Source organism: the organism of the source record quoted next, unplaced genomic scaffold, assembly GCF_019419815.1.
Source record: "Pyrus x bretschneideri cultivar Hongxiangsu unplaced genomic scaffold, Pyrus_bretschneideri_v1 Contig73, whole genome shotgun sequence".
NCBI lineage: Eukaryota > Viridiplantae > Streptophyta > Magnoliopsida > Rosales > Rosaceae > Pyrus > Pyrus x bretschneideri.
Genome location: NW_025999813.1, coordinates 397,949 through 686,306, shown reverse-complemented (window position 1 = coordinate 686,306; position 288,358 = coordinate 397,949). Strand labels below are relative to the sequence as shown.

The window sequence follows — 288,358 nt, the reverse complement described above, 5'->3', positions numbered from 1 at the left end:
GTTATCCGACGCAGAAACACAGAATAGGAGCAATGAAACTGATAGCCAAGATGCTAAGGCCTTTAACATTGCACCCAAACAACAACTTCTTCAATCCATTTAACAGTAAACACAGATTAAAGTTTCGAAACTACAATCGTAAAGCCACGAACTTTAATTTCCATTTCCTGTAGACATACACAACCCAAAAGAAGACAAACCCCCATTAACAATTTGAAGGAATTTAACAGCGACAAATATGAGATCTCACAAAACCAACGAAATCCTGTCAAACTTTCATACTATGAATTGATGAATGGCACAGTGATCAAATTTTCCACAACCAGAAGAGACTAACCCAAAATTAAACAATGTTAATCTCAGAAGGAAAAAAAAATTAATCTCAGAAGCAAAAGAAACCATTTTTAAATTAAACCCACCAAACCAATCTCTTAACTACAATCAAACACATCATATATATATATATATATATATATATATATATATATATTTAAAAAACGCAAATAAAATATATTTAAAAAATGAAATGCTGGGCAAGTAAGAAACGTACCCGTCTCACAGCACTGAGAAACGTTTTGAAAACCCAGATTGGAATTAAAACAGCTGCAGATCTTAGGCTTGCAGCAGATGCAAGAGACTCAGAGCTCCTCTGCGGCCATCAGCAATGAGACCCATTAGCCTCATAAGTAAACAAACACACACACACCCCAAAATCTACCACTCCCCATTTATATAGCAATTGGAAGCTTGCACCTATTAAAAAGAAAACCCAAAAAACCAAATCCCCATAAAAATCACAAACCCAAGAAAAGAAGAAAGATTTTTTAATTTTTTACAAATAAGTATTTTTTTTTATTTAAAAACCACTAAACCCAGTTGTCTGAATCAGTAAGCCGGCCACCTCGCGCCGTGCGAACCGCTGGTGGGCACTAAAAACTTGAGCTTGGAGAGTTGAGAAGGCGGTGGTGCGATTCGGTGGAAAGCACAAAACCAATAACCAGGTCGATTGCCCCACTCTCTCCTCCCTCTCTCTCTCTGTCTGTCTGTTATTTTCCTTCTGAGTCTTCAGCTCCCCTTTATAGCAACAAATAAAAATTCAAAACAAAAGAAAATACCCATAAATCTCTTTGTCTCTTTTTAATAAGATTTTTCAGTTCTTTGGAGCAAAAAAATCAAAAGAAAATTGAAAATGAAAGATTTTCTAGAGAGAGAGGGAGGAGGGGAGAGAGGGAGGGAATATTGTTTGCGCCGTTGTTTCGGAGAGCGGAAAAAATAAAAACACAAGGAAAGAGAAGGAAAGTGGGGGTGGGGAGGGGACCCACACTTTGTAACATGAGGAGAACTTGGACGCTCTTTGGCACCATACGTCACCGTCACACGACTCGCCCAGGAACATTTGTTTTTATTTCTCCCCTTCCCAAAACGGACCCCCAAATACAAAAAACCAAAAAATAAAAATCCACGCGGCAGCCAAAGGGATGAGGAAAGGTTTGCTCTTCAATTGAGTGAGAATAACTTCGTCAAATGGTCCAATGGTAATAGAGCGAACTGCTGCTCTTCAAATGAAAAATAATGTGGGAGGCTCCGGATTTGATATTCTAAGTTATGGGTCTGCTCGATTGTGGTCACAGACAAAGTAAAATTCCTTTTAGCCTCTCCAAGTCTAGAATGAGTGGATAACCGAGACACGCTACCAGTTGTCCCTCTGTAAGAAAAAAAAAACATGAGTGAAAATGACTTCCTCCTCAAAATAATTATCGTAGATAATATTATTTGTTAAAAAAATCATTAAGTACTATGATCTACTGATATTCTACTTTACTTGCAAGTGAGAGAGTTTAAATTTAATTCTCGTCAAAGAAGAATTTGAACTATATTATTACTTGCATGTCATTGCATTAACAATGAGTGATGGTACGCTGCAAATAGACAATTTTCATTAACTCGTTAATTATGATTTTAATTGCATTCTTTAATATGTTTAACAAATTTACATATTAGGTCTTTTGACCAAATCCCATTAAGTCATTTTCCAAATATCATTAATCCTAAACCACCATTATTATATTCTATCCTATTCCATATGAATTATTCAAGTGCAAGCCAAGATTGGTTTCAACTTTGAACTCCTTTCCCAAAGTTCTATATATATCTTTTTCTACAATTAGAAATGGGAGATTAAATTATTTATTGACAAACATCGTATTCTTTTGGATTAACAAAGGTGTTTTACAAATTGCAGCGAGAGTTTTGTGACCTTGTAATATTTTTATGTAATCTTTTCTATTCTTTCGTACTTATACTTCTTTGTCAACTAGAAAAAAAAAAAGAAAAAGAAAAGATAGAGGTCATATTCATACAAGGGGGGACGAACATACGACTATAGAAACTATTGATGTCATATTTGTTGTTATGCTACAGGGATTATAAAGCTATAGTATCTTTGAACGTTAAGAAAACATTGCGTAATGCACTCCCTTATTAATTAGGAAATCATGGGTCAGAATTTCAGTAACCGACTAGAATGTTGTCTATACAAAGGCCAATTTGGCGTCGAGTTAGTGTCTAAGGACATTACGGGGCCGTTACATAATTAGGTTCCCCCGTTAGGGTTACTGTGTCATCTTGGGCTACTTATACAAAGGTCATATGAAGAGAGTATACACGTAGCTTTGTACTAGTTACCAAAGCACCACGTTAATGGTGAATTCGTGAAAAAAAAAATTCCAAAAATAGATAAAAGTATAAGAGTATTTGAGGAATAATTCAATTGTATTCTTCTCTCTTGGAGGTGATATATATACAAGAAAATTCTAATAAAAAGGGAATCACAATATTACCCATATTACAAATAACATAAGAGTAATGCTATTCTTACCGTATTTTTATACCACATTTATATGCCACTTTAGGTGGCATTTGATGTGTACAACCACATCATTTAAATTAATCAGCATTTAATTTCAATTAAAAATTATTTAAAAAATTAATAATTAATCAAAAAGTTGGTTAATTAAATGATGATTGTGGTATATGAGGAGTCTCCTCCTTCATTTCCTTTCAATTCTGCTTCTTCCTTCCCTTTTTTTTCTTCACGCCTGTTTTTTCATTGATTTTTGTTGATTTCCATAATTATGATCAAGCTTGTTAATCCCCGTAGCCCCAATCCCCCCCCTCATTCTCTAATCTTCATTACTACTCCATGGCTTCTTCGCTCGTGATTTTTTTTTTCTTTTCAAATTTTATTTTGTCGTTTAGTAGAAGGATTTCATCTGATTATTTCATTAAATAATGTCCATAAGCTTTCATGAGAATTAGGAGTCAAAATCAAATTTGTCTGTAAAATTAGGGTTCATACTCAGTTAAGTTATTAATGCAAGAGAGAGACTTGAAATTTGCAATTTTCCTTATTGAAGTGTTTTAATTAATAAGAAAATTGAAATTGAAATTAAATGATGTAGCTTGTCCAACTCATCTGCCACCTAAGACCATCTTCAAAGGAGATGTCAAATCCTAGGTGGAATGTCATGTAATCAAATTTGAAGGTAAGAGCGAGTTCCAACTGATATGGATTGACATATGAGTTTTCATATGTCAAATTTGATATATGAGAAAAGGTGATGTCAAATTTTTTTAATTATTTTATTGTGTGGGTCCCATTAATGCACCAATTATAGATCTTGAAAATGTATTTTAATTGATTTCTTTTAAAAAATTTGTCCTACAAATATCATTTATAACAAAGAAACATATCGGTTGGAAAAAGAAAAAAATTTGACATTGCCATGTTAGCCATCAAATTAACATTTGACATTAATCTTTTGACATTTCCTTTGGAGATGCTTTAAGATGGTAAAGAAATGTGGTATAAAATTATGGTAAGAATAGCATAATAGTTGACTCAAGTCCCATGCCAACACTCCCCTTCAAGTTGATGCATAGATATCCCATAAGTCCAACTTGTCTAGTGAGTGATGAAAACATCCACTAGTTGTTCATCCGACCTCACAAACGGTATCTCTAACCTCACATCCAACATTTCTTTGATAAAATGGCGATCCATTGTGCGGTCATGTTGTTCTGGGTTATTTGGTAAAGTCTATAACTCTTTGGGTTTAAACCCAATCTCCGTAACTAGAATTCAAATCCACAAAAGTTCACAAATACCATGTGACACCCTTTTATACTTAGCCTCTGTTGTACACCAAGCAACTACATTCTGTTTCTTGCTCTGCCAAGTTACAAGTTTACCCGCAACAAACATGAAGTAATTTGAAGTTGAACGTTTGTCAGTCATATTTCCAGTCCAATCAACACATGTATATCCTTTTAGTTTCATATGCCCACACTTCCTGAAAATTAAGCCGTTTTCCAGGAGCTGATTTCAGATACCTTAAAACTTTCACCACTGTTGCCATGTAATCCTTACTCAGAGAATGCATAAACACACTTTTTCTAAAAATCCCGCCTAGGCAATAGGAACTAGGTCATCACCCCGATTAGTCTTTAGGTATTTGAAAATTAAGAAAGTGCACCTAGACCCGTTTAGGCGTCCGCTTAACTCACCTAAGTTGCGACTTTCACTTAAACAGAACATCGATAACTTTCATTTTGCATTTTAATTTTTCAATAAAATGTAAGAAACTTGTTGAATACTTGGATGAACACTTATTATATGCTTGTTCCCCATGTTGTTATCATGTTCTAATACTTCATAATTTATATGTCATTCTATATTGCAATTTATGTATCTAAATACAATTATGTGTGTTTTTTAAGTTTAAATAGGCACTAATTTATACAATATATAATAAATTAACTTAAATCTGCCTAGGCCCTCGCCTAGCCACCTAGGCGCTAAATCTCAGCCCGTCGCTCAACTAACGCCAAGGTTTTTTAGAACCTTGCATATACTGATTGACAACAATGACAACATAGGTTATGTCTGAACGAGTAAGGGACATATAGATTTGCTTCCTAACCAATTGCTGATAATTGGATAAATACGTAAGTAATGATCTTGTATAATCGACATCTCAGCTAGTTTGTAAGCTAACATACCAGATTTTCAGACAATAAATCAAGGACATACTTAGTTAAAACAAGTAAATATTCGATCCCTAGGAAATATTTCAGTCCTCACAAGTCTTTAATCTTAAACTCGGAGCCCAAATATCCTTGTAACTTCTCAAATTTTGCCACATCATCTCATATAACAACCATGTCCTCTACATAAATAATGAGTAAGGTCACTTTACCACCCTTGCATTTGATAAACAAGGTGTGATAAGAGTTTTCTTGACAATAAACATACTTCTTCATGGCTTGAGTAAATCTCCCAAACCATGCATGAGGTGCTTGTTTTAATACATACAGTGTCTTGTGAAGTTGACACACTTTCCAAGAGTATCTTGGGTTCCATATCTAGTAGGAAGATTCATGTACACATTCTCCTCCCAATCATTGTGTCTAAAAGAATTTTACACATAGAAATGTTTTAATGGCCAATCAAGATTAGCTTCCAAAGACGATAGTACTCGTATTGTATTCATTTTTGCAACCAGTGTGAACATCTCTTGATTGTCCACACCAAATGTTGGTGTATACCCTTTAGCAACCAACTTGGCCTTGTATCAATCTATGGTAACGTCAGGTTTGTGTTTGATGATGAACATCCATTTGCAACCCACTAGTCTTTTCCCTTTCTGTAAAGACACAATATTTTATGTCTTATTTTTCTACAAAGTTTCAAACTCCACTTGCATAGTTTTTGCCATTTTGGATCTTTCAAGGCTTCTTCAACTCGTGTGGAAATTTGTATACCTACCTTATGATTCACCATTGCCTGGTATTATGATGATAGCCGTGAGTAGATACATATTGAGCAATAGCATATCTAGTCTTCCTTTCTGGTGATTACCAAGCTAGTGGTGTGCCGTGATTTTGCCTTGGAGGTAAAGAATAAGATTGCTCAACACCAATAGAGTTAGATAGAGTATTAGTTTCCAAACTACTTACCTCAGGAATATCCATAGACTAATGAATGGGCACAATTGAGAGAGAAAAAGTGGTTACTTCATGGATACTTGACTGAATTAGTTGAGTTATCACTTCCGGACTGGAATTAGAGTCTGATTCTTGGGCGACCGGCCGTTCTTTCTCTCTCTTGACAAGTCATGCCTTTGTACAATACCTGGACTGTGGTGATCGGTCATTCCTTCTCTCTCCTGACAGGTCATGCCCTTGTATAGTACCTCGACTGTTTGTCGTTCCCGATTGTTCACCACTTCCCGGCTAGTCGTCTACGAGCACAATTATTGTCTCGATGCCAAATTTACACCAACTAAGTTATTTACACATGGTTTCCCCTTACAGAACATAGAGGATGTGATATATGGATAAGAAAAGCTCTGACTCGATGATAATGGCATCCATAATGACATACATATGACGGGAAGCTAGATGATAGCATCAACAACTCTTTTCTTGAGAAGCAAATCCCAAAAAACATAGCGAATAACACAAGGATCAAGTTTACTCTATTGATTCTTATGGAGGTGTACATAAGCAACGTACCAAAAACTAGCAGGAGCAGTTGTAAGGTGGAAGACAAAGAAATTGTTGGATGTATGCTCTAAAAGCAATATAGATTAGTGAATTGCTTAAGGTAACATAGTGATTAGTCTATTAATTAATCACAAGGACAATATCACTATAGTAGAATTACTAAGTGTTATCTAGATAGTAAGTTCATTGATGACTTTTACATACATATGAATTTAGGTACCTTCGAGATGGTAGTCTTCACAAGCATATAGGTTAAAGAGACTCTCTTTTTATTTATCATCCAAAATATTATTCTTGGTCGTTGAATTATTTGAGTGGATATCTTATAATCTGGTAAGCCTGGTAAGACATTTACATACATACTGTGAAGTCTAGATTTATTTGTTTGGTTTTCCTTGTCAAAAGTTGCAAATGATATCACATATGCTCTTAGATAGTCTTTAAATTTACAACTCTGTTATGGTTTCATCTTGCTGGATATTGTGTCTAATCATGTTGTCTAGTCAGAAATTATCACTGTTGTCCAGCTGTCTGGACACTTTTAAGTCAGCCCACATGGGCTTTCTGACAGCTTTGTTTTAGGTTGAAATCTCAGCCTTAGGTTTGATCAGATTAAGTTCTGCATTGGCAAGTGTCTTTTGTCCTTGTTTGGATAGAAAATCTGGCAGCTCCCATGCTAAAACCCTAGCTGCCTTCCTTGTTTATTTGGCTAGAACATTTTATAGTCTTCAAAAAGTAAGTTTAAGCTTTTTGCCTTCTCATTTAGTTGCCTAACCACAATACTTTTCTTATGCATTTAACCTTAAGATCATTGTGCATGTAGGTTACATTAGTTCTTCGGTTTTATGTTGTGTTCTTGATCTAGTTTGTGAATTGATTTCTTAATTAGATCAAGTTTGGATTATAGTTGGTTCTTCCTTCAAAGGTTTGATTGGAGAATCTGACTAGTTTTTAAATCCATCATCGGTATATCATTTACATTGATTGTGTTGGTTCTCAATGCCACAAAGTGATAAGCTCAGCAGGAGCTGCCACTTCGTGAAGACCGAAAGAGTTCATCTCGTGTAAGGTAAAATTGCACAAAGGTAAAGCTGCTCTGTAGATAGGGATCTAGAAATTTAGCTTGTGTGGTCTTTGTATGAACCTTGTTTACACTAGTGGATTGGACTCAGTAGAAAGTCCATGTTTTTTAACGCAGAGGTGGTTTTTTTCCTTCCAAAAACATCTTGCGTTGATTATTGTGTTTATTAGCTTTTATACTTCAATAATTGTTTATGAGATGCAATCATTATAACCTGTCCTTGCAACTAAGTTAATCAACGTTTGAATATGTACTGAAGTAGATCTAAGTTAGCTGGGATCTTTTATTTAATTCAAGCCTTTAAATTGATTGATTATGCTATTGTTAAACTAACTATTTGATCTTAATTGACTGGTGTTGCTGACTAGTCAAACAAGCACACATACAAATTTTTAAATGCATGTTAATCTGACTGGTATCAATTTTTGTTGGTATCAAAGCCTTGCTCTAGGTATACTTCAAGTGATCTCTGGGATTTGTTGATATTGGATGGAATCTCACCATGGACCTTGATTGTGTTGGTGGATCATGTAATCCACCACCTTTCTTTGATGGTTCAAATTATGTTGCATGTAGTGAAAAAATTTCAAATTTTTCTTGAGGCTCAAGATCTCACTGGTGTTGATTATCTTACCTTTGAGTGGAATGCTCATTCGAGACTTGTCGATGGAGAGTGTGTGATCAATCCCAAGGTGAATAGACTTAAGGAGAAATTTCATCAGCAATGGCTACCAAAAAAGCAAGAAATGCTATTGTCTCTACCATTTCATCTAATCAATTTGCTCATGTGCGCTATTACATGACTGCTAAACAAGCTTGGGATAAACTCCTAATCCTTCATGAAGGTGACAAACAAGTGAAAGATCTAAAACTCCAAATGATTATATCAAAGTTTGAGGACTTGAGAATGCTCGAGCCTAAGACTTTTTCAGTCTTGCATGAAAAAGTTGAAATGTTAACGAATGAAGCCCTGGGATTAGGGAAGCCTATTGATGAAATGACAGTCGTTCAGAAAATTTTAAGATCCTTGCCTAAGCGATTTCATGCTAAGAAAGTTCTCATTCAAAGGTTTCAGGATCTAAATGAAATCAAGCTTGGGAAGATGGTTTATCACTTACAAGATGGAGTTAGACATGGATAAAGGTGACTCCAAAAGGAGAAAGGAAGTGGCTCTTCATGGTTCTGAGAAGTGTAAGGGTGTAAAATGTCCTTATGAACTTGGCTCCGATGATGATCTTGCACTGTTTGTTAAATAATTCAAAAAACCTTTTAGAAACAAAGAAAAAGGTGGCAAATGGTCTGGTGAATCTTTAACTAATCGTGTGAACCAGTATACAAAAGAGAATCACAAACGGTATACTGGAAAAGGTGACAGGGGCTTGTTAAAAGTGTCTAGACCTTGCTTTACATGTGGAGGAAACAGACATTGGGTAACTGAATGTGCTAACACAAAGTCCCTTGGTTAAAATAGTGAGAAAACAATGATGGTTACTTGGAGTGATAATGACGATCAAGAGTTTGTATTTACAGACAAGTCATCAAATGATGAAGATTGTGCTTTGCGTTTGTTGCTTATATTAATAAAGTATCCTTTAGTGAAATTGATGATGTTCACGATGCTGCTGAGAAGATATCCTATCAAGAAATGTCAAATAAGTACAAAGCCTTGTTTGATGAAACCTACGTTGCCTTGTTGGAAAAATGATGAGCTCACAAAAAATGTGTCAGAACTACAAGATGAAGTTGAGTCTTTTCGACTGGTTAGATCTGAACTTGGTAACAAGGTCACTGTTCTTGAAACTAAGCTACATGCTATGTATGAAAGAAAATCCATGTGCGAAAGTGAAGATGAAATAGATGGTTTGATTGCATCTCTTGAAGCTCATGTTCATGACTTAATGTCATCTCATGAAAGTCTTCTTTGACAAATCAAGTTTTTAAAGAATAACAATGAAATGTATCGTGAACTCAACTTGAATCTCTCATTTGAATTATGTGTGGCTACAAGAAAATTATCACTTCTATCTGTTGATGCAGGGTTTTTAGATAGATTTTTGACAAGTAAGGGTCAAACTGCTGATGTTAACTCACATTGTGATGCGGAGAACATTCAAGATCTATAAGTACAACTTCTTATACCTTGGATGAATCACTACCCATGTCTGGCTTGAGTCATTATCTCACAAATGATGGATTTCCTATTAAAGATACATATGATCAATGTATATCAAGCCACAGAAAGTTTCCCTTGGATAAGGAATTTGACTTGAAGGAACAAGTTGGTCGACTGACCATAAGTCAACAGAATGGTAAGAATTGTTAATTCATCAAGTCAAGACTGTTTGAATTCAAAGTTAAGTGGAGTCTAGTATGATTTTGACAAATGTATGATTGCCCTAGATTCAATTGTAGCCCATGAATCTGATACGTGGCTTCTTGACAGTGGCTGCTCTCTTCACATGACTGGTGATAAGGACATGTTCCTATCTCTCATGCCATTCAAAGGTAAAGGGAATAAAGCTGAAATTATAAGCAAAGGAAGAACCTTGATTCATGGTGTCCATTTTCTTAAAGATGCGTACTATGTTCCTGGGCTTTCAACAAGTCTGCTTGGCATTGGTCAGCTTTGTGACGATGTTGTTGATGAAATATGTTTTTCAAAGATTAGTTGTAAAGTTGTTAGTGTAAATTGGGAGATCATGCTAACCTTTCCAAGATCAAACGAAAACTGATATGCCTTGGCTGGACTCAGATGTGATTTACTCTCCATTTAGGATGAAGATGTCTCTGAACCAAGATTTGAAATGAACCTATCACAATTATTATTTTTTGCATGTCAATTGTGTGAAATGTGCAACGTAAAAGATCACACTATTATGTCTCATGCTTGGGATCATAACTCAAAATACTTTTTTGTGATTGAGATTCTATTCAATCTATCCCCATCAATGACTAGTGGTGAGCTGTGTACTTCCTTGGTTGTAGGAAGTTGTGAATTACAAAAGTATGCCTACTTTTCATTTATTGATGCAAATTTGTCTTATGTATTAAGGGTACAAGTGTAATATAGTTAGTAAGGTTGTTAGGATTTCTCTTATAAAAACAGTGTGTGTAATCTTCATTTGGTTAGTTAATACAAATCTTATTTCTTTCTTTAAACTCTCTCTCTCTCTAATATCTCTGTGTTCATCATTCTCTTCATCCGTTCTTCTTGATTTTCTCTTCAATTCCCAAACACTACAATGTAGTTAACATGGTATCAGAGCCACTAGGCTCACGCCATGCATTCTGGTGGTTCCACTTCCCATTATTTTACATATGTTTCTAGCTTAGTTTTTTTCCAAATTTTCATTAGATTTTCAGTGCTTCCGCGATTGTTCTTGGGTTAATTTTTCTGCGATTGTTGCGATTGTTCTGGTTGATTGTTCTTGTTGGGTTGATCTTTCTTGGGGGAGTCGCATAGCTTGTTCTCGAAATCGGTCGTGGATTGGTCGAGGTCGATCGCCTTGATTGCGTTAATTGCAGAGCGTTGGATTTTGAAGATGGTGGATTCTGCCATTGATGAAAATTAAGGGGAAAAGTTAGGGTTTTGAAGGACGAATGATTGATGGTGATCGACTTGGTGCTGTTGTTGTGGTTTTTGGATCACACATGTTAACTCGGTCTTGCCATCAAGCTTGATGTCATTGGCTTAGATGGCTGATCTTTTGGTGGAAACATCTTGGTTGACCCTGATGGGTCCATTAAAGTGCGTCGAGGTGGTTTTCTTGAAAGACAATGTCATCATCCACCCTACTCAGTTTTCCTCTGAGAGGATTAGTGGAAGATTGAGGCTAATTAAGCACGGTTCTTCTTTATTCATGACATGGATTACGTACAACGGACATGGAACTCTGGGTGGCTAAACACTGTTAGTAATACAGCATATTCTGTAGCAGGAAAGGGTTTCTTTCAATCTGCTGCTGTATTTCATAGTTCTGTACTTGATGGTCTGCAAGTTTTCCATGTGAAGGTCACTGCATTAGAGCACTTATTGGCTTATACTGCTTTTGGTCATCAATTTATGATTTCCGGTGGATTTATGAGCTTCTGGCTTCTGGGAGATCAAGATTCGAGTCATCAGGTGCTGTTTCGAGTACTTTTCAATTTAGCATATCAACTGTTTATGTTAATGTCTCAGTGAAGATTTTTCTGTGCATCTTGTAAGTATCAAGGCCGATAGCCGTATACTCACTTTTTTTAAGGCCGATAGCCGTATCCTCAATTTACTTTTGTGAAGAATTTCAAGGCCGATAGCCATTTCTTCTTTGTGATTGGAGTGTTTGACAATTTTTAAGGCCAATAGCCATTTCTCTGTGATTGTATGATGTATTCCCTTAAGGCTAATTGCTGGAGTATAAAGTTGTCTGAAAGTTGTTTTCTTGATTGTATGATTGGTGAAGTATTTCTGTCAAAGCATAAAGGCCAATAGCCGTTGCTTTTTGTTTGAGTATCTGTTGAGTTTTTCACACGAACAAGGCCGATAGCCAGTAGTGTGTATTCTTAGAATTCTTAAAGATTGCCGTTTCTTGATTGGATTTAGAATTCTTGAAGATTGCCGTTTCTTGATTGGATGATTGGTGAAGTATTTCTGTCAAAGTATAAGGGTCAATTTGGGGCAGATTGAGTTTGTTACAATGAGTCAGTGAATATATTTGGGGCAGATTGATGTTCACTGCTACTCTACTGCTATAACAAACTCCTTATTCAGAAAAGGTTCGAGATAATTTCCATTTGCAGAATCAAGATTGCAGTTGGTTCAAGCTGTTCTATTTTTCTGGGTTTCCTAGTAAAGATTGTAGATGTTCTTCCAATCTCAAACTGGGTTTCCCCAATTGAGATTGAGAGAGAGTATTAAGGGTACACGTGTAATACAATTAGAAATACAGTTAGTAAGGTTGTTTGGATTTCTCTTATAAAAACAATGTGTGCAATCTTCATTTGGTCAGTTAATACAAATCCTATTTCTCTCTCTAAACTCTCTATCTCTCTCTAATATCTCTGTGTTCATCATTCTCTTCATCCGTTTTTCTTGATTTTCTCTTCAATTCCCAAACACTATAATGTAGTTAACATTATGGCACATTAGCATATACTTTTATGTTGTGGATCTTGTATTTAAGTGATATTTATGATAAGGATATTATTGTTGATTATATAATTAGCCTCTTACATGAAGGTCCTGTACATATCTTTAATGTTTGGGTGAAACTTATGAAGTTGTTGGCCTTCAATTATTTTGAGGATCCCTATCTTATTCTTAGAAGGGTTGGGCAAAGAAATAATAGTGTTATTGTTGCCTAAGTACCAGATAAGAAATAACTAGCAGGATGGTTCTCACACTTTGTGGATAATCGAAGACTCAAATCTCTTCGATGGTCTATTGCTTTGTGAACATATTGAATAACTATGCATCCAAAATTACCTCAGTCACTGCATGTTCTCTATTTGTCCTATTTTCTGTTGTGTCTATCATCTCATTAGGTAAATATACACTTGTTTGTATTATCAAACTGCATACTTTGTGCTCACATGTGTCAGTTTTATATGGATTAGCCTTGGATAATTCTTCAACTGTGATGTCAAAGGTTCTCCTTTATTATGATTGTTAGCCTCTGAAAAATCATTCTTTCATTTAATAAAAGCTCTTTTAGATTTTGGGGCTAGGCTTACTTTGGTCTTGATTGGGTTGTAGTGACATTATTTGCTCCATAAATTGAGTTCAAATATCTTCTCCCGTGCAAAACACCACAAGTTTCTATCTTGCCTTCTTGCTCGTTGCTATTCAAAAGAAAATTACTATTATGAGCTTCAATATCTCAAAAGATGGTTACTTTCTTCAATATCCAAATAAGAGGGATCTCAAGCTTTTATCCTTACAAGTATTTTCAGCATGTAATGTCATTTGTCTTCAAGTCTTTCATTTTTGTCATAAAAAGTTCAAAAGTTTCGTGGGGCGCTTTAAATACATCTTGCACCAACCATATCAAATTACTTGGGTTTCTTACTTCAATTTGCCATCTTAAAGTTCCATTTGGCTTTAACTTTTCAAGAATGTAGTTTTTTGTTTTGCTTCTTGATCAATTTATTTTAAAAGTGTTGGTTCTTAAACTTAATGGATTATTAAAAGTTTGACTAGCTTTTAAAAAATTGATTTAAGCCTTGTTAGTTGAGGTTTTGATTTACGGATGGCTTTCTCTAATCCTATTCCTATACCTTGACACGTCACAATTGTTCTATGAGCTTGTATTAATCTATGTTTCACTGTCTAATTGTGGTCTTGAGGTTTTTTTATTTGTGAAATGCATTGCATGGCTAATTTTGAATCCATATTTAGTTTAGGTTTTTTCTGTTGGGACGCATAGTTATTGAAGTTGTTCATTAGTTGATCCTTATGAGAAAAATCTGCTTGGTTGTTGTTTGTTTGGTGTCAAGATCAATCTCTTGCTATGCATTGTCTTTGTTAAGGCTAGTTTGGTCATCCTCTAGGGTATGTGTCTAGTCCCAAACACCTTGTAAATTATTCATTTTTTTGTTCTGACCAGTTGTCTGGTCTCATCAGTATTTTGAGAGTTAAAAGGGTTTTTCGATCTTTGCGCTTCAGTTTTTAACTACTTCATCTTATCCGTTAGTTACTGATGAATGGCCCAGATTTGTTTCACGATATCCTAGGGTGTAATTCCTTTTAACATATCTAGGTATTTACCAGTCTTCTTTAAACTATTGTTGAAGTTTCTTTTCTTTAGAAAAATCTCTCTCTCTACTCGATTCTCCTTCACCAGAAATCTTGCCAACAATGCCAAGAAACTCAACTTCCTCTCACCAGTCTCGTTCTTAGTCTTCTATCCTTCCTCGCACGACTCGGTCACAGTCCGTAAGGATCCTATCTAACGCCCATTCTGTGGAATCTCCTCGTACATTCTCTTCAACTCTTGCAAAGAACATTTTCAAAATTGTAGCTGCTCATCAGGTGGTCCCTAAATGGAGAATCCTCTAGGATGACCTTCCAGTGACAGATGCTATTTATTCCGAGCATCTTGTGGAAAAATACAAACTGGAAAGGGTAAAATCTCCTCTGTCAATTTTCAATCTTTCAGGTGTTCAAGAGTTTTACTCCAATGTTTCCTCAAAGTTTTCTGAGTTTGGTAGGGTTGTCTATGTCAGGGGTGTAAACGTTCCTTTTAATACATCTGTCATTTGCTCTGTTCTGGGTCTTGCTGTATCTACTTTTTTAACACTATCACATGTCATTATGATATGAATGCATATCATCATGAAGCTTATTTAGATTCATCTATTCCTTTGGTTGAAGGTCAGGCATCAAAGTTTCATTTGAAACAATTTTATAGGACTTGGTTAGATATCATTCATATGAATGTTTTAGGTTCATCAAACAATGGTAATCCAACTCTTGAGTCCGCTAAGATTTTGTTTGCTATGTTGTCAGGGTTAATCGTCCCTATTGACCGTCCTGGTAGGCAGCTGCGAGGTTCACTTGTTCATCCCTGTTTGATAACTCAATTGTGTGAATGAGCTGGTGTTCCCACTCGTCCTGATAACCTTAACCCCAGATCCACCAAAGTCATTAACAAAGGCATTATCAAACTGAGCAATGTGATGTGTGTCGTTGCTCATGGTAAACCTCGTCCTCCACTATCTGCCTCTCATGATAGGAAAATTGCCTTTTTAGAGTATGAGCTTTAGTCTCTTAGGTAACAGTTTGTGGAGTTCAAGTCTTTGATGAATCATTTTGTCTCATCAACTCATGTCCGTCAGTCAATTGTTCCTTTTGATAGTCCATCCTCTTTGAATTCGTCTTCTTTTGTGCTTGAACCCTTTGTGTGTCCTTCTAAGCTTGTTCCTGCTATATCATTGTATGCATCTCCCTAGTCTCCATCATACTTCTCTGCCATATCCCTTGTATGTTCTAAGGAAGTTGCTGCACAAGTAGCAGCTGTTTATGCTACCAATGGCAAGGGTGTTGCCATGAATGCTAGTGTCAACTTCTCTTTTCATATTCCCATTGCCAAGCACATCCGATTTACTTATTCTGAAGTTAAGGATAATGTCGTCAACTGCCCTGAAGAAGAAAACCCTGAAGAGGATCCTAGTGAGGAGTTTACTACTACAGATTTGTTTCCACTCAACTGGCTCATCTCCATCCGAGGAGTTTTAGTATTATGATGAAGTGTTCTTAACTAGGTAGCACATCTTTTGGAGGAGTTCAGTTATCTTATCTTAAACATTTGTAATATTTTGGTTTCCTGAAAACTCCGTATTGTGTTGTTTGTTTTCTTCCTTTGTTGGTACTGGCAAACTGGAGCCTTGAACATCTTTTTTTGCTTTGGTTTATGTTATGGCATGTTTTGTACTGAGAATTGTACTTACTATTTCTTCTGGTTTATGTTATGCCATCTTTGATATTTTATTAATATGGAAGGATGTTTCATGTGCTTTAATGATGTTTCATTGCCATCCTTGTTATTTTCATGATGTTTCTTACTTTGTCTTACCATGACAAAATGGGGGAGGAAAAACCTTGTAAATCTTAAACCTAATCCGAACCCATGATAAAGTTTCACTTTTTTCTTGCCAAGACTGCTATTTTGCAGGAATTGTTACGTGATCTTCTCTTCTTGACTGATGTTCGTTTGAGTGTGGGATTGTGTGAAATTAGTTATAGGTTTTGGGAATATTTTGTTAAGGAATGCCAAAGGGGGAGATTGTGAAGCCTAGATTTATTTGTTTGGTTTTCCTTGTCAAAAGTTGTAAATGATACCACATATGCTCTTAAATGGTCTTTGAATATTGTACCCAAAGGCTTTCGTCGAAGACAATTAATCATCACAAAATGTTTGATCATTCATATACATTCCATGCATAAACCTTGAGTTCCTTCTATCTAGTCACACTATCTAGTCAGAAATTATCATTGATGCCCAACTGTTTGGACATGCTTTTTAAGTCAGCCTACATAGGCTTTCTGATTCTAGGTTGAAATCTCAGCCTTACATTTGCCTAAATTGAGCTCTGCATTGATAAGTGTCTTTTGTCTTTGTTTGGATAGAAAATCTTGTAGCTCCCATGTTAAAATCCTAGCTATCTTCCTTGTCTCTTTGGCTAAAACATTTTACAATCTTCAAAAAGTGAGTTTGTGCTTTGTGCCTTCTCGTCTAGTTGCTCAACCAAAAAACTATTCTTATGCATTTAACCTCAAGATCATTGTGCATCTGGGGTGTATTAGTTCTTCCATTTTGTGTTGTGTTCTTGATCTAGTTGGTGAATTGATTTCTCAATTAGATCAAGTTTAGATTATAGTGGGTTCTTCCTTCAAATGTTTAATTGGAGAATTTGACTGGTTTTTAAATCCATCATTGTCATACCATTTGCATAGATCGTGTTGGTTCTCGGTACCACAAGGTGATGAGCTCAAGAAGAGCTGCCATTTCATGAAGACCGAAAAAGTTCATCTCGTGTAAGGCAAGGTTGCACAAAGGTAAAGCTGCTCCGTAGATAGAGATTTAGGAATTGCGCTTGTGTGGTCTTTGTATAAACCTTGTTTACACTAGTGGATTAGACCTAATGAAGAGTCCTTGATTTTTTAACTCAGATGTGGGTTTCCGGCCAAAACATCTTGTGTTGATTATTGTGTTTATTAGCTTTTATACTTCAATAATTGTTTATATGTGATCACTATAACATGTCCTTGTAACTAAGTTAATCAATGTTTGGATATGTACTGAAGTAGATCTACCTTAGCCGGGATCTTTTATGTAATTCAAGCCTTTAAATTGATTGCATCTGTTATTGTTAAACTAACTATTTGATCTTAGTCGACTAGTGTTACTGACTAGTTAGACAAGCACACATACAAATTTTTAAGTGCAGGTTAATCTACCTCATATCAATTTCACATACGGAACCTTAATACTGCAATGGTTGTCGTCCATCATCGCGGAGTAGACCTCGAATGCAGTCGAGGAAAGAGGTTGTCGCGATTCCTAGTACTGATAGGTGAGTGTCCAAAATGTTCGATGAAAAATCAACTAGAATTCTTAGTCTCCGTCGTCGTAGTCGATAATCTTGCCATAGGGGAGATGACTGTTGGTGTCGTAATCATCATTGTTCTTCAATCACCGAGCGCTGGTGATAAGGCACAGTGATGTTCGATAGGAACGAAGTGTAGATGGCTAAGGGAGGAAGACAATTGTTACATCGCTGTTTCCTTATGCTGGTGTGCCATGAGTTTCTGGCTCAACTGGGTTAGAACGGCTTGGCGTAGTCATGGCTTCTAGTTGCGACTCAGACACAATTAGGGATTTTTTTTTTCCAGTATTTTCTTCCTTTTTCTTTTTCTTGCTTATTCACACATATTCAATTCATTTAATATAGCAATATTATGAATATAATGTATATACACAATTTATGTAGAATCTATCATTTGTAAAACGTAAAGTTAATTCATGCAATATGATGAAAGTTCATGCAACTAGGGTTGCAAAAAAATATCGAGATAAAAATTGTTGTTTTAGAAGCACCTGGATTGCGTGATGTAGGAGTTCGTCCTCCAGATTTCGGCTTTCTATCTTCAAAGGTTGTATCACGTTCAAAATAAGAAAAATAAATTCAACCAATAAAAGTATATGAATTCAATAAAATCAAAAGTTAATCTAATAAGAATAACTAAACGTAATACTCCCTTGAAGATAAATTCTCTTTAGCGCAGCATCAAGAACGTGCTGATAACGTGTTATGGCCTATGTTTAACTTAAGAGAGGGAGAGGGAACACGAGAAAAGAGAAAGAGAGATGGAGAATAGACTTGAGAAATTATGTGTGTTATTCCCCAATCTTTGTACCTTTATTTATAGTAATAAGGAAAAACTTGCTCTCCAAGTAATACAAGGTTTAATAAGAAAGATATTCTAGGTCCTGAAGGATTCCTAATTTATCTTTACTTGAGATTTACACAATCACACAAGTATTATGATGTCTATCACAACAATTTAGGGGTTGTTCCTTAGTTTCCAAAAGAAGGATACCAAATAAAAGATTGGATCTAAGTATGATACCATATATGTCCTTATTGTTTTTAAGTGATTGAAATTTTTGAAAAATGTTATGCATAACAAATTTCCACAGAAGTCTAGAATTACTAGGATGTCTTCAACCAATAAAGAGAAAAGACATGTTAGACTTTGTCAAAGCATTATGGTGTTAGTCTAGAACTCTTTCATGCCTAAATATAGGGGAAACGAAGAACGGTGGTGGAGAGGGAGAGGAAGAATAATAATGAATAAAAACAAAATATTCAAAGTGAAGCAATTTAATGCTTTATGTTTTCATTTCATATATATGCCTTTCCTATATATTTCTTCTACATTTCTCCTATCATCATTTCTCCACTTCTCTGTACAGCTCACTTCTCTTATGCATTTCTGACATAAAAAAAAAAAGAAAAAAAAAAGAAAAAAAAAACTAATAAAAAAAATGATCACTAAATGTGTTTTCTGTTGACTTGTATAGTTTCCTATAATTTAGGATTTCCTAGTTTAGGATGGATCCCATGTAATCTAGGAGAAATCTCTTTGTAATCTCCTGTAATTATTCTTCCCTATTTGGTTAAAATTAAGATTGTATATTATACCTCTTCATGAGAAGAATAAACATGTCATTCAAAGCATTCTATTCTTGGCACCAGAGCCAGGTCAAAAAAAAGAAGGAAAAAACCCCTAGCTGTGATAACATTGTCGCAGCTTAGCCATGTTTGGTGCACCGACCTTGATTAGTGAGAAATTATCTTCGTTGTTATCCCTCAATCAGTGAGCGACTGTTGTCGTTGCTACCTTCTTTGAATTCAGAATGAACAACGAGTGATGCCTTCATTGCTAACCTGAATTCGTTAAATTGTTTCACTCTCCATTGTGTGACACGACAGACTAATTGGCCTGTTTACTTCTGATTTGATCTGAGGTCGTGAAAGAATGCATCGATTGCAGCCCAAGTGCCGCTATGCTGTACCCGACTTGAAGTCCGACGACTCACAAACCAGCACAGATCTTGACCCGTTGGGATTGCTATCTGAACCACGAAGCCATATAGAACCCTAACTTGTAGTTACACTACTGTAATCTCGAGCTTTGATTCGTACTCGCATCTTCTGTGATTTCTGTTAGCTACGAAGAACCTATTATCATCACTTATCCAATCTACTTTGAACTGCTGTTATTGTCCTCGTTAGAGTCTTGAACCAAGGGGAATCAAAACGTAAGAGAAAAGAATTGGTGGTGTTAGGCATTTTTTATCTTTTTTGGCCCATACTGATTGTGACTGCACTTAGGCCAAGTATATTTGGAGATTGGGCTTTTATCCATTATTTACTCACTTTGCATTGAGAGCAATGGTAGACCGAACTCATCAGATCAATGGTGACGAGTCCAAAATTCTTAGACATTCTTTTTATCGTCTATCTAGTAAATTTTCTCACTGCGGTTTGGAAGGACATTCGAAAAATCGATGTTTCAAGCTTATTGGTTATCTTGGTAGTTGGACAAGACTCGTGACCCTCGTTATGACAAGTCGCATGCATTGATTGCCGAAGTTAAGGTAAATTCTGATCATATAGGTAACAATGGTAAGGCTTTAAATGTTTCTGCATCTATTACGAATAGTACATGGATAATTGATTCTAGTGTTACTGAACATATGACTTGTGATTCTAGACAGGTACAAACCCTAAAACCATCCACCAAAATTGTCGTTAGTGTTACCAATAGTAATGTTGCCCCCATTATCGGGGAAGGCGATGTCTCACTTTTTGATACTCTCAATCTTGATTTTGTACTCGTTGTTCCTTCTCTTGACTATAATTTATTATATGTTGCTCAAATAACTATTGCCCTACATTGTCTTGTGATATTTTGACATTTCTTTTGTGTTTTTAAGGACATTCGGACTCGTAAGATGATTGGTTATGGTATTAGGAAAGGAAAGCTTTACTGCTTGGATCTGACATCGAACAGTTCCTGACTGTTGACTCAAGCTCTTGCAGTGGAAGGAAATCAGGGGGATAGGAATAAAGCTTTGGAGATTTGGTTGTGGCATCATCGACTTGGCCATGCTTCGTTTGGTTATCTACGGAGGTTGTTTCCTAGCGTCTTTGTTAAGCATGATATTTTTAACTTTAAATGTGGTGTTTGTGAAATGGCTAAACGTCATCGTACTTCATTTTCACCTAGTTTGAATAAAAGTTCAATCCTGTTTATGATAATTTATTATGATGTTTAGGGACCATCTAAAATTGCTACACTTGGTGGTACTGATTGGTTTGCTATTTTTATTGATGACTGCACATGTATGACTTTGGTTTGTTTGGTGAAGTCCAAAAGTGAAGTTACTTCTTTGTTACAGCAGTTTTACAAAATGGTACAAGCATAATATAAGTCATAAATGCAGGCTCTCAAGAGTGACAATGGCAGCGAATATGTAAACTTTGAACTTCATGCCTTTCTTGATCATCATGGTATTGTTCATCAGACTACATGTCCATATACTCCATAACAAAATGGTGTTGCAGAATGCAAGAATCGTCAGCTTCTAGAAGTTGTTTGTCCTTCTTTGCTCGAGGCGCATCTCTCATTATCCTTTTGGGGAGAAGCTCTCACCTTAGTTGTGTATCTCATGAATCGTGTTCCATCCAGTCAGTTAACTTTTAGACATTACTCCAGACTCTCTCTCTTTATATGTTGATGCTCCTGTAGACATGTAAATTTCGTTGCATACAAAAGGTGCATCACAAAGCTCCACATAGCACAAATGGACAAGTCATCAATAACACGTGGCACAAATCAAGCAAAAGAAGTACAAAACCTTCCCAAAAGTTGGCAAAAGGGAGAAAATCCCTCTTAAAATTGGTAAGCCAAAGTGCTCCCAAAACCATAAAGAAAGCTAAAGCATCTTCATAAAACAAGCAAGAATTAAAGATCGCTAAAAAAATAGGTAAGAAAGCCCTATAATTCGGCCAAGCAAGGGAAAGTGGCTGAAATTAAGACACAAAACATGCCTAAATTCTCCCATGGATGAATCAAGACACAAATCAAGGCCAAATCCATCCAAAGGCATGGCTTTGGAAGTCTATAAATACAAGGATCCAAGGCACACAAAGGGGCCGAAAATTCTACATTCAGAAGAACCTTTACACAAACCTTTGAGGACTGATACGCTACCAAAGCTCTCTTCGAAGAACTCACAACCAAAGTCGAAGCTTTCTTTCAACCAAAAGCCGAAGCACTCCCTTGAAGAATTAACAAGAACTTATGTTGATTCTTTCAAGACTTTGTTGCAAGCTTAAAACTTGTAACGACGTTCGATTCAAGATCAAGTTGTCAAGGCCCTTGAATCAACGAAATCTCACATCTATACCATCTTTGCCCCAGCTTTGAAGTGAAGACCATCCACGCATTTTTTTCAAGCTCAAAACTTAAACCAATCGTTCAATCGTTCATCCAAGATCAAGTCATCGTGACCCTTAGATCAATAACCTACGTATCTACATCAAATTTGAAGACTGAATAAGAGGAAAATTATAAACAGAGACTGTAACCCTACAAAATCTACTTTGTACACCTGTTCTCATTTCAATCGTTACAGAATTTTTGTGTTTACAAATTTAGCACCCCCAGTGGGACATCTCTGCCTTTCATCTCTGTCTTCAAATCATAAGAAACACACATGGCATCAAGAAAAGATCAAGTTGTTCCCACAACCAATGCGAAGAACAAGAACATCCTTGCCGCAAGTGGTGGCACTTTGGGCGTCATAACTTGAAGCAAGGCAAGAAACAGTGGAAGGATGAACCTATCGTTTACTACATCAACAGATGGCATTCATTAAGTATGTATTGCAAAGATCAACTTTATGAAACCTCCACTAATGAGATGTGTGTTCAAGGTATGCTATGGAGGTTACATTACATCTTCCAAGGTATAAAACCGAGAATGTTTGAGGAGTTGGCAACTCGATCCCATGATATAGAGCTAAGCATCGACAATCATGGGAAAAATAATCCAATCACCAATTTTAAGAAAACCAACGTGTTTGCTCCGAATGTGGACAAGACTAGGAAGAAGCCCGCCAATGAAGCTTTTACCGTCAACACTACCCCTATCAAGATCTTCTCTAAGAATAAAACGAAGAAGATAAAGAGAAGTGAGCCTTCTCGCACCCAAGACAGGTACAAAAACACCTTGAGGGAACTGAAGCAGAAGACGTACCCTTTTCCTGACTTTGACGTGGCTGCAATGTTAGATGACTTGCTGGAAAAGAAGGTGATCGAGCTACCCGAATGCAAGCGTCCCAAAGAGATGAATAACGATCTTAGGTACTGCAAATACCATTGTATCGTGAGTCATCATGTTGGTAAATGCTTTGTTCTCAAGGATCTCATCATGAAGCTAGCACAATAAGGGTGGATCGAACTAGACCTGGAAGACATGGCCGCAACACATACTACTACGATTGCATTTGGATCCTTCGATCCTGTGCCTCTCCAAGTGACGCTTGACCACTCATTTCTATGCTTAAGCCACACAACACCTTCTGCATAACCATCACTAGGGGTAAGCGACCAAAATACACCTACCAACTATGAAGAAGGGTGGACACTAGGGACCTATAAAAAGACAAGGAAGCCGACCACGAGCCACATCGTCGAAGGTGGAATAAGGGAGAAAGCACAGTCATCGCAACACTAAGAAGCCTAAAAGAGACATAAGAGCTGCTAAGCCAATGTACGCTAGGGAACCTATGGAGCAAGAGCCACGCATTCCCGTCTCCTTGCACGAGTACTTCCCGAAGGATTTCTTACAATAGTGCACTACCATTGCCTGTCACATGATTAAAATAGAGATAGAAGAGCCCTCAAAAGGCAAAGTTATCATTGTTAAGGAAGAGAAGATCCTGGATGGCGGATCAGCCATAAACATCATGCCAAAGTCAACAATGACCACAATCGGCATCAAGGTGGATGAAATATCCGAAACCACCTCCTAATCCAAGGTTTTAACCAAGGAGGACAAAGAGCGATTGGTATAATCCGAGTGGAGATGACCATTGGTGAACTCAAATCAAGCACGCTATTCTATGTGATTGATGCAAGAACTTCCTATAATTTGCTCTTAGGAAGGCTTTGGATCCACGAGAATAGAGTGGTGTCATCCACTCTCCACTAATGCCTAAAGTTCTACTGATAAGGGGTGAAGGTGATAAAAGGTGACACCAAACCGTTCACCAAAGCCAAATCACACTTCGCCAATGCCAAGTTCTACATGGATGAAGACATTGTACCCGAAGCTCTTCCAAATGAGATTAAATCTACTGGCAAAGCCACACACAAAAAGAAAGAGTGGCAAGCCGTGCCCAAGAAGCAATAAGAGGAAATCGTGTCATTTTCAAGCAAAGACAACGATGAGTCTGCCAAGCCCGCAACAATCAAAGCGAGTGTAATGCCTTTAAAATGATCAAAGACACCTATCTTTCAATACATCCCAATGTCAAGAAGAAAGAATGGGTAATCCTTATTCGAAACTAAAACAAGCAAAGCTAGCACACAGCTGCACAAGGATGATGTAAAGTTGCTCAAGACAAATATAGTTTTACCTCTGACACAGCTAGACGACCCTAAGGTTTCAAAACCATCGCAAGGCTTCGTGAAACCCCTACCAAAAGGGTACCAAGCTCTCTTCCAATGAAACAGACCGAAGAAGGTTTCGACCCAAACACCTATAAACTCATGTCAAAGGTTAGGTACGATTTCGCCTCCTCTTCAAATCTTGGAAAGAAGAATGCAAACACCGTCAACAACAACAAACATGACCTCATCGAGACTCAAAACAAGTTGAAAGAGTATGGTTATGGAGTTGACAATAATAAAGCTGGACTTGGCTTCACACCAAATACACCCATGAAGATTTCAAGAAAAGCAAAAAATTCTAGCACTCAACACATCAGCATAAGCATTAAACAAGATCAAGATGAGCCTAAACCCGTCATTTGAACATCAGTCTTCGATAGGCTGAATCGTTCAAAACCCAAAATTTCAGCACTTGGTCGCATTGGTGGTCAAGACCGAACCTCCGTCTGTAAAAGGCTTAACACGCCAACATCCCAAGGCTCTCTTTTCGAAAGGTTGTCAAACCCCAATTAACAAAGCAACATGGCTTGCTCTCCTCCACAACAATCGGCCTTGGAAAGACTTGAAGAAACCAAGAAGCCTTCTAGAAAGATGATGACGACGTCCAATGAAGAAAATCTTAAAGTAGAAAAAGACGATGTTCGAAGCTCGATTCCTTCAAGGATGAAGCACCAAACCACCTTGGAAGTCAACACAAAAGGACAACTGAAGGTAAAGAAGCGCACCATAGTTTACACTGGTCAGTTTTCACGCCAACAAGCCCAAAAGGATGGCACTGAAGAGGAGGTCTAAGACATCTTCCATATCACGAAGAAGACAAAAAATATGAAATCCCCAACGAAGACATCACTACTAGACCACCACTACTCGAGGATGGAGGGCAAGCCACGATTGATGATCTCAAGAAGCTCAACTTCCGCATAAGCGAGGAATCAAAGCCTATCTTCGTAAATGCATTAATAAGTGCGGACGAGAATGAGGAATACTACTAACTGTTATTGGAGTACAAAGACGTCTTCGCTTGGACCTACAAAGAAATGCCCAACCTTGACCTTACCATCACCGTGCATTGTCTTGCAGTCAAACCCGGAACACGACCGATAAAGCAAACTTAAAGACGCTATCGATCTGAGCTCATCCCACAAATTGAGGTCGAGATTGACAACCTAATCAAAGCAGACTTCATTTGAGAGGTGCAACACCCTAAATGGATCTCTAACATTGTCATTGTCCTTAAGAAATATGGACAAATACCTGTTTGCGTATACTTCCGAGACTTCAACGATGCTTACCCAAAGGATGACTTTCCCTTGTCAATCATCAAAATCATGGTGGATGCGACCACTGGCCATGAGGCACTACCTACTTGGTTGCTAAAGCTAACCCAGTCAAGTATGTTATGTCCAAACCCATTTTGACAAGGCAACTAGCTAAATGGGCGTTGCTTCTCAATCAATATGAGATCATCTATGTCCCAGCTAAAGCTGTCAAGGGACAAGCCCTAGCAGATTTCCTTACCAACCATCTAATCGCAGCCGATTGGAAAATCTCATATAACTTGCCTAACGATGAGGTGTTCTATATCGACATCTTCCCGACATGGGCAATGTTCTTTGACGGATCCGTACGAATGGACGGAGCAGGGGTAGGAGTAGTATTCATGTCGCCATAAAGACAAGTACTACCCTATTCTTTCTGACTAAAAGAGTTATGCTTTAACAACGTTGCTGAGTACTAAGCGCTGATCATTGGATTCCAAATGGCGATCGACATGGAAATCACAACACTAGAAGTATATGGCGACTCCAAGCTCATAATCAATCAACTCTTGATTGAATATGAAGTAAGGAAAGATGATCTCATCCCATATTTCCGACTAGCAACTCAACTGCTACAAAAGTTCAAAGCCATGACTCTAAAACATATGCCAAGAAAAGAAAATTAAACGGCGGACACTCTCGCTAACTTAGCCTCAAGTACGGCGCTAGGAGAAAACGAAGTTGCACATATGCCAGTTTTCCAAAGGTGGGTGATCCCACTCAGCACTAAAATGTTACTAGATGACACAAACATTATCTTAGTACTCCCGAACAACACTGAAGAATGGAGACAGCCGCTGATCGACTACTTGGAGATGATCCTAGACACCACTTTAAAATACGTTGATGAGCACCTTGCTTCCTCTACTACAAAGGAACATTCCACCGACGCTCTTTTGTATAAGTACTTCTAAGATGCCTAAGTGAGGAAGAGGCCAATCAAGCCATGGAAGAAGCACAATCAGGCGTATGCGAAGCGTATCAATTTGGACCAAAGCTACACTTTCAGCTCAAAAGAATGGGCTACTACTGGCCAAGGATGGTGAAGGATTGCTTGGAATACACCAAACGGTGCTAAGCCTGCCAATTCCACACCAACTATATACATCAACCGTCTGAGTCATTACACCCTACGATTGCTTCATGGCCGTTTGATGAATAGGGATTGGACGTCGTATGACCAATCACACCAAAGTCATCTGCAGGAGAAGCCTACATCCTAGCTGTAACAGATTACTTTTCCAAGTGAGCTGAAGCCGTACCCCTAAGGGAAGTCAAGAAGGAAACCGTCGTCCGTTTCATCAATGAGCATATCATTCATCGATATGGCGTGCCTCGCTACATCATCACCAACAACAAAAAATAGTTCTTCAACCAACTCATGGACAAGCTCTCCGAGAAATACAAATTCAAGTAGCACAAGTCTTCCATGTATCATGCTCCGACTAACGGTCTTGCTGAAGCATTCAACAAAACCCTATGTAACCTCCTGAAAAAGGTAATCAGTTGAACAAAGAAAGACTGGCACGAAAGAATAAGCGAAGCACTTTGGGCATATAGGACGACACATAGAACTCCTACCCAAGCCACACCTCATTTTCTCATATATGTTGTAGAAGCTGTCTTGCCGCTCAAAAGTCAAATCCCTTTATTAAGGATGGCTATACAAAAAGGCTTGACTGAAGAGGAAAATGTAAAGCTAAGACTTCAAAAGTTGGAAGTACTCGACTTGGAATGCTACCAAGCACGGCTACCCAAGGCATTCAACAAGAAGGTTCACCCAAGGTTTTTCCAAACCGGAGATCTTGTCTTGGCATTACGAAAGCCCACCATCATAACTGACAAAACAAAAAGCAAGTTCACATCAAAGTGGGATGGACCTTACGTAATACAAAAGGTCTACACCAATGACGCCTACTTAATCATGCTGGAAGATGGCTTAAAGATTGGCCCCATCAATGGTAGACACTTTAAGCGTTACACCCCTAAAACAAACAAGCAATGTTTCTTGCTTACACGAGCCTAAACTGCACAGGGCACAAAACTCCTCGCATGCAAGAGCTAAAACTGCAACACGGCACCAAATGCTTCTGGCCTGCAAGAGCATAAACTGTGTATGGAAAAAAAAAAAAAAACCAGCATCATCATCAAAACCATCAAAACCATAAAAAATTATAAAAATAAAAAAATTAAAAAAAAATAAAAACAATCCATCACTCCTTTGAACTATGTCATGACTTAATCCCTCCTCAACCGAGTGTACGTAGGCAACTTGAAGCTTCAAAACTTCAAGTACAATCACACCATCAACAAAAAACATAAACACTTTGAAGAATAAAGAGCAAATTCAAGAATGTGAATACTTTATTTCTTTAAAGGAAGAATTTGGCTACAAAGCCTTATTACAAAATAAGCAAAAACAAAAGAAAACTACGGAAGACTTCAAGCACAAAAATGGAAGACACTACTGAAGAGCTATGTCCCTAAAACTATGGCGATAGTCTTCAAGCAAGCCTTCCAAAGTCTTCAAAGTCTCTACATCGGTGGGAGACAAGATGGGCATTTACATGGCCTCGCCTTTCTCTTGCTCTAAGTGGGAAACCTCCTCTTGATACCGAGAAAGTGTAGCTTCCTGCATTGAGAGTACACCTTGAAGTCATGATGCTTCGGTTTCCAACTGCTCTCGCTCACGGGCCAACGCTTCTAGAGGTGCTTAGATGAAAGCCAAAGAAACCCCTGTGGCTTGATAACCTTTCGAAGCAGCTTGTTGAGAAGACCAAACATGGACAATTGATAAGTATATTACCGCAAGTTGTTGAGCTTTAACCTCTGGACTCAACTTCTTTGAGGAAATAGCCTGCAAGGAAGAATACTCAGTTAAGGTGGCCATAAGTTTGGCAATCTTGACTCTCAAGAGTGAGGAATCAACGTTAAGATTGTCAATCATAGAAACAAGCTTCAACAAGTCTTCTTTGAGCAATGCAAGGTCCTCCAATGGGCACTTCACAATCCTCTTCTCAATGTGGCTCTTGATGTCCATAGTTGCGCGAAGGTTGATGCAATGGATAAGCTTCTCAGAGCCACTAAGGTTTGGCCCTCTAAGAGAGATCTTGGAGCTAGCAACAAAGGTGTCGGATGCATGACGGGCTCTTGCACACCTTCAATTACACACGGCAGCAAGCAACAAAGCACGGCAGCAGCCCACGGCAAGGTAGTGCATGACAAGAAGAATTGTGAAAAAAAATACACACCCAATTGTCCTATAAATAGGGGTGAATTGCTTCCTAATGCCATAAGGGAGAGTACATACCAAATACCAAAAGGAAAATCAAAACAAGGAAGCACATTCCAACCAAAAGAGGGAAGCAAATTCCAAGCAAAAAATGGCAAGTTTCAGCCAATCTGCGCAAGCAGGACATTTTTTGTGATAATTCGACTTTCTGGAGGTTTTTTATTCAAGGCTAATTGGATAAGGAAGCTAGGAGGCTGATGATCGTTGTGTCCAAATTTCATAATTTTTCCTAAAGCCAAACATTCCAGTATTCAAAGTTAATCCTGCAGAAGTTGTTTTCCCGTCAGAACTGCGCAGCTGTGGGAAAATGACAAGTTGAAGGCTTTCCTGATTTTTCCTAGTGGTGTGCGATATATGCCTAAAAAGATAAGAGATAAGGCTACGTTTCCTATATTTTTACAGAATTTTCCAGAAGAGAAATCGACCTCAAACTTGGCATGCAAATCAGATGACATGTTTCCCAAACCAAGGAAACATGCTGTTTTTCCTGCAACCAAAAAAAAAGAAAATCAGCAAGGAAGAGAAAAGGAAACAAAAAAAATAAGGAAAGAGCTTCAAAATTTCCAAAATAACAAAGGAAAAAACCCCTCCTTGCCGTGGAAAACAAAAGGGGAAAGGAAAGAGTCCCTCCTTGCCGTGGAAAACAAAAGGGGAAAGAAAAAAACACCCTTCTTGCCGTGGAAAACAAGAAATGTACATCATACTTACCCAATGACAAGCATTAAATTTTTCAAAAACTTTGAAGGAAATCACCAAAGCTGTTCAATATTTTGAAGGAAATCACTCTCATTACCAAGATTGAGGGAGATTCTTACCTAAGGAAGGAAAAACATTTTTTTTCCTACAACCACAAGAAAAAAATTCAAAAAATACACCAAATGTATTTCGTCAAAATTATGGAAAATCAATATGCACAATAAGTATGTGCCGAATTATCCATTTCCAAAATTTCTTTCAAGATCAAGCCTCTACGGCCCTTGAAGAAATGTTTCATCCAAGAAATACGCCTCAACGGCTCTTGACGAAATTCATCACTTCAATTCAAGACCAAATGTTTCGTTCAAGACATACGCCTTCACGGCTCTTGACGAAATTCACATTTCATTCAAGAAATACGCCTCGACAGCCCTTGAAGAAATGTTTCGTTCAAGAAATACGCTTCTACGGCCCTTGAAGAAGCAAACTAATTCAAGATCAAGTCTCGATGACCCCGAGTTAGAACATTCACATTGCAGGACTTCAAAACACGTTTCCTACATGTGACAAGCACATGCCTACAACGCGCCTTGAACCGGGGGCATTTGTAGGCATGTAAATTTCATTGCATACAAAAGGTGCGTCACAAAGCTCCATGTGGCACAAATGGACAAGTCATCAATGACACGTGGCACAAATCAAGCAAAGGAAGTACAAAACCTTCTCAAAAGTCGGCAAAATGGAGAAAATCGCTCTTAAAATCGGCAAGGGGTCCAAATTGCTCCCAAAACTGGAAAGAAAGCTAAAGCATCTTCATAAAACATGCAAGAATTGAAGATTGCTCACAAAATAGGTAAGAAAGCCCTGTAATTCGGCCAAGCAAGGGAAAGTGGTTGAAATTAAATCACAAAACATGCCTAAATTCTCCCATGGACGAATCAAGACACAAATCAAGGCCAAATCCATCCAAAGATATGGCTTTGGAAGTCTATAAGTACAAGAATCCAAGACACACAAAGGGGCCGAAAACCCTACGTTCAAAAGAACCTCTGCGCAAACCTTTGAAGACTAATACGTTCTTTTGACCAAAAGCCGAAACACTCCCTTGAAGAATCAACAAGCACTTGTGCCAATTCTTTCAAAACTTTGTTGCAAGCTCAAAACTTGTAATGACGTTTGATTCAAGATCAAGTCATCAAGGCCCTTGAATCAACGAAATCTCACATCTACACCATCTTTGCCACAATTTTGTAGTGAAGACCATCCACGCATTGTTTTCAAGCTCAAAACTTGATGCAATCGTTTGTCCGAGATCAAGTCATCGCGACCCTTGGATCAACAACCTAGGCATCTACATCAAATTTGAAGATTGAATTAGAGGAAAATTATAAACAGAGATTGTAACCTTACAAATTCATTAATAAAAAATCTACTTTGAACCCGTGTTCTCGTTTCATTCGTTATAGAATTTTCGTGTTTACAGCTTCTATAGTTCCTAATCTCCACCTCATATGTTTGGTTGTGTGGCCTTCATTCATCTTCATAAACAATAGAGAAGTAAGCTTGAACCTCAGGCCTTACGGTGTGTGTTTGTAGAGTATGCCGCAAATCAAAAGGGGTATCGTTATTATCACCCTCCGACGAAAAAATTGTTTGTCACTCTGGATGTTGCGTTTCCTGATAATGATATATGCTTTGCCAATCCCGAGTCTTCACTTCAGGGGGAGAATCAAACAGAAGTTCAAACTCTTGATTATACTATTTCAGATATCGATAGTGTGAATGATTTGGATTTAAGTGGTGATGTCTTGGAGACAAGTGGTGATCATTCACACGAAAACAATGATGTGAATGAATTTGAACTAAGTGATTATGTCTTGGAGACAAGTGGTGATCATTCACATGTAAAAAATGTTGAACACCTTGAAATGGAAGAGTCGACATTGCCAGATAACTCACTGGTTGATAGTTCACTGCCAGTTTCCTTACCACTGGACAATCCTATGTTGTCAGCTACCTCATAGTTGATCTTGAGTCCCAATAACCATAATCAATCGTCTTCGATCCCGGATGCACCACCACCACGTCATCTCCTTGATCGTGTCAACCGAGGTATTCCTAAACTTACTTATGAAGCCAACCCTAAATGAAAAACTAGGTATCTGGTGAGTAAGCCCAGCCCTGAGTCTAATATGTTAAACCCGTTAAGTAATTATGTGTCTACTAGTCACCTGTCAGAATCAAATAAGTCATTTTTGCATCAATTATCTACTATATGTATTCCTAACAGTGTGCAAGAGGCTTTAGCTGATCCACATTGGCAAACAGCAATGAATGAAGATTTGAAGTCTTTGAAGAAGAATGCTACCTGGGAGATCACAGACTTGCCGGTTGGCAAGAAACCTGTGGGATGCAAATGGGTCTATATGGTGAAGTACAAAGCTGATGAGACGGTGGATCGCTTCAAGGCAAGACTAGTAGCAAAAGGATACACTTAAAAATATGGAATTAACTATACAGATACATTTGCCCATGTGGCCAAGATCAATACAGTTCGTGTTTTTTTGTCCTTTGGTACAAATCTTAATTGGCCATTACAACATTTCAATGTGAAGAATGCCTTCTTACATGGGGATTTGACAGAAGAGATTTGCATGGAACTCCCACCAGGGAGTATTGTTCCAGATATGCATAGACAAAAGTTGTGCAGGCTTCAAAAATCATTGTATGGGTTAAAGCAGTCCCCAAGAGTGTGGTTCAATAAATTTACCAAGTCTATGAGAGCATTTGGATATAAGCAAAGTAACTGTGATCACACAATGTTCTTGAAACGTCGAAATGGAAAGCTTACATCACTCATTTTATATGTGGATGACATGTTAGTTACCGGTAATGATTCGAATGAGCGTGCAACCTTGCAGAAATATTTAAATACAGAATTCGAGATAAAGGATCTTGGGTCTCTAAAATCAAGTCAAGACACTCATTTTATATGTGGATGACATGGTAGTTACCAGTAATGATTCAAATAAGCATGCAGCCTTGCAAAAATATTTAAATACAGAATTCGAGATGAAGGATCTTGGGTCTTTGAAATATTTTCTCAGGATTAAGGTATCAAGGAGCAAGTCAAGAGTCTTCCTGTCACAGAGAAAGTATATTCTTGACCTCTTAAAAGAAACTGGCATGTCAACATGCAAACCCATGACTACTCCGTTGGCAGGAGGAATGAAGCTGAGCATTGATCTAAACCAAGTACCGGTGGATAAAGGGATGTATCAACGGCCAGTGGGAAGATTAATGTAATTGGCACATACTAGACTAGACCTTGCTCATACCTTGAGTGTCGTTAGTCAATACATACATGATCCATGAGAACAACACATGAATACAGTTATGAGGATATTGATTTATTTGAAAGGAAGTCTGGGGAAAGGGATTTATTTAAGAAGAATGGTCATTTTAGTATTAAAGGTTCTATGGATGCTGACTGGGCTGTTTTGAGTGATGATAGACGCTCAACATCAGGTTACTTCATCTTTGCTAGTGGAAATCTGGTTACTTGGAAAAGTAAGAAGCAGGGAGTAATAGCAAGGTAGAGTGCAGAAGCAAAATACAGAAGTATGGCCCTTGGTATTTGAAAGATTTTATGGCTTAAACTACTACTACAAGATTTAGGTGTCAAACATAGTCAACCGTTGAAGTTGTTTTGTGATAATAAGGCTGCTCACGATATTGCTCATAATCTGGTGCAACATGATAAGATTAAACATGTAGAGGTTGACAGATTCTTTATTAAAGAAAAGTTAGAAGGTAAAATAATTGAAGTGCCTCCAATCAAAACAGAAGATCAGATAGCTGACATTCTCACCAAAGCAGTTCCTAGTGAAAAGTTCTCCAAGTTTCTAGACAAGTTGGGTATGTGTAATGTTGATGCACAAAATCGGCAAAGAATTTGGTACAACAGAAAGTGTCAAGTTTGTGACCTTCGCTAGGTTGCTCTGGTCATTAGTGTAGATAAGTATGTAAATGAATAGAGACAGGGAAGCAAATAACACAAGATGTACGTGGTTCACCCATATTGGCTACGTCCACGGAGTAGAGGAGTTCTCATTAGTTGTGAAGGGTTTACACAAATACATAGGTTCAAGCTCTCTTTTTGTGAGTTCTAGTGAATAGTTTAGTACAAATGACATTAGGGATTATTGTGGGAGAATGATCCCCTTTTATAGAAGAGAGTTTCTAGCTTTGTTCTAACATTGACACATGTCGTGTTGTGATTGGCCTCTGATATCGACATATGTCACGCTGTGATTAGCTTCTGATACCGACATGTGTCGTGTTGTGATTGGCCTCCTGGTTGGAGGAAAAGTCTTGTGGGTCCTTAACGGTATGATGTTGACCGGTACTTAGTAGTTTCAGGATTGGTCAAGTATGGTACAAACAGTGCTCCCCTAAGTTCCCGAGTGAGGGAAGCTCCTCGGTTGGGGACTTGTAAGATCCAAGCCATTGAGTAATCACGAAACTTCCAAGTACCGAAGTGTGGTGTCGCCTTCACTTGCCTTCTCTGTCCTGTAAGTAGATGTGGCATCTTCTCTTGGAAGTATTTTTCCTTCATCCAGGAGTGGTATCTTTAGTTGGCGTTGACGCACAAGGTAATGTATCATTTTCATTTGAAGCTTACTTGAAGTTTCGGGTTTGGTCAAGTGCGATACAAACCATATAGTAGGAATCCCCCAAGTCTCTAAGCGAGGAGATCTGCCAAGGGAGGTGACAGACAAGGTAAGCAATCAAGGTTCCAAGCAATCAGTCTCAAATCGGTAGGTTGATCTTGGGTTCCAGCTGATTGTACTCATTCTCCCTGTTTCTCATTCAGCAATAAGGATAAAGAGAAGAAACAGGGAGAAGAGATGATATGAGGTACTCTTGTTTTTAGAGAAGACGGACGAATCGGCACGTGCTTTATTGTACTTGACTTTCCACAGATGTATTCTTGAACTAGGCTAGAGGGTTTTCTGGTTTCCTCCAAAGAAGTGAGCCAACTCCAAAATTTGAGGGTCAAAACAAGTCTGTCAAACCTGGAGTATGTTCGATCCTGATGATATGGGATACTTTTGCTGTTTGACAAAGTAGTAGATGTGGTATAGCGAAGCTTTGTTCTTTGACAACGGTGTTGGCAAATGGTTGTTGAGGCTTCTCGATCTCTTCAATTAGAGCAATGATGCCGAGCCTGGATTTTTTATTTTGTTCAAGTTTGCATGTTGAAACTTCGTGGGTGGACCCTGTAGGTTGAAGTAGTGCTCCCTTAATTTCTTGAGTGAGGAAAACTTCTCGGTTGGGGACTTGAAAAATCCAAGGCACTGAGTAGTAGCGAAATTTCTGAGTATCAAGGTGTAGTGGTATGTGGTAGGAGTCCCCCAAGTCTCCAGTCGAGAGAGTTGACGAGGCAGGTCTCTTGCTAGTAGGCAATTTTCCAAACAAAACTTCACCATTTTCCTTTCTAAGTGGTTGCCCAAAATTCCTCCTTCATATATATTTGGTATGAAAGTTGTTAGGCCCAAAGAAGGGGAGGTCTAGCCTCATTTCTTTCTTTCTTTCTTTTTTTTTTTTTTTTTTTTTTTTTTTTTTTTTTTTTTAATGGGTGAAGCTTTGTAGGTGAAGCTTTTGTATTGAAGCTTTGTGGGTGAAGTTTTGGTGTTGAAGGTTTTGTGTTGAAGCTTTGGTGTTGAAGGTTTTGTGTTGAAGCTTGTAGGTGAAGCTTTTGTGTTGAGGCTTTGTAGGTGAAGCTTTTGTGTTGAAGCTTTGTAGGTGACTATAAATTGATTTTGTTTCACACTATCTTGATCAAGAGTGTGTGAAGCTTTTGAGAATTGTTGTTACCCTTCACTTGTTGAAGCTTTTGTTGGCACCATAAATTGATTTTGCTTCACACTATCTTGATCAAGAGTGTGTGAGGCTTTTGACATTTGTTGTTGTCCTCCATTTGTTGAAGCTCTTGTGGTGAAGCTTTTGTGTTGAAACTTTGTGGGTGAAGCCTTGAGGTTGAAGCTTTGTTGGGCACCATGAATTCATTTTGCTTCACACTATCTTGATCAAGAGTGTGTGAGGCTTTTGACATTTGTTGTTGCCCTCCATTTGTTAAAGCTCTTGTGGTGAAGCTTTGTAGGTGAAGCTTTGAGGTTGAAGCTTTGTTGGGCATCATGAATTGATTTTGCTTTACACTATCTTGATCAAGAGTGTGTGAAGCTTTTGAGAATTGTAGTTACCCTCCATTTGTTAAAGTTGTTGAATTTCCCAATTTCCTCTTTTTTTTTTTGGTTTTTTTTTTTTTTTTTTTTTGGGGAAAATTAGAAATTTGAAAATATGGGAGAGACAACATATACAAATTTTATGGAAGAGAGACAACATATACAAATTTTGCTTCCACACTGTTGAGTCAAAGATTGTGATGCAAGCTACACCTTGTAGTAGTCGAAGGTTTGGATGAACCATATAAATTGAATTTGCTTCGAACAGTCTTGATCAAGAGTGTGTGAAGCTTTCTACGAGCTGTAGTGTTTGCATTGTTACAGAAGAGAAATGTCTGAAGCAAATGTAAGAGGCTGAAGAGCTTGATCTTCGTATACCATGCACTAAAGCCGTTGTTGGCTTGCAATAAGTGGTGACTATAACTCTTGTTAGGCATAAGTGCTCCCTAGTTGAGTTATAAAGCTTGAGGGTTTTTGATTATTTATGAATGTTAGGAGTTCACATGTACAAGTTTTACCACTCGTCTTCTGGTTGGTGGAATGAATGGTGAGTTGCTTTCATCACTTGGTTAGTGGTACGAATGTGAGTTCCTTTATCACCTTTCATCATATTTCACCACCTGGTTGGTGGCACGAAGATGAGTTCTTTCTTCACTTGGTTGGTGGCATGAGTGGCAAGTTGCCAAATGATGTTAGAGTACGGGTTGTACATTTCATCACCTGGTTGGTGGCACGAAGATGAGTTCCTTCTTCACTTGGTTGGTGGCATGAGTGGCAAGTTGCCAAATGATATTAGAGTACGAGTTGTACATTTCATCACCTGGTTGGTGGCATGAAGGAGAGTACGAGTTGTACATTTCATCACCTGTTTAGTGGCATGAAAATAAGTTCATTCTTCACCTGGTTGGTGGCATGAGTGGCAAGTTGCCAAATGATATTAGAGTACAGGTTGTACATTTTATCAACTGGTTGGTGGCATGAAGGAGAATACAGGTTGTACATTTCATCACCTCGTTGGTGACATGAAGATGAGTTCTTTCTTCACATTTCATCACTTGGTTGGTGAGAATAAAGGCGAGGTGTCGAGGCACATTATAGCAAGTGTCAAATGACACAAAGTATGTTGAACCCTTTCAAAGCACAGTTGGCTTATGTATGGATGTGTTGGAATGTATGATGTTTATGTATGAATGTGTTGGAATGTATGATGTTCATGTTTATTGACATGAGTGATGCTTATAAAGGTTTTGCTATGCATGAAGGGATCCATGCTTTCGATATGTGAACCATGTTGGTTGTAACACTTAGTATCACATACTTTGTGTCAAAGTACGCATGTTGAAACTCTGAGTTGGAGTATAGGGGTAGGTCAGCATAGACTAAGTGTTCTAGTGCTAGGAATGCAAAAAACTCAGAATAAGTTGTCTGAATTCCCTCTTCTTTAAATATTTGCCGAATGGCTTGTGTGACAAAAGATCTCAAGTGGTTGAGAGTCAAAACATTTGTAATGTGTATGCCTTCTTATAATAGCATTTCCTTCAGTACCTAGTCGTCCACTTTGAAAAAATGAGGCTTGGCCCTATAGTCATAATAGTCAACGATATGTTCACCCATGGTTGTCTTGATACAAACTTTTATCCCTCTTGTTGTAATAAGCTTGCTGAGAGTAAAAATTCTTCCTCTTACCAAGAGACAAATACGTTTGGTGACTTAGCGAGTATCTAAATGAGGCAGGAGATGATGCAATAGGTGTCTGAATGGCCAAGATCTCCTCACTTTGTAGAACTTGACTTCCACTTCCCACTTGTTGATAGGGGTTAACCATATAGGGATTCCCTTGGTATGTCCTTGCTTCGGCGGAGGCGTGGTTGTAAGCCTGTGCCATCACCCTAGAGTAAGTCTTCCAAGTGTTGGCATTGATCATGTACTTGAAGAAACAATCACGTAGGCCTGCCGTAAAGGCTTTAAGGGCAGTCTTGTCATCTGCCTCAGCGCAGCGAGAATACTTATGGCTGAAGCGGCCGGCATACTTTCGTAGTGGCTCGTTCGGCTTCTGGCGAATAGTGTATAAGTCATCTGCGGAATGCAAGCGATCTGTCTGGAAGATGTGTTGAGAGATAAACAGTTTCCTCAGTTCCTCAAATGCGTCTACTGTCTCAGATGGAAGACGACAATACCAATTCAGAGCTCCGCCAGAGAAGGTAGAGAGGAAGAGAAGACATCGTTCTTCGTCGGTGTGCATCCGATATGCCATGATGGACTCAAAGAGGTTAAGATGTTCAATCGGGTCCTCCCTTCCAGTGTAGAGCTGTAAGCCAAGCTTCTGCTTTGTCTTTGCTTGGAAGGGGGTGTCGAGGATCCTCCTTGTAAGAGGGCCAGGCTTAGGTTGGTTCCAGTCAGGTATTTCGGCCTGACGTTTGGGCTTCAACTTGTTTACTTCCTCAAGGAGTTGTAGGACAAAGGGGTCCTAAGTGGAGTCAGGTACTACTGGATCCTTCTTCCGTAAGTCTCTATCTCCTCTTAGAAGTAGGAAAGCTTGATCAAGGGCATGAGATTTTTCTTTGGACTCACCGTACTGACTTCTAGGGCGAGCCTGCCGAAACGCCTCCGAGTCCCCTGTACCTTCATATTCCTCTAGGACATGTCCCTCATTCCCTAGATTGGCAGTTGGCTTGGGGCATAGGAGATGACTGAATCTTTCAGAAACCCTTGGGTTATTGACCTTCGAGCTTATGTGGATGGGGTTCTCTCGACATTGCCTTAGGAAGTCCCGACAGTCGCGATAAACGGCTTTTGATCCTTCTACTCTTTCTGCAAGAAGGTGCCTTCCTCCACTTCTCCTGCTTCGGGTGGAAGCAGCTGGGTCGAGAGAGGTCTCATGTTGATCAACACCTTGATGAGTAACTCGCTCTCCATTGGGGATATCCATGTTGAAGGCAGGTGATCCCTCGTGTTAAGGGACACCTAGGTGGTGGTTGACTTCCTCAAAGACGATGAGTTCGTGTGTTTGAGTATGCCTAGCTTCATGGACTATCCTGAAGAGCTTCTCATACTGCTCCTGGAGGATCTCATTCTTTATCACTATCTTGTTGTTCTGAGCATCTAGCTCATCGACTTTAGCCTGAAGAGCAAACTTTTTTCGTTGCTTTGCACTAAGTGCGAGGGGGGTGTCGTTCTGCGTGTTGTGGCTCCCTTCACTCCCCATGTTGGAGAGGGGTGCCTGGTCGAAAGAATGTGTACGAATGGTGGAAACTAGCTTGACAAAGCTGGAGAGAGTAGGAATAAGTGCGATTCCCACAGACGGCGCCAAATGTTGATGCACAAAATCGGCGAGGACTTTGGTATAACAGAAAGTGTCAAGTTTGTGACCTTCGCTAGGTTGCTCTGGTCATTAGTGTGGATAAATATGTAAATGAATAGAGACAGGGAAGCAAATAACACAAGATGTACGTGGTTCACCCAGATTGGCTACGTCCACAGAGTAGAGGAGTTCTCATTAGTTGTGAAGGGTTTACACAAATACATAGGTTCAAGCTCTCTTTTTGTGAGTTCTAGTGAATAGTTTAGTACAAATGACATTAGAGATTATTGTGGGAGAATGATCCCCTTTTATAGAAGAGAGCTTCTAGCTTTGTTCTGACATTGACATGTGTCGTATTGTGATTGGCCTCCTGGTTGGAGGAAAAGTCTTGTGGGTCCTTGACGGTATGCTGTTGACCAGTGCTTAGTAGTTTCGGGATTGGTCAAGTATGGTACAAACATGTAACATATATGCACCAACTTGAGGGGGAGTGTTGACTTGTATAGTTTCCTATAATTTAGGATTTCCTAGTTTATGATGGATCTCGTGTAATCTGGGATAAATCTCTTTGTAATCTCTTGTAATTATTCTTTCCTATTTGGTTAGAATTAAAATTGTATATTATACCTCTTTCTAAGAAGAATAAACATATCATTCAAAGCATTCTCTTTCTTTTTCAATCACCTTCGTTGGCAGTGTGTTTCTTGATGTTGCATTGGGTATTCACCAATCATGCAAGTGATAGCTAGTGCTCACCTGCTCAAACTACTATTATTACCCTATACCGATTTGATTAGAAAGAAAATTAATCGGCACATGGTTTATTACATTCCATATATGTTTCCAGTTTCCAGTATCCAGTTTCCAGTTTCATACTCTTTGTACATTATCTGTCTCTTTCAGGATTGTTGGGGACTAAAAATCCACCCTCCCATTGTTTTTGACTGGTTTCGCGACTCTCTCAATTAAACCACCGGTTAAAGCCATCATTTCTTTTTATTTTTGTCAAATTTAAAGGCATCATGCATGTTGAACTTTCTCAAAAGGAGACGTCAGCTGGAAAATGATTGCGCAAGAATATCTTTTAAGGGCTCCTAAATGAGTTTTTACCAAATTTTAGAGAGGATTGGAAACATCTCTAATCACACTCTCTATCAATCTTCTAAGGTAAAAATTCTCCTAGAAGCTCTTAAATTCAGGAGTGAGAAGGGAGTTTCTAGCAGTAATTACTAATATTTTATTTAAAAACTTTATCCTTGATGATCTACAATTATTATGATTCTCTAAACTAGAGAGTATGATTAGAGTAAAAAAAAATTCAGGAAGCTCCTAAATTAACTTTATAATCTTTAATCGTTGTAGATAAAATTTAACTAAAAATTAGAGAATATAACTAGAGATGCTCTTAAGTTTGCAAAACTTCGACAGTTTCCTTTTACTTTTTATCATCTTCTTTTCATTTTGCAATCTAGTACGATGAGCAACATAATTTTCTAAACTTATATTATTCAGAGATAAGCTTTGTAAAAATTAAGCCAAATTCGCAACTATTCAGCCATTTTATTAACTATGTGATAAATTGGGTATAATTTTTAATTTATTAAATTTTTGCTCATATGAAGGTTGAGAATAAATCACACGTTGAGAGAAAATGCATTTTGGCTTTCACATAATTTGTGTTACTCTTCATATTACTAATTAGTTTTATAGTGAAACCTTAACTTCTTTCATATTAACAGAGACAAATTGTCTCATGTGTGAAGCTCAACAGTTGCTTCACGTCACCCAATTTGAGTTATCCAAGTATTTGCCTTGAAAATCGACCGCAAGTGAGAAGACGTGTTGAGAATAAATCCCTTGCATAAACTTAACCAAGTTGAATTACTTCCCGCATTACTAATTGATTTAATATTTAAATCTTTAACTTCCTTCAGTGAAGCTGGTCCAGAAGATATATGATTACTATGATCAAGACACGATACCAGATGAAACGAAGGGAAAAGGAAAAATGGAAAATGGTTAACATTTCTTTTCAGATGCTTGTTGAGATTTCTCTAAAAAGGTGAAGCACTAAAGACCAATGGGCTGCGGCAGCCATGTAGTTTAGGTTGGTATTGATAAAGGGGGTGATACTTGCACAAAAAAGGAAAGAAAGAAAAAAAAAAAAAAAAAAAAAAAACAACAACGCACACTACTTTCTCACTTAAGTTAGTGTGGTTGGTATTGAGTTTTTAAATTTATTTTTGTGCAACATTAATACAAAGAAATAAACTAATTTTCAATTTTTCATATAATGATAGGACCCATAAATCTGAGGATAGAATTCTGCCACTAACGTATATGGGAAGAAGGCCTATAGAACTGAGATATTCTCTGTAAAAGATTGCTTTTCATTGATTTGAATAATTATGACAGTACAAGAAGATATGTATAGCCACATGCTTATTACATTAGTACCCCTAACTTCTATAACTAATTACATAATTACCACAACTAATTGTTTACTGTTATAGCTAAACTAGCTTTTAGATAGAGATTTAGTGTGAATGCTAGCCAACTGATCTTGATTGCAAACAAATTGAACTTTGATGAGATGAGCCAAGACCAACTCCCTGATATAATGATAGTCGATTTCAACGTGTTTGGTTCTGGCATGAAACATCAGATTTGAAGCAAGTAAGATGGTTGAAATGTTGTCACACCATAAGGTAGGAACCTGAGATAGTGGGAAACCAATGTCACGAAAGATTTTGCAGATCCAAGTAAGTTCAGTAGCTGTGTGTGCTAGAAAACGGTATTTAGCTTTAATGGATGATCGCGCAACAATGGATTGTTTCTTGGCATTCCAACTGATAAGGTTGGATCCCAAAAAGACACAATAACCACTAGTGGAGCGTTTGTCAAAAGTACAATCGGCCCAGTCAGCATCAGAGAAGGCAATGAGTTTGGTAGCACCTTTTTTGAACCAAAGTCCTTCAGATACAATGCCTTTGAGATATCGAAGAACCCTTTTTACAGCTTGCATGTGTTGTTCTCGAGGAGCATGCATGAACTGATAGATTTGATTAACTGCAAAAGAAAGATATGGGCGTGTCCATGTTAAATACTATAAACCACCAACAATGGACTTGTACTCAGTTGGATTGGAAAGAATAGGGCTTGTATGATCAAGTTTCTTAGAGCCAAGTGGAGTATAACAAGGCTTAGCACCATCCATATTGGTTTTTCTAAGAAGATCCAGTACATACTTAGTTTGATGAAGGAAGATGCCTGCAGAAGACCGTTGAACTTCTAATCCCAAAAAGTAGAGCAATGGACCTAAATCTTTGACTGGAAAAATAACACTAAGCTTTTGAATGAACATAGTGCATAAAGAAGGATTAGGACTAGTGACTAATATGTCATCAACATAGACTAGTACCATGACTAGAGAAGGATCGTTGAAAACAAACAATGAGGCATCTAAAGAATACTACACAAATCCAATTGAAGAAAAGCTTGAAAGAGTTTGTCAAACCAAGCCTATGGTACCTGTTGAAGGCCATATAGAGATTTACTTAATTTGCATACATGATTTGGCATACTAAAATCAGTAAAACCTGGGGGTTGTTGCATATACACATCTTCTTTTAAATCCTCACAAAGAAACGCATTACTGATGTCTAATTGATTTAAAAACCAATTAAACTGCATTGCAAGTGATAAAAGTACTCTAATGGTGACTGGTTTAGCAACAGGACTAAAGGTCTTTTGAAAATCAATGCTTTCTTGATGGTGACATCCCTTTGCTACCAAACGAGCTTTAAATCTCTCAACAGTACCATCATGTTTTTTGTTTATTCTGAAAACCCACTTGCAACCAGCAACATTTTGGGAGGAAGATGGAGGAACTAAGGTCCAAGTACCTGTTAATTGCAAGGCATTGAATTCATCTTTCATGACGAATCTCCAGTGAGCATGTTTAGATGCTTGCAGGTATGTAGTTGGGACAAAATCAATATCTGGAAGTGGATGCTTGGTAGCTGCATATACTTTGGGCTTATGTATACCAGCTTTGGAATGAGTGATCATGGGATGAGTATTACTAGGAGGCATTAGTATAGATGTGTCACTTAAAGAAAGTGGTATAGAACTTGTAGAATCATGATAAAGTATTCCCAATGATAGAACTTGAAGAGGTAGAACCTAAATTTGATCTCAAAATTGGAACAGAGAACTCAAGATCCATAGTAGCTAAAGCAGATTCTGAAAGTGAAGCAGTGCCTTTAGGAAATGATTGAAAAAGATATGTAGTTTCGTCAAACTGCACATGTCTTGAAATATAGATTATGCTAGTTATTGGGTCAAGACATCTATAACCCTTTTGTTGTAAACTAAACCCTAAAAAGACATAGCTTTTTCTTGTTGCATCCAACTTTGAATGAACATAGGGCTTGAACCATGGGAAACAACTGCATCCAAAGACTTTTAGTCTTGAACAATCTGGTGGCTTATGAAAAAGGAATTCCCAAGGAGATTGAGGTATCCAAGAGATTGGCAACCTGTCAATGAGATACACAACAATGGAGAAAGCCTCCACCCAACAAAGATGTGGAACATTATAAGCAACAAGTAAGGTTCTGGCAGTTTCCACAAAGTGTATGTGCTTTCTTTTAGCATAACCATTCTGTTTAGGGGTGTGGGGACAGCTTAATTGATGAAGAATACCATGATTACAAAGAAAAGACTTAAACATAGTACCAAAAATTCACCCCCTGAATATGAACGCACAATCTTGATTTTATTGCTAAGTAAATTTTCTACATAATGTTTGACTACAACAAAAGTAGAACAGGCATCAGACTTTGCCTTTAAGGGAAATAGCCAACTATATCTACTACAATCATCAACTAACAACAAGTAGTATTTGAAACCACTAGGTGAAGTAATGGAGGCAGGACCCCAAAGATCACAGTGAAGCAATTGTAAGCTGTGAGTGGTTGTAAAGCTAGAAGATCCAAAGGGAAGTTTGTGGTTTTTAGCTAGAGCACAATCTAAACAGAAAAAAATCAACAGTAACCTTGCCTTGCACTGCAAGTTTATCACTGGAACTAACCTTTCGAAAGAAAGAAGAAGATGGATACCAAATCTTCGATGCCAAACCTTCATAGGAGTTTTGACACTTATTAGAGCAGATGGTTATGAAGTAGTGTGATGACTGGATCCTTGAAATGGATAAAATTCATCTTTAACTCGTCCGTGCAAAAGCATCTTCCTCGAAACACGATCCTTTACAATGGATCCGTCAAGGTCAAGTGTCAAAGAACAATTATTGTCTTTGAGAAATTGGTAAGCAGACAATAAATGGTGTTTCATATGAGGGACATGCAATACATTGGTCAACTTAAAGGAAGTATGAGATGTATTTAAAGAAGAGGAACAAATATTATGGATAGGCAGACCTTTACCATCTCCTACGTAGTAGGGAGAGGAAACCGAGAGATTGGCAATGTCATTTGTGATATGTGATGTAGCTCCAGAGTCCAATAGCCAAGATGGATAAGGTTTGGATGAGTAATGAGCACACAAAGCAGCAAATTTGGTTGGTGGTACCCTTCCAAAGATCTTAGGATTCATCCTGTCAAAGTAGTCAATGGCTTCGTGGCTAGTAGAACCACAGATTTGACATGTGTTCTTTCTACTAGATGAAGATGAAGAACATTGATAGTTAGACCAGGAGCCTTGATAAGTAGAACGATTCTGACCTCCACGATTGTGGCCTTTGAAATTACCACGATTGGTACTGTAATTGTGATTCCCTTGTGTTGGAATTGCGATTATGTCTCCCTCGATTTGAATTATAACGAAAGGAATATTGAAGTGGCTAATTGTATGCAGCAAATGCCTGTGGATGAGGCGTTGGCAACAATGGTGCCTGAGACTGGACAAAAAGGCCTGAAATGGCTCAGTGGCAGAGGAAGAAATTGTTTGCTTGTGACGAGCTAGGGAAATTTCTATGGTGAGCAGCAGACCATGCAATTCATCAAAAAAAGTAGAAGACAACCGAAGAGAAGTAGAAGACAACCGAAACATGATTGTGTCAATGAACGACTCGAATTCATCATGGAGACCCTGAAGTGTTGCTGCACTTAGGTCACGATCGAATAGAGGTGGGTTCGAAAAACCGAAAACCAAAAAAAAAAAAACCGAATCAAACCAAACCAAATTCTTTTGGTTCAGTTTCGGTTTTAGTGGTCTAGAAACCAAATCAAACCGAACCGAATTGAATTGATTAAATTAATATTTTTTTTATTTTTTTTATTTAATTATCCATTTTGGGTATTATCTTCTAAACCCAATTTGTAAACCCAAATGTGCTAAGCCCACTGTATTGCCAAACTTTAAGAACAAAATATTAAAAAAAGCTTTTAGAAACTCTAAACCTTAACCTATTATTTCTCCCCCTTCTTTTATTTCACCCTAGCCACACCTTACCATCTCTCCATCTTCTTTCTTTCTTTTTCTTTTATGTGTCTCTCTTTCATTTCTTTCTCGTGGACTCCAGCCGCACTTTCATTCTTCTCTTCCTTTTTTTTTCCTCCCCAGCCGGACCTTCATTCTGTTTTGCTCTCTAATCATCCTCTTTTTTTTCTTTTTTTTCTCCCTCTTCATATTTTGCTGCATCAATAGCAGCCCACAAGTCCTACAAACCCTAAACTTTGTCCACACTTGCCAAGTGAAACCCCAAAGAAAAAGAGTAAGCCAGTTTACAGATTTTATTCGATTTTTGTGTTGTGAGGTTGTTAATTATTTAAACTTGGATGTTTATTTTAAGTTTGGACTTTGGAAGACTTGATTGATGATTCTAGTTGAACTTTAAATGTTTATTTTCATTGTCTTTGATTCTAGTTGGAATGCTTATGTTATGATTGTGTTGGAGATGTTAAATTTTTAGATTTCAATTTTTTTTCATTTTTTGAAAAAAAACAAAAAAACAAAAAAAACCAAAACCAAACTGAAACCGAACCGAAAAAAAAAAAACCAAACTAAAGAAAAAGAACCAAACCGAAATTTTGGTTCGATTTCGATTTTGGCAAAAAACCAAATTGATTTAAACCAAACCCAGCCCTACGATCGGACATAGCTGCACCAGCAGCGGTAAAAGAATTCGAAATTTCCTTGATTTGTTGGAGATATTCTGAGATTGATTGAGAGCATTTCTAAATTAACTAAAGACGAGAACGGAGTTGGTGGATATGAGCATCAGAAACGCCACCAAAACGTTTTTCAAGTTTCTGCCATAGCTCTTGAGATGTGGATACACAGACCATGAAAAGAATTAGGTCTTCAAAAAGCATCGAATTTAGCCAGATTAAAAGATTTTCATCTTTCTCAAACCACTGCTCAAAAGCTGGATTCAGAGATCGATCAGGGAGAAGTGGAGCCAGACATGGCTCAGTGCCATCAATAAGGCCAAAAAGCTTGTATTTGCGCAGGATCAGGGCAAAAAAACGCATGTCGTGGTATATAATTAGTGCACTTGAGTTTGATTGGCACCATGCTACCGATACTCTGGATCGTAAGAGACATATATGAATTCTGAAGTTGAGAGGAGGAATTAGGGTTTGGTAATGGCGGTGAGTTCATCGGAGACGATGATTTAGAGGGAGAGGCCATGACATACAAAGGCAAGGGTTGAGATAAGAGAGGAAGAATCACAAATCGGAGATAGAAATTAATTGAGAAATGGAGAAATTGATCAAGAAATCGAATCGGTGAGCGAATGAGGATCAACATCGTGAGGCAGATGTCGAGGTACCATATAAAAACTGAGATATTCTCTGTAAAATATTGCTTTTCATTGATTTGAATAATTATGACAGTACAAAAAGATATGTATAGCCACATGCTTATTACACTAGTACCCCTAACTTCTATAACTAATTACATAATTACCACAACTAACTATTTACTATTATAACAAACTAGTGACTAGTTTGGATGACTTAGCATCTGTCTTTTTTTTTTTTTTTTTTTTTGAAAACTAGCATCTGTCTTAATAAGGCCTTCTTCCATCACTAATACCATTAGATATTTTAATTCTGCTTTACTTATATAGCTTAAAAATGAAGATTCATGAATCATATCAGGGACTTGGACTACATTTACTCTAAAAATAATTGAGTTTATTGACAAATTTCCTCGCACGTAGACAAATGGTTCCTCCTCACGTACGAAATGTTGAATCATGCATGCTTGTTAAGCCACGCATGATTGCGCCCCCCCCCCCCCCCCCCCCCCCCCCCCCCCCCTTCCCTCTCTCACGGACACTGTCATCGATGATAACATTGACTCAGTATACACAGTCCACAGTTTTCCAACATCAATTGTGGTTTTGAACAGTTTTAGCCCACACGATGACTGACACACACACACGCACACACATATACATATACATACATATACATATACATATATATATATATATTGAATCCATGACGTTACTTAAAAATATAAAAAATAAAAAAATAAAAAACTAACACACGTTTTTGTAAGGCTCATTCCATAATGTATATCAAGGATTCGAACAGTCTATCTTTTAAGTATTTCCTCAAATATCATGTCTACCAAAAATCACCCAAATCTAAAATCATATGATCATTGGATTAAGGGTTTAGGTTTCTCTTGTAGGATCGTGTTCGTTCATTTTCTTCACTACAAATGAATATTGGTAATAATTTTGAATTTGTCTAATTTTTTGCAATGATAATCTATAAATGATGTTCGAAAAGATAGACGTCGGATCGTTGAAATTCATTACAGAGTGATCCTGTAAAAATGTGTGTAAAAAATTATATAAAAAAATAATGTTACAAATCCGCTCTTTTATATATATAACAAAAAATGAAATGAAAAAGAAAAGAACTGGGTCCTTGTTAATATACTGAGATCGACCAATATTCATGGATTCAGTTTTTGTTGATTCGTATGACTGAATGATATAGGTCATATGCAAGATCTAACTGCTGAAATCTTTATATACAAAATCTAGTCGTTTTTATGAACAACACAGTGGAGTGATACGTATTCATATAGGACAAAAAGTTGTGCTATTTGAAAACATGGCAATAAAGAGAAACTTGGGAAAAAGCATGTATGTATGCAAATTCGCTCACTCAGCAAGAATGCATGGGGATGGCAAAATAATGCTTATTATTACAGGGACAAAGGCATAATTGGGTTGGGAAAGTTGAGATAGCACAAAGAGACTTTTTTCCTTCTTGCATTTCCATGTGCACTAGTAGCTATGTAGAGATGGTACATGTTTAAGGAAGCTGGTGCTTGGTGTTGGTGGAGGGGTCTCATGACAATGCACGCACATGCTCATACAATGACATCCCATGTGTTGGAAGTGAAGGGGTCCATATCTATGACTAACTTTAAAGTTGTTAATTAACAATGTTGGCCCTCGGTTTTTAGCCTAATTAGCATCTCTAAAAGAAATATCAAAATATTCAAATAAGTAATAACGGTAATAAAAGACAATAGTAATGTTTTATAATCAAGAAGTCAAATCTGATATGGTATGACATAAAAAGACAAATGTCTCATGCCAAATTTGACAACGGCTTCAAAAAAATTCAATTAATTATTAAATACTTTTTATTAATTTTTAATTGATTTAAAGCATTGTTTTTTGTTTCTTCTCATTACCAATGCAATATTTACGTATTTTTATACTTTGTAATTCTTTTTCTTTCATTTCCAATACAAAGAAAATAAATATAAATTTTTATTTTATGTCTAAATTTAGCATATCGGGTAGAGAGTAAAAATTTATAAGATGTCAAAGTGCCACATAATCCTTCAAATTTGAAGTTAAAAAGAGGCTTCAACCGATATGTTAAACCTACGTGGATTGACATATAAGAGCAATTTGAATGAGACATCAAATTTCAATTTGATGGTTGACTTAGCAATTTAACATGTGGTTAATATTATCCTTCCATCCGAGGTACCAAATTTTATTACTTCATTTATGTTTTTTTTTAAACAAAAATAATAAAAGTTTGGTTGTTGTTGGTTTAACAATAATAAAATAATACTTAAATCTGCTAACATTTAAGGTAATGCAAGTGGAATGCCTTTGAAAATAGCAAAAATCATATTTGAAGGCAACTTCAAATTTGACATCTCTTTGTCCATGTCAGCTTAGCCTTCTTTTTCATGTCAGCTTTGACATCTCGGTTCGAGTAAATAGTACGTCATTTGTTACTGTTATATGTTTATATGACATTTTTGACATCTCCTTTGGAGGTGATGTCAATTAATTCTTTAATTATTTTATTGTGTAAGTCCTATTAATGCACCAATTATAAATCATGAAAAATTATTCTAATTGATTACATTTTAAAAATGAGTTCTACAAATATCTTATAATCAAAAAAAAAAAACATATAAGTTGGAGTAAGAGAAAATTTGACGTTACCGATTCAACCATCAAATTAATATTAAACATTTATCTTTTAACATCTCCAGTGTCACCTCTATCTAAGCATTTCCCTAATCATGGAATCCCGGTGTAAAAGATCAAAAGGCCAAAATTAATTGTCTGTGATAGCTAGTTTAATTGGGTTAGTCCCATTAAGCTATCTATTGTTAAAACTATTCACACTCGATCCATGTAATCATTGGTAGAGTTTATAAACCTTAAGAAATAATGATTGCAAGACGTATAACAGATGGCGGAGTTGATCAATAACAGCTTGAAAAGCACAAAATTGGCATTATAGTTCAAGCATTACATATTTGAGCTACGAGTTCAATCTTGGATTCTCAGCAAGCTTAGGGTTGAGGTACGGTATAAAATCATCTTTCAGTATGGGTAATGCTAGGAAGACTAAATTTGCAAACTAAATGATATGTCACCAATAGGAATGTGCACATTCATCAAACGCTTAAATAATAAACCATTCATAAACTTCCATGTCCTTTCGTTTCCAAATTTAGTCTCCCTAGCATTATCCTTCAGTATGTGTTTATAGGGTTTGTATCCTTCATGTATTAAATCTATAAACCATCCCATAAATTTGGCATTTTCTTAAACGACTCGCTAACTCGATACAAATATAATGGGTTTTGAGTCAACCCGATAACTAATCGGATCGTTATCGCCTCACCCGTTAAGAACCCTTTAATGACAGATTCTTAAAGAATTTACACGCATGTAACCCGTTAAGAAAAAAGTAAGTTTGTAAGTTTGAACTACAAAAAAAACCGTACTTGTTCTACAATAGCCATGGTACTTAGTCTTGAGATTAAAACTTTCCAAAGCACATTAAAAGTACAAAGCAATTTAAAAATACCAAAGCACATTAAAAACTTAATAATAATTCATACACAAGTGTAAAAAATATGCAAACACTCATGATCACATCCTCTACGCTTTGACGATGGGTACATTGTTGTTTGAATTTTTAAAACCCTACAAACCCTCATGAGTAATGTTTTTAAGGTGGTGGTGGGGGGGGTTTCAAAATAAATAAACATTCATAATAAGTAGTGTACAAGTTGAAAATTGTGAAAGAATAATCGTTTAGATTTAAAACCCTCATAAATAATTTTTTTTGTTTCAATGAAAAATTAATAAAAATCATAATAATTAATGTAGAAGTATGCAAAATGTAAAAAATTCAATTGCTCATTGTTGCCAGACACAGTTCAAGCTTTGTTGTGCACATGAGATTGGTTTTTTGAATAAATAGGTAATATATATTTTATATAACATAGTACTATTGTTTTATTTCTTTTCAAAATTATTTTTGGTAAACTTCTAATAATTTGGATGGTTTATAATGTTAGTTTTTCTATGTTTAGTTTATGTGCTAATATAGAAAGCCTTACCGAGAACATCATCAATATACCTCTTACAATATATTAGGTCCAAATTCCAATACTATTTTCCTTGGTGATTAATGAAAACTTAAGGGTTTTGCTATAAAAAAAAGTGCAAGCTTCTCATTGGCAAGGTTCTGATTTTTTAGAAAGGCTCCATAACCTTGAAAAAAAGAAACCCTTCATTTTAGGGAGTTACAATAGTTAATGACACTAATTATAGAATATTGGCCAATTGTCCATTATGTTGTAAATCCATATTTATGTGTATATTTATGGTCTTTAAGATGTAACCGTAGAGTATTAGCTACTCACTTGTGTGTGTGTGTGTGTGTGTGTATTGTATATTGATGGTGTAATAATCAAGGAAAATCAGTTTCTACATGGTATCAGAGCTTTTGAACACTTGATATTTTGTAGTAATGTACTAATGTTTTTTCCTTAGGCTCTTATTTTGTGGTATGTAAGACAAATGTGTTTTTATGTTTTGAAGTAATATTTATTTGACAATGTGGTATGTAGATACTAATTTATTTAGTATCATGTTTTTCATTTGATTATTTATTGATTTAAAAAATATTTTCTTTAACGGGTAATGTCAGGTCATATTACCCGTTAATATTAACGAGTTAATTTTGGGTCGGGTCATACTACCCGTTTATTTTAACAGGTATTGACCAGTTAAGATATCGGGTATGTCACCAAAACAAAACGAACACGAAAAACACGACATGAATGTCAAGTTCTACTAGAAATCCAAAATAGAAAATGCATAAAACCGCATTTAGCAGAAACTTACGCAACTATATAATTTACCGCATGATGATCACAAACGACGTGAGTCAAAACATAAGCTCAGAATATGGAACATTATGCATATTGTAATCCGGTTTAATATTTATATTGTCTTCTCGTTTTGGTAATTAATCAACTCACTGAAAGTTTATTCTTTATTTTTTTTTTTTCCGGGCACACTGAGGAAGTCAAGTTGGCTCAGATGATGTCCTAATTAGATCGAATACACATCTCATATATAGTCCGTGGTTCTCGTGTATATGTGTTTAGGTTTCTTTGGCTGGATTCATGTTGAATTGTGAAAAATAACAAGCTGAGACATTCTTTGTTTGTAGAATGCGAGTTTATTGGTCACATTAGGCCATAGGTATTCCTCAAATTATACATATATATAAGAGTACTCGATTGATAGTATGGTCCATGCCCATGACACATTTAATCAGATTGGTCTATTAGGACACAACTTGGCCACAGTTATTTCATCACATGGTGCCCGCCCAATGAGCCCATCAAATTAGTAATTAATTTTTGGGGCATTTAGAATTAGATGTCTCATTGTACTATTTGTTAGATTAAACATCTATAGCTTTTAGATTTTTTATTAAACATTTTCCTACATTTTAGGTGCCACATGTATTATAAGTAGCATTTTATTAATTCAAAATTACACAATTTTCCATTATATATAATGTACCAATTAATTAATAATTATTATATTAATACTCCAAATCTCCTAGAATCTAGTAGAGGTATGTTTTAAAAATCTAAGAACTATTCAAATTTGATCTATTTCTACTTCTAACATGATATATACATCTACCATCTTCTTCCACGACCATTCAACAATCTTTTCGTGCCATTTCTTTGCTCAGGTCAGTTGACACTCTTCCGCTCTCCCTTGTCAATTATATTAATTTTCTTTGTATGTTCATTTTATGCACCTCTTGATTTGAGTATCAGTACCATGGTACATTTGGAAAATAGATTCTAGTGGTAGATGGTATTAGGTACGTTTCAATTTAGCATTGTACATTTGAGGATCCTTCCCATGGTACATTTGGAAAATAGAGTCTAGTGGTAGATGTTAAAAGGTACGTTTCAATTTAGCATTGGTACATTTCTAGCCAATATGTTGGTACGTTTCAATTTGGCATGGGTACATTTTTATCAGTAGTGGTACATTTCAATTTGGCATTGGTATGTTTTAAGCCAATATTGGTACGTTTCAAAATGGCATGGGTACATTTCTATCAGTATCAATACGTTTCAATTTGGCATTGGTATGTCTCAAGCCAATATTAGTATGTTTCAACATGACATGGGTACAATTTCAAATTAGGCATATGGACAAACTAAGAAACACACACACTCACCATGTATGCAATCCTCTTCTTCATGGAACCTCCTCTTTGTTCTTCATGAATCCGTTTTGAGAGACTCCTTATTTGGGAAAGAGAATCAAGATGTTTTTTTTTTCCAAAGAATCAAGATGTTTGTAGTGTTCAAATGGCATAGTAAAGATCACAACATACAAAGCAAGAGTTCTTCTTTTAGCACTAAAATGAAACAATGATAGACTCTTCTCCATCAGAAAATCCCTAATGCTCTACTTGAACCAATATTTTTATGGTTACACCATTCCTTAAGGCAACATAACCAATTATTAGGTATACTTGTTGAAGCATGAAACGTATCTCAAGTTCTGCAAATCTCTACCGGAGATAAACATCATGAGGTACAAATAATATACAAGTGAAAGTGAGCTGCAACAGAAAAAAAAAACAATTGTTCAAAATTCAAAATTCAGGAGATAATATTGATGATTTAATAGTTAATATCCATTAATAATCCCTTAAAAAGGGACAAATAATTTTGATTATTTAATAGTTAATATCCATTTAATAGTTAATAGCATTAATATATCTCTTCAAAAGGGGCATAAATTCTGACACGTAAAAATAACCTTTGATTAAAAGGATAAAGTGGGAAATCAACATATAATATTTTTCATTAAAAGAAATAAACTAATGATGTGTAAATAAAAAAATTTTAAAATGCTTAGGTGGCCATTACTCCAAGCGTTTTGATCAAATCTTTAAAAGACACAAAAGTTTAATTTAAAAAATGTAGAAAAATAGTGGGGCATTCCAATTTTCCCTTATTTTTTGAGTTCAATTCGTCCTTTGATAAAATGCAAATTAATCGTTATCATTACTATGTCACATATTGTTCAAATGGAAACAATTAAAAACACCAATATTATCACAAAGGAGAAGATGAAAAACTTTACTACAAGTGATCAATTGAAGGTGAATAACTTTAAAACAAGTGACTGTTGAAGGTGAACAACTTTTATATTGCTGTGATGTCTCTCAAGGAGTTGAGGACTATCAGGAATGAAAGGTTTCTTGGCTTATAATAAGTAAGAGAAATACTGGTCGTTTTAAATGACAATATAATAATTAATTTCAAGGGAATACATCATCATATTTGTTTAGAGATGAAAAATAATATGATTTGGATGTGTATTTATGTATCTTGAAGGAAAATATACTAAGTTATTGGGGTTAGTCTAGTGGTGAAAGGTGAGAGTGGACTCCAGTACAGAGAGGCGGTTGCCTAAGGGCTCGATTTAGTGGGGCCTTGAAAAAAAAAATATTTTAAAGTGTATAGTCAAGTTTAAATACTAAAAAAAGATACATAGTAGAATTTGATCACTAAATTCACTAGCGTCGTGGGAACTATATAGGAGCTCATTAGGCAGTTTAATTGGTAGTGGTTAGAAACTTGAATTTGTTCTTGCTTTTTCTTTTTATTTTTATTTTTTCCAGTTATGCTGCATATAATAGCCCTACACCAAAGACATGTAAGAGGGCACAAGTCTAACACCTCCACGACAATGACTGCTTCAGGAATTTTTTTTTTCACCAACGATGGAATCCAAAATTAATCAAGAAAAATAAAACAGGGCTGGTAAAACACTTATTCTTGAGCTTAACGTTTCAACGAACCCTTGGTCGTCCCAAACTTAAGCCTTAAGCCTTATCACCCTGCAATTATCTCTCTATCTATTTGAAATTCTGTCTCTCTCTCTGCAAATCAACTTTCACGAGATCAAGAAGATTGTAGTTTGAGATAATAATCACATAAAATCTTTGAATTTATATTTTACTTATGTAATTGTACGTATGTTTTAAAGTTTTACATGGAGTAAGAACTTTCTCTTCATCCTTCTTTTGTCGATCTGTTTGAGTTTGATGGACTAGCATATGCTATTAACCATTGGATTCTTAGGTCTCCATGAATTTGAATGTTACGAAATAGTTGATTTTGACATATAATTATATAGTGAACTTGAGAATGCACATTGGATGATTACGTATATGATATATTGTAATTTGTAGTTAGTGAGATGTATAATCGATATGCATGAATTTGTACCTAATTGCCGAAAAACACAAACTTTATGGATGTTGAATGCATTGGAGGACTCAGAAAAACTCAAGGGCCCTTACAAGACCACCTCAGGCCCCCACAATCTTAAGACCGGTTATGTGGTAGTAAGTTAGGTCTAAGGTAACAGAGTATCCACGCTCGAATTTACGTGTTTAACTATCTTGATGAAGTGATACATTTAATTGAACAAGTTGAAAATGCATTGGGAACAATTTGGCTTTTTTTAATTTTTGTTTTCTTGATAATCAAAATCAACGTATTTTGTCTTGGTATGTTATAGGGGCATATAAACATAAATATGAGGCTGGCGAATAAAGCAAATTGCCATTACCATTGCCTTGAAATTCAAGGCTTGAATGCTAATTAAGTACTCGTATTCCATATATATTCACCCACTTAGAAGTTTCCGTGTAATTAAATTGGTAATAGCAAATGTTCTGCTGATTACCAGTATATTTAGAGGTGACCTCAATGCAGAAAATGTCAAAGAAAAGGGAAACATGAATTATATTTGTCATATTTTGTGATGTAAGCTCAATTAGGTTTCTGAGAGTGAAGACAAAGTATTGGTTGTGGTTTCTTTAACCTTTGTGCGACTAATGACGTATTATTTTGGTAATAGACCCGAATGATGTATATATATATATATATATATGGAAAGTGCCCTAAAACTGCAGTCTGCTGAGCTTTATTGATTCTACTAATATGGACCAAACCGTGTTCCTTCCTAGACGCTGCAGCGGGTCATTAAATAGACAGATTGGAAAAAAAGAAAAAAGTGTGATTCGGACATGAAAGTAGTCACCGAGGCTTATGGTTAATCATCATGCATGCAATACATGTTCTATTAATTACTTTGAAAACCACAAATTGCTTTAAACTAATTACCTTGCCAGACTATGTTCTGCAACTTGGAAAATTAGAGTTCGTATTTTCAATTTACGTAGCAAATAAATTGTAGCTTCCTTAATTTTACCCAAATGTACAGCAGCAATGCAGAAGACTAGATTGGTCCAGTAGAGGTAAAATATTGTAATAAATTTGAGTTAGAGAGCCACCAGTAATTATCTTCAAAGTTTACCATTCTTTTTAGCAATGACAGAAGGTCTTCATCGAAGACAAAAATGATGAAAGGTTTCATCTAAGAGTCCTTTGCTTCTTTTGGTTGAACAAACACATGTTAGAAATCAAAGATCTAGAAAGCTAATTTTTTTATTAATTTGCTTGATATAGCATGTAATGATGTTCGATTAATTAATACAGTACAACCTAACCTTCGAAGGAAGGATAATTATGGATCTTTTTAGAGGGTGCAAGTGGAGACACATGCATGCAAGGTCTCATCCATAAAAGAGTTGCAGAAAATAAACATAATTAAGATAGAGAAGTTCTACTTTAAATGCGTGAAAAGTGGTATTGTTGGCTATAATTAAAGGTCCATTAGTTGTTGTGTGTGTTGCCTAAACTCAAATTTCTTGTGGTGCCCTAATTCGTTAATATTTTGTTATTATATGTATGTTTCCCATGGCGCACAGTAGAGCTTCAAAGACAAAGAGGGCGTAGACCTTAAATGGCATTCTAATACTTTCATGTTTGTTATGTTACTGAAGCAAATTTCAGACTTTTAATTGTATCAGCAAATGTTAAAGTTAGCAAAAAAGTAAAAATTAAGCTAGATAGAATAAATTAGACACATTTAGATGGGGTACCTTATATTCACTATGATTAATTTGATGCTCTGTGAACTTATTTTTACAAGATAAAGGGAGATGCACATCCTACAAGATTTCTGTAAAGACCAGGAATTTTGAAAGGTGCATGTCATCATATCAAAAGAATAACAATTTTGTAGAATTATAATTGGTAATGTAGATGTAAAACAAAAACAAAAACAAAACAATAAAAATCCAAATGAATTCAGTAGACAGACTAAGCAGATAGGGGGCATTATCCATATAGTAGGTAGAAAGTACTAAGAAATCGGTCATAATATTATTAATCTTATGTTCTAAGCTATATATCATGCATGGCTTGTAGTTTGTGCAAAATTAACTATACACAAAAAAGTACGTATATGCTTTTGTTAATAAGCTGTACAAATTGCAATAATACTTAATTGTACCAAGGAAATTGTCAACCTCCTCCATTGTTTTTGAAATACAGACCTACAGATAATTATGTAACCTAGACAACTTAAGGAAAATACATATTTATATTTACAATGAGATTCTTAAATACCTTTTTGTGCTAGAGAAAATAGTTGGTAAACTGCTGGAGGAATTCCTTGTTACTCTTATATCCCTCGGTAGGTTACATAAACCGACCATTTCCAAGTCGAAGTTCCAAATCCACTTCATCATTACTCCTAACACCCCTTCTGAATTCATCATCCTCCAACCGCAAGCTTAAATTTGCACCGCAAAGTTCTTGGTTCATACCCAAAGACTGTGACCTTGACCCAACTGATGAATCGTCATGATCATATCCGTATGGGATTCTAGGTTTAGACCCATTTGGCTGAAAATACATTTGGTAATTCATCTGATCCAAAACTGGGTAGTACCCAGAAGCCCCCTGGCTTGAAATTGGTGCACTACTATATTGATGATGATGAGAAGTACTCATGGATATGTATTGATCCTCATTCGAGTAGTGGTTTGAATTAAGTGATGATGTACCTGAGATGAGTTGCTTCGCTTTGGCTCGGTCTTTCCTGTGGATGTTCATGTGACCTCCCAAGGCTTGAGCGTTGGTAAACCCCCTCTTGCAAAATGTGCATTCGTAGCTTCGTTTCACTGTTGTAGCACCTGAATCATGATCGTCATCTCTGACTTGATCTTCATCGCTTGAACTCGTCTCCGGGCTTCTTGGTCTCCAAGATTCCATGTTGAAACGCGTTGTTGTGCAATCGAATTCCTACACAGTTTTCTTCACTTGGGATCACTAAGTGGAAGAATCAATATAGAGATAGAGGGTTGGTTGTAAGTAGGGAGGAAACCAATTGAAGTGTGAAATGTAGATGCATCTACAAGACATATGGGCATTGCTATATACTGTGTCTTTATATTAAGGAGAACGCAGTTTTGGCATTTGGTGAAAGACTTTTTCATCTAGCCGGCGGTTCCATTTAAATTATCTTATTTATTTAATATTTTGCGTCCTTACCCTTAATTTCTTTCTGCCCCTATAATTTTGGGTTTGTTTCCAGTTGTTATTTTCTCATCATCTCTATTTGTGTGTACGTGATTATTTTCTTCAGCACACTTCATGATGAGTAAGCTAGGGCTACTATTAACAGTAGGTAATAACCGTACAATTTACATGCCACATATTTCACGCCTTCAAGTAATAATTTCAAACCTAATTACCACACTGCAAATTATATACTCTAAGAAGGGATCTCCCTTAATTACTAAACATCTTTTATGCATATACATCAACTCTTTTTCCTACCCTATTGATTGACAAGATGATAATTGGAAAGTGATCTTGTGATTCATTTTGTTAGTTTACTTCGTCTCCAAGACTACCTAAAGGTGAGCTAATTAATTAACCGTATTAAAGTTTCTATAATACGTATTCTTTGATTGAAGAAAATGGATTAGGACAAAAGTCGAACTCTGATTATAAGTGTAAGGGTCCGTTAAGTTATCGATCGGTCTGCCGCAAAGCTACAACCCTCTTACAAGCGTTGTTTTAGGCAGTTGTTCGTACTCTCAAATTGCCATCTTGCATTCCAACATCAATTTAAAGTACATAGAGAAAGATTGAAAGATGAAAATTTGAGACCCAGAGAATATCTAGTATCCACTCACTGAATTGAACCAAGCTAATTAAGCTCCAACTAAACAACTAGCTATAGTACTAGTGACTAGTCTATTATCTATGATTAAGAGATGATGAGAAGTGGGAATTGGGGGGAGCAGTTCAAAAGGAATAAATAGATAGTAACCCGATTAATTTTAAAATAGAAAAATCTCTACCACACCATTTGTCTCCATGTTTAGTAGCAGTTATTAGCTGGTGCCTTTTGTATCAGAGACGAACAAATTAAACCACGTCCTGCTGTGCGCATCTGATGGCATTTTACCTTTGACCATGTCTCTAAAATGATATCAGTGCTTACTAAGACTCAGAGGAGACGGCTACTTTCTCCTTCTTTTGTTTTATAATTACCATCCAAGAATTATTCATCATCATCAAATTTAAATGTGCAATTATAATAATGATGATTACTCAGGGAAATAGTCTCTTGGACAAATGGAAGGTTAGAGAATAGAGAGCGTCAATTGACAGCAACGTGACTGCTGTATTAGTGCTTGCATTTGCCACTTCAATTCCGATTAGCAAATATAACATAAAATATGTAAGTGCGTTTATGCAGATACGATCCAAATTATGTTTGTATCTTCCTGGATTTCGAATTTCTAATCAATGTATGGTAGGTTCAAACTTTGGCTTGAATACGTGCAAGCAAGAAAAATACAACAATTTTTATTTAATCAAATATAAAACGAAATTATCACATGGTTCCAACCATGTATTTTATTTTATTTTATAGGCGATGTATTTTAATCTTTAGCGTTTATATTAGGGATGAATCTTCCCCTCCTACTCCGCACTCTCGAGCAGCACTCAAATTGGTGTACATATAATGTAGGAGAGAAGAAAAACTCAATCATACTAATCGTGATGTATAATAAGATATGGATCAATTCGTGCGAAAAAAAAAAAATTAAGGTCCTAAATTTAAAGAAAATAAAGCGACTCAACTTTGGGAAAAGAAAGTACGGAAAAAAAAAAGAAAAAGAGGGAAGAATGGTGTATGGTTGGGACTTTCAGGTTGTTTGAGCAATTTAATAGCAAATAACCACTTATTACTACCGTCTAGTGGTATTTCTTTTTATTTGTAAGTGATAGGTCTTAGGTTCTCCTTTCGTTAAAGGCAAATTTAAAGCGAATTTTTGTTAGCATATTATGAGGCTTAACTTACTCCCCCAACCCCTAGGGTAGATAATGTTGTTTGTTCCCAATAAAAGAAAATAGCAAAGAATATTTGTGGAAGGATTTAGATTAGTTTCTCGGTTGGTATTTATCTCACTATAAGTAATATATTAGGATAGTATTTCATGATATATTTGGTTTTTAGGTTTATATTGCTTTCTTGTTTTTCAAGTTTAAGAATATTTTGTAATCTGAGTTTCCTTAGATTTAGGGTTTTTAAACAACCTTGTGGAATTGTATCATAATCTTTTTATCATCCTATCAATTAAGCTTTATATTTTTCTAATTTACTTATGGATTCCAGGGTATAGATGGATTTCAGTTGATATTCTAAAATTTGATGATGTTTGATCTTACCTATTTCGTTTCTTTTTGTGTGAAGTAGATAAGTAGTTTCAGTTTGAATTTATTTTTTACAAAAATTAATCTATGAATCGTAACTTAAAAATCACTGCTCTAGAAATCTCCGCCTAGGGCTGCCTAGGCCCCATGTAGGCGCGACTAGCCACCATCCCAATTAATTTCTAGACGTTTGAATCTTTCTCATTTAGTTTTTGTGTTTTGAGGTGATGGGTTTGTGTAAGTGGACATATGAGTTCGAGATGGCGGAAGGAGAACACCTTCGCCAGCAAGTCTCCTATTACAAAAAATCATATCCACCACCTTCGCCACCGCTCGTCATTGTCTCTCTCTAGTTATTGGCTATATTGCTATCAATTGTCCAATACTGTCCAATCTTATCTTTAATTTGTGCACACATTAATTTGGGTTTAATATTTCAATACTCATGAACTAGTTCTTGGTGTGTAAAGTTGCTTTTCTTGCTCTTAAGCTATAAAGATTTGGAATCGAATTAACAATGACAGTCAACAACTTATTTACCACAGTAAATATATATTGTCTTTTAAGGCAATATCTGGTTGTCAACCTCTCACACTCTCACACACACAAGTTCATGTAAATAAATTAGTACTCATTGTCATGCATGCATGTGATTAGCAGAGTCTATACCTTGCTGAAAACAATGGAGAAGAAGAATGGGGAGATTAAGATGTTGATGTGCGCTGACTGCTTATTGCTCCTCCTTTATGCCACCTCTTCACTTTCACTAAAACAACCACCTTTGCAGCCTCTTCCTAATCCTATTTGTCTCCCTTTCTTTCTATCTAGTTTCACAATTCATATGCTTTTGCTAGTACGACGTGCGGGGACCCTTCTAAAATGTACTAAAAATTCCATATTTTCCCTTTCCATTGTGGTTTTGGTTTTTATTTATTTACGGCATACAATAATTTGCTTGTTAGGGCTAAGCTACTCCCTAGCCACTCCTAATGATCCTTATTTAGTATTACTTGTTATAATTATTCTCCTTCCTCTGGTATATCTTAGTGATGATTTTAGTCTTTGTCATGTGACTTGTAAAGGACAAAGTGAGTTGAGATAATTACCAAAATATGAAAAGACAGTTATGAAGTTTGAAACCAATTCCTAGTGATGAAGTGAAGTGATCAAGTCCTCATAAAATAAAAAATTAAAAACAGAAACCAAGTGATCAACATAATTAAGTGATTAAATGTAATACGAAATCCACCCATAGACGCAAAAAGCTCTTAATGTGATAACAAACAAAACGAAGAAGACAACAAATAAGATGTTAAGGGTTAGCTTCTGTTTCTTTCCTTTCTCTTTGATCTTGTACATATAATTGCACGGTTGAGTGCATGGTTGCCTAACATTAGTATATAGCTTCTTTTTTATCACACATATTCATTTAGAGTTTAATTACATGTTTTTTGAACTGCATTAGTTTTGATTTGTGATACAAGAATCCAGATGTATATATTGCAAGAGCTTTGTATCTCAGTTAGTTAAAAATATTCACCCATCTATTTGAGATCCCATATTCAACCATCCTCCATGGCACTGATGGCACGCATGCCTAGTGAGAAAGGACAGTTTTGATGGACTCAATAGATGCGCCAAGGCTTTACACAGCAAGGCCTGGAGAATTGTGGTTCTATCTGGGTGATACTTTTGTTCTTTATTTGGCCCAACCCAGATCAGTTCCGTTTCTCTTAGGCAGGCAAATCAAGAGTGAGTCTTTGGAGAGCTACAATTCATACAATGATATCAACATGACGTGATCTCCTGTGCGATCTTGTAAATGTTAGATACTCGATCACACAAATACCAGTAGCTGACTGACTTTTACTGAGAACGATATGTGAACATGAATGAAAATGGGCACGTGATCATCTCTCTTCACTTCTCTTCCTTTCATTTGGACCCCAGAGTTATTAGGTAGGGCGGTCCATATGACCAGTCCTTCATCTAAGCAAGGGTTGGATTTGCCTTGGAATTTGCTTAAGGGTTTTGGAGGAGTATTTATCAGTAATAGCCAAAATTTAGCCCATAAATTCATAAATATCAGTTTTTATAAAACAAATTCCAATATAGCCAAAAGTTCACTTAAATAGACCTAACTACCCTCAAATCAAAACTTAATTACACCTAAAACCAAAACCTAATTAAGCATCATTGTTCTCCAGTATCATTGCTGCCATATTGGGATCCAGAAGCAGAATCATCAACTTGCTTAGATTTTGGATTTGAATTGTCATATATATGATTCTTGTCACATACACCATAAAATAAATCCAAAATATTCTCATCTTCCAACGTACTTTTCTGGAGTGATTTGATTCAAAGCCCTTCCTTCGTCTCCCTCTTTTTCTTTGTGTCTTTCACATGTCCACATTAAAATTGCTTCACTCGTTAGGTTATGCTCAATTTTTATCACTTAATTAAATGCCTAATTTGGGTACCCTATATTTAAGAACTCATGTGCAAAATGCCTGAGAGCATACAATTGCAATTAAGGGTGGGCAAACAAATCTTGGACCCTCGGATCGGGGCAGGTCTAAGCGATTTGGGGCTGGTACAGGGTGGGTCCAAAATTTTAAAATTCAACATAGGGCAGGGCAGGTCGGATCCAAGTTAATAGCATGGCGAGGCAGGTCCAAATCTTGGAAGAAACGGGCCATCGGCCCGAACCGATTTCCACCCCCACTTCGTATCCAAAACTTTCCCAAATAAATCTTTGCAATTCAACATTTATATTAATAAGCAATTCGAAAGGGAAGTGTTATTCACACTCCAAAAATCTCATTCTACACTCCTTACAAGTATATCTTTCTTTCCAAACATAGAAAGTTTGGAGTGTAGAATGAGATTTTTGGAGTGCCAATAACAATTCCCATTCAAAAAGCACAAAAATAAAACCACCCATTTGTCTTTGGATCTCTCTCTCTCTCTCTCTCTCTAGGTTCTGCTTCTGGGTCTCTTTGCCTCCTGGTAGTCCAAATCCTTGTATTCCCATTTTTTGAATTAGGGATTATGCAATTTCAGTTTGGTATGAATTTGAACCATTGGACTGGAGTGCAGGAGCTCCATAACCTCCTTGGTCTTCTCAAATCCACGATGATGACGCTGATATTGTCGCTGCTATGCCTCGCCAAGGCCAATTTTGTCAATGAAATGGATACGTCAAAGCACGCCTTATCTGACCTCGCCGCTGTTTCACAGCAAGACGACGCCAATTGTGAAGTCGCCGCCTTCTGCGCGAGCAAGCACATGCAGATGATGTCGCAAGTGGTTTCGTTTGATACCACATCCCAGAAGCTGTCACTGGCAAGGATAAGACACTCGTCCTCTACCGCACGATCCGTGACCGTCACCTCGGGCTTCGATATCACATACGACTTCAGGTAGTTGTCGTCGATGGCCCTCGACATGAAGATAACTCAGAGGACCCTCGTGCCATCCCAGTAGATCATGCGCCTGCCCGCTGCTAAAATCCGAATGAGCTCGTCAGGAAAGCTAAATAAGAAGATAACAAAAAAAAATAGACTCGTGGACCTGGCCCATTTCAAACGGACCAAGTTAGGTTCGATTTTTGCATTAAAAGTTATTGTACCTGCCCTGGCCCAGCCCATGCTCAGCCCTATTTGAAGAAAATCTCTTTGGCATTTGGTTTATTTATGTTGAGAGTACTTCGGTAAATTGACGTGAGATTTGGGCTATAAATGTTAGTTTTTATAAAAATTGACATTTTTAAATTTAAGAGTTAAATTTCAGCTATAAATGACAAATTCTCGTTTTGGAGATGATCTAAGTAGTTTTTTTTTTTTTTTTTTTGGTATTTACTTACCAAGATCGAAATCCTTTTTTTTTTTACAAGAAGTTATAACGATTTCAATACTAACCAAAATCAAATCCTTAATCTACTCCAAACCCACATCAAAATTTATATATCAATTGATGAAGAATGAATATAAAACGAGTTGTAAATTTGAGGTTCAAATTTGTACGGACACAAAATATTCCGATGTACTTGATACTTATAAATTTGTAGGTGATTGCACGTTACTTGAGTCAACCTTTAGATGTTGTAACTGATAAAACAATCAATTGTGTGATTGGTTTGAACATTTGATCTATTTTTCTTAATAATTTCCTTGAATTATAGAAGATTCTTAATTGTATTTGGTAACTTGCTCTCCACACATGTGATTGTTAAACATACCTCCGCTAAGAGGCGAAAAAAATGTTGAAACTTCGTACTATACCCTCATTAAAATGAATATGGCATATAAATTAAAAACTTTCATTTATTGAAGTGTTTATCACTTCATAAATAGGGATAGGCTTTAGAAACCCTTTGGTTGTATGCATTCCATTCTATATGTAGTATATGATAGCCTTTCTTCGACTATATTCACTTCTAGGCTCTTTCTAGTACAAGCAACTCATTCTTCTTAGCACTTCGATTGCATTCTTCTTCAAACTTTTAAAGTTTTTGGGAGACGAGTGTTGATAAATCTTAAGTATCATGTGGGGTTTGATATTATCTTAAAGTCGTAGCGTCAAACACTAGTCTTGAACAAGTAACATTTGATTTCTCTACAACTTTCTCTTGGGGTTTTTTTTTTTTTTCCAAAGGCTAAATTTATTATAAACGAATAGAAAGATTAATATCTTGCACTAAGATACTAAACAAAAACTCCGAACCAATACAATCCCATAAAAATGACTTTCACTCCTGAAACACAAACTTAGCCACCGAGTAAGCAGCACCATTACCCTCTCTAGGCACAAAAGCAAAAGTGACAGACCTCATACTTTGCACCAGACTCTCGATGTCACCAAGAATGCATTCTAAACTAAAATCTGGATGCATCTCCTTCTTTAACATTTGAATAATGACCCATGCATCAGATTCTACCACCAGTTTATCAAACCCATGCATACGGCAAAACTCCAAAGCATCCCGAACAGCAACAGCTTCCGCTGCAGCAGCAAAGTGACAAAACAGCTCACCCGAGCCACCCGCAGCCTACAGCAGCCAGGCAAAATCACGAACAACCCAACCCACCCCTACCCGCAACGAATCCTCGCACCATGCAGTATCAGAATTGACCTTTAAAGTCCCAAACTGTGGTGGCTTCCACTACACCCTCCTCGGCACTGACTCAATTGCCACATTCCCTATCAGTGGACTCCTCTCCACACCTTCCTGTGCTCTGGCACCCCTGAATTCCGCAATATTCTGCTTCCAAACCTCCACTACCTCCAATGGCTGACGAGAAACACCATTAAACACAGCCTCATTCCGATTTTTCCACAATCACCATAACCCAAAGACAAACTCCTGCATGATCTCCACTTCATTTACCATACCTCGAACCCGATTACAGAAGTTCTCCCAACTTTCAAGAAAGTCAGGACCTTCCAAATGAAAGGAATTGAGTTGGAGATGAGAGGAAAACCAAAACATGTGACTAAGCTCACCCCGAAAGAATAAATGGTTCTCCGTCTCATCCACCGAACCACACACCCCGCAAACATTATCCACCTTCATACGTCTTCTTTGCAAATTACAACGGACTGCCAAAGCACTATTACAACACCGCCATACAAAAAATTTCATTTTATTAGGAACCTCCAAACTCCAAATCCTATTCTACACCTGAGTACGTTCCGACCCACCACTTGTTGCACCTCGCCCCTTCCTCCTTAGGCCACCATTCTCCATAAGACTCCAAGCCACCCCATAACCCGATCTCACCACATATACCCCATTAATCGTGTGGTGCCACACCATCTTATCACAACACCCCATTCTACTGATTGGTATGCTAAGAATAGGCCCCACTTCATCACAATTACACCCAGCGAAGATCAAGTCCTTGTTCCAAGCCTTTAAATCCTTGTCAATAAGTTCATTCACCATTATTGCTTGCAAACCCTCCCGTGACCGAACCCTGAACGTGGAAGGCTTGGGAAACCAAGGATCAGCTCGAATATTAATACTCGCCCCATCGCTTACACGCCAACATAAACCGTTATCTAGCACTTTACATGCTTCAAAGATTCATTTCCAGCCCCAAGACGTTCTTCTCCCACCACTTGCCTCCCTAAAGGTCCTACCTGGAAAATACTTCTCTCTCAAAACACACCCTAAAAGAGACTCCGGATTGTGAAATAAACGCCACCCAATCTTTGCCAGAAAAAACAAGATTGAAACATTGTATATCTCTAAAACCCAACCCCTCATTCCTTTTTTGCTTAATTAACTTATCCCAAGCAACCCAGTGGATCCCCTTCCGCTAATCATTCCCCCTCCACCAATAGTTCCTAATGGCCTTCTCTATGTCACGACATACACCAATAGGAAGGTTGAAACAACTCATGGCATGGTTTAGCATCGCCATGGCCACAACCTTAATAAGAATTTCCTTCCCTGTAGGCGAAAGAAACTGCTCAGCCCATCCCATCATCCGAGATTCAATTTTCTTCCTAACCTCTTTAAAAACAGCTTTCTTTGAATGCCCGAAGTCCTTTTGTAGCCCTAAATACCTCCCAAAGCCGTCCTTACTCTGAATATTCAGAGTTCTTTCAATCTTCTTCATAGTTTTTGAGCCAAAAAATATCGAACTCTTACTCATATTGATTTCCTGCCCAGACCCAGCCGCATAAGTCTTCAGCACCTCCACTACACCCTTCGATTCCTCCACCGATGCATTACAGAACAAAACCGAATCATCCGCAAAAAAAGAGATGCGATATCGGTACACCAATAGGTGTCACTTTAAACCCATGCAAAGCATCTCTCTCCATTCTATCCCGAATTAAAGCAGAAAACCCTTTAGTGCATATAAGGAACAAATATGGGGAGTCCCATTGCAGGTGGATGTATCCCTGAGGAGTCCCATTCACCATAATGCTGAAATAAGCCGATGAAATACATTCTTTAATCCACCTACAAAACTATGGCGCAAACCCCAATTTAGCCATCAGGGCAAGCAAAAATCCCCATTCTACACGATCATACACCTTTGCCATATCCAGTTTTTGTTGTGCCTTGGCCCGTTCGTTAGTGCGGAACCGAGATTCAGATTACAACCTCACCAAAATCACACACAGTTGAACAAAATAAAATACAAGAAATAAAGACACCGAGAAATTTACGAGGTTCGGCAAAAACCTGCCTACGTCCTCGGAGAGATATTGCTCTTCACTATGAGAAAAACAGTACAAGTTACACATGAGTTAAATCGACATAACCCAATCCCATAACCCTTGTACACCCACTCACAGAATTTTCCCAAGAGCCTCACTCTACCCTAAGAGTTCTTTCACAAGAGATCTTTCACTCTAGCTCTCTTGATTTCTCTCACCCATGCCCATGGTAGAGCCAAATGCTCACACCATCTCTTTTGGATGCTTTCCTTCTCTCATCCGTATCCTTGTTTTGCCAATGCTCTCTTTTTATGCTTTTCTTAATCCAAGCCTTCTCCCACAAAACATGGCTTTGAAAAAGCCACAAAACATGGCTTTGAAGAAACCACAAAACATGGCTTTGAAAAAGCCACAAAACATGGAGCAATTTAAGCCACAAAACAAGCCACAAAACAAGGAAACATTTGGCCATTATCCAACAATCTCCACCTTGGCCAAATTGTACCAAAGTCCATTGGCCTTACGTACCAGCATGCACACTCTGAATCAACCTCGTTGGTCCTGTTCCGATTCAGTTACTGCCAATGCATGTGCAGCTGCTGCAAGCTAAAAAATCACCATTTAGCTTCAGACAGGATCTCAACACATCCTCGTCTCCTCCAGTAGGTTTTCCTCCTCTTCATTGTCTGCAACCTGGAAACTCGTCAGCGCGCCTATTTCCAGCAACAACCCATCTAGCCAAACAAAATTCCCACACTTCCTCCTACCTCAGGACCTTCTCATCACCTGTGAATCCCATAGCTCCACCTGCTGCAAAACCCCTGCAACACTTGAGACTAAACATCACCAGGAGAAGTGTTGCTTCGAGTACCTAGAGGGCATACTCAAAGTCTTCCACCACAAACTTGCTAACCCGGCCTTGCACCCGTAGCACTGTGGACCCTTGCCTCCGGAACCGGATCCGAACCTGCTGTCTCTCTCAGATCCTCTTTCCAATTTTCTTCCACGATTTCAACCTTGAATAGCTTAAGCAGTCTTGTGCCCACCATCATCCATGGTCTCTTGTGTGTATCATTCCACACCAAAGAAGCTTGCACCTGCTCCAAACTTATTGTTTCTTTCCTTGCAGTAAAGTTTCACAAGGTTCTCGTACAAATCTGAAAGTGAGGTAAGAAAAAAGAGGCCTTTGTCTTCTTCCTCAACATCAACTTTCGCAGTTGATCCAAGCATCCCTAAACACGGCTTCCATTTCTTCAGGCTTCCATTACTCTCCTTTACCAAGAGCAAAAACCGCCTCTCCCTTTAAACTGCTCAACTGAAAATTCCATGGTGAACAACAAATCTGGATCTCCAACGAACCAAAGCCCCCAACGATGCTCTGATACCAATTGTTGTGCCTTGGCCCGTTCGTTAGTGCGGAACCGAGATTCAGATTACAACCTCACCAAAATCACACACAGTTGAACAAAATAAAATACAAGAAATAAAGACACCGAGAAATTTACGAGGTTCGGCAAAAACCTGCCTACGTCCTCGGAGAGATATTGCTCTTCACTATGAGAAAAACAGTACAAGTTACACATGAGTTAAATCGACATAACCCAATCCCATAACCCTTGTACACCCACTCACAGAATTTTCCCAAGAGCCTCACTCTACCCTAAGAGTTCTTTCACAAGAGATCTTTCACTCTAGCTCTCTTGATTTCTCTCACCCATGCCCATGGTAGAGCCAAATGCTCACACCATCTCTTTTGGATGCTTTCCTTCTCTCATCCGTATCCTTGTTTTGCCAATGCTCTCTTTTTATGCTTTTCTTAATCCAAGCCTTCTCCCACAAAACATGGCTTTGAAAAAGCCACAAAACATGGCTTTGAAGAAACCACAAAACATGGCTTTGAAAAAGCCACAAAACATGGAGCAATTTAAGCCACAAAACAAGCCACAAAACAAGCCACAAAACAAGGAAACATTTGGCCATTATCCAACAGTTTTATAGCCATATCCTCCTTCGTTTGATGCGTTAAGGAATGTAAAATCCCATGCACAACAAGAATATTGTCCTGTATATGTTTCCTTGCCAAGAATGCCGATTGATTATCACTTACTAGCTTTGGCATTATTCTCTTTAACCTGTTTGTAAGCACTTTCGAAATCACCTTATAAATGACATTGCATAAAGCAATAGGTCTATACTGAGTTATATTCTTCGGGCACCCCACCTTTGGAATAAGCACCAAGTTTGTATGATTAAGTTTCTGTAAAATTGTCCCAGAATGTTAAAAAGCTTTAACAATATTGACCACATCCTTCCCCACCACATCCCAATGGTCTTGATAAAAACTACTAGAGAACCCATCAAGTCTCAGAGCTCTCAACGGAGGAATTTGGAAAGCTGCCTCTTTAATATCTACCTCTGTCATTGGAGCAATCAAGCCTTATTATCATCATGGGTCACCCGGGAGTCAACCCAACCTATAATTTCATCAACTTGTCTCAGATAACATGACTGAAATAACTCAGAAAAATAAGAGACCGCAATCGAACAAATGCCCACTTCACTCTCATGCCATATCCCATTCTCTTCCTCTAACCCTCGAATTTGATTGAACCGCCAGCGTTTCATTGTTTGGGCATGAAAAAAATTTGTATTCTTATCACCCTCATTAAGCCATTGAACCCTAGACTCCACTCGCCAATAAGCCTCTTCCTCTTTATTTGCTATCCGGAGCTCCTTTTCTATTCTCCTAACCTCCGCCGAACCAAAATTGTTCGACTGCAAAGCCAACCGGATCGTGCCTTTCAACTGGTCAATTGTGCTCTTAGAATTCTGACCCATCCCCTTATACCAAGCTTGAAAACACTCCCTTAAGCTTTTGAGTTTCTCACAAACCCCGTAAGCATAAGATCCTCCATAACTCCTCTTCCATTCCCTAGCCACCAAGTCTCGACACTCCTCCAACTTTCCACACCTCGCATCATACGTAAACCGTCGCCCCCTCCGAACCCATTGCTTCTCCGTGGAAAGAACAAGTATGGCATGATCAGAACCTCCCAACACCACATGAAGTATCTTCGTATCTGGATAGAGTTCATACCATCCCAAACTTGCCAAACCACGATCTAATCGTTGTTGAATTGGCATTGCCTCTCTATTGTTCCTCCACGTGAACGAATAACCATCATAGCCCAAATCCATAAGTTCGTTCTACGCCACAAAATCTCGAAAGTCCTGCAAACTAGCCACTGTTCTATAATTACCTCCTTCTTTCTCATCATTACTCAGAATATCGTTAAAATCCCCAATTAGGAGACATCTGTCACATTCTTTTTCTAGGCGTCTACTCAAAGCCACCCATTGCTCCTTCCTTTTTTTCTCATCCGTACTAGCATAAATGGCAAACAGACGCCAAAAACACATCTTACGATTATCCCATATTTTAACCTCAATGACAAAATCTGCATATTTCACAAGAGACACATGTGACACATCCCTCCAAAACAAACACATCCCACCGCCAATACCACAAGGTTCCACTGCATGCATATACTCCATTCTCATCCTCCTTTTTAGATAACCATAGCGCCTACTTTTGTTCTTTGTTTCCAGTAGGATCACCATGTCGGGAGTGTAGAGCCTACATTGCTTCATCAAATTGTCAAATGTCAGGTCACCCTCAATACCCTGACAGTTCCATGCTAGTAGCTTCATTGGGAATTGGGAGACCCCCTCAAGGCTGGTCTTCTCCGCCTCAGACAAAACAGTTGATGACCGACGTCGAACACTCCTAAAGTCCTCCATAGCCAGAACCGCATCAAACCCTTTAACCTCATTTAACCCTCGCTTCCTCATCTTCTTCATCTTCCTCTCCCGAGAAATAACCTCAATAATTGGCCCCAAATTAAAAGGATTCGAATCTTGAGTACCCCCCACTGGAACAAGTTCTGATTCCTCTTTGCTCTCCACCCCCACCTACTCACCACTAAAAGCACCGTCCATAGGCATAAGATTCAAACCAAACCCATCCCTAGTATCATTCTCCACCTCATCCAAACTAAACAACACAACATTTTCTAATCCCAACGCAACCGTTCCCCCCGGCCCAATCAAACCCTAGTCAAAAGCTTTCTCCCTTGCCTGCCGCTCCAATTCTTCCCTCGCCTTTCGTTCCCTGAGTTGTTCCACCCGCGTGCTATGTAAGTTACCATCCATCATTATCTCACCACTCCCATGTATTATATTCTCCACCACCCTACCATATGGTCTCAGTATAAGACTCCTACACCTACTACTCTTCCCCAACCCCGAACCTTATCAATTAATTAGCCGAAGTGGATAACCACGTAAATCTGATACCGCATCAAGAACCATAAAAGCATAGTCGTCCGTTCGTCCACCAACACCCACAGTAGCAACCCTATCCAAAGAATCTCGACACATTCTAGTAGGGTGTCCCATATAACCACAGATCAAACAATAGTTTGGTAGACATTCATATTTAAAGTCCACCCAAATCGATCCTTCATCAGGAAACTGAACAAACGTGCCTCGCATTAGCAGTTCCTTTACGTTAAAACGTACCTTTGTTCTCAGAAATCTTCCAATACATTCCTTGCTCACACTTCTATCAACTGTCAACACAGTACCCAACAGACCATCGATTGCATGTGCAACAACCCCAGTCATGCTAAAGGGTGGAATGTTATGAAACGGCACCCAAAAAGACCCAAGAGTAAGAGGCTCCCATCAATTCTTACCCATCTGCATCCTATCTGCCACCATAACTAAATCATCCTTGAACGTCCAAGATTGATCCACATCAACAACACGAACCATATCCTGTTTAGTAACAAAACGTGCAAAGAAGTGACGATTCCCTAAATCTCTAAGCGAGACCCCACTCTTCCCTTACGACAGAAAAGTAAACCGATCAATGAAAGCATCCCTATGCACCTCCTTTGCAATGAGAACCTCTGCAACCGCACAAAAGTGGAATCCAAGCAAAGCCTCCTCAACCTCTTTTTTCACTATAACAATGCCCTTCCGCTCCTTATCAGACAACCTAAGGTTAGACCCAAACCTATGCCCCAATTCCTCCATCTCTGGTTCATCCATGTGCTACGACCCTCAGAATACTCCGCCCCACCAAGAGCTCAACACAAAACTGCTTTCTACCCTGTACAGTCAACTTTCATGCAAACCCTAACCCTAGAAGACGAAGCGGCACTCTGACTCCCCCAAAACCCTAACCCCTTCTTTCGAGGATAGAAAAGAATCAGGCTTTCCGTAATTGTAGCACTTTCTCTTGGTTTACAGTGTATGATTGTTGTACAGTACTTGTTGATTTTGATACATTAATTAATTGGGTAATGTTAGGAAAACCAAAATTTTAAACTAAATGATGTGGATGCTAATAATTTGATTGTTACTTAAGTGTTGATTAACATGCTTATTTCCTATTGTGACACCTCATTTGGTTTGCAAATTTAGTTTAAAATTTGGTCTTTGTAGCATTATCCTTATTGATAATTAGCTAATTGCACCTATTTTTCTGACATAAACCATCTTTAAATTGTACCATATAATTCTTTTTTAACTAGATGTTGGAACCAAATATGTGTAGCGCAGCGGATAGTGGAGACACAAATTCGAGTAACCTGCAATCATGGCCCCACACTAGAGAAATGCTAAGAAGACTCTCAAAAGTGGGTCTCTCTTTGAACTCTCTTTCATTTCATGTTTTTGGTACAATCTTTTATAAAGTTGGCATGAGAATTGACGGTAGAATATGAGGTGACCGAGAATTCACGGAGAGCCCCACTTTGAAAGAGTCTCCTTAGCAATTCTCTTATTAAAAATTGGGGTGTGACATGCGTCTTTGGGATTAGTTCAAGTGTTTTGCGATGAAGAGTGTGATAATCGTTAAAATTGCAATTAAGTCCATGATTCAATACTTCAATTCAATTTTTAGAACTTAACTATCAAACAAGCTCATGGTTCACAATAATACCTTACTGGTAATCATCATGACCAGTTAATTATATTTACTTTGGTATTAAATGCTATTATTTTTTTTTGGAGTTTGGTGATGTCCTTGTAACTACGTCGGGCCATCTCCAACCAATGGCTGGCCAGAGGGTTCATTTTAGCCCTCTAGCTCTCCAAGATATTAATATTTTAATGAATAGTACATGGCCATATTTGCCTCCATCTCCAACTGATGACCATATAGCTCGTTTTAGCCCTATCACAAAAAACCGTCTCCAACCGAAGGTCAAATGGTCATAGAGCCAAACATAATTTATTATTTAAATTTAAAAACTACAACAACTTAAATTTAAAAAACTACAACTTAAATTTATGTTGTATAATTTTTATGTTGGTTAATGTTATTTAATGTTGTTTCTTATTGTTTAATGTTGTTTCATGTACTTAATTTAATTTAATGTTATATAATGGCTTAGGAAGTTATAGGAAAAAAATAATTTAAAAAAATATATATGAAAAAAAATTTGTAAAATAGAAGTTATAGGAAAAAAAATTGAATTAAAAAAAATATATATGAAACAAATTTTGGAAAATAGAAGTTATAGAAAAAAATACAATTTAAAAAAAAATATATGAAACAGATTTTGTAAAATAGAATTTAAAAATATAAGTTATTGGAAAAAAAAAATTTGTAAATAAAATAAATAAATAAAACTGTAAAAATAAAAAAATAAAAAGATAATAATAAAAAATAACGGCTAGCTGATATTCAAATTTTTCCCAACTATTCGTGTTGGCTATAACCAACATTATTTCTCTTATTCATGTCGGTTATAACCGACAGGAAATTTGACAGATTTAACAAAAATTGAAGCTAGCCTGAGGCTGGCTGGAAAGGGCTAGCCTTTTGGCCCTTTCAGATTCCGTGGAGCCCACGAGCCCTCTAACCTAGCCCTCGGTTGGAGACTATTTTTAGGCTATTTTCGGCCCTCTAGACCCTTCGGTGGGAGATGACCTCAATGTCCTGGCTGATGAGTTCTATGTTTCTTCTTCTTTTCTTTTTTTGGAAACTTGATGAGTTCTAAAAAAGAGTTTGGGGTGGTCTCAGTTCTGGAATAGTTTGAATTGACCCTAAAATTTCATTCCATGTAAGGAAAAGGCCATCATACCATTTGACACCCTGACATTATTGGGAATATGCAATCGAGAGATTTTTCAGTATGATTGGAATACGGAATAGTACACCAATGTGTCACTATACAAATAATGAGATATGTGTGTTAAAAATTAATAACTTAAAAACTATAATTTTCCACCTCTTATATGAGAACACATAGTGTATCACTCGTGTTACGATCACAATCAAAAAGTTCTCTATGCAATCCATCAGGTTTCGGGAAAAGCACCCAATGACCTACCACATGCATACATATATCACATATCATGCATTTACAAGGCAAGTCTATGCAAATCCAAGACATGAATATCGATAATTTGATAGAGATCGCTACCATGTATTAATTCTTTTCCAACTTTTTCATTGATCTCATCTTTTTCTTTCTTGTTTTTGTTTTTGCCACTACTAGAAAACAAGCCATAAGACACTGTTTTGAAGACACCATTCACTATCAATGTCTTTTTGAGAGTTGGTTGCACCGTTGTGTATGTTTGGTGTTCTTTAGGCTTTCCGACAACGATGATAGTGTCATTCTTCAAATTTATAACCTATAAATTCATTATTTTGCTTTATACATGCAAAATAATAAGGGAAGTGTTATTGGCACTCTAAAAATCTCATTCTACACTCCTTAAAAGTGTACTTTTCTTTCTTAATATAGAAAGGTTGGATTGTAAAATGAGATTTTTGGAGTGCTAATAACAATTCCCAACAATAATTATTAGATTCTTTTAATGTCAAAACTAGCCGATGAGCACACACTTTATATGTGTGAACAATTTCATTTTATTTTTTGTTTTTTTAATTAAAGAGTGATTAGTTTTTAAAATTTTAAAAAGAGTATGAAAAAATGATAGTGAGACAATTTATCTTAATGTTTGTAAGAAGAAGAGGGTAAAATAAAGATATAATTGTCATTTTATCAAAAGATACAAAATTACTATTTTACCCTCTTCATGTCAATATTATTAAGTTTTTTAATTGTTATTATATTGTGCCAAAATCTAATCAGCTCACTCTCTCTCTCTTTCTTTTCCTTTTTGTCCTTTCTTTTACTTTCCTCTCTCTCTTTGTTTTCGCCGTCAAATCTCTCTTCGTTTTTTCCTCTTCCTCTTGTGTTTTTCCTTCAGAGATAAAGTTCTTTCTCCCCTTTGTTTTATTTTGGATTACAGGGGAAAATACTTCCATGTCATCTTTTTATTTTTTTACAACAAATTTTATTTATAATTTGTCCCACATTATCACGTTTGTAATTGAAAATCCCAAAATTCTCTCACTTAAATTTTTGCTTATATTTAGATTCAATATTATTATATTGAACATATATCTTCAAATTTAAATTTCGCTAAAAGAATTTCAAACTTATTTTTCTCCATGACCATCATATTGCAAAATCGTAACAAATGAACATTATATTGCTCTGAATGCAATTTTAATTTTATTGGCTACATTCTCTTCTCTTGTTCCTTAATCCATGTACTCAACTTTTATTCTATACTACCATTGTAACTTTATCTTCTAAATTTTTTTGTACCCATATATGTATAACTTTTTCCTATAAGATTTATAGAGTATGTAGCCTTAAGTAATTTGGTCTTATGGTTTGCTTCCATTTTTCTATCCTTTAATCATTTTTTACATTAAGAATTTATATGGGTACATTGTTTTTCTTGTTGTTGTCACATATGGGTTTTAATGTTGAAATTGTATATGGATACATTTTTGTGAATTATTATAATTGTACATGGGTACATTCTTATGGAAACATTTATCTTTTATCATGACATTCAATAAAAAAAAAAAAATTCGTTTCTAAGGGTAGAGTTTGTTGTTTAATCCCATAAACGTTAAAGTTCAAATCTTATGGGATTTTATATCCCATAAATGTGGTAACTTATTTTATTTAATTGCTTTAAATGTTCGGACAAAAAACAAAATTCTTTAAAGGATGTCTATATTACAATATTTAATATATGTTTAATTTAAAATATAAAATAGTTGACATGGAAATTGATTAATGCTAATATGCTGATGAGTACAAAGTCAACAGACTTTAATCAAAATCTAAAAACTAATAGGATTTCAATCAATGTACACTAGTGATTAAGGACCACATCCAAAGTATCTCATATATATATATATATATTATATAAAGGTCCACTATCTGAGACATAACAATTGAAAACCCTCGTTTACATTGCTCATTTAATTCAGTTTCACATAAGAACATAGTATAATACAATGACCTTACTCATCATCTGTGGCTAGCAATAGATTAGTGCATGTTCTTCTAAACCTTCATAAACGGCGTTCATGCAAATTGTAATAGTTTGAACTACTTGTGCTATCACAAAGTAATAACAATACATGCATCACCACATGTCTATATAATACATATCTCTTTTTTATATTTGAAACACTTTTTAAAGTCCACTTCGCATTGTATTTTCCAAGTCTTCGGTCATATATATACACATCAACCTTGAAAGGAACAGACAAGTGGTAAACCATTTGAACCTCTAACTGTGACGCTTCGTCGCTGATAGATGATGTTTTAGTTGCTCTCTCTCTCTCTCTCTCTCTCTCTCTCTCTGGTGTAATTGTGTGGAATGTTGCAAGTGGTTAGATTGATTGTAAGTGACCTGGGACGGGTAATACAATCCCAAGATAGTCATTCAGCTGAATCTTTTACTTTTCCATACATAATTAAACCAATTATTTGTGTTGTCACTTGTTAAGTTACAATTAACCTAACAGTATCACATACCATTATATATTATGTCACCGAAAAAAATTAAGGAAGAAAAAACACAGATTCTTAGATGAACTATCTCTCTCACACTTCCTCACTCATGACTCACTGCCCCCTCCTTCTAAAGGGAAACGAAAGAAAGACATGCATTAGTAGTCAAACCTCATATATAATTCAGCCATCAACCGCAATTAAACTCTTACTTGAACTATGTGTCTCGTAGGCTAATTTTCCCCTCTGAATCAAGATATTAACGAAATGCTTATTTGATAAATATTTCATCAAGAATATGATGTACTAATTAATATAAACTATAAAATGGAAAATTACATGCCAAATACATAAAAATAAAGTTCCAAATCTAATTTTTGTGCCTTTTCAGCATGGTCCAAATCAAAGCTAAGAGTATCCCAATCGAAGTTCCAAATCTAAGTCGTCCTTATTTGAGTCACCAAGCATACCGATCTCCAAGTCCAACCTAACAATCGGATGATGAGGATGATCAGCTGCCTTGACAGTCCTTATGCACCCATGTTCTTCTCCAATGAAACCATCACATTGACGATCTCCTACTCCACAAAAAGATTTTGCGTTCTTCTTTACTGTAGTACCAAAATCCGAGGCTTTGAAGTTTAAAGGGTGATTAAAGAGGGTGCCTCCCACAACCCATTTCATATTTTCGCTAGACGGCACCAAAAAACAGGTGGCGGAGCTGGTGGTGATATCAAAGAGGGTAATGTGCTCCTAATTGGTGATATCCAGGAGGATGGTGAGGATGCTGATGATGTTGATGAGAAATTAGGGTTAGGGTTTGGCACTTTGTTGAGGTTAAGGTTAAGAATAGTACTCGTGTATTGACTGTCTCTTGGGGGTGAACCTTTGAACCTGGCTCGGTCTTGTCGGTGAACATTCATGTGGCCGCCAAGAGCTTGAGCAGATCTAAATTCCCTTTTGCAGAAGCTACACGTGTAAGATCTTGGAGGCCATGAAAACCCATCGATATTGTAATCGTCTTCTTCATAGGTAGTATTGCTGCTCCTAATTGCTCTGGTGACAATACCAGCATGATCTTTCAAGCTATTGCTCCCCGAACCCTTTTTCTCCATGCGTATGCTTTGATTCATCAGTCAGACCTAACAAGCTAGCACAAATCATATCATGTTAAAAAGCATGAGATCAAAGAAAATAAAATCTCTCGTAAAGTTCATGGAAAAAGAGAGAGAAACTGAAATATAAAATGAAGAATAAAATTAAAGAGAGGTGACTGACCTGAGAAAAAAAGTGATGATGAAGTATTGGGGTTTGAGTCTGAGAGAGAGAGAGAGAGAGAGAGAGAGAGAGAGAGAGAGAGAGAGAGAGAGCAATGATTAAAGTTTTTGTCTGAATAAAAGGCCATCAAATTTGTTAACGAAAGACTGAAAATCCGGTTGGAGGGCAACCCTGAAAGTGTCCCATATGTTTGGTCACTATTTACTGTACGTCGAACCTCGGTCCGCCAGGGTTATACCTTTTTGCAAATCTAGATCTCAGTGTTTGTGGATGTCATTCATATGTATGCCAACAATCATATATATTGGCTTCGTACGTGAGCTTCAGTACATGTCTCATTGTAATTGGCCTATAGCTGCGAAACTTTAAGGGTGCGTTTGTTGCACGAGATTATTTCAAACAGGATTAGTTTTAGGGACTAAGCTGGGCTGGCTTAACTTGGGCTAAACAGGATAAAACAGTGAAGTGTTTGGTGCAGTTTCAAACTAAACTACAGACTAAAATATTTTTAAGACCCACAATATTTTTTTATTATTTTTAATTCACTTTCAAATTATAAAAATAACAAAATAACTATTATATTGTAAAAATATCTTCTGCCATTACATTTTTTTTAGTCGTGCTTCTGCCATTGCGTTCAGGAAGATAACTAATACCCTTCCTTAAACCCCCTTTCCTTTCTCTCTCACAATTTGTAGAGACACACCTCCCCCTCTTCACTTTCTCTCACATCTTCACTTCCTTTTTCTCCCTCTTAGTACAGAAAGTATTGGGGCTCATCCCAATCGCCGTCGACAAAAGTTTATCCTCTCACAGCCAAGCAAAACAAACAAATCATACAATCAACAGAGCCCATGGCGCGATTTGGATATTGGAGGTGCTGGAACGACTGATGTGTGGCTGATGAAGCGACTAGGTTTCAGAAGCACAACAATTTTGTAAACTTTTTTTTTTCTAATTTTTGTTTCAAATTCTGGGGTTAGATGTTTTGGGGTTTTTTATGTGTGAGGCAGTGAGAACAACTACACGATCTGGTTTTGAAGATGGTTGTGGAAGTGAGGAAGAAGTAAATGAGAGCGGCGAAGCGAGGAGAGACGACGCGCGAAGCAACTAAGAAGAGAAAGTGGCAGAGGAAGCCGTGATTTACCAGGACGCGGCGGTGGTCCTGGGATGGTCCGACGAGGTTGTCGAGCAAGGTAAGGAGTCGAGCAGAGTGAGGACTCGAGCGGGACAATGCGAGAGAAAAGAAGGGTCTTAGCAATCCGATGGTATTTGGGGGGTCTCGCTAGTGAGGTTTAATCCCACTAATGCTAGTCCCTTCCTCTAACAACTATGGGACTACACTAACATCTAGTCGAGTCTCACTTAGTGAGGGCAAACAAACGCCCCCTAATTGTACTAATCATGTTTGGAAGCATTTTTCTCACCACTAGAAATTATATATGGTGTATGCTCACCATACACTTCATCATCTGCAATGTGTCATTTTATTTAACTTTATTTAACTTTCATATTAAATGTTTCTTTTCTAAATTCGAAAAAAAAATAACAAGAGTTAAATGAAATAACACGTGGCAGATAATAAGGTATATGGTGAGCATACATTATAGTTATGGTAATAAACAAAAATGCTCCCAATCATGTATTCATATATTACTAACTTATTCCCAAGCTCAGATATTTGTGAGCGTTAGCTCTAAAGAAATTATACACAATATAATTAAATTAATTGGTAAACTAATCTTTGATCATCAGCTGATCCTTTTAATTATTGGTGAAGTTGCACCCTATAAAATTATCAAGCTAGCTCATCCTTGCATATCCAAGGAAACTTGGGTAGATGCATTATTTCCCACAAAAGCAAATGCCATTTCCAGTTATGTATAAAATTTGCTGAAATGGACGAGCATACAAGTCTGATCTCATTAATTTCACAAGCATGAATACTATTGCTTCATTTGCAAAAATTCTCAGCCAATGTTCATCATTAGTCATTTATGAGACTCATCCACTACTTGTTTTATTAAATTGTATACATGCATGCTTGGCGCGATTTAGGTGTTTCTTTAATGTTATTCATCAAATTATAGTTTACGGTACCATTTAAAAAAGTGGTTCATTTTAATCGAATGTTTGTAACTAAATACATTCATTACGTATATGTCATACCCTGAAAGTGTAATATCACATCCATAATGTAAAAGCAAACCTTATTAAATAATAATAATAATGTCATTTATTAATTAACTTACTATCATTTAACACAAGTACTGCACTTCTCCAATACTACGATTCATTCACTAACAATAAGTTATTTTTCTTGTAGTTCATAGATTGAATATTACATCATGTATAACACCATTATAGCGAAGGTTTGAAATCCAAAAAGTGAATAATGATAGTGGGTATTTACATGACGTACACTAATAATAATTTGTCTATATTGTGCAGCAAGACGTTCATGATGTAACAATCAATGTTGGCAGCGTAATAATATCATTTTATAACCTCACCATTATTATGCGTCGGATAATAACCTTGAATAATTATAATATCAATACAACAAAGTGTCCCAATACCCCTTTTTCAAAAGTGTACTGTAGAAATTTTCAATCATATAACACATTAATACACATACGTACTAAACTTATCTTATAATACGATTCACTGAAATGTGGGTAAAAAGTGTGATCCCTTTAGCATTACACATAAAGTTCAACGAAACATTATAACTTCAAAATCATTGACGTCTTCTTTTTTCCCGTAAAAGCCATGTGCAATAATATTCTACACCACCTGCTGGAAACATTGGCTGAGGTACACAGTAAGTCAATAATTATAATTATGTATTTAATTTACCTTCAGATGAGTCAAGCCTTATTCTTCTCACTTACAACTAAACAAGAATATCATTATAGTTCATATTACTAGTGACAGATAAAATTATTTTTAATCTGCAAATAAATTAAGGCCCCCTTCCGCTTCTATATATCTTCCGTACTTTCTTGACCTCTAGTTTAATTTTCCATTTACGCGCTCATGTTACATTGCATATAGGTATGGCTGGCTGATATGTAGTAGGTCGAGTTGCTGAACTGCTTTACACGTTGTTACCAGATACTTATAAATATAAAATATATTTTCAAAAGTAAGTGAATGCATTGGTTTACACACCCTCAATGTCTCAAAAGAAAAGAAATCTGAGTGTACCCAGATTTCTCCTTTGCATTTTGTGGCAAAAAAGGAGTGAAAGTTTTATCAGAAAACCCACAGAGCCAAAAGATCCTACCAAAAATTCAGAGATTTAGCAAAAGGCCCATTGGCTAATCAGGCGAGTCCATGGAATGCTAAATATGGTTTGTGATTGTTATAAAGGTTCTAGAGCCTGAGCGGCAGGGTTTACCCGCAGTATGCACACCGGTACCGTCTATTTCACTCATAGTTGTATATTTTTGAAACAGTTTATAAATATATTTAATATATGTGTACCATGCATGCACCACAGCCGATGAAATCTTTGTCTGCTGCAATAACTAATGTAAATTTTGTTATGATAATTACCATGTTTATGCATTAGGACAATGAGAAACAGACGAAACGATGACTATATATAGAGAACTTTTGGGGCTTGATGCGGAGTAGGATTCTCTCCTCTTTTTTTTTTTTTACCTTGTCAATCATTAAAATTACATGGCTCTTCATTGATTGCTGTCTCATCAAAGTTGAAATCGTTGGAATGGCCTCTCCTGTCTCAATAAAGCTAAGAAAAACTTGGAAAAAGAAAGCCTCCCATCACACAATCTCTGTGTGTGTGTCGAAACTGAGATATATCTAGGAAAATAAACAAAAAAACTGATGAACTATGCATCCGAATTAACACAAATAAATCATACAATTATGGTTAGTTTGAACTTGGTTAAGAACATTGTTCAACTCGGTTGTGGATGCTTTTCTAATGGAAATCACATTTTACAAAACTTAAGCTTAAAGGAGACAAATGATGAAAGTTTAGCATAAGAGCTTAAAAGATCATGGACATCTCATACCAAAAGATGAAAGTATCTCATACCATTGCGAAATGGATTTGGATTGGATTCTCACATTCTAGGTTAGCTAGCATGCTGTCAAAGCAGAATATCTAAGTTTTGTGTCAGGCAACTGTTGTATCAATCCAATATAAATCAACCAATAAATGGTCTACAATGTAATAGGAATGAAACAATAGATATTAATGCTAAGATTGTGATTTGAGCCCTTTATATTGCCTTAGGAATGTGTGTCTTAGAATTCAAATAAGGCTAATTGAGTCCTTGATAATCATGTAATTATGACCTAACTTGTAGCCTAAGAAAGTGGGATTTGGTTCTCATTTATGGACGTAGCCCTAGTCTCTTAGCTAGTATAAATATACAGACCCCTGCAAGCCGTAAAACACACAACAAAACACTTCCCAATGAGTGGTTGTATAAGGCTAGGAGCTTGTAGAAGACTTCGATATTGGATTGGTGTTTCTTCCTCCTTCAAACTCATTCAATGGATGCCGCTGGAAGTACTTCAGGTTTGCCATCGTTTCTCTTATTTTTGTTTTAGTTGTATCATATCACGCATAAGATCCTATATATGTCTCCAGTAAGCTTTGTACGTATGTTACTCGCAAAAAGACGTCAAACGTAAGGGAGAGTGTATAAGCATCTTCTTGTGGAGAAAATAAATCGACCTGGAGTTTTCTTTTGAACTGGCTTAATATCATATGATGTTCCTAGTCGTATATAATGTATAGACCAATTTTTGTCTCCTATGCATGAATTATATGCGCACGGGCTTGTGCATGAGCTGATGTGATGAAATATCGGCCCTCCACTTTTGGACATGAAAATGAGTGGTTGTGATGAGATTAAAGGAAAAAGCTGCAGCAAAGATTGAAGCAGCCAAAAGAAAACCATAAAAGAAGGAAAAGGGAGGGAAAAAAGGGGATTCGACTTTCAACTAAGGAAAAAATGAGGGAAAAACCGAAACAAAAAACCCAAAAAAAGAAAAATTTTCTTCTTCCTCACAATCAAGGATAAGGGGTTATCAATGTTATAAGTTTCAGATAGGTTTGAGATGATCGAGAACAAAACTCTATCCAAAATTTGATGCTTATGACACTGATAACCCATTATCCTTGATTGTGAGAAAGAACCTAAAGTGAGCTCTCCACGCATTGTATTTACAATGAAAAATATTGGTATTCTGCAATCTGCATTGACAAGCAGCACAAAGCAATATTGATCACAGCAGCAGGTTAAGTATTTTTACAAGAACATAATCTTCTAATTAAACTCTAAAGTCCAACCCTAGTTGGTTTACATAATTATATCCAAGAAAATCTAGAGTTGGAGGTCTATTTGGTGAGCTATTCCTTGTGCTTCAAGTAATAGTAATACCTGGTTTTAATTGCCAAGGTGATAAGGGAGTTTTGTAAAGGAAGTAATCCTATGGGCTTTAATATTCTAGTTATAAGCTAATTATGGCTTCTTTAATCCATTAGTGGGTAGGACTCTAGAAGCATTGAGCACTATACAAGGTTTAGGTCTTGGGCTTTGATTAATATTCTAGTTATAGGCTCATTAGAGTTTCTTAAATCCAGTAGTGGGTATGAATCTAGAAGCATTGAGCACTATGTAAGGTTTAGGTTCTGTGCACACTTCAATCACAATTGTTAATTGTCAGTTATAACCACCAATAAAATTTTGACATATGACACATAATAATTCAAAAATATATAGCATAATGAGAAAACATAAAAAACCAAACGTTTACATAACAGACTATCTCACATTGTCATTACACATTATTTTGCTTTCACATGTCATTACACTGTTGGTTATAATTGATAAGTAAGAATTGTTGAAGGAAAGACTAATTTTCCTTTGAATTTGACGAAATAGTGGATGGAATCTACCGACAAGGGGTCAATTGGCTTATTTCAAATAGTTCAGGGGGTTAATTTACCAAAAAAATAATAGCTCAGAGAGTCAATTTCAACTAGAGTAATAGTTCAAGGGTTCAAATGACAGTTTACCCTTTAATAAATCTAGGGGTATTCAATTAGAATTTTAAGTGATTCTTTGAAATTCAAAGTGTATTCAATCAGAATTTTAATATAGTTAACTAAAATCCTTAGAAATCCAGCTGTATTCAATTAGAATTTTAAATAAGTTAATAACATTCAAGATGTAATCAATCATGAATTGATTTTAAATAAGCTTATACATATTATTGATATTGTTAAAGAAAACATTCTTGAGCTTAAAGCAATGTCTAATCCATATAGAAAAAGAACAACAATTCTCATGTAATCCTTCGCCAAATGTATAGTAGCTTTGTATAGCTAGCAATACAGCATACATGAATTAATTTGTACTACAACCAACTCAAAAGCTATGCAAAAAGTTCACTAATTTTTCAAAAGCAAACTCTTTTTGTAAATGCAATTGCAAAATGCATGCCTTGGAAATCTTAATCAGTAGCAGTACCACCAACACCTGTAGCATTTTTGTTTTCAGCAGAAATTTGAATCCTGACAAACTGTAATTCCATTTCTAACCGGAAATTCTTTTCCTTCTCGTTGTCAAGCGTCCTCGGCCTCTCAATCTCCTGCCTCATTTGCTCATCTCTACTCATCTCTCAACCTACTTCATGCGCTCCTCTCAACACCCTGATCAGATTCATCACATTCTGCCTCTGCTCTTCCAAGCTCCTTATCAATGCCATCAGTCCCACCACCATTGTTTCCCTTTCAAGTCCTCCAATTCCACCCACATTACCACTAAGTACTGGTTTGGTACTAAGGTGCTTTTATACAAAGTGGATATCAAAAAAAAACTGAGCTAAAAAAGATGTTTGGTAAACACTTAAAAACAACTTATTTTCACAGTTTTGTGTGAAAAAAAAAAATTGAAAACGTGAAGCAGTAAAAATGAGTTTATTCTTACAGCACAGCAGAAACAGTTTATTTTTAAAGCACAGCAATACCAAACCAGCCCTAAGGCTACCCAACATGGGTTTCATGTCAACACCTCTTATTCCTAGCTTACCCACATTACCAGTAGGGCCACCCAGCATGGCTTCATCACTCTCTACAGCCTCTTTGCCGTCGGCTTCTTCGACTGGTCTTGATTGAGGTAATAACCTACCAAGTCTTAAAAAACCTACGAGAACACTTGTTCTTGAAATCTTTGTTCTGGGTTTCGTAATCCAAAAACCAGAACCTCTTAGTTATCTTTAGAAGTAGAGACTTTGATGGCAGTAGGTTAGATAGGGAAGGGCTGCCGCGAGCCAATTCCAGCACCATGATCCCAAACGACCAGATATCCACTTTGTTTCCTTGTGCAAGTGTGTGACTTCAGGTGCCACCCAATACGGCGTTCCGGCAATATTGGTTAGCCGAGTCAACAACCCTTCAGTTGAATTGGCTTCGTAGACTGAGGCAAAGACCCCGAAATCAGTGAGCTTGGCCGACCCATCTGGGTCGATCAAAATATTTCCGACCTTGATGTCACTATGGAGGTGGCCTTGATTGTGAAGATACGAAATGGCGTTTAACGTCTCTTTCAGCACGACAACAATGCAAGGTTTTGGTAATCTTCCCGGGAAAGAAGAGGAGATTATTGATTGTAGAGAGCCCACATACACGAACAGCATAACCATCCAAAGATGGCGGTAGACAATGAAGGAGCAATGAGCGGAAAGAATATTGGGGCGGGAAAGAAGAGACAAAGTTGTAGCGTCACATCAAATGCTGTCGAAATCAGCCCAGGATTGATCGCAGTCGATGAACTTGATAGCCATGATGGCAGAGTTCATAGGGACGCAGACGGCCTTGGAGACAACAGCACTGACGCCGGATCCCATTTCGTCGAGGATTTGGTAGGAGGCGGGGTCCAACGGGAATTGGACCTTTTTGGAAAGTGGGTTTTCTTGGCTGGAAGAGGAAGAAGTTGTCATTGGATAAGAGAAAGATGAAATCTTAATGGATCGAAATGGGTTTTTGGGATTTCTGGGAAGTGGTTTTTGATGGAGAAGATGAGTGGGTTGTGAGGGTGAAAAAAAAGTAGGGTTTGAGCAGCAATCTTGTGAAAGTTTGATGGTGAGGCGATGAGGGTGGCATTATATATTTTGTTATTTAAACAAAATCTTGATTCTATTTTGAGGGGTTTTTTGGGAATTAGGATTGGGTGAAATAAAATCTTGATTTTATTTTTTGTCATTTGATTGAATAAATCAACTAGAAGAGAGAGATATGATTAAACATGAGAGTAAAAGAAGCTAAAAAAGGTGTTTGTTTATTATTTTTCTAAATTTATTTGACCATTAGGGTGATTTGGAAACATATTCTATTATTGATTAAATGAAAGGGCAATTTGGAAAAAGGACCTCCAGAACTAATGTGGACTTGGACTATGGAGATACATGTTCTTACCTATTAATGTTGCTGCCAAAACCTATTGGGCTTAGTTTATGGTGAATTTGCTCTGATCACTAGTCAAAGACAATTTAATGGCGTTTCTTTCTTCGAAATTATGGCTCTATTCATGCGTTCCCATTACTTTGGGGGCTGAAGTAGAACTCTTAGCCAAGAGAAAAAAAGAGCATATCTTTTGGACACCCTACATTTACAATATCCCAATGATTACGAAGTAACAAAAGCAAAGAGTGAAACAATAAAAACAGTTAGGAATCAGAAAAATGTATACACATATATAGGTCATGGCCTTGCTACATGAATCATAGAACCCAAAAAATAGACAGTGAGGGAAAATAAGGCAGATAGTAGGGTAACAGATAGTGGAATGCTTCCTTTGTCTTTCCTTATTAGCATTCCTTCAATAATAGGGTAGTTCATTACTATGACATAAAAGGCTATGAAGATTTGTATGAACATCTTGTCCAACTCCCCCACAAAGATCCCTCTAGCAAACCCCACAGCAAACGAAGCCATGTTCAAGATGACTAGGGCAACCATTGGAGCAAGAAATTGTAGTGATGTTTGGAAATCAAATACTCCCATATTGTAAAGCTTGAGTTGTTCAACGTCATCGACTTTATTTGTTGGGAGAAAACTGGCTTCTCTCATACCAAGTTTCTTCATGAAAGCATCCACACTACCATATAAGTGAGATGTGATTGACTTCATCATCCATATTCTCTGCTCATTTACCCAATGTCGAAATTTTAATCCTGTTGCGAGCACCTCGTATAAATGTTTTGAGAGTGATGATAGGAATACAAACGAAAATACGATAAAATACTTATTTGAAACCTACAAAGAACAAGAACATGATCGGCATGTGAATTACCTATAAGCACTCTAAAAAAGGGTAATGCTTTCTTATGTACTTACGTTTGTATACAAGTACTCATATCGACAGACTATGAAATTGAATTTTGAACCATAAATTTTGTCCATAATCAACCATAATAAATGGTTTAGATTCATAATAATGCAAATGAACATTTCCCTTGTTGCTATGAAAATTCTTAATCATATTTAAAGATATTTAACTATGTATAGTTATAATGAGAGGAAAACAAAATTTAATTACCTCGGGGTACAAAGGAATGCTATTGAGTAGACACACTTGAGGAATGACAGCAAAGCACCAGAGTGTCAAGAAATAGAAAATGGGGAAGAGAGCAATTTCTGCATAACACATGCTTTGAAGGAAAGTGTGGGTTTTGAAAGGGCCATATATAAGAGGACTGAACTTGGAGATAGCAACATCAACTAAGCCAGAAGACCATCTTGTCCCTTGGACCAAAAGCTCATCCAATTTGGTGATGCCACTACCCAAGAATTGTGGCCTTTTTGGATCACAAAACACTGAAATCCAACCTTTGCAATGCAAATGAAACCCTGTGAAGTAATCTTCCACCACTGAACCGTATAAGAAACAAACTTGCATGCCACAAATAAGAGTAAGATATCACCATTAGCATTAGAGGAATGCTAGGTTCAGTCACCTCCTACGCAGGGTTATTATGATCTGTTAATACATTGCACGACCGACAAGTATCAACTGCTCACAATTGACTAAGCTTACCATAATTATTTTAATAAATTTATCTTTCAATTTTGGGGTGAAATGTAAGATTCCAATGGTTTAATTGTACTTGCCTCTTCACCCCATTTGGTGCCATCTTCATAGGCACAAGAGGCTAGTAGTGGGCTTTCATTTAGCTGTGCATTATTTCTCTCGATGAACATATGGTCAGGCCTGTTGATTTCGCGGAGGGATTTGACGAACTGATTGGATGGACCAAAACATTGTCTAAGTTTCATTGCATCCCCATCTGAAAGCATATTATGATATACAACAGAGAAAAATGTCCACGAATTAATTAACACATATATCTATAGTCGATCGATACATCATCCAACAGGTATTGCAGAAAATTTGGTCAATTAAAAAGTATATATATGTAATTGACAAGTTCATAAATTTGATATATATGATATGCTTATTATATATTAAACCTAGTTAAGGTGTTTTAATTAAGACAATTTATATACTTACCTTCACTAATGGAACTTCCACGTAACGACACCCTCTTGATGTAGTAGCCAGTACCACACACACAGGGCCTTCCAAGCCCACCATAACCTTGCCATCGCAACAATGTATATACAAGTGATCAAGACCAACTAGTCAAAGGTTACTCTATGATGTAAATAATACATTTACTTATCAATTAATTAATGTAAAGTTTGTCCTTGAGTTATTACGTACCGTAAATATTGATCTCAATTGACTGTCATAAATATCGTTGGTACTGATATTGTGAAATTTATGAGGGAATTGAACAAATGCTAGAGAGGGTGATATCTTAGGGTCAAGATGGAAGCACATTGCTTGCCGAGCCGAACTTGCATCATTGCAGTACATGTCACAATCTAACCCTAATATGTAAGGTGAATTGCTTATAACTCCCGACACACGTAGCTGATCAAAACAATGTCAATGTTCGCTTGTCAAATCATGTAGCATATAAGTATTATTTAATTAGATTGTTAATCTGAATCATTGATTAAACGATTTATTATTTTTTAACACACAACAATCAATTGACAGCTTACATAATGGTAATGGAAAGAATATAACTTATAATCGAATTACAAAAAAAGATAGAGAGAGATGCATACATACAAGAACATTGAGCGCTCCAGCCTTGAAATGGTGGGGATGAGAGGGTCTTTTCTCGCGAGAAACATAAACAAGGAGAGGCATATTTTTTGCTTCATTTGTTTGAATTGCATCATCACCTTCACTGGACGTTTCTTGTATTACCTGCCAAAATTCAAGATATGATTCTAGGATTATTTTGTATTATATAATTAGAGATTTGTCTTTCCTTGCAAAAGTTTTCTTTATTTTTTTTTTCTTTCTTTTTTTTTTTTTTTTTTTTTTTTTTTTGTTTTTTGTTTTGTTTGGATTCTTATAGCAAGCCGGGCTGATGGTGAAAAATTTAATGGTATAAATGGTGTGGAGACCACTTTTTTCCTATTTGTTGGATATATTGGCAAATTGGGAAATAAATGGGAAAGTAGGCATGTGAGTTGTGAGGCAAGGCTTACTCTATCAACGTTGCTAATTACATGTTAATATGTTATGAGATAATAATTTGACTGTCACAAATTAGAACATCAATGGGCAGAAGGATGTGTCAACCAAGGAGAGCGACCCGATCCAATAATATATGTAAGGGAAACTTTGGATGTGGTGTCTACCTATGAATATTCTTTGACTGAAACTTTGTTAGTTTTCAATTTTTTATCGAAATTCCTGAAATTAATGTGATAATTTATTTCTATATATGTTACTATATTTTTTAAATTAAAAATTGAAATTTATAGTTGTTTATATTAATGAGATTTTAAATTAAAAACCATAATTTGTGTGATTAAAAATATTAAAATATAAATTATACTATTGTGTGTGTGTGTGTGTGTGTGTGTGTATTTAAGCATGGGTACTTTCATCAAAATTAACCAAAAAATTTTTGTACCAAAACATGGGTACATTCTTCAAATCACAAAAAAAAAAAAAAAAAAAAATTGAAAAAAGATATTGGACTTAATAACATTAGTAAATTTCTTCGATTAAACTTGATATGGATACATTCTCAAATCAAAGAAAAAAGAATGTACCCATGTAAGTTTAAAAATAGATTATAAAAAAAATGAATAAATTTTATATATAAAAAAGGGGGTACATTTTACATATAACAAATTGGTATATTTAAGAATGAGTACATTTTAAGATTAAAAATTTGAAAAAATTACATGAATGAGTACATATAAGATTAAAAAATTGAAAACATTTTTTAAAAAAGCTAATGGGTACAATCTTATTCTATTTTTTTATTTTTTTTATTTTGGAAATGTTTTGTAGTTAGGAGCTTAATAAAGGTGTGAGTATTAAAATTCTAAATCAATTATTAATTTTTATTTTAAAAAATTATGTAACTGACATGTAATAAGGTTTCAGTCAATAAACATTAATAACTAGGGATCAATTATTAATTTTTATTCTAAATCAATTATGAAAACTAATAAGGTTTCAGTCAATAAAGATTAGTAACTAGGGATCAGATACTAATTTTTTCTATATTTAATGTCATGTAAAGAGAAATTTACACATGACATTGCATAGACCGGAATGCCATAGTGGCAGTAAACCCTGATAAGTTCTTTTTTACCACCAAGCTTGAAAGCTCATTGGTAATTTATTTTATAGGTCTAAATAATTTGTCAAACTAAAGTACTAATCAACAAACAAAGTGATATGCAGGGTACAAAATAACAATACCTCAATGACTGCAGAGTGATCTCGACACATGTTGCTCCTGGCGTCCTCAATCCTAGCATTTTCTGTTACTCTTTTCTTAAACCCCTCGTATGCCTCCTGCAATCAAATCTTTACCATCAGCTTTGTTACTGAGAAATATCGCAATATTAATTGCGAAAAAAAAATCATCATGCACTCATTTCATGCTTTTTATCATTCTTACCATTTTCAGTATCTTCTCCAAAGTAATGTTATATTTACCATCTATTTGTATCATCTCTCTAATAAAGATAGGACCCACCAACACATGTGGGTCTCATCTCTATTAGATATATGGTACAATTGATGGTAAAAACAGATGGTAAGAATAGCATTTTTGTTATAATTAACCTTAATATGCTCTTTCTCTTGTACGAACTCACTACCCCCGGAATCACCATCCTCATAGCCATCACCTCCTCCTCCTGCAGAGAAATAAGCCTCCGGAGCCGTACACTTGATCCCATACCTCCTACAAAACGGAAGCCACCACTTTGCAAACCTCCAAGCCTCTCTCATCCCATTCAAAGTCACGGCATCATAGCCGTCATCAGATAGATACACATGAAGCTTCTCCGGTGGATAGTCCATTGCCATGGCTGATAACACCGTGTTCATAACCATCACGGTTGGCTCCTTCTCCGGATCCGCGGTGCAAATTAACACGTCAATTGCCGGAAGTTTGTCATTCTCCGGCAGCCTCTCTGGGAACACGGTTCACGAAACAGTCCGCCAGCGAAATGATTGGCTGAGGAGCCATTCGAAGGCAAGGAGGATTTCCGAGGCAAAGACAAGAAGCCATGGTAGGGTTGTGGCTTTGGTATTGGGGTGTTGGAAGAAGAAAGAGGCTCTATAGTAAAACAAGAAGGCTAGAGCGATTGAGTGGACGAGGATATGTGTTCGGTTGATGAAGTTTGAAAGCTTGTGGACATGGCAAAGATGGAGAGGGAACTTTGGATTCTCCATAGCTTCTTATGTGGCAATTATTTGTGTTGCAGCACTCAAGCATGATAACAAGCAACACCCTCCAACTCCTTTTAAAGGACCAATAACACTGTCTACTAAATAATTTAATAAAATTATAAGAAAATTTTAAAAGTTTGTTTCATTTTCTGGATATTGTAATTAGTATGCGTTTTGTGGCTGACTTGTGTGATTAATATAGGAATGAGGACGACTGGTTACTTTAATTATCTTTACTAATGAATAAAACATTCATTGTCAACCAAAAGCTTATGAAATTACCATTTTGACGCTCTAAATAAAATAGAACATGAATAAGAAATATAGGGCAGAAATGTAATTTCTCATAACCAAATTTTGTTATTTTTTTTCAAAGCCTCAAAAAAAAAAAAAAATAAATAAAATAAAATTCTCACACACTTTGTGTATACTCATATGCTAGTACCTAACCTTTGTTTTTAAACGGTTCTAGCAATAAAGTAAAATAATTTAAACATGTGAAGTTCCTGTACAAAACGTAATAAAAAATCGACCTTATATGGTTAATTAATGGTAAAACTCTTTAACTACATAAATTAATTAGTGATTCCTTTAACTTGTTGTCATGTGATATTTTTTTTCCTTTTTGTTTCAAGGTACTTGTCATATGTTGATAATAGTAGTTGACGTCTAAGAATTGGCTACAATATTTATCATTAAGTAATGTAAAGCAAATTTTGACTAAAAAGACTAGAAAAGATATCTTAAGAGCTCCTTATAGAATTCCTACTCGAATCATACTCTCTAAAAACAAATGGAGCGGTTGGCGGTACACATCAGTTCAAGTCAAAATTGTATTCGCAAGCATGAAGCTTCCTGCAGGCTGCATGCAATTTTGAGTCCCAAGTATCAGATTAGTCTCCTGAAAGAACAAGTGGTGATATGAGTGGTGCCCAAGACTCCATCATCTCCTGGAAAACATCTTCATTTTTTGGCATGTTTGGTTTGGACATGGCAGAGCTTAATTTGTGTTGAGCCTACATAAACTTTGTGGCGTCAGAATGGTTTTGTTAGTATCTCAAAATATGATGATAAGGAATAATCTTTCTAGGTCAGGATTTGTTAGCTTGTAGTTTTTCTTGGGTTCATCCCTTTTTATCCAATATTCACATATATTGTTCATGTCATTTAGTACAATGTTTTACTGATATTTCTTTTCACTTATGAGTAGAAAGGTAGGTTTAGCTCTCGCGCAATTTCAATACCATATTATTAAGACAATCCCCTTGTGTAACTTAATTCAATCCTTCGTTTTAATGTAAATAATATTTTTATATTAATCTCGTATATTGTTTCTGAAATCATTCTTTTATGCTCCACAAGATACAGAGAATGCATGAGACTTTTCTAAAAAAAAATTTTAAGATATATAGCTCTCGCACAAGTTTAATACCAAATTATTATGACAATTCCCTTGTATAATCTAATTCAATCTTTCATCTTAGTGGAAATAATATCATTATATTAACCTAACATTTATTGTTCCTAAAAGCATTCTTTTATGCTCCTGAAGAGACCGAATGCATGAGAGTTTTCTGGAACAAAAAAAATCTTTAACATATATAGTTTACTAGGCAATTTTGTGCGGAGATTTGTGGGACCACGAGATTCCATGCACCAGCTGGTTAAAACCACTTTTGCTTGGACCGCAAGAAAAATACTTTTCCGGAGCAGGTAAAATAAAAAATTGATTCACTTGACGCAGTTTTACAGAAATGGTAGGTATCACTCATTGATACGGAACGCACAGCTCAATTCTTATTTGATAACTTTGCACATGCATCTCGAAACGGGTAGGAAGAAATGATAGAAAATAAAATATAGCGATAGCTAAAAGGATATCCTACTCAAGTCAGTGTTCAATTTAATCAATCAAAAGAGGTGAGGACAATCCTTTTTTTTTTTTTTTTAATTTTTTTTTAACAATACTTAACTATTTAAATATGAGTAGAAATTTTTACTCAAAATTATTCGTTGTCAATTTATAAAACTTTATGTTTATAATCAGAACCGTTCATATTACAAATCATCCTATAAAAATCGTCTTTGCAAAAAATCACTTAAAACTAAGATCGTTTAGTCATCAAACATTTTTAAAATAAATAAATAGTATTAGTAAAATCATTACGAACCGTCTATGTATTTGCTTCAATAAATTGTCTAAACAACCTTAGTTTTAATTTATTTTTTGCAGATATGATCTTTACATTGCGATTCATAATATGAACGGTTTTGATCATAAGCACAAAGCTCTGTGATTAAAATACTAAGAGTTTTGAGTAGGAGTTCCTACTCATCTTTAAGTAGCCAAATATTATTCTTCTTTATTTTTTTTATCGAAGGGGACTTGTAGCTTAAGTAAATTTTTGTTGTTTGTTTTAGGAAAATTTAAGTAGTTAAGATGATTTATGAAAATTTAAGTAGTTAAGACCGTAAGAGTATTTATATAACGCATTTAGTGAATTCCTCCCTTAATTAATGAGTGCATTTTTTAGCTCACCCTCTAAAAGTAGAAGTGATGCTCAACACCTTGTTAGTTATCGTTAGATTAGTTTTGTTTGATTAATCTAAGACATGAATCTTGAAATTTTAACTAATCTAACAAAAACCAATAAAATGAACCCCACGAGGTGGGGAAAAGTAATCCTCTAATTAGTCCACAAAGTTTAAGCCACGAAATCTTCGGATTTAAAGGTGGCCCCACTTGAAGAATTATTTCTAGCAAAAAGCGTTTGGGATTTGCTTGCGTTCATGCATAGCTCAGCACCTAAGAAAAGCTGCAATCCTTTGACCGAGTTTTCATTAGACTTCGGACCTCCATAATTTGTACGGAAGATGAGCCAAGTCAAAGAATATAGGGACGTTGTGATATAGATGTTTCATTTTTAAATGTTATAGACTAAACATTTTTTCTACAATTTTGGTTATATCGGTATGTTTGGTATGTTTGATTATAATGGTACATTTGAATTTTTGGTCTATTTAGCTTATTGGTCTATTTGAATTTTTGATATGTTTGTCTTCAAAACATAAGTTTTATTATTTTTTGTCCTAATAACAAGGAATTACTTTAATTAATTTTTTTTTTTATAGAAAGAGTCGTGAACAATGTAAAATTACTTTAGTTAATAATTTTTTTTTTATATAGAAAGAGTCATTAATTGGACAATAGCCTTTCTGTTAATTCAAAATTATATGATTTATCGTTATTATTTAGCATTATCTACAATAATAAGGATTTATCTCTGATCAACTAAAAGTTGTTCCACATACTTATCTATCAAACAACAAGACTATCTAGAACATTGTGCATGAATCAAACATATTTTTAAACATTCCAAAAAGATGAATATTCATTTTAATATAGTTTATAATTGGGTATGTTTTAATTCGGGGTTGGTACGTTTTCGTTTGACGTTGGTACGTTTTCATTTAATATTGGTATGTTTCCATTTGACCTGGGTGTACATTTAGATTTGCATAGTTTAAATTTTAAACTTAAATATAATTGAAATTATCTAAAATATATAGCAGATATTTAAATGTAAATTAATTTCAATTAATCTGAAATAGTTCAAGTCTGAGTATCTTAATCAAATGTTTCAAAAGCTTAATCAAAAACTCAAAAAACATAAATGTTTAGTCTACAAAAGTCTAAAATGAGACATCTAATTCTAATTTTCTCAAGAATATAATGAGTACCGTACCAAGAGTATCTTTCACTAGAGTACGTGCATCGTGCTCCAGACCGAACACGATTCGTTGTCGTACCGGTGAACCAGATGGTCGCGGCGATGGAAACTGGGGACATCGGAGAATAATGTCAGGGATAGGGTGAGAAACTTCTATAGAAAAGTGCGAGTGAGAAAGAAAAACTTGGTTACGAAACCGAAGGATAAAGCAACCTGATTGGGAGTCAGAATATCTATATATAGTACCTGCAGCCCCCACGTTGAACATTCCAAACTTTTATTGTTGACATGATTAAAAGTTCTCATCGATCTCCATAGAGAATTCTTTTGCCATGACAAATGTTTGCTCCTTTCTTAATGGTCACTTTGCGAACGCTTGTTACAATCGCATGAACTTATCCTATGAAGGACGAGTTCCCAATACAGGTCTCATTGTCCTTGCAGCCAATCTGACCGTGTAACCCAAGCAACCATTGCACCCGCAAGCTGGCTCCTAGACTCCAGAGCAAAATGCACATATAACAAACGATCCTGGCTAACTCTCCAATGCTTAGGAGTAGATAGGCACATACAACATCAATGGTGTCAATGGTGGACAAGGTTTACAATTTTCTAAAATTGGAACATCCTACAATAATACTGCTAATTTTGTGTTTAATTCTTTCTTAATTTCATTCATCCTCAAATGTACAAATATATAGGAAATACAAATGCATGGATTAAATACAATTACACATCATTTACTCTTCATACAATGAACATAACATAGAATAGTCAATGGACCTATGTATAAGACTTAATGAGCTTAATTGTTCAATGAACCTAATTAACACTCCCCCTCAAATTGCTTTAACAACTTTTGTGAAAGATGGCTTAAGCCATTTTTGTAGGAGAATCTTCAACTTGCGCCAACACTCCCCCTCAAGTTGATGCATAAATGTCACCTATGCCCAACTTGTTGGGTGAGTAATTGCTTTTGTTAAAATGTCTGCCAGTTGATCCTCGGACTTCACAAATGGAAATTGAATAAAATTCACGTCTAACTTCTCCTTAGTAAAATGTCTATCAACTTCAAGATGTTTGGTTTGATCATGTTGAATTGGATTAGGAAAAATATCAATGGCAGCTTTGTTATCACAAAATAAATTTGATGCAGACATTGGTGGAGACCTAAGGTCTGTAAGTAATCGTCGGAGCCATAGTAACTCACACACTCCTTTTGCCATACCTTTGCATTCCGTTTATGCACTTAACAAAGTCAGAACTTTTTGCTTCTTACTACACCAGGTCACTAAATTGCCTCCCACAAACATAAAGTATCCTAAAGTAGATTGCCTATCAATGATGTTTCCTGCACAATCTGCATTAGTATAACCATCCACATTTAAGTGTATATTCTTAGAAAACATAATGCCTTTACCGGGTGCCAACTTCAAGTAACGAAGAATTCTCTTAACAACATTCATGTGGATCTTAATTGGAGAGTGCATACACCAACTGACAACACTTACTGCATAAGCGATGTCTGGTCTGGTATGGGATAAGTAGATCAATCATCCAACCAACCTTTAATAACGGTTTTTTTTTTTTTGTTGGAGTTTGATCAGGATACATGGCAAGATGATGGTTTTGGATGACAGGAGGATATCAACAAGTTTAAAATTGAGCATCCTTGTTTCCGTCAATAAATCCAGAACATATTTCCTTGGAGATAGAAATTTGCCTTGTTTCGATCGAGCCACTTATATACCAAAAAAAAAATATACTTAAGCCCACCAAGATCTTTCATTTCGAACTTGGTTGCCAAGTAGTCCTTCAATTTCAAGATTTCTTCCTTATCATCCCCACTGACAATCATATCATCCACATAGACAATGAGAGCTGTTAACTTACCCATCCAATGTTTTACAAAAAGTGCATAGTCGAAGTTGCTCTGCTTGAACTCATATTTTCTCATGGCCATTCGAAATCTCCCAAACCACGCCTGACATGATTGCTTTAGACTATATAAGGCCTTGTTCAATTTACATACTACTCATGATTGTGAGAGTGATATACCCCGGTGGAATATCCACATACAATTCCTGTTTAAGATTCACATGTAGGAAGATGTTCTTCACATCAAATTGTTGTAAGGCCAATCTGGATTTGCGGCCAACGAAAGCAATACACTTACTGTATTGATCTTTGTTACTACAGTAAATGTCTCTGTATAGTCAATGTCATAGGTTTGAGTATAATTCTTGGCGACCAATCATGTATTTGTACATGATTGTATACACCTACTTGCACCTTACTCTTTATTTTTTTTCCTCTAGGTAATAAAACTAGATCCCACGTTTGGTTCTTTTGAAGTGCACTCATCTCCAGGGCTGGCCTTGAGGGTAGCCTAAGTAGGCACCCGCCTAGGGCTCCCACTTCAAAGGGGCCCCAAAATTTTTTTATATCATGTAAATAACATATAAATACAAAAAAAGTCAGAAATATCATAATTCATTTGTTGGCGCAGTGGAAATGTTCGATTTTCTTTTTCTTTGGAGTGTTGAGTTCAAAACATGGAGATGCCTTTTTAAGTCATTACATTTTTCTTGTTTTTCAAATTTACTGTCAATCCATCTGACCAAATGCATATAAAGTTATAAAACTTAAGTCCCTTTGCAATCTTTTTTCTTTCAACTTCCCAATCTCTCCATTTCTATCGAATTTTTAAACCAACTATCACATGATCTTCAAGATTGTACTTTAAGATAATCAAAACTTTGAATTTATATTTTGCTTTTCAATAATTTTTTATTCAATGGATTGTTTTAGTATTCGATTGTTAGTATGATGTTGATTTTACGAAAAAAGCACAAGAGAAACAATTGGTGTTGCTGAATTTATTATACTTATCAATCAAGTTTTATTGTTCTTTACTCCCTTGATCATCAAGTTTTATCGTTCTTCACTCTCAAGCTTAGACTCTTGACTACAAACATTTAGTACATTTGTGTCTAAAAACATGAGTCGTGTAATGTTTAAGTAATGTTTGTGTATTTATCTTTTTTTTATATTAATTTTTAATGATATTGGATGTGGAAATAGAATTTTTATGTATTTAGCGAATTCTTTTTTATACATATCAATGTACAAAGAACCGGAAATCAGATAATTTTAGGGCCCCATTTCGAAAACTCGCCTAAGGCCCCCAAATTCTCAGGACCGGCCCTACTCATCTCTTCTTCCATTGCTTTAGTCCACCTAGCATCAGTTATTGCTTCTTTTAATGAGCTTGAAACACAATCTTTGTTGTAGGAAAGCTTTACTTGGTTATGACAATTTATGTGATGACAAATAGTTGGTAGTGATATATTTGGACCCTTTTCTTTCACCCGGTGAGTATAGGTGGTTTTCCTCGATTTTGCCTACAAGGTAAGTGATACCTTGAACTTTCCAATACATTAATAGGGGAAGTGTCACATCCCGGCCCGGGGCGGATCACTTCCCGGGCCCGCTCCACCACCGTAGCACGATATTGTCCGATTTGGGCCCCAGCACACCCTTACAGTTTTGTTTCTGGGAACTCACACGAGAACTTCTTGATGGGTCACCCATCCTGGGAATGCTCTCGCGTGCTACTCGCTTAACTTCGGAGTTCCGATGGAACCCGAAGCCAGTGAGCTGCCAAAAGGCCTCGTGCTAGGTAGGGATAGGAATACATATAAGGATCATTCCCCTGGGCGATGTGGGATGTCACAATCCACCCCCCTCAAGGGCCCGACGTCCTCGTCGACACACCAATCAAAGTTGCGCAACGGAAGCGTGGTGTGTTGGGACCCAAAGCGGGCAATATCGTGCTATGGTGGTGGAATGGGCCCGGGAAGTGATCCGCCCCGGGCCATGATGTGACAATTTGGTATCAGAGCCTAACCCTAGTCGTGGTCACATCCTGGCCCGAGGCGGACCACTTCCCGGGCCCGCTCCACCACCGTAGCACGATATTGTTCGCTTTGGGCTTACCATTCCCTCACGGTTTTGTTTTTGAGAACTCACGAGCAACTTCCCAGTGGGTCACCCATCATGGGATTGCTATAGCCCCCTTCTCGCTTAACTTCGGAGTTCCTACGGAACCCGAAGCCAGTGAGCTCCCAAAAGGTCTCGTGCTAGATAGGGATGAGAATATACATACAAGGATCATTCCCTTGGGCGATGTGGGATGTCACAGGAAGTGAGACTTACCACATGAATATTCTCAAGAGTATGGTAATTGATAGGGATTTTTACCACCTGCAAAAATAGGGATAAAAACACTTAAAAATACTTGCAAGAGAACAAGGTAGTTGTAGTATAAACGGCTCAAGCAATGTCATTTTCCGCAAGGATTGAATGAATAATTTATGTAAATACCAAATCTTAATTGATTATTTAAAAACAAAGATTGGAAAAGGTTGATTTTATGACCTAGAATATTAAAAACGAATTTTAAATTAAAACAAATAAATAACTTGACAAAGTAAAGAAAACAAAAGGAAATAATTTTGAAAACCAAATTGTAAAAGCCTAGGGTTCCGCAGTCTCCTTAACAATCCTATGTAGATTTACCAATTACTTATGAATTACCCATGCAACTTTGAAGGTTAGGTTTTTCTAATGCATATTCTACTCGTGGTATTCAAGCTAGAACGTATATCAAACATGCAATTCGTCTGTGGTATTCAGATCAAATATAAACATGCATGACTCATTACGTTTTGTGAAAACCCTTTGAAAAACCATGCAACCCCTAAAACGTGGTATTTATCCTAGGTGAAATTCCAACTATAAACCACAAGAAGCAACACTCAATCCCCTGGTGGTATTCCGACTGAATTGCATCCGATTACTTATCTAAACATCCTAATGGTAGCTAAGCATTAAGGTATAGAGACAGTTTAAAGCACTGTGATTAATAATTCAAAGTATGCATGCATAATATCATAAGCAATTAAATAAAAACTACATATTCATGCTAAGGTTCAAGACATCACCCTAGCAAATGAAAATTAGCTACTAGCAACCATAAAACAAAAGGAATTTTATTGAAATAGAAAAAGGATAGAAAACATCTTGAAAATACAAAGCGTCAAAGCCTAGCTATATTCTCCACGTACGTTCCCCCCAATGTTGTGTAGAGAACCCTAATGGCTAAAAAGCCTTACTTATACTACTCTAATTAAAATCCTCCTAGTAAAAGGTCTTAGAATAAAACTAGGAAACCTAATAAATTGAAATAAAATAGGAAACATAATCTTAAATTAACTTGGTAAATTTGCCCAAAAATCTGCACAGCCACGTTTTGGACCTAAATCAGCTCCAAAACTGGCCCAAAATAGCTGGATTTAAAGCTTTGACTATTCTGAACACTTCTCCAGAAGGCCACAAACCTATTTGAGGTATCTTGAGCTCCAAAAACTCAGTTTAAGCCCAAAAACGTCACTTTTTAGCAACGTCCACTGCTTCTTTATTTGATCGCCAGAAAATAACCGCTTAGTAGAAAAATCCCAAATTTTGACACGAAGACAGCAAGAGACACACGAACGTCCTCCAATTTGAATCACTTCAAAATTCGTCCATTTGATTATGTTTTGCTCCAGAGGAAGTCGAATGTTCTACATTGAAAACATAATCCAAAGTATCAAAATTCTACCAAAATAACCAATAAATTAATACTAAGATTAGGGTAAAATATATGGTATAATATGGACTCATCAATAATCTATTGGTATTATATTTGGAGATGAAGAGGGGGCAAAGCTTCGACATTTTGATTCACAATAGAGACTGCACCGTTTGCAATCGTTTCCAGTTGTTGAGTTGCTACTTCTAATAGTGGTGCAGCTTCTGTGCTCGGTGCTGATACTGGCAGTGTCGTGGGGGTGCAGGCAGTAGTGTGAGTGGTACTGGCAATGGAGTGGTTGTTGCTAGCTGTGATGGATAGTTCGCATTTTCACTTGTTCTCTCCCCCTACAAATGAGAGGTGAATGAAGATGAAGAATATATCTCGGACTCCAAAAAAGTCATATCGATAATGATATACGTCCATCGGGTGAGAGGATGATAGCAACGATACCTTTTTTATGTGCCTCATACCTCATAAAAACACAACGAATGACACAAAGGTCAAGTTTGGTGCATTGGTTTATGTGAAGATGGACAAACACGACACACCCAACCACATGAGGTGGCATAATTAAGATAAATCATAGAGGCCCAAACCAAGAGAGAGCCTATAATGGTGTCTGAAAATCCGACTTTAGAAGGCATTCTGTTTATGAGTTAGATAGCAATATGAATTGCAAGCAAGGAACATTAGCACCAAGTAACGAGGCCCGAGCAGTATGTCGGTTTTTGCGCTCAACCACTTTATTTTGTCGAGAGTTTGAGGACAAGTAGTTTCATGGAGGATTCCATGAGCAGTGAAGTACTAGGTAAAATTATGATTGACATATTCCCCACCATTGTCAGAACGTAATGTATGAAGCTTAGTAGAAAACTGAGTCAAAATCATGGTGTGAAAAGTCTTGAAAGTTGAAAAAAAAACTTGCTTTTATTTTGTAGAAGATAGAGCCATGTAATCTATGTACAATCATCCACAAATGTTACAAACCACTAGATTTTAGAACTATAAATTGGAGATGGCCCCCCAAACATCAGAATGTATTAATCCAAAAGAAATAGTACTCTTATTACAACTTAACAAATAAGGAACACAATGACTCTTGGCTAGAATGCAAGTATCACAGTTAAAATCAAAGGCAGAACACCCAACAAATAAATTGGGTAACACATGTTGTAAATAATTGAAAGACGAATGACCCAAACGACGATGCCACAACCACACTTGTCTTTTCTTATGATCAGTTGCCCCTTGAACCAAGTTGACCTGACCCGTACTGACATCATTAACGAAATATAGAACATTCTTTTAGTGCCACGACCAATTATGTCCTTCGTGAGAATATCCTGGATAAGACAAAACTTAGGATACATTAGTACACAACAATTCAATTGTTTAGTAACTTGACTGCGAGACATCAATTTATGTTTTAATGATGGAACAAGTAAACATATTGGGTAATGAGAGAGTAGAAGTAAGAGGCACAATGTGAGTGCCAGTAATAGAGGGTACACCATTGTTACTAGTGATACTATTATATCTTAATAAGATGGTGTCACAAACAAGATTGTTGTTGTCATAAGTCATATAGTCCGTAGCACTTGCATCTATGATCCAATCACACTGATTACAATCACTAGACATATGCAAGGCACAACCACAGTAACCTGAGAGCTCTTGATAATAGTTGGTTGTACTAGAAATAATAAAAGGATCGTCCTGAGATAGCAATGACATTTGAGACATATATATATCGCAAGAGTACTAGAACCTGATCTTGTAATGCCAAGGATTTTATGATGACCAAACATAGAAGAAATGAAATTGTTATAGTGTGAGAGTTCAACTCATTTTATGCAAGTCAAAATACATGTCATAAATCATTTGAAGAAAATGCACGTGAATAAGAAATTATGTCTGAGCGAGACAGTTAAGCAAACAATAACTAAATTAAGTGATGAAAAGCTACAACTACAAAGCTAGTGGCGATAAAAAAGCTGAGTCCATGCACATACTTTTGGTGTTTTGGGCTCAATTGATTATTCAAATCATTTCGTTCTTGCATGGCCCAGATAATCAAGAAGGCTAATGTTAGAGTCTAGAAATTTCACCAACAAGCCCAAAGCATAATTGTTGCATATACGTCACAAACCAAACTTAAATTCATGCATAAAGTGTGAAATGTTGGGTATGCAGATTTACAATCATGCCATGCTAATAAAATAATATTTTATAAATTGAACGTTTGTAAAATCACACCAAACTCGTGCAACTTACGCATATATATCGTGCCAAGCTGTAGTATAGTATTCATACATCAACATTTAATCTGAGTCACGCCAAGCACCTGATATGCTTAAATGAGTCCAAGCCACGTAACGGGTTTTGTCGAATGGGACATTGTGTGAATGATTAAGGAAGTTCATTGGCCTACATGGATTTAGGGTTGCAGAAGATTTTGGGTTACTTGGGAGCACCAAAATCTAAGCCTATAGTTTTAATTGCACGTAGGACGACATTGAGAGAGAACAATTTATTCTTTCTGTTACAAACCAAATAAGACACATAGGAAACAACCAAAACCCAAAGCTAGCTGACCAAATCAAAACCGAATCACGTCTAGACCTAGAGCCGTGCGCCACTTTAATCGGCCAAAAAAAACGTCTTTCCCTTTTAAGCTCTTACATGAGGGAGAAAGCAGAGTAGAGCATTGCCAAAGATAGAGTCGTATTGTACGACTTGGTGCCGGAAGAAGGAGCCATGGGCATCGTGTTTAACCTTGGGCTTCACTGGGCTACCCACCTTCTGTAGCGTTATAACAAAAAGGAATAATGTACCTGGAACCATGAAAAGAAGAAGAGACGACTTAGTAAAACAGGAAGAAGAGAGGAAACCACGGGATTCCCCATCTAAAACTTAGAGAGATCCCTACAACTATAAATCAAAAGCCTTAATACGTTTGAAAGAAAGATGCAATAATCAAAGCAAGTTATTTATAAGTGCTGGAAACCACAATTCACGAGCTTTAAACAGTTCATTCACTCTGATCTTTCTGATAAGCTTCCTTACCCCTTCAAAACTACCAAAACATTAGAAACCCTAGGTTAGCCACTTCAAAACTATGCAACCAAGAATAATTGCACTCTTTTATGCCAAACTAGTGGGTTTTTAGCTTCATACCACACATTGTAATTACTCAGTCGTTCCAGTGTTTATTAGTTTAACAAATCATTTTGAAAGTCGCAAGAAGAACCTTAATAGCCATGGGAAGCTCCTTAAAGCCCCCATAAACAATTCATCAATGACAGAAACATTCAATGTAACACCAGACTGAGCACCTAGAAGTTGTTGGAAGAACAAAAAATCATTTTATAAGACTTGTTTTTCCTTCAGGATACTTTGGACTTAGTCCTCATTAACTCAGAATTGAGGGACATGAATGTTTGGCTTGTCTTCTTAGGTACCGTTTGGTATGTGGGATGGGACGGAACACACTCGTCCCACGTTTGGTGGTTAAAAAGAGTGGGACACACTTCCCGTGGAACAAATTTTAGCTAAATTTTGGTTCCACCCTTACCCCATGGAACACAAAATTATAAATTTTTGGACAACAATACCCCTTAACTATTTCATTAATTCCATTGTCTACCCTTCATATCTCTTGTAACCTCCCTCTCTTCTCCTCCTCCACCACAAATCCAGCAACCTAACCATGGCTTCTCCACCGTCTTCCTTGTACGACGATTTCATCCTCCCTCTCTAATCGGCCCCAATGTTAACCCAATCCCAACAAACCCACTCGAACCAAACCCTGTATTCTTCCTGCCTCCTCCATCCTCGCTACTGGTCCGACAACGAAACCATCGTATTCCACCGCGCCAACCCTCAAGGTCATCTACTGGTAAGACGTGGGCGACGCTGTTGCTTGACGATGCCTTGTTGCTTCTCCGACTTTGTCACAAATAAGAGCTTCTATCCTTTCTCTCCCGTAGCCTTAATAATTACAAAATCCTCCACCACCTCATTTCCCTCTCCTTAATCTCCAGATCATCTACCTTATTGACTTCCTCTTCGCGGCTCAGGACATTTCGACATCGTAGTTGTTGTGGACGGTGACGCTGCTCGACTCGCACCCGGAGATCCTAGGGAAGGTCTGGTGGCGCGCCAGGTGATGAGGTACAGAGCTCCAACGATGATGGTCCCGCATGTTGCTTAACCTTCATTCCCATACCCATGACGGCTGCAGAAAATCTATAGGGTTGAGTCGATGGAGTCAATGGATAACCATGGGTACGTTTGTCATTTAATCTTTTGTTTCATTCCGCCTTACACGTACCAAATGTGGAACAGAACAACTGTTTTATTCCATCATATGCGTACCAAACATAGCATGGAACCTTCGTTTCGTTCCGTTCCATTTTGTCCCGTTTTGTTCCGTCTTTTCTTTGTACCAAACACTATCTTATAGCACAAACCCATCAAAGCTTTGGATACAAAAACTTGTTCCCCACATTTGTCACTACCCTATGTAACCCTGCATCCCCTTTCATTTTAATTTTACCCTCATCAATTTTGTTTTTCTCAATTATAAATTCTTTTAATTCTCAAAAGTGCTTATAATAATTAAAATTAATTCTATTTGCATTAACAAAGACATAGAATAGAAGGCAAAGTCAACATCTCCAAAAAAGAAACATAGAAAATGGTCATTTACCATAGTAGTGGAAAAACTGTTAAGTTATTGTATGATGGTGTGGGTTCGAACCTCGTCAGAAGCTAATCTAATATTTAATTTAACAAAATCTATCGTTTGATTAAAAAAAATCAACAAAATTCAGTAAAATGGAAAAATCGAAAAAAAAATTAAAGGGGTGTATTCAATTAGGAATTTGAGAGATTTTAATGGATTTATAAATCCATGAATTTTTATGGAGTTTAACTTAGGGGTGGGCAAATGGGTCTTGGAACCACAGGTCGAGGCGAGTACGAGACGGGTCCAAAAATTATATATACTAAACAAGCCGGGCCGGGCCGGTTCCTGGTAAATAACGGGCGGGCCGATTTTAAAAGTTGGAGAAAACGGGCCCCCGACCTGGACCGTTCATTGCTCTATCCTCTATCACGATATCACCTTCTCTCTTATTCTCAAACCCAATTTACAACTCTCCCCTCACTCTCTTTCTCTATCCCGATTCTAAGTTTCCGACACCACTCCGACTCCTCCCTCGATCTCTCTTCCTTGTGGGTTTTTGATTTTGCTTTCACATCTGTCGATTGTCATCCCTCTTGATGTCTCTCTCTCTCTCTCTCTCTCTCTCTCTCTCTCTCTCTTTCTCCTTGAACCTTCTTTTTCTTTTTTCAAGTTCTTAATCCCAGCTGGGTTTGCACAAATCATGCATCGGCAACCAAATCGACGATCTGGCTCTACGAGGACTGGAGCAAGAACTGCCAAAAGCTCGCCGATTGCGGCATTGGGTTTGGCATGGACACCATGAGAGGTAAAGAGGGCCTGGTCTATATAGTCACTGACTCTGTTGAGCATTATCCCTATTCGTAGCATTTTGTGAAATTGAATTCTCCATCTCCGAAGCAATTGATTCTATTGCAGCTGCTAACTTGAACTCCATTGATTCCAGATTATTGATGATCTGGTTAGTCATCGAATTCAAGTGCAACACGATATCAAGATTGACCAGTAGAAATGAGGAGATGGTATTAACAATATCTTTAGCTACATCCTGCATCTGCACTAGCATTGAGTGGGATTTAAGCAAGAGACGGAGGAGTGGCCTTGGCGGAGGGAGGCGGAGACGTCGAGGAAGGTTATCGTTTCGGAAAAAAAAAAAAAATACCCGTTAGACCCGTAGGAATTGGCCCGGCCCGCCCCGTTGTATTTTCAAGCTGGTCCGGTTCGGTCCCTCCAATTTTGGCCTGCCCTTGCCCGTGCCCACCCCTAGTTTAACTGATTGGTAGACATTTCGTCTAAAATTTTGATTCAATTCTCTTGAAATATAATAGGGATGTAAAATTCGTGGATGCTTAAAATACACAACAAAATATCTTCAATTCCCTATAATTCTTCAACTTTTCCAAATTATTTAAATTCAAATTCTAATTGAATACACCAATTATTTAAATTCAAATTCTAATTGAATACACCTGAAATGTTATAAATTTCTTTAAAATTCTAATTAAATATACCCGAATTTCTAAAAATTTTAATAAACTATCTTAAAATCTTAATTAAATACCTCTATATTCGTTAAAAGAATTAAAATCTCAATACACCCCTAAATTAAAAAAAAAAGATTTTCCTTTTTCGGTTCCGCCTTTGCTCAATTCTATCTCTCTCCCCGCTGCTCCTTCGACCCCACCCCACCCAAAACCCTACCCCCACCACCGCCGCCGCCCCCCCCCCGCCGGCGCCTTTCTTTTTCTTTCTTCCTCTCTCTAGAATCTCAGAGCTTCCGTTGGCCATTGTGAATAAGCTCTGGTCTTCGTTGCAGGTTCGTATCACTATTCGATCTATTGGATGTCGTTTCCGAGATTCCCTTTTCTGTTCCTTCTGTAATTTGTTTTTTAATTTCGTTCCTCTGTGGTTCTATATGGTTTGTTTTTGATCGCGGTTAAAAGGGATTGATTATCCTCGATCTTAGTTCGATTGGTTCGGATTTTTGTGGGTTTTTATTTGGATTGCGTTTTCCGCAATTGGGTTCATCAAAATGGTCCTGACTTTTTAGGGTTTTTGATTAGCAATTTCGTACTTTCAATCTGTTTGGTTTCAAATCAGTTTGGTTTCTTCGAGTATTTGGAGTTTGATTTCAGGGTTTATTGGTTTTTGGATTTTCGGATGTGGGTTTTTGGTTTAGGGAATGGTAATTGATAAGCTGTTTGGTTGCAGAGAAACTCATGAAATTTTTTTACTAGGTTTAATATTTTTTGCGTTCTATGTCGCCTTAAGTCTTGATTGCTGTAAAACTGTCATCATCTAAGCCAATTAATCGGTTGAACTGAGATTTTTGTTTTGTCAGGTCCCAAAAAAGTAGAATTTTATTTATTTATTTATTTTTTTGGATTTTACGGTCGTCTCGTTACATTTACTTGTTAACAGACAGGACAGAAAGTGTGATTCAATTTGTTAAGTTTGGTTCTCCCCTGAAATTCAACATTGAGATGTCTGTTGTTGTTTTATATCTGGGCTCTTTAAAAATTATGGTGTAATTGGTAAAAGAAAGTGTGGCTTGTAGTGTGCACATGCTACTTTTCAGGGAATGGACTCCCAATGTATATAGATTTTATTATTGATTGTTTTTCTCTTATCATGTGAGCAGGGTTGGAGTGTGAGGACAGGAGTTTTGGAGTGGGAAATGGCCGGGATTTCTAGTGAAGAGTCCGGTGCAGGAAGGTCTACGGAGGGGATTTCAAGTGGGCAGCGTTGTCTCTCTGGGGAAGCCTTAGCAGAATGGCAGTCCTCTGAGCAGGTGGAAAATGGAACCCTATCTACTTCACCCCCTTATTGGGACTCTGATGATGACGATGATGGTGGTATGGTTTTTGTGCACTACATTGCTTATTGCCTAGTGTGTTTGAATGTGTATTCGTTTTTTCCAATCTAATACCAGGCTTGTGGAAATTTTGAATCAATGGAGCTAAAAGATGATATGCACCTGGATCCTTATGTGAAATATAGCTACCAATGTTTTATAGCTACTGTACAGATGATTTTGTTGTTTTCAAATACATTAGCCTTTGCCATATTTAAGTTTGTATTCACAAGTTGCACCATTGGATGAGTCCATTCCTTTTCTGAAGTATTTTAATCTTGTGTTGAAATGTTGTAAATGTTTTCATGAGTGTGTCTCCTGATCACGTAGGTCAATTTGGAGAATTTAGGTTGTCCTAGGGAGAGATTGCTTAGTCTATTGTTTTACTTACCACGTAACTACAGTTTGTTTTGCTTAGTATGGCAAAAAAGGCTGGACAATTGTGCATTTGAATATCTAAATATTTAAAAATTCAAAATTTGAAAAAAATTATTTTTATTGTATGAAACACCTGTTCCATTTATGTATTTTTCACTTGAAACATGTGAAATAACATAGTAGCCTGTTCCATTTATGTATTTTTCACTTGAAACATGTGAAATAACATAGTAGACTGTTTTTCAAAGTTTTATTAAACCTCCCCACACTTAATTATAGCATGCGTCGGTGAAGGGAGACAAGGGCAGCATTATACTTGATTGCTCATCTCTGCATGGAATCAGTTTTATAATATGTCATTTCCTCCCAAATTTCTTATTTTATATATGGGTTTAATTCATCTTTGTTATATTTCATTTCTAACTACCCTTTCACTCCACCTTGGATTGAAAATTTAGCCTTCCCTTATTCTATTGTAAGAAATAAGACCTCTGCATTTCCCATGCCATTTTATCAGTGAGTGTTTCTGCTTTCAAATTTTATTTGGATGAGTTGGTTAAATGTTCACGAACCTCTTACTTCTTTATAGGGCCAAAGCCGTCTGAATTATATGGAAAGTTCACGTGGAAGATAGAGAAATTTTCTCAAATTAACAAAAGGGAACTTCGCAGTATTGCTTTTGAGGTTGGCGGCTACAAGTGGTATGAATTCTGAATATTATTATTTTCTGTGCATGTTGAGCACAAAAAATGCTAGTACTTTAGTTTGCTTGTTTATCCAAGTTGTATCAAATTAATTTCTGGTTCTGGCGAATTAATAATCATTGGGTCCTCTTTCCAGACAACACATGCAACCCACCAATAAATAGTTAAGTAAAGTGGAGCTGAGGTCAACTACGTTTCCTTTACCTTGTTCTCAATAATGAATGTGTTTGATGTACCATGTGATGTTCTAATCATGAGTGGTTATATGTTACAAACATATTGGGGGGTTCCAGTGAGTTCATCTTCTGGATTCCTTCTGTACCCACCGAGGGAGTGTAGCCCAAATTCATTTCTGAAGGGTTGCATAATTGCTGGAATATGAGAATTATGTATATGTCCATGCAACATAGTTTAAGCTTGGCACATATTTGCTGATAGATGCATGTGGCTTGGGCAAACAGTCATCATAAGATAAGTGAGTTTTGAAATTTTTGTTATGGCAGGTACATCTTGATCTATCCCCAGGGTTGTGATGTTTGCAATCATCTCTCTTTGTTTCTTTGTGTAGCTAATCATGACAAACTTCTTTCAGGTGTGTTATTGTTTCCTTTGTTGAATTATCTCTGATTATTGATTTTGTTGGGGGTATAATTGTGGAATTTCTCATTTGTCTGTCTAACAGGTTGGAGCCATTTTGCTCACTTTACTATAGCTGTGGTAAATAAAGATCCTAAGAAATCGAAATATTCTGGTTGGTTGGTTAATCAATTTTTTGTTGTTCCAGTGGGTTCTCAATATATCCATCACCACGTTTGAGTAAGCATGCATTTTTTGTAGATACATTACATCGCTTTTGGAAGAAAGAGCATGACTGGGGATGGAAAAAATTCATGGAGCTGTCAGAAGTATTAGATGGGTTTATTGATGCTGACACTCTTATAATAAAGGCGCAAGTCCAAGTCATCAGGTGCTCTATGATTATTCAAGCTATAATTTGATTTACTGCACTAATGTTGTATTTTTGACTTATAATCACAAACTAAGTAACGTAGTTAGGTCTCAACAAGGATACAATATAGCTAAGAAGGCACTATATCTTGTGATATTGAAGGGAATCCACTTATGAATTTTTTGTTAAAATTTTGACTCTCTCTAGATCTTGCTCTGTGATGTATTCGGCAATAGACTAAAACTTAGCCAAATAGAGAAAACTAGAAAACACACAAGACTTATACTCGTTCGGCAGCACTTTTGCCTACTTCCAGTTGTGATTTCCCTGGTTAGAGAAATCACGGCTTCTTCAATTAATAATAGAGTATACAGTACTTTTGTAAACCCTAGAACTAATTTCCATCTCTTCTCTCGGCTGTCGCATATTATCTCACACTGTTTTAACCCTTGTCGCACCCTACTTATAGGCATAGGCTGCAGTTTACATGTCCTTTACAGATTATAACTCCTATTTTAAGTGGAATAGGAAATTAGACTTCCTTTCCAATTCCAAATAGACTTCTAGAATTTCTAATCTAAATTGAATAAGGAAACTAAGATTCTTTCCTAACCCTTTGAAGAGAAGAATCGGTGCACCCTTTATTTCCTAAAACAATCCTAAACAGAAAAGGACACTAATTGACGAGTCAAAATGAAACAATCTCCACCTTGGTGAATCACACCAAGTCTTGATCATTGCTTCCCAAAGTATCTTTGACAATTCTTGAAGCAACTCTTGAAATCTTCAAGAATCTTCACCTTGGCAATCTTCTCCTTCCCTCATTGCACCTCAAGTGAGGAGGTGCTTTGCTTTAATCAATCAACGAGATTGATCAAGTTCAAGCAATGGTTGAACTTCTTGGTCAACATTATCTTCGTAAGGAAATCTGTGGCATCGTCGTTCGTGTGAACCTTTTATACCCAAATCTCCTAAAGACTCCACCCAATCTCTAATTCTATGATTCCTTGCTTCAATGTGCTTTGACCTTTGATGAAAAACCCGTTGAAAAAACCCCTTACACTGGACCTTGTTCTTTGATGTAACCAACGGCAATAGACTAAACTAGCAAATATAGAAAACTTAGAAACACACAAGAATTATACTGGTTTGGCAGAACTTATGCCTACGTCCAGTTGTGATTTCCCTAGGTAGAGAAATCACCGCTTCTTTGATTAATAATAGAGATTACAGAACTTATGCAAACCCTAGAACTAATCTCAAACCTCTCTGCTGTTTGGCTGTTTTCTCTCTGCTGAAAATCAGCCTTGCCGCACCCTATTTATAGATATAGGGTTGGCTTACATGTCCTTTACAGATTATAATTTTTATTCTAAGTGGAATAGGAATTTAGACTTCCTTTCCAATTCCAAATAGACTTCTAGGATTTCTAATCTACATTGAATAAGGAAACTAAGATTCTTTCCTAGCCCTTTTAGGAGAAGAATTGGTGCACCCTTTCCCTAAAACAATCCTAAACAGAAAAGGACACAAATTGACGAGCCAAAAACTAACAATCTCCACCTTGGTGAGTCAAACCAAGTCTTGATCGTTTGCACCCCAGAGTATCTTTGAACCTTCTTGAAGTAGCTCTGGAAAAGCTTCAAGAGTCTTCACCTTGGCAACCTCCTTCTTGCCTCATTGCACCTCAGGTGAGGAGGTGCTCCACTATAATCAATCAACGAGATTGATCAAGTTCAAACAATGCTTGAACTTCTTGGCCGGCACTATCTTTGTAAGGAAATCTGCGGCATTGTCATCCGTATGAACCTTTTCAATCCAAATTTCCTTAGACTCCACCCAATCTCTGATTATGTGATATCTTGCTTCAATGTGCTTTGATCTTCCAGAAAAAACCTGATTCTTTGCCAAGTGAATGGCACTTTGACTATCACACTTAAGCTTCACACAATCTTGAGTGATTCCCATTTGACTTACCAAGCCACTAAGCCAAATTGCTTCCTTTCCAGCTTCGGCCAATGCAATATACTCTGCCTCTGTGGTCGATAAAGCTGTAATTGGTTGCAGTAGTGCCCTCCAACTGATTGGTCCTCCTGCGCATGTAAACACATAACCAGAAATTGACCTTCTCTTGTCCAAGTCCCCTGCATAATCGGCATCCACATATCCTAACACCCCTGCATTTTCCTTTTTCTTCTCAAACATAATCCTTTGTCGCCAAGAACCCCTCAAATAACGCAAAATCCACTTGACTACATCCCAATGTTGCTTTCCTGGATTTGCCATGTATCTGGAAACGACACTGATTGCTTGAGCTATGTCAGGACGTGTGCATACCATTGCATACATGAGGCAGCCCACGACATTAGCATAAGGCACCTTCTTCATTTCTTGTTGCTCTTCCTCGGACGTAGGACACTGTTGTCCACTTAACCTGAAGTGAGCTGCCAAAGGAGTCGAAACTACCTTTGCTTCTTGCATGTTGAACTTCTCAAGAACCTTCTGAATATACTTGGCTTGTGATATCCAAATCCTTCCAGCGGTCCTATCTCTCTGAATTTCCATGCCAAGGATCTTCTGTGCAGCACCTAGATCCTTCATGTCGAACTCCTCGCTCAACATCCTTTTCAAGTCTTGAATTCTAGACTTGTCTTGACAAGCAATTAACATGTCATCCACATATAGCAATAGCAATATGATCATCCCATCTTGGAACACATGATAGTACACACAACAGTCATACAAACACCTTCTAAAATTAATTTTCAGCATGAATGAATCAAACCTCTTGTACCACTGTCTTGGAGACTGTTTCAGGCCATACAGGGACTTCCTTAGCTGACATACTAGGTTTTCTTTCCCATATTCAACAAACCCTTCTGGTTGAGCCATGAATATCGTCTCCTCTAAATCCCCATGAAGAAACGCTGTCTTCACATCCATCTGCTCAATCTCCATGTCATGCTGAGCTGCCATTGCTAAAAGCAATCGGATAGAAGTATGCTTGACTACAGGTGAAAAGATCTCATCATAATCCACCCCTTCCTTTTGTGAGTACCCCTTAGCCACGAGTCTTGCTTTGAATATCACGGCATCTTGTTCATGTAGTCCTTCCTTTTTCCTAAATACCCACTTGCATCCAACTAGCTTTCTGTCTTTGGGTTTAGGAACCAACTCCCAAACAGAGTTCTTGTAAAGAGACTCCATTTCCTTTGTCATAGCACTTATCCAACTATCTCGCTCATCACTTGCTATGGCTTCTCGATAAGTAGTCGGATCTCCTTGACTAATGTTAAGAGCATAATTAACTTCGTTTTGGTCAAACCCAAACCTGTCAAGTTTCTTCTTGTTCCGCTTAGGTTGTCCAGTGCTATGCATCTTTGAAATGCAGGTGGATTGTTGGGTGGAGTTTGACTCCTTTGGGATATCTGGCGGATTGGAGTACCTTCAATCTGTCCTGTTTCTTGCTCCACCTGATTCCTAACTGGTGAATGATGCTGATGCTCTTCTTCTTCCTCAAAACCATCAGATTCGACCTCTTGCTCAATTTGCTCCACCTGAGCTTCTTCTTCATCTGAACTGATTAACGGAATCTTTGTTGCTTCAATTCCAGCATCATCCTTCTTCTCCCTACTGCTCTCGACTTTATTCAGAGGCATGGTTGTCTCATCAAAGACAACATCTCGACTGACAACCTTTTTCCTGTTGTTGAAATCCCAAAGCTTGAAACCCTTCACTCCTTTCTCAAAACCTAGGAATATGCAATGTATAGACTTCGGTTTGAGCTTGGACCTTTCATCACTTGGAATATGTGCATAAGCACTACAGCCGAACACCCTGAGCTTGGAATAATCCACTGGCTTCTCAGACCATACCTCTTCTGCACTCTTAAAACCGAGAACTGTAGATGGTGATCTGTTAATCAAATAACTTGCATGATTAACAGCCTCTGCCCAAAAACTATCAGGCAATCCTGCATGAAATCGCATGCTCCTTTCTCTCTCCATCAGAGTTCGGTTCATCCTCTCAGCAGCTCCATTTTGTTGGGGATTCTTCTTTACTGTGAAGTGCCTTATGATGCCTTCCTGCTTGCACTAATCGGTGAACTCATTACTTGTATATTCACCTCCATTGTCACTTCTCAGATACTTGATCTTTCTTCCAGTTTGATTCTCAGTTTCTGTTTTCCATTCCTTGAACTTTGCAAAAACCTCGGATTTCTGCTTCATGAAATAAATCCAAACCTTCCTAGAAAAATCATCCATGAAAGTAACAAAATACCTGGCTCCACCATTTGATTTAGTTGGAGGAGGACCCCAAACATCTGAGTGAATATAGCTGAGTTGCTCCTTACTTCGGCCTACTTGCGAATGATACCTTTCTTTGCTTCCCAAGAACACAGTATTCACAAAAGTCCAGTTTGCAAGTTGACACGCCTTCCAACAGGCCTTGCTTGTGTAATTCTTGCAATCCCTTCTGGCTTATGTGCCCGAGCCTATGATGCCATAGTTCAGTCTTGTCTTCTATATTTTGATTTACAGAAACAGCTGCTCCCCCGACTATAGTGGTCCCAATTAACTTATACAACTTATTGGGTTGTAGGTCACCCCACATTACCACTAGCGATCTTTTGGTTACCCTGAGTCTTCCTTTTTTAGACTTGTACCCATAACCGGCCTCATCTAAAGTGCCCAAGGAAATCAAATTCTTTCTTAGTCTAGGGACATACCTGACATTCCCTAAAGCTCGTATCATCCCATCGAACATTCTGATTTGAACAGTGCCGATTCCTCTTACAGGACATGAAGAATCATCCCCCATTAAGACTTCCCTGCTGCTGACTTCTTTGAAAGTATCGAACCATTCTTTTTCTGCACACATATGAAACGTGCATCCAATATCCAAAATCCAATTGAAAGCCTTGGAGCCCGATGTTACTGAAAGAAGTTCCCCGTCACTCTCATGTTCGGTGACTGCACTAGCGGAACCTGAGCTTCCTTCCATCTTGGCTTTCTTTTCTTTCCAAATCTTGCAGTTCCTCTTCCAATGATCGGCTGAACCACATTCGAAGCAACCTTCCTTCTTTTCCTTTTTCTTCTTGGATTTTGACCTACCTCTGTTGCCAGTTTTCTCTTCTCTTGTCTTTTCCCGCCCCCTCTCCTTGCCTTTGGCATAAAGGCCTTGAGAGCTTTCAGTTATATCATCTAGTTTAGCATATAACTGAAGAGCTTGAATTACGTCTTCAAGCTTCAAGGACTCTTTTCCAAACATTAGAGTTGTTCGAAAGTGCTTGAAAGACGAAGGTAGAGACCTTAGCAGGATGATAGCCATATCATCATCTTTGTAAGTTTCTTCGACTTTCTGAAGATTAGCTATGCAATTCTGGAACCTGCATACGTGATCTTCAATATCACCTCCTTCTAGTCGAAGCCCGAATAGTTCATCCTTTAGAAAAAGTTTATTGGACACGGTTTTTCCCATATAAACATTCTCCAATTTTTCCCATGCTTCCTGGGCAGACATCTTTTCGGTGATGTGTGACCGAACTGATCTTGTGAGATGGATCTCAATGGAACTCTTGGCCTTCTTGAGAACCTTATTCCATGCTGCTTCTGTCATGCTTTCCGGCTTCTTACCATCAAGTGCATCATCCAAATCCTGCTGTATCAGTACGTTCTTCATCATCCTTTGCCAGTCCGTGAAGTCATCCTTGCCGTCAAAGGGTTTTAACGCAGGTCCTTGATCCGCATTCATCTTCCCTTTTAACATCGTAGAACACCTTGATCCTAGCTCTTGATACCAATTGTTGAAAAAACCCCTTACACTGGACCTTGTTCTTTGATGTAACCAACGGCAATAGACTAAACTAGAAATTACGCCCGCGCGTTGCTGCGGGAACCAACTGTTTCAGGCGTAATCGGATGAATAAAACATATTTAAGTTGAATAAATTCAACACAATTATGAACAAACAGAATGATACATGAGTGAATGAAGTCGATAAGACGAACAGTTTTGCTTTTATATACATTCAAGTGAGCTGGCATATAAACACATTGTACAATGAATGAGAAGAAACTGAACGTCTTTGATTAGAAAGATATAGTTTCCAAAAAAATTATGTTTCCTTAAGAAACAGAAGAAACACGTAGTTCACACATCATATGTGTCCTGCAGTGTAGGCAACCATTTCAACAGGTAATGGCAAGAAAAGAAATTAAAATATTAGGCATATGAATGCAAGCTTACAGAAACTTTGTTTTTGTACACTTTCTTCTCCCTTCAATGACAATTTGTTTCTTATCCAGAAAAATAAAATGAGCAGGTCAATGATACTCACATGCGCAAAATGCTAATCCTATGGTCTAAAGCTAACTAAGTTTATAAGTGTAAAATCCCTAATTTCACTGTATTTGGATTGATCATAGTTCGTGACTTGTTAAACTTGATATCTCCTTGTACACTTTGGGAACTTGACAGCTTAAAGAAGTGCTCATAAAAGCAAATTACACAATATCTACTGAAAAACTTAAGAGAAGGGACTCAATTAGTCAACAAACAGGTGCCTCACACATAAATATTAAAGACCAAAGAGAGAAAACCAAGCCGAACTCTTCAAAATTCGTTGGCACACATGCTTCATTGGCTCAATTGAATGTATAATGCATACTTAGATACAACAATTCGAGCAATAGCTCAGAAACAGTGCTGAAATTCCATTAGCACTAATCACACACTGCCGGAACAGAGATCCTAGCAAAGCTATACCAATTAAATGACAAAGACTAAAAACCACAAACAGGAAAAAAAGAAAAAGAGTTATCAGACAGCATGATTCAAATATAATTTTATTAGGGTTGGTAAAAGCACAACCCATCCAGCACTTAGAACACACAGTGGGATTTAAAAGCAGGTCTTTCTTGATTAGAAGCTCATATGTCTTGCACCTAATTTTCAAACACTCAAGCGTCAGTGTCTTAATACTTCTAACCCACAGTCTAAAACAGAAAGAACCTCATTTGATGAAAATGCCAAAATTTTCTAAGAATGGAGTCCAAAAATTTATAACATCAACCTCATGCGGGGACTTGGCTAAAATTTATTTTTAAGCATCCAAAAAGCCATTAAACTAAACATAGTTAGTTCTTCGTACCTTTGTATGAAGATCACACAGGAAAACATAATGCATTGCTACATGCTAGGTTGGAATTTCGGGGGCTAGATTAGAGCCACACTTGAGTTCGACATCGAAAGTGAGGCTTCGCTGGTGTGTTTCCACACCACATGCTCTGCAAAAGAGACAATCTCATAATCAAAAACACATAAATAAGAAATATACACTATATATATAGCAAGAGAAACTTAAGAAATGAAAAGTTCAATCAAAGTGAGTGAAGTGAACCTTTTTTCTTTTTTTAACCCAAAGCATTGAAAGTAGAACAAACCATTCTTTTGTCCTCTTTCTCCCCTCTTCTTGTGTCCCCCACTCTTTTTCACCCTTTGAAACAATAACTGATAAGGAAAAATAAAAAATTACTATTGAATAATCTAACAAATCATTTAGCACCATCGGTTGCCAACTTGCAATCTTGAGTCTACTAACATTCCAAAATTATTATCAGCAAGTCTCCATATAACCTTTTTGATTTGCTTCTTTTCCTCCTATTTCCCAACCAACAACACATTTCTTATTGTCTTTCTTCTTCACATATATGACAATAAACAAAAAAAAACAATGTGCAAAAGATACAAAAAGTAACAATAGCAACTTCATATTTACCATTTACACTTGTAGTAAAATCTCAAAATATTTTAGAAATATCATATGAAATGCACAATGTTACAAATAAAATTGATTAATTAGCACACCAAAAAAAAAATGATAGTGGAGAACAGGAAATAACTATAAAAAATTAAAAATGTCAATAGACCAGGAGAAAACTACTTTAAACAAAATGAAAACTCAGAATTTAGGATAAAACGAAGGAAAGAAATCAAACAGAAAAGAAGACAAAAGAGAAGTAAAAAATTAAAGCAAAATACCTGAAGCACGGTGAGATTCAAGCTTCGAACTGAAAAAAAAAACATTCAGTGGTCAACACCCAACCACTAATTAATTAAGTGGTGATCATGAACATGTGAATAAAATTGTAGAGGTTAATTATACGGAATCTTACCGCCAAAAAATAAAAAATAAAATAAAAACTAATTGAAATTATGTGTTGTGCACAGTGATATCGAAGAAGAAGAATTTCTATTTAAATTACAGATTTTCAATCAAATGCGGAATATACAAAGCAATTTTATTTCTGATTTGAATATAACCAACTAAATCCCATGTTGTATCAGTATCAATGGATCCAACATGGTGACCATCTGCCCCTCAAGTATTCATATCTGCAAACCCTCGTCTAAAGAAAAATTCATCCAGAAATTAATCACTGAGTATGCAAGGTTGGCATGCATATTCACGTTTAATCGTGGCCATGATTATAGGAAATAAAAAAAATACGAAAACAGGAATGATGTACCTTTACTTAGATTTCAGGATTCTAAAACCTGTTGCTGAGATTTGAGAAACATATGAAATGTGTTTCATGATTTCAAATTAGATTTGCATAAGAGTTCAGAAACGCATACATCCCTTCTTTGCATTCCCCTAAATGCTAAACACTAAACCCTAAACCCTAGGCTTTCAACACCAAAACACCCAAATAGTACCAGAATTTTGCAATGTGCAGGGAATATACTAAAAAAACTTAAACCACAATCAAGCACCGTCTATCTAAACAAAATCAAAGAACCCAAACCACATACAAAATCTCCAAAATCAATTTACGCATCCCCTAAATATATAATAATAATAATGATTCTAGTAGAAATTCCAATCCACTACAAAAAAACACAGAGCTAAAACAACAAAACACATAATACCAGATATTGCTGGATGTAGATATCCAAAACAGCGGCACCCATCAATTGATCTAATTACGTATCCATTCCCTATCCATGGCATACAAAGTATGTACTCCCTGTTTACATGTTATAAAACATTTAGTAGACCAGCAATCAAAATTAACAACCCTAATTGTTGTACACACCAAGCTCTCCAACTGAAAATGTTTAATTAAATTTTCCAACTTAAAACCCTAAATTATATTCTACAAATTGAAATAACAGAAACAGAATTAGAGAGAAGGAAGAAATCACTGACCTTCGAGTTGTTGAAAGCTCTGATGGGTGTTTCTTTTCATCCAACCCTAAAAACAGAACCCACATTTGTAATATAATATCCAATCATTGGTCAAGAATCAAATTAACCCAGCCTGTGTATAGAAAAATTGAACAAATTTAGACATTTATATGTATGTATATTCCAGTAAATGCACTGAACCCTAAATTGCAAAACTACGTCAGACTGATTGAAGAAGAGAAACAGAGAGGGAGAGGGAGAGTGTGTGGGACGGAGAGAACCCTAAAAACAGAACCCTCTGGCAACCTAATACAAAATCAAGCCAACAAATTCCATTTCAATTTTGACAAAACAAATCGAAAAAGAATAATGAAAACCAAAACGAATTACAGAGGAACTGATGGGTTTATGCATCAGTAACGTGATAAAACCCAGAAACACAAAACATAATATGTATCAGCTTAAAAAAACCCAAATAAATAAATAAAACACTCAAATTTCTATGTAAAAGCGAACATATTTTGACCCCAAAACAAAGATGTCATATATGGAGGAAGAGAGAAGCGATAGAGAGGGAGATACTAACTCAACCCCACCATCTCTTTGCAGCCAACACACTCATTCACTCAACCCTACCCTCAAATCTTGTACCCAATCAACTCTCTATGTCCCCCTAATCGTACACCCACCGTCACCTTCTCTCGGAAACCAACCCCTTCTCCTCTCTCCCCCATATCACACCCCACCCTGTGAGGGCACTGACAGCAGACCACCTCCCTAGAAACCGGCCCTAAAAACCCATACCCATACCTCCCTTACCCGTTCCCTTTAACCCTTGCATAAAATCCTCCCATCTCTCTCTCTCACCCTTGTCCCAGCTCTCTGTCTCTACAAATCGAAGAAAACAAACCCTAAACCATATCCCTAAAATCCCGCCTAAATCCTCCCACACTTCTCTTGGACACTCCCTATCTCTCTCTGCAATTCCTAAAACAAATCTCCTAAATCCTATCTCGGACACCCCCATCTCTCTACAAATCGCACATACAAAACCCCAAACCTAATCCTTGAAATCCCACCCAAACCTAATCCCTGAAACCCTTTCTCTCGGACACCCCATACCATAGAAAATGAATCTGAACTTTAGTTAATAAAATCGCAAGCCGCCTTCTCTCTTCCTACCTTTTAACAATTCACCAGTAAGATTATCTCAATAAAAACTTGTATTAGCAAATCCAGTGACGAATGATGTGAAACTGAAGCTGTGAAAGCTTATTTTGAGAAAGAATGAAAAGCCGTCTTTCTACAACTTGAAACCAAAATTTAAGTGAATGGCCCTGTAACCAAGGTTATTGAACATGATTAACTATTCGCAATATGACGACTATCCGCTACCCTCAACCTTGTAACCTGAATCAAGCTGGTCTCACACATACCAATAGAAAACCAAAATATCAATGTTTGGGGAAGTTACCTTATTTGAAATACCACTAAAAAACAGAGTATACTTTTAGGCAAATATTGTTTAAACACCCAAACATAATTCATGATATGTGCCAAAAAGAAAATACCTCTCGATTAGATTTCTTTCGTTCACAAACTTTCTCCCTGACAAACTCCTGAGATAAAACCAAAAAAGAAAATAAGTCACAACTGATGCAAGTAGAGGGAAGGAGGCAGAGAAAAGTAGGAATTTATGAGTACACCACTCCTGTTTTAGGTTCCCAACTTATAAGGATGCTAACTTCATCATATAGGACAACCGTTAAAACACATTTCTTTCCGAAATTAAATTAAGAAAAAAGTTCGACACTCACATGCCACAACACAATGTTACATAAAGTAATCTTACCATCACAACCAAATTGACACAAAACTTCAAACAGTCCTTTTGAAAGCGAAAGTCAAGTGATTAATCAAATACTCATTTTCTGAAAAAGAAAAAACCCAACAAAAATATATAAAAAGTAAAAGTACCTAAGTTCCCAATAGTCCAATCCATCAGAAAAATACAAACTTGCACATGTTTGAGTATAAGAACCATAAGAAAGAAGCAGGGGATGCAAAATTTTGAGAATGGGTCTAATAATACTCATCAAGTACAGATAATCAAAGTTAAAAGGAGGTAATAAAGGTATAGAAAAAAGAAGAATATATTCTACAAATGAATGAAACAAAAGATGGTGACACTGGAATGGAAACACTTCAGGAGGCCAGAGGAAGAGGGACAATACTATAGCAAATAAATTGATAATGCTTGTGCTCTCCTCTGTTCTTTCCCAAGTCGATCCTACAAACAAAAGCACAGACAAAACTTAAAAAACGATGCCAATCAATGACAGCTAAATTATCCCCATCCCGAATCTTTTATAAAACAAAGCACCAAGAAGATTTCAACAATAAATATTTCATACGACATTTAACATAACAAATATATTAACTTTAGATTCTAGACTTCAAATAGTTAACATAACAAATACAAATTTAACCATCATCTCTCTTATCCATTGCCTTTTCTACTATAAATGAAACCGGATATTAAATAACTGACCATTTTACATTGGCAGATTGCAATTTCTTTGGAAATTAGTCATAAAAGTTAATACATTTCATCACTCCATTTCTGACTTATCCTCTTATCAACTGTTGTGCACCCTAATCCAAAGAATGGAAATTTACCCGCCAAATATCAAACTGGATATCTAATAACTGGAAATTTTCCATTGGATATCTAATAAATTTCAATTACTCAATTTCTATGCAACCCCAAATCCAAATACCGTCTGTTGCTCCAAATATCAATGCAAAGATGCAAACTTTTTTACGCTACAACAACCATACAATTTTAATAAAACCCACAAAAACCAAGTAAATAAGCAGATTTTTGGCAAAAGCGCTTAAAATACACTCACCAGAAGCAAAAGTGGAGGATGGGATTGAAGCCATTGCTGTGGTCCTCCTGGAGGTGCAGCTTAACATCTGATACAACGGTGTTGGCGGAGGAAAAGGCAGCGCTCTGGACAATCTGACCTCTCTAGCGGCGGTTGTGAGGCAGTTGAAATCTACCGGCCTTGGTTTATCCATTGCTATTTTTTTTCATTGGATCTCCCATTCGGTCTCAGTGTTGTTATATCCGTTTCTGTTCTTCCTTGTCAATCAGGATCTGCACCCCTGAAAACCCACAAAGACATTAGAAATGGAACCCACTGCATATCTTATGAAAATAGCGTTGAGCCTTCAGGTGTCCTCACAAACCTAAGGTATGGCGCAGTTGGAGTTTTCGACAACATGAGGAAATGTGTAACCCCCATAGGCCCAACCACATTAAAAAAGTCTCTAAGATTGTTCCGCCTCTTCTCCTGCAAAAACATTGCGGAAAAAGCTCAGCTCTTGACTTCAGATTCTTACTTCTCATTTTCATCAGCTCTTCAAATCAATTAAAATATAAACAAATCAAATATCATAAAGCATTGCAAAATATATTAAGACCGGAACGAATATTTGCATACCTTAAGCTTAAAGGCAGTGTAGGGAAGCACCAGTTTCCTCAAATCAGCTTGAAGCTGCTTCAGAGGACCAGGCAACTTGCATCTGGAAAACACAAACCTCCTTGGGATTTTATCCCCTGTGATATGGTCCATATTAGCCTGCTTCTTTGTCGAAACTGACTTCACAAACACGTTCTTCTTCTGTTTTCAAATTTTCAGAAACACAACAATCAACTACGTCTCCGAGATAATTAACAAAACAAAACAAACAAACAAACAAAGAAACCTCTTTGATTCAGTTTTCCAACAACCAAACAGAACCTAAAAATTTCAAGCTTACATTTTTTAAGGCAGCCATGATAGCGTTTGCAATTTCAGCTCCGTAACTTTGTGATTAATACTGCAAAAAATTAAAACAAAAAAATTAAACGCATTTAGAGTAGAGAGAGAGTGAATTTATGCTAGGTATTCATCAGATAATTAAAACTAATTGAAAAATTAAACAAAATTACCTTTGGGCGTTTAGGGTTTTGGGGGATCTCTGTCTCTGTGTGAGGTTTTAGATGAAGGAAGGAGATGACTGAACGCGCGAGGCAAATTAGGTTTGTTTATTAGGCGCATCCGAATCGTCTAATCATACTAAGGAAATCAGCATCCAGAACACATACAGTCAAACTGGAATGCGCAGGGAGAAGCGGAAGAAGAAAAAGAAGATCGAGAGGGGGTAATTGATAGCTTACATGACACTGGTCGTGGTCAGAGTTGACAGAAATCAACGAAGTCCTGTGCGATTTCATCGTTGTGAGCCGTGAGAGAGAATACGATGGTCAAATCACGATTTTATCACCAGAAGGTCGATTGTTCCAAGTTGGAAAATAGAAAAATTAAAATTCAAGAACAATAAACTAACAGAAACCAATTACAGATGAGGAAACAATCAAATTACCTCAACAAAAATCCATGATTATTCCATGAGTGCTGATTCTATGGGTTTTGAAGGGGGAAAGTTTTTTTATTTGAGATGGAGGATGTTTGATCTGGGGATTTTAGGTGAGCAGATGGGATCTGAGGGAGAGAGAAAGGGGAGGAAGAGAATGGTAAAGTGACGATCGCACCCTGCCTTTCCACGATCATCAACACGCAGGTATCATGATCAACGGCAGAGAGAGTCAGTGGCAACCTTGTAAATAAAGTGAAATTCGGCCCAAAACACTGTTCATTTCTACAGTGCAATTTTGCCAGCTTCTTTAGACTAAAGTAACTAGCAAATATAGAAAACTTAGAAACACACAAGAATTATATTGGTTCGGCAGAACTTATGCCTACGTCCAGTTGTGATTTCCCTAGGTAGAGAAATCACCGCTTCTTTGATTAATAATAGAGATTTCAGAACTTATGCAAACCCTAGAACTAATCTCAAACCTCTCTACTGTTTGGCTGTTTTCTCTCTGCTGAAAATCAGCCTTGCCGCACCCTATTTATAGATATAGGGTTGGCTTACATGTCCTTTACAGATTATAATTCCTATTCTAAGTGGAATAGGAATTTAGATTTCCTTTCCAATTCGAAATAGACTTCTAGGATTTCTAATCTACATTGAATAAGGAAACTAAGATTCTTTCCTAGCCCTTTTAGGAGAAGAATTGGTGCACCTTTTCCCTAAAACAATCCTAAACAGAAAAGGACACAAATTGATTGGTCCTCCTGAGCATGTAAAGACATAACCATAAGTTGACCTTCTCTTGTCCATGTCCTTGCATAATCGGCATCCACATATCCCAACACCACTGCATTTTCTTTTTGCTTCTCAAACATAATCCTTTGTCTCCAAGAACCCTTCAAATAACGCAAAATCCACTTGACTGCATTCCAATGTTGCTTTCCTGGATTTGCCATGTGCTTGGAAACAATATTGATTGCTTGAGCTATCAGGTTGTGTGCATACCATTGCATCATCACTTGTTTCTCCTTTTTGAACTTAGGACATTGTTGCCCACTTAACCTGAAGTGAGCCGCCAAAGGAGTAGAAATTGCCTTTTGCTTCTTGCATGTTAAACTTCTCAAGAACCTTCTGAATATCTACGATGTATGGACATGGACATGAGGATACGACACAATACGATATGGGGATACGTCAAATTTTTAAAAATTAAGACATGATACGACATGGATACGGCAATTTATATAATAAATATAAATTAAAAGAATATAATAACAATAAAAAAGTTAATTACCCAAATTTAATTTATACTATTCAAACTCTCAATAAGAAAGGATGGTAGTGGTGTAAATTCGGTGGGCTGTGTAGTTTAGGGCTTTAGTCATTTAAATTAAAAAAAAAAATTAAAAAAAAAAAAAAAAAAACTGTGGTGTTGTTTTTCTCGACTAAAACAAACAAACATCTTGACCTATAATAGTCATCTTCTTTGCGAAGCCTCCTCCACTAGATCGGGTTGTCTCCGTGTAACGCCTTCCTCCACCAAATCGCGTCATCTTCTTCGCGAGGCCTCCTTCCACCAGATTTTGTCATCTCCGTCATGAGGTTTTCTTCCACGAAATTGCGTCAAAGGCCATGGTGCTGATATCCATATCCAGGCAGTCAGATACCTGTATCTAAACTGTCGGATACCCGTATCCATCTGTCAAACGTCGTATCCGTTGATCCAGATACATATTCAACCGTATCAGAGGCGTATCGTGTCCATTTGCGTATTCGACATGCGATACATGACGGATGTGCCGTATCTGTGCATCATAGCTGAATATACTTGGCTTGTGATATCCAGATCCTTCCAGCGGTCCTATATTTCTGAATTTCCTGCCAAGGATCTTCTGTGCAGCACCTAGATCCTTCATGTCAAACTCCTTGCTCAACATCATCTTCAAGTCTTGAATTCTAGACTTGTCTTGACAAGCAATTAGCATGTCATCCACATAGCAATAGCAATATGATCATCCCATCTTGGAACACATGATAGTAGACACAACAGTCATATAAACATCTCCTAAAATGAATTTCCAGCATGAAGGAATCAAACCTCTTGTACCACAGCCTTGGAGATCGTTTTAGGCCATACAAGGACTTCCCTAGACAACATACTAGGTTCTCTTTCCCATACTCGACAAACCCTTCTAGTTGAGCCATGAAAATCGTCTCCTTTAGATCCCCATGAAGAAGCGCAATCTTCACATCCATCTGCCTAATCTCCATGTCATGCTGAGCTGCCATTGCTAAAAGTAATATGATAGAAGTATGCTTGACTACTGGTGAAAAGATCTCATCATAATCCAATCTCTCCTTTTGTGAGTACACCTTAGCCACGAGCCTTGCTTTGAATTTCACGACATCTTGTTCGTGTAGTCCTTCCTTTTTCCTAAATACCCACTTGCATCCATCTAGCTTTTGTCTTTGAGCTTAGTAACCAACTCCCAAACAAAGTTCTTGTAAAGAGACTCCATTTCTTCTGTCATAGCACTTATCCAACTATCTCGCTTATTCCTTGCTATAGCTTCTCGATAAGTAGTTGAATCTCCTGGACTAATGTTAAGAGCCTTCGTCTTGGTCAAACCCAAACTTGTCAGGTTTCCTCTATCGAATGCATCTCTGGAATTCAGGTGGATTGTGGGTTAGAGTTCGAACCCCTTGGGATGTATGGCGGATTGGAATGCCTTCAATCTGCTCTGTTTCTTGCTCCACATCCTAATTGGTGAACAATGTTGATGCTCTTCTTCTTCCTCTCCACCTGAGCTTCTTCCTCTGAACTAATTAACGGAATCTTTGTTGTGTGTATTTCAACATTGTCTTTATTCCCACTGCTCTCAGCTTTGTTCAGAGACATGGTTGTCTCATCAAAGACAACATCTTGACTGACAACCTTCTTGTTGTTGATATTCCAAAGCTTGAAACCCTTCACTTCTTTCTGAAAAGCTAAAATTATGCAATGTGTAGACTTAGGTTTGAGCTTGGACCTTTCATCACTTGGAATGTGTGCGTAAGCACTACATCCGAACACCCTGAGCTTGGAATAGTTCACCGACTTCTCAGACCATACCTCTTCTGCACTCTTAAAACCGAGAACTGTAGATGGTGATACGTTAATCAAATAACTTGCATGATTAACAGCCTCTGCCCAAAAACTATCAGGTAATCCTGCATGAAATCGCATGCTTCTTTCTCTCCATGAGAGTTCTGTTCATTCTTTCAACAACTCTTTTTTGTTGGGGCTTTACTGTGAAGTGCCTTGTCATGCCTTCCTACTTACAGTAATTGGCAAACTCCTTACTTGTATACTTGCTTCCATTGTCACTTCGTAGGTGCTTGATCTTCTTCCAGTTTCATTCTCATTTTCTGTCCTTCATTCCTTGAACTTCGCAAAAACATCAGATTTCTGTTTCATGAAATAAACCCAAACTTTTTTGAAAAAATCATCCATGAAAGTAACAAAATACCTGGCTCCACCATTGGATTTTGTTGGTGTAGGCCCCAACATTTCAGTGAATATAGCTGAGTTGCTCCTTGCTTTGGTTATCTACACTGCTACTTGCGAATGATACCTTCACTTGCTTTCCGAGAACACAATATTCACAAAAGTCTAGCTTGCAACATGACACGCCTTCCAACAAGCCTTTCTTGTGCAATTCTTGCAACCTCTTTTGACTTATGTGCCCTAGCCTATGATGCCAGAGTTTAGTCTTTTCTTCTGCACTTTACTTTGTGGAAACAGCTGCTCCCCCTTCTATTGTAGTCCCAATTAGTTGTACTTCATTGTGCTGTAGGTCACCTTGCATTACCACCTGCGATCCTTTAGTTACCTTGAGTCTTCCTGCTTTAGAATGGTACCCATAACGGGCCCTATCTAAAGTACCCAAGGAAATCAAATTCTTCTTCAGTCTAGGGATATATCTGACATTCCTCAAAGCTCATATCACTCCATCAAACATTTTGATTCTAATAGTGCTGATCCCCTTTATTAGACATGGTGAATTGTCCCCTATTAGAACTTCTCTGCTACTGATCTCCATGTAAGTATCGAACCATTCTCTTACTGCACACATAGGGAATGTGCCTCTGGTAACCAAAATCCAACTTGTGAAAGCCTTGGAGCCTAATGTTACTGAAAGAAGCTCCCCGTCACGCTGTTGCTTAGTGACTGTACGAGCTGAACCTGAGCTTCCTTCCATCTTGGCTTTCTTCTCTTTCCAAATCTTGCAATTGCTCTTCCAATGGTCGGTAAAACCACATTTGAAGCAACCTTACTTCTTTTCCTTTTTCTTCTTGGATTTTGACTTACCCATGTTACCGGCTGTCTCTTCCTTTGTCTTTTCCCACCTACTCTCCTTCCCTTTGACATAAAAGCTTTAAGAGCTATCAATTATGTCATCTAGTTTAGCATATCACTGAAGGGCTTGAATAATGTATTCAAGCCTTTTAGGGACTCCTTTCCAAACATGAGAGTTGTTTGAAAGTGCTCGAAAGATGAAGGTGGAGACCTCAGCAAGATGATAGCCATATCATCATCTTGGTAAGTTTCTTCGACCTTCTGAAGATTGGCTATGCAATTTTGAAACCGGCATACGTGATCTTCAATATCACCTCCTCCTTCTAGTCGAAGCCCGAATAGTTCATCATTGAGAAAAAGTTTATTGGACATGGTTTTGCCCATATAAACATTCTCCAACTTTTCGCATGCTTCCTGAGCAGTCATCTTTTCTGTGATGTGGGACCTGACTAATCTTGTGAGATGGATCTCAATGGAGCTTGTGGCCTTCTTGAGAACCTTAGTCCATGCTTCTACTGTCATGGTAGCAAGCTTCTCACCAAGTGCATCATCCAAATCCTGTTGTATCTGTACATTCTTCATCATCATTTGCTAGTCTGTGAAGTCATCCTTGCTATCAAAATGTTTTAACGTAGGCCCTAGTTCCGCAGCCTTTCCTTTTGACATCGTAGAACACCTTGAACCAAGCTGTAATACCAATTGTTAAAATTTTCACTCTCTGGATCTTGCTCTTTGATGTATTCGGCAATGGGCTAAAACTTAGCAAAATAGAGAAAACTAGAAAACACACAAGACTTATACTGGTTTGGCAGAACTTTTGCGTACGTCCTGTTGTGATTTCCCTAGGTAGAGAAATCACGGCTTCTTCCATTAAAATAGAGTATATAGTACTTTTGCAAACCCTAGAACTTATCTCTCTCTCTTCTCTCGGCTGTTACAGATTTTCTTACACTGTTTTAAGCCTTGCCGCATCCTATTTATAGGCATAGGGTGCAGTTTACATGTTCTTTACAGATTGTAACTCCTATTTTAAGTGGAATAGGAATTAGACTTCCTTTCCAATTCCAAATAGACTTTTAGGATTTCTAATCTAAATTGGATAAGGAATCTAAATTGAAGTGCATCCTCTTCTGCTGTCCTTTTGTGTTTTCAAATCCAGTTTACCATAAGTCTCCCCTTTTAAACTCACACTTTGATCTTTGGTGGCTGAATATCGTTTTGACATGCACTTCTGTATTCTAATATTCATGCACGTTATTGTGTTTGTAAGCATTCTATTCTTTGCTTCTGGTTTTGTAGGGAGAAAGCAGACCGGCCCTTTCGCTGCCTTGATTGTCAATATAGGAGAGAGCTTGTTAGGGTATACTTGACAAATGTAGAGCAAATTTGTCGTCGTTTTGTCGAAGAGAGAAGAAGCAAACTCGGAAAATTGATAGAGGATAAAGCTAAATGGTCAAGGTATGTCTTTGCTTTTGGAACTTCTGTCAAGTTATAGTTTGGAATGCTCACAACTAGAGCTTAATATACAATGCCCTATTTTGGAAGACATAATGGTTTGAGCTTACCTTTACAGTGCTTTATGGTTCTTGTAAATGTGACTTGGCATGAATTTGATGGAATTTTTTGCTGTATCTGCTGGATTTTTTAGTAATATGGTTACCTTGGGTTCATGTGGGTTCTTCTACGCATGTATGTCTGCATGTTTGTACATATGTCATTTACTCGCTTCTAGTAGTGGTTACATGCTCTTCATTTCTTGATAACATTTCCTTTAATGTCATTGCAGCTTCTGCTCCTTCTGGGTGGGAATTGAACAAAATGCCAGGCACCGTATGTCCAGGGAGAAGATGGATGCAGTCCTGAAAGTAGTCGTTAAGGACTTTTTTATTGAGAAAGAAGTCACATCTACGTTGGTAATGGACTCATTGTATAGTGGTTTAAAGGCTCTTGAAGGTCAAACCAAGTCCAAGAAAAGTAAGGTGAAACTATTGGATGCTGAAGAAATGCCAGCACCAATTGTTCATGTAGAGAAAGATATGTTTGTATTGGTGGATGATGTTCTGATGCTACTTGAGAGGGCTGCCTTGGAACCATTACCTCCAAAAGATGAGAAGGGTCCTCAAAATCGTACAAAAGTGAGTAGCTAACATCCTATTCTAAACGGTGATGTTTGGCTTGGTTGGTCTGTCGCATTTAAGTCCCGATTGTTGGTTGTGTGGTATAGAGGATTCCATTCTTCTTTGACGTTGATATTTCATATTGTCAGCTATGGTTTCTGCTCAGGATATTGGGAATCAGTATCCGGTTAGGAAAATACTTGTCTAAGCACAAGAAGTTCATTTCAACCAAGGATTTTGGTTAACAGTTATTTCTACCTTGTGACCATATAAAGGAAACTCTATACTCTTTATACTTCACAATGCTTGGCGTGAATTATGCTTCTCCTCAATGCTATCGTAAATGTGGATACATCGAAAGCTGTTATTCCCCCTAGAAATTTTAGTAGTTTAGTATATCTTGATTGTTAGTAGCAATGTGCACTGTTCACTGTTCACTGTTCACTGACTGGTTAACTCACTAGAAAATATGTTTTGTAAACTCACCAAAAATATGATTTGTAAGAAGTTTCAAGCATTTTGTTGTTCTAGTCAAAACTTGTTTGAAGGGCAAAGATCTATAGATGATGGTGTTTTAGTGATTAGAAGGATTCTGAATAGCACATTTCTCACTTCAAGCCTTCAAGGGAGTGCAAAATTAATATGATTAGGAATGTAGTAGGTTTGTAGTAAATAAGGAACATATTATAGTTGTTGGTGCGGATGTGTAATATGTTCTATTTTCCACTCTTTTAACTGCTTGATTTCTGAAAAATCACCTTGCTATTCCTGCAGGATGGAAATTCTGGAGAGGACTTCAACAAAGATTCTATTGAGCGGGATGAAAGACGTCTTACGGAATTGGGTCGTAGGACTGTAGAAATATTTGTCCTTGCTTATATTTTCAGGTCTTCTATCAGCCCTAGTATATTCTTTTCTTGTTTATGCAATATTTGAAGATTGTCCCTTGGCCTTCTTTACATTAAATCAGTTATGAATCCTACTTCATAAATTGTGGATATGTTTCATACTAAATGGTAGGAGACTTACGATTTATGATTTATCTGTTAGTGAAAATTTTGGTTGTTATTATTGTGCTACCATCAAATTTTCATTTATATATTTTCTTTCATAGGACGTGGCATGCCATGTTTCTTTTAGGATTGCGGTTCCTGGTATACTACACAAATTGAAATAGGTAGAGTTATGACGAATTATTGGTATGCATTAAGGATTGCGGTTCCTGGCATGCCATGTCCTGTACTATGAGTACGCATAAGGAGTAAGATGTGGTTTTTCATTGTGGTAAATTTGTTTACAAATTGTTGAGTATTATCTAGTTAATGTCAACTCCCTTGTGATGTGGAATGGATTTATAGTTAGAATGTTTGCCTACTGGAAAAATCAGTGCTTTTTGTTTTGGGCTTATTTTATCTTATTGTTGGATAAAGAGGGCGCATTTGGCGGCCTAATGAAGTTAGCTACTTTTCATTAGTGGAATTCAAATATTTGCATTTTGGATTATGAATATTATCTTAGTGGATGTTTGTAGATAATTTTGGACCAAGAAAACCAATGGGTAATCACTCTTTTCAACATTGACATGGTGAACATATTTACTTGCCTATTCTTATTGATGGTATCATTCTTTGTCCTATGTACATGCAGCAATAAAATTGAAGTTGCCTATCATGAATCTGTTGCATTGAAGAGGCAAGAGGAACTCATCCGTGAGGAAGAAGCAGCATGGCAGGCTGAAAGTGAGCAGAAGGCAAGGCGAGGAGCTACTGGAAAGGAAAAGAAGTCCAAGAAAAAACAGGTTTGATTCTGTTCTATGTATTATCTTGTTTAGAATGTAAATGTGACATTTCAGAGTGTTTAGATGATTATGATATCCCAGACTGTCCTATTAATGTGAATCAGTAGTGGAGTCTGACACCTTATGTCCTCAACAGTTATCAGCTGGACTGCTGAATTTGTTAATGACATCTTAATTCCTTTTCTCTCATTTAAAATTAAAATCACCAAACGGATATTTAAATGCACAATTCTTTTAGGATTACCATGTGGGAAAGGGCAGCCTCATGGGAATTGAAAGTTTTTCTAGTAGCAAAATGTGCATTCGTAGCTTCGTTTCACTGTTGTAGCACCTGAATCATGATCTTCATTGCTTGAACTCGTCTCCGGGCTTCTTGGTCTCCAAGATTCCATGTTGAAACGCGTTGTTGCCCAACCGAATTCCTACACAGTTTTCTTCACTTGGGATCACTAAGTGGAAGAATCAACAGAGAGATAGAGGGTTGGTTGTAAGTAGGGAGGAAACCAATTGAATTGTAAAATAGAAAAATCTCTACCACACCATTTGTCTCCATGTTTAGTAGCAGTTATTAGCTGGTGCCTTTTGTATCAGAGACGAACAAATTAAACCACGTCCTGCTGTGCGCATCTGATGGCATTTTACCTTTGACCATGTCTCTAAAATGATATCAGTGCTTACTAAGACTCAGAGGAGACGGCTACTTTCTCCTTGTTTTGTTTAAAAATTACCATCCAAGAATTATTCATCATCATCAAATTTAAATGTGCCATTATAATAATGATGATTACTCAGGGAAATAGTCTCTTGGACAAATGCAAGGTTAGAGAATAGAGAGCGTCAATTGACAGCAACGTGACTGCTGTATTAGTGCTTGCATTTGCCACTTCAATTCCGATTAGCAAATATAACATAAAATATGTGAGTGCGTTTATGCAGATACGATCCAAATTATGTTTGTATCTTCCTGGATTTCGAATTTCTAATCAATGTATGGTAGGTTCAAACTTTGGCTTGAATACGTGCAAGCAAGAAAAATACAACAATTTTTATTTAATCAAATATAAAACGAAATTATCACATGGTTCCAACCATGTATTTTATTTTATTTTATTTTATAGGCGATGTATTTTAATCTTTAGCGTTTATATTAGGGATGAATCTTCCCCTCCTACTCCGCACTCTCGAGCAGCACTCAAGTTGGTGTACATGTAATGTAGGAGAGAAGAAAAACTCAATCATACTAATCGTGATGTATAATAAGATATGGATCAATTCGTGCGAAAAAAAAAAAAAAATTAAGGTCCTAAATTTAAAGAAAATAAAGCGACTCAACTTTGGGAAAAGAAAGTATGGAAAAAAAAAAAAGAGGGAAGAATGGTGTATGGTTGGGACTTTCAGGTTGTTTGAGCAATTTAATAGCAAAGAACCACTTATTACTACAGTCTAGTGATATTTCTTTTTATTTGTAAGTGATAGGTCTTAGGTTCGCTTTTCGTTAAAGGCAAATTTAAAGTGAGTTATTGTTAGCATATTGTTAGGCTTAACTTACTCCCTCAACCCCTAGGGTAGATAATGTTGTTTGTTCCCAATAAAAGAAAATAGCAAAGAATATTTGTGGAAGGATTTAGATTAGTTTCTGGGTTGGTATTTATCTCACTATAAGTATTATATTAGGATAGTATTTCATGATATATTTGGTTTTTAGTTTTATATTGCTTTCTTGTTTTTCAAGTTTAAGAATATTTTGTAATCTGAGTTTCCTTAGATTTAGGGTTTTTAAACAACCTTGTGGAATTGTATCATAATCTTTTTATCATCCTATCAATTAAGCTTTATATTTTTCTAATTTACTTATGGATTCCAGGGTATAGATGGATTTCAGTTGATATTCTAAAATTTGATGATGTTTGATCTTACCTATTTCGTTTCTTTTTGTGTGAAGTAGATAAGTAGTTTCAGTTTGAATTTATTTTTTACAAAAATTAATCTATGAATCGTAACTTAAAAATCACTGCTCTAGAAATCTCCGCCTAGGGCCGCCTAAGCCCCATGTAGGCGCGACTAGCCACCATCCCAATTAATTTCTAGATGTTTGAATCTTTCTCGTTTAGTTTTTGTGTTTTGAGGTGATGGGTTTGTGTAAGTGGACATATGAGTTCGAGATGGCGGAAAGAGAACGCCTTCGCCAGCAAATCTCCTATAACAAAAAATCATGTCCACCACCTTCGCCACCGCTCGTCATTGTCTCTCTCTAGTTATTGGCTATATTGCTATCAATTGTCCAATACTGTCCAATCTTATCTTTAATTTGTGCACACATTAATTTGGATTTAATATTTCAATACTCATGAACTAGTTCTTGGTGTGTAAACCTCTCACACTCTCACACTCTCACACGCACAAGTTCATGTAAATAAATTAGTACTCACTGTCATGCATGCATGTGATTAGCAGAGTCTATACCTTGCTGAAAACAATGGAGAAGAAGAATGGGGAGATTAAGATGTTGATGTGCGCCGACTGCTTATTCCTCCTCCTTTATGGCACCTCTTCACTTTCACCAAAACAACCACCTTTGCAGCCTCTTCCTAATCCTATTTGTCTCCCTTTCTTTCTATCTAGTTTCACAATTCATATGCTTTTGCTAGTACGACGTGCGGGGACCCTTCTAAAATGTACTAAAAATTCCATATTTTCCCTTTCCATTGTGGTTTTGGTTTTTATTTATTTACGGCATACAATAATTTGCTTGTTAGGGTTAAGCTACTCCCTAGCCACTCCTAATGATCCTTATTTAGTATTACTTGTTATAATTATTCTCCTTCCTCTGGTATATCTTAGTGATGATTTTAGCCCTTGTCATGTGACTTGTAAAGGACAAAGTGAGTTGAGATAATTACCAAAATATGAAAAGACAGTTATGAAGTTTGAAACCAATTCCAAGTGATGGAGTGAAGTGATCAAGTCCTCATAAAATAAAAAATTAAAAACAGAAACCAAGTGATCAACATAATTAAGTGATTAAATGTAATACGAAATCCACCCATAGACGCAAAAAGCTCTTAATGTGATAACAACCAAAACGAAGAAGACAACAAATAAGATGTTTAGGGTTAGCTTCTGCTTCTTTCCTTTCTCTTTGATCTTGTACATATAATTGCACGGTTGAGTGCATGGTTGCCTAACGTTAGTATATAGCTTCTTTTTTATCACACATATTCATTTAGAGTTTAATTACATGTTTTTTGAACTGCATTAGTTTTGATTTGTGATACAAGAATCCAGATGTATATAGTGCAAGAGTTTTGTATCTCAGCTAATTAAAAATATTCACCCGTCTATTTGAGATCTTATATTCGACCATCCTCCATGGCACTGATGGCAGGCATGCCTAGTGAGAAAGGACGGTTTTGATGGACTCAATAGATGGGCCAAGGCTTTGCACAGTAAGGCCTAGAGGGTTGTGGTTCTATCTGGGTGATACTTTTGTTCTTTATTTGGCCCAACCCAGATCGGTTCCGTTTCTCTTAGGCAGGCAAATCAAGAGTGAGTCTTTGGAGAGCTACAATTCATACAATGATATCAACATGGCGTGATCTCCTATGCGATCTTGTAAATGTTAGATACTCGATCACACAAATACCAGTAGCTGACTGACTTTTACTGAGAACGGTACGTGAACATGAATGAAAATGGGCACGTGATCATCTCTCTTCACTTCTCTTCCATTAATTTGGACCCCAGAGTTATTAGGTAGGGCGGTCCATATGACCAGTCCTTCATCTAAGCAAGGGTTGGATTTGCCTTGGAATTTGCTTAAGGGTTTTGGAGGAGTATTTATTAGTAATAGCCAAAATTTAGCCCACAAATTCATAAATATCAGTTTTTATAAAACAAATTCCAATATAGCCAAAAGTTCACTTAAATAGACCTAACTACCCTCAAACCAAAACTTAATTACACCTAAAACCAAAACCTAATTAAGCATCATCGTTCTCCAGTATCATTGCTGCCATATTGGGATCCAGAAGCAGAATCATCAACTTGCTTAGATTTTGGATTTGAATTGTCATATATATGATTCTCGTCACATACACCATAAAATCAATCCAAAATATTCTCATCTTCCAACGTACTTTTCTGGAGTGATTTGATTCAAAGCCCTTCCTTCGTCTCCCTCTTTTTCTTTGTGTCTTTCACATATCCATATTAAAATTGCTTCACTGGTTAGGTTATGCTCAAATTTTATCACTTAATTAAATGCCTAATTAATTTGGGTACCCTCTATTTAAGAGCTCATATGCAGAATGCATGAGAGCATACAGTTGCAATTACGGGTGGGCAAATGGATCCTGGACCCGTGGATCGCGGCAGGTCTAAGCGATTTGGGGCTAGTACAGGGTGGGTCCAAAATTTTAAAATTCAACATAGGGCGGGGCGGGCCAGATCCAAGTTAATAGCATGGCGGGGCAGGTCCAAATCTTGGAAGAAATGGGCCATCGGCCCGAACCGATTTCCACCCCCACTTCGTATCCAAAACTTTCCCAAATAAATCTTTGCAATTCAACATTTATATTAATAAGCAATTCGAAAGGGAAATGTTATTGATACTCCAAAAATCTCATTCTACACTCCTTATAAGTGTATCTTTCTTTCCAAACATAGAAAGTTTGGAGTGTAGAATGAGATTTTTGGAGTGCCAATAACAATTCCCATTCGAAAAGCACAAAAATAAAATCACCCATTTGTCTTTGGATCTCTCTCTCTCTCTCTCTATAGGTTTTGCTCCTGGGTCTCTTTGCCTCCCGGTAGTCCAAATCCTTGTATTCCCATTTTTTGAATTAGGGATTGTGCAATTTCAGTTTGGTATGAATTTGAACCATTGGACTGGAGTGCAGGAGCTCCATAACCTCCTCGGTCTTCTCAAATCCACGATGACGACGTTGATATTGTCGCTGCTATGCCTCGCCAAGGCCAATTTTGTCAACGAAATGGATGCGTCAGAGCACGCCTTATCTGACCTCGCCACTGTTTCACAGCAGGACGACGCCAACTGTGAAGTCGCTGCCTTCTGCGCGAGCAAGCACATGCAGATGACGTCGCAGGCGGTTTCGTTTAATACCACATCCCAGAGGCTGTCACTGGCAAGGATAAGACACTCATCCTTCGCCACACGATCCGTGACCTTCACCTCCGGCTTTGATATCACATACGACTTCAGATAGTTGTCGTCGATGGCCCTCGACATGGCGAGAACTCAGAGGACCCTCGCGCCATCCCAATAGATCACGCACCTGCCCGCTGCTAAAATCCCTTTCAAATTATAAAAATAACAAACTAACTATTATATTATAAAAATTTCTTCTGCCATTACATTTTTTTTAGTCGTGCTTCTGCCATTGAGTTCTGGAAGATAACTGATACCCTTCCTTAAACCCATTTCCTCTCTTTCTCACAATTTTGTACAAACACACCTCCCCCTCTTCACTTTCCCTCACATCTTCACTTCCTTTTTCTCCCTCTTAGTACAGAAAGTATTGGGGCTCATCCCAGTCACCGTCGACAAAAGTTTATCCTCTCACAGCCAAGCAAAACGAACAAATCATACAATCAACAGAGCCTATGGCGCAATTTGGATATTGGAGGTGCTGGAACGACTGATGTGCGACTGATGGAGCGACTGGGTTTCAGAAGCACAACAATTTTGTAAATTTTTTTTTCCTTTTTTTGTTTCGAATTCTAAGGTTGGATGTTTTGGGTTTTTTTATGTGTGAGGCAGTGGGAACAACTACGCGATCTGGTTTTGAAGATGGTTGTGGAAGTGAGGAAGAAGTAAATGAGAGCAGCGAAGCGAGGAGAGATGACGCGCGGAGCAACTAAGAAGAGAAAGTGGCAGAGGAAGCCATGATTTACGAGGACACGGCGGTGGTCCCGGGATGGTCCGACGAGGTTGTCAAGCAGGGTGAGGAGTCGAGCAAAGCGACGACTCGAGCGGGACAATGCGAGAGAAAAGAAGGGTCTTAGCAATCCGATGGTATTCGGGGGGTCTCGCTAAGACTATCTACCGAGCCCCGTAGTCGAGACAAGTGAGGTTTAATCCCACTAAAGCTAGTCCCTTCCTCTAACAAATATGGGACTACACTAACACCTAGTCGAGCCTCACTTAGTGAGGGCAAACAAACGCCCCCTAATTGTACTAATCATGTTTGGGAGCATTTTTCTCACCACTATAAATTATATATGGTGTATGCTCACCATACACTTCATCATCTGCAATGTGTCATTTTATTTAACTTTATTTAACATTCATATTAAATGTTTCTTTTCTAAATTCGAAAAAAAAAATAACAAGAGTTAAATGAAATAACACGTACGTGGCAGATAATAAGGTGTATGGTGAGCAGACATTATAGTTATGGTGATCAGCAAAAAAGCTCCCAATCGTGTATTCATATATTACTAACTTATTCCCAAGCTCAAATATTTGTGAGCGTTAGCTCTAAAGAAATTATACACAATATAATTAAATTAATTGGTAAACTAATCTTTGATCATCAGCTGATCCTTTTAATTATTGGTGAAGTTGCACCCTATAAAATTATCAAGCTAGCTCATCCTTGCATATCCAAGGAATGCCATTTCCAGTTACGTATAAAATTTGTTGAAATGGACGAGCATACAAGTCTGATCTCATTAATTTCACAAGCATGAATACTATTGCTTCATTTACAAAAATTCTCAGCCAATGTTCATCATTAGTCATTTATGAGACTCATCCACTACTTGTTTTATTAAATTGTATACATGCACGCTTGGTACGATTTAGGTGTTTCTTTAATGTTATTCATCAAATTATAGTTTACGGTACCATTTAAAAAAGTGGTTCATTTTAATCGAATGTTTGTAACTAAATACATTCATTACGTATATGTCATACCCTGAAAGTGTAATATCACATCCATAATGTAAAAGCAAACCTTATCAATCATATAACACATTAATACACATACGTACTAAACTTATCTTATAATACGATTCACTGAAATGTGGGTAAAAAATGTGATCCCTTTAGCATTACACATAAAGTTCAATGAAACATTATAACTTCAAAATCATTGACGTCTTCTTTTTTCCCGTAAAAGCCATATGCAATAATATTCTACACCAACTGCAAGAAACATTGGCTGAGGTACACAGTAAGTCAATAATTATAATTATGTATTTAATTTACCTTCAGATGAGTCATGCCTTATTCTTCTCACTTACAACTAAACAAGAATATCATTATAGTTCATATTACTAGTGACAGATAAAATTATTTTTAATCTGCAAATAAATTAAGGTCCCCTTCCGCTTCTATATATCTTCCGTACTTTCTTGACCTCTAGATTAATTTTCCATTTACGCGCTCATGTTACATTGCATATAGGTATGGCTGGCTGATATGTAGTAGGTCGAGTTGCTAAACTGCTTTACACGTTGTTACCAGATACTTATAAATATAAAATATATTTTCAAAACTAAGTGAATGCATTGGTTTACACACCCTCAATGTCTCAAAAGAAAAGAAATCTGAGTGTACCCAGATTTCTCCTTTGCATTTTGTGGGAAAAAAAAGGAGTGAAAGTTCTATCAGAAAACCCACAGAGCCAAAAGATCCTACCAAAAATTCAGAGATTTAGCAAAAGGCCCATTGGCCAATCAGGTGAGTCCCAGGAATGCTAAATATGGTTTGTGATTGTTATAAAGGTTCTAGAACCTGAGTGGCAGGGTTTACCCACAGTATGCACACCGGTACCGTCTATTTCACTCATAGTTATATATTTTTGAAACAGTATATAAATATATTTAATATATGTGTACCATGCATGCACCACAGCCGATGAAATCTTTGTCTGCTGCAATAACTAATGTAAATTTTGTTATGATAATTACCATGTTTATGCATTAGGGACAATGAGAAACAGACGAAACGATGACTATATATAGAGAACTTTTGGGGCTTGATGCGGAGTAAGATTCTCTCCTCTTTTTTTTTTTTTCCTTGTCAATCATTAAAATTACATGGCTCTTCATTGATTGCTGTCTCATCAAAGTTGAAATCGTTGGAAGGGCCTCTCCTGTCTCAATAAAGCTAAGAAAAACTAGGAAAAAGAAAGCCTCCCATCACACAATCTCTGTGTGTGTGTCGAAACTGAGATATATCTAGGAAAATAAACAAGAAAACTGATGAACTATGCATCCGAATTAACACAAATAAATCATACAATTATGGTTAGTTTGAACTTGGTTAAGAACATTGTTCAACTCGGTTGTGGATGCTTTTCTAATGGAAATCACATTTTACAAAACTTAAGCTTAAAGGAGACAAATGATGAAAGTTTAGCATAAGAGCTTAAAAGATCATGGACATCTCATACCAAAAGATGAAAGTATCTCATACCATTGCGAAATGGATTTGGATTGGATTCTCACATTCTAGGTTAGCTAGCATGCTGTCAAAGCAAAATATCTAAGTTTTGTGTCCGGCAACTGTTGTATCAATCCAATATAAATCAACCAATAAATGGTCTACAATGTAATAGGAATGAAACAATAGACATTAATGCTAAGATTGTGATTTGAGCCCTTTATATTGCGTTAGGAATGTGTGTCTTAGAATTCAAATAAGGCTAATTGAGTCCTTGATAATCATGTAATTATGACCTAACTTGTAGGCTAAGAAAGTGGGATTTGGTTCTCTTTTATGGGCGTAGCCCTAGTCTCTTAGCTAGTATAAATATACAGACCCCTGCAAGCCGTAAAACACACAACAAAACACTTCCCAATGAGTGGTTGTATAAGGCTAGGAGCTTGTAGAAGACTTCGATATTGGATTGGTGTTTCTTCCTCCTTCAAACTCATTCAATGGATGCCGCTGGAAGTACTTCAGGTTTGCCATCGTTTCTCTTATTTTTGTTTTAGTTGTATCATATCACGCATAAGATCCTATATATGTCTCCAGTAAGCTTTGTACGTATGTTACTCGCAAAAAGAAGTCAAACGTAAGGGAGAGTGTATAAGCATCTTCTTGTGGAGAAAATAAATCGACCTGGAGTTTTCTTTTGAACTGGCTTAATATCATATGATGTTCCTAGTCGTATATAATGTATAGACCAATTTTTGTCTCCTATGCATGAATTATATGCGCACGGGCTTGTGCATGAGCTGATGTGATGAATTATCGGCCCTCCACTTTTGGACATGAAAATGAGTGGTTGTGATGAGATTAAAGGAAAAAGCTGCAGCAAAGATTGAAGCAGCCAAAAGAAAACCATAAAAGAAGATAAAGGGAGGGAAAAAAGGGGATTCGACTTTCAACTAAGGAAAAAATGAGGGAAAAACCGAAACAAAAAAACCCAAAAAAAGAAAAATTTTCTTCTTCCTCACAATCAAGGATAAGGGGTTATCAATGTTATAAGTTTCAGATAGGTTTGAGATGATCGAGAACAAAACTCTATCCAAAATTTGATGCTTATGACACTGATAACCCATTATCCTTGATTGTGAGAAAGAACCTAAAGTGAGCTCTCCACGCATTGTATTTACAATGAAAAATATTGGTATTCTGCAATCTGCATTGACAAGCAGCACAAAGCAATATTGATCACAGCAGCAGGTTAAGTATTTTTACAAGAACATAATCTTCTATTTAAACTCTAAAGTCCAACCCTAGTTGGTTTACATAATTATATCCAAGAAAATCTAGAGTTGGAGTTCTATTTGGTGAGCTATTCCTTGTGCTTCAAGTAATAGTAATACCTGGTTTTAATTGCCAAGGCGATAAGGGAGTTTTGTAAAGGAAGTAATCCTATGGGCTTTAATATTCTAGTTATAAGCTAATTAGGGCTTCTTTAATGCATTAGTGGGTAGGACTCTAGAAGCATTGAGCACTATACAAGGTTTAGGTCTTGGGCTTTGATTAATATTCTAGTTATAGGCTCACTAGAGTTTCTTAAATCCGGTAGTGGGTATGAATCTAGAAGCATTGAGCACTATGTAAGGTTTAGGTTATGTGCACACTTCAATCACAATTGTTAATTGTCAGTTATAACCACCAATAAAATTTTGACATATGACACATAATAATTCAAAAATATATAGCATAATGAGAAAACATAAAAAACCAAATGTTTACATAACGGACTATCTCACATTGTCATTACACATTATTTTGCTTCCACATGTCATTACACTGTTGGTTATAATTGATAAGTAAGAATTGCTGAAGGAAAGACTAATTTTCCTTTGAATTTGACGAAATAGTGGATGGAATCTACCGACAAGGGGTCAATTGGCTTATTTCAAATAGTTCAGAGAGTTAATTTACCAAAAAAATAATAGCTCAGGGAGTCAATTTCAACTAGAGTAATAGTTCAAGGGTTCAAATGATAGTTTACCCTTTCATAAATCTAGGGGTATTCAATTAGGATTTTAAGTGATTCTTTGAAATTCAAAGTGTATTCAATCAGAATTTTAATATAGTTAACTAAAATCCTTAGAAATCCGATTGTATTCAATTAGAATTTTACAAAAGTTAATAACATTCAAGATGTAATCAATCATGAATTGATTTTAAATAAGCTTACACATATTATTGATATTGTTAAAGAAAACATTCTTGAGCTTAAAGCAATGTCTAATCCATATAGAAAAAGAACAATTCTCATGTAATCCTTCGCCAAATGTATAGTAGCTTTGTATAGCTAGCAATACAGGATACATGAATTAATTTGTACTACAACCAACTCAAAAGCTATGCAAAAAGTTCACTAATTTTTCAAAAGCAAACTCTTTTTGTAAATGCAATTGCAAAATGCATGCCTTGGAAATCTTAATCAGTAGTAGTACCACCAACACTTGTAGCATTTTTGTTTTCAGCTGAAATTTGAATCCTGACAAACTGTAATTCCATTTCTAACCGGAAATTCTTTTCCTTCTCGTTGTCAAGCGTCCTCGGCCTCTCAATCTCCTGCCTCATTTGCTCATCTCTACTCATCTCTCAACCTACTTCATGCGCTCCTCTCAACACCCTGATCAGATTCATCACATTCTGCCTCTGCTCTTCCAAGCTCCTTATCAATGCCATCAGTCCCACCACCATTGTTTCCCTTTCAAGTCCTCCAATTCGACCCACATTACCACTAAGTACTGGTTTGGTACTAAGGTGCTTTTATACAAAGTGGATATCAAAAAAAAAATGAGCTCAAAAAGGTGTTTGGTAAACACTTAAAAACAACTTATTTTCACAGTTTTTGGTGAAAAAAAAAGCTGAAAACGTGTAGCAGCAAAAATGAGCTTATTCTTACAGCACAGCAGAAGTAGTTTATTTTCAAAGCACAGCAATACCAAACCAGCCCTAAGGCTACCCAACATAGGTTTCATGTCAACACCTCTTATTCCTAGCTTACCCACATTACCAGTAGGGCCACCCAGCATGGCTTCATCACTTTCTACAGCCTCTTTGCCGTCGGCTTCTTCGACTGGTCTTGATTGAGGTAATAACCCACCAAGTCTTAAAAAACCTACGAGAACACTTGTTCTTGAAATCTTTGTTCTGGGTTTCGTAATCCAAAAACCAGAACCTCTTAGTTATCTTTAGAAGTAGAGACTTTGGTGGCAGTAGGTTAGACAGGGAAGGGCTGCCGCGAGCCAATTCCAGCACCATGATCCCAAACGACCAGATATCCACTTTGTTTCCTTGTGCAATTGTGTGACTTCAGGTGCCACCCAATACGGCGTTCCGGCAATGTTGGTTAGCCGAGTCAACAACTCTTCAGTTGAATTGGCTTCGTAGACTGAGGCAGAGACCCCGAAATCAGTGAGCTTGGCCGACCCATCTGGGTAGATCAAAATATTTTCGACCTTGATGTCACTATGAAGGTGGCCTTGATTGTGAAGATATGAAATGGCGTTTAACGTCTCTTTCAGCACGACAACAATGCAAGGTTTTGGTAATCTTCCCGGGAAAGAAGAGGAGATTATTGATTGTAGAGAGCCCACATACATGAACAGCATAACCATCCAAAGATGGCGGTAGACAGTGAAGGAGCAATGAGCGGAAAGAATATTGGGGCGGGAAAAAAGAGACAAAGTTGTAGCGTCACATCAAATGCTGTCAAAATCAGCCCAGGATTGATCGCAGTCGATGAACTTGATAGCCATGATGGCAGAGTTCATAAGGACGCAGACGGCCTTGGAGACAACAGCACTGACGCCGGATCCCATTTCGTCGAGGATTTGGTAGGAGGCGGGGTCCAACGGGAATTGGACCTTTTTGGGAAGTGGGTTTTCTTGGCTGGAAGAGGAAGAAGTTGTCATTGGATAAGAGAAAGATGAAATCTTAATGGATCGAAATGGGTTTTTGGGATTTCTGGGAAGTGGTTTTTGATGGAGAAGATGAGTGGGTTGTGAGGGTGAAAAAAAAGTAGGGTTTGAGCAGCAATCTTGTGAAAGGTTGATGGTGAGGCGATGAGGGTGGCTTTGGGACGATGCATATGAATGCCTACTGCTCTCTGTTTTATGGGGCTTTCCTATTCCAGTTGGGGTGGCATTATATATTTTGTTATTTAAACAAAATCTTGATTCTATTTTGAGGGTTTTTTTGGGAATTAGGATTGGGTGAAATAAAATCTTGATTTTATTTTTGTCGTTTGATTGAATAAATCAACTAGAAGAGAGAGATATGATTAAACATGAGAGTAAAAGAAGCTAAAAAAGGTGTTTGTTTGTTATTTTTCTAAATTTATTTAACCATTAGGGTGATTTGGAAACATATTCTATTATTGATTAAATGAAAGGGCGATTTGGAAAAAGGACCTCCAGAACTAATGTGGACTTGGACTATGGAGATGCATGTTGGTAAATTTGCTCTGATCACTAGTCAAAGACAATTTAATGGCGTTTCTTTCTTCGAAATTATGGCTCTATTCATGCGTTCTCATTACTTTGGGGGCTGAAGTAGAACTCTTAGCCAAGAGAAAAAAAGAGCATATCTTTTGGACACCCTACATTTACAATATCCCAATGATTAAGAAGTAACAAAAGCAAAGAGTGAAACAATAAAAACAGGTAGGAATCAGAAAAATGTATACACATATATAGGATATGGCCTTGCTACATGAATATCATAGAACCCAAAAAATAGACAGTGAGGGAAAATAGGGCAGATAGTAGGGTAACAGATAGTGGAATGCTTCCTTTGTCTTTCCTTATTAGCATTCCTTCAATAATAGGGTAGTTCATTACTATGACATAAAAGGCTATGAAGATTTGTATGAACATCTTGTCCAACTCCCCCACAAAGATCCCTCTAGCAATCCCCACAGCAAACGAAGCCATGTTCAAGATGACTAGGGCAACCATTGGAGCAAGAAATTGTAGTGATGTTTGGAAATCAAATACTCCCATATTGTAAAGCTTGAGTTGTTCAACGTCCCCGACTTTATTTGTTGGGAGAAAACTGGCTTCTCTCATACCAAGTTTCTTCATGAAAGCATCCACACTACCATATAAGTGACATGTGACTGACTTCATCATCCATATTCTCTGCTCATTTACCCAATGTTGAAATGTTGATCCTGTTGCGAGCACCTCGTATAAATGTTTTGAGAGCGATGATAGGAATACAAACGAAAATACGATAAAATACGTATTTGAAACCTACAAAGAACAAGAACATGATCGGCATGTGAATTACCTATAAGCACTCTAAAAAAGGGTAATGCTTTCTTATGTACTTACGTTTGTATAAAAGTACTCATATCAACAGACTATGAAATTGAATTTTGAACCATAAATTTTGTCCATAATCAACCATAATAAATGGTTTAGATTCATAATAATGCAAGTGAACATTTCCCTTGTTGCTATGAAAATTCTTAATCATATTTAAAGATATTTAACTATGTATAGTTATAATGAGAGGAAAACAAAATTTAATTACCTCGGGGTACAAAGGAATGCTATTGAGTAGACACACTTGAGGAATGACAGCAAAGCACCAGAGTGTCAAGAAATAGAAAATGGAGAAGAGAGCAATTTCTGCATAACACATGCTTTGAAGGAAAGTGTGGGTTTTGAAAGGGCCATATATAAGAGGACTGAACTTGGAGATAGCAACATCAACTAAGCCAGAAGACCATCTTGTCCCTTGGACCAAAAGCTCATCCAATTTGGTGATGCCACTACCCAAGAATTGTGGCCTTTTTGGATCACAAAACACTGAAATCCAACCTTTGCAATGCAAATGAAACCCTGTGAAGTAATCTTCCACCACTGAACCGTATAAGAAACCAACCTGCATGCCACAAATAAGAGTAAGATATCACCATTAGCATTAGAGGAATGCTAGGTTCAGTCACCTCCTGCGCAGGGTTATTATGATCTGTTAATACATTGCACGACCGACATGTATCAACTGCACACAATTGACTAAGCTTACCATAATTATTTTAATAAATTTATCTTTCAATTTTGGGGTGAAATGTAAGATTCCAATGGTTTAATTGTACTTGCCTCTTCACCCCATTTGGTGCCATCTTCATAGGCACAAGAGGCTAGTAGTGGGCTTTCATTTAGCTGTGCATTATTTCTCTCGATGAACATATGGTCAGGCTTGTTGATTTGGTGGAGGGATTTGACGAACTGATTGGATGGACCAAAACATTGTCTAAGTTTCATTGCATCCCCATCTGAAAGCATATTATGATATACAACAGAGAAAAATGTCCACGAATTAATTAACACATATATCTATAGTCGATCGATACATCATCCAACAGGTATTGCAGAAAATTTGGTCAATTAAAAAATATATATATGTAATTGACAAGTTCATAAATTTGATATATATGATATGCTTATTATATATTAAACCTAGTTAAGGTGTTTTAATTAAGACAATTTATATACTTACCTTCACTAATGGAACTTCCACGTAACGACACCCTCTTGATGTAGTAGCCAGTACCACACACACAGGGCCCTCCAAGCCCATCATAACCTTGCCATTGCAACTATATATATACAAGTGATCAAGACCAACTAGTCAAAGATTACTCTATGATGTAAATAATACATTTACTTATCAATTAATTAATGTAAAGTTTGTCCTTGAGTTCTTACGTACCGTAAATATTGATCTCAACTGACTGTCATAAATATCGTTGGTACTGATATTGTGAAATTTATGAGGGAATTGAACAAATGCTAGAGAGGGTGATATCTTAGGGTCAAGATGGAAGCACATTGCTTGCCGAGCCGAACTTGCATCATTGCAGTACATGTCACAATCTAACCCTAATATGTAAGGTGAATTGCTTATAACTCCCGACACACGTAGCTGATCAAAACAATGTCAATGTTCGCTTGTCAAATCATGTAGCAGATAAGTATTATTTAATTAGACTGTTAATCTGAATCATTGATTAAACAATTTATTATTTTTTAACACACAACAATCAATTGACAGCTTACATAATGGTAATGGAGAGAATATAACTTATAATTGAATTACAGAAAAAGATAAAGAGAGATGCATACATACAAGAACATTGAGCGCTCCAGCCTTGAAATGATGGGGATGAGAGGGTCTTTTCTCGCGAGAAACATAAACAAGGAGAGGCATATTTTTTGCTTCATATGTTTGAATTGCATCATCACCTTCACTAGACGTTTCTTGTATTACCTGCCAAAATTCAAGATATGATTCTAGGATTATTTTGTATTATATAATTAGAGATTTGTCTTTCCTTGCAAAAGTTTTCTTTATTTTTTTTTTCTTTCTTTCTTTTTTTTTTTTTTTTTTTTTGTTTTGTTTTGATTCTTATAGCAAGCCGGGCTGATGGTGAAAAAATTAATGGTATAAATGGTGTGGAGACCACTTTTTTCCTATTTGTTGGATATATTGGCAAATTGGGAAATAAATGGGAAAGTAGGCATGTGAGTTGTGAGGCAAGGCTTACTCTATCAACATTCTAATTACATGTTAATATGTTATGAGATAATAATTTGACTGTCACAAATTAGAACATCAATGGGCAGAAGGATGTGTCAACCAAGGAGAGCGACCCGATCCAATAATATATGTAAGGGAAACTTTGGATGTGGTGCCTACCTATGAATATTCTTTGACTGAAACTTTGTTAGTTTTTAATTTTTGATCGAAATTCCTGAAATTAATGTGATAATTTATTTCTATGTATGTTACTATATTTTTTAAATTAAAAATTGAAATTTATAGTTGTTTATATTAATGAGATTTTAAATTAAAAACCATAATTTGTGTGATTAAAAATATTAAAATATAAATGATACTATTGTGTGTGTGTGTGTGTGTGTGTATTTAAGCATGGGTACTTTCATCAAAGTTAACCAAAAAAATTTTGTACCAAAACATGGGTACATTCTTCAAAGCACAAAAAAAAAAAAAAAAATTGAAAAAAGATATTGGACTTAATAACATTAGTAAATTTCTTCGATTAAACTTGATATGGATACATTCTCACATCAAAGAAAAAAGAATGTACCCATGTAAGTTTAAAAATAGATTATAAAAAAATTGAATAAATTTTATATATAAAAAAAAGGGGTACATTTTACATATAACAAATTGGTATATTTAAGAATGAGTACATTTTAAGATTAAAAATTTGAAAAAATTACATGAATGAGTACATATAAGATTAAAAAATTGAAAACATTTTTTAAAAAAGCTAATGGGTACAATCTTATTCTATTTTTTTATTTTTTTATTTTGGAAATGTTTTGTAGTTAGGAGTTTAATAAAGGTGTGAGTATTAAAATTCTAAATCAATTATTAATTTTTATTTTAAAAAATTATGTAACTGACATGTAATAAGGTTTCAGTCAATAAACATTAGTAACTAGGGATCAATTATTAATTTTTATTCTAAATCAATTATGAAAACTAATAAGGTTTCAGTCAATAAACATTAGTAACTAGGGATCAGATACTAATTTTTTCTATATTTAATGTCATGTAAAGAGAAATTTACACATGACATTGCATAGACCGGAATGCCATAGTGGCAGTAAACCCTGATAAGTTCTTTTTTACCACCAAGCTTGAAAGCTCATTGGTAATTTATTTTATAGGTCCAAATAATTTGTAAAACTAAAGTACTAATCAACAAACAAAGTGATATGCAGGGTACAAAATAACAATACCTCAATGACTGCAGAGTGATCTCGACACATGTTGCTCCTGGCGTCCTCAATCCTAGCATTTTCTGTTACTCTTTTCTTAAACCCCTCGTATGCCTCCTGCAATCAAATCTTTACCATCAGCTTTGTTACTGAGAAATATCGTAATATTAATTGCAAAAAAAAAATCATCATGCACTCATTTCATGCTTTTTATCATTCTGACCATTTTCAGTATCTTCTCCAGAGTAGTGTTATATTTACCATCTATTTATATCATCTTTCTAATAAAGATAGGACCCACCAACACATGTGGATCTCATCTCTATTAGAAATATGGTACAATTGATGGTAAAAACAGATGGTAAGAATAACATTTTTGTTATAATTAACCTTAATATGCTCTTTCTCTTGTACGAACTCACTACCCCTGGAATCACCATCCTCATAGCCATCACCTCCTCCTCCTGCAGAGAAATAAGCCTCCGGAGCCGTACACTTGATCCCATACCTCCTACAAAACGGAAGCCACCACTTTGCAAACCTCCAAGCCTCTCTCATCCCATTCAAAGTCACGGCAGCACAGCCGTCATCAGATAGATACACATGAAGCTTCTCCGGTGGATAGTCCATTGCCATGGCTGATAACACCGTGTTCATAACCATCACGGTTGGCTCCTTCTCCGGATCCGCGGTGCAAATTAACACGTCAATTGCAGGAAGTTTGTCATTCTCCGGCAGCCTCTCTGGGAACACGGTTCGCGAAACAGTCCGCCAGCGAAATGATTGGCTGAGGAGCCATTCGAAGGCAAGGAGGATTTCCGAGGCAAAGACAAGAAGCCATGGTAGGGTTGTGGCTTTGGTATTGGAGTGTTGGAAGAAGAAGGAGGCTCTATAGTAAAACAAGAAGGCTAGAGCGATTGAGTGGACGAGGATATGTGTTCGGTTGATGAAGTTTGAAAGCTTGTGGACATGGCAAAGATGGAGAGGGAACTTTGGATTCTCCATAGCTTCTTATGTGGCAATTATTTGTGTTGCAGCACTCAAGCATGATAACAAGCAACACCCTCCACTCCTTTTAAAGGACCAATAACACTGTCTACTAAATAATTTAATAAAATTATAAGAAAAATTTAAAAGTTTGTTTCTTTTTCTGGATATTGTAATTAGTATGCGTTTTGTGGCTGACTTGTGTGATTAATATAGGAATGAGGACGACTGGTTACTTTAATTATCTTTACTAATTAATAAAATATTCATTGTCAACCAAAATCTTATGAAATTACCAGTTTGACCCTCTGAAAAAAAAAAAAAAAAAAAAAAATCTCACACACTTTGTGTATACTCATATGCTAGTACCTAACCTTTGTTTTTAAACGGTTCTAGCAATAGAGTAAAATAATTTAAACATGTGAAGTTCCTGTACAAAACGTAATAAAAAATCGACCTTATATGGTTAATTAATGGTAAAACTCTTTAACTACATAAATTAATTAGTGATTCCTTTAACTTGTTGTCATGTGATATTTTTTTTATGTTGATAATTGTAGTTGACGTCTAAGAATTGGCTACAATATTTGTCATTAAATAATGTAAAGCAAATTTTGACTAAAAAGACTAGAAAAGATATCTTAAGAGCTCCTTATAGAATTCCTACTAAAAACAAATGGAGTAGTTGGCGGTACACATCAGTTCAAGTCAAAATTGTATTCGCAACCATGAAGCTTCCTGCAGGCTGCATGCAATTTTGAGTCCCAAGTATCAGATTAGTCTCCTGAAAGAACAAGTGGTGATATGAGTGGTGCCCAAGACTCCATCATCTCCTGGAAAACATCTTCATTTTTTAGCATGTTTTGTTTGTCTTGATTCGTTTAAATTTGGGTGTTTTTCAGTTGGATTCATAGGTTTCATTTAAGATATCATTTTTGGTTTATGAATGGTTTGCCAATGCAAAAGTTTCCATCTTTTCTTTGTTGGATTCATGGGGTTTTCTTAAGCTTTCAAGTTTTTAGTTTTTATCAAGAAATTTTGGGTTTCATTTATTTTTCAAACTAGACACTTTTTTGTTTAAGATTTTCTTTATACTTCAGTAAATGATTGCTTCTTTACCTATAAATTTTCAGTTTGTTCAAAACCTGCAGTGAAGCACGGGCAATTTTTCTAGTGCATCTCGAAACGGGTAGGAAGAAATGATAGAAAATAAAATATAGCGGTAGCTAAAAGGATATCCTACTCGAGTCAGTGTTCAATTTAATCAATCAAAAGAGGTGAGGGTGATCTATTTTTTTTTTAAAATTTTTTTTTTTTAACAATACTTAGCTATTTAAATATGAGTAAAAATTTTTACTCAAAATTGTTCATTGTCAATTTATAAAACTTTGTGTTTATAATCAGAATCGTTCATATTACAAATCATCCTATAAAAATCGTCTTTGCAAAAAATCACTTAAAACTAAGATCGTTTAGTCATCAAACTTTTTTAAAATAAATAAACAATTGGTAAAATCATTACGAACCGTCTATGTATTTGCTGCAAAGCTCTGTATTTAATACTAAGGACAAAGCTCTGTGATTAAAATCACAATGATCTTTACATTGTGATTCATAATATGAACGGTTCTGATCATAAGCAAAAAGCTCTGTGATTAAAATACTAAGAGTTTTGAGTAGGAGTTCCTACTCATCTTTAAGTAGCCACATATTATTCTTCTTTATTTTTTTATCGAAGGGGACTTGTAGCTTAAGTAAATTTTTGTTGTTTGTTTTAGGAAAATTTAAGTAGTTAAGATGATTTATGAAAATTTAAGTAGTTAAGATCATAAGAGTATTTATGTAACGCATTTAGTGAATTCCTTCCTTAATTAATGAGTGCATTTTTTAGCTCACCCTCTAAAAGTAGAGGTGATGCCCATCACCTTGTTAGTTATCGTTAGATTAGTTTTGTTTGATTAATCTAAGACATGAATCATTTAAACTAATCTAACAAAAACCAATAAAATAAAGGGAGTTTTAACGAAAAGCCTGTGGTACTATTTACTTTAATGAAAATCACATTTTTACACTAAAAAGTCAAACATAATACTATTCACTTTACCCTTTATTTTTTCCTTATCGTTAAAACTCAAAATTTTTAAATCATTTTCATTAATTTTTCTTAAAATAAACCCCACTAGGTGGGGAAAAGTATTCCTCTAATTAGTCCACAAAGTTTAAGGGACGAAATCTTCGGATTTAAAGGTGGCCCCACTTGAAGAATTATTTCTAACAAAAAGAGTTTGGGATTTGTTTGCCTTCATGCATAGCTCAGTGCCTAAGAAAAGCTGCAATCCTTTGACCGAGTGTTCATTGGACTTCGGACCTCCAGAATTTGTATGGAAGATGAGCCAAGTCAAAGAATATAGGGTCGTTGTGATATAGATGTTTCATTTTTAAATGTCATAGATTAAACATTTTTTCTACAATTTTGGTATTTTAATTTTATTTCATTAGAAGTCTATTCATGTTAACATTTTCTTTTTTCCTCCTATTTTTATGCATCTCTTATTATGATGATTTAATATTTTTTTTATTAAAATATTTATTTTGGTAAATTAAATAGAATGTAACAAAACTTGTTGCGAGTTACGCTTGGTTATATCGGTATGTTTGATTATAATGGTATATTTGAATTTTTGGTCCATTTAGCTTCTTGGTACATTTGAATTTTTGTTACATTTAATTTTGGTACATTTGAATTTTTGATACGTTTGTCTTCAAAACATAAGTTTTATTATTTTTTTGTCCTAATAACAAGGAATTACTTTAATTATTATTATTTTTTTTATATAGAAAGAGTCGTTAACAATGTACTTTAGTTAATAATTTTTTTTATATATAGAAAGAGCCATTAATTGGACAATAGCCTTTCTGTTAATTCAAAATTATATGATTTATCGTTATTATTTAACATTATCTACAATAATAAGGATTTATCTCCGATCAACTAAAAGTTGTTCCACATACTTATCTATCAAAAAACAAGACCATCTAGAGCATTGTGCATGAATCAAACATATTTTTAAACATTCCAAAAAGATGAATATTCATTTTAATATAGTTTATAATTGGGTACGTTTTAATTCGGGGTTGGTACGTTTTAGTTTGACGTTGGTACATTTTCATTTAATGTTGGTATGTTTCCATTTGGCGTGGGTGTACATTTAATGTTGGTATGTTTCTGGTATGGGATAAGTAGATCAATCATCCAACCAACCTCTAATAACGGTCTTTTTTTTTTTTTTTTTTTGTTGGAGTTTGATCAGGATACATGGCAAGATTATGGTTTTGGATGATAGGAGGATATCAACAAGTTTAAAATTGATCATCCTTGTTTCCGTCAATAAATCCAGAACATATTTCCTTGGAGATAGAAATATGCCTTGTTTCGATCAAGCCACTTCTATACCAAAAAAAAATTACTTAAGCCCACCAAGATCTTTCATTTCGAACTTGGTTGCCAAGTAGTCCTTCAATTTCAAGATTTCTTCCTTATCATCCCCGATGACAATCATATCATCCACGTAGATAATGAGAGCCATTAACTTACCCATCCAATGTTTTACAAAAAGTGCATAGTCGAAGTTGCTCTGCTTGAACCCGTATTTTCTCATGGCCATTCAAAATCTCCCAAACCACTCTTGACGTGATTGCTTTAGACTATATAAGGCCTTGTTCAATTTACATACTACTCATGATTGTGAGAGTGATGTACCCTGGTGGAATATCCACATACAATTCCTCGTTAAGATTCCCATGTAGGAAGATGTTCTTCACATCAAATTGTTGTAAGGCCAATCTGGATTTGCGGCCAACGAAAGCAATACCCTTACTGTATTGATCTTTGTTACTGCAGTAAATGTCTCTGTATAGTCAATGTCATATGTTTGAGTATAATTCTTGGCGACCAATCATGGCTTTGTACATGATTGTATACACCTACTTGCACCTTACTCTTTATTTTTTTTCCTCTAGGTAATAAAACTAGATCCCACGTTTGGTTCTTTTGAAGTGCACTCATCTGACATCTCTTCTTCCATTGCTTTAGTCCACCTAGCATTGGTTATTGCTTCTTTCAATGAGCTTGAAACACAATCTTTGTTGTAGGAAAGCTTTACTGGGTTATGATAATTTATGTGATGACAAATAGTTGGTAGTGATATATTTGGACCTTTTTCTTTCACCCGGCGAGTATCATTTAGGTGGTTTTCCTCGATTTTGCCTGCAAGGTAAGTGATACCTTGAACTGTCCAATACATTAATAGGGGAAGTGAGACTTACTAGGGGTGGGCACGGTGCGGTTCGGTGCGGATCCACCCCTAAATTGGAACCGGAACCGAAATATATTAACGGTTCGATTCGGTGCGGTTCCACTTAAATTTATGACTAGAACATTACGGTTCGGTCTACACCGGTTCCGATTCGGTTCTTGCCGGTTTACGGTTCCTAATAATAAATTATTTGAACACCAAATCATTATGCATTCAAATACATCTTCTCAAACTGATTACATAAAGTTGCATACAACACATCTTTTTTAATGCAAATGTCTTTGGTAGTGGCACCAAGTCAACAAAAAGAGACAACTAAAATACATATGCACTGGTCAATCAGTCAACAAACAAAAAAATGATGAAACAAATTGCAAGTTTTCAGACTTCAGAGAGCAAGTAAGAAGCAGCAGCTCCTGTACACAATTTTTCAACCTATTATACCATGACATGTGTGTGTGTGTATATATAATTTATTTATTTATTATTAATAAAACGGTTTGGTTCGGTTCGGCCGGTTCTTGGTCGTTCAAAACCGGAACCGGAATCGGTTTGAACGATTCGGTTCGGTTTTTCACTTAAAGTTGACTTTTCCGGTCAACACGGTTTTTTTTGGTTTTTTTTCTTACGGTTCGATGCGGTTTTGCGGTTTGACGGTTTTTATGCCCACCCCTAAGACTTACCATAGGAATATTCTCAAGAGTATGGTAATTGATAAGAATTTTTACCACCTGCAAAAATAGGGATAAAAACACTTAAAAATACTTGCAAGAGAACAAGGTAGTTGTAATATAAACGGCTCAAGCAATGTCGTTTTCCGCAGGGATTGAATGAATAATTTATGTAAATACCAAATCTTAATTGATTATTTAAAAACAAAGATTGGAAAAGGTTGATTTTATGACCTAGAATATTAAAAACGAATTTTAAATTAAAAAAATTAAATAACTTGACAAAGTAAAGAAAACAAGAGGAAATAATTTTGAAAACCAAATTGTATAAGCCTAGGGTTCCGCCGTCCCCTTAACAATTTTATGTAGATTTACCAATTACTTATGAATTACCCATGCAACTTTAAAGGTTAGGTTTTTCTAATGCATATTCTACTTGTGGTATTCAAGCTAGAACGTATATCAAACATGCAATCCGTCTGTGATATTCAGATCAAATATAAACATGCATGACTCATTACGCTTTGTGAAAACCCTTTGAAAAACCATGCAACCCCTAAGACGTGGTATTTATCCTAGGTGAAATTACAACTATCAACCACAAGAAGCAATACTCAATCCCCCGGTGGTATTCCGACCGAATTGCATCTGATTACTTATCTAAACATCCTAATCGTAGCTAAGCATTAAGATATAGAGACAGTTTAAAGCACTGTGATTAATAATTTAAAGTATGCATGCATAATATCATAAGCAATTAAATAAAAACTACATATTTATGCTAAGGTTCACGACATCACCCTAGCAAACGAAAATTAGCTACTAGCAACCATAAAACAAAAGGAATTTTATTGAAATAGAAAAAAGATAGAAAACATCTTGAAAATACAAAGCGTCAAAGCCTAGCTATATTCTCCACGTACGTTCCCCCCAATGTTTCGTAGAGAACCCTAATGGCTAACAAGCCTTACTTATACTACTCTAATTAAAATCCTCCTAGTAAAAGGTCTTAGAATAAAACTAGGAAACCTAATAAATTGAAATAAAATAGGAACCATAATGTTAAATTAACTTGGTAAATTCGTCCAAAAATCTGCACAGCCACGTTTTAGACCTAAATCAGCTCCAAAACTGGCCCAAAATAGCTAGATTTAAAGCTTTGACTATTCTGAACACTTCTCCAGAAGGCCACAAACCTATTTAAGGTATCTTGGGCTCCAAAAACTTAGTTTAAGCCGAAAAACGTCACTTTTCAGCAACGTGCAATGTTTCTTTATTTGATCGCTAGAAAATAACCGCTTAGTAGAAAAATCCCAAATTTTGATACGAAGACGGCAAGAGAAACACAAATGTCCTTTAATTTGAATCACTCCAAAATTTGTCCATTTGATTATGTTTTTCTCCAAAGGAAGTCGAATGTTCTACGTTGAAAACATAATCCAAAGTATCAAAATTCTACCAAAATAACCAATAAATTAATACTAAGATTAGGGTAAAATATATGGTATAATATGGACTCATCAGTAATCTATTGGTATTATATTTGGAGATGAAGAGGGGGCGAAGCTTCGACATTTTGATTCATAATAGGGACTGCACCATTTGCAATCGTTTCCAGTTGTTGAGTTGCTACTTCTGATAGTGGTGCAGCTTCTGTGCTCGGTGCTGCTGCTGGCAGTGTCGTGGGGGTGCCGGCAGTAGTGAGTGGTACTGGCAGTGGAGTGGTTGTTGCTAGCTGTGATGGTCAGTTCACATTTTCACTTGTTCTCTCCCCCTAAAAATGAGAGGTGAATGAAGATGAAGAATAATATATCTTGGACTCCAAAAAAGTCATATACATAATGATATACGTCTATTGGGTGAGAGGATGATAGCAACGGTACCTTTTTTATGTGCCTCATACCTTATAAAAACATAACGAATGGCACAAAGGTCAAGTTTGGTGCATTGGTTTATGTGAAGATGGACAAACATGACACCCCCAACCACTTGAGGTGGCATAATTAAGATAAATCATAGAGGCCCAAACCAAGAGAAAGCCTATAATGGTGTCTGAAAATCCGACTTTAGAAGGCATTCTGTTTATGAGTTAGATAGCAATATGAATTGCAACCAAGGAACATTAGCACCAAGTAACGAGGCCCGAGCAGTATGTCAGTTTTTGCGCTCAACCAGTTCATTTTGTCGAGGGTTTGAGGACATGTAGTTTCATGGAGGATTCCATGAGCAGTGAAGTACTAGGTAAAATTATGATTGACATATTCCCCACCATTGTCAGAATGTAATGTATGAAGCTTAGTAGAAAACTGAGTCAAAATCATGGTGTGAAAAGTCTTGAAAGTTGAAAAAAAAACTCGCTTTTATTTTGTAGAAGATAGAGCCATGTAATCGATGTACAATCATCCACAAATGTTACAAACCACCAGATTTTAGAACTATAAATTGGAGATGGCCCCCTAAACATCAGAATGTATTAATCCAAAAGAAATAGTACTCTTATTACAACTTAACAGATAAGGAACACAATGACTCTTGGCTAGAATGCAAGTATCACACTTAAAATCAAAAGCAGAACACCTAACAAATAAATTGGGTAACACATGTTGCAAATAATTGAAAAATGAATGACCCAAACGACGATGCCACAACCACACTTGTCTTTTCTTGTGATCAGTTGCCCCTTAAACCAAGTTGACATGACCCGTACTGACATCATTAACGAAATATAGAACATTCTTTTAGTACCATGACCAATTATGTCCTTCGGGAGAATATCCTGGATAAGACAAAACTTAGGATACATTAGTACACAACAATTCAATTGTTTAGTAACTTGACTGCGGGACATCAATTTATGTTTTAATGATGGAACAAGTAAACATATTGGGTAAAGAGAGAGTAGAAGTAAGAGGCACAATGTGAGTGCCAGTAATAGAGGGTACACCATTGTTACTAGTGATACTATTATGTCTTAATTAGATGTAGTCACAAACAAGATCGTTGTCGTCATAAGTCATATAGTTCGTAGCACTTACATTTATGATCCAATCACACTGATTACAATCGCTAGACATATGCAAGGCACAACCACAGTAACCTGTGAGCTCTGGATAGTAGTTGGTTGTACTAGAAATAATAAAAGGATCGTCTTGAGATAGCAACGACATTTGACACATATATATATATATATATATATATATATATATATATATATCGCAAGAGTACTAGAACCTGATCTTGTAATGCCCAGGATTTTATGATGACCAAACATAGAAGAAATGAAATTGTTATAGTGTGAGAGTTCAACTCATTTTATGCAAGTCAAAGTACATGTCATAAATCATTTGAAGAACATGCACGTGAATAAGAAATTATGTCTGAGCGAGACGGTTAAGCAAACAATAACTAAATTAAGTGATGAAAAGCTACAACTACAAAGCTAGTGGCGATAAAAAAGCTGAGTCCATGCACATACTTTTGGTGTTTTGGGCCCGATTGATTATTCAAATCATTTTGTTCTTGCATGGCCCAAATAATCAAGGAGGCTAATGTTAGAGTCTAGAAATTTCACCAACAAGCCCAAAGCATAATGGTTGCATAGACGTCACAAACCAAACTTAAATTCATGCATAAAGTGTGAAATGTTGGGTATGCAAATTTACAATCATGCCATGCTAATAAAATAATATTTTATAAATTGAACGTTTGTAAAATCACACCAAACTCATGCAACTTACGCATATATATCGTGCCAAGCCGTAGTATAGTATTCATACATCAACATTTAATTTGAGTCACGCCAAGCACATGATACACTTAAATGAGTCCAAGCCACGTAACGGGTTTTGTCGAATGGGACATTGTGTGAATGATTAAGGAAGTTCATTGGCCTACGTGGATTTAGGGTTGTGGAAGATTTTGGGTTACTTGGGAGCACCAAAATCTAAGCCCATAGTTTTAATTGCACGTAGGAAGACATTGAGAGAGAACAATTTATTCTTTCATTTCTGTTACAAACCAAATAAGACACATAGGAAACAACCAAAACCCAAAGCTAGCTGACCAAATCAAAACCGAATCATGTCTAGACCTAGAGTTGTGCGCCACTTTAATAAGCCAAAAAAAACATCTTTCCCTTTTAAGCTCTTACATGAAAATGAGGGAGAAAGCAGAGTAGAGCATTGCCAAAGATAGAGTCGTATTGTGCGACTTGGTGCCGGAAGATGGAGCCATGGGCATCGTGTTTAACCTTGGGCTTCACTGGGCTACCCACCTTCTGTAGCGTTATACCAAAAAGGAATAATGTAGCTGGAACCATGAAAAGAAGAAGAGACGACTTAGTAAAACAGGAATAAGAGAGGAAACCACGGGATTCCCCATCTAAAACTTAGAGAGATCCCTACAACTATAAATCAAAAGCCTTAATACGTTTGAAAGAAAGATGCACTAATCAAAGCAAGTTATTTATAAGTGCTGAAAACCACAATTCACGAGCTTTAAACAGTTCATTCACTCTGATCTTTCTGATAAGCTTCCTTACCCCTTCAAAACTACCAAAACATTAGAAACCCTAGGTTAGCCACTTCAAAACTATGCAACCAAGAATAACTGCTCTCTTTCACGCCAAACTAGCAGGTTTTTAGCTTCATACCACACATTGTAATTACCCAGTCGTTCCAGTGTTTATTAGTTTAACAAATCATTCTGAAAGTTGCAAGAAGCACCTTAATAGCCATGGGAAGCTCCTTAAAGCCCCAGGAAACAATTCATCAATGACGAAAACATTCAATGTAACACCAGACTAAGCACCTAGAAGTTGTTGGAAGAACAAAAAATCATTTTATAAGACTTGTTTTTCCTTCAGGATATTTTGGACTTAGTCCTTATTAACTCAGAATTGAGGGACATGAATGTTTGGCTTGTCTTCTTAGGTACCGTTTGGTAAATGAGATGGGACGGAACACACTCGTCCCACGTTTGGTGGTTAAAAAGAGTAGGGCACGCTGTCCCGTGGAACAGATTTTAGCTAAATTTTGGTTCCACCTTTACCCCATGGCACACAAAATTATAAATTTTTGGACAACAATACCCCTTAACTATTTCATTAATTCCATTGTCTACCCTTCATCTCTCTTGTAGCCTCCCTCTCTTCTCCTCCTCCACCACAAATCCAGCAACCTAACCATGGCTTCTCCACCGTCTTCCCTGTAGGACGATTTCATCCTCCCTCTCTAATCAGCCCCAATGCTAACCCAATCCAACAAACCTATCCAAACCAAACCCCGTATTCTTCCCGCCTCCTTCGTCCTCGCTACTGGTCCGACAACGAAACCATCGTCTTCCGCCGCGCCAACCCTCAAGGTCATCTACTGGCAAGACGTGGGCGATGCTGTTGCTTGACGATGCCCTATTGCTTCTCCGACTTTGTCACAAATCAGAGCTTCTATCTTCCCTCTCCCATAGCCTTAATAATTACAAAATCCTCTACCACCTCCTTTCCCTCTCCTTAATCTCTAGATCATCTGCCTCATTGACTTCCTCTTCACGGCTCAGGACATTTCGACGTCGTAGTTATTATGGACGGTGACGCTGCTCGACTCGCACTCGGAGATCCTAGAGAAGGTCTAGTGGCGCGCCAGGTGATGAGGTACAGAGCTCCGACGATGATGGTCCCGCATGTTGCTTAACCTTTATTCCCATACCCATGACTGCTGCAGAAAATTTATAGGGTTGAGTCGATGGAGTCAACGGAGAACCATGGGTACGTTTGTCATTTAATCCTTTGTTCCATTCAGCCCTACACGTACCAAATGTGGAACAGAACAACTGTCCCATTCCATCTTGTGCGTACCAAATATAGCATGGAACCTTCGTTTCGTTCCGTTCCATTTTGTCCCGTTTTGTTCCGTCTCTTCTTCGTACCAAACACTACCTTATAGCACAAGCCCATCAAAGCTTTGGATACAAAAACTTGTTCCCCACATTTGTCACTACCCTATGTAACCTTGCATCCCCTTTCATTTTAATTTTACCCTCATCAATTTTGTTTTTCTCAATTATAAATTCTTTTAATTATCAAAAGTGTATTTTAATAATTAAAATTAATTCTATTTGCATTAACAATGACATAGAAAAGAAGGCAAAGTCAACATCTCCAAAAAAGAAACATAGAAAATGGTCATTTACCATAATAGTGGAAAAACTATTAAGTTATTGTATGACGGTATGAGTTCGAACCTTGTCAGGAGCTAATCTAATATTTAATTTAACAAAATCAATCGTTTGATTAAAAAAAATTCAACAAAATTCACTAAAATGGAAAAATCAAAAAAAAAATTAAAAGGGTGTATTCAATTAGGAATTTGAGAGATTTTATTGGATTTATAAATCCATGAATTTTTATGGAGTTTAACTTAGGGGTGGGCAAATGAGTCCTGGACCCACGGGTCGGGGCGGGTACGGGACGGGTCCAAAAATTATATATACTAAACAAGCCGGGCTGGGCCGGTTCCTGGTAAATAACGGGTGGGTCGGTTTTAAAAGTTGGAGAAAACGGGCCCCGGCCCGGACCGTTCATTGCTCTACCCTCTATCACGATATCACCTTCTCTCTTATTCTCAAACCCAATTCACAACTCTCCCCTCACTCTCTTTCTCTATCCCGACTTTGAGTCTCCGACACCACTCCGAGTCTCCTCCCTCGATCTTTCTTCCTTGTGGGTTTCTGATTTTGCTTTCAGATCTGTCGATTCTCATCCTTCTCGATGTCTCTCTCTCTCTCTCTCCTTGAACCTTCTTCTTCTTCTTCAAGTTCTTAATCCCAGCTGGGTTTGCACAAATCATGCATCGGCAACCCAATCGATGATCTGGCTCTACGAGGACTGGAGCAATAACTGCCAAAAGCTCACCGATTGCGACATTGGGTTCGGCATGGACGCCATGAGAGGTAAAAGGGCCTGGTCTATATAGTCACTGACTCTGTTGAGCATTCTCCCTATTCGTAGCATTTTGTGAAATTGAATTCTTCATCTCCGAAGCAATTGATTCTATTGCAGCTGCTAACCTGAACTCCATTGATTCCAGATTATTGATGATCTGGTTAGTCATCGAATTCAAGTGCAACGCGATATCAAGATTGACCAGCAGAAATGAGGAGATGGTATTAACAATATTTTTAGCTACATCCTCCATCTGCAAGAGCATTGAGTGGGATTTAAGAAAGAGATGGAGGAGTGGCCTTGGCGGAGGGAGGCGGAGACGTCGAGGAAGGTTGTCGTTTCGGGAAAAAAAAAAAAAAATTACCCGTAGGACCTGTAGGAATTGGCCCGGCCTGCCCCGTTGTATTTTCAAGCTGGTCCGGTCCGGTCCCTCCAATGTTGGGCCCGCCCTGGCCTGTGCCCACCCCTAGTTTAACTGATTGGTAGACATTTCGTCTAAAATTTTGATTCAATTCTCTTGAAATATCATGAGGATGTAAGATTTGTGGATGCTTAAAATACACTACAAAATATCTTCAATTCCCTATAATTCCTCAACTTTTCCAAATTATTTAAATTCAAATTTTAATTGAATACACCTATAATATTATAAATTTCTTTAAAATTCTAATTATACCCGAATTTCTAAAGATTTTAATAAACTATCTTAAAATTTTAATTAAATACCTCTGCATTCATTAAAAGAATTACAATACACCCCTAAATTAAAAAAAAAAAAAATTTTCTTTTTTCGGTTCCGCCTTTGCTCAATTCTATCTCTCGCCCCGCTGCTCTCCCCCCCACCCCCCCCTACCCCCGCCCCCCGCGCCTTTCTTTTTCTTTCTTCCTCTCTCTAGAATCTCAGAGCTTCCGTTGGCCATTGTGAATAAGCTCTGGTCTTCGTTGCAGGTTCGTATCACTATTCGATCTATTGGATATCGTTTCCGAGATTCCCTTTTCTGTTCCTTCTGTAATTTGTTTTTCAATTTCGTTCCTCTGTGGTTCTATATGGTTTGTTTTTGATCGCGGTTAAAAGGGATTGATTATCCTTGATCTTAGTTCGATTGGTTCGGATTTTTGTGGGTTTTTATTTGGATTGCGTTTTCCGCAATTGGGTTCATCAAAATAGTCCTGACTTTTTAGGGTTTTTGATTAGCAATTTCGTACTTTCAATCTGTTTGGTTTCAATTCAGTTTGGTTTCTTCGAGTATTTGGAGTTTGATTTCAGGGTTTATTGGTTTTTGGATTTTCGGATGTGGGTTTTTGGTTTAGGGAATGGTAATTGATAAGCTGTTTGGTTGCAGAGAAACTCATGAAATTTTTTTACTAGGTTTAATATTTTTTGCGTTCTATGTCGCCTTAAGTCTTGATTGCTGTAAAACTGTCATCATCTAAGCTAATTAATCGGTTGAACTGAGATTTTTGTTTTGTCAGGTCCCAAAAAAGTAGAATCTTTTTTTTTTTTTTGGATTTTACGGTCGTCTCGTTACATTTACTTGTTAACAGACAGGACAGAAAGTGTGATTCAATTTGTTAAGTTTGGTTCTCCCCTGAAATTCTAACGTTGAGATGTCTGTTGTTGTTTTATATCTGGGCTCTTTAAAAATTATGGTGTAATTGGTAAAAGAAAGTGTGGCTTGTAGTGTGCACATGCTACTTTTCAGGCAATGGACTCCCAATGTATATAGATTTTATTATTGATTGTTTTTCTCTTATCATGTGAGCAGGGTTGGAGTGTGAGGACAGGAGTTTTGGAGTGGGAAATGGCCGGGATTTCTAGTGAAGAGTCCGGTGCAGGAAGGTCTACGGAGGGGATTTCAAGTGGGCAGCGTTGTCTCTCTGGGGAAGCCTTAGCAGAATGGCGGTCCTCTGAGCAGGTGGAAAATGGAACCCCATCTACTTCGCCCCCTTATTGGGACTCTGATGACGACGATGATGGTGGTATGGTTTTTGTGCACTACATTGCTTATTGCCTAGTGTGCTAGAATGTGTATTTGTTTTTTCCAATCTAATACCAGGCTTGTGGAAATTTTGAATCAATGGAGCTAAAAGATGATATGCACCTGGATTGTGGTTATGTGAAGTATAGCTACGAATGTTTTATAGCTACTGTACAGATGATTGTTATTTTCAAATACATTAGCCTTTGCCATATTTAAGTTTGTACTCACAAGTTGCACCATAGGATGAGTCCAATCCTTTTCTGAAGTATTTTAATCTTGTGTTGAAATGTTGTAAATGTTTGCATGAGTGTGTCTCCTGATCACATACGTCAATTTGGAGAATTTAGGTTGTCCTAGGGAGAGATTGCTTAGGCTATTGTTTTACTTACCTCGTAACTACAGTTTGTTTTGCTTAGTATGGCAGAAAAGGGCTGGACAATTGTGCATTTGAATATCTAAATATTTAAAAATTCAAAATTTGAAAAAAATTATTTTTATTGTATGAAACACCTGTTCCATTTATGTATTTTTCACTTGAAACATGTGAAATAACATATTAGCCTGTTCCATTTATGTATTTTTCACTTGAAACATGTGAAATAACATAGTAGACTTTTTTTCAAAGTTTTATTAAACCTCCCCACACTTAATTGTAGCATGCGTCGGTGAAGGGAGACAAGGGCAGCATTATACTTGATTGCTCATCTCTGCATGGAATCAGTTTTATAATATGTCATTTCCTCCCAAATTTCTTATTTTATATATGGGTTTAATTCATCTTGGTTATATTTCATTTCTAACTACCCTTTCACTCCACCTTGGATTGAAAATTTAGCCTTCCTTTATTCTATTGTAAGAAATAAGACCTCTGCGTTTCCCATGCCATTTTATCAGTGAGTGTTTCTGCTTTCAAATTTTATTTGGATGAGTTGGTTAAATGTTCATGAACCTCTTACTTCTTTATAGGGCCAAAGCCGTCTGAATTATATGGAAAGTTCACGTGGAAGATAGAGAAATTTTCTCAAATTAACAAAAGGGAACTTCGCAGTAATGCTTTTGAGGTTGGCGGCTACAAGTGGTATGAATTCTGAATATTATTATTTTCTGTGCATGTTGAGCACAAAAAATGCTAGTACTTTAGTTTGCTTGTTTATCCAAGTTGTATCAAATTAATTTCTGGTTCTGGCGAATTAATAATCATTGGGTCCTCTTTCCAGACAACACATGCAACCCACCAATAAATAGTTAAGTAAAGTGGAGCTGAGGTCAACTACGTTTCCTTTACCTTGTTCTCAATAATGAATGTGTTTGATGTACCATGTGATGTTCTAATCATGAGTGGTTATATGTTACAAACATATTGGGGGGTTCCAGTGAGTTCATCTTCTGGATTCCTTCTGTACCCACCGAGGGAATGTAGCCCAAATTCATTTCTGAAGGGTTACATAATTACTGGAATATGAGAATTATGTATATGTCCATGCAACATTGTTTAAGCTTGGCACATATTTGATAGATGCATGTGGCTTGGGCAAACAGTCATCATAAGATGAGTGAGTTTTGAAATTTTTGTTATGGCAGGTACATCTTGATCTATCCCCAGGGTTGTGATGTTTGCAATCATCTCTCTTTGTTTCTTTGTGTAGCTAATCATGACAAACTTCTTCCAGGTGTGTTATTGTTTCCTTTGTTGAATTATCTCTGATTATTGATTTTATTGGGGGTATAATTGTGGAATTTCTCATTTGTCTGTCTAACAGGTTGGAGCCATTTTGCTCAGTTTACTATAGCTGTGGTAAATAAAGATCCTAAGAAATCGAAATATTCTGGTTGGTTGGTTAATCAATTTTTTGTTGTTCCAGTGGGTTCTTAATATATCCATCACCACGTTTGAGTAAGCATACATTTTTTGTAGATACATTACATCGCTTTTGGAAGAAAGAGCATGACTGGGGATGGAAAAAATTCATGGAGCAGTCAAAAGTATTAGATGGGTTTATTGATGCTGACACTCTTATAATAAAGGCGCAAGTCCAAGTCATCAGGTGCTCTATGATTATTCAAGCTATAATTTGATTTACTGAAGCACTAATGTTGTATTTTTGACTTATGATCACAAAATAAGTAACGTAGTTAGGTCTCAACAAGGATACATTATAGCTAAGAAGGCACTATATCTTGTGATATTGAATGGAATCCACTTATGAATTTTTGGTTAAAATTTTGACTCTCTCTAGATCTTGCTCTTTGATGTATTCGGCAATAGACTAAAGCTTAGCCAAATAGAGAAAACTAGAAAACACATAGGATTTATACTCGTTCGGCAGAACTTTTGCCTACGTCCAGTTGTGATTTCCCAGGGTAGAGAAATCACGGCTTCTTCAATTAATAATAGAGTATACAGTACTTTTGCAAACCCTAGAACTAATCTCTATCTCTTCTCTCGGCTGTCACATATTATCTCACACTGTTTTAAGCCTTGTCGCACCCTATTTATAGGCATAGGGTGCAGTTTACATGTCCTTTGCAGATTATAACTCCTATTTTAAGTGGAATAGGAAATTAGACTTCCTTTCCAATTCCAAATAGACTTCTTGGATTTCTAATCTAAATTGAATAAGGAAACTAAGATTCTTTCCTAACCCTTTTAAGAGAAGAATTGGTGCACCCTTTATTTCCTAAAACAATCCTAAACAGAAAAAGACACTAATTGACGAGCCAAAATGAAACAATCTCCACCTTGGTGAGTCACACCAAGTCTTGATCATTGCTTCCCAAAGTATCTTTGAAAATTCTTGAAGCAGCTCTCGAAATCTTCAAGAATCTTTACCTTGGCAATCTTCTCCTTGCCTCATTGCACCTCAAGTGAGGAGGTGCTTTGCTTTAATCAATCAACGAGATTGATCAAGTTCAAGCAATGGTTGAACTTCTTGGTCAGCATTATCTTCGTAAGGAAATCTGTGGCATTGTCGTCCCTGTGAACCTTTTATACCCAAATCTCCTTAGACTCCACCCAATTTCTAATTCTATGATACCTTGCTTCAATGTGCTTTGATCTTTGATGAAAACCCTGATTTTTTGCCAAGTGAATGGCACTTTGACCGTCACTTTTTAGCTTCACATAATCCTTGAGTGATTCCCATTTGACTTACCAAGCCACTAAGTCAAATTGCTTCATTTCCAGCTTCGGCCAAAGCAATATACTCTGCCTCTACGGTTGACAAAGCTGTAATTGGTTGCAGTAGTGCCCTCCAATTGATTGGTCCTCGTGAGCATGTAAAGACATAACCAGAAGTTGACCTTCTCTTGTCCATGTCCTTGCATAATCGGCATCCACATCCACATCCCAACACCATTGCATTTTCTTTTTGCTTCTCAAACATAATCCTTTGTCGCCAAGAACCCTTCAAATAACGCAAAATCCACTTGACTGCATTCAATGTTGCTTTCCTGGATTTGCCATGTACCTGGAAACGACACTGATTGCTTGAGTTTTTGGGTTGTGTGCATACCATTGCATCATCACTTGTTTCTCCTTTTCGAACTTAGGACATTGTTGCCCACTTAACCTGAAGTGAACCGCCAAAGGAGTTGAAATTGCCTTTTGCTTCTTGCATGTTAAACTTCTCAAGAACAACTTCTCAAGAACCTTCTGAATATCTACGATGTATGGACACGGACACGAGGATACGACACGATACGATATGGGGGTACATCAAATTTTTAAAAATTAAGACATGATACGACATGGATACGGCAATTTATATAATAAATATATATTTAAAAAATATAATACAATAAAAAAGTTAATTACGCAAATTTAATTTATACTATTCAAACTCTCAAGAAGAAAGGATGGTAGTGGTGTAAATTCGGTGGGCTATGTAGTTTTGGGCTTTAGTCATTTAAACCCTAAAAATAAAATTAAAAAAAAAAAAAAAAAACAAAACTATGGTGTTGTTTTTCTCCACAAAAACAAACAAACAACATGTTGACCTATAATAGTCATCTTCTTCGCGAAGCCTCCTCCACTAGATTGGGTCGTCTCCGTGTAACGCTTTCCTCCGCCAAATCGCGTCATCTTCTTCGCGAGGCCTCCTTCCACCACATTGTGTCATCTCCGTCATGAGGTTTTCTTCCACGAAATTGCATCAAAGGCCATGGTGCTGATATCCATATCCGGACAGTCAGATACCTGTATCTAAACTGTCGGATACCCGTATCCATCTGTCAAACGCTGTATCCGTTGATCCAGATACATATCCAACGCATATTCAACCGTATCAGAGGCGTATCGTGTACATTTGCGTATTCGACACGCGATACACGACCGATGTGCCGTATGTGTGCATCATAGCTGAATATACTTGGCTTGTGATATCCAGATCCTTCCAGCGGTCCTATCTTTCTAAATTTCCTGCCAAGATCTTCTATGCAGCACCTAGATCCTTCATGTCAAACTCCTTGCTGAACATCATCTTCAAGTCTTGAATTCTAGACTTGTCTTGACAAGCAATTAGCATGTCATCCACATAGCAATAGTAATATGATCATCCCATCTTGGAACACATGATAGTAGACACAACAGTCATATAAACATCTCCTAAAATTAATTTCCAGCATGAAGGAATCAAACCTCTTGTACCACAGCCTTGGAGATCATTTTAGGCCATACAAGGACTTCCGTAGACAACATACTAGGTTCTCTTTCCCATACTCGACAAACCCTTCTGGTTGAGCCATGAAAATCGTCTCCTTTAGATCCCCATGAAGAAGCACAGTCTCCACATCTGTCTGCCTAATCTCCATGTCATGCTGAGCTGCCATTGCTAAAAGTAATATGATAGAAGTATGCTTGACTATGGGTGAAAAGATCTCATCATAATCCACCCTCTCCTTTTGTGAGTACACCTTAGCCACGAGCCTTGCTTTGAATTTCACGACATCTTGTTCGTGTAGTCCTTCCTTTTTCCTAAATACCCACTTGCATCCGTCTAGCTTTTGTCTTTGAGCTTAGGAAGCAACTCCCAAACAAAGTTCTTGTAAAGAGACTCCATTTCTTCTGTCATAGCACTTATCCAACTATCTCGCTCATCACTTGCTATAGCTTCTCGATAAGTAGTTGAATCTCCTTGACTAATGTTAAGAGCCTTCGTCTTGGTCAAACCCAAACTTGTCAGGTTTCCTCTATGGAATGCATCTTTGGAATTCAGGTGGATTGTGGGTTAGAGTTCGAACCCCTTGGGATGTATGGCGGATTGGAATGCCTTCAATCTGCTCTATTTCTTGCTCCACATCCTAATTGGTGAACAATGTTGATGCTCTTCTTCTTCCTCTGAACTAATTAACGGAATCTTTGTTGCGTGTATTTCAACATCGTCTTTCTTCCCACTGCTCTCGGCTTTGTTCAGAGACATGGTTGTCTCATCAAAGACAACATCTCGACTGACAACCTTCTTGTTGTTTATATTCCAAAGCTTGAAACCCTTCACTTCTTTCTCAAAAGCTAAAATTATGCAATGTGTAGACTTAGGTTTGAGCTTGGACCTTTCATCACTTGGAATATGTGCATAAGCACTACAGCCGAACACCCTAAGCTTGGAATAGTTCACCGACTTCTCAGACCATACCTCTTCTGCACTCTTAAAACCGAGAACTGTAGATGGTGATACGTTAATCAAATAACTTGCATGATTAACAGCCTTTGCCCAAAAACTATCAGGTAATCCTGCATGAAATCGCTTGCTTCTTTCTCTCCATGAGAGTTCTGTTCATTCTTTCAGCAACTCTTTTTTGTTGGGGCTTTACTGTGAAGTGCCTTGTCATGCCTTCCTACTTACAGTAATTGGCAAACTCCTTACTTGTATACTCGCTTCCATTGTCACATTCTCATTTTCTGTCCTTCAATCCTTGAACTTTGCAAAAACATCGGATTTCTGTTTCATGAAATAAACCCAAACTTTTTTGGAAAAATCATCCATGAAAGTAACAAAATACCTGGCTCCACCATTGGATTTAGTTGGTGCAGGCCCCAAACATTTCAGTGAATATAGCTGAGTTGCTCCTTGCTTCGGTTATCTGCACTGCTACTTGCGCATGGTACCTTCATTTGCTTTCCGAGAACACAATATTCACAAAAGTCCAGCTTGCAACGTGACACGCCTTCCAACAAGCCTTTCTTGTGCAATTCTTGCAACCTCTTTTGACTTATGTGCCCTAGCCTATGATGCCAGAGTTCAGTCTTTTCTTCTTCACTTTACATTGTGGAAACAACTGCTCCCCCTTCTATTGTAGTCCCAATTAGTTATACCTCCTTGTGTTGTAGGTCACCTTGCATTACCACCGGCGATCCTTTAGTTACCTTGAGTCTTCCTGCTTTAGAATGGTACCTATAGCCGGCCCTATCTAAAGCACCCAAGGAAATCAAATTCTTCTTCAGTCTAGGGATATATCTGACGTTCCCCAAAGCTTGTATCACTCCAGCAAACATTTTGATTCTAACAGTGCTGATCCCCTTTATTGGACATGCTGAATTGTCCCCCATTAAAACTTCTCTGCTACTAATCTCCATGCAAGTATCGAACCATTCTCTTACGGCACACATATGGAATGTGCCTCTGGTATCCAAAATCCAACTTGTGAAAGCCTTGGAGCCTAATGTTACTGAAAGAAGCTCCCCGTCACGTTGTTGCTTAGTGATTGTACTAGCTGAACCTGAGCTTCCTTCCATCTTGGCTTTCTTCTCTTTCCAAATCTTGCAGTTGCTCTTCCAATGGTCGGTAGAACCACATTTGAACCTTACTTCTTTTCCTTTTTCTTCTTGGATTTTGACCTACCCATGTTACCGGCTTTCTCTTCCTTTGTCTTTTCCCGCCTCCTCTCCTTCCCTTTGACATAAAAGCTTTGAGAGCTATCAATTATGTCATCTAGTTTAGCATATCACTGAAGGGCTTGAATAACGTATTCAAGCCTTTTAGGGACTCCTTTCCAAACATTAGAGTTGTTTGAAAGTGCTCGAAAGATGAAGGTAGAGACCTCAGCAAGATGATAGCCATATCATCATCTTTGTAAGTTTCTTCGCCCTTTTGAAGATTGGCTATGCAATTTTGAAATCGGCATACGTGATCTTCAATATCACCTCCTTCTTCTAGTTGAAGCTCGAATAGTTCATCATTGAGAAAAAGTTTATTGGACATGGTTTTGCCCATATAAACATTCTCCAACTTTTCGCATGCTTTCTGAGCAGTCATCTTTTCTGTGATGTGGGACCTGACTAATCTTGTGAGATGGGTCTCGATGGAGCTAGTGGCCTTCTTGAGAACCTTAGTCCATGCCTCTGCTGTCATGGTAGCAAGCTTCTCACCAACGAGTGCATCATCCAAATCCTGTTGTATCAGTACATTCTTCATCATCATTTGCTAGTCTGTGAAGTCATCCTTGCCATCAAAAGGTTTTAGCGTAGGCCCTAGGTCCGTGGACTTTCCTCTTGACATTGTAGAACACCTTGAACCAAGCTGTAATACCAATTGTTAAAATTTTGACTCTCTCTGGATCTTGCTCTTTGATGTATTCGGCAATGGGCTAAAACTTAGCAAAATAGAGAAAACTAGAAAACACACAAGACTTATACTGGTTTGGCAGAACTTTTGCGTACGTCCTGTTGTGATTTCCGTGGGTAGAGAAATCACGGCTTCTTCCATTAAAATAGAGTATATAGTACTTTTGCAAACCCTAGAACTTATCTCTCTCTATTTATAGGCATAGGGTGCAGTTTACATGTTCTTTACAGATTATTACTCCTATTTTAAGTGGAATAGGAATTAGACTTCCTTTCCAATTCCAAATAGACTTCTAGGATTTCTAATCTAAATTGGATAAGGAATCTAAATTGAAGTGCATCCTCTTCTGCTGTCCTTTTGTGTTTTCAAATCCAGTTTACTATAAGGCTCCCCTTTTAAACTCACACTTTGATCTTTGGTGGCTGAATATCGTTTTGACATGCACTTCTGTATTCTAATATTCATGCACGTTATTCGTGTTTGTAAGCATTTCTATTCTTTGCTTCTGGTTTTGTAGGGAGAAAGCAGACCGGCCCTTTCGCTGCCTTGATTGTCAATATAGGAGAGAGCTTGTTAGGGTATACTTGACAAATGTAGAGCAAATTTGCCGTCGTTTTGTCGAAGAGAGAAGAAGCAAACTCGGAAAATTGATAGAGGATAAAGCTAGATGGTCAAGGTATGTCTTTGCTTTTGGAACTTCTGTCAAGTTACAGTTTGGAATGCTCACAACTAGAGCTTAATATACAATGCCCTATTTTGGAAGACATAATGGTTTGAGCTTACCTTTACAGTGCTTTATGGTTCTTGTAAATGTGACTTGGCATGAATTTGATGGAATTTTTTGCTGTATCTGCTGGATTTTTTAGTAATATGGTTACCTTGGGTTCATGTGGGTTCTTCTACGCATGTATGTCTGCATGTTTGTACATGTGTCATTTACTCGCTTCTAGTAGTGGTTACATGCTCTTCATTTCTTGATAACATTTCCTTTAATGTTGTTGCAGCTTCTGCTCCTTCTGGGTGGGAATTGAACAAAATGCCAGGCGCCGTATGTCCAGGGAGAAGATGGATGCAGTCCTGAAAGTAGTCGTTAAGCACTTTTTTATTGAGAAAGAAGTCACATCTACATTGGTAATGGACTCATTGTATAGTGGTTTAAAGGCTCTTGAAGGTCAAACCAAGTCCAAGAAAAGTAAGGTGAAACTATTGGATGCTGAAGAAATGCCCGCACCAATTGTTCATGTAGAGAAAGATATGTTTGTATTGGTGGATGATGTTCTGATGCTACTTGAGAGGGCTGCCTTGGAACCATTACCTCCAAAAGATGAGAAGGGTCCTCAAAATCGTACAAAAGTGAGTAGCTAACATCCTATTCTAAACGGTGATGTTTGGCTTGGTTGGTCTGTCGCATTTAAGTCCCGATTGTTGGTTGTGTGGTATGGAGGATTCCATTCTTCTTTTACATTGATATTTCATATTGTCAGCTATGATTTGTGCTCAGGATATTGGGAATCAGTATCCAGTTAGGAAAATACTTGTCTAAGCACAAGAAGTTCGTTTCAACCAAGGATTTTGGTTAACAGTTATTTCTACCTTGTGACCATATAAAGGAAACTCTATACTCTTTATACTTCACAATGCTTGGCGTGAATTATGCTTCTCTTCAATTCTATCGTAAATGTGGATGCATCGAAAGCTGTTATTCCCCTTAGAAATTTTAGTAGTTTAGTATATCTTGATTGTTAGTAGCACTGTGCACTGTTCACTGTTCACTGTTCACTGACTGGTTAACTCACTAGAAAATATGTTTTGTAAACTCACCAAAAATATGATTTGTAAGAAGTTTCAAGCATTTTGTTGTTCTAGTCAAAACTTGTTTGAAGGGCAAAGATCTATAGATGATGGTGTTTTAGTGATTAGAAGGATTCTGAATAGCACATTTCTCACTTCAAGCCTTCAAGGGAGTGCAAAATTAATATGATTAGGAATGTAGTAGGTTTGTAGTAAATAAGGAACATATTATAGTTGTTGGTGCAGATGTGTAGGTTGTTCTATTTTCCACTCTTTTAACTGCTTGATTTCTGAAAAATCACTCTGCTATTCCTGCAGGATGGAAATTCTGGAGAGGACTTCAACAAAGATTCTGTTGAGCGGGATGAAAGACGTCTTACGGAATTGGGTCGTAGGACTGTAGAAATATTTGTCCTTGCTCATATTTTCAGGTCTTCTATCAGCCCTAATATATTCTTTTCTTGTTTATGCAATATTTGAAGATTGTCCCTTGGCCTTCTTTGCATTAAATCAGTTATGAATCCTACTTCATATATTGTGGATATGTTTCATACTAAATGATAGGAGACTTACGATTTATGATTTATCTGTTAGTGAAAATTTTGGTTGTTATTATTGTGCTACCATCAATTTTCATTTATATATTTTCTTTCATAGGAAGTGGCATGCCATGTTTCTTTTAGGATTGCGGTTCCTGGTATACTACACAAATTGAAATAGGTAGAGTTATGATGAATTATTGGTACGCATTAAGGATTGCGGTTCCTCGCATGCCATGTCCTGTACTATGAGTACGCATAAGGAGTAAGATGTGGTTTTTCATTGTTGGTAATTTGTTTACAAATTGTTGAGTATTATCTAGTTAATGTCAACTCCCTTGTGATGTGGAATGGATTTATAGTTAGAATCTTTGCCTACTGGAAAAATCAGTGCTTTTTGTTTTGGGCGTATTTTATCTTATTGTTGATAAAGAGGGCGCATTTGGTGGTCTAATGAAGTTAACCACTTTTCATTAGTGGAATTCAAATATTTGCATTTTGGATTATGAATATTATCTTAGTGGATGTTTGTAGATAATTTTGGACCAAGAAAACCAATGGGTCATCACTCTTTTCAACATTGACATGGTGATCATATTTACTTGCCTATTCTTAATAATGGTATCATTCCTTGTCCTATTTACATGCAGCAATAAAATTGAAGTTGCCTATCATGAATCTGTTGCATTGAAGAGGCAAGAGGAACTCATCCGTGAGGAAGAAGCAGCATGGCAGGCTGAAAGTGAGCAGAAGGCAAAGCGAGGAGCTACTGAAAAGGAAAAGAAGTCCAAGAAAAAACAGGTTTGATTCTGTTCTATGTATTATCTTGTTTAGAATGTAAATGTGACATTTCAGAGTGTTTCGATGATTATGATATCCCAGACTGTCCTATTAATGTGAATCACTAGTGGAGTATGACACCTTATGTCCTCAACAGTTATCAGCTGGACTGCTGAATTTGTTAATGACATCTTTATTCCTTTTCTCTCATTTAAAATTAAAATCACCAAACGGATATTTAAATGCACAATTCTTTTAGGATTACTATGTGGGAAAGGGCAGCCTCATGGGAATTGAAAGTTTTTCTAGTAGCCTTTATTGGAATGAATATGTTTACAAATGTTGCCCAAGTCTATTTTCATGGATAGGGGGCGTGTCTTTCTGAACAATGTTATCTTTTGCTTCATAGTTCATATTGTTCCTGTATTGCAACTTTGAAAACGAGATTGTCAAGTGGGATCCTATTTTTACTAATCTTCCCTTCTAATCTTCTATTTTGGTCCTTCAGATAGTTGAAAAAAAATTCTGTTCCCAGCTTTAGGGTGGAAACAATAATCTATTATGTGGCTGCTGCTTTTCTGTCAACATCTTACTTGAAATTGAAACCTCTGTAACGAGGAGAAACGGTGGTTGGATTTGTCAAAAATGTTTTCTTATTTTTTCCCTTTGATCGCTCACACCCCTCCCTTGCTTCTTTTCTACAGGCTAAACAGAGAAAGAACAACCGGAAGGGTAAGGACAAAGGGAGGGAGGAAAGGCCCGATGTAGAAGCACAAGAGAAACAAGAAGAAGATGCGGTCAATACACCCAAAACCACACCTGTAACCCAAATCAATTTAAGAGGTTTTTTAAAGCCGCCACCTACTGAAGAAATGATAGACTACACACCGGATGAAGAAGAACCTGTACTCGAAAAGCTGGATACAGTGGAAGATGTATCTGACATGTCTGATTCAGTGGATGGTGTTGCTGAAGCACCTCCGCTTGATTCTGAAGACAGAGATGCTAGTCCAATAAATTGGGATACTGACACATCAGAAGTCCATCCTCCCACAGAAGCCAGTAGCAGTGGTATTAGTGGACTGTCATCTGTGCAAAATGGGGTATCTGAAAGAAAGAGCCCATCTATGATGGACGATAGTTCCTCAACTTGTTCTACAGATTCTGTCCCATCAGTGGTAATGAATGGGCCATATAAGGGGAACTCATTTTCTAGCTACAAAAACCAGAAATCACCTAGCAGGTAAATATATAGCTTACGTGTTGTGCTCTGAAGTTGATGGTTCTATAAGGTACCGTATCAATTTACCAAATTCATAATTGCAGGGGGAAACACCAACGCACTAAGGCAACAAGTGATGGGAATAGTTGGCCAAATGAGACGGATAGTCAGCCTTCTGCGCCTGTAGCGGATGCAGGTTATCAGAATGATGTTTCTAGAAGTAGTAGTAAGGCGGGTGAATCTGAGTCAGAGCCTGCTGCTCACTCATTGCAGGATCGGAATAAATGGCTGGAGCAGCATGTTGTTAAGGTGGTGGGAATTTTTTTTCATATAATTTTTTTAGTGTTCCCTGAGTATTGAAGAGTTCCTTGTTGCTGTTGTTGGCCTGTCACTTGTATTTTTAACCTCATAATTGGTTTTAAAAGTCACCGTGCCCCCCAATTTTACCTGTTGCATTTGTGATATTTTCATTATTCCTTGCTGTCCTCATAATTAACATATCATAAAAGCAGCATAAATTGCAATTTCGTTACTTTCCCTGAGTGACATGGTTGTTTGCATGTTGTGTAATAGGAGGAAGAAGTTGTATCCCTGCAGAAAAAATTGAGTATCAAAGATGAGGTTGATCTAGAAAGGCCTTTGAAAGACAAGACACCAGCAGTAACATCCTCTCCTGGAAGCCCTCCTAAAGATGTGCCCCTGAATGGTCAGCCGAAGTCAGAGAGCCAGAGTAGTCCGGTTGTAGAATCTAGTCCACTCAGAAAAGGATCCTCCAGTGGAGCTCAACAGACTGAGAGAGTGGTACCTTTGACAACTTCACCGCAGAATAATGGCATGTCCAAACCTCAAAATCAGAATGCTACAACTCCAACGCCAGCTGAAAAAGCCATGGCACATCAAATGCCTGTGATGTCTAGGCCTTCCAGTGCTCCTCTTGTTCCTGGTCTGAGGCCTACTTCTACTGTTGTGCCTACAGTTCAAGCTCAAACTGCTCCTCAGCTTGCCCGTTCAGTAAGTGCAGCTGGCCGGTTGGGTCCTGACCCATCACCAGCAACTCATAGTTATGCTCCCCAGTCCTATAGAAACGCCATACTGGGTAACCATGTTGCTTCAGGTTCAACTGGTCTCACACATACTAACTCTCCAAGTTCAGGCGTGAGCCCATCCCCAGTATACTCTCACTCGCTGGCCTTGGTATCTGCCCCAATGTTCTTACCTAAGAGCTCTGAAATGATGGACCCAAGCACACTTAAGTCAGGCTTCCCATTTGGAATGGTAACTCGGGATGTGTTGCATAATGGACCCCAGTGGATGGATAGTTCTCAAAGGGAATCGAGCAAAGGCATGAACTATGATCCTTCCTCCCTACTTAATGTTCAAAATTTTGACTACTTCCATCCTTTACAAGGTTGGCAAAGGGAACACTTGGCCACTGAGTTCCCAGCCTGTACATCCGGGCGCCATACCCAAGGTGTATCGGCTGATGAGTTCCCACACCTTGACATCATCAATGATCTGCTTGATGATGAACATGGCTTTGGTGCAGCTAGAGGAAGCCCTGTATTCCACTCCTTGGGTAACGGGCCAGGCCACTTAAGTCGGCAATTTTCTTACCCTGGTGATTTGGGCATATCTAACGACATGGGTTCTGCAACCAGCTCTTGTAGGTTTGAGAGAACACGGAGTTACCAAGATGACGGGTTCCAGAGGGGCTACACATTAGGGGGCCACTTCGAACCACTTAGGGAATTTACTCCGCAAGCTGGTCCGCTGCCTTATGTGAATGGGCAGATTGATGGGTTAGTTCCTAACCAGTGGGCAATGGCTGGTTCTGATCTATCGCAGCTTGGCATGAGGAACACAGAACCTGATGGTTACCCATACTACAATCCAGAATATTCGAATATGGCATGTGGGGTGAATGGTTACACTGTATTCCGGCCTGCTAACGGTCAGTGAAGAGAATGAACGTACGACGGAGCCTGCCCACAAATTAGCGGGTCACTGTCCGTTGTAATAATGTATTCGAGGAAATTGCTGGGTCATTACATTTGGAGTGAGGGTGTAATCTTTTTCATAAGAAAACATTTGTAAAGTGTTTCTTCTACCCTTTTCTTAAGCTAGAAATGAAGGTTTGATTTATCCTGGGCTTTCATGGTTCTTGGTTGACGAAGCAGGCTTCAAATTTTTACTGAAAACACTTTTTGTCCGACCACATTGAGTGAAAATCTCTTACTATTGTTATGTTGTCCCCGAAATATATCAGGTTTGTATTCGCTACGCGCCTCGTGGTCTCGGGTGCGCCCTGCTATCAGGTGGTACCCGGCACACAATTTCCGTCAGAGCCATAAAAACCATGAGCATTTACCTTCTGAAAAGAGTACATGGTTTAAACTTTGACTACTAGTTGTCAAAATTGCTGAAAATGCTTACCTTTGGCAGGACTAGTGAGAAATGTTTGGCTTCAAGTAAAAATTAATAGATCTTACTCAAGGAGAGATTCTACCATTGTTCTAAAAATTCCTGCCTAACCGTTTGAAAATTAAGAAGGGGCGCCTAAAGCTGATGAGGCGCCCGCCTAGACCGTGTAGGCACCCACCTAGCCAGCCTAGGCATCCGCCTAGGTTGCAACACATTTAGACAAAAAAAGAGATAACTTTCATTTTGAATTTTATTTTTTTAATAAATTGTTAGATACTTGTTGAGTACTTAAATGAACACATATTATACATGTCATTTTATTTTTTAGTTTATGATGAAATTATATGTATTTTAAGTATAAACAGACACTTATTTACATGAAATATAATAGATTTACTTAAATCCGCCTGCGCTAAGCTCTAGTCCGCCGTCCGACTAGCGCATAACATCTTTTATAACCTTGGATTCTACATGTAACTATTTTTCTCTGTCATTTATTTTCTTTCATCACGTGGGAGAGAAAGATGAAAATAATGAATCGGTTACACTTAAGATTTTTTCCGTAAAGTTTTAAGATCAAATATGTCACAGGATGCAGCCATGTACATTACGTCACGTAAAGTTTGACAATTTTTTCTGTTCCTACTAGGATTATGTATGTGTTGAGAAAGTCCCATTTGGAACTGGAATTTTATTTTGCGTATCGTAATGGACCACTTCAGAGTGTATTTTATGTCTGCCTTTTTATTTTTTTTAATTTTAATTTTTTTTAATTTAAATGGGAGAACTTGACTAGTGCTATTGGCCTAAGTGTCAAGTCCGGGAACCACTAAAACGATTTGAATATAAGTCACATATTTATTAGAGAATTTTTTACATTTATTAAAAATACAAGTCACGTGTTGTATCATTTTACGTGTTATTATAAAGATAAACAATATGGTTGTTATGTTTCACTTGTAGAGTATATTAATAAAAAAAACAAATTTAGGTATTATAATCTAAGTTGAATAAAATGTGACATGACTGAATTTTGAGTATACGGAAGAACTACCAGACTTTTTCATATATCACATAAATTAACCAATGGATGAAGGTTTAATAAATAAATAAAAAAACGATGGTTGAGAGTACGTGAAGGGAAAGAAAGCACAATTCTTAATCATCAAAGACCCGTAACACTCTGCTTAATCATCAATATATATATATATATATACATATATATATATATATATATATATATATATATATATATATATTAAACGAATTTGAGTCTTTGACAAAGAAGGCTGGAAAGCAAAACCTTGGGATGAAGCTCACATTTTCTCCCTTAAGCTTTAGTTAATTGCATTTGATGGCCTATTCAATTTTGTTGAGCTGCACTTGGAGACTAAAAGAATGAATTAAAAAAATAAAACCAGTAGTCGGCAGTCAAATCCCTCCAAATCAATAAAATAGTAACAAAGTTCCTCGATGGATTTAGCTATAAATACCACAACTCCCTCGTGAAACTATTATACATACGTCGATATATCTCAGTACTAGGGGTGATAGGAAAATCTGATTCCAATCGATTCTGAGCCCAAACAATCTAAAATATTTCAACGGATTCAATTCCGAAACCCGAAATACTATACCATACGTAAAAAATATTATGGGGCTGGTAAACATCAATGCTTTGGCTGTGCTGCTGTTGCTTCTTTGTCTTGCACACGTACAACCCAACGAAGCTAGCAGGATTCTATATGCCAAAAAGAGGGAAGAGCTCAGCCTGCAGTCTCTTCAAAGAGGTCAGCTGCCTCCTGATGAGTCGTCTAAGTGCACCTACATTCCTGGCACGGGCGGATCGGGCTGCCCACTCGAGGTCAAGAACTATGCAGGCCATGGTCTGCCTCATCATCATGCTTCTGCTAACCCTCGTCTCATGGTTCGATTTGGTGTGGCTGCCAATATTCCTAAATAATGAGACTAATTGTCAGGATATGAAGGTAAAAGATGAAGGTAAAAGAGTAGCCCAACATCAAGCACCTGAAAATTTTCAAACTCTTGAAGCATGAGTTTTTGCAAACTCTTGAAGTTGCCACAAATCTATTGAAGTCGGAAGAATAATGGTATACTTGACCTAATTACAAGTCCAAATGTTACAGGATACACGGGGTTTCTTTTTATTTTTATTCCTTGTAATAATTTTATAGGGAATTTGAATTTGTACATTCATATTCACTCTGTTCAATACATGTTGATTTATTTCCACATTAGTTTTCGGCCTTCGGCTAATGGATAAGTGTAAAAGTGTTGAGAGTATGAATCCTACCTCGAGAAAATGAGTGATCTAGCATGTGCCCTAAGTAATTGGGCTACTTCTTATATTACTAGTTGGTTTTATGGTGTAAACTCAATTTTCTTTAAAAAGTTTGATTTATTCCTTGTAATGGAATAGACCCCTTTAATTAATCTTTAAACCCTAAACATCAAAAGACCTTGCATATGCTATAAGTAATTGGGCTCCTCCTCATATTGAAAATTGATTTTAGTGGAACCTCAACTTTCTTCATAGTATCAGAGCAATTTATTCCAACTGTGAAGCTCAACGACCACACGTGCTTTGCATTACCCGATTTCTGTTGTCCATGTGATAGACTTGAACATTCGTCACACGTGAGAGGATGTGTTGAAAGTATGAATCCCACATCAAGAAAATGAGGGACCTTATTTGTGCTTATAAGTAATTGTGCTAACTCTATATTTCTAATTGGTTTTATGGTGATACCTCAACTTTATTCAAAAAGTTTGATTTATTCCTTGTAATGGAAAGGACCCCTTAATTAATCTGTTATCCATGTTAATTTCCAAGTATGAATATTCTAGTTAATTAAGATGGTTGTGTGTTTGATTTGTATTAGGTTACTTGCTCTTCACGCATGTAAATATTAATGTATACCTCCGCTGAGATACAAATAAAATCATCATAAAATTGTACCCCGAAATTCTACTATTCTGGTTTTGTGCATTATGGCCTGACTACTATATTTGAATGACGAAGTTAATTAAAGGTCAGGTTTGAAGCGAATATACCGTGTGAAACAAACAATGAGAACTAAAGGTTGCTGGCCGGTTTGGCAAGGCAGAAAGAAAAATGTGGTCTCAAGCTGCACATGCTATTGCCCGGCAGCTTTTCTTTGACCGGAGGTAGTTAGCTAGTGACCAAATCCAAAATATTACTGAAATTATTAATTTAATTATATACTCAATCAAATCTTTGTTGGCACAGAACATGCTTACATTAGAATTAATCAAAGAGAGGAAACTGGGATAATTTTTATTTATTCAAGGAAGAGATAGATTGGAACATTTTTTCAAGGGATTATTGGACAATTTAAACACTCCTCTAAAGATTATGCTCGTTTGGATGTGCTTTTAAAATGACTGAAAACACTTTTGGTAAAAATGTTTTTGGAACCAATTTTTAGTAAAAATGCAAGTAAATTTTGGAAAAACACTTAAAATACTTCCTGGAAGAAACACATAACTGGTACTTCTTGCATAAAGCACTTTAAGTGCTTTTGGAACCAAAATCTTTTTCTCTAAAAACGCTGTAAGTTATTTTAAAAACATATCCAAACGAGTTCTACCTACGAGAATGGAGGACATTGGCATATATGACTCTTAGAATTTGTCCAATTTAATCATAGAGGATAGATTTTAGCTGCCCTACATCTTACAATTTTTGTAGCAGTAATTTGTTGTACGTAGATGACTAGATGTAATTTGTTGTACAACTGGAAATAAGTAAGAAAATGAACTCTTATCGCCAGTACATCGAAATTTATCATTAACACTAAACAAACATCATAGCTAGATAGAAATGTTTGGTGTCAATATACTAGCCCTACTTTTTGTTAACAAAATATTCGAAAAGAATCTGCAGTGTACATACTAACTAATTTAATTGGGTTAATTTAAGCACACAGTCCTAAGTCATGTTTATATGTTTCAAACTAGTATTAGAAAGAGCAGATTATTTTATTTAAGTGGCATATATGAAGCACCTCAGAAGTGTCCATAACACGAGGCAATTAGAAAATGAAGGCTTGAATATCACATGATTCACATTCACGTACGTTACACGTGGCAACATATATATAGTTTTACTTTAACTAAGAAAAAAAGAACATAGATATATATACTAGCTAGAAGAAGCTCACACACTATGTATCATGTGTAAATAAAAAATTTTAAAAAGAAAAAAATTATACGAAAGAGACCGAAGTTGAAAAGAATTGTGATAAATAGAGGGAGAGAGTAAGCTTGGGAGTGTTTTATTTTGCATTTATTTTTTTTAATTAGAGATATGTTTAGATAACATGTGGGTGATGGATGAAAAAGAAGAACAAAATCATTTTGTGCAAAATTACTTTAATGCCCATAAATTTTCTTTTCTCATATTTTCTTTCAAGTATGCATGAAAGAGTATAATGATAGTTTTCTTAGTTTTTTGTTGACAAGCGTTCCATTAATAAGTACTGTGTGTGTGTAGATTTTGATGGTTGGATCGTTAAAAAAAAGTTAAGGGAGAGGACCCTATAAAATGTGTGTCCCCATGATCCTACCACATGTGTGGGCACGCGCGCGCGTGCGTATATGTTGATTTGAACTTAATTTGATATCTCAAAAGAATGAGATGGATCATGAGTAGAAGACTCAAGTGGTGGATTATCATGGTCAATAAGGTCTTGCTCTTCAACCTATTGCGTCTTTGGTTTAAAACTTCTTCCCTGTAGTTAGATGAATTTAGTGAAGAATATCTTATTGTGTGTCAAAATAAAAAACTTATGAGTAGAAGGTACAAGGTACATCATATTTTTTTAGTTTAGGTAAAACTTATCACATTTTTAGTTTAGGTACTATTGGTCCTAAAAATTACAAAGCCCACGTGACGTGCATGCCGAGTAATTAAGAGTATTGCCTCCTTAGGTGGCTTGAATGTTGGTGCAGGTATGCCCATTTTCCGCCAAGCTCAGTTGGGCAAATATCTTGAATATGGTGATGTGGTGAAATCCACTGCTAACTTCTAAATCGAGCGACTCTAGCCGAGGAAGGAACATTCTCACCTTTGACTTCAAAAACCTAAAGACAAGGTTATGCTAATAACTGTTAAGTTCTAAATCCTATACACCAGGTTTTGCAACCTCAACTATATCGGTGAAAATGTAGGTCCGCTAGATCGTTATCAAACAATATCAACAAATCAAGACTTTTCACTGGCTAAGACTTAGGATAAATAGACAACCATAACTCAGAGAAAATCCCCATCTATTTAGTGGATCGAAAATCCTAACACAAAATGACTCTATAGGTCCAGCCTCGTCTATCCTAATCGGTCACCTTCATTGGTCGCTTATGGAAAACATTGTCTATCCAATTGGTCAACGTTCTTCGGTTGCCAACCCAAACTTGTCTATCTAGTCATAATTTGTTAACGATTAATAAGTCAATTTCACAAAAGCAGTGAGAAAGGATTTCATGTAGAGCATTCATTTATGTGCTGAGTTGAAGGTCCTCTTCATGTTGCCAATACTCTCATATATATATTGATCCCCTCTCACCATTCTCCCACCGAAACTCTATCACTACCATGTCCACTTTCTTAGACTTAACCAGGATTTTGAACGCAGATTTTATTATGTCATTAATTCAAAGTTTATCTAGAAGCCAATCCTGATCCTTAAGCAATCCTGCTTCGTTTAGAACTCAATTGCACCACCAACACTGCACTACTGAGCCGAAACTTACAACCTTTTTTCTGTGCTGACTTCTAACAACTCGGCTCAAATCAGAATTTCAAGCCCAAGCAAATATGATAATCAATCAAACCATTGCCAACACAAAATATGTTAATTATCTTATTATTTGGCGAATATCGGAAACTGGGATGTTTTAATTTTCTTATACAAGGAAGGGATAGAGAGAGTGAGATTTGATTGAGGACGGTTTTAAGTGTTTGTTTATGTTATTGTTCAAACTGGATGTTTTGCAGGGGATTATTAGACAATGTTAAACTTTCCACTAAATTACCCACGACGCTAATGTACGGCACCGGCCTGAAATACAAAGCAAATAAGAAATGAACTATCTAAACAAACATCATAACTAGATAGTGAAGCAAAGCACGTGCTTTTATCAAGCTAATTGGGGTTTGAAAGATCTTCAGTTTTCAAACCAAATATTCTAAAAGAGATATGCAGTGAACGTACTAACTAAAGTATATGTTTAAGCATTCCCAGCTAGTAGTATAAACACTATATTTTTTGTTTTGGGAGTGGTACATGTGAAGCACCTCAGAAGTGTCAATAACAAGAGGCAATCAATCAAATGAATTCCTTTAGAATCTTTGCTCTAATTTAATTAATAAAAAGGAACTAAAAGGCGTCTTGATTATCACATATGCCTCAAAGTTTCACGGCTGCATTGTCTATATATGAAACAATGTGGAATGAGATCCATCATGCTTAGAAGGCGCAAGCTAAACATGCATTTCTTTTTCTTTCTTTTATCATGTGCACATTATGAGTATGTGAGAGAAAATGTGGAACTTCGAACAGATCGAACTAATGCATAATTATATAGTTGAGAAATCAAAATACAAATTTCAAGTTATTTAAATCTTGAATTCGAATCCATAAATGTTGAGATCGCTATTGAATTATTAAAACTTAGTCAAAATTTCCACTTTAATTGTGAATAACTTTTGTGTATTAAAAAAAAAAAATTATTAAATAAGGTTATTATAAAAAAAAGGTCATTGAAATTGACCTTCACCATCAAGATGGTCTCTGAAATTGAAAATTAATCAATGTAGTCCTTGAAAATAGGTGTTGTAAATCAATGTGGTCCTTCCATCACAATTTTGTTAAAAATTCTGTTAAGTGCTGATGTGGTACATAAATGGGCCGCACAAGATTTACGGATTTTTATCACAAATGATCCTTGAAATTGACCCACACCATCAAGATGGTCCTTGAAATTGAAAATTGATTAATGAAGTCCTTGAAAATAGGTGTTGCAAATAAATATGGTCATTTCGCCCTAATTCTATAAAAAACAATTAGGGGAAACTTGATATAGGTCCAATTTATTAAAATAAGTCCAATTCCTTAAATCTTATTATTTTATTATCAATAATTATCTCTTCAATGATAAGATTTATTATAAAAATCAAATTTCTTCCTAATTATCTCTTTGATTTTTTTTTCTTTCTTGTTCTTTATCCCGTTTTAAACCTCACTTATATATTTTATTTTTTATTTATATAATCAACCTATATCACAGGTTAATTATATTTATCTACCTATATGACAGATTCTTTTTTATAATCAAGTAAGATTCATGTGTTTTGCTTGTAGATATATTATGTTTTTTTTCTACCTTTTAGTTAGGTTTCATATCTTACTTATAGGTATGATATACATTCATATATTTGTTACTTGAGTTAGGGTATAATGATTTGAAGATAGATTTATGTCAATATATATATATATATATATATATTTGTTATAAGATATTAATTATTATGTTTTTTGTTATAAGATATTAATTATATTTTTTGGGGTTGAAAATGCATAATAATAGAAGATTTTAATTGATTTTTAATATTTTTAGAAAATATAAAATGAGCATTAAAAAAAAATACATATAATTAGGTAATTGGACTCACTCCTAAAAACCATCTATGTTTTTGGACCTGAATCTAAAAGCCCCAAAAGATTATTATGTGTTGATGTGGATTAATAATTTAATAACCAATTAAAAAATCTGTCTAAATACTTTTTTGCACGATGGAAATTTTTTTTTCTTATAGTAGGGCCTACTTTAAAGAGAGATTTCTCAAAGGCACAATGCTTAACCAAGGCCTAAGAGGGGGTTTGGAAATAATTTTCAACCAACAATAGACGTGCCTCGACTAGAACCTTATTATCTCAAGGCAAATCTTGTTGTTCTTTGCAACACCAGATCACCAGGGGAGTGCCCAACAAGTTCTCCAAGATTAAGGTTGTGGTGAGGATATTGATTGCCTAAATGTTAATGGTGATGTCACAGAAGTCGTCGCCAAACCAAGCCGTCACCAAGGGTGATCTTGATCCAAGGCCAATTTGGTGAAGGGTGTCAAAGTATGTAAATATGGGTGTATTAAGGATTTTCTTTTTCTAGAGAATAGATAGCGAAGGCTACCATAGATGAAGGTAGAGAAATGTGGACTGGGATCAGAGGTGATTGCAAGACTAGGTTTTTGGGTTGATAACCTTTTTATTAATTATTAAACCTATTTGTAATTTTTTTTATTTAATTAGACTTCTGTACATAACAAATTTTTTTATAGAATTGTGGCGGAATGACTACATTAATTTGAGACACTTACTTGCGGGATTACATTGGTCGATTTTCAATTTTAGAGACCATTTTGATGTCTCGGGTTAATTTCAGGGATCATTTTGATGTCACGGGTTAATTTCAAGGACTATTTGTGATTTAAAAAGAACTTATGGGGCCCATTTATATGCCACATCAGTACTTAACATAATTTTTAAAATAATTGTGACGGAAGGACCACATTGATTTGCGACACTTATTTTCAGGGACTACATTGATCGATTTTCAATTTCATGGATCATCTTGATGGTGAAAGTCAATTTCAGGGACCATTTGTGATAAAAACCCATTAAATATAATCATTGGTGTAATTTCTTAAACCTATCAACTATGTGTAAATGACATTATTTTTTAGGTCAATTTTTTTCGTAGACCATGTGGTGTTACGATACTTTCAATTTTACCATCATGATGAAAAGGTTGTTCACTAAACCCTCGTGGTGAGTCTCATTAGCAATTAAGGTCCAAATCTAACATGAAAAGGCTAGATTAGTTTTTTTCAAACCAAATCAAGAAACCAAAATCATTTGTTATCAGGTGCTAGGGTTCATAACTAATAAGCGCATACAGATAGGAAATGTTTAAGCTTTGAAAAAGATATTCAGAACTAATAGCTCTAGGTCCAACCCCAAAACTAATAGCCACATCAGGAAATCAAAATTTTGAAGGTTGTTCATAGTTTAATTACATATATATGGACATTTATACTTATTCCGTGAATCGGAGGCAGGGCATCGTCCCTTTTTTTGGAACAAAGGTTTGCTCTTAAGCCATTCCGGGCCAATGACTTGGTCAGGTGGGGAGTTTGCTTAGCGCAACACATATGTTTAAAGATAACGCAGATGTCCTAAGATGAGCTCAACAACATAAATCTCGTGTAGAACAAAAGGGTAAAAGCTCATTTGGTTTTGATTCTTGGTACGAATACGAACTGTGAAAGCGTGGCCTATCGATCCTTTAGACCTTCGAAATTTGAAGCTAAAGGTGTCAAAAAAGTTACCACAGGGATAACTAGCTTGTGGCAACTAAGCGTTCATAGGGACGTTGCTTTTTGATCATTCGATGTCGGTTCTTCCTATCATTGTGAAGCAGAATTCACCAAGTGTTGGATTGTTCACCCACAAATAAGGAATGTGAGTTAGGTTTAGACCGTCGTGAGACAGGTTAGTTTTACCCTACTGATGACAATGTCGCAACAGTAATTCAACCTAGTACGAGAGGAACCGTTGATTCGCACAATTGGCCATCGCGCTTGGTTGAAAAGCCAGTGGTGAGAAGCTACCGTGTGTTGGATTATGATTGAACGTCTCTAAGTCAGAATCCAGGCTAGACGCGATGCAGCCGCCCCGCCGACCTGCAGTAGGGGCCTCGACCCCTAAAGGTTCATGTCGATGGTTAAGTCATCGTGGTAGACGAGTTGCGGTGGCCGCCTTGAATTATAATTTCCACCAAACGGTGGGTAGAATCCTTTGCAGACGACTTAAATACGCAACGAGGTATTGTAAGTGGCAGAGTGGCCTTACTGCCACGATCCACTGAGATTCAGCCTTGAGTCGCTTCGATTCGTCTCTCCCATTTTCTTCCTACACACAAACTTTTCAAATTACTCATGTTTCGAGAGGTGAGGCTATTAGTCAACAATTGGGCAAAAATTCCTCACACTTTGGCCTATCCGACAATTGTGCAAAATCGTTTATCAATCTTAAAGTTGGCTACCAAATTCACGTTGGGACTTTAATTTTGCCATGTTTTTTTCTTCCAAGTCATGTTGGGGCTTTAGCTTTGCCATGTATTTTGACATCTAGCCTCGTTTTATGTCAACAACAAGCGAGGCTAGTACAACTCATGTGATTTGCTATGACATTTCAAAAGGCGTTCGAGCCTCGCTTTATGCCAATAACAAGCGAGGCTATGGCTACCTATGCACATTGTCAATGGCATGTTGCAATGCGTTCAATATCTCGACATTTTCCTTGCACAATATGATGCTCACCATTGTTATAATTTGTGGGTTGTTAGATGATGAATGAATGACAAAAGTGGACCATCTAATATTGGGGTCCTAAGTCATGTGAACATATTTCATAGTCCAAGAAAGCAATTTTTGTTATTGCATTGGCCAACCCAAAAAATTGAACGACGACACTTGAGTAAAGTGTTTCTTGGTCTAAAAGTTGGCTACCATCTCGCAAAATAAGTCTTGTCGGACATTAGCTTTGCATGTTTTTTTCCAAGTTATGTTGTGACTTTAGATTTGTCATGTCTTTTCTCAACTCATGTAGGGAAAATGTATGTCGTGACATGCCAAGACTCACAAAGTGTCAGCATAATGTGTGTCATGACTTGTCTTTGACATGCCAATGACAAGTGCAAAATTTCGATCATGACATGCCAATGTCATGTAAAGCCTCACAAAATGTTGATCAAACAATAAGGGGTTCATGGAGTAAACCACGCAACCATTAACTGGAGTTGGAGGAGGAGGAAGGCGGTAGGTGGAAGGAGAGAGGGACGGAAGCCTATCTCTTGCCAAACCTAATACAAAACACCAAGGGGTTGTGACACCCAAAACATCAGTCCCATCCCTCGTGTTCGCCAAGGATTCACATGAGTTGCTTGATTTTGTTGCCAAACGGATCCATCGTCGGTTGATGGAGGAGAAGAAAGAGGCCCTCATTCATATTTTCGCTGGATCCATAGCCGACCAGTCTCACCCTTCGACGTGATTCAAGTTTTAAACCTCCTTTTCTTTTAAGTCAATTCCAATTTCAGTTTAAGCCTAGTATATATCTGACGACATATATTTATGGTTTCTTGATTTGGTTTGAAAAGAAAAATTTAGCCTCTCCACGTGAAATTCATGTGGGTTTATTTGATAGGAGACTAACAATAATTTAAGTTTGGACCTCAATTGCTAACGGAGCTCATCACGAGAGTTTGGTTAACAACTTTTTAACCACAAATGTGACATTAAAAGTGCCATGACATCACATAGACTATGAAATTTTTTTAAGGAAAACTAATGAAAAAGGCTTGAAAACTTTGAGTTTTAACGATAATGACGAAATAAAGCGTAAAATGAATAGTACCAGGATTGACTTTTTAGTATAAAAATGTGGTTTTTCGTTAAAGTGAAACAGTACCAGGAGTTTTTCGTTAAAGTTCCAAAAAATTTAACCTTTTTTAAAAAAAAAAATAAGGATCGTTGCTAGTAATATACATATACATACGTTTGTGTGTGTGTGTGTGTAATATAATATAGAGTTACAGAAAACTACTGTATTTGCTGTTTTGTTTGTGGTTGGATGCTGTTTTTTTTTTCAAAGCCTCACCTATGTAGGTATGGTTTGGGGTTGAGGTGATTTTAAAAAAAACTACTATAAAAAAAAGTTCGGGTGTAAAATGTGTTTGGTAAATGTAAAAATAAGTGCTTCTTTTCAAAGTTCCAGCCAAAATAAGCAGAAAAATGGAAGCTGCATTTTGCTGCTTCTTAAAACCAGCTTTTTTTTCAAAGTAGGCGGATGAACAGTAACATTTAATGAAACTTTCTTAAACCCAATTGTACCCTCTTTCTTCTTCTCGCTTTCCTCATCGTATCAAATCATCGAATCCGATTGTTCGAGATGATGAGGTCCCTCAGCGAGTCAAGTTCGGCACTTGTTACCAAGGTCGAATTCAGAGAACTCCATTCACTGACACAGAGAAATAGCTTGTGAAAACCTAGGTCGAATTCATCGTCCTGAGTCCGAAGCACGCAGATTCGAACATCAATTTCTTTTTCGACAACTGAGACAAGACGGGGAAAAAGAACCTAGATGGGAATTATCCGTCTTCATGCAGAAATCTGTCCCAAATATGTACATCAAGGAGGTATGCTTAGAGGTCTTCAAGTCCTACGCGACGAGGACGGTGGTGCCCGGGTTCGACGAGTTTTTCAACACCATAACGGGTTTGAACGGATCAGGCAAGTCCAACATCCTCGACTCCATCTGCTTCGTCTTGGGAATTACCAATTTGCAGCAGGTTCGCGTCGCCAACCTCCAGGAGCTCGTCTACAAGCAGGTCCAGGTCGGAATCACCAAGGCCATCGTCTCCATAGTCTTCGACAATTCTGACCACGCCCGTAGTCCCCTCGGATACGAGGCCCGTTTTGAAATCACCGTCACCCGTCAGGTATTTTGGGTTTTAACAATTAGGTCTCGTTCGATTTTGGTGATTGGGAAATGGAGAGAACAGAGGGCTGGAGGGGAGGGATTTGGATCTTAAGCTGTGAAATCTGCTGGAGATTTTAATGATTGGGAAAGGGAGAGAACATAGGGTTGGAGGGCAATATATTACGTTGACACTAAGATGCCTACAATCTTTCAATCCCTATCAAGTAGGCATAACTATTAGAATTTTCAATTTCTATCTTTCAACCCTCCAACTCTATCACGATTGCAATTTTTTAATTTTCAACACCTATTATAGTGAAAACAAATTAAAATAACAACAAAAAGTTATCAAAATTATGTTCATCTAATCTATTCTAGTAAATAACAACAAAAAGATATCAAAGTTATCAAAATAACAACAAAAACAAATTAAAATAACAATTAGAGTGCAAAACAAATTAATTTAACATAATATATTCTTATATTACTAAATATTATAAGTTTATGTTATATTTAATATTGTTAATTTAACATAAATGCTTATAAATATTATTCATTTCCATTTTCTCATAACAATTCAAGTGACAAAATTAATTAATTTGACTAAATATTTATTAATTTAACAAAAATAGTAGAAATTTATCTAAGTACTTAAATTAGAATTTTTAAATAAATAAACTTGTGTATTATAGAATTTAAAAATTAAGGAATTAAGTGAAAACAACCTAAATTATGTATGTCACATCCCGGCCCGGGGCGGATCACTTCCCGGGCCGACTCCACCACCATAGCACGATATTGTCCACTTTGGGCTTACCATTCCCTCACAGTTTTGTTTTTGGGAACTCACGAGCAACTTCCCAGTGGGTCACCCATCATGGGATTGCTCTAGCCCCCTCTCGCTTAACTTCGGAGTTCCTACGGAACCTGAAGCCAGTGAGCTCCCAAAATGCCTCGTGCTAGGTATGGATGAGAATATACATATGAGGATCACTCCCCTGGGCGATGTGGGATGTCACAATGTAACAATTCCGTCGTCGATCAATTCTTTATGTACTCAGCTAGCTCAAATAAATTCCCTACAAACATAAATTGTAAATAAAAATTAAACATAAGAGGAGAAAATAAAAATATTAGAAGCAAGATGCTTATAATATTATTCATTTCCATTTTCTCATAACAATTCAAATGACAAAATTAATTAATTTAACAGAAATAGTAGAAATTTATCTAAGTACTTAAATTAGAATTTTAAATAAATAAACTTGTGTATTATACAATTTAAAATTTAAGGAATTAAGTGATAGAAACTTGAATTATGTAATAATCCCGTCGTCGATCAATTCTTCATGTACTCAACCAGCTCAAAAAACTCCCTACAAAAATAAATTGTAAATAAAAATTAAACATAAGAGGAGAAAATAAAAATATTAGAAGCAAGAAAAACTTACTGGTGAAGAAGGAATTAATGAACTTGGAAGAGCAAATAAGAAAGATTGGAGAGAGGAACAAGAAAACACCGTTGAGGAGGGGGGGGGGGTTTATAAATTGGAACAACAAATAAGGAAGATGCGGGAGAGGAAAAGAAAACACATGGGAGAGTATATAAAGGCCATTTATCCGTCGCCTACAACTGACCCTGGGTTTCAAAATATTTTAAAAAAATTAAAATCTATGTCGGTTAGAACCGACGCGAGCTTTAAAATATTTAAAAACAATAGTTAGTGTCGGTTATAAGCGACACGTCAACTTTATGTCGCTTAGAAGCGACGCGGTTGTTTTAATCCGACGCCAGTATTTAAAAATTATTAAATTCTGTGTCGGTTATAAGAGACATTAAATGTTAACGTCGGTTAAAAGCGATATAGATAGTTTATGACGTTTAAAACCGACAATAAATCCGACGCCATGTTCAGATGGTGTCGCAAATGTCTTTTCCGCCACCGACACAATAAGACCATTTTGTAGTAGTGAGTTTTACATAAAGTTTACCAAACACCTGAACATTTTTTTTTGTTAAAAGCACTTGTACAATAAAAGTTTACCAAACACTTAATTACTTTATTTTACAGCTGATTAGTTTTACAGCACGGTAGAAGCAGTATTTTTTAAAAAGCACAGCAATACCAAACTAGCCCGTAATCCTAATATATCTCTAATTAAAAAAAAAAAAAAAAAAAAACTTTGTACTTCCACATTCTCTTAAAAAAATTTCTCACACACTTTGTGTATGCCTATATGCTAGTAATATATATATAAACGTGAGAAACATATGAACTTAGTTTCTGGACAAATTATCAACCGTTTGACTTCGCCATCTTTGAAAGTTTGAACATGGACTAAAACCTGATTCAAACAAACATGGAACGTTGAACCCTACAGTACTTTTCGGACAAACAAATTCCTGCCCAATGATCCATGCATTGTTCCGTGTGGTTTTGTTTTACCATAGAGAGAATGAGCTTATTTCTTGTTTACGAATAACGTATTTTGATTATACAAATTTTTTAATAGGAATTGTTTAACTTTTTAATCTTCATTTGCAGATCATTCTTACAAAAATCATTTCAATCGTAGATCATATAGTTACTAAAATGTATAGAATAAATCAATGGTGCAAGATCATGAAACATATTTATGATGAAAAGTTCATTTTATTTGATACCTTTGGAAAGATCTCCAATTCAAATGATTTTTTTTTTTTTTTGCATGAAGAAGAAATTTATTAAAGCTTAAAACATCTAATACAACCGTTTCCCATACAATCAAATTTAAAAGCCTCCATAGTTGAAGTTGGAAGACAAAAATCCTAAAAATGTGGGTTGGCAACAATGAGGCCCACATGAGCTAATGTGTCTGCCACAAAATTAGCTTCCCAATAAATATGCTTCTAACTGATATGCTGAAATTCAGAAGCTAACCATTTGATGTCCTCTATCATAGGTTTAAGATGCCAAAGAGGCATCCAAACATCTTGCATCACTTGGATGACAAGCTTAGAATCCCCTTCCACCATCAACTTCTTCACACCTTTGTGCCTAGCGAGCAAAAGCCCTTCCTTTAAAGCAACGACCTCCGCAACCGAAATGGTGGCGCCATCAAGGTTCAAAGCCCCTGTACCAACATGTTGCCCCTCCTCATTTCTAAGAACAAAAGCAGCTGCAGAGCGATCCAAACTAACCGACTCATCAAAGTTTAATTTTACATAGCCATGGAGAGAAGGATGCCAACAAATGGGGTGTTGGTGGCAAGGATCACCCCTAGAGATCTTCTTACAATTAACCTTAAAAAAAGATAAGCCTACACTTGTGGCAATGGAGATACTCCTAGCCGGATTAAGAATCATACTTCTAAAAACTTTATTATTCCTATCATTCCATATTTGCCAACAATTCAAAATAGCTTTACTAAGATCACTCAAATCATTGCATTCAACATTGTCAATTAGTTCCATCCAATCTAACACATTATTAAACTGAGTCAAATTATTCTTCCAAGGACCTACTGGAGAGAGGTTCCACATTTCTTTAGCATGCTCGCAATTAAGAAAAAGATGATTTTGAGTCTCATCCTCATTACCACACTTAGGGCACAATTTGTCAATATTTTGAATAAATTTACTCAATCTCATCCTAGTATGAAGTTTTTCATGAGTAAAAACCCATGCAAAATTTTTTACCTTCGGAGGTATCATTAACCCATACAAATGTTTTTACCTTTGGAGGTATCATTAACTTCCATATGTTCTTAAAGGGCTTTTGCCTTTTAACTTCTTGATTATTATTACTTTGAATCTAAGTCGCTGACTTGATTGAGAACTCACCAGCAGAGGAGTGTTCCCACACGAAATTGTCACTTTTATTTTGAAGGGAAATAGGCACCATACAAATTTTCCTCACAACATTTAGGTCCAACACTTGGGACAGACGAACACTATCCCAACTTTTATTATCAATAAACTCACTCACTTTAGTGTCCCAATTTATGTTCTGTCGTTGATTTTCAGGAATCAGTTGGAACAATAGATAAGGAAAAACCCAATGATGGGTCCAAAAAAGTATATCCTCACCATTACCCATAACCCATCTAATTCCCCTGTTAATAACATGTTTACTATTCAAAATCCCTTTCTAGGCCAAAGAGTGGTTCTGCTTAACTTTGCAACTAAAAAAAATCATCCTTCTTTATGTACTTTCTTTTAACAATTTGCACCCACCAATTGTTATCATCCTTTAAAACTTTCCATCCTAACTTAGCCAAACATGCATTATTGAAATGATCCACTATTCTTACACCCAACCCCCTCTGATCCTTAGAAGTACACAATTTTTTTCCAAGCCATAGGTTTTAACTTCCTATCTCTCCCCCAAAAGAAGTCCATACACTCATTGTTTAAGTTCTAAGTTACTCAAATAGGACATTTAAAGCAAGACATGATATGACTCGGCATACTAGATAAGTTGGACTTAATGAGAGTTAGTCTTCCTACCTTAGAGAGAGTATTAGCCTTTCACCCAGCAAGCTTTTAATTAACTCTTCTGATTAATTCACATTCATTCACTAGATCTTTTCAAAACACAATATTATGAATGCCTAGATATTTGCCGATGGTGGTTTTATGTTGAATATGTAAAACATTCACAATAGCATTTCTAGTTTGGGCATTAGTATTTTTTGAAAAATAAAGTGAGGATTTGTGAAAATTTACCTTTTGACCCAAAGCTTTGGCAAACATATTAAGAACATGAAGTACATTCCTAGCACCTTTTGTAGTTGCCCTAGCAAATAACAAACAATCCTCTGCAAAAACTAGATTTGATGTTCTAAATCCACTAGGAGAGGACATAATACCAATATGCGATGTAGGGGTAGTGGCCATTTCGTTAAAGTGTCTAATTAACGGTTCCATGCAAAGAATGAAAATATAAGGGGATAAAGGATCCCCTTGCCTAATTCCCTTCTTAGGGTAAAAGTAAACATGGGTAGAACCATTAATTAAAATCGAGAAGGAAGTTGAAGTAATGCATTCCATAATTAAGTTTACCCATCTTTCCGCAAAACCAAATCTAAAAATCACTTACCTGATATACTCCCAATTAAGATAATCATATGCTTTTTCTAAATCCAGTTTTATTCCCATTGCTCTAGTCCTTCCTTTCTTACTTTTGAAACTAGAAAACATTTCATGCGCAATCAAAATATTATTATGAATAGAACATCCCGGAGAAAATGCCCCTTGGTTTCCAGATATGCAATGGTCGATAAGTGGCTTTAACCTTTTAATGATGATTTTCGTGATGATTTTATAGCTCACATTGCAAAGACTAATTGGTCTATAATTACTTACCACCTCAGGATTTTCCACTTTTGGGATGAGGGCAATGTTGGTATGATCAATAAGCCTCAGGATAGTACAATTTTCAAAGAATTCCTTAACCATAACACTCACCGAATCTTTGATTATATCCCAACATTCATGACCAATTCCATTCGGACCTGGTGCTTTCAGTGCACCAATTCTTTTAACTGCATCCCATATTTCTATATTTTCAATGGGCTTGAGTAGAAGTTCATTGTGATGGTTGTCATTACAAGGATCAATAATATATGCAATAGAAGAGATATCCATAAGAGTAGGGGGAAAATCACAAGAAAACTGCAATTTAAAGTCCTGCACAAAAGCCTGTTCTAGACCCTCACCCTCATTCCACCAAAACCCATAACTATCCTTAATCTTTCGAATTTCATTTCTTTGTTTCTTTTTCAAACAATTGCCACCGTTTGGAAATACCTTGTGTTCTTATCACCTAATTGCAGCCAATTGACTTTAGTTTTCTGCGTCCACATGACTTTTTCTTGTTGAATTAAGTTCCTCACCAAGCTTTATTTCTAAATCAATCTCTGAATCAACATTTTGGTTTTTCATGATGGTTTCTTGCACCTTAGCAAGGTCCCCAAGGATTTTTTCCTGATGCTCCTTTAAATTACCAAAAGTTGTTTTATTCCAACCTTTAATCAGATATTTGAAAGTCCCAACACATGCCCTAAAAGTCTCAATGGGACCAAACACTTCATTGCATCGCTAGGCATTCTTAACAAAATCCTTAAAATCAGGATAAAGAAGCCACATAGCTTCAAATCTAAAGGGATAATTATTCTTATAATAATTTTTTAAATTGTAGGTTAAGAGAATAGGTCCATGGTCAGACCCATAAATTGGGTAGTTATGCAAGTTATGGTTCGGGTTCTCATTTAACCAATAAGTATTAGTTATAGCCCTATCAAGTCTCTCATAAATTCTGTTGTTATCAACTTGGTTATTGCACCAAGTAAAAGGGACACCAGAAGCATTTAGAGATAAAAGGTTTCCTCTGTTTAAAAAATTGATGAACCTGGTCATATATGAAGTTAGCTTGGCAACCTCCTTTCTTCTTAGTTATGTCTACTATATTATTGAAATCCCCCATTAAGCACCACGATTTATTCTTAGGGTCTAGTTTAAGAATATCCTCCCACAATTCCAACTACAACTATTTTTAGGAAAAGCATACACAAATGTAAAAAACTGATCTTGATTAGAACAAGGATCATTCACTAAGCAATGCAAATAACGACAAGTAGAAGTGATAACAGTAACTACAACCTTGGACGAGTTCCATATTAAACATAGATCACCAGCCCTACCAGTAGGGCTACAACTAAATATCTTATCAAAAAACCTTCCATAAAGTTTCCCTGGACCTTCTCCACATCAATTTTAGTTTCCATTAAACAGAAAAGGTCCACCTTAACGCTAGCACACAAAAGATTAAAATTATTTCTAAAATCAGGTCTTCCAAGACCCCTACAATTCCAAGTCATGCACTTCATTAATCTATCTAATCTCCTCATGGACTTTTTTACTTGGACATAACACTCTCATACTTGGCCTAAGGGAGGATATCGCAGCTTCTGTTGCCATAATGGATGCCACAACATCCCCCACAAGCCTACTTCCCTCCCCCACATTCCTACTTTCTTCCTGAATCACTACATCGTGACGATTAAACATACAATTACGAGAAAACATATTCAGCCAAGCTAAATTCCAGCACACAAAATTCTCACAGCAATAAACAATTAAAATAGTACCAATAAAATCAATCTATAATTGATTATCCATCAACATATTACCCAAATAAAACCAAACAATATTAAGTTTATTAATCCTATTAAAAGGACAAGCAAGCCAGGAACTAGTACTCACCTCTTGGATACAGCCAGCACCCTTCTCAGTCCTTCTCCAGTCATGTACCAGCTCCGCTCTCGCAACCCACATCCGCATATCAGTCTCGCCATCCCTAGGTAACTTACAAGCAATCACTAGGAGACAAGCAATCAGATTCAGAGCTCCAAAGCACTCCCAAATTGAAGAGCAATTGACTCTAATTTGAAACGCTTGCCCCAAAATACCAACTCTTTCAAGCTTTCCAACTTTAATCAACAACCAAACAGCTAGGAAAAATTTAGATCTGAATTTCTTTTCCTTCCTCACAATAACTGAAGAACAAATAACTAGAAACTTAAAAAACTGCAGGCATTCAGATCCCGCAAGAGAAAACCCGAGGACCAAGCTAGGAAGCCCAAGACTCCTAATTGAGAGCTAGTTTGGTATTGTTGTGCTTTGAAAAAAAACTGTTTTTGCTGTGATGTGAGAATAAGCAGCAAAGTGTTTGGTAAACTTTTTTGTAAAAGTGCTTTTGAAAAAAAAACAGTATTATAGTGTTTGGTAAACTTTTATGTAAAACAGATGTAAAAAAAAGTCAGTTTTTCAAAGTTGGGTTTTGCAGCTTCTTATTTTTGGCTTTTTTTTCATCCAAAACTGTGAAAAAAAGCTGAAGCTGAATGATTACTAAACACAAAAACAGCTTTCAGCTTTTTTTTATACCAACTTTTTTCAGAATCATCTCAGTACCAAACCAGGCCTGAATACCTCGGCCTTTAAACCCTCTCACCCTTCACGGGAGAGAACACTATATCAATAATTCCCCCTTTCCCAAAAGACTAATTTAATAATCGCAAGATTTATCGCAACTGGAATTGAACGAGGACGCTCTATAATCCATCGGAAAACCTTAAAATTAAAAGCCACTTCCCAAAGGAAAAGTGAGAGGCGCCGCCCCCAACCATTTGGAACCCCAAATCCCAAAAGTAAAAATTAGCTACAATAAAATTTCCATCTTCAACCCAACAAGACAACCATCTGCAAAACAAACTGTAAAAAGCTAGACTAAGTTTAAGGTGGCCCAAGTCCAAGGGATTAATCACATATTTATTCCAACGCACATATTTATACGAGTTTGGTAGTACTTTAGTTTTTATATTTTCCATAAAAGATTGAGATATGCAGGAGAGAAAGATGGAGAAAGATCATGGAGGATGAAGCAGGAGGTATATGGATGGACAAATTGTGCATATACTCCCACCTCCTTTCTCTCTTTTCTTATTCATTCTCACTCATTTTCTGCCATACATTTGCCTCTATCTTCAACCGAAAAAAGAAAAAGAAAAAGAAAAAAAGAAAATTGAAAATGAAAGTGTATAAAAAAAAAAAATGTAAAATAAGTGTCACCAAGCGAGCCGTTTTTCTTTATTAATAAAGTGTACTATTATTCAAGTAAACGACCAAAATATCATATTTCAAATTCACCGTCTAATCACACTTATTCTTTTCTTCCAATATATTGTTTTGGCTGACATATTTTTAAACTATACCGATATCATCTCATATGACAAGTGATGTGTACAACAATTCAATAAATTCATTACTTGACATGATATGTACAAAATCACATGTCCGGTGAGATAGTACACCAATGTGATATAAAAATAGGTATACCTAGCATTTTCCTATACATATGCAATCAACTTTATTCGATGAATATTATGTTGCAATTTATTACATACTTGTAATACTGATCTAGTATTGTAATATAAGCATATATAAGACTTCTCATATATAGTCCATGGTATTTGATCATGCTAACAAATGATACAAGCTGCTATATATAGGAGCATGCAGTGGCGGATCTATAGAGGGACCTAGGAGGTCCCAGGACCTCTCGGCGACCCTAAATCGTTGCTAGAAATTTTTTGAGGACCCCTCGTACTTGAACACGAGGTCTGTTCAGGATGTTCTGTAACTTCTGGGTTTGGTGGTTTTGTTCTTGCGAAGACGAAAGCAGGAAGAAGATGATTAAATGAGTCTCTCTCATCCCTTCATTCCCACGTGACCACCCTCAAACTTTCCCATTTAATGTATTTTTTAATTGGTCCAATCATGTTTGGACAGCTAACATCAAGTTGATCTTTCCAAAAAAGAAAATGGGTTGTCAGTCCCTAGGTGTATTTTTGCTAATTGGTGTGGCTGCCTCTTTATGCGTCCAGTACCTCATTTTACTTTCTACACCCACATATTTAACACACTTATTTGTCTTAAAATTCAATACAAATCAATATGATCTCTAAAAATATTATGTAAATTATTATGAACTTGTAATTATTTGAACTTTTATCTTATACCTTAAATTCACCAAAATACTAAAGGTATATAATAAATTTACTTAAATTCACCTAGTCCGCCTAGATCGCAAGCGGAGAAGAAAGAAAATAGGACCGCTTTTAACAATTGGTATATGTTTTGTGTTTTTTTTTTGTTAAACGCGTAGTATAGAAATAAAAAATATGGAGAGATTTTTCAAGCCAAAGACAATAGCACCATCTATTTGTTCATTGAGAAAGATAGTTGAGTGACTTAATTAGTTATTTATATTGAGAAATATGTTTTTTTATGTACTGGTAATGAAGCTATCATAGAACATTTTCATACTATGAAACCCCGTTGTGGACGCTCAAATTAGGATTTTATAACTTGTAATGTTGTTTTGCGTATGATTTTTGAATGAAATGTATTATATTTAACTTTTTATTGTTAATGTTGTCTATAAAAAATTTTACCTTTCTTAATGGGACCCCCCAAATTTAAAATCCTGGATCCGCCACTGGGAGCATGCATACCAATGCGTAGCAGTGGCTCACGGATGAAAGGACGTAGGACAGTCTCCATGCATGCTCATTCAGCCGGCCGCCCGGAATGCATTTTGAAGGCCCAGTAGGTGGAACCGGTGCTTTGTCGATCTCGTCAAGCATGAAACCTGTCCATGCTGGCTTTTCCTTGTTTAAGAGCAACTCCACCCTAAGCACATAGGTTGGTCCACAATGAAAAAAAAATAGGCTGGCACCCCTTAAAAACCCTCTAGCCCATCCAAATAGGCTGGCATCCAGCTCAAGCCAGTTCATAGGTTAGCCCAAAACGTGCTGAGCTAGAGACCAGCCTACATGACGCTAGGCTGACATCATAACCACCAGAATTTTTTTTTTTTTTTTTTTGCGCGCCGGGTCCTAGCAGAGGAGACTGTATCCACCAGAGCGGAGGCAGTAGAGAGAGGTCCGTTCGCCAGAGATGGCAGAGAAGGAGATGTTGGGCTCGTCTACGACTGTTTGTCCCCGGAGGTAGCAGACGATGGGTTGTCGCGGTTGGTCTGACACGACACCGCATACAGTTCCGGAGGCGGAGATAATGACAAGGGTGGAGCAGGAACCGAAGGCATGAGCTGGTAGTGGTATAACAACGAAGAGGATGGTGGTGGTGGTGGTAAGGGAGGAGAAGAGTCGTTTCGTCATAGAAAGGAGTGGGGATTGATGGTATGGGTGGTGGGTTGGTGTGCTTTGGTTTGCTTCATTTGAGATGCCTGCTTCAGAAATTAAAAATCAAATTGTTATTTTATAATAACAATTAATAATATTTTAATAAAATTGACTAGGCTATTTAGTTTTAGGGGTGGAGATGCATTTGGTCAATTAAACTGTTCATGAGTTTAACACTGTTCACTGAGTGGATTAAATGGTCTGGGTGCTAGCGCATGTTTTAGGGATGAACTTGCTCTAAAGGCCTAGCCATTGCTGGACTAGTGTTTGAGGAACTAAATATCAAATAGATAATGAAGATCATCTCAGCTATGTTGAAGAGATGGTAATTTCTGCTAGTTTGCATTGTGTATTTGTGTACGAGAGAGTTTTGTGTAAAGTATTAATTATGAATTTAAAAGGAGGCGAAACATGGTTTATATAGAACTGTTAGTCTCCAGCATGCATGGTCCATATTTCGAATTACTTTTGGGTATTCATGTATATCCCTAGCTTAGAGTCTCATGTATTGCTGAGTAATGATCGCAAACCTATCAGAAGATCGAATGGAGAGGAAAAAGGAAACGAAAAAGACCCAGCTTGGGGGGCCTGCAGGGGCTGGTCAATTTGAAAGAGAATTCTAAATGTTTTCCCAAGAATTTATGGGGTCGGTTTGATCAAATATAACTACAAAATATTTGTTTTTATCAAATATCGACTTTCTTTTGGGAGTTTTGGACTACTTTTCTTTTTGTCTTACACAATGTTACTCGATAATCAGAACTAATCTACTTAGAACATTCTTTAAAAATTAACTTTAAAATAAAATTAACTAAATTTGAAATCGTTTAATCATTTAATTTTTATGCAATAAGTAAAAGTACCACATTTCTTTAATTCCATATTAAAACTATGCCAACTTTAATCTAATAGTTAAATGAGGATCAACTTAACTAAACTTCGTATTTAAATTGAAAAGAAATTTAAACGAGTTAACCGAATAATGAGAGATGATGCAATGATTAGAATAAGTTAGCAGGTTCGATTCTTACATACTCTATATGGAGGAGTGCTCTTCTAAGGTCTTTATTTTGAGGACCTGTGAGGTCCTTTTTTATATGAGTCATCCGATTAATCTTATGGTAGTCTAATCTATCAACTTAAATAATCTCTGTTATACTGAAAACACAATAATTCTACAAAGTGGTTAAATTAAAAAACATGTTTCGTGTTTAATCTTCTGTCTTCTTCCCCTAGCATCTCCCTCCTCCACATCCCCTTCCTCTTCCATCTCTCTTTTACTCTCAATCGTTCACTCCCCTTTTCTCTTCTTGAGTTTTTTTTTTTCCTTTTGGTGTATGAGAGAGACCTATTACAAATTTTTCACCGTCATCATAAAATTTAATATAAAAATGAGTTCATGCATTCAAGAAGGGGATCCTAAATTTCGAAACCACACAATCTTAAATTTTTGGTGCTTTGTAATTAACTGGGTTTGAATATTATTGATAAAAGATTGGATGAAATTAGATGTGTAAAGTTATTAAGGTTTTATGCAATTGGACTTGTTAGGTTTAGGATCAATGAGGAGACTAGGTTTTGCAAAAGGAAAGGATTCGACATGACGTGAAACCTACTTCTCTTTTTTTTTTTTTATGTTTTATTTTTTATCAATTAGTATTTTGCTTCCGTGTAACTGAAATTATTTACGTTGATAGCTTAATCTACCATACAATTAATCTGAGGATCTATATAAAAAAATAAAAAGAGAAGAAGAAGACGTGAGAGGTTCTCAAAATGATGACCTTTCCTCTCTTAAATAATATTCAAGGTGTAAACTGATATACCCACACTTCATTACTTTTCATATTGTAAAACCGATCAGGTTTCAAATTTTTTTCTCGTAATTTAAGAACTTTTAGAACTTGAACAAAAGGCATGTAAACCGCGAAGTAGACAGTATGACTACATCGTTTTCACAAAGAAAAGAAGAAGAACAGATAAGTATAACACAGGAGGTCACAAGGTGTTTGATTGATTTCCAAGGGATAAGCATTGACATTGTCTCAAAACAAAGCCAGAATATATACGAGCGTTGGTAAGTGACATGTTTTAGTCAAATCATATATGTGTGTGAGTGATCAGTTGTTAATACACGTTCTACGGTCTGGGAGGTCGTCGTCAATATGTCAGATACGTTAACTATGTGATCCATATATACTGTTCTGATATATAATGAAGATTATAGAACGAAATCTTATAACACGTAAAGACGATGGATAGCTTCTAAGTGCAAAGAAATTTCTTATGGTATATATGGGCGAATAACTTTCAAATTCCCAGGAACTTAGAGAAAGTGACGAAGAAATGCATCACTAAAAGTTAGATAGGAGGAATTGGAAATGAATTTGCATGAGCAACTTGTGAAAGGAATTTGCAAATTAATGACTACTTGGAATGTGTCATTTAAAATCATTTTTACCTATTGATAGAATTTTTACCACCAACAAAAGTAGGGATAAAACACTTAAAATACTTGCAAGAGTACAATGTAATTGTAGTATAGTCGGCTCTAGCAAGGTCGTTCTCCACAGGGATTGAATGAATAATTTATGTTAAAACCAAATCTTAATTAATTATTTGAAAACAAAGTTTGGAAAAAGGTGATTTTATGACCTAAAATATTAAAAACGAATTTAATTAAAAACAATTAAATAAATTGACAAAGTCAAGGAAACAAAAGAAAATAGTTTGAAAATCTATTTAAGCACAAGGGTTCCATCGTCATCTTACACAATCTTACGTAGTTCTTCTAATTACTTATGAATTACCCATGCATATATCTCGAGATCCTCCAATCGTATCCGTTTATCGTATATCGTGCGGCCATTTTTTGTCAGGTACTGTTTGTATTCAATTTTAAATAAAAAAATTTACAATGAATTTTGATCGCATGATGTACAATGAACGAATACAATTGGAGGATCCCCGAGATCCTCACAAAGAGGATCCGGAGAGGATCCTCATTCGTAGTATAGGATGAATGCAAACTGTGAAAATCTTTCACGGCATACATATGTAGCATCTTTTTATGGCATGCATCATTCCATCTTCGTATTTATTGTCATTTCAATACTTAAAAAAAATAAAAAATTGTTATTATTAAGGAGAGGGGGTGGGAGGAGAGAGTTCGAAATTGTTACAAAAATTTACAGAGGTGGAGTTTCTAACCCGGGATATATGGATAGAAACCCAAAATCTTATCTACTAGGATATTCAAATGAGTGTGTGTAACTAATTTTCAATACCTAGTAACTATCACAATTTTGAAGCACGAATACCTTATGAAACCAATTCTACACTTTGCAGCAAAATATAGGGAGTGTATGTATAAAAGGACACTAGAACATTAGAGGAGAACGAAAGATAAACAGATATTTCTCTCCACTTTATTCAAATGGTGATCATATTCATTAAATAAAGCAGAACCTTTTTTAAAAAAGCAGGAACAACACACGGAACAAAAATTAACATAGCACACAACCTTTAAATTATTACAGTTCTAGCTATCTGAAACTTCAAACCAAAGCCCGAGAGAGTGCACATTTGAATTGAAATCCAAATTCTTAGCCTATTTTAGGCGCTGAAGTAACAACGCCTTGCTCGTTAGTATAGACGCGGACCCTGTCATGGCGTAGATCAAAGGTGACAAAGGATCCTTCAGGTAATGTGTGGGCTTTCAGCGATGGATTTTCTTTCATGATTGCGGCTACTGCCTCGTCTCCTTTAGTGCCCACTAGCTCTGGCCATGACAACTTCTTCTCAACTGTAAAAATGAACCCACAAATTAGCACATAATCTGCAAATTAATAATTACAGATTAGTACAAATTTCTTGATCATGGTGGAAGCACAATAGCACTAATTTGATGTGTGTTGGAAATAGATGGAGAAGAACTCACCAGTGGTCGTGCTACTTGCCATCTTGATATGATGATCTCTATATAATCGTGGTAAAGAGTTTAATTTTGTGGGAGTAAATGGTATGTGAAGGGGGATTTATATATAGGGTTACACTGTTTGGCCTTAGGTTTTGTGTGGCCGGCGGGGATAAAATGTCTGACTATATGCTGCATTTTGGCAGGAGATGAAGAACTTTTGTAAAAAAATAAATAAATATTGTCATTGTCTCAATAATCTATTAACTGATTTATTTAGTCGCTCCTGTGGATCGATTTTCTAAACTAGAAGAATACTATAATCTTATCCTCTCATCAAACTTTGTCTTTTTTGCATCCGTTAACATTTGAAACACTTATTAAATTATATTTCTTTCGCGTCTGTGTAAGAGACACCAGTTTCATAAGACTCACCGCCGTGAATTTGCAAATTAGCTGACCCTGTGAGTGAAGATTGAACACAGATACTATGGCTCAACAAAGTGAAAAATTAGAAACGGTATATGCCACGTTTGGATTCTTAGTTGCAGATCCTTACATCTTTCCACTTCGTTACCCGGAAATTCGTCAAGTTCCATACGTAGTGACATCAATAGGTTAAAGGTTTGCATAATATATAGTTTTGCGTCCTGACAATCAGTGAAAGCTTACATATTTTAATTGATTAGCTTACGTAATTATATAATAACTTGAGGAGGCTACTTCAACCTTGGATCTTTGCAAAATGGCAACTCCTGCACAAGTTCTTCATCTTGCAGCATCCTCATCTTAAGAAAAACTCAAAGTCAAATCCTTCAAGTCACAAAGTAAATTTGTATACTTTGTTTGCACTTCATGTACACTTGTTCCATTTCTTTTCCTCCACCCTTCCTCCACCTTTCCTCATCCCTCTTTTCTTTCTAGTATTTTCCTTCTATTTCCTAAAGAAAAGTAAAAACTTTAAACTAAAAACTAAATAATTAAGAAATAAGCACTTAATTGCCTCCGAGTTGTTCTACCTTAAGTGGTCAAGAGCATTATCCAAGATCTTAGATTCAGTTCTCCTTACTCAAATGCTGCTCGTATAAAAGATTTATTAAATTAGTTTCAGATAAAATGATATTAAGTTTGGTTTTTACAGTTAAAAGACTAGCAGCCGATATAACCATGTTTTAACTGTGTGTGTTTTTCTAAGTTGAAAAAGGTATTTTACCAGTGACATATATGGAAATAGTTAATTATTTAGATACAATTTTGGAAAAATTAATTAATTAGATACAATGCTTTCAAGCCGTTGTATACAAGTTAAAAAAAGAACATTGTAAATGATTGTTGTTTATGATTGTTGTTTCTGTTAAAAGTCACCATATAGCAATTCATGTAGGTAATCAACTCCTAATAGGAATATAAGAGATATTCCTAAATATACTAGGATTTACACAATCACATTCCTAATCTAATAGGACTGCAACACTCCCCCTTGAGTGTGTAAATACTCAAGTAAGTGGCACATCAGGTCTTCAATGATAAAGTAAGTACAGTTGATGAAGTCGTCGGCATAATGAGCAAATGCGAGTGTCATATCAACAAAAGAATGCATAAAACGTAAAACTCACAAAACCTTGCTATGATAAAGCTCAAGGTGGGAGAAAAACCCATAGACTAAGGAGAAAAGTGAGAAGCTGCATTAAGTCAAAACTATACGTCTTTTGGACGCAAGTAGAAGAGCTCACAAGGGTACGATCAGCCCAGGATGGGTGCCTCGTTAAAACCTAGTTAGGTAGCAAAAACCCAATGGAAAAATGCTCCTAATCGTAGGGAAAAAGAGGACATTAAGATCAAGTGAGTATACTTCTGGATACTCCCCCTCAGTTTAACATAACTTCCAAATGAGAACTACAAGCATTGCATATGAATAGTTAGGCATACCAATTCCTCGGACAAGCTTCTGGAAGTTTGACTTCGGCAATGACGTCGTGTAGAGGTCGGCAAGGTTGTCTAGGATCGGCTTACATGACTTCAATCTCTTGATGCTTTTCTGATGTAAATGTGGACGCAATATGTCTTGGTGTTGACTTCGTTGATGTATCATGGCTTGGTCGGGTTGATACATGCAACATAATCTTCATGGATCGTCATCGGGACTCAATAATGGATGAAAACACAGCAAGTATTTCGAATATGCTCAACAAGAACTCCTAATCATGTCTCACTTGTTGTGTAGTGAAGTGAGGTGAGTCTTGAAACGATTCGAAGATTTCGCAACTAAGGTCATATCGTGGACCTCCAAGATATTGCAATATCCTTAACGGTAAAGAGATAACCATTTGGGGATTTTGCCTAGTGCAGGTCTGATAAGTAACCAGCGTCAACATAACAAACAAGGCAAGCATCATTTCAAGGATCAGGGGGTTGGATCCGTTTGAGATGCGTTGGAATTTGCCCTCATAGTACCTTCAGTATATGTCTTTAATACTAATTCAGTGGTTGCGTGTAGGCGCAGTGCTGCACCTTTACCAAGATCAATAGCGAATGAGATGTCTTGTCTAAATACAGTAAGCTAAGTACAATGAATCGCAAAGTTGAACTTTAGATATGGAATTTTAGATTCCATAACCTCTTCAAGGATCTCATTTGCATATAACGTATGAACGATCAAATGTATACTCAAAGGTGACACCTTCAGGGTGTAGTTCTACTAGTAGACCAAAATACCATCAGAACAATGCTTTAACTTCAGGTCAAGGCATAAACAAGTTTTCCCAAGATCTTTCATCTCAAATTCCATCTTCAGGTGTGAGGCAGTTTTCTCAAACTCTTCCGGAGTCTTAGTGAGATTTGTGTTAACGACATAAACTGTAACTTTAGTAATTTGGAATAAAACTTTATAGTTTAACACTCAAGGGCATAATTCATATCCCTGACTGATCAAATAATCACGTAGATGGGTATACCACATCCGTCAAATTGTAAGTGAACGCCTCAAACAAGTTTAAAGGGTGTTTCGTGGTTTTGGAACTATTTGAACCAGTCCATGTAATTCTTCGGGAACTTACATGTAATTTTCCGTATCTATATCCCTATGGAGAAAACATTAACCACATTTCATAATGCTGCTGTTAATCACATGACGTATGAGAGAAACCTTGTGTCGTAAGGCGTGCATCATATTGCACTTATTTCATTCATTTCATAACGTTTCATTTCCCACTTGTAACATAACAGGGCTATCTTGGGCAGTGTAGGAACGACAGGTCTAAACACATTTTGGTAAGGAATTTGACCTAGATTGTAATTTCGGTTGTTCAATCAATTCTACGTTGTCACTTAATCAACGGAACATGGTTCTATATCGTCACTTTTCATTAATATCGGTAGCTACCATATAAGTGAAAACATCATCGATGATAATCTTATTTCAATTCCATTTAGCTCATCCAAACTAGTATACTGGACCAAGAACTTTAAGTCTCGGGAGAAATTCGGATTAATCTCATGAGATGGAAATGATTTGAGACAATGATCAAGTTTAGATTCATTGTTATGACATGTCTTCCTCTTCCAGGGAAGTGAATCCTACGAACCAAGTGATCTGTCATGCTCCAGGCCAAGACAGATTGACTGGCTATCTAACGGTGTACCGCACTGTCCAATAGGGGCGTCTAAACCGTCCAACAAGGGCAGCACACCCTACAGGGATGTTGACTCAACGTTTGTTAAGTACGTTTATCCTTGCATGCATGTTTGCAGCTGGTATATATCTCGTCACTTTAGCTAGATTAGAGGAATGTGTTTGGGGCAACATTCTGAAATCTAGAATTCATCACATTTGTTTATCACACTTGTGCAGTATGAGGATTGAGATGAGACATAGTGGGCAACGTCCACGCAAATTTGCACCGTTCTCCAGGAACATTGACGTTCTTATCTCCCCCTAACGGCAGGAAGACTGTCTCATTAAAGTGACAACCCGCAAATAAGAGGTAAAGAGATCGCGTGCAAGGTCTCAAAGAGAGCTAGTGTGAAGGAGAATCATAAACGACAAAAGATACACATCCTTCTTTGAGGACCCATGGTGGTACATTGCGACGGTGCAACTTGGCACATGGAATGCTCACTCAAATGTGTAAATACGAAAATCGTCAGGTTCGTACTCAGTAACCAACTGTAACATCATATAGGTTGGGTGGCAGTGGGCCTAAAGGCGGACCAACATAACTGTGTACAAGGATTGCATAGCCCTAGGTAGAAACCGAAAACTTGGTACGTTTACCAAAATTCAAGCGATCATATAAATTGCGCTTTATGATCACTAAGCGAGGCTCTTTGGGGTGAACATGGGAATTCAATGTTCAATTATAAACCCAAAATACATGCAATACTTTATCAAAAACCGTCGATATAAACTCTCCGGCATTATCTAGTCTCCCGAACCTTAAGGGATAAGTAGGGTGGTGAACCCTTAATCGGCCATGAGGTTTAGCAGCAATGTGTGTGGAAAAACATGTGACCAGTTTGTTGATTCATCAACCAAAATCATAAGTATTTATATGGTCCGCATTTTGGTTGGATTAGTCCACATATATTCCCTTGAATCCACTGTGAAAAGATGGTTATTTCGTATCTTTGCAAGGGATAATATAAAAATCAATTTCCTTAATGAGCATGCTTGGCAAAGTGTGCATGTAGGCACAATATCCTTACTTCAGATAAGGAGATGCGTTGTAGCATCATTGTTCGACCTAAGTGTCCCAAAAAGGTCGTGCCAAAGCAAATAAACTGCTCAATCACCAGGCTCCAAGTCGGCCACATGTGGTGTATTCCTAGTTGGGAGACGATCCATTGGCCCCAAATCAAAGCTTCAGGCCCATTTTTGGAGATGGTGCAAAGATATTTCACTCTATTTTCTTCAGTGGTTTCATTTATGATCATTGTCATCTCGAATATCCTTAAAAACTCAACAACAGGGAGAATTTAAGGTCCCTTAAATGGTGATTCAGTACCATTCATACAACAAGGAGCGTGTCAGTGCTCTTAATTAGGTTGGATAGACCTGAAGTCGTTGTTAGAGATGTGATTTAGGTGTAAAAGTTAGTGTGCGTAGTACGCATTCATCCAGACAACTAACTTCCCCACATTCCTACCTAATCACGTGTTTAATTGAATCGGTCACATGTATTAAGAAACATGAATCAATTAACTCATATTCGAGGACAACATCAATAAGATTATCCATAAGTAAACCATACACCAAACTTGAATCCAAGAATATAGAAAAATGTTCACAAAGTAAGTGGTTTTACTAAGGGGATTCGGCCAACAAGGCCATCCATGTCAAAATTCTGCTTTTCCAATGGTGTTTGGTGGAGAAAAATTAGTCTCACATATTGACTACTAGAATGGTACTCCTTAACAACATTGGTAGGGGCATGAACAGATGCATAACCAATGATTTATTCCATCAAGACAGAAGTAGATTATGCAGGGTTAAGGTTTAGGAATACTATCCCTTATTCTTGAAGTTTTAGGTCTTAGGTACCAAGGATCACGCTTCGAGCATGATGCCATACCTTGGCAGGCCCTGATTATATGTTTGTGGTAGTAATCAGATCCAAGAATTTGGTAAACTTCTGCTTTCTACACTATTGCTTCAGAAGCGAGTTAGAAATATGGAAGGACGAGAAAAGTATTCTCTAGTCAAAATTTGATCGGATTTATAAACTTCAAAATTATACTCATTCATGGCCGTAATCATCGTTTGCTTCAGGCAATGTCTTTCATGATTAGACAGTCCGTAGGAGCGAGCCAAAGAGCCATGGAATCCTCGATCAGAAGGTATTTCCATTTGTAATGCTTTGGGCACAAGTCTTCGAATGAAGATCATGGCGGAGGCTTGTTTAGCTCTTCCTTGCCATAGTTGGCGTCAATGGTTTCTCAGCTTCTTGATAGTCAAGTGGAGATTCACGTCTTGTATCCCACATAAAGTGGTTTCTATTAGAAACGTCCAAATCAGGAAAATCGAACTTGTTACAATACGACAATCCACTGAATGGAGGGAATAAGATTGTGATTGGTGCTATGGGAAGGAATCATCCATAAGCATCAAAGTTAGAACATTTAAGTTCTAAGACATGGTTTTCATGAAAAACGTCAGGTTTTCATGGGTGTACTGTTTTATGAAAACTTCGGGTTTCAAATGCACTAAATTTGAAACTACAAGTTCAATTTAGTTTATGAACGTTTAGTTCATAAAAGAGAGGTTCCTGCAAGAAACACATAATGCAATATACAACTAAGTGTAGTGGATTTGAGGTTCTTCGAGAACTCAAGTAGGAGAGCTTCTTTCCTACGAAAGTATGTGACGGTTAAAAGTATAAAAATAAATTATTGAATCGTTAATATCCAAAAGTGGGCTTCAGGCTAATAATTTTGGATTAATTATCAGACTAATGGACTGCAGGTCATTTTTAATTAATTCAATAAATCGAGTCATACAGGGTCTATTGTAGAAGCTAAATATTATTAGAATAATATTATCGGGTCGAAAATATAGCCCTAAAAAATATTTGGGCTCTGGTTAGGTGCCTTAAGTGAAAGGCAGGGCCCAAAAGGGGCCTCGGATGTGGGCTGCAAGCCACGGATCAGGGGGTATAGGCCCAGCCATTAAGGCTGGCATTTTGGACTGAGGGGCTAGGCACGGGAGCAAGGCTTAGCAAGTTTGCTGGCTTGATAATGCGTGGGAAGCCCAGTCGAATAACTGGCATCAAATTAGAGCGTAAGGATGACCCAGCAAGCAGTGCGGGCTTGCTGCTGGCAATCCAGTGCCTCGCGGGACAAGGGCCCAGTAAGCATGATAGCTTGCTGGCATGGGCCGAGAACATATGAAGGTCCAAAAAGGAAAGTTGCAGGCTTCCTTGATGAATGTGGGCTACAGGCCCGAGTCATCCCAACTAGGTTGAAAGCTTAGGGTGACCATCTACTCGCAACAAAGTTGCTCTCAAGGTCCATGTGAATGCTGCAAAGCCCAAAAGGCTGCTACCCAGTTTGTGCCGCAAAGGGTGGTGCCATACCAAATCCAAATTCCCAAAATTTTTCGACATAGGTAGGGTTTAAGAAACCCTAGAGTTGCTTCTAATTTAATTTGATACTTTGACTCACATATTCCAGATAACAATTTAATTGTGCGATGCATGAAACAAATATATATATATATATATATATATATATCAGAAGGAAAATATAAACATAGAGGATTCATGCATCATGGGAAATGTTTTCATGCTTCATGTCATTTCAAATATCTTACTCTATTTTAAGCATACTAATTGGCAGAAAACAACAAAAGCCTTTGAATTTGTTGAAGATCCTTATCGGAAAGGTGGAATTGCATCTCCAATTTTATCACGTTCAACACAAAAAAAAAAAAATTAATTAAATCAGTAGCATGTAGATCAATTCAATAAATATCATAAATTAATCATAAAAGGAATGATTAAAACGTAATACTCCCCTGATTGAAGAATAAACTCTCTTTAGCACATCATCAAAAGTGTGTTGATAACGTGTTGTAGGCATACTTTACTGAACAATTATGGAGGCCATATGGAGAGAGAGGGTGCGGCATATGGAGAGAGAAGGTGTGGCATATAAACAAAGAAAAGAGAGATGTGTAATTGTGGGTGTGTGTTATTCCACCCTATTGTGCCTTTATTTATAGTAGTAGGGAAGGTTAATTCCTTACCCTTTAGGATTACAACATTTAGTAGGTAATCAACTTCTAATAGGAATATAAGAGATATCCCTAGATATACTAGGATTTACACAATCACATTCCTAATCTAGTAGGACTGCAACAAAAATGACAATTTTAAAAACACTTGATATGAGAAAATGAAGAAAAAGTGAACATTAGGGTCGAATGTTTACTGCCAAAATGACAATTTTTTTTTTTAGAGAAGTATGATATTCATTGATAAGAGAAGGGAATACGTACAAAAGAAGAACAGTTGCATACATAGGCCTCGATAAAAACCTTGCCAGGGTTTTCAACCCGGCCTAAAAGAAATAAAGCATTCCGCACCGTAGAAATTACAAGTCTAAACTTTCCTCAAATATAAGATCAGTGATAATATCAGGTTCCTCAAACCAAAGCATTTGTCCATCCATAAAAAGATCCAACTGAACCAAACGGTGTGCAACCCTGTTAGCCTCCTGTTCAGTGAAAGACAGTCGTGAGGGATTGAGTGCAGAAAATGTCTAGCATCATCAATAACATGCCCCAGCCGAGAAATATCATCCTCAGAATTTTGTTGCAGTGCAGCGATCACCATCTGTGTATCCCCTGCAAATTCCACACAAGCAGCCTCGAGATCGCGCGCAAACAGCATGGCAACCCAAGCTGCATCATCTCTGCTGACAGTGATGAAGAAATTCCAACAAGTCTTTGTATCATTGCTGCTACTAACTTCCCACTTGCATCTCTGACCACCATGCATATTCCCCCCATATCGCTATTCTCTTCCCATGCTCCGTCGAAGTTGCATTTTAACCACCCAACATCAGGTTTCTTCCATTTTTACACAGAAATCTGTCGTGAAGCCTTTACCTTGCCATGCCATTTTTTGTATTCATGCAACCAAGCTTGAATACTTCCATGAATCTCCAAAGGCTGCTTTGAAACTCCTCTCCAATAATAGGAATTACGTTCCTGCCATATGCCTCAGCCATACAAGTTACCCTTAGCTCTAGCCAAGCTGAACAGCCTAAAGCAGTGGTCCCTGCCACAACACATCCTAGGCCCATGCCGAGCCGACTCCTGGCCTCAACCAGCTGACGTGCCGCACCACCTCGACGACTGCCCCGTGATAGCACTATCCAAGAAGAAGACAAGGAAAATTAAATTTTTCTTACATCGGTGCGGCATGGATAAGACAAAGAAAGAAACGAAAGGCGGTCCTTTGCACGGGTAAGATGTAGAAGATTGCTAGAGGAAGGCGAACAAATATCCTCTAAGCAATCTCTTTCTTGTAGGGTAGAATAAATCGCTCTCCAAAGTTGATTTAATAACCCACTTAAGGTGGACTTAAATAGGCTTTGAGAGAAATTTATTGCCCTTTCCTAGAAGGATTTAATTTCCTATTAAAGAGGGAATCTACATCAAAATAGTAAGCAGTCCTAAGTTTCCTAAAACAGGAAGATCTCTACACCTGCTGCCCTTTCTTGCGAGCAACCCAATAGGTGTGGGGGCATTTGTGGAGCCAAAAATAATCACAAGGCAACACGTGGATTTTTGGATATAAGAGGACAAAAATACCCTTAAGGCATACCGGGATTCCTACGCGCGAGCAGCAGGCAATCATCCCTCAACCAAGTCGAAAGTGCCCAAAATAGGTAACAATTCAAAATCTATTTCATCCATCCTTATCCAATATTCTCCACAAGGTAACTCCCAAAATCTTTCCTTTTTATTATATTGATTAGCTAATCAATTAGGTAATTATTCTATGAATTAGCTAATTGATTAGGTAATTATTCCATAACTCTCAAATTAACACAAATCAAGAACCTAGCCCACAAACAAGGCTAGGTGGCCGGTCCTCTCTCACCCTAGGAGGTCGGCCATTCTCCTATTTAAACCCCATTCTTTTCCTCAAAGTTCACTTCCAATTCTCTTGCTAAAATTCTCTAAATTCTTCAAACACCTTTCCCTCAAAATTCTAACTTCGGCATCGGAGATTCTTCGGCCAAAGCCCCCCTCATTCAACGTGGGTGTGTGAGGCTCTTGGCCTTGACCAAAGGCGTTATATTGTTTTGTAGGTGCAATTTTATCTAAGAATAAGGAGGAAGAAATTTGCATCCACAAATTGGTGCTTCCATTGAGAGTTGAAGTACACACACTCTTAGAAGACTCTCTCATAAAAGGTTTTTCTCTATTTTTTCTTGTCCATTTGTATATTTTTCGTACGTTCTTATTATTAGAATGTTTTATTTGCAAAGATTCTTTGATAAAACGTAAAAGAGAAATACAATGTCTAGAAATTTAGAAAATTCCACAAGTGAAAATTCCAATATTCAAGAAATGGAACTGCAACGATCCGCGAGGCTAAATGTGATCATAGGTGGAGCGGCACGACCGCTACAGGGCTCCACCATGGGAACCCCCGTAGTGGCCACCACGGCCATCACCTGCAACAAGGTCCATGGCACCACCACCACAGGCTAAACCGTGCCATCTAAGCAAGCCTAAGCCGTGCCATCCAAGGCCCATAACACCAAAACCACAGCCCAAGCCATGTCACTCCAAGCCCAACACGTTGCCAAGCCGATCCCTAGCCTCGCACCCACGTGCACCATACGCCAAGCAGCCCACTCTCGTGGCACAGCCTGCTCCCGCTAAGCAACCTGCTCTCGTAGCCCAGCCTGCTCCCGTAGCCAACCCTGCTTCCGCAACCCAGCCTACTTTCGCAACCCAACCTGCTCCCGTGGCCCAGTCTACTCCAATGGCATTCCAAGCAACCCAAATCGTTCCAAGATTAGTTCAACTGTCTCGGCTCCAAATTTCTGGACCGACGATCGAACCAGGAGCATTTTCACCACATTTTTCTGCGAATTTGACATTTCCCAACTCAAATCTCGCTCCTGGAGTCTACCACACTTCCACTGCTCAAGGAGATGCATTCATTCCAAGCTATTCCAACCTAAATGGAGAATAACATTTGTCTCGACAAGTCATAGAGTTGACGAACGCCCTCGCACAGTAAACGACCTTGGTGAACCAGCTCTTGCAGCGTACGAAGATGTCCCGAAGTAGGACAAGGGTAGACAAAGAACCTTTCCAGTAGCGTCCTGGTAAGTAGCCACGAACCGAGCGTTCGGGCAGTGTACACTCCTAATTGGGCTCCCGAGATAGCATATACTCCCGTCTTAGCACGCGGAGGAGCGTGCACTCTCGACTAAGCCCACGGACGAGCATACATTGACGGTTGAGGTCACACTTCGATAGTCAACATGAGCAACCTTCCAGGCGAAGTGTTCATTCACGGCTAAGCCCGTAAGGAGCATCCTCCACCTCACATCGGAGTAGGCAACATGATGGACAGAAAAAACCAGTCACTTAATCCGGCTTAAGTTCAACCTGCAGCCTGCGAAGAACTCACTCGCCTACTAGAATGCACCGCATCCGTGGCATAAACGAGTCAAACACATGGAAGAGCAGTCTAGACCAGCAAGTCATGACTGGGGGCAGTCGAGAGCTCTGCTACCTTAACAAAGGCAAATTCAGGAAGAAGTAGAGAAACTTTTGACCAAGCGATTGTGTGATTTCCAACGCAACGAGTTCACCGACGAAGCACTACGACGGAACATGACCAACATAAGTAAGTCACCCTTCACGGACGAGATCGAGCAGGCAGAGCCACCACGCGAGTTCAGTATGCCACATTTCACATTTTCAAAGGGGATAAAGACCCGAATAGACACTTAAAGCACTACCAAAGTGCAATGATCCTCTATCGAAACAACGACAATCTCATGTGCAAGAAATTTGCCACCACTCTACAGGTGAGGTGCAAGATTAGTTCTACACCCTGTTGCCACAATCTATCCGGAGTTTCGACAAACTTTCTTTTGTTTTCACCAAAGAATATTCATCCTATCACTCGATCAAAAAAAAGTCCGACCATTTGTTCAACGTCAAGAAGAACCCAAAAGAATCGCTTCATGACTATATAAAGAGGTTCAAAGCAAAGAAGGCAAAGATAGTCAGATGCAACGACTTGATAGCTAGAGCAGTCTTCCAAAATGGACTTCCAACAGACCACCCACTATTCGAAAAATTGATCATGAAAGAAGATCTAACTTTAGCACTCTTTCGCTTTGGCAGAGAAGCATGCACTTTGGGACGAGGCTCGCCAATGCACATTCAAGGACTTGAAGAAATACCCGAAATCACATCCCTACTATCCAAACCAGAAGCAAATGAGGACTTATTCACATGTTTGACGGTATCTGAAGCAACAATAAGCTCTACCATCATACGAGAAGAGCTGGGGGCCCGACTACCTGTATTTCACAATTCAAAGCTCTTCTCAATGCTATCAGAAATTCAAAAGCTAACTTTGGCGATAGTTTTTGCAACCCGAAAGCTCAAGTTTTACCTTCAAACGTACGCAGTCATCCTTATGACGTATTATTCCGCCTAATCTAGACGCGCGATGATAAAAGCGTAGGCCTTGGTTGATGCAAAGTTTAGTGATAAACGCAACAACGTGGCTCGAAAGACAGGCCAAAGGCATACGAACATTGGAAAGACACACTCGGAAGCAAGTTTTGTCCTCGTCGCCCCAAAAGATTCTACATAGAAGCAACATGTACCAGCAGTTAAGCACTACTCATACTGCACGTCACACGGCCCTAGCCAACCCTTGCTCCATAATTTGGCTCTAGAATGGTCCAATACCAGCAGTTAAGCATCTCTTGCTACATGTAACATGGCCCCAACTCCATGACTCCCTACCATACGTTCACAACTTAATAGAGTGGCCCAACGTCGCCCTGAAGGTAGCCGAGCACGCCCTAGCTACACTTGTTTTACCCGATGGAGACTTCTAGCATTTGCATGTTGACGGCTCATCCAACTACAAAGGTTCGAGAGCAGGCGCAGTCCTTATCACCTCAGACGATTCAATACCCGAATAGGCAATCACTCTAGGCTTCAAAGTACCCAACAACGAAACAGAGTACGAGACCCTACTAGCAGGCCTTCGAATGGAAAAAGACTTGATGATAGACAACGCTTACGTGAAAGCACTAGCCGGCCTAGGCTCTGCCCTCGACCACCAACTTAAACGCTCTATCCCAGAGGAATATCTAGACAAACCAAGCATAGAGGCGAAGCCAGTAGTTGAGGTGTCACAGGTTAGTACAAATCCAAACTGGCAAGATTCCATTGTAGACTATCTGGTCAATGCCACATTCTCCATGGAAGATTGAAGTCTAGGAAGCTCCAAATCAAGACAGCACGCTACTACATGTGGAACGACATTCTCTTCAGAAGATCATACACCGGACCACATCTCCGCTATCTAGTGTTTCCCGATGACTTGAAGGTTCTAAGCTCAATCCACCAAGGCGTTTGTGGAAATCACTCCGAAAGTCGATCCTTTGCAAATAAGGCTTTTGACGCAGGCTACTATTGGCCTACCATGCACCAAGATGCTAAGGAGTTAGTACAAAAGTACGACCGTTGTCAATGTTACAAGCCGATACCAGCACTACCTGCCAGTGAGCTACACCCGTATACGAGTTCTTGGTCGTTCATGCATTGGGCAATCGACTTGGTAGGACTTATGCCGCCTACTACTAGGGGCAGAGGCATGATGATTGTGGCAACTGACTACTTCAAAAAATGGGTAGAAGCAGAGCCCAAGATGACCACAACTCAAACGGACATATAACACTTCATATGGAGGAACGTCATTTGCCGATTTGGAATCCTCGGTCCATACAACGACCCATAATTCGTGGGCAAAGATATGGCGAAGTTCTTCCAAAAGTATGGTATCAAGCAGCACATGTCCACGCCAAGATATCCTCAAGGCAATAGGCAGGCCAAAGCATCCAACAAGATGATCATCGACTGCCTCAAGAAATCCCTCAACAAGAAGAAGGGAAAATGGCTAGACGAACTCTTCGGATATCTATATCGCACCATCAAAAGACGAGTAATCGGTGAGACTCCTTTCTCTTTAGCATTTGGCTCAGAAGCAAACATTCATCCCAAATGTTATCAAGCCAAGTATCATCGCTCTACTACCAAGCATTGAGCAGAACATCACCTGCATCCAAGCTTACCAGCAACATCTTTTCTCCAGCTACAACAAAAGGGCCAAGATCCGGCAGTTCCAGCCCGAAGATCTAGTCCTAAGAAAAGCCTTCATCACTGCCCATAGAGAAGGCTCCAAAAAGATGGATCCTATCTAGGAAGGTTTTTACAAGATCAGCAGAGTAGGTGGCAAGAGTAATTACACCCTCGCCACTATGAAACGGCAAAAAGATTGAAAAACAATGGAGCGCTTGCAATCTGAGGAAGTACCATGTGTGACCTCCCACTACATCAAAGCCGGAAGACTCAAGCAGCTCGACGAGCACTACCTGATAAGCCAAGGACTATCCAGTTGTTATGCAGTTCCTACCTTATAGCTAAGTTCTCGTTTGTTTCACTCATTTTTCAATGAGGAATTCAGAAATAATTACAACTTAGCTCAGCTGCATGCTTACAATAATTGATCATTCATGCACTTCAAAAGAAGACCCTACCCTTTTTAGGGACTCATCGTAGGAATTGCGCCCGCCGAGGGACCAACCATGCTCTCCAGTGCGAAAAAGTAAACCAATTCCCCGACATCCACATGGGTCAGCTCTCCAAGACATGAGGATAAACTCTACACTCTTAATAACCAGACATGGATGAGCCTGGCTGCCCTAGTATAACTAGATGCATGATGGCTTGTGCCGGGATTCCTAGAAGTAGCCACAATGATCTTTTTCAAGGCTTAGCTAAATGAAGGATTTTGGGTCTCTTGGCCTAATTCATAGGGAATCGGCCCCTAGAGACGGAGAAGGCATATTACGCAGTACATCCGATTGACGGCTACCCTTGAACCCTAAAGCTGCTACAGAGTGCATTAAGGTAGCCTACGATTTCCAGAATACTGCTTATGGCTTACCCTTCGAGCAGTAAAGCCACGCTAGACTTATAAAACCACACATTCTTGTGAAAGGTTAAACAAGCTAGCGTGCATATACAAAGCTTTATCTACTGCCGACATGCTACGTAGTCGATAAGCTTCACATCTGCAAAACGTGGAACAACTTATACCAAGTCCTAAAGTGTTGTGACACTTACTATGCAACCTACGGAATTGGAGAAATCCAAGGTTAATAGCCTAGTGGTTACGAGGATTTGTCTACTTCTGTAAGTAAGACATCTGATTGCCAACCCTATGGCTAACAACTTTGCAAAGTTCCACACCAACACATACGACTGCATAGGCTACACGGGCCTGTCTGCTTATAGAAAAGTAGCACGCCTACCACTGGTCGATAAAGTCTAAAGGTTAGGGCATGAACAAAAGAAGCGAAAATGAAGAAAACATGTTTATAAACAACTAGCAAAGGCCGAAGGAGTTCAAGAAAAACAAGAGCTACAAGGAAAAACAAAGAAAATCCTAAAGGCTACCTATAAGACTACACTTCAACAACTTGGACATCCCACGACTATTTAGTCACCACACCTTTCACAGCAGTAATGCTCTTAGCAGCAGCATTATCCAGCGCTTCACCCTCGGCTACCCTAGCCTGGGCACCAATTTCTTCAATTACTTCACCAATGGAAGCCTCAAAAGTAAAAGCAAGCAAGTCTTCTGGAGAAATAGAAAAGGTCTTGAAACCTCGAGCCCATCCTTCTCACCCTTCAGTTACTCATTCTCCTCGAGCATACCAACACGGACACACTGCAGCTCATCCACTTCCTTCTTCAGACTTTTGTTGATCTTCAATACACCTTAAAGTTCCAACACTTGGGGTTCAAGCCTATCAACAATTCTCTTGAAGTGCATCACTTGATTATAAGTAGCAATCAACTCTTCATCCTTTGCATAAGCAGCGAAACAAAGCTCAGAAACTGCAAACTCAAGATCTTGAATCTGAGGTATGTAACATCCAATCTTCTTCTCTGCACTTTCATACTTAACTTAGGTCGCATCAAGCCTAGTCTTCAAGTCAACGATCTCTTGGCAAGCGGTCTCAAGCTGCAGAGAGGTGGGGGGCAAAAATATTAGACCTCTTCAAAGCAACGAGCTCAGAGTCCAACCTCTTGATCTCCTCGGCCGAGGAATAAGCTTCAGCTGCCATAGTCTTCACCACCTCTTTGGCAGCCTTGCTATATAAGCATCATAGCAAGTAGAACAGTCATTCTATATTGGGTCGTATTTTCACAAATGAACTTGGGCAAACAAACATTTCTAACGCCATCAACAAACTTGGCACAAGTGTCTATATCTTCAAGCATATCTGGTTTCAAAAGCACACAGATCTCAGAAACCTCCCCAGAAGCAGGCTTAGTGGATTGCTCAAAGCTACACACGCGAGCAATCTCCTTTTTCCCAGCAGGCGAATCAGTCTCAGCAACAGAGGGAGTGGGCCTTAGCACCACTTTAGCAGCAGAGTCCACCTTATCGTTTTTCATAATATCAAGCCTTTCCAAAGGAGAATTGGACTTAGCTCCCAACGGATGTCTTGGCACGGACTTCGGCACTGAAGGCATAACGAGACTTTTACACTGAGTAATATTAGCATTCGAATTAGCCATTCTAGACATAGCAGGCGCCACAGGTTCAGATCTAGTAGCCTCATTTTTCCTTCCATTGGAAGAGGTCATGTCAATCACAGGCCTCTCGACAGTAGGCGAACCCTCACAAGCAACGGAAGAAGTCTTTGGTTTTTTTCTCAGCTGGCATCTCTTGAGCAGGTGGAGAAGATCTATTTTCCCACTTTCACTTGCAACGAGATCCACAAACAGTGATTAGACGAGCCAATGCATCTGCCTTGATCCTATTCATCTCCTCTCTCGGGAGCAGCCCATATTTTTCCCGGCGAAGAGGATTAAGCAGCCAACGCCATTCACGGTACTCAACATGAGAGCTCAACCCATACTGGCTTTTCCCCCATTTTTTTTTCTCGAACTAGTAGGTAGGAAGCCTGCATACACATCAACCTATGAGGACCGCGACTTTCTCATTTCTCCCAATCACTGACCTGGCCCATGTCAGGTTCGGTAGCCCAAAGGACATGAGCCATACGGCTCACCTAGCACTGCGCCCTAGCCACACAAGTTGCCCTTGGCTCTAGCCAATCTAAGCAACCTAAAGCAGTGGTCTCAGCAACAACACATCCTAGGCCCATACCGAGCCGACTTCTGGCCCATGCCAGCTGATGTGCCGCACCACCCCGATGGCTGCCCCATGACAACACTATCCAAGAAGAAGACAAGGAAAATTAAATTTTTCTTACATCAGTGCGCCACAGAGAAGACAAAGAAAGCAACGAAAGACGGTCCTTTGCACGGGCAAGATGTAGAAGATTGCTAGAGGATGACAAATATCCTCTAAGCTCTCTCTTTCTTGTAGGGTAGAATAAATCGCTCTCCAAAGTTGATTTAATAACCCACTTAAGCTGGACTTAAATAGGCTTTGAGAGAAATTTATTTCCCTTTCCTAGAAGGATCTAATTTCCTATTAAAGAGGGAATCTATATCAAAATAGGAAGCAGTCCTAAGTTTCATAAAACAGGAAGATCTCTACACCTGCTGCCCTTTTCTGCTAGCAGCCAAACAGGTGTGGGGGCATTTGTGGAGCCAAAAATAATCACAAGGCGACAAGTGGATTTTTGGATATAAGAGGACAAAAATACCCTTGAGGCATACCGGGATTCCTACGCATGAGCAGCGGGCAATCATCCCTCAACCAAGTCAAAAGTGCCCAAAATAGGTAACAATTCAAAATCTATCTCATCCATCCTCATCCAATATTCTCCATAAGGTAACTCCCAAAATCTTCCCTTTTTATTATATTGATTAGCTAATCAATTAGGTAATTATTCTATTAATTAGCTAATTGATTAGGTAATTATTCCATAACTCCCAAATTAACACAAATCAAGAACCCAGCCCACAAACAAGGCTAGGTGGCCGGTCCTCTCTCACCCTAGGAGGCCGGCCACTCTCCTATTTAAACCTCATTCTTTTCATCAAAGTTCACTTCCAATTCTCTTGCTAAAATTCTCTAAATTCTTCAAACACTTTTCCTTCAAAATTCTAACTTTGGCATCGGAGGTTCTTCGGCCAAAGCACCCCCCCCCCCAATTCATCGTGAGCACATGAGGCTCTTGACCTTGACCAAAGGTGTTATATGTTTTGTACGTGCAATTTTGTCCAGGACACAAGAAGAAAGAAATTTGCATCCACAATAACCATATCAAAACTCTCCCTTGCCATGGCATGTGCTAGACTCCCAAGCGAATGCCAAGCGGGCTTGAGAGCCACATGATAATTTTGTTAAATTCAAATAGTCATAGCTATAGCTATTAAAGCTAAGACTTCTCAAACAGCAGCAGGAATAACGTATGGAAGGGAATTAATATTGCACAACTTTTATTTTCTTATTAGTACCGATTACACTGTGAGGTGGAGAATTTAGGCTATGTTATACAATGAGACATCGTAATAACTTAGTGTCGAACTTATTATATAAAGGAATAAAATCTAAAATCTCACACTTACAAACATCACAAGTTCTTCTCCCGTCACTACGAACACCTTGTTAGCCTATCTTAGGCGCTGAAGTGACAACACCTTGCTCATTAATATAGACACGAACCCTGTCACTACGAAAATCACAGGTGACAAGGGATCCTTCATGTACTGTGTGGGCTTTGAGCAGTGGATTTTCTTTCATTATTGCGGCTATTGCCTCTTCTCCTTTAGTGCCAACTAGATCTGGCCATGACAACTTCTCAACTGTAAAATATGAACGCACAAATTAACACATATCGTATACATAATTAAAGATTTATTAAATTTCTTATGATGGAAACAAAATAGTATTAACTAGATTTATTGGAAATCAATAGAAAACTCACCAGTTCTTGTGCTATTTTCCATCTTTGATTCGATGATTTATGATCTTTGTAAACAGTTTTGTGGGAGTAAATGGGTATCTGAAAGGGGATAATACGATGTTCCCTATATATGGGCTGAACGGTTTGGACTTCGGATTTGTGTGTGGCCAGCTGAGATAAAGAAGTCTGACTATATGCTGCGTTTTGGCAGGAGATAAGGATTTTTTTTTATTTAAATTAAATAAAAATACAAATCCGATCGGCAATTGTGAAATTTTGGCGGATTCTTTTATTTGTTTTTTCTTGTGTATTGCTCAATCAACGACATATGGAGCTGCATCTTTTTCCTTTGTAGTGGCTACGCAGAAAAGGACGTACATAAAAATACATTTGTCATTTTCAATTTCCATACGCGGATGTAAGTAAGTATAATTTCAAAGCAAAATGTCTTAATCTTCATCAATGCATTAAAAGCGTGAGGCGTGGGCGAGGCATCCGAGGGATAGCCCAACCTAGGCGTGAGGCGAAGTCTCACGGGATCTAAATTTTTTAATATATACTCGAAGCGTACACATATATTATATTAAAAAAAATTATTAATCAATAATCACCCTGAGCACACACATATATTATAAATACATATATACACACACACACATATATATATACATATATTATATTATATATATATATATAATAGAGAATGAAAAGCACAATGAACACACATATAACAATGCACACAAACTGCACATACATCCTTTATATAAAAAATAAAAATAAAAAAACAAGGCAGAGAGATGATAGTGCAAGGAAGGCGTATGAGGTAGTTAAAATCCTACCCAAAATTTGGGTTTGGGAGTATTTAAAAAAAAAACAAAAAAAAAAATTCCCCTAAGGCGCGCCTAGGCGGATCCGGCGACTCCGGCAACGCCTTCCGGTGCCTTCCGCCCACTCCCTCAAAACAGAGGTGGCAACCCTCAAGCCTAGCCTCACAGGGTGCCTAGACGCACCCTGAGGCGAGCCTTTTAAAACATTGATCTTCATGTCTGAACATGTTTACTAGGATGGAATGTGAATTGGTGTATTAATCTGATGGGAGTGTCTCGTATTGGACATGTGAACCTCGCATCAAAGACTTAACAACACATGAAGCAATAACATGTATATTTATAATATAAACGCTTATGCAAAAACTATCAAGAACCCCATATGGCAAGAGGTCATGGCCTCTAAACTTCGAGCTTTGGAAGCCAACCATACTTGGACTTGGACTCTCACTTCTCTACCTCTCAGCAGGGAGCCCATTGGATGCAAGTGAGCTTACAATATAAAGCACCGTTCCGATGACACTATCGAGCGCTACAAAACCTGTTTGGTGGCCAAAAAGGTTACACTCAACTTGAAGGGATCTATTATCACAATACTTTTTCCCCCACTGTGAAGTTGGTCACATTTCAATGCCTTTTAGCCCTCCCTACTTCAAAAAATTTGTCCCTTCATTAGTTGGACGTTAATAATGATTTCTTCCATGGCAATCTCTGTGAGGAAATTTATATGGTGCCACCTACTGGTCTTAAGCAACAGGGACAGGGTGAGTGCATGGTGTGTCACCCGAATAAGTCTTTATGTGACATAAACAAGCATCTTCTCAATGGTTGTTCAAGTTTTCTGAGGCCATTCTACTAGATATACTAAGAAAAATGGTAAATCCTTCACGGCTCTCCTCATTTATGTTGATGATATTTTGATTACTGGTTATGATCCGGTTGGTATCAAGAAGCCCAAAACTTTTTTAAATTCACGTTTCTTCATTGAAGATTTGGATGATTTAAAATAATTATAGACATTCTCAAAGATATTTGTGTGTGAGACTTGTCGGATTTCCTATGGAGCAGAATTTGAAGTTATAACTAGATGAGGGTGATTTGCTTCGGAGTATCGACGATTGGTAGAAAAACTAATTTATCTCACCATCATTAGGGATCCCATCACCTTTTCTATGCATACTCTAAAGTCGATTTATGCAACAACCATGCAAGCCCCATTATGATGCAGCTCTACGCGTTCTTCAATTTCTTAAGAGTACTCCAGGCCAAGGCATTTTATTCTCTTCACACAGTTCTTTACAGTTGAATGCTTATTGAGACCTCAATTGGACAGGTTGTCCAATAACTCGAACATCTACTATGGGGTATTATGTTTTTCTTGGGAGTTCATGCTATCATGGAAGAGTAAAAAGCAAGAACTGTTTCTTTGTCTTCCGCAGAAGCCGAATACCATTCCATGGCGGCTACTTGTTGCAAACCAACTTGGTTGCAAGACATTTTTCGACATATGTAGGTAGTGGTGAAGCCAAAAATTGTCAAGGAGAGGGGCGAGATTTAAAAAGGTAAAAGGTCCCAAATAAATGTAGACAACCGAATCCCTTTAGATAGTAGACTATATTAATGTCGTTCCTAATGTACTAATACAAACAAGTTACAATTATTTCAAGAACAATTCCAGGTCCTTATATTGAGAGGGATGAAAAAAGGTATGTCAACTACACAAACATGTACATCGGAAATACATTTATGTGAACATTCAACCCATCGCACTTGAATTATATGGTAGTAGATACGACTTAAATTAGTTAGTTAGAACATTGAGCTCGTCTCCTTACACTTAATGTTGAATCTCTCTCTTATAATATAAAGAGACCATATATAGACCAACTTGGGTTGAGGTAAACCACAAATCCAACCTAGTCTAGTTAAAGACAACCCATCCTCTTCATACCAAATTTGTGCCTAATATACCAAAAATCTCCTCTACCTCACGCACTCACGCGCGCACTTGTACTTGTACACAACAAAATCCTCTCTGTGGCCACTAGCTCCCTCCTAGATTTCGACTTCTTTAACTTCACTCTCTCTCCAAAACCCCCTTCCCTCTCACTCTCTTCCTTCCAAGCTTTCACACACCTTGTGATCTATTCTGGCGTTTCATTTTCCAGCGGTTTCACCCAAAACCTAATTCACCATTTGACCGCCATGGTTTAATCTCCCCGACCCAAAAATCCCACCTTGTTCTCTGCTGGTACACAACAATAGATTTGGTGGATAGAAGCTTGCTTGCTAGAAATATATTACATTCGTGGGGTTTGTGCATAGTGGGGACGAGTGGTTCCTTGCTATTATTTTATTGTTTTTTTCTTTGAAATGAAACACACCGTTTTATTTAAATTTTTTTTTTTCCAGATCCAAAATGACGTCGTTTTGCCTTGGGTTTAAAAACAAAAACGAAAACGCAATAGTGCCGCTGCAGAGAATCAAAGCGTAGCACCAAAGCCGAGGGGTAGAAATCTAGGTTTTAGGAACGAATTCTGGCAACCAAAGGTGCAGCTTCACCTCCTTGCACATCTGTGGCTTCTCTCATGCATGTAGGTGACATGGTCCAGTTGTGTTGTACTCAGTGGCGGATCCAGGATTTTAAATTTGGGGGGTCCCATTAAGAAAGGTAAAATTTTTTATAAACAACATTAACAATGAAAAGTTAAATATAATACATTTCATTCAAAAATCATACGCAAAACAACATTACAAGTTATAAAATCCTAATTTGAGCGTCCACAATGGGGTTTCATAGTATGAAAATGTTCTATGATAGCTTCATTACCAGTACATAAAAAAACATATTTCTCAATATAAATAACTAATTAAGTCACTCAACTATCTTTCTCAATGAACAAATAGATGGTGCTATTGTCTTTGGCTTGAAAAATCTCTCCATATTTTTTATTTCTAAACTACGCATTTAACAAAAAAAAAACACAAAACATATACCAATTGTTAAAAACGGTCCTATTTTCTTTCTTCTTCGCTTGTGATCTAGGCGGACTAGGTGAATTTAAGTAAATTTATTATATACCTTTAGTATTTTGGTGAATTTAAGGTAGAAGATAAAAGTTCAAATAATTACAAGTTCATAATAATTTACATAATATTTTTAGAGATCATATTGATTTATATTGAATTTTAAGACAAATAAGTGTGTTAAATATGTGGGTGTAGAAAGTAAAATGTGGTACTGGACGCATAAAGAGGCAGCCACACCAATTAGCAAAAATACACCTAGGGACTGACAACCCATTTTCTTTTTTGGAAAGATCAACTTGATGTTAGCTGTCCAAACGTGATTGGACCAATTAAAAAATGCATTAAATGGGAAAGTTTGAGGGTGGTCACGTGGGAATGAAGGGATGAGAGAGACTCATTTAATCATCTTCTTCCTGCTTTCGTCTTCGCAAGAACAAAACCACCAAACCCAGAAGTTACAGAACACCCTGAACAGACCTCGTGTTCGAGTACGAGGGGTCCTCAAAAAATTTCTAGCAGCGATTTAGGGTTGCCGAGAGGTCCTGGGACCTCCTAGGTCCCTCTATAGATCCGCCACTGGTGATAACCAAGAAAAAATTGTTTATCCTATACCTATTTTTCTTTCACACTCAGTTCTTCTCATACCGATTCACAATTTTTGTAATTCTAATGTAAACATTGACATAAGTTGATTGATGTATCCCAAGACAATCTTGACACTCAATTATACAAAAAACGTGAGACTATTCAGATTAATATGCGGTATACTGGTATGTGCCTTCTCTGCAGATGAAACTTTCTCCAAACATAAGCCCAAATTTGAGATGGGGAAGCTTTTCCCTCACGGCATTAGCTGCCTCCAACCATTTTCATAGCTTAGTTCACATTTTGACGCCCTTTTTGTAAGGCTTACTTTGTAATGTATTTCAACATCCAGACCAAAACAATTCATGAGCAGATTTATACAATTTAGTGTAGATTGATAAGCTTGGGGCCAGCATGGGGTCATTGGTTGTCCTTGACCTCAAAAACTTCAAAAACCCATGTATATTTGTTTGTGAATTGTATTTAACCACTATAAATAGCTAAGGCACACTAAATTACAATCTCCGTCTCCTACTTCTTCTATTTTCTTCTATCATATTTGTCTTCCTTTTCTCCTTCTTGTGTACGATTCTATTGTGAGCACCGTGTGCAATTCTATTGTGAGCACCATATGCTCGATGAAATACCTTAGTTGATAAGCATTGGCAATCTTCAATAATACTCCACAATATCCTGCATCCACCCTCGACAAGCCTCTACAAATAATAGTAGTTGTCAACATATATTGGCATAAGCTTTGAGCATATGTTAGCAAGAATTAACAGGTGCCTACTAGGTGTTCGGCGAAATGGCTCAATGAAGTTTTTTTTGTTGATATTATGACCCCCTTATTTGAAAATCCAAACATCTGCAACTGTTTCTTCATAAATTTTGGGCAACTGTTTCTTCATAAATTAGTGGCACTTTCTCAAATTTAAAAGCAATTGCCATACAACTGCATTTGACTAAACCTGTTATAGGATTTTGGTATATAATTAGGGTGGTGTTGTTCACACACCTTTTTTACCTTTTACACTCCCCTAGTTAATTTATGTTATTTGATCATCTTCAATTTATTCGATCCAACAGTCGATAATTAAAAGGTGTATGTGAAAGATGAAACGCTAGTGTATGAATAGCACCACCCTATAATTAACTTGAAAGTTATTCGAAGAAAAAAAAAAAGGATGATTTGAGAGCTCAGCAAAACGCCTCATCATTTGGAAAAGAAGCAGTCTTCCAAATTATAAAAGAAAATTGTAGAGCTGGTAACTTACTAAAGCAGTCATGTGTATACAAAAATTTGACGTCATAATATTTATTGTGAGTACCAATCTCAGTACTAATGGAAGTGCACTTTTACTCCGAGGTTGGAACAAAAACAAGAAGTAAAGAGAAGAACAAAAATAAGTACTGTCAACTTTAACAAACCATTGCTATATATTTAGCTTCACACACATACACACATATATATATGTCATACAGAAAAACAGAAATATAATTTTTATTTTCAATACAATTGATGCATGGAGATTATTAGTTCAACTCCTTATTTCATTGTTTCACCTATCCTTGCATGTATGAATTAACCAATTACAGGGACCCTGGTAACAATACCACGTTTATTGACCCAAACTCGAACCCTATCACATCGAAAATCTGCAGTGACAAACATTCCTTCTTTCACAATCACAGCATTGACTAAATGATTCTCACTCTCGATGGTCGCCTCCGCCTCTGTCCCCTTGGCTCCAACGAGCTCAGGCCATGAATCCTTCCCTTCACATTCAGATGACATCCTAGCAGATCGCCTTTGTTTTATCTAGAGTACTAGTTTTGCTCGCTGTGTGCAGTATTGCTTTGTGATGTATTTGGGTGGGGAAGAAATGTGTATTTATATTGGTATCATTTAATGGATAGTAGTTGGTTGTTACTGACTCTGGTGTTGCGTAGGCCGAACGTTAATATGAATTGTTTTCAAACGTAATGTGTGAACAAACCATACCGCCAAGATTGTGTAGTCTATCTTTTCGATCCGGATGAGCATGCATGTACTTGCAAAACGAGGAATGATAAAATTTTGGTCAATAGTAGTTACCAAAGACAAAACTGTTTCAATTCAACAATATATTCAAAGTCAATTTAATTTTTCTTAAAAAAAAAGTCAATTTAATTTTGTTGCAGGCCAAAAAAATAGTGGGATGCTAGCAATCTTCTCAAATGAACCTTCTCGGCTCTTTTACTCATCTCGCAATGTTGTTTGATAATCGCAATCATTCACTTTTTAGTTCATCCTATAAAGATGAACTAAGAAAAATATCAACCAAATTAAAAATTCTTACTATTCGATTAATGTTGTACATGAGGAACATAGTTCGTCTATTTATTAGATAACAATTAGATAACTAAACAATTTTGTGACACCATCATTTGAATGTGAAAAGCTGCTTTTAGGCCCCTCAGACTTTAGCCCCTCTTAGCCCAAAACCCTAATGTCTTCTTCATCAGTTTAGGCTAAGTATTCAGATGCATAGTTATTCTTTTAGCCCCAAGCTTGGTTCTTTTGGATTCTTACTTGTGACATGATTCCTCATTTTATTGCTATTCTAATCCATCTAACTCAAATAAAGTCTTATATAAGTACTTAGAAAACCTAACTATGAATGATAGTGAGGAAACACTTGAGCGCTTGTATCTGTTTTCGTATCGAATATCTTTCAGCTAACAAACCTCAGACGTTGCTCATATTTAATAAATCTAATACATTCATGTTGTGTGATTGGTTTACTTTTGTATTTTTCGACTGCATCTCTATTGTTTCGTGCTTGTTCTTTAGAGGGAATCGAGGATCAGATTAATTTCCTAACAATTCTTCAAGTCGAGTGCAAATCAACAAACCACTAATCACAATATCCTAACAAATGGTTATTTTTAACTGGATATTTATTCACTGATTCTACTAGTTTATGTCATGCCCAATTTCGCTAGCATCAATTAGCAAGACTGCTCATATTACCAATGCAAGTAGCACATGAACAACCGAGAGCCAAAAAACCAATATCATTAACATTTTAAATTTACATGTGTCAACACATTTGATAACACTACCAACTAATAGTCATGGTCAAAACCCAATATCATATCATATACAGCCCATAATTTTATCTTCAAATTCCGTATGGACACAGTAAGAACCCAACACCAAGTTGCCATTAAATCCCCACCACTTGGATCAAACATGTCACTTGGGAGCATTGACCTTTTAATATTTAAGAGATTTAATAAGATGAAATAACTCAAAACCTGCGAAAATTAAATCATAAAAGATCAAAATATGAGCAAGTCTGGACACATAAATATACACGAACACAGCTGGTCTGGACACATATGCAAAAAACATCTAAATACAATTTATAACTAAAATTTCTACTCACTTAGATTGTCTACACAGAAAGACAAGTGTAGAACAAATTAGCAACTGGAAATAAAAGAAAAGAGATTGCATAAATATGAATATCACGGATCCAATGCATTTGTTTATGTAGAGAAATACGGTAGAGCATGACAGACTTTTTCTATGTTTTTTCTCGACCGTCATTTCTCTGTATAAACAAATGAAATGAACCCTAAAAGCAGTAGGGTGCCGCCGTAACAGGCTCTGAGTTTGAGTACGGATCTATCACTATAAAGGAAGGGTTGATGTAATGTAATCTTAGTATTTATCCGAAACATGCGCCAGTGTGTACATTCCATGGAAACGAAGCCCTAGTCGAAGTAAATGGTACCTAACATTAAAAGGCCCAAAAATCCTTTGAGCTACTTAATTGCAACCTTCTGCAACGTTAAAACTTATAAAGTGTAGATGGAGGCGGCTTTTGGCGACGGCAAGTAAGAGTAGGGATAGCCGCTGACGTGGGTGACCATGTTGCTGGCGGCGGGGACTGCCGATTTTAGTGTGGGTGGTAACACAGTGGCTGCTAGTTTTTGAACTTTTATTTCGTCTACTCTTTTTTTCTTTTTTTCTTTTTTTTATTTGAGCCAAACAATATTATTTACACTAAGAGCATAGGGAAGTGAACTAAACTTTATAATGTGCTAGCAATAATGTGGTTCAAATTCGTCTTTAGCAAGAATCGAACATAAGACCTCTCATTTATAAATGAAAATAAATATTACTAAACTGTAATATTAATTGACTATTTTGTTTAGTTTTATTAAAAAGTTAACGGGATGAAAGCTAGATTAAATGGGTGGACACTGTTTAGTCGTCAAATCCTCAGTAATATGGTAACCTAAGTCATTAATAAAAGCAATATTTGAATGCATTACGGGCCGGAACTGGATCCCCTCTGGTTCCAATCATGTTGAGCATGCATTTAGACTATTGAAATTTGATTCAACGGATATAAACAAGGAGTCCTTCTAAAAATTATAATAATTGTAATCGTTGGATCAAATTTCAATGGTCCAAATGCATTGATTAGTGGGCTCAACATGACTGGATCCAGAGGAGATCCAATTCCGAAATATTGGACCAAATTCAGCTGGCACTTGCCAAGTGTTATGTTTTAATGTCGTTGGAAAACACTTTCATGCAAAACAAATGGATTTTTTTTTATCTAATTGTTCAATTCAGCATGCTATATATCCACACGATTATCGATATAGGGCCTGATCCTACGAAGGTGAAATAATTAAGGATTTGCTTGGATTTTTAAGACCTATTGAATTACTAAATTATTTAGCTACATTCACAAAAAAATATAGAAAATATAGAGATCCAAATTATTTAGGGTTTAGCTCTACAATACATTAACCATAGGTCCAACCCAAATCGTTCATAATTCATTCAGATTCAAGCGAAGACGAAATTACTTGAGAGATGTCTACGTGACTCGATTGAAATTAATTGGGTCGGTCAAATTTGAAGATAATCAAGCACATCTTTCAAAAGCAATTTCAAACATGCTCATAATTTTGTACTTTGTTTTTTAATTTGATTTTCAACTAACTCGTGTTGGTTTGTTTGAAAATCAAGAGATGGGTTCGTTTGAGAAATCTTCAGTTGTAATATTTGGTAAGTGTATTATATTTGAGGACTCGATGGCAATGTGGGAGTGTGTGTGCATGTAAGGATGACGTGAACATCCGAATATATTTTCTTAATCTATACTTTGATGTAGTTGGACAGAGAGAAAAACAAATGAGGATACCAAAACAACTTGAATCCTACATATTGAGCTTCATATAGGAGTACACGGAAGAAAGTTTCAATGCATGGAGAATACTACGACTCCTTATTTGCATTAGAGAAAGTACAGACATAGGATTACAAGAACCCAATATATATTTGGATATAATTAAGTTAACCAATGATAGGCACCCTAGTAACAAAGCCATCTGTATCGACCCAAACACGAACCCTATCAGCTACACATCGCAAATCTGCTGGTACAATGGTTCCTTCTACCACGATCTCAACCTTGACAGTGGAATTCTCCCTCTTAATTGTTGCCTTCGCAACGGTACCCTTGGATCCCAACAGCTCAGGCCATACATACTTACCTGCATTATTTTAATATGAATTAAGTAATTAGACTGCAATCAATTGTACTAATTACATGCGCGCGCGCGCACTCTATATATTAAACATAAACTTGTTCATTACATACCTTCACTGCCCTCACATTGCTCAGATGCCATCCTCGCTCGCTTTTCGTTTGAGTACTTGTCTGATCTCTCTTGTAAGATATATTGTTTGTGATGTATTGGCTTAAGGAAGAGGAAGATATAGATGCATATTTATAGAAGTGCATATACAACTGGATAGCTTACAGTTTGTCGTCATTATTGACTATACATGTGGATGTTAGTTAGAAACTCTGCTTTGTATACGTATCAGAGTTTGAAATATTCATGAAATGTTCAGTATTTTCGTCGAAATATCCGAAAATTTAAGGATCGATATGGAAACTGGGTGAAATGCAAACTTCACCCAATATCGACAAAATATAGGAAGATCAATGAATCTCAACGATATTTACCTATTCATACAGAAATTAATGTTGCCAAAACACATTGCAGATTTTGAACTTTTGAATTTTTTTGAGCAAATTTCTCTAGTTTCGATTAAATTTGAATGAGTTGATATACTCTCATTACAAATTTTCATAATTTCCATCGAAGGCAACCAATAACGATAATTCCATTGATATTTTTTAGAAATTTGCACATTGATATTTCCAACTGTATCGATATTTTAAAAGGAAAACTAATGAAAAGGGTTTGAAAACTTTGAGTTTTAATGAAAATGACAAAAATGTGTTGTAAGTGAATAGTACCAGAAGTGACTTTTTAGAGTAAAAATGTCATTTTTCGTTAAAGTGAACAGTACCGAGAGTGTTTCGTTAAAACTCCCTATTTTAAACCCTAATACGTTACATTTTGGCATTATAAAATTATTTGATGCAGAAGCAAAATGATCGGTGGCATATCCGAGATTCGCTTTAGGGTCTTTTTATGGTTCACGATCGGTGGCCTTAACATGTGGAAGCAAAATGAAGAATATAAAGTTTTGGTTTGAAATAAAGAAAGTATATTTGGTAAAAAATAAAGACAACTTAATGTGCAATTTGTGAATAACGACGAAGTCAACTTTACCGCCGCTTATGAATACTTGTTTGTTAGATACACGTACGTCCTTTGATGATAGATATAGTTGACAAAATTTGGACATCAAATATAGGGAGTTTGGCTGCATTTAAAACTGAACAGCCGGGCGGTGCCGAAATAGGAAGTCTTAAGCTCGTTGCTGGTATAAGAAATTTTAGACATTGGAAACTGAGTTTGTTCCACGCTATTTTCATCTTCATCTTCATCTTCATCTTGTGATTCGATTTGTACTAGATTCACTAATTAATTCACTTTGTCATCTTTTAGTTTTACATTATGTTAATCTGAAATTGGATAAGGATATTCGTTCTTGGTAACCATGGAAGACAATGAAAGCTAGGAGGTGCTTGAGAAATCTATAGAGATGTAACTGAAAAAGACGAAGGTGCGAAGGAGAATTTGAGAGAAATACCCACGACATATCGCCGACATAACAACTCCCTATTGGCAACTATCTACAGTGATTATCAACAATATTACGTGAAAATAATGTGTATCCAAAATATATCAATAATAATGCCTATATTTAGGTAATATAGCTATCATATTGGCATCGTATAAACAATATCTACACTATCAATATTATATTCGTATCAATATCTATGCAATCTCAATACTATATTTATATATGAGTAGTTTAGACATTTTCATCCTCCTGCCCCCATCATATACGTCTTTCGTATCTTTCTTTCTATTTCCACAACCAAACTTTGAATTCTTTTATTATAACTAATTTTCCTAAAACGCATAGGCTTAAATTATCAAGATGGTTCTTGCATTTTACATGTTCAATCAATTTAGTCCTCGTGTTTTCAATTTGATTAATTTGGTCCATGTCTCTTACTCTATTAGCTAATGCAGTCAATTCTGTTAACTTACAATTAAAAAGGTCATTTTATTTAGAATATTAAAATCTTCAATTCCGTTAATTTCATGTTAATTTACGAACACCCACTCCACTAGTACATTTCACTTATGGTAAGGACATTATTACTAACACTACGGTGTAATGATATTTCTCTCTATTTTTAAGTAGAAGATAGGGGTGTGGTATCCACACATCTTATTTTACTTCTCACACACCTTTTTAATTTTCGATCGTCGGATCGGATGAATTGAAGAAGATCAACAGATAAAAATTATCAAGGAATGTGTGAGAAGTAAAATAAGGTGTATAGATAGCACACCCCAAAAGATATTGAGTTCAACTCGTGAATTCGATATCTAATTTTCAAATATGGTGGCCTATATGGGCTTAGGTTAAATCCCCTCCCTTACATTAGGGAATCGGTGTATATAAAAATTGATGCAATATCACTACCATGTGGGGGGCCCATTTGTGCCAGGTAAGACTTCACTGATTTTTTTACAAAATTGATGAAAAATGTCAAAGTGATTAAAAAATTAACTTTGGAAAATCAAGTGATGCAAATTAAGTTTCGGATAGCAAAGTAAAATTGAAATTGAGTTTCACAGACATTGCAAAAAGTAAGTCTATTTTTAACTGACTACAACTACAAACCTATTTCATATACTCACTTTGTCAAATGGACCAATCTCACCACAATGGAATTAGTGGTCAACATCGGAGCTTAACAAGCCATGAGCTACTTGCTTTGGGGGTGGAACAAAACAAAGGGTACAGAGAAGAAGAATAACGAACTGCCAACTTTATCGAACCATATAACATAGATGCAGAAAGGGAAATAATTTATTATTATCAATATAATACTGATGCATGGAGATGGATACAACTTCTTATTACATTATGTTCACATAATTAACATCGCATATATGAATTAACCAATTACAGGGATCTCGGTGACAATTCCATTTTTATCGACCCAAACCCAAACTCTATCACATCGATAATCCATAGTGACAAACGATCCTTTTTTCACGATCACAGCATTGACTAAACGATTCTCGCTCTCGATTATAGCCTCGGCATCCTTCCCCTTGGCTCCCACGAGCTCCGGCCATGAATCCTTTCCTTCACATTCAGATGACATCCTAGCAGATTGCCTTTGAATTTATTTAGACTAGTTTTATTCTCTTTGTGAAATATTTGCTTTGTGATGTATTTGGGTGGGGAAGAGATGTATTTATAACGGTACCATTTAATGGATTATAGTTGGTTGGTACGTAATTGACTTTTTCTGGTGTGTTACGTAGGCTGAAAGTTAATTCATCTATTTTCAAACGCTATGTGTGGACAAAGCTTACCGCCAAAAGATTCTATCTCTATGTCTATCTCTATGCATGATTTGGATGAGCTTATATTCTAGAAGAAAAACGAGGAATAATTTAATTTTGGTCAATATATACAGAAATATGGTAACTTAAAAACATATTCAAAGTCTGTTTTGGTGCAGTCCAACAAAAAAAAAAAGTCACTTTTGTTGAATACACAGTACATATCCGTTTTATTGAAGCTCAAGAAATCTGCAGGTACATATCCGTACTAAGATGATAAGCGTTGTTGACAAAATTTGAAATGTGTAAGTGTTGTACAAATTTGAAATGTGTATAAAATGGTTCATGAGATTGTTATAATTCCTCAATTTTGTCCCTGAGATTTAAAATCGATACAAGTGGTCCTTGAAATTGTCCACCGTCAATCATTTTGGTTTTGTGTGAAAAATCTCTGTTAAGTTGAAGAAATCATGAGTTTAAAGAGAAGGGTCGATTTGACAAAAACATCCTCAATTTAATGGAGATTTCTCACAAAATGACCAAAATGATTGACCGTAACAATTTCAGGGACCACTTCTATTAATTTTGAATCTCATAAACCAAAGTCAAAAGTTATGTCAATCTCAAAGACCATTTTGGATAAAAGCCTTCAAAACATTCAAGTCCTTTTTGTCTTTGTTTTTGTAAATCATCCTTGGATTAATGACTAGAAAAAGCTTAACTTTTTACTTAATCTCATTAGCTTAATTCCGTGAAAAGTGAAAAGGTGGGGGGATTTGGATTCCCTTCAGAATCTCATTGTGAGGATCTTAGAGATCAATCAATTCTAACCGCTCACCACACATCTTGCGGCTAAAAACCATTATGCCATGTAGAAAGAATCAAAAATTCAAATAATTTCTGACCAGAAGATGTGATGTGGTGAGCGGTTAGGATTGATTGATTCCTACGATCTTCATAATGAGGATCTGAAGGGAATCCAAATCCAAAGGTGGGGACTTTCATTTTTGTGAACAATAAGGTCATGATTAAGAAAATCTTCCCTGTGCTCATAAAGCTAGACAATATGCTGATTTAACACTTAGCTTAAAGTTAATTAACATGGGAATTGAATTATTTGCTTTAAAAAAATGTATGAAGACTATTTATGAAAGGTTGAAATTTCAAAGAGTTTTGCTTGGAGACAGTGGCGGATCCAGGATTTTAAATTTGGGGGGTCCCATTAAGAAAGGTAAAATTTTTTATAAACAACATTAACAATGAAAAGTTAAATATAATACATTTCATTCAAAAATCATACGCAAAACAACATTACAAGTTATAAAATCCTAATTTGAGCGTCCACAATGGGGTTTCATAGTATGAAAATGTTCTATGATAGCTTCATTACCAGTACATAAAAAAACATATTTCTCAATATAAATAACTAATTAAGTCACTCAACTATCTTTCTCAATGAACAAATAGATGGTGCTATTGTCTTTGGCTTGAAAAATCTCTCCATATTTTTTATTTCTAAACTACGCATTTAACAAAAAAAAAACACAAAACATATACCAATTGTTAAAAACGGTCCTATTTTCTTTCTTCTTCGCTTGTGATCTAGGCGGACTAGGTGAATTTAAGTAAATTTATTATATACCTTTAGTATTTTGGTGAATTTAAGGTAGAAGATAAAAGTTCAAATAATTACAAGTTCATAATAATTTACATAATATTTTTAGAGATCATATTGATTTATATTGAATTTTAAGACAAATAAGTGTGTTAAATATGTGGGTGTAGAAAGTAAAATGTGGTACTGGACGCATAAAGAGGCAGCCACACCAATTAGCAAAAATACACCTAGGGACTGACAACCCATTTTCTTTTTTGGAAAGATCAACTTGATGTTAGCTGTCCAAACGTGATTGGACCAATTAAAAAATGCATTAAATGGGAAAGTTTGAGGGTGGTCACGTGGGAATGAAGGGATGAGAGAGACTCATTTAATCATCTTCTTCCTGCTTTCGTCTTCGCAAGAACAAAACCACCAAACCCAGAAGTTACAGAACACCCTGAACAGACCTCGTGTTCGAGTACGAGGGGTCCTCAAAAAATTTCTAGCAGCGATTTAGGGTTGCCGAGAGGTCCTGGGACCTCCTAGGTCCCTCTATAGATCCGCCACTGGTTGTACTGTGATAATCAAGTAGCCTTATATATTTCGGCTACCCCGGTATTTGATGAAAGGACACAACATGTAGAGATATACTGACATTTTGTGAGGGATAAAATCCAAAAACTAGAGGAGTGATTCTTCATTAATTGTAAATATATGCCCATGTACAATTTTCTTTTCACTACACAGAAGACATTATTCTGCAGTATCATCTTTCTTTAAATTATCCACTCCAAAAACTTATCCGATTTATATTTCCAATTTCTTATTCATATACAAAATCCTAAAATATTGTAAAACAAATTAATCTCATCGTTAGTTTTCACTGATTGTCGATCCCCGAATTGTGCAAGAATTTAATTAATGCCATTCATAGAAGAAGATTTACTATGACACTGAAAAGAGCAACAAGTACATATTGTGAGAAATACCCTTTGAATCCCTTTCCGCCATGCTTCGTATAATAAAGAGCCAATAATTCTTCTGCTCATGCTAAAGATGAAAACAGACGAAATTGACAAACACCCTTCATTAGAAAATGAACAAGAAAAAACCAATTCAATTAATAAAGTCCCTTTCTCATTACACATAAATATCGTATACAATTGTATTGCACCAGCATGGAGATTAACAGAAGCTCCTTAATTTAACATTCAATTAGAAAAGAACAATACTTCAGCCAATTATGGGAGGCTTGGTGACAAGTCCATCATCTTTGTCAACCCATACCCAAACCCTATAGCAGTCATAGTTGGTAATCACATATGTTTCTCCTTCAATTACAATCTTAGCAGACACAATAGGATTCTCTTTCTCAATTGTTTCTTTTGCAATCTTCCCCTTCACTCCCACAAGCTCTGGCCACGAACCCTTACCTGAAAAAAAAGGATCGAAAACGAAATATAAGCGTCAAGAATATCCTAGATTGGAAATAAAAGTGTTGCATAAAGTGCTTTAGAATCCGGAGTCTTTCAACCTAGTTTCAAACGGCTGCAAGTGCTCTCGTATCACCCAATCGAAAAAAATATGGTGCATACAACACATATGATAAATACATCATAATTAAAAGGAATAAATATTGTATATATATTAGCTTTGAATGTGTTTAAACTTGTGGTATGATAAAATGACTGTTTATATTAGTAGAGAAGCATTTTGAAGTCCTCTCATATATATTAGACTTTTCGCTGTTATTTGTGGTTAGTCATGGCCACCGTTTCTCATTGTGGACTTGTATATAGCTGTTACTTGGAGACATTTCAGTCTTATCGAGAAAGAACAATATCTGAGCTATATGCATTGGATCCCTGTTACCCCCTTCCCCACGTTTCTGACGGGCAGATTCTGATTAATTTTTGGTGCCGTTTGACCTGACCATTATATGCTAGTATTCAGCCGCCAAAGAGTACCAGGGAACAAAAAAAAGAATTAAAAATATTTCTTCTGTGTTCTTTTTTAGTCACAAAACAATCAAATGACTCCGCCCCAACGGTCGGTAGCGAATCACCTCGAAAGAAAACTAATAAATAAAATGAACAATATTTGGGCAGGGTAATTTGTTGCTGATGGAGCTTAGGAGGAGGGATCGTGCTGAGCTGTTAACCATAAGTGCTGGGCTACAATTGGCGTGCGATCATGGTTTGAAAACGGTGGTTTTCGGGAGTGGTTCGCTTTTATAACTTGAAACATTGAACTCGGGCGTTGGATTGTTGGTGGATGATGATAAAGAATTGGCAATCCAAATGCACGATAATAGTTTTCAGTTTGTTCCTATAAATTATAATGGAGCACCATAAACTTGCTAAGTTCGCACTTGCACTTAGTGGTGCGACAGTGTGTAAATAGGTTACACTTGACCTTATTCAAGACATCCTCTTTCACGAATCATGTAACTGAGTTTGTTTAATGGAATCAATTTGTTTCTTAAAAAAAAATAATAATAATAATAATTGATGACAAACCAAGATTATCCACTACTTCTGGAACCGGAAAAACCTTCTTAAAGTTGGAAGTAGTAAAATATTTTTACTTTGTAGTTTTACTGTTATATATATTTAGTCAGATTAAAATCTTAGCCGTAGGATCTCTTCTCAGTTTTCAACACCTCAGTCTGTTACTCCCTGCGCTGCCTCGACTCTCGCCGTCGACGGCCTCCCCAATCCTTCTCCTCGGGCTCCTGAACCACTGCGACGCCTAAATCCTTCGCTGAACCAGAATCCCTCTTTCCCTGGCCAACAATTCCCTCTTTCCCTGGCTAAAAATCCCAAAATTCGAAATTAAAAACCCCAAACCCGGAATTCTGAAGGCTACATAAGAGAGTTGGAAGCTGAATCTAAGGTAATTATTCTGTGTATCTCTCTAATATCTATGCTATTGTTTGGAATTTTGAATTGAGGGTTTCCTGAAGTTAGGGTTTTATGACTCGAATTTAGGATTTTAATTTTTTTTTCTAAATTGGAGTTTTAAACTTCACTTTGTGTTTGCATGTGCGTTATAGATGTTGAATGTGAGGTTTTCAAACCGAATTTAGGGTTTGAAAAATTAGGGTTTTTCTGAATCCAATTTAGGGGCTTTTAGCTCTGTTTTAGAGGGTTGTTCTGAGAAGGAAGTGTACTAATTTCTGTTTCAATTTAGGGGTTTTGAAGTTTCTGCTGCTGCTGAGTTGTTGCTGCTTGCTGAGGTATTGATCTTCAGCCCCGTATTGTTTGGATGAAGAAAAATTGAAAATGTACTGAATTTATCTGTTCTGTTTATGTTCTTTGTGAGAAGGAAATGAAGGATAGTGTTTTGTATTGAAAATGGAGAATAGTATCGTCAATAAAACAGTAAAGTCAGTAGGATGCAGATGAAATGTGGTTTGTATGATGCGCCTACTTAGCTGATTAATTCTATTGATAAAATCTGAAACGCATGTAAATTAAAATTTTAAAAGGAGAGATGACGCTCGTGTGACGTTGATGTATCTCTATCCTTTTTTCTCCCCTTTTCGTTTCTTTAAAGAAGACAATCTTAGCTCCCAATTATAGAAAATAATAGTGTAATGTAAGTAGTTCTGAACAAAAAAACAAGACTCGAGAAAACAGGACTGTTTAATGTTTGGTACGGCACAACATGGGTCAGTGCCAAGGACTAGAGGTCTTGACTATTTGAACATGAATTATGATGCAACACTACAAAACTGTCCTGGTTTAGATAGGTTTGGTTCAGCTAGACACCATGAATTTAACACCTTTAAGATTATTAATTAACTGTTAGCAATGTTAAATTTTATAGGAGGAAGTGTGCATTTTACCTATCCAGACAAGGAATTGTGCAATTGGCAATTCTTTAGCGATATACCCATGTGGTGCATTAGTTTTAAAATGAATGAACCATAACATCAGTTTTACTAGCAATGTTTTTTAATTGGTAATCACCACTTCTTCCAACATGTCTATGGAGAGGGTAGCATTTGTGTAGATCAGTGTCATTGTTTAGGATGATGATTATTAGTTAAATTCTGCAATTAGATTAGATTTCTTGCAATAAGACGATACTTGTCATGAATCCATTTATTACATTCAGAGAAAGATGTTTACAAATCAGAAATTTCTTCATAATGTTTGAGATTGTTTTGATTTTCCAATTGGGTTGGATATCTTGTGGTGTACGCAATCTGTATATCACTAGTCATTTTCAAAGGTAATGAGCATGATTCCAATTTCCAAGACTTGTTTTTGGGTGCAATGGAGTATAATAATGTCTTTACATTCATCAATTCCATGTGGATTTCTCACAAGGGACATGTATATGGTCAGTATTTTTCCTGGAGTTTATGATGTTTGACAAAAGTCTGGACCCCTAATGCTCAGTGTACTTTATAATTGTTTTGGATTGAAATTGTAATTTGTAAAATTGGTCTCACTTTGTGAAATTTGTTTCTTGTTAGATCTCTCCACGCATTGTATTATATGGGGACTTCAGAAGCTGAGTATGCTGCATTTGAGGAGAAGGTCAAACGAACTGTTTACCTTGATAACATCTCACCCCAGGTCACCGAATCTGTTATGAGAACTGCACTTTCTCAGTTTGGGAATGTGAAAAGTGTTCAGTTCATTCCAAATTACTTGGAATCAAGGAACATCCCACACTGTGCACTGGTGGAGATGGAAAATCCGAAGCAAGCCAGTGTCATTGTCAAGGAGATAGCGGAATTCCCTTTCATGATTTTGGGGATGCCAAGGCCTGTGAGGGCACGTCCTGCTGTGGCCAACATGTTTGATGAGCGCCCTGCTATGCCTGGAAGACGGATAGAGTGTCATTGGTTGGAGCCGGAAGATCCTAACTTTGAAGTGGCAAAGAAACTGAAGGAACTGCATGGAAGGCATACTGCAGAAGCTGCTTTTTTGCTCAAGAAACAGCTGGAGGAAGAAGAGAAGCTTGCAAAGATGCAAAACGAGACCCTAAAAGCAAATTATAAGAAGTATGAAATGGTAGATAGCGTGATGTCTGATGGAACTGCTCGTCGTTTGGCACGCCGATATAATATTCGAGTTTCAGACGATTGATGAGAGGGTATTTGTTTAGATTCCCCCTCATGTGCAGTTATGTTATATTTGTAGAAACTTGTTTGGACATGGTCTTTGCTTTCAGTAGGACTTATTTTTCCTGGAAAAAAAAGAGTTGAGTTGTGCAGTAGCGTTATTATATTTGTTCTTTTAGTGTTCTGAAGGTGAATCTAATTTCTAGTATGCTCAGGTTTATAGGATACACTTCGGCCTCCCCGATGGTTTTTCAGATTGGGTTCCAAAATAAGAACTAGGAGAAAATAATTTGCAACCATTTTATTTAGCTTCATGTAGAATACGTAGAAGAAGAAAAAAGTACAAATCCATGGAGAATTTATAGAGCTCCTTGTTCCATTATTTCACATAATTTTCTTCAAACACTTCTTTAAAAGAGAACTAGTCGCCCCTGAAGTGCCCTTGCATTCTGAATTAACCAATTACAGGGACGTCGACAACAATTCCGACTACGTCGACCCAAACACGAACCCTATCACACCGGAAGTCGCCGGTGACAATTGTTCCTTGTAGCACAATCACGGCGTCGACCAAAGGATTCTCCCTCTCAATTGTTGCCTCTGCAACTGTCCCCTGAGTCCCCAATAGTTCAGGCCATGAAGCCTTACCTGCATTAGTTTAAACAACGCCATGATAAGCTTAAACAAGTTCTTCTAAATAAACAACAAGCTGATAAGTTAATTTATATTAGTGGAATTTATAGAATTGTACAATCGAACTAGTTCGTTACCTTCACACTCAGACGACATATTCGCGTTTTATTTTGAATAAATGCAGATTTCTTCACTCTATGAATATATATTTCTGTGTCCTTGTAAATATTGCTTGTGATGTATTTGGCATGAGGAAGAGATCGATGCATATTTATAGTGAATCATTGGATAGCTTGTGGTTGGTTATAATTGACTATTTGCATGTTAATTATGTAGGTTGTTTGCTTTCATTAATGTAATGGGAAAACATAATCAACTACTGTTCGTACGTTTTGAATCCAAAATTGATTTTTACTAGTAAAAGATTGGATGCTGCTAAATCAAATAATCATATTTACTCGTTTTGATAAACTTAAAGATTGAAGAAGCAAAATGAAAAATAATATTTAGTATGAAAATCAAGAATGGCATTTGGTCAACGTAATAAATTAACAACAAAGTCAGTTTAATTGACGTTGATGAAATCTTATTATGTGTACGATCGATGTACGTACTTTTAGATGATAAGTGTTGACAAAATCTGAAATGCATGTAATAAAATTGGATAAGGGTGGCGGGCGGGAAAAGCTCACGTGACAGAATTATTTAATTCCAAGTATGACCAACAATCTCCTATCGATCGGGTTCTGAAAACCTTTGATTTTTTTTTTTTTTTCAAATGATAGACTTTATTAGATTACATATTAGATTAGTCATCGATAAAGTTTAAATTCACATCATCTTGTAATAACTCAACATATCTCCACCACTGTGGTAAATAACCACTTGCCTAAATTCCTTTGACTAGAAAGGTGAAATTCGTAATATAGTGATAATTCAACATTTCCTAATGTAATCTTAGGGATGAACAAAACTTATCATTTGAGTTCGATCTTGAGTTTGTTTCCTTTATTTATATTCAGTAATCTGCAAATTATAATAACTATACATACAAAAAATGAACTTCAATGAAAAAAACATCTTAGTATTACAGTTTAGTGATATTCATTTTCACTTATAAGTTAGAGATTTTAGATTCGATACTCGCTAAAGACGAATTTAAACCACATTATTGCTAACCTATTGTAAAACTTAGTCCACTCCCCATCTTCAATTCCTTCATGTGAATAATATCGTTGTTTAAAAAAAAATTAAAACATGAAAAAAATATAGTCATATGTATTCCGCTTTTTAGGTTTGTCATGCATGAAAAATTAGGTATGTGATAACCAGTGGCGGATCCAGGATTTTAAATTTGGGGGGTCCCATTAAGAAAGGTAAAATTTTTTATAAACAACATTAACAATGAAAAGTTAAATATAATACATTTCATTCAAAAATCATACGCAAAACAACATTACAAGTTATAAAATCCTAATTTGAGCGTCCACAATGGGGTTTCATAGTATGAAAATGTTCTATGATAGCTTCATTACCAGTACATAAAAAAACATATTTCTCAATATAAATAACTAATTAAGTCACTCAACTATCTTTCTCAATGAACAAATAGATGGTGCTATTGTCTTTGGCTTGAAAAATCTCTCCATATTTTTTATTTCTAAACTACGCATTTAACAAAAAAAAAACACAAAACATATACCAATTGTTAAAAACGGTCCTATTTTCTTTCTTCTTCGCTTGTGATCTAGGCGGACTAGGTGAATTTAAGTAAATTTATTATATACCTTTAGTATTTTGGTGAATTTAAGGTAGAAGATAAAAGTTCAAATAATTACAAGTTCATAATAATTTACATAATATTTTTAGAGATCATATTGATTTATATTGAATTTTAAGACAAATAAGTGTGTTAAATATGTGGGTGTAGAAAGTAAAATGTGGTACTGGACGCATAAAGAGGCAGCCACACCAATTAGCAAAAATACACCTAGGGACTGACAACCCATTTTCTTTTTTGGAAAGATCAACTTGATGTTAGCTGTCCAAACGTGATTGGACCAATTAAAAAATGCATTAAATGGGAAAGTTTGAGGGTGGTCACGTGGGAATGAAGGGATGAGAGAGACTCATTTAATCATCTTCTTCCTGCTTTCGTCTTCGCAAGAACAAAACCACCAAACCCAGAAGTTACAGAACACCCTGAACAGACCTCGTGTTCGAGTACGAGGGGTCCTCAAAAAATTTCTAGCAGCGATTTAGGGTTGCCGAGAGGTCCTGGGACCTCCTAGGTCCCTCTATAGATCCGCCACTGCTTGGAGAGGTTGTATATGATTTTGCTTTTGATCGTCGGGGTTTAGATATTACGTGACCTGTTATGCGTTTTTTCTTAAATAATATAATATTGACATGGGTCCTAGTCTCCCAGTTTTAACTTCGTTCCAGCTCTCTTAAAAAAATTATTTTTAATATAATCGTCAGGGTTTAGAGTTGAAGAAGAAATGACTTCTAATTCAAAATAATCATCATTTACTCATTCCTTATGGGGAAAAAAAAAAAAAAAAACAAAAGGCAATTCATATGTCCACCCTAAGGCTGAGGTCATACACTTCTTTGTCCTGCCAGTTATGATGAACAATTTTTTACCGACATTTGTCATAAAAAAACATTCATTTTATTAACCATCATGTATCATTCAATAAAAAATAATCAATCAAATTGAATACCATCTAGTCATCTATAATTCATTAAATAAGTAGTTCGCTACTAGAAGATTAACATTGATTTGTTCAAAGACTCTTTATAATCATCATTTACTCATTCCTTATGGGAAAAAAAAAAAAAAAAAAAGAACAAAAAAAGGCAATTCATGTGTCCACCCTAAGGCTGAGGTCATACACTTCTTTGTCCTGCCAGTTATGATTAACAATTTTTTACCGACATTTGTCATAAAAAACATTTATTTTATTAATCATCATGTATCATTCAATAACAAATAATCAATCAAATTGAATATCGTCTAGTCATCCATAATTCATCAAATAAGCAGTTCGCTACGAGAAGATTAACATTGATTTGTTCAAAGACTCTTTATAATGATTTTTTGGATGTAAACCTACAACGCCGTCTTAAGAGTAAGCTCGTTATAAAAACAATTTTGCATGCACACATGGGCCTAAAAGATTTGAACCCACCTTAGAAAGCATAATACACTAACAGCACCAGTACTGTACACACATATTGGAAGGGCCGCAGTAGATATTGATACACATTTGAGTTCCTGCAGCCTTCAGCACAACCGCGTGTTGCAATTGCATGTTTAGTCCTCTGCGTTAAATATATAATTCTAAAATTCGAGGGAAAGTTGGGAGACCATTCCAGAATTCACTGAAACTTCAGATTAACCATATTAACAATAGGGTTGCAGAATTGATTCATTCATTATAACAATCAAGATTAGCGTTTGCGCTTAGGGTTTAGAGATGTTAACATTATCAAATCTCAAATCCGAATCTCCTCTCCGTTGTTTGATTAAAAGGCTTAGACCTAGCCTTACACAACGACATATACAAATTGGCCTCTGAAAGAACCGACACCAAAGTTCGAAACTTAGAAAAACGTTGCAGAAGTAAGAATAAATCTATCAGCAACTGGGTAACTGGGCAACTCCCACACTCATCCCAGCCACTTAGACCATGCTTGTATTGAGTTGAGCTTTTGGGTATTTTAACAAAAATTAATAAGTTGAATTTACAGCTCAAAACCCCTGCCGAAATTTACTCATAAAATTCTTAATACTACCAGGTATTTGGGTAGCACAACATTTGATCATCTTCAAAAAGAAAGAAAAAACACTATATTACACTAACACTGCTTGGTTCCGTTTTTCATCTTTACCTTTATACACACAAAAATAAAATAAAAATTTTAAACCTCAATAAAATCATGAAGAAAAATTTCTACCCTTGTAAAGTATAACTAAAGCCTCACAAAACCCTAAAAAAATCCCATCAAATCATAAAGAATAGATCAACATCTTTTCACAGAGAAACACAGAGCTCAATGTATATGGTGACGGATCCAGTACATCTCTTTATACAGAGAAACACGGTTGAGACGACGGAGAGAGAGAGAGATAGTCTCACAGACTTCTGAGTTTTGATCTCGACCGTGATTTCTCTGTATAAAAGAATGGAATGAACCCTAAAACATGATGCCGCCGTCACAAGTTCAGGGCTCGAGTACGGTTTCTCTATCTATCTATAGCAAGGAAAGGGCTGATGTAATCTCAGTGTTTATAGCCCAAAAGATGCTCCACGCCACGTCCCTCTTTTCCTGCGTACTCTCCACGTAAACAAAGCCCTAGTCAAACTCAAAGCCGAAGAAATCCACCGCCACTAAACATGGGTTGGAAGGTACGGGGCTTCTTACACTCATGTGCTTAAATAAAAGGCCCAAAAGCCCATTTTTTTTTTTTTAAATTTTTTTTTTTTACAAGTGCTATACTAAAATGAATCGAAATCTTCTCTCAAACTCTATGTTCAGAGTCCAAGAATTAGAAGATCTGGACCATTAAATAGAGACATATTCAACCTTTAGTTTGTGTGAGGTGAGTTAGTAAATGGGCTAATGTGACCGCATAATTTAAAATGAGTGGTCTGAATCTTCTGATCCTTAGGCTCCGGACACAGAGATCTGGATAAGATCACCATTCTACTTAAATATGTGATTGAGTTAAGCAGCTAATGTGTCGATCATAATTTAAAATTGAACTCTTCATTTATGAAAGTCGAAAATGTATCATGTTACTCATGAGTGAAGAGTAGGACTTCTAAATCGTAATCATGAGAGAAACTCGAATTAATCTAATATCAAAGGTATCCAATGACAGGGATCAAAATCCTTGAATACAAACTCCTAGTAAATAAACACGCCGTACTAATTAAAGGGCGGTGCTATTCACATATATTGTTACCACTTATGTACCCTTTTCAATTTTCGATCGTCAATTGAATAAATTAAAAAAAAAGATCAAAAAATAAAAGTTAACAATGAATGCTTAAAAAATAAAAACGGATGTCCAGATAACACCGCCCCTAATCAAATAATCGTAATAAACATTCCGCTGCAAGTTCATAGCTCAAATGGCTAGTACAATTTACACATTGCAGGTAGTAGTTCAGGTCTCTGTTCGATTCCCTCCGCTATCCCTTGTACTGGTACAGAAAAGATTTCTTTAAAAAATAAAAAATCGACCAACCTTTTTTCCCATAGGGTCGGTAATTTGCCATGCAAGATCCAGGGATGATTGCAAACTCAAAACATGCCAAATCAAGTTTGTCCGAAGGATAAAATGTGGTTCCAATAAAATTACTTCAAATGTCAAGATCAACATGTATAATACGATTTAAGGTGCAGAAAATCTGCTTAATGCTAGAGTGAGACTAACTATACTCAAAAAGTGCAAGGGCAACTTCCCAGTGAGGATTCTAAACCACCGGCAACCAAATACGGTGAGGTGCAAGATAAACCCCGCTGAAACAACCCGGATACAAAATACAATATGGCTTTACGATTGATGAAGTTGTTTTGTCCAGTCAAAAGGTGACCAATCTTGATCGAAGCTCTTAACCGCTTGCTTCTGTGCCTCCACTGTCTCATGTCTTCGTCGGCGATACATGTCTTCCTCAGGCAATTGTAGCATGCCTCTTATGACATTCAGCCCAAGACTGCTGTTGAACTGCTGCTCGTCATCAATAACGTGCACAAACCCTTTATTCAGACCAAACTCCACATGAAAGTACGGAAAGTCCTTTGGAATTGACCCACGCAAGCCCTTCACGCTTGTATCAATTAGTCTTTTCGCATTGTGTTGGCTCCACTCATCTTCCGCTTCATCAATTGCCTGAGAGAAAGTTTATACACTTATTTAGTTCAAATGAGCAGACAAATTAAAATCACAGATTGTAGATTCAACATTATAGATTAAAATGTACATAAGCATTCAATTCAGAATATTTTAAAACACAACAATTGAGAACCTAATAAAATCTATGCGTATGTGTTTGAATATGGGCATGCACTTGTATATGTATCCAAATTTACTAGCACAGATATGTCGCATGAAATAATGTCACAAGTTCCTGGAAAAAGGGAATAGGCCATGAGTATTTTTTCCAGAAATAATGAGCAAAAACATTTCAAAACAAGCAGAGCAGAAAATCAATGCTTTTAAAATGAAAACAAAAAACATAATCCTCACCTTTTTAAAATATAGAGGAGCCTCTTTGGCAATTTCATCGGGTATAGGGATACACTCGACTATGCAATGGCGGCGTTGTTGAGCCAACCCCATCACAGTTTCCAGAAAAACTACTTCCTTCTCTTGCTTTGCAAACATCATAATAAGGCATTTCTTGAAATTTCTAATTTCTTGCCACACATCGTCGTCAACAGTTCTTGTGGATGGCACATGCTTTTCAGAATTATATAGATCAGATCAAATACACATCAACAAAAGCATTTAAAATATTACAAAAGGAGCGAACTAAAATTACATCCCCTAGTAACCTGAAAAGGGTTCCAATAATCACTTCTTTTTTTTCATTTGAGTTGAAGATGGTAAACAAAAGCATGAAATCTGGCTTTCTGGAACTTTGAAGTAAAGTACGACTGACTTGTGCTCATTATCAAATGACTACTGCAACAAAAAAAGTAAGAAAAGAAACTAATTTAAGCTCACCTGCATTGGTATAATACAACAATGACCAGGCACAACAGGCTGCTGATGCGGCAACATCAAATACGTGAAATTTGCAATGGCCACAACAAGATGCGCCGGCCTCCTCTGATTTTCGAAGCAAAAGACACATCTCTCCTGCTGCGTTGCGAATCGAGTTGCAAAACTGTTGTTCTGGGTGACTTTCTGATCACTACCCTGCTTCTTCTTGGACTTTTTTCTTGGAGTGTCATCGTGGTCATATTCATCATCCGCCTGACCAGATATACTGTACTTTTTGTTCTGGGTTATCCTTCGAGCTAGATGCATATCAGCATCCTCCTCCTTTTTCTTCTGGCGAAGAGCCATTTCCTGCATAACATGTCTACATAAAAGGCAATCTGATTAGAACACCAATAATTATGTGAGGGAAAAAACAAATCATACCATGCACAGGAAATCAATCAACAAATGAACACTCCCCGACAGGAATTCCATAACGAATCCTATAAGAGTTGGCCCGTGTTTTATGTTACAAATTCTACTATACACTACAGTTCTGTTCTACAATTTCATCATCCTTACAAAATTGAATCTTGTACTTGTTTACGGAAATGGAAAAAGCACACAGGATAAAACAAGAACCGAACACTCATTTTCAAGAACTGCAAAAGACCCATTTGTCATTAGAAATACTACTTTGCTCCACACTCCCTTTTTATAACTTAAAGAACTAGTCCACAATTGTATCTTATTTACAGCAGAAAGCATTAGACAATAAACAAATAATAGGGGAAAATAGAAAATAATAATATGCAACATTACCTGCTTGTGCCCTGTTCATTTCTTGGTCTCATAAAATTATCTCCACTAGCCTGCTTTACCTTTCTGTTTTCTACTTCTTGCTATTAGCAAAAAGAAAAAATCAATTAATCACTGAAATCAAAAATCGTGATATATGAATAACACGTTGTCCGCATCCTATGTGCTAAACAAGTGGGTTACACAGTGTTATAAACTAATAATCATAAGAAAGATTTTAATATCGCAATACAGAGAAGCATAGGCATCTCTGTCAAACTAAATAGATGCATGCAAAAAATAGTAGGGACACAACCCAAGCAAAAGTGTTTAAGATTTTGTGAAGTTGAAAAAAGAAAACAGCAAACAAAGGACAGCAAATTCCCTAAACAAGATGAACCAAAATAGTCGTAACTGCAGAAGAGTATTTTCCACTGCATTAGAAGTTAGATAACCTCTATACTAAGTTGCTCAATAAACCGGGTGGTAATTTAAGTTGAGGATAATGTGGAGAACAGACTACGGCCAATTCAATCTACCAACATTAGCATATAGGATAAAAAGCTGTTCATATTACTTGGGAGAGAGAGGATATTGCATGCTTCTTACCAGAAGTTCCTCAGCTTCTTCCAGCTTTCCTTTCATACGAAGTTGAAAGGCCTTAGCTGCCAACTGGTTCACATTCAATTCATGAAATGCAGCACTTGCTTTGCTAGTGTCTGCTATATTTTCGTGAGTGGGATTACTCAAATCATCAGTTTGCTTACGAAGAACATCAGACATGAAGCTTCCATCATTTGAAAACTGATTTAAGTTAGCGACTGCATCCGCCAAAATACTAGAATCCTGAGTAGAAACATCTCGCTTTTTCCAAGATAAAGAATCTTGCATTTTAGGCTCCCTCCATTTAGGAAGTCCACAAGATACATCCTTCAGGTAGTGCCGACTAGCGTCCTAGAAATCAAATTCATGTAGCATGTAAGAAACACAAATATTAATTATAAACTAAAAAACAAGGTCAATAACAGTTGAATTTCATAGTTAAGCATTTTCGAAAAACTGAGTGCCCTCCCATACACCTTTTTATTATCCATGTCACTTTGATTGCTGGAATCTGGTTGGCGTTCCTCACTCAGCCCTTTCTGTCTACTTTTTATGGCATGTAGATGAGCACGCGATTGGGCAGCTTTATTAGATGCCACGGAGACGGTCAGTTCACCAAGAGAACCCCAACGCTCTCCGACAACCTGTATAAAAAAATAAGGATCAGATCCCAAAGAAGATACCAAAAACCAAAAAGATCAGGTAGCTTAACATGTAAGATGGGACTGTGCAGCAGGCTTTGGATAAATTAGCAGAAGCGAGTTCGATACCAATTCATTCCCCCACCCCCTCACATTGTATAAAAAATTAAAAATAAAAAGATAAAACTGGAATTACACCCGTTCTTGGCCTCTCACCAAAATATTCCTATGGAAGGGAAAGTATACTTATTCTAGGAAAGAAATACTAATCCAAAATAAAACAGGAAATTAAATCTAATCCCAATAAAACTGGAAATAATCCTAATCTATACTATTAATTAAGAGGACCCACTTTGTCAACCAAAGAGGGTAAATTACTATTAAACCCCCTTTAAGCTTAGTAAGTTGTATAAACTAATTTAAGTTTAGTGGTTATTTAGTAATATCACTAGCATGCCCCTCCTATTGTTTCTCTCTCACCCTTAAACTTCTCTTTTGCAAGTTACTACCTACCATGACATGCATCACGTGTGCCCTTCTGCCTAGTCCTTACAAAAGTAGGAAATCAGAAGACTAAAAACCTTAGATATTAAAATACTAAACCCTAAACTTTGGTTAAGCATCAGCATACCTCCTGGAGCCTTCGCCCTTCTCGAGTCGCCTGCTCTTTTGCACGCTTCAGAGCTTTTAGTTTCCAACTTGCACCCCCATCCCCAACAACTGAGGAAGACAAAAGTTTGTTTCCAGTAGCTTTAGGTTCATCTGTATCTTCCGGATAACCAGATCCATCATCCTTTAAATATGGATTTAACTCCCTCGGATTGAACTTTATCTAAAACACAGGGAAGATAAAGTGCAGTCAGCAAACCATATACTCGTAAAAAGAAGTCAGGAACCATTTTTATTTTCAGTTGTAGGTTAAAACTCTTTGCAGTTAATTTCAGTAATTTGGCTTGTGTCCATTTTAGTCTTCGAACTCTAAAATGTGGCACTTAGCATCCTAAAGAAAAAATTGTCAGTTTAGTTGGGGACAACAGTAATTGCTGATCTACACCCATAAGCCAATGGGTTAAACCTGTACCCTTTCCTGTGCCATCTCTGACCCACACCAACCAAAACAAGCATGAACTTATTTGCCACATAATAGAAACTTTATGGCTTGGTTGGTTGTAACTCCAATTTAGTAGAACTAGAAAGGTAAATTCTAGCTTTACTAGGTGAAAAAGCATACCTCATCAGTAAGAGTTTCCTTTGGCTGCTCCTTGCCAGTCACTGTAGGGGTTCTATCTGTTTTTCCTTCAGGTCTAAGCATCCACTCTAAGCCAAATTCCTTCCTTGCAATTTCCCCATCTTTCAAACACCCAGGTCCTCTACCTCCATCTACATTGACAAAAAGAATGTGAATTTGTAAAGACCATGTGATTAAATAATATATATTTTAAAAGAATGGCTTAGAATACCTACCAGAAATTTCTTCATCCTCCATGCCTCCTCGAATCTTACGCTTACTCTTTTTCTTTCTATCTTTTTTACTTCCTTTTTTGCGCCTTTCTTTCCTATCAGAACAACTGCCACTGTCTTTACCATCAGATGCAGAGGAAGAGTGATCCTCTGATGCATATTCTTTCCTGCCACTCTTCAATCTCTTCTTTGAGCTATAACTGACTTCATCCTCTGAAATACCCTCATTAATTCTCTTACCTTTTTTCCTACTCTGACTCTTCCTTCTACCTCGATCGGAACTTCCCTCACTTTCAACGTCCGAAGAATATGATGATGATGAATACTCGTCCGACGAATACCACTTGTTTTTGGATCCCTTCTTTATTTTATCAAGCTCTTCACCGTCTGAACTACTATATCGAGAACTCTTCTTTTCCTTCCTACGCTTATTCACCTTACTACTCGACCTCTTCTTCTGTTTTTGTTTTTCTTTCCCAGGAGCGCTCAGATTCTCATCCTGTTACCAACAACATAAACTATTAAGCTACTCTCTAAAATAACAAATTAAACAACAGAACGAACAAAGGATAGGATATACCTTATCAATCTGATCTCGGGGTATGATCTTTACTCCAGCAAGCATTTTTTTAACTAACTGCCACCAATATGGTCAAGGTATGTACAATCAAACAATCAGCATCCTGCACACAACCACAAACAAAAAAGCTAGATATGTTACTCTCCAAAGATGAAATAAAAAATAACGTCACCCTCTGAATAATTTTGGGGATAAACTAACTTGAAAACTTTGATTTAGCCTTTCATCTTTCATTTCATATTGTAAGTAACACTTAATGAGCTTCTTTTCCCTCAAAAGTAATATTTTTCATAAATGAATGTGGAATATTTGCAGGTTCCTAAATAAAAATTCTTGATGGTTCACTAGGGAAAAGGAAAATGGTTAATGGTTCACATGGTGGGTTTTGATGAGAAAACCATATGATCTGATTCCTGAGTAAGCAAAGCTCCAATGATATTCAACCCTTCTTAAGAAAAATCAATCTTGAAAAACATAAGTCCTAAATATCATGGAACACCACTACATGTCGGTAAAAGATGATGGTTTGATTGTTTGGACAACCGATCACATTATTCAATAATCTTCCTAGTAGCGCCCAGTTGTTTCCCAAAGCTCAAAGCACTCTACATTTCATACAAAAGTTACTTCCTTCAATTTCAACTCATTTTCACTGAACTCAACAATGCTTATTACTCTTTCCTTAAACCAAAAAGCAAACCTTCCAGGAACAATTTGCACCACGCCACCGCGATTTAAACCGAAAGCAAGCTTAACACTAAGGGCAATTTTTATGCAACATATAAGAACCTAATATCAATGAGGGCATAAGTTGGAAGAGAAGAAAAAGAACGAAGATCGTTGATGCAGGCACTATAAAAGTACAAGAGCGGAAGGATACCCAAAACCCATAACAAATCACAGTCAAAATTAGTGTTATTGCAAACCCTAAATTCAAAATGTTTCACTAGTTTTCCATATTTTCTCATCAAACAAACAAACAAATTCGTATAAAATCAGAAAAGTAAATTACCAGCAGCAGCGTGCTACGTGGCTCGTATGACAGCGTTCCTCTGCCCGCAACGGCGTCGAGGTTTCTTTCGGCGGCGATGAGAGGCGGGCACCGGAGCAACAGTCGGTTCTGAAAGGATCAGCTGTTCCTAATTCGCAGCAGATATCGCCGACGAAAGAGTTTGAGGTGGTTCTGAAGAACCCTGAAGAAAAAATCAGGAGAAAATAAAAAAGGAGTAATCTATCAGTAGGAGTAAACGTGGATGTGGATTTGGATTTGGATTTGGATCATGTGGATTTGGATTTGTTTAACAAGGATGATAGGCGCGCTCGCCCACGGCCTACGCTCCATAGAAAACCAAAAGACAGCTGCTAAATCATTTATCTTATTTCTCCACCCATGTTAACGTTGTATTTACATCTATTATAAAAAGTCAAAAAATTAAAATATTTTACATCTATTATAAAAAGTCAAAAAATTAAAATATTATTTCTCCACGCAAGTGACTCTTTATCAGAGTGATGTAAAAATGTTGAACCCTTGCATGACGCCGTGGATTCAAATTTCATCGATTACTAATCTAAAATCTAATGTAATAAAATCTATCGTTTGACCAAAAAAATTGCTATTTCCCCACCCACTTTTATTTCTAAAAAAATGGGATCTTCTAATCTTTAGCATGAGGTACACGTTTGGTCGGAATTGAAAATAAAAAATCTTACTCAAGTAAACCATCTCTCAAGCCCGAACCCCTAGGGCTTTTTTCGCAAGGAGCACATGTATGTGGGGTTATGTTAGATGATGATGAAGAATGCTTTCTGAAATTCAATTAAGGGAAGGCAGATAAGAGTTACAAAGAGGTTCTGATTTAGGCAACCAAAATCCTAGGGATAAAAAAAATCTAGTAATTATTCCAAAAAAAAAAAAAAAAACACTAAACCATAGACATGGATTTAAAAGAAGAGCATGAATTCTAAAGCAAAACAAGACAGAAAAAATCCTAATTCATATTCCCTGAGGAACAAACCAAGAGCAATTTAGTTAGAAAAATACACGGGAGTTTAATGAGAAACAATACTATGAACAGAATCTGAAATTGTCTGACGCATAAGCATGGCAGCGTTGCTTACCAGCTTCAATTTTTGTCCAGCTCCACAATCTCTCTAGTTATAATAGTAGATCCTACAATGGATTTCAACTATTGTATACAAGTAATGTACGGAGTAGCCCATTCTAAACACCATGGTTCACATTATCTTTCCCAATTTGTCGCTACAAGAGGAATTGGATGACATGATTTCAAGAACACCTGCATAACAACTTAATTAAACTAGACTACAAGAAATTTATAACTTAAACTTAAAGTAAATGCATTCAATCCTTATAAGATCACCTGCAAAAATTTCCAACAATAAATCCTTATATTCATACCTGCACAAAATGATGAGTGGTGAATCCGATGACGATCTCCTTACGTGCTGCTAGTGGTATAGGTGTTGTTCTAAGACGTAAAAATGTAAGACATTGTACATCTGATAGGTGGATAAGTACCACACCATAACATGATGCAATAATATGGTCCATGTTAGGCATAGTCATTCATTGATCAATGTTTGCATGAGTTTCAAAATATCTTAATGCATGCTTCAACTCATGGACACTATTTTCAGACCCATATAGCTTGGAGTAGCAACTTGAGTAAGTCTTTAACTCTTGTAATAAATATTTTTGCACTTGGACCCATCCATCCTCATTATAACCTAATAATGATGCAATTGCTTTAAAACCTCAATGTCTATCAGCTGCCACATCTTTTACAAGAATAATGTATGGCCTCAATGCCACTAAAAATGCATTAATTAACTTTGTTTGTACCATACTTGACCAATCTCGAAACTACTGAGCACTGGTCAACAGTATACCGTCAAGGACCCACAAGAGTTTGCCTCCAACCAAAAGGCCAATCACAACGCGACACGTGTTGATATCAAAAGCCAATCACAGCGCAACACGTGTCGATATCAGAGGCCAATCACAGCACGACATATGTCAATGTCAAAACAAAGCTAGAAACTCTCTTCTATAAAAAAAGGATCATTCTCCCACAATAATCCCTAATGTCATTTGTACTAAATCATTCACTAGAACTCATTAAAGGAGAGCTTAAACCTATGTATTTGTATAAACCCTTCACAACTAATGAGAACTCCTCTACTCCGTGGATGTAGCCATTCTGGGTTAACCACGTAGATCTTGTGTTTGCTTCTCTGTCTCTGTCCATTTACATACTTATCCACACTCGTGACTGGAGCAATCTGGTGAAGGTCACAAACTTGACACTTTCTGTTATACCAAAATCCTCGCTGATTTTGTGTATCAACATTTGGTGCCGTCTGTGGGAATAACACTTACTCCTACTCTCGTTAGCTTTGTCAAGCTGGTTTCCACCATTCGTACACTCTCTTTTGACCAAGCATTCCTCTCCAACATGGCAAGCGAAGGAAGCCACAACACATAGAATGACACCCCTCTCGCGCCTAGTGTAAGACAGCGAAAGAAAGAACGAAATAAGTTCGCTCTTCAAGCTAAAGTCAAAAAGCTGGAAGCTCAGAACAACAGGATAATAATGAAGAATGAGGTCCTTCATGAGTAGTATGAGAAACTCTTTGAGATGCTCCATGAGGCTAGGCATACTCAAACACATGAGCTTATTACCCCCGCGGAAGTCAACCACCAAATGGGTGCCCCCTAACACAGAGGGTCACCAATCTTTGACATGGCTGTTCCTAATAAAGAGCGAGTTAATCATCAAGGTTTTGATCAACATGAGCCCTCTCTCAACCTAGCTGCTTCGACCCGAAGTGGGAGAAGTGGAGGAAGGCATCTCCTTGCAGAGGGAGCGAAATGATCGAAAGTCATTTATCGTAACTGTCGAGACTTCTTGAGACAACATCAAGAGAATCTCATCCACATAAGCTCAAAGATCAATAACCCAAGGGTTTCTGAAAGACTTAGTCCCCTCCCATGACCTAGGCCAGCTGTCAATCTAGGAAAGGAGCAACAGGTCCCAGAGGAACATGAAGGTACAGGGGACTCGGAAGTATTCTGAAAGACTCGTTCTAGAAGTCAGTACAGCCAGTCCAAGGAAAAATCACACGCTCTTGATCAAACTTTCCTACTTCTAAGAGGCAATTAAGACTTACAGAAGAAAACTCCAATAGTACATGACTTCACTCAGGATCCTCTTGTCCTTCAGCTTATTGAGGAAGTAAATAAGTTAAAGCCTGAACATCAGGCCGAGATACCTGACTGGAACCAACCCAGGCCTGACCCTCTTACAAGAAGGATCATCAACACCCCCTTCAAGTGAAGATAAAACAGAAACTCAGTTTACAACTCTACACTGGAAGGAAAGATCCGATTGAACACCTTAATCTCTTTGAGTTCACCATGGCATACCAAATGCATACCGATGAAGAACGATATCTTCTCTTCCCCTCCACCCTTTTTAGTGGAGCTTTAAATTGGTATTGTCATCTTCCACTTGAGACGGTAGACTCATTTGAGGAATTGAGGAAACTATTTGTCTCTCAACACATCTTCCAGACCGATCGCTTGCACTCCACAGATGACTTGTACACTATTCGCCAGAAGTCGAACGAGTCACTACGAAAGTATGCCAGCCGCTTCAGCTATGAGTATTCTTGTTGTGCTAAGGCAGATGATAATACCGGCCTCAAGGCCTACGTGACTGTTTCTTCAAGTACATGATCAATGCCAACACTTGGAAGATTTACTCTGAGGTGATGGCGCATGCTTACAACCACGTCTCTGCCGAGGCAATGACATATCAAGGGAAACCCCCTACAGCCACCCTTTATCAGCAAGTGGGGAGTGAGAGCCAGATCCAACCAAATGAGAAAACCTCAACCTTCCAAACAGCAGCGGCACCCATTCTTGGCTTACTTAATGTTTCGCCAAGACAACAAACATATCAACCTCAAGGCAAGAGGAAAGATTTCCATCCTCACCAGTCCCATTTTAGTTAGAATAATAAGGGGCACTATCGCGATAACCAAGAGTATCACCACGATAATGCCCGCCCCTAGGCAGTCAACGCAGTAGGCCAAACACTTGTCAAGACAGGCCCTACGCCGAGGTATGAGACCTACACACCTTTGAACGCCACATGCGCGACCATTTACCCTAGTATAGCTCACCTGATACCGAAGCCAAAGCCGAGGCAACCAGATTACAAGTCCACGAAGAACACAAGCATACTACTACCACGAGTATAACGACCATGATGATGAGAATTGTATCACCCTTCGTGATCATATTGAAGCTTTGGCACGTGAATGAAAAATTGATCAATTCCTCCTTCACCCTCCAAGGGATAACCGTAACCAACGCCAAGTGAACGTGATATATTTCATAAGCGGCGGCACACCCATATCTGAATCTTTCAACAGAGGCATGAAAAACTGTGAACGAACTTTAAGGCCTGGCCACCAAGTGTTTCACGTGGAAGACATCAGGGGAGAGAAGTATTAAAAGCCTAACTGGGATCCAATATGTTTCTACCTTGAGGAAGAAAGAGGTATCACTTACCCTCACAATGACCCATTGATCGTGGAGGCTTACATAACAAACTTTGACGTACGACGAATCCTGGTAGACACAGGGGCTTCGGTCAATATCATGTTTGTTGAAGCTTTCAGGGCACATAATGTAGCTGAACACTTGCTCGATCACTCAGTTTCTCATCTGATAAGCTTTTCCGGTGATGTCGTGCAACCTTTAGGGAGCATACATTTACCCTTCACCATAGGTACAGGCCCTTACACAGCCACCATCACCACTAACTTCTTGGTGGTTGACTACCCAATGGCATACAATGTCATCTTTAGGTGCACGGGCATCAATGATCTCAAGGCTATGGTATCCACACAAATGTTGTTGATGAAATTTCCAACCCCCTTAGGGCAATGGTTACATCAAAGGAGATCAACTTAGTGCACGATCACGTTACAACACTTCAGTCAAGCAACAACACTTGCATATGCCCAAAGAAACATTTTCTATACATGACCAAGTTATAAAGACCAGCTTGAACAAAGCCAACTTGGATTTTCATGGTGGTAACAGACAACCTGACCCGACGATCCTCGAGATGACTCTTTCACCCAGCAAGCACAACCTGCTGAAGAGTTGGAGAAGGTCTCTATCTCAAAAGATTATCCAGACCACATAGTGAAGATTGGTACCACTTTGTCACCATCCATTCGGTTGGCCTTGATTTCGTTTTTGCAAAAGAACATTAAAGTCTTCGCCTGGTCATACGAAGACATACCAGGCATCTCTCCCAATATCATCTGTCATTGTTTGAGCATTGATCCCAAGACCAAGCCGGTGAGACAGAAGCGAAAATCTTATGACACTGAACGATACGAGGCAATGAAGGCAAAAGTTAAAAAACTCAAAAGCATAGGCTTCGTCCATGAAGTCAATTATCCAACGTGGGTAGCAAATGTGATCCCTGTTAAGAAAAATCCGACTAAGGAAAGTCTTTTGCTTTAAAAGATCTTGTGGAGAATGTGTGTCGACTACACCGACTTAAACAAAGGATGCCCAAGTGATAGTTTTCCCCTTCCTCTCATTGATAGGCTTATAGACTCTACAACAGGGTGTAAACTCTTGAGCTTCATGGATGCTTACTCAGGGTACAACAAATCCTCATGAACCCTTCAAACCAAGAACACACGGCCTTCACTACTGACAGATGACTATATTGCTATAAAGTGATGCCATTCGGCCTAAAGAATGTAGGGGTGACTTATCAGAGATTAGTTAATTCAATGTTCGCTGAACAGATTGGGAAGAGCATGGAAGTTTATGTTGATGATATGTTAGTCATAAGCAAACATGCCGACCAACACATCACCAACCTGTTTGAAACCTTCTCCATCCTGAAGAAGTATTGAATGAGGTTGAACCCTAACAAATGCGCCTTCGGCGTGGGCTCTGGAAAATTTTTGGGCTTCATGATTAGCCAACGAGGCATTGAAGCTAACCCCGAGAAGATCAAAGTAATCATTGAATGAAATGACCAGTAACTTCAAAAGACATCCAGAGCCTTACTGACAAGGTGGCAGCCTTAATCAAGTTCATCTCTAAGGCCACAGACAAATGCGCTCCTTTTTTCAAAGCACTTAAGGGAAGTAAGAAGTACATTACATGGACTGATGAATGTGCCGAAGCATTTAAGAACCTTAAGGAATACATAAGTAAAGGCCCTCTGCTATCCAAACCTAAAGTTGGTAACACCCTAATTGTCTATCTGTCTGTCTTGGCTTCAGCAATCAGTTTCGTCCTCATTCGAATGGATGGTAGTATCGAACGACCTGTCTAGTACGTTAGCAAGGCTTTACAAGATGCGAAGACACGACACTCCAACATTGAGAAATTAGCTCTAGCATTAGTCATGTCTGCTCGGAAACTTCGCCCCTACTTGTCACGCCCTGATCCCGACATACGTCCAAGGTCGACACGTGACGACACCCAATTACTCGTATATCTCATATACCCGACCTCAGGAATATGGCAATTCACAATTCGAGAATCAAATTGCAAAGAAAATTTTCATTTACCTTATGGCTGCATTTAACCTCCTCGTTAGACTGCCTACGTACCCTTAAATAGGGATCAAGTCATTTGTAGTTTATTGACACAAAATCAGAAGTTTAATCCACTAAGTTCAAATAGAAAAACATAGCATTCCTTAATCATTTATTATAACCTAATAACATGTAGTTCCTGGACTCAAGCTACATAATCAACCTCCATGAAAACATGATTTCTCTCCCATCCAACATTTAAATCATTATGTCTCATCATGATATCGCAATTCACAAAATACATAATATTTAAGAACCGACAAAATACAAAACCATTCTCTAGCTGCATTAATTAATTAATTTGATCAAAGTAATAACAATCATTCCCATATCTTCTAAATGCATACATTATGAAATCATAATCGAATCATGGAAAATCCCGAAGGAGTCACTCAAACGTCCAACATCTTTTCTAACTCAATTCACAAGACTCTCGAAAACATTAACACAAAAATATATATATATATATATATATATATATATAAAAAAAAAAAACCAAGGCTAGAGGGACATAGTTAGGCCAAGTCTCCTTCTCCAATTAATGGGATTTTAGGCCACTCCACGAAATTTAACAACTCGGGTTCTAGACCACTCCACGGAACCAAACCAAATATGATCGCCTACAAAATGTACCAAGTACAACCAATCATCATCACCTCTAGAATGCATATGGTCCCCATCACGGATATACCAAGCAGGACCATCCATGTACCACTACTACGTGGTGCAATCTCATCATCATACATTAAATACAATTATACGCATACATGTTATCGATTCCATATATCAACCAGCATCTAGTCATATGGAGCACAACACAAGGAATTCCCGCAATTATTATTTCTACTCAAATCTAATAAAGTACCTAACTCATCTCCTGACTTCCATCTCCATCTCATGCTAGGTAATAGTGCCAAGTTCTAATAGGTATTCGGTTGGCAAGCATATCCAAATAATTATCAAACAATATTTAAATCCCATAATTGTCATAACATTCATCATAATTATCGATCACATTATTAAAAAGATAATTAAACACATATATATCACAAACATCATCAGTACACAAGCCAAATCCTATTTAATAAGCATATGTCTATGGCTAAATATATAAAAATCACATTTCAATAGAAATCATATTTATAGGACCAATTCATATTCACAATTGCTACTAATAAAAGAAATTTGGATAATAATCATATTTCATATATTCAAGTCGCTATCTAACCAATATAGGCCCACTAGATTTTCACTAATAATTCCCTAAGGTCCGTAAACCATATCTACAATAGCATACTAAAATTTGGTATCAATTCAATGGTAAGATCGTCAATTGTTAGAATATTCAAGTGGCGGACCTTATCGAAAATATACTCAACCAATAGCATTTCATAAATCAAATGCTACATATTGGAAAATTCGACTTTTTTCCAAAAATTCTCAAATTTTACAAAAATAAAGATCTCAACAAATAGAGTAAACTTTATACCTGCGGTCAAGGCCAATTTGGCCGGAAAACACCTCAAACTGGCCACGAATAGAAACAAACTCTATCACTACATGTACGATCGAAACATAAGGAAGTTCCTAGAACATGGGGAAAAGCTCAACCAATTCATTATGTTCTCAACCAAATATATAAACACTCAAACAATCCAACAAGAATGAAAGTATTTGATCTAGTAAAGAAGACTACCAACCTGAAGATGGTGCAAAGCAGTGCCGGAATTCCTCTCAACTAAAGAACACTCTGTCTTCAAAAATTACTACAAAATGAGTAAATGAAGGCAAGGTAAAGAGTGAAACTTATCCTTTTTATATAGTTCAACTGGGCCATTGAAGTTCAAAATTCAAATTCAAACCATGAGAAAGCCCCACATGGAAAATCTTCAATCTTCCACACAAGCTAGGGAGTTCAACTTCATTAATGGGATTCAACTACAAATCTTAAAAGCTTCACACATTCTTGATCAAGACAGTGTGAAGCAAAATCAATTTGTGGTGCCAACAAAGCTTCATCAATGGAAGGCAACTACAAATCTCAAAAGTTTCACACACTCTTGATCAAGATAGTGTGAAGCAAAATCAATTTATGGTACCCAACAAAGCTTCAACCATAAAGCTTCACCTACAAAAGCTTCACCTACCAAGCTCCACTACAAAGCTTCAACCACAAAACTTCAACCACAAAGCTTCGCCTACAAAGCTTCACCTACAAAGCGTCGCCTACAAAAGCTTCACCTACAAAAGCTTCACCTATAAAAGCTTCCCCTACCAAGCTCCACTACAAAGCTTCAACCACAAAACTTCAACCACAAAGCTTCGCCTACAAAGCTTCACCTACAAAGCGTCGCCTACAAAAGCTTCACCTACAAAAGCTTCACCTATAAAAGCTTCCCCTACCAAGCTCCACTACAAAGCTTCAACCACAAAGCTTTAACCACAAAGCTTCGCCTACAAAGCTTTACCTACAAAGCTTCAACCACAAAGCTTCACTTACAAAGCTTCACCTACAAAGCTTCACTTACAAAGCTTCACCTACAAAGCTTCACCTACAAAACCTCACTACAAAACGTCAACACTAAAACATATAAAAGCTTCACATACTCTTGATCAAGACAGTGTGAAACTAAATCAAGCTTTGTGTCCTAAAACAGCTTCAACCATTCAAGCTATATACCCAACGAAAAACCTACAATCAATAAACGTTAACTATTAAACTATTTTCCAAACACAAAACCTTGCTCCAAATAAACAAATTTTGTTCACAAAACCCAAGATTCTCTTGAATCTGTACAAAAACACATGGGTAAACATAAACATTTTTTTTGTTTTACACCCACAAGGCCCCAAGATTCTCCTCCTTATTTATTTATTTATATATGTTTCCAAATTTAATGGTGAGCAAAAGTATAAGAATTCACCACTAATGAAGGTGCTACAAAAACTGGAATCTCCCCAGACTATAAATCCAACCCAAGCAGCCTCTTTCTCTATCTCCTTCTTCCGTCTCCTTTCATCTATCAAATTTCTGCAACTTCTGCTCTTCCCCAGTGGAGCTGAATTTTGGACATCTTATAGTTCTTATGCAGATGAATAGCTTTCAAGAAAGAACCGTTTTTGTTTAAACGAAGGAAATTATAGTGTTGAAGCTCCAAACATGACAGTCGAATTCTTGCATATTTCAAAGCTGCTGTGATGTTTCAAAGATCTGGAAGTATTTAACTGTTAATTGATTCTGAATTTTTGATATGTTATGGAAGAGATGATGAGGAACAACTTCGATGAAGAAAGTATGTTGATCTGAGTAAGAGAAAATAGAGCTTTGAAACTCATAGCAGGTCTGACGGGTTGACAGACAAATGATGAACAATCACTCATCATACCTGAATTTCTAGATTTGTACTGCTCTAATGGATCTCAAATTTGGATATGTTGTAGTTCACGAGTTAAGGAACAATTTTCATGAAGATGGCTTTGCAATTTGAGCTACAAAGGATGGTGTTATATTGAAAAGCTACAGAGGAGAACAATGAGAGCTACGTAGAGAAAATGGTCAGGCTGAAGAGGAAGCACGGGGTGACCTGCTGTGCAGTTAGGGCACACAAAAACCCAGTCAAAGGCTGGGCCTGGTTACCAATTTCAAAAAAAAAAAAAAAAAAAAAAAAAAAAACGTGTAAAAGGCTAGGGTTCTCTCTTTTCTTTGGGCCTAACAACCTTCATAAAAAAAATATGAAGGAAGAATTTTAGGCTACCACTTAGAAAAGAAAAGGGTGAAGATTCGCTATTTTGACAACATGGCTACTAGCACGACACCTCATTCGGCAACTCTTCTCGACCGGAGACTTGGGGGACTTTTGCCATATGCTACTACACCTCGATACTCGGAAGTTTCGCGACTACTTAGTGACTTGGATCTTTCAAGTCCCCAATTGAGAAGTTTTTCTTACTCAGGAAATTAAGGGAGCACTATTTCAACCTACAGGATCCACCCACGAAGTTTCAACATGCAAACTTCAACAAAAGAAAAAAATTCAAAGAACTTAGTGAATGATGCCTTAATGTATTTAACACAACACGTTGAATGAAGTAAAGCTTATTTATTGATATTTTTGATAAATTACAAATATGTGCACACACATGAATCAAAACAAACAAACAGGAGGGGGCCTTCACAAAGGTTGCTCATGAGAAGTCTCAGTACTCGGCAAAGCCCCATAAATAGGAGGCACCGGAGGGTGATCATTTGGAGCCTCAGTACTGGGCAGAACCCCAGAAAGAGAAGGCACCAAAGGTTGATCATTTGGAGCTTCAGTACGTGGTACTGCCCTAGAGGACGAAGGCAATAAATGTCTTTCGAACAAACTTACAAACCTCTGATGATCACTTAAAATCTGACCTTTGGATTCCTACAACTGGTTAAGCTTTCTTTCCATGTTTGTAGCATAGCTATGTGCGAGCCTATGCAACTATTTATTCTCGTGCTTAAGCCCCATGATCTCCTGTTTGAGACTTATCACTTTAGTCGTCAACGATTCAACTTGACGGGTTCGAGCAAATAGGCGTTGGGCCATATTAGACATAGAACCTGCATACTGAACACTGAGAGCCAAAGCATCTTTAACAGCCAACTCATCAGACCATTTGGAAAGTAGTCTGTTGTCTTTGGGAGTGAGAAGATTCTTGGCCACCACTGCAGCGGCCATGTCATTCTTTATCATAGAGTCCCCAATGGTAAGGTGACCAGTAGAAGATAAGAAGGATGGGCGCCATATGTTATCTTGAGGAGACATGGTTACCTTTTCCACAACATTCAAGTCTAAACGACGGTCGGACGGGCCAGACATTTTCAGAAATGATGAAGAAAAAAATGAGGTATAATAAATCTCAGAAATACAAACATAAGGGGAAATTCCTACAAGCGGTAACTCTATGAACGTACTTCTTGAACATAATTGGTGCCCCTATAAAAGAAAGGCCAACATGACCATTTGTTCAAAAATTGATAATGCACCACTCTCTGAATTTCGAGAAGCAGATTTTCCTGAGTAAAATTTATCAGCAATCTTCACACATAACATATGCTCCTCGGATGCCAATGATAACTTTGCCAAGGAACTCTGACAAAGTTAAGGCACGTAAATTTTGAAGGTCCAACTACCCTACTATTACCCATATGGGTAAAGGACCAACACCACTACTGGCTAATTAGCAAATTGCTAGATGTGTCGACCTCCATCCTCAACAGCCAAGCAGACTTGCAAAAATGTCCAACCTTTCCTCACATCTGAGAAAGCACTCCTAACAAGATTGCTTGCTCAAAAATCAAAGAGGCACAGCTTTCCGAATCTCGAGAACCAGATCCCCAGCAGGATTGTTTGTTTCGAAAATTGAAGGAGCACCGCTCTCTGAACCTCGAGAGCCGGATTTTCTTAGATAAAAATTGTCGACGCTTTTCACATGTAACATCAGCTTTCTAGGTACCATGAACCATTTTTTCAAAGATCTCTGACAAAGTTAAAACACGTGAACCTTACAGCTCCTACTACATTGCTATGACTGAGAAGGGTAAAGAAACAACATTACTACTTGTTGCTAGAGGAATTCCTATATATGTTGACCTCATGTTGACCTCCATCCTCAACGCCCATGCAGACCTGCAAAAATGCTCAACCATTCCTCACATTAGAAAGGGCACTCCCAACATAGCCTCTCGAAATACTCCGTTTTCTTCCCTCTCGATAATACCTCTACCAACCAACCACATCAGAGTAAAAGTATCTTATATCATCAAGGTTGAAAGCAAGGGTATCCCATATCATGCTTTTTCCCTGTCTTTTCCTTTGCCCTTGCTCTTACCTACAGGACAAAGAGAAAGAACGCAATCAGTCAGAACCTGAAATCAAACTTCCGATCTGAAACTGATTGCCCGGAACCTTTGCCTGTTTGCTTACCTAGCATTGCTCTCGAGTGCTCATCCTCAACTGTTGTCAAGGTCACAAATTCCTTCGGCAAATACCTCAGAACAGTTGATATGATATTGGTTCTTTACACTGAAGTTACCAAGTATGGATGAGTCATTAAGAAGTAGTGCTCTGAAGGACCATTTAAATGCAAAGGTTGCGCACCACTTCTACTATACAAAAGATTGAAGCAGAAGGTTCAACGACGAACTGAAACAGATCACTACAGTACGACGCCCTCCCTGCAGAACCACACAATCTAGTCGGAAGAGTATAAGTCAAATCCAAGCTCGGCATTGCTGCCCTATCCGAATAGCTTGAGAAACTTCAACAACCTTTCGCTAACACCGTCACCGGAGAGCAAAACCTTGCCATACCACATCCGCTATTTTGTCAACGGAAAAAATTATCCCATATCATCAGGGTCGATCGTACTTTAGATTTGACAGACTTGTCTTGACCCTCAAATTCCTGAATCAGCTCACCCCTTTGGAGGAAACCAAAAAACCTCCAGCCCAGTTCAAGAATACGTCTATGGAAAGTCATCAAGTACAACAAAGCACGTGCTGATTCATCCGTTACTTCTTTGAAAACAAGAGTATCTCATATCATCTCTTCACCCTATCATTTTCTTTGTCCCTGTTGCTGAATGAGAGACAAGGAGAATGAGAAAAATCAGCTAGAACCCAAGATCAAACTTCCGATCTAAGGCTAATTGCTTGGAACTCTACTTGTTTACCTTGTTTGTTACCTCTTGCGGCAGATCTCCTCACTCAGGGACTTGGGGGACTCCTACTATAGGGTTTGTATCACACTTGACCAAGCCCGAAACTACAGGTAAATTTCAAATGAAAATGATACATTACCTTGTGCGTCAACATCAGCTAAAGATACCATTCATAAATGAAGGAAAAGTACTTCCAGAGAAGAGGCCATATCTACCTATGGGGCAGAGGCAAGTGAAAATGTTATCACGCTTCGTTACTTAGAAGTTTCGTGATTACTTAATGGCTTGGATCTTGCAAGTCCCCAAATGAGAAGTTTCCCTCATGCGAGAACTTAGGGGAGCACTGTTTGTACCATACTTGACCAATCCCGAAACTACTAAGCACCGGTCAATAGTATACCGTCAAGGACCCACAAGAGTTTTCCTCCAACTAGGAGGCCAATCACAACGCGACACTTGTTGATATCAAAGGCCAATCACAAAGCAACACGTGTCGATATCAGAGGCCAATCACAGCACGACACGTGTCAAATTCAGAACAAAGCTAGAAACTATCTTCTATAAAAGGGGATCATTCTCCCACAATAATCTCTAATGTCATTTGTACTAAATCATTCACTAGAACTCACTAAACGAGAGCTTGAACCTATGTATTTGTATAAACCCTTCAAAATTAATGAGAACTCCTCTACTCCATGGACGTAGCCATTCTGGGTGAACCACGTACATCTTGTGTTTGCTTCCCTATCTCTGTCCATTTACATACTTATCCACACTCGTGATCGGAGCAATCTGGTGAAGGTCATGAACTTGACACTTTCTATTGTACCAAAGTTCTTGCTGATTTTGTGCATCAACAAACTCAATTGGCTTAATTAAACGAGCGCGATGCACCTTTTCCTTTGGTCGCCTCTTTTGTTTTAAACTCATTTCAGGACAAAAGACCACTAAGTGAATAACTTCCTTGCTCTGATTCCACAATCTCAAACAATGATGGATCACGACGAGTAGATTTATCTATCTTTTTACTTAACCTACCTCTAGTCTTGGTTGTAACAAATGGTTCAACATGTGAAGAAGTTTATGGTACTAACTCTATAAGTTTCCTCTTAAGGACCATTCTTGTAGTTGCATCAGATTCTATCCAACGCCTATGAAACAACTTTATCTTTACATCATAACCATACTTTGTTGCATTTCTTATAGGTGTACACTTCATGTCAAGTTTCCTCCAATAGGTCGACCATCTCATGTATCTAACAATCTCATGAGCACATGGTAATCCATGAGTGTCTCGTAAAACACAACCATATGCCTCGGAGTTAATACTGTTCATTTTGGACAACAGTACTCCTTTAGGACCATATATAATGCACTAATTGAGACAGCCACGAAATTCCATGAAATCTGAATGTCTAAAATCATGATGCACCATTATCAAACTTTTCTCAAAACAAGCCTTGATTTCAGTGTGCTGCAACCCAAACAGAGCATGTATACTTTCCTATGATGTCTCAAATGTTCCTTGGCTACTTCCAAGATCTCTTTTTAATTTGGCATGTGAAGACTCCTTGTTAAAGTAACAAAGGTTTAGCAATCTCACTAGAAAATGAAAATGAAAATAAAGTAACAAGTGATAAATGCTTACCTATTTGAGGTTGTATTCCCAAAGTGCATAACTTTATTGATCCATGCTGCAACAAACCTTTTTTTATATGGATTCAACCAATTATCTATCACATATTGAAGCATCTCTTGATACATTCTAAACTTGTTACATAGTTATCTTGTCTGCCTTTTGAAATCGACTTTAGTAGAATATGCAACCATTGTATTCCATTTCTCCAAAAATCTATCGCAATCTTCCTTGGACTTATATAATTTTTTGAAGTTGGCTAGCACATTCTTATTGATGTGCCATCTACATAATAAATGCTTACTTGTACCAAATATAAGTTCAATGGCCCTCAACAAAGTCATTTCTCTATCTGTCATAATAAAATCAGGCATAACAATACCATCCATGAGTCCTCGCCATATACTCAAGGCCCAAACGTAATTATCTTCTTGTTCCATGGAAAGATAAACAAAACCAACAGAAAATGTCATATAAGTTGATGTAACTCCAACAATTTCTAACAATAGCATACGATACCTATTGGTATTGTACGTACAATCCATAATAAAAATATGTGGAAATGATTGTAACAATTTCAAACAAGTCGGGTGTGTCCAAAACAAGTCCAAAATAATATTAGTCTTTGGGCAACTCCTATGCCACTTAGTGTACCAACACTCAGATAACTTACTCATCAATTGTTGCATTTGAAACCTGCCACCCTCCAAAAGCCTCAAACATTGACTTGCATTATAAATTGTCCTCAATGTAGATACATTTCATTTGTTTCTTCGTTTCAGTGTAGTCAAAATCTTATTTGGTTGCACCAAATTTTAGACAGATCAGTCAATAACGAAGTCTCTTCTAACGATAATTTACCAGCAAATGAATGACCCTTAAAATGGTATAATGTTGTGTGATTATGCACTCCAATAACTACCGCCAATATCCAATCATCATCAGTTGATAGCTTTTTACCCTTTAATTGAAACAGGCATCCACATTTTTTCGTAACGTCACAATAACAAAACCATTGACCTTCCCAACTTCTCAAGCCCATTGTATTAATTCTTCTCTACTCTTGAATAACTACATACCAAAATTGCACAATTTGAATAAACATACAAGAGTATAAGTAAATCAATTGTGTAGTCAAGCAAATATTACCTTATTTGTAGTAAATTCACTAGTACAGTCCATCATGTGGGTAGATGTTGAATTATTACCAAATTCATCTACATGCTGCAACCGAATTCTACCATATGTAAATAAATGGGCACTACACCAAGTTGAAAATAGTGCTAATTAAGAAAGGGATTTGTGTGTAGGTTTCGGAGACAACACATCAAATTGGACGATTATCAGTCTCAGTTGCGACAAACATGTCTTACCTGAATTATTACCCTAACCTAATGAAAACGAATTCCAGGAATTCCCATAGGAAAACGTGAAACAAATTGCACCCTAACCTAATGCAAATTCAAATAAAAAGCCACAGAGCTATGCTTCAATTGTACGATGTCGACAAATCAAGATGACCCACACATAAAATTATTTTTTTACCTCTTTAACGGAAACATAATCATCTATTTCTTCCATAGAAACATCATCTTCTAAGTTCATTCTTTTTGCTTTCTCTAAATGATTTTGCTTTCTCTGAATGGAACGAGATGGGAAGGATGAGTTCGAATTTGAGGGAGACAAATCGTCTAAACATAGCGTGAGAGTTATCATGCTCAAACCTTTCTTTTTTATTTTTTTATAAAAAAAAAGTAATGCAAAATGGGGTAACTAAGGTCCTTATTAGTCATTTTACAAATAGACAAATTTATAATTAAAAAATTCATTAAAAGGTGGGTGGGAAGATAAGACTTTGGGGTAGGAATAACAGCTCTCAACCAAAATTAAACTAGAAAGTGTTAAAATCCAATTTTACCCCTCTAAATTGGGGTGTAAATCTGTTTGAAATATGCTTTTAGAAAACTCAAAATTGTGGGTATTTTTCCATTGAGTTTGATGTAATTCTATCGTTAATTTGCAATTTCACTAATTTTCATTATCCTGCTTTTTAGTTCGATATTGTACCAAATGCTTTATTAAGTTAATCTAACTTAGTCTATTCTAAGCTAGTCTAGCTTAGTCCTTGAAGCTACTCCATACCGAAGTAGTCCAATACAACAAACGCACTCCGTTGATGCACAAAATCGGATGGATCTTGGACCAACGTAAAGTGTCAAGTTTATGACCTTCGCTCGGTTGCTTCGATCACCTAGTGATGATGATGTATAAAGAGGTAAAGATAAGGAAGCAAACACAAGATGTATGTGGTTCGCCCTAAGTTTGGCTACGTCCATAGAGTAAAAGGGCTCTCATTAATAATGAAGGGTTTACACAAATATATAGCGAAGCCTTGTTTTTATATCACACACCTTCATTCAAGTTGTAGCCCAAGACTTTTCCTTTGAGTTTTGAGGCCCAAAGTCTTTCAATTTGTCAAAAACCTGCTTAGGCCCAAAGAAGAGGAGACCAAACTGCCTCATTAAATACCTCCAGGCCCCAAGGAAGAAAAAGAAAACCCAGCCTTTGTTTGAAATCGGGCCGAGACCTAGCCCTTGTTTGAAACTGGCCCGAGGCCTAGCTTAAGGCCAGCCCAACACATGAATTATTTTTCAATACATGAATTATTTTTACCACCAATCGTCTAATTACAATTCAAACAAATAATATTCCATAAGCATTTAATGGCCTAAAATTCTTCTTCCTCTTCTTCCTTGTGGAACTTCCAAACCGAAGCCATAATCCCATCAGATGTTGAGCATTTGGGCTTTTCACCCCTTTGGTTTTGTTTAGAATTGGTCTTTTGGATGATCTTCATTGTCTTCAATTCATCTGACCTCTTTCTCAAATACTCTTTTAATTCTTTCTCCTCCATCGAATCTATCATGTTCATCTGCAAGAACGAGATGAAAATATTACTCATCATCGTCATACATGTGTTATGTGTTTCAACGTCGTTTATCCCATAAACTTTAATACATCAGATATTCACACTCTCAATTTGTCATTCTACACTCAATGTTTTTTTGCTTTAAAACACACAAAATGAGTGTGCAATGACATTCTGAGAAAGAAAATAACATTACCTTGTTATGGTATACGGTTTTTTTTTATAACACCTTTCAAATACCATTGACCGCATTGATTTCATCATGCGAGCATCAACATGATCAATAGTCCAAAATGCTTTATCACATCCCTCAAGTGAGAATCAAACATGAAAAATGATTACTTGCACACAATTTTTTCTTCTACACACTTTCTAGGCGTTCATATTGAATAAATCAAACAAAAACAATGAAAATAATTAACACAAAAATGTATAAGGCGAATAAATAGTGCGTGGTTATGATTTCCCGTCAAACATCTATAGTACGCACATACAAGAAAAATGAGGCCATAAAAAATGAATGAAATATAAGTACCCATGTGTTGAGATCTTGTATTTGTTTCTCCAAAAGCTCTTCATCCTTGTCTGCGAGGCTTTTTCTCTCCTCCCACGAAATAACTCTAGGCTCCATGGCTGCCTTTGGTTTCTTCTTTCCTTCCCTCACTGTAGACATTGTTTTCTTCTGATTTCACAAATCCCCAATTCCAAAGAATGGATCAAATAAATGTAGATAAAATCTGCAGTGAAATCACACAAATAATGTGCTACACGAATATATAGGAAAGTAGAAAGTAACGGTTAAAGCTAGACAGTTGCATAACAAAAATATGCTAAAGAAAAAAAAGATTAGAGAAAAGCTTAACAAAAGATCTCCTTTGTAGATGTGGATTAGGAAAACTTTTAACCGTCATTGTGACGAAATGTGTCAATCATACAATGTCACATATAAGTTTTTCTCCACATAACATTATATGATTGACATAAGACATCACAGTGACGGTATACCAGTACGGTAGATATCGCCTCACAAATTAGGCAAAATGTGTTTGTCCAATGTTGCAACCTAGTTTGAATCTCCTTTCCTTAAGTTTAGAGTGATGATTGTACCAATCATACAACGTCACGTGCAAGTTTTTCTTTACATAGCATTATATGGTGGGAACGGAACATCATTGTGACGGTATAAAGGCTTTTGAGCTTAAGGTTGTTAGCCACAAACATGCTAATCCACGGCTACCGCAAGAGTTAGAAGACCGATGAGGGTGTGCAATTCTTTAAGAAACTGCGTTGCAACGGATTGGAACCTAGTCCGGTCTCTTACAACACACTTATAGGAGCTTTATACCGTGCTGGCAAAGTTACAACTGCACAGAAACCTTTTGAAGAGATGCAAACTTGCCGTCAATCCCTGGTTTTGTCTACATATACCGTTATGTTGGATGGACTCTGCAAGAATGGACACATAGAGGAGGCGACGGAATTATTTGAGTCCGTCAAGAATCCAAAACTTGAACCTGGCATTCAGTTTTGGAGTATAAGTAAAACTGAAGCATAACAAATAAAACTGGCCTGAAAACCCGAACTAGACCCGCGGAAACAGTTCGTGGTTAGGCGGTGTTCCGTGTACGAAGCTAAGAATGCTGTGAAACAAGATCTTGGTAGAAGTACAAAAGTGTGTATTCCTCTGAAGATCTCAGTACTATTAAAAAGGAACTCTGCAATATCATACAAATTAAATAGGAAGTTACAAACTTATAGGAAGATCCGGGGCGCAGAATATTTGACATAAGCATGCTGAAATTTAGAATTGACGAGTGAGACGCTACTTGTGCGTTCCCCTCTTTCGACCTCTACCTCGAGAACTAATCGATGGAACATCCTTGGAGGTAGCTGGATAATTTTTCAAACATTCTTCCTCGCTTTTGTCATCGCCACTGACATAAGGTTCAGTTTGTTCTGAACTTACTTCCTCTTCTTCTGGCAGTTTCCCAGCAACCTCTTTGTTTGAAAGCTTATCTCGGAGCTCTCTTAGTTTAGCTTTCTTTGAATTCAAGACGCCAAGAAACTAGAAGATGTTAAAGACATGTCAGTCAAGAGATTCAGGAAAAAAAACTGCATAAGTCTCAATTAAATGAGTGAGATGGGAACAAATCAATCACATCCAAATAGTTGAAGCATTGAAAGTGACCGCATGATCAAAATACGATTCTGATACACATTTGGCCAGATCATGCTAATTTGGTTGAAAACAAAAGAATCTTTGAAAAGACATCAAATACTAGACTCTAACCATTGTAGGGAATTTTTCATATGAAGAACTAACTTACCCCGGGTATATTATCTACTGAACATACCGCACTCTAAAGTGCAAAGAATGCCAACTGTATTATATGGCAGGAGAAGTTTGAAGCTCCATTTACAGAATACAGAAACATTTTGAGAACACAGAAAATCGATGAATAACTAATAGAGGTATGGTATGGTGCACCTTTGCATAAATAGCGGACTCAAATTCTATCTTCTCACTGGTAATCTTCTCACTCTGTGCTAGACACTTCTCAGCTTCCACTTTCAACCTCTCAAACGATTGAGTTTTTCTCACAACTTCTTCCTATACACACACATACATACACTAGCATGAATGAAACAAGCAAACAAGTTAAACTCGCTCTCATAACCACCTCCAGCAGAATATACCGACTCAAATATGCATGATATGTACAAAAAGAAGAAACTTCAAGCAGTGACTTATTAATAGTTGTAAAAACAAGGAAACCGACATACTATACACCACTTTTCATTATTGATATGAGTAATCAGCCAGATACTATTCCAACTTTAATGCAAGTTACGTCAGATGCAATCAGCTCTTTCCTAGACAATGTAGAGCAGCAGACTGGAAGTCTAAAAAACTCTAGCGCAACATTGGCTTCTCCGATAAACCCAACGCAAGATCAAGTTTACAAAAAAATCACAATCTTTTGTGCAACAACGTTGAGAGAAAATCTTCAGTCTGCAGTCTGTACATATATATACAATTCAAATCCGGTGCATAGTGGTTGAAATTACCCATCTAGGTTCCTTCAGAAACACTAAATACTTTGAAAATCCAAATCACAACTCATCTTTCGATTAAATTTCCAAAAATTCCAACAGGGTTTCAAAATTGCGTGGATTCCAACCTAGTTTTAGTTCTTATCATTCCTATTAATATCTAACACACTGCTTCTTCGTATCAAAAAATAAATAAGTTTATAAAAAGGAGGGAAATTTACACTTAGCCCAACATTTGCATCCATGAGAAAATCCAACACCGCCGCCGTGGTTTGCTTACTGTTTGGCGACGGCTGACATTTCCACCGCCATTCGAGCTTCGTCCCTTCCTTCTCAAACGTCCATGAAAGCTGCACAAACAATCAATCTCAATCGAATGATTACTCAACTTTAATTACAACTAACATGATTTCCCCAAGAAATTAAGTTAATAAAAAGCTCCAATTTTTAATTACTCTTTTATAGCCGTCGCCGGCGCCGGCGAACCCGTATACGGAGTCAGGGTGCTGAAACCCTAAGTAGCGCTCGGCCAGCGCCAAGTACTCGGAGACCGGCTGGTCCCACTGAGCGGCGCGGTCCCTGACCTGGTCTTCGGAGGCGGAGCAGATCCAGGCGTTGAGGCCGTCGGTGATGGAGAGTTCGAAGCGGGAGGGGAACCACGTGCCCTTGACGAAGATGGGTTGCTGGGAATCTTGGAGCTCGAGCTTTAGGCACGTGTGTTTGGGGGTCGGGGCCTCCATTGTTGTGGGCTGTGGAGCTTCCTCTGCACGCTGAGTCTCTGAAATTGAAGAGAGATGGAGAGAAGGACTTTGATTCTAGGGGTTTGGGGGGTTCGACTCTTCCCGCTTCTTTTGATCACTCTGTATTAATTTCCTATGTTAGGAAGGAGCAAGAGGCTCATTTTCTCTACCGATACCTTGGAAGCCTTTATGAAAATTTACAATAATTTTTAATCTCACGATGTACAATGAACGAATGTGATTGGAAGATTTCAGCATTCTTACAAAAAGGATCCACGCGAGGATCCTTCTGGAACGCGATTAATCTCCTTTCGAGTAAATTGTAACAATGATTCCTCAACTTTAATCAAATTAGAGCAATAATTATTCAACTAAAAATCCATTACCATTGGTCCCTTAATTCATCAAAACATGTAGCTATGATATTTTTCATCAACTTCGTCAAAATTTTGTCAAAATGAGTTACGTTGGAATGACCATTACTACAATTGGTTTGAAGTTGAGGGACAATTTCTCCAATTGGGTTAAAGTTGAGCGACTGTTGGTAATAAATTTTTAGTTGAGAGACTATAACTGCATGTTTTGATAAGTTGAGTAACCAATGCTAATGAATTTTTAATTGAGAAATAATTGCTTAAATTAAGTTAAAGTTGAGAAACCATTTCTACAATTTCCTTTATCCTTTCCCTAAACACCACCACACGTCACACACACAAAACGATAAACAAAACCAAAAGAGTACCACAAAACGATAAACAAAACCAGTGTCAGATAAGCACCCATGGTCATGGTGGATAACATTGTTTTATATGGAATGGTATGATTATACACGCATCCGATAAAACCCCATCTGAATTTATAATTCTGAAGAAAAGTAAAAAAACCCAGAAAAATCATGTCTCTGAATATCCCTCGCTCTGTAATTCTTCTGCTCCTCCTCCTCCTCTGCTCCTTCACTGCAATCTCAGCTCACGAAAATGAAGACCCAACAATCAAAACAATGGAGGATTTCTCTGGCTACCCATTTCACGAATCACACTCTACCTCTCAGTCTCACACTGTTTCTTTACTCTCAGTTGACACTCAAAGTTTGCAGAAACAGGTACTTCATTTAATCAATTTGATAGTTGCTAATTGGGGTTTATCTGCTTTATCAGTTTGGCTTATTGGGTTTTGTTTAATTGTCTCATATGACTGTGAGATTTTGGTTTGTTCATTTGTTCATATCTGAGCAAATTTTGTGGATTTTTGGATTGGTAGATTGATGAACTTTCGACTTATTCGGATACACCTGCCCCATCAGTTACCAGGGTCTTGTATACTGAGAAGGATGTATTGGCGCGTAGGTATGCATGTTACCTTTTCAGTGTCAAATTCTCAATTCAACTAAGGTTTAATTTCAGTGAGTCTGTTTTGGATTTCGTGGGGTGGCTTGAACTTCGCTTGATTGTAGAATTTCAACATTAGGTAATCTGTACCACGGCTGTTGTATCTATAGATTGACAAGTAATGTTCTACTTCCATTTTTGATCTCATTGACGTGATGGCTTAATTGTTGGAATGGAGTAAATGTAGAAGGTCTTAATTGGATTTCGATAAAGTCAATTTCCGAATATTTATCAGAATGGTGACTAGCAGAATGAGAACAATGGCAACCCAAACAAGTATTGAGATTTGTGTTGAGATGATATTCGAGCTTTGCTATGTCTTTGATATTGTTTCTTTTGGGTAATATTTACAATTTACTGCAGGTTCATCAAAAACTTGATGGGACTTTCTGGTCTATCTGTTAGAGAGGATGCTGTTGGTAACATATTTGGTCGGTGGTGAGTGTACTATGTCCTAATCTTCAAACTCTTATTCGTATTCTATTTTGTTATTTGAATATTGTGAGGTTATAAACTTGATTGTTTCAATTGAATCAATTGAACTTTGGAAAACCCTGATTTGGGACTGCTTTGGTTCCAGTAGATAGGAGCTTTTCTATATTCTCTCTCATCCCTGTGGCATATATTTATTGCCCCTTATTTAGTTGGGATGCACTGTTCTTTATATCGTACTTTTATTAAGTTTCTCTGACCATGGTTTTGTCTTGCGTTACTATATGTAGGGAAGGCTATATTCCAGATCTTTCTGCAGTTGCGACAGGTTCTCACATTGATGCCATTCCATACTCCGGAAAGTATGATGGTGTTGTGGGTGTTCTAGGTGCTATAGAAGCCATCAATGTACTGAAAAGGTATGCAACTTTGATGAGTCTTGGTATGAACCGTTTAATTGAGTTGGGCAATTTGTAGCCTTAGCATACTTGATTTCGCTCTAGGAGACAAGGATGAGACACCGATCTTACATAAAATACTGAGGAAATGAGAATTTATATCGAGTAAAAAATAACCTTTTGGGAAATATTAATAATGGAAAGATCCAAATTGGAAGTTTGCTATTTTACCTGAGGTGAAATGTATTTACAACTCTTCTGGTTATGCTACTGAATCTCTGGCAGGTCTGGCTTCAAACCCAAAAGATCACTGGAAGTTATCTTGTTCACCTCAGAAGAGCCTACGCGTTTTGGAATCAGCTGTCTAGGAAGGTTAGGATCACTACTTGGTTAGACTTTAACACACTAGAAGCTATACTGATGTTTCGGTGAAGTTTCTACATAAAACATTTAATTCACTTCTATCTCTTAATTTGTTGAGTTCCGGGTGAAGTCCAACAATGATGTGTGTTGTTTAAATAAATCCACTCTAGCTTTTTCCTATGTTTAAAAGCAAAATACATATTGTGCAGCCGCTTAATGGCAGGGATTGAGGCCTTGGCCAATGCTCTGAAGACAACAGTTGATGGTCAAAATGTATCCTTCTTAGATGCTGCAGGATCTGCTGGCTACACTAAACATGAAGATGATTTATCGAGTGTGTTCTTAAAAAAAGAAAGCTACTCTGGTTTTGTGGAATTGCATATTGAGCAAGGCCCCATTTTGGAGGAGGAAGGTAGGTCATTCCGACATACATGTTCCCAACATTATGCATAATAGTGTATGTGTTAAAGCAGTATGTTTTGTGATCCAGGTATATCAGTTGGTATTGTAACTGCCATTGCAGCCCCAGCAAGTATAAAAGTGGAGTTTGAAGGCAATGGAGGCCATGCCGGTGCTGTCCAAATGCCAAATAGGTGAGTTGTTTGCAAACTGTAAAATGGAGTTTCAACACCTTTTCTGTTGAGTTCTAGGATTATGCGCAACTGTTCCCTTCCCCTTATCCCACCCGCAAAGTCAGTGTGATATTTCCTAATAACTTTTGAAAACTGACTCATGCAGCTAAAAAAAGTATTTTTGTTAAAGGCTGTTGAGTTATATTCAAGTAAACATGACTCATAATTGTTTCCATTAATTATTTATACCAGAAATGATGCTGGACTAGCAGCTGCAGAATTAGCACTAGCTGTTGAGAAACATGTATTGGAATCTGGGTCTGTTGATACTGTCGGTACAGTTGGTAAGTTGTGTTTCCTTCACACCTATGTGCAGGACTGTGGATTAATTCTTTGACTTTCTTTAAAATTTCTCAACGTGTTCTAAGTCTCTTGTGTTGGCTGTTGTTCTTATTTCATGTCTGTGGTATATATTAATAATCATTTTATACAAAGGTATTCTGGAGCTACATCCTGGAGCCATTAACAGCATCCCAAGTAAATCGCATCTGGAAATTGGTATGCTTTCTGTCATTAAATTTCAAGCACAATATACAATTTTACTGAAGTTTGAAAAGACCATCGTGTATCCTTTCTCGGTCATCAATTGAGCCAAATGGATACCAGTCTTTGGGATTTTTAATATATATCGAAGAAAAATTTGGTTTTATTTTTTGATACTATGTAATACCTTTTCATTTTGTAGACACAAGAGATATTGATGAAGAGCGAAGAAACATTGTAATTGAGAAAATTCATCGATCTGCAATTGCTATAGCAAGTAAACGTGGGGTCAGTCTATCAGAGTTCAAAATCATAAATCAGGATCCGCCAGCACTCTCTGATAAATCAATAATTGAGGCAATGGAAGCTTCGTCGAAAGAGCTAAACTTAACGCACAAGTTCATGATTAGCCGAGCTTACCACGATTCATTGTTCATGGCCAGGTAAGAGAGAGAAAAACTTATCCCTATAAGAAAGGATTCCCTGTATATCTAAAGTCTGTAGCAAGATTTGAGATTTGCTGTATTTCATATACATCCTCAGACAGTGCATTCTCCGTATTTCATTTCTTTTAGTATGTGCTTTTTCGTACTCCACCAAGTGGCTACTTAGGCTGCTAATTCAACTAAATTTGAGGAAATTCAGATGGTGAACAGCATGCCGTTATTCTTTTTACCACAAATAGGTTCTACTAATGTATTTTCATATCCTTGCAGGGTTTCTCCGATGGGTATGATATTCATTCCATGTTACAAAGGTAGTCTCCTTTCTCTTCTTGTAGAAACCACCATCTTAAATAACTGTAGTAGTACTGAAATTAATAATTTGAGTCAGACTGAGAATCTAGTTTATTGCAAAAGCATGTCAGTTGCCACACATTTTGCGTGTGCCAAAGCACAACTATAACACAAAGATATTCGTAATTAGAAACATTGGATGACATTCACTTACATAGTCGAACAAAAGAATGAATCAGTTGTTAGACATGTAGAGAATGCTAGATCGAATGAGTAGAGAATGCTATTAACTTATTGCGTCCATTTGGATTTGGTTTTGCAGGTTACAGCCATAAGCCTGAAGAATATGCATCCATTCAGGATATATCTAACGGGGTCAAGGTATTAGCATTGACCCTAGCAAAGTTGTCATTGCAGTGAACCGTCGGAGTTGATAGCTTGTAAGCTTTTACATATTGGGGTTATACTTTCTTCTAAATTCTAGTGTTTGTTCAGCAGTTCTAACAATGTGGTTGTTTCTCTGTGTGCGCGGGCACGCGTTAGAGAGAGATGCAAAAACTCTGCAGACAGACCTCATTGTTTATATATCAACTGTAGAATCAGATTGGAATATCAACTCAAACTAGTGCTAATTCTGTCTCACATGTACAAGTATACTAACGAATTACCAATCATGTCTAAACTAAAACTTGGCCGAAAAATCGATACTCACACGACCATAACTCTCATCTAGAGTGTAATACAATGCCGCATCTGTAACTTCCACGGCAACACCCTTGTCTGCCAGCTCCGCCGCAACGTCTTCTATTTGCAAACTTGGGAGGAGCTGTAAGGTGTCCACCACCTTCAGGTCCCATCTCGTTTGTGAGTATGTTGCCTTTACGACAGCCTTTTACTCAAAACAAATGTAAGGTCAAACCCAAGCCCTATTCGGCTCCCACATTTAGCCCATATGGAAGTTTCATTTGTAGTTCCGATATTCGATAGAGGGTGCGAAGAATCTTATATTGCCTTTTTTTTTTTTTTGAACAAATATATTATCTACACTAAGGAGGAGGAGATGGGCCTAGCTTCACAATGAGCTAGCAATAATGTTGTTCAAATTCGCTTTTGCTGAAAATCGAACCTTAAACCTAAACCCTACCACTAGACCATAGTAGATCCCTTACATGTTGGTTCCACCTGATACAATCTCGTTATTTATTTATTTATTTATTTTTGAGAAAGATACCATCTCGTTATGTATGTGATACCCTTTGTGACAACAGACAGACTAATCCAAAGAGTTATCCGCAACCACACTGCTTGTTTCGCTATTGCAACTTGTTGTAATTTACAGACACATTCATTAGATAATTGTAGCAGAGCCAATATTTTACAAATTAATAAGCTCAGTTTTCACAAATTATGTCCCGTGCATATTTGTAAAGTAAGCCCGCTTCTCTTGACTCTGTCAGAATATTGAGAGGGCAACCAAATCATACCACCAAACCATAAACTCATTTTTCTTAAACGTAACCGATCCTTCTTTCACGACTGTGCCCAAATACAATAGACCCACCAACTTAGCGCCAAAGATAACGTACAATATTTTTGATCGAATAAAATCTCTAACAATGATATTCTTGATCTTTAAATTTTAAATTTTAAAAAGTTTCTTTGTCCCCAAAGAACACTGGCCTGTCCAAATGGTTTCCAAACGTTGCACTCACCTAAGCATTCCAAAAGGAGAAAAGGAAAGAGCCTCCTTGTCCCAAATCCTCCCAATCAAGCTTTTTTAAACTCGTGACTATTCCTCTAGTTTCAATCAAAGGGAGCTAATTTTCTCTCTGTGTGTGTACATATACATATACATATTCATGTGTGTGTGTGTAGAAGGCGATAATAATCACTAGTCTAATTCATAAGGAAAAGAATTTGAACTTGAGCACAAAGAGGTTGACGCACTACTTTATTAGCCGAACGCAGTTTGCTGCTAAATATAATAAAATTTAAATTATGTTAGTAGTCTGACTTATAGGCTATGTTGCGATTTGACACCTGGAGAAGATGAATCAATTTGCAGTTTGAATTGAAACACTTTTGATGTGCCACCTACAACTAAGTTCTTCTATATTACAAAAGTTCTGTATGTGTTTTTACATGCCATGATTCACAAAAAATTAAGTATTGATAATTCATACATTAAAATTTCATTCAAAAGAATTACGCACAAATCACATGCAACTTCTTGCACAAAAAACATGCGAAATTAGGCTACAGAAGGCCATTGTGTTTAATTAAAGTGGCAAATTGAACTTAATTAGGGTAGGAGTCGTCTACAATACACACAAGGTTCAATCATGCATGTCCATTGGCATATTGTAAAATGTTCAATGTGGGACACGATCAAATCCCTTATTGCTGTTGAATATTTAAAGCCATGATATGGGGCGCTAATTAGGTTCCAATCATGAGTGTCCCCACATGAATTGCTTTTAGGGTTTTATTTATAGAAAAAGGATCCTCTCTGGACCCTTTCTTTCTAATTCACCAAATCAGGTAATCCGTACCATTGAAATTTGATCAAACGACTGAAGTTATTATAACTTTAAAGTGAGCCCTGGTTTGTAGCCGTTGGATCAAAATTCAATGACACGGATTACCTGATTTGATGAATTATAAGGAAGGGATATGGAAATGATCCCTTTCCTTATTTATATAGTGCATATGCCTTAAATGGTATATGCCCTTTCTTTCTCTCCTCCTAGCTACTTCGTTCACAAGTGTTCTACCTCCAACAACACCAACAGCACCACCAACATCGAACGTTACATATATATATATATATATATATATATATATATGTATGTATATATATATATATGTATGTATGTATGTATGTATATGTATGTATGTATTAGTGAGAAGCGTCACGAACAGCTCACAGAAACACAACATGCAGCCACCCACGGGCTCACATTGTCTGCTAACTACACCCATTATCTACTCCATGATCTTCATTTTCTTCCATTTAATTCCCCTTCAACCTACCCACTAATCTCAATTATAACCTCACTTTCGGTAACAACTGCATGTATTCTCTCTTGTTTAGTTGTTTACCGCTGCATGCATGCATGGAATCTTCCTTTTAATACATAAATATGGAGCCGTTCGTGGTTCTACAGTTTCATAGCAATTAGCTGAGGTTGAACAGTCATTATTGTTAAGCTACAGATTGTGAAGAACAACAATGGCGGTTTCTATGTAATCGAGAGAGAGAGAGACAGAGAGAGAGAGAGAGAGAAGTACAACTGAATTATCTTCTTGTATTGAATGAAAGATTACAGCTCACAATACAAGTATATATATAAACGATTTTCCTTGCACACTAAGTAAACTACTACTAACAGACTTAACAAACTCATTCATTTATCTATTGACACTTGTCACCATCTGGTGGCTCTATATCTTTACATCCCCCCTCAATCATATGCTTGGAGGAGCCAAGTATAAGATTGAAACAATGATGTTGAAACAAAGGTGCATAAATACTCTTGGTCAAAATATCTGCAAACTGGTCTTTTGATGACACATGAGAGACATGCAGATCACCTCGGATGACTTTTTCCCATACAAAATGGTAATATATTTCAATGTGTTTCACTCTTGAATGAAAAACAGGATTAGATGATAAAGCAATCACATAAATGTTGTCACAATAGATAACTGGAGCAACTAGAATAGGTACACAAA

General features: G+C 37.1%; 16 protein-coding genes and 3 pseudogenes across 29 annotated transcripts in view; 5 read left to right on the top strand and 14 right to left on the bottom strand.

Annotated features, from left to right (window-relative positions):
- The window catches only part of LOC103967492 (ethylene receptor 2), a 4,245-nt gene extending 3,194 nt beyond the window's left edge, over nucleotides 1-1,051 (bottom strand). The window contains exons 1-3 of one of the 4 annotated variants that reach the window (XM_009380747.3): nucleotides 902-1,051; nucleotides 551-649; nucleotides 1-167 (exon numbers count right to left, since the gene is read on the bottom strand). The exon at nucleotides 1-167 is cut by the window's left edge and continues 1,680 nt beyond it. In XM_009380747.3, the coding sequence (XP_009379022.2) occupies nucleotides 1-69 (69 nt within the window). In that variant the 5' untranslated portion in view covers nucleotides 70-167; nucleotides 551-649; nucleotides 902-1,051. Of the gene's footprint in view, nucleotides 175-550 lie in introns of all 4 variants that reach the window. The other 3 variants (XM_048574540.1, XM_009380746.3, XM_009380745.3) reach the window with 3 other exon arrangements.
- A 56,424-nt stretch (nucleotides 1,052-57,475) lies between these two features.
- LOC125472752 (transcriptional regulator TAC1-like) lies at nucleotides 57,476-58,434 on the bottom strand. The gene has a single exon (XM_048574545.1). It carries the CDS (start codon nucleotides 58,241-58,243, stop codon nucleotides 57,668-57,670), a length of 576 nt encoding a protein of 191 aa, XP_048430502.1. The 5' UTR covers nucleotides 58,244-58,434; the 3' UTR covers nucleotides 57,476-57,667.
- Nucleotides 58,435-78,128: 19,694 nt separating this feature from the next.
- Nucleotides 78,129-79,021, bottom strand: LOC103963670 (transcriptional regulator SUPERMAN). The gene is given in 2 exon segments (XM_009376504.3): nucleotides 78,129-78,500; nucleotides 78,503-79,021. Coding segments are annotated over 2 exon segments (723 nt in total). The 5' UTR covers nucleotides 78,924-79,021; the 3' UTR covers nucleotides 78,129-78,198.
- Nucleotides 79,022-86,189: 7,168 nt separating this feature from the next.
- LOC125472770 lies at nucleotides 86,190-87,126 on the bottom strand (annotated as a pseudogene).
- A 642-nt stretch (nucleotides 87,127-87,768) lies between these two features.
- On the bottom strand, nucleotides 87,769-93,021 carry LOC125472760 (annotated as a pseudogene).
- A 15,592-nt stretch (nucleotides 93,022-108,613) lies between these two features.
- On the top strand, nucleotides 108,614-133,904 carry LOC125472761 (TNF receptor-associated factor homolog 1a-like). Its single transcript, XM_048574579.1, has 10 exons — nucleotides 108,614-108,772; nucleotides 109,598-109,811; nucleotides 110,778-110,889; nucleotides 111,396-111,484; nucleotides 111,575-111,643; nucleotides 111,730-111,859; nucleotides 131,100-131,258; nucleotides 131,587-131,935; nucleotides 132,692-132,804; nucleotides 133,565-133,904. The coding sequence occupies exons 2-10, from the start codon at nucleotides 109,634-109,636 to the stop codon at nucleotides 133,719-133,721; spliced, it is 1,356 nt and encodes a 451-aa protein (XP_048430536.1). The 5' UTR covers nucleotides 108,614-108,772; nucleotides 109,598-109,633; the 3' UTR covers nucleotides 133,722-133,904.
- On the bottom strand, nucleotides 118,054-125,433 carry LOC103963530. 6 transcript variants are annotated; one of them, XM_048574584.1, is made up of 13 exons: nucleotides 125,262-125,428; nucleotides 125,034-125,160; nucleotides 124,862-124,921; nucleotides 124,543-124,722; nucleotides 124,289-124,392; nucleotides 123,946-124,196; nucleotides 123,268-123,323; nucleotides 122,605-122,652; nucleotides 121,055-121,100; nucleotides 119,884-119,912; nucleotides 119,243-119,352; nucleotides 118,994-119,129; nucleotides 118,054-118,787 (listed from the first exon to the last, which is right to left on the bottom strand). In XM_048574584.1, exons 6-12 carry the CDS (start codon nucleotides 124,115-124,117, stop codon nucleotides 119,039-119,041), a joined length of 552 nt encoding a protein of 183 aa, XP_048430541.1. In that variant the 5' UTR covers nucleotides 124,118-124,196; nucleotides 124,289-124,392; nucleotides 124,543-124,722; nucleotides 124,862-124,921; nucleotides 125,034-125,160; nucleotides 125,262-125,428; the 3' UTR covers nucleotides 118,054-118,787; nucleotides 118,994-119,038. The 6 variants fall into 6 exon arrangements, with proteins under 6 accessions (XP_048430541.1, XP_048430540.1, XP_048430538.1 ...); XM_048574583.1 differs by having other exon boundaries at nucleotides 123,946-124,204; nucleotides 124,543-124,719; nucleotides 125,262-125,425; XM_048574581.1 differs by having other exon boundaries at nucleotides 123,946-124,204; nucleotides 125,034-125,151; nucleotides 125,262-125,425.
- Nucleotides 133,905-145,207: 11,303 nt separating the features above from the next.
- On the bottom strand, nucleotides 145,208-146,392 carry LOC125472769 (annotated as a pseudogene).
- Nucleotides 146,393-146,821: 429 nt separating this feature from the next.
- On the bottom strand, nucleotides 146,822-151,978 carry LOC125472756 (cellulose synthase-like protein G3). Of its 2 annotated transcripts, XM_048574555.1 has the most exons (8): nucleotides 151,314-151,978; nucleotides 150,945-151,040; nucleotides 149,302-149,442; nucleotides 148,885-149,097; nucleotides 148,672-148,771; nucleotides 148,272-148,447; nucleotides 147,700-148,053; nucleotides 146,824-147,416 (listed from the first exon to the last, which is right to left on the bottom strand). In XM_048574555.1, the coding sequence occupies exons 1-8, from the start codon at nucleotides 151,926-151,928 to the stop codon at nucleotides 146,871-146,873; spliced, it is 2,241 nt and encodes a 746-aa protein (XP_048430512.1). In that variant the 5' UTR covers nucleotides 151,929-151,978; the 3' UTR covers nucleotides 146,824-146,870. The 2 variants fall into 2 exon arrangements, with proteins under 2 accessions (XP_048430513.1, XP_048430512.1); XM_048574556.1 differs by lacking the exon at nucleotides 148,885-149,097 and having other exon boundaries at nucleotides 146,822-147,416.
- A 12,651-nt stretch (nucleotides 151,979-164,629) lies between these two features.
- On the top strand, nucleotides 164,630-179,852 carry LOC125472799 (TNF receptor-associated factor homolog 1a-like). 2 transcript variants are annotated; one of them, XM_048574647.1, is made up of 13 exons: nucleotides 164,630-164,782; nucleotides 165,601-165,814; nucleotides 166,783-166,894; nucleotides 167,398-167,486; nucleotides 167,577-167,645; nucleotides 167,732-167,861; nucleotides 173,893-174,051; nucleotides 174,380-174,728; nucleotides 175,485-175,597; nucleotides 176,356-176,506; nucleotides 177,190-177,728; nucleotides 177,812-178,016; nucleotides 178,281-179,852. In XM_048574647.1, the coding sequence occupies exons 2-13, from the start codon at nucleotides 165,637-165,639 to the stop codon at nucleotides 179,664-179,666; spliced, it is 3,480 nt and encodes a 1,159-aa protein (XP_048430604.1). In that variant the 5' UTR covers nucleotides 164,630-164,782; nucleotides 165,601-165,636; the 3' UTR covers nucleotides 179,667-179,852. The 2 variants fall into 2 exon arrangements, with proteins under 2 accessions (XP_048430604.1, XP_048430605.1); XM_048574648.1 differs by lacking the exon at nucleotides 173,893-174,051.
- A 12,537-nt stretch (nucleotides 179,853-192,389) lies between these two features.
- On the top strand, nucleotides 192,390-192,821 carry LOC125472768 (structural maintenance of chromosomes protein 2-2-like). The gene has a single exon (XM_048574594.1). It carries the CDS (start codon nucleotides 192,390-192,392, stop codon nucleotides 192,819-192,821), a length of 432 nt encoding a protein of 143 aa, XP_048430551.1.
- Nucleotides 192,822-195,599: 2,778 nt separating this feature from the next.
- On the bottom strand, nucleotides 195,600-196,232 carry LOC125472767. Its single transcript, XM_048574593.1, has one exon. It carries the CDS (start codon nucleotides 196,230-196,232, stop codon nucleotides 195,600-195,602), a length of 633 nt encoding a protein of 210 aa, XP_048430550.1.
- Nucleotides 196,233-196,418: 186 nt separating this feature from the next.
- LOC125472766 lies at nucleotides 196,419-215,866 on the bottom strand. Its single transcript, XM_048574592.1, has 3 exons — nucleotides 215,518-215,866; nucleotides 199,956-200,248; nucleotides 196,419-198,509 (listed from the first exon to the last, which is right to left on the bottom strand). The coding sequence occupies exons 1-3, from the start codon at nucleotides 215,864-215,866 to the stop codon at nucleotides 197,787-197,789; spliced, it is 1,365 nt and encodes a 454-aa protein (XP_048430549.1). The 3' UTR covers nucleotides 196,419-197,786.
- Nucleotides 215,867-235,698: 19,832 nt separating this feature from the next.
- LOC125472791 (glu S.griseus protease inhibitor-like) lies at nucleotides 235,699-236,302 on the bottom strand. Its single transcript, XM_048574637.1, has 2 exons — nucleotides 236,161-236,302; nucleotides 235,699-236,053 (listed from the first exon to the last, which is right to left on the bottom strand). Exons 1-2 carry the CDS (start codon nucleotides 236,189-236,191, stop codon nucleotides 235,854-235,856), a joined length of 231 nt encoding a protein of 76 aa, XP_048430594.1. The 5' UTR covers nucleotides 236,192-236,302; the 3' UTR covers nucleotides 235,699-235,853.
- A 7,297-nt stretch (nucleotides 236,303-243,599) lies between these two features.
- On the top strand, nucleotides 243,600-246,263 carry LOC125472750. Of its 2 annotated transcripts, XM_048574542.1 has the most exons (3): nucleotides 243,600-243,851; nucleotides 244,149-244,242; nucleotides 245,443-246,263. In XM_048574542.1, exon 3 carries the CDS (start codon nucleotides 245,465-245,467, stop codon nucleotides 246,059-246,061), a length of 597 nt encoding a protein of 198 aa, XP_048430499.1. In that variant the 5' UTR covers nucleotides 243,600-243,851; nucleotides 244,149-244,242; nucleotides 245,443-245,464; the 3' UTR covers nucleotides 246,062-246,263. The 2 variants fall into 2 exon arrangements, with proteins under 2 accessions (XP_048430499.1, XP_048430500.1); XM_048574543.1 differs by lacking the exon at nucleotides 244,149-244,242 and having other exon boundaries at nucleotides 243,601-243,851.
- Nucleotides 246,264-246,312: 49 nt separating this feature from the next.
- Nucleotides 246,313-246,965, bottom strand: LOC125472751 (glu S.griseus protease inhibitor-like). The gene is made up of 2 exons (XM_048574544.1): nucleotides 246,807-246,965; nucleotides 246,313-246,684 (listed from the first exon to the last, which is right to left on the bottom strand). Exons 1-2 carry the CDS (start codon nucleotides 246,823-246,825, stop codon nucleotides 246,491-246,493), a joined length of 213 nt encoding a protein of 70 aa, XP_048430501.1. The 5' UTR covers nucleotides 246,826-246,965; the 3' UTR covers nucleotides 246,313-246,490.
- Nucleotides 246,966-252,013: 5,048 nt separating this feature from the next.
- Nucleotides 252,014-258,844, bottom strand: LOC125472749 (CWF19-like protein 2). Its single transcript, XM_048574541.1, has 11 exons — nucleotides 258,486-258,844; nucleotides 257,474-257,576; nucleotides 256,897-257,392; nucleotides 256,664-256,812; nucleotides 256,064-256,264; nucleotides 255,268-255,435; nucleotides 254,798-255,142; nucleotides 254,213-254,292; nucleotides 253,412-253,772; nucleotides 252,932-253,144; nucleotides 252,014-252,574 (listed from the first exon to the last, which is right to left on the bottom strand). Exons 2-11 carry the CDS (start codon nucleotides 257,516-257,518, stop codon nucleotides 252,239-252,241), a joined length of 2,394 nt encoding a protein of 797 aa, XP_048430498.1. The 5' UTR covers nucleotides 257,519-257,576; nucleotides 258,486-258,844; the 3' UTR covers nucleotides 252,014-252,238.
- Nucleotides 258,845-278,055: 19,211 nt separating this feature from the next.
- On the bottom strand, nucleotides 278,056-280,365 carry LOC103967242 (DNA repair protein XRCC4-like). Of its 2 annotated transcripts, XM_048574524.1 has the most exons (4): nucleotides 279,906-280,365; nucleotides 279,672-279,800; nucleotides 278,885-279,007; nucleotides 278,056-278,461 (listed from the first exon to the last, which is right to left on the bottom strand). In XM_048574524.1, exons 1-4 carry the CDS (start codon nucleotides 280,188-280,190, stop codon nucleotides 278,219-278,221), a joined length of 780 nt encoding a protein of 259 aa, XP_048430481.1. In that variant the 5' UTR covers nucleotides 280,191-280,365; the 3' UTR covers nucleotides 278,056-278,218. The 2 variants fall into 2 exon arrangements, with proteins under 2 accessions (XP_048430481.1, XP_048430482.1); XM_048574525.1 differs by lacking the exon at nucleotides 278,885-279,007.
- A 589-nt stretch (nucleotides 280,366-280,954) lies between these two features.
- Nucleotides 280,955-285,265, top strand: LOC125467935 (ureidoglycolate hydrolase-like). 2 transcript variants are annotated; one of them, XM_048574632.1, is made up of 12 exons: nucleotides 280,961-281,292; nucleotides 281,451-281,536; nucleotides 281,942-282,016; nucleotides 282,301-282,429; nucleotides 282,694-282,780; nucleotides 282,981-283,183; nucleotides 283,262-283,364; nucleotides 283,596-283,687; nucleotides 283,839-283,901; nucleotides 284,089-284,329; nucleotides 284,603-284,643; nucleotides 284,946-285,265. In XM_048574632.1, exons 1-12 carry the CDS (start codon nucleotides 281,086-281,088, stop codon nucleotides 285,041-285,043), a joined length of 1,425 nt encoding a protein of 474 aa, XP_048430589.1. In that variant the 5' UTR covers nucleotides 280,961-281,085; the 3' UTR covers nucleotides 285,044-285,265. The 2 variants fall into 2 exon arrangements, with proteins under 2 accessions (XP_048430590.1, XP_048430589.1); XM_048574633.1 differs by lacking the exons at nucleotides 284,603-284,643; nucleotides 284,946-285,265 and having other exon boundaries at nucleotides 280,955-281,292; nucleotides 283,839-283,981; nucleotides 284,089-284,279.
- Nucleotides 285,266-288,358: the final 3,093 nt, after the last annotated feature.

What these genes read in the sequence shown, in the direction of transcription:
- LOC125472791 (XM_048574637.1), bottom strand. Translation starts at nt 236,191, where the DNA reads ATGGCATCTGAGCAATGTGAGGGCAGTGAAG. An exon ending in GCAATGTGAGGGCAGTGAAG is followed by an intron (nt 236,054 to 236,160) that starts GTATGTAATGAA and finishes AAAATAATGCAG; the next exon opens with GTAAGTATGTATGGCCTGAG.
- LOC125467935 (XM_048574632.1), top strand. Translation starts at nt 281,086, where the DNA reads ATGTCTCTGAATATCCCTCGCTCTGTAATTCTTCTGCTCCTCCTCCTC. An exon ending in GGAATCAGCTGTCTAGGAAG is followed by an intron (nt 282,781 to 282,980) that starts GTTAGGATCACT and finishes CATATTGTGCAG; the next exon opens with CCGCTTAATGGCAGGGATTG. An exon ending in GCTGTCCAAATGCCAAATAG is followed by an intron (nt 283,365 to 283,595) that starts GTGAGTTGTTTG and finishes TATTTATACCAG; the next exon opens with AAATGATGCTGGACTAGCAG.
- LOC125472799 (XM_048574647.1), top strand. Translation starts at nt 165,637, where the DNA reads ATGGCCGGGATTTCTAGTGAAGAGTCCGGTGCAGGAAGGTCTACGGAG. An exon ending in TAAGAAATCGAAATATTCTG is followed by an intron (nt 167,646 to 167,731) that starts GTTGGTTGGTTA and finishes CATTTTTTGTAG; the next exon opens with ATACATTACATCGCTTTTGG. An exon ending in GTCCTTGCTCATATTTTCAG is followed by an intron (nt 175,598 to 176,355) that starts GTCTTCTATCAG and finishes ATTTACATGCAG; the next exon opens with CAATAAAATTGAAGTTGCCT.
- LOC103967242 (XM_048574524.1), bottom strand. Translation starts at nt 280,190, where the DNA reads ATGGAGGCCCCGACCCCCAAACACACGTGCCTAAAGCTCGAGCTCCAA. An exon ending in CCGGCGACGGCTATAAAAGA is followed by an intron (nt 279,801 to 279,905) that starts GTAATTAAAAAT and finishes TTGTTTGTGCAG; the next exon opens with CTTTCATGGACGTTTGAGAA. An exon ending in ATGCAAATGTTGGGCTAAGT is followed by an intron (nt 279,008 to 279,671) that starts GTAAATTTCCCT and finishes GTGTGTGTATAG; the next exon opens with GAAGAAGTTGTGAGAAAAAC.
- LOC125472768 (XM_048574594.1), top strand. Translation starts at nt 192,390, where the DNA reads ATGCAGAAATCTGTCCCAAATATGTACATCAAGGAGGTATGCTTAGAG.
- LOC125472766 (XM_048574592.1), bottom strand. Translation starts at nt 215,866, where the DNA reads ATGCATGGTGGTCAGAGATGCAAGTGGGAAGTTAGTAGCAGCAATGAT. An exon ending in ATGGATGGACAAATGCTTTG is followed by an intron (nt 200,249 to 215,517) that starts GTTTGAGGAACC and finishes TTTGTTCTTCAG; the next exon opens with TTATTGTGAGGAAGGAAAAG. An exon ending in GTGCTGGCTGTATCCAAGAG is followed by an intron (nt 198,510 to 199,955) that starts GTGAGTACTAGT and finishes ATTAGGTGATAA; the next exon opens with GAACACAAGGTATTTCCAAA.
- LOC125472761 (XM_048574579.1), top strand. Translation starts at nt 109,634, where the DNA reads ATGGCCGGGATTTCTAGTGAAGAGTCCGGTGCAGGAAGGTCTACGGAG. An exon ending in GATAAAGCTAAATGGTCAAG is followed by an intron (nt 131,259 to 131,586) that starts GTATGTCTTTGC and finishes ATGTCATTGCAG; the next exon opens with CTTCTGCTCCTTCTGGGTGG. An exon ending in GTCCTCAAAATCGTACAAAA is followed by an intron (nt 131,936 to 132,691) that starts GTGAGTAGCTAA and finishes CTATTCCTGCAG; the next exon opens with GATGGAAATTCTGGAGAGGA.
- LOC125472749 (XM_048574541.1), bottom strand. Translation starts at nt 257,518, where the DNA reads ATGCTTGCTGGAGTAAAGATCATACCCCGAGATCAGATTGATAAG. An exon ending in GGAGGATGAAGAAATTTCTG is followed by an intron (nt 256,813 to 256,896) that starts GTAGGTATTCTA and finishes TTGTCAATGTAG; the next exon opens with ATGGAGGTAGAGGACCTGGG. An exon ending in CTCCTCTATATTTTAAAAAG is followed by an intron (nt 252,575 to 252,931) that starts GTGAGGATTATG and finishes ACTTTCTCTCAG; the next exon opens with GCAATTGATGAAGCGGAAGA.
- LOC103963530 (XM_048574584.1), bottom strand. Translation starts at nt 124,117, where the DNA reads ATGGATAAACCAAGGCCGGTAGATTTCAACTGCCTCACAACCGCCGCT. An exon ending in TTATCAATTTATTTGCTATA is followed by an intron (nt 122,653 to 123,267) that starts GTATTGTCCCTC and finishes GTTTTATCTCAG; the next exon opens with GAGTTTGTCAGGGAGAAAGT. An exon ending in TGAATCTCACCGTGCTTCAG is followed by an intron (nt 119,353 to 119,883) that starts GTATTTTGCTTT and finishes TTTCCTTATCAG; the next exon opens with TTATTGTTTCAAAGGGTGAA.
- LOC125472750 (XM_048574542.1), top strand. Translation starts at nt 245,465, where the DNA reads ATGGGGACTTCAGAAGCTGAGTATGCTGCATTTGAGGAGAAGGTCAAA.
- LOC125472756 (XM_048574555.1), bottom strand. Translation starts at nt 151,928, where the DNA reads ATGGAGAATCCAAAGTTCCCTCTCCATCTTTGCCATGTCCACAAGCTT. An exon ending in TGGAAGTTCCATTAGTGAAG is followed by an intron (nt 148,448 to 148,671) that starts GTAAGTATATAA and finishes ATATGCTTTCAG; the next exon opens with ATGGGGATGCAATGAAACTT. An exon ending in GCACCAAATGGGGTGAAGAG is followed by an intron (nt 148,054 to 148,271) that starts GCAAGTACAATT and finishes TGTGGCATGCAG; the next exon opens with GTTGGTTTCTTATACGGTTC.
- LOC125472767 (XM_048574593.1), bottom strand. Translation starts at nt 196,232, where the DNA reads ATGTGGAACCTCTCTCCAGTAGGTCCTTGGAAGAATAATTTGACTCAG.
- LOC125472752 (XM_048574545.1), bottom strand. Translation starts at nt 58,243, where the DNA reads ATGGAATCTTGGAGACCAAGAAGCCCGGAGACGAGTTCAAGCGATGAA.